Here is a 288358-nt window from a genome sequence, read left to right as displayed (position 1 = left end):
GTGGTAATCGAGTGGATGTAATGACTACGCCACCTGTGGTGTTCTGGTGATCCTCCACCAGCGCTGCGGCAGTCCTCTGAGGCGGGATGTCGTGGCAGCAGAAGATGGTACTACCCCCACAGGCGGAGCAGGGCCTCAGGGCAGAGAACACGGATCAGGGGGGTCGTAGTGGGTGGTGCGGTGTGGTGTCGCGCTGAAATGAGGAACCGGAGGCAACGGATGCAGTCTTCCAAACTTTACTCACGTTGTTAGGTGACAGCTGCAAGTCTTCTCCTTACTCCTCACGGCGCGCTGCGGCCACCAGGAAGGGGTTCAGCACACTCCGGGTAGTCCGGGTGCATCAATCAGGACCCCCTGCACCAGAGTGTTCCTAGACTTTCCCACTAGGTCCTCTCCTGTCCGTATGTGGTGCGTGCTACAAGGCTGGGTCTCCCTCTGGCTATACACAGAACAAGGGTACCGGTGGCGTCTCCGCTCCGTCCGTTACCCGGTGAGATCCTCTAAGCCTCCAGGCTTTTCTGACTAGGACATGGAGTAGCAAAGCCAGATATCGGTGGCCGGTACCCCTTTTGCAGCAGGAGTCCCTCTGACTAGGCCAGAATAGTGAGGACAGGTGGCGTATGCCGCTCCGTCTGCATCACCCTGGGATCCTTTTGCCTGTGGAGCTTGTCTCTTCTGCTCCCCTCCAGGCCTTCTTAGGTAGGGATCTTGACCGGGTAGAGACAGCCGTTAACTCTAGCCCGCTCCTCGCCTCAAGGCCGGAGAACGAGGACCGTGTATCTCCAATCAGCTGCAGGTTCCACCAGAAAGCCACGTTCAGTGATGAAGACCACAATCAAAGGACCTTGAACCTAAGATGGCCATTGATTAAATATGATTGAATGAGTGTAACCTAAAGTGCGTCCTCCACCCTCACCCACTACATGGTTCCCCCTATCTTTTGGTTCCCCCCATCTCCTCTATCCAGGCTGGGGCAGCACTATGGTGCCTTAAAGCCCCCCTCAGGACAGGAGTGGTGTAGTGTTGAATGGATGGCTGACTCCTGAGATGTGCTCCACCCTTACCTCTGAGAGGAGATACCACACCTCGGTCTGAGGTGCAGTACCCCTGTGGCGACTGAACCCTCAGGGGCGCCACATTCCCCCCTGGTGAAACACAGCACGTCGGCGGGCTGAAAAGAGAGCAAAGCATTGGTACAGACTTTTTAAATTTTTGCATAACAGTAAAACCATCTTCCCTTTATGGGAGGCTCAATTCTTGAACGTTGCAATAATATATATACAATATAAATATAGAAAAACATTAAGTGACATTATGCATGTATAAAAACATTATGCACACATGGGAGACATTCAAGAGACATTATGCAAGTAGACAGTTCTGTAGAAAATATTGTAGAAAAGAGTCAGTTCAGCAGCATGAGGGACCTGTCCCAAACCCTCAACGTAGGCCCTGGGGTGGCTGCAGGGCATGGAGATCCTGAGTTGGTCCTCCAAGAGAGCCACTCCAGACAGGTTTTGCTTCTGAGGTCTGAGGTAGTAGTACAGCGGTTTTGCATAAAACCAATAGGGAGCACCTAAAGAGATGCAGAACTATTTACAAAGTGAGTCTGTCTACTGCTTAGCGCCCGCAGGGACAAATGTCTCTTTAAACCGGGAGGAAAAACAACATAACAGCTTAAAACAGTAACTTAGTCAACAGGGAAGCACATCTTCCGGGGCTCCTCAGAAACGGTATCCCCACTTAGGAAAAGGCTCATTCTTGCCAACTGAGCCTGACCGATCCTCTCTGGGCAGGGGAGTGGGGGCATCACCTTTGAACACCCTGTGGACATCCAGGGCGTATCACCCACGCTCCCCGTGGTGGCGAGTGTAAGACACCAAGTCGCCCGGGTAGAGGTTCCGGTCAGCGTGGCCTTGCTCCAGTTGCGGCTCGACATCCCGCCGATTCACGAAAATGTCTCGGTGGAACTGGGGGCTGCGAATGAAGCCCCATGCGGCCTCCTGGTGGAATCTGACTATCAGGCCTTCCTCCCGGGAGCTTGGACGGGCGGCCTCTGCCTGGCGGGCCCGTGACTTTGCGGTCTTGGTCCGCACCTCCAGGCGCTCACAGCGGACCTCCGTTTGGCGTCGCTCTTAATCAAATTGGAGGAGCTGCTTTCTGCACGTCTCCTCCCTCCTCCGCGCTGCAGCCCGGGTCTCCTGGGGGAAGCCCATCAGGTCCCCCCCCTGGTTGTCCCAGGCCATCTCTTCCGCTGCCGGGCAGGCGACCGGGGGCGCGGGTAGCGGCGTCAGCAGGGGTTGCTGCTGGTCCTCGACCAGTACCGACCAGTCCGGGTTGGAGCTGGGAGTCTCCTCTGTAAGGGCAGGAGGTTGGCCGGGAGTCGGGAGACACAGCAGGCCTCCGGTGGTGGCGGTAACTTGGGCCTCCAGCTCCGGAGTTAGAAGCTGCTCCCACTGGATGGCGCCCGGGGACAGGGGTGCCGGCATGATACTCAGGAGAGGTACAGTACGCCTTGCGCCTGGGACGGGGATTTCTTGCTTACCCGCTCCTGGGCTGCATGAGGCCTCCTGGGTTTCCTCTGTCTGGGCTACGGTTCCGCTGGACAGGCTTGCAGAGCTCTGGCGGCGGGTCCGAATCTTGCGGAGCACCTCCTCTCGCCACTCTCCAGAGACCAGTCATTGCGCCTCCGCGATCCTCCTGGTGAGGTCCTGAGCTTCCTCGAGGAGGAACTCGGCTTCCTCCGGGGTCAAGCGGATTCCTCCCATGCCACAGAAGGTAGCAGCTTGTGGGCCAGCGCTGTAGGATTCGGGAGAACTCTCCTCGGCGGCGTCCATCACTGCTGCAGGGTGCGGCGAGTCTGGGATTGTTGCGGCCACACCTCGTTGTTGCCTTCGTCTCCTCCTCTTTTCGGGGCCGCTCCAGGGCGGCTGGCTGACGGGCACTCCAAGGGACATCCCATCCGCTTTGACGGACATTACCTTGCGGAGTGTCTCCACTGCAGGGGGCGGTCTGCACTTTTGGTGCCATGAGGGAGCCAGGCCCACGATGGGAGGTGCTGGGTTGCTGTCATTTCTGCACATAATGGCGTCCGTTCTTCTTGGGCGGACGCCACATGGAATGTGAAACGACAGTCTTTCTGTAAAGGCACACAGTACCTGGTAGCAATGGGGACAACTTCTTCCGTTGCTGCGGGTACGCAATCCTGCCGACTACGCCAGGTCTGTGAAGCCTCGCTCCCGCTCACTGGCCCTACCCTGAGAGATGGGGGGTACTCGGAACCGGGCCTTGTGTGTAGAGTGGATGCAGTCGTGGCCTAGGCCCGGCCCGTGCCCAGGGTCGTCACAGTAAAAATTAGGGCCAGGAGGGACGGTGGTATTCGAGTAGATGTAATGACTACGCCACCTGTGGTGTTCTGGTGATCCTCCACCAGCGCTGCGGCAGTCCTCTGAGGCGGGATGTCGTGGCAGCAGAAGATGGTACTACTCCCCACAGGCGGAGCAGGGCCTCAGGGCAGAGAAGACAGATCAGGGGGGTCGTAGTGGGTGGTGCGGTGTGGTGTCGCGCTGCAATGAGGAACCGGAGGCAACGGATGCAGTTTTCCAAACTTTGCTCACGTTGTTAGGTGACAGCTGCAAGGCTTCTCCTTACTCCTCACGGCGCGCTGCGCCCACCAGGAAGGGGTTCAGCACACTCCGGGTAGTCCGGGTGCATCAATCAGGACCCCCTGCACCAGAGTGTTCCTAAACTTTCCCACTAGGTCCTCTCCTGTCCGTATGTGGTGCGTGTTACAAGGCTGGGTCTCCCTCTGGCTATACACAGAACAAGGGTACGGGTGGCGTCTCCGCTCCGTCTGTTACCCGGTGGGATCCTCTAAGCCTCCGGGCTTTTCTGACTAGGACATGGAGTAGCAAAGCCAGATATCGGGGGCCGGTACCACTTTTGCAGCAGGAGTCCCTCTGACTAGGCCAGAATAGTGAGGACAGGTGGCGTATGCCGCTCTGTCTGCATCCCCCTGGGATCCTTTTGCCTGTGGAGCTTGTCTCCTCTGCTCCCCACCAGGCCTTCTTAGGTAGGGACCTTGACCGGGTAGAGACAGCCGTTAACTCTAGCCCGCTCCTCGCCTCAAGGCCAGAGAACGAGGACCGTGTATCTCCAATCAGCTGCAGGTTCCACTGGAAAGCCACATTCAGTGATGAAGACCACAATCAAAGGACCTTGAACCTAAGATGTCCGTTGATTAAATATGATTGAATGAGTGTAACCTAAAGTGCATCCTCCACCCTCACCCACTACATGGTTCCCCCTATCTTTTGGTTCCCCCCATCTCCTCTATCCCGGCTGGGGCAGCACTATGGTGCCTTAAAGCCCCCCTCAGGACAGGAGTGGTGTAGTGTTGAATAGATGGCTGAGTCCTGAGATGTGCTCCACCCTTACCTCGGAGAGGAGATACCACACCTCGGTCTGAGGTGCAGTACCCCTGTGGTGACTGAACCCTCAGGGGCGCCACAGTGTGACTTGTGCGTTGTGCTTGTGTATGTGTCTGGTGTGTGCGCTGTGCTTGTGTGATGTGTCTGGTGTGTGCACTGTGCTTGTGTGATATGTCTGGTGTGTGCGCTGTGCTTGTGTGATGTGTCTGGTGTGTGCGCTGTGCTTGTGTGATGTGTCTGGTGTGTGCGCTGTGCTTATGTGATGTGTTTGCCTTGTGAGTTGTGATTGTATGTTGTATGCACTATGCTTATGTGATGTGCCTGGCGTGCATGTTGTGCTTGTGTGACATGTGTGCTGAGCTTGTGTGATGTGTCTGGTATGTGCACTGTGCTGGTGTGATATCTCTGGCATGTGCATTGTGCTTGTGTGACATGTGGGCAGTACTTGTGTGATGTGTCTGGCATAAGCGCTGTGATTGTGTGTCGCGTTAGCTGTGTCTGATGTGTGCACTGGGCTTGTGTGACTTGTGCGTTTGTGCTAGTCAGATGTGTCTAGCGTGTGCGCTGTGCTTGTGTGATGTGTAGGCTGTGCTTGTGTGATGTGTCTGGTGGGTGTGCTGTGCTTGTTTGACATGTTCACTTGTGTGATGTGTAGGCTGTGCTTGTGTGATGTGTCTGGTGGGTGTGCTGTGCTTGTTTGACATGTTCACTTGTGTGATGTGTCTGGCATGTGCACTGTGATTGTATGTTATGTGGGCAGTGCTTGTGTGATGTGTGCGCTGTGCTTGAGTCACATGTCTGATGTGTGCATTGTGCTTATGTCTAGTGTGTGCACTGTGCTTGTGTGACATGTATGTTGTGCTTGTGTGATGTGCCTGATGTGTGTGCTCTGCTTGCTTGACATGTTCATGTGAAGACCCGGGGTCTTCTATGGGTGTAACGCTACTCAGACAACACAGGGTGATGGTAAAACAGTGTGGCAATACTGTATTGAACCACAAAGCGGACAATAAACACACAGAAGAGTCCCAGCTAATACCCAAAATGGTACAACATTACACAGTCTCACCTTTCCGCTGGCCGCCTGGGATAGAACAGCTGCAACTTTGGAGACTTCCAGGGCTGACTACCTCAACCAGTTGCCCCCCGCTTCTTGCGAGCCCCCACAGAGAGAAGGTAGCGGCAAGCTTAGGAAGCTAGCAGTCCATCGAGGTACAAGGCCAGGAAACCCGAGGGTCCCACCCTGGGTTCTCCGAGAGTTTCCATGGAGTCAGATGACCGGCGGGTCACAATTTGGCATCTCCGAATGTCTCCATGGGTTCCAGGCGACTGGTGGGTCCCTCCTGGCAACCCCAAACAACATATCCAGGGGGCCAGGTAACTTCCTCGTCCAACCCTGGTTTCCCCAAAATGTATCCATGTCTTTCTGATGGTCAATGAAGCAGATCTGAATCTTTCCAGTCAGGGCTATATACCCTTAGGCTAGAATCATATAGAATCCAAATCTGTGTCTCTTTGGATGCCATGCAATCCATCTACTGTCCTGTAGGATGTCTCTCATTCTCCTTGTAAAGTCTTTCTGATGGTCCTTGATTCTGCTTGCAAAGTGTCTTTCTAATTTCTGTGCCAAGTCTCCTTTCAGCCGGATAGATAAACCCTTTTTCTGGTTACATATAAAGGTCATCAGTCACAGGTCAGGATTAGGGAGGACATTACTCACATGCCTCAGCTCTCATTGTTTGAGCTAATCAATTTACATAGTTGGTATAGTAGGGGGCTCTTTAAATCAACATTGTTGTTTCCAAACTAAGATAAGTCAGCATTCAGAGTTATACAAATAGTATGACCTTTTTGATCAGCAAGAGAAATACAAATACATTTATAAGTCAACACAACACAATAGTGTATTTCTCTTGACTTACCAAATCTAATCGTCTGGCTAATTAAGATTTTAAGCTGTATCGTCATAGTTCACTTGTGTGATTTGTCTGGTATTTGTATTGTGACTGTCTGTTATATGGGCTGAGCATGTGTGATGTGTGTGTTGTGCTTGTGTGATGTATTTGGTGTGTGCACTACGCTTGTGTGACATGTATGCTGTGCTTGTGTGATGTATCTGATGAGTGTGCTATGCTTATTTGACATATGTTCACTTGTGTGATGTGTCTGGCATTTGCTCTGTGACTATATGTTATGTGGGCTGAACTTGTGTGATATGTGCAATATCCTTGTGTGATATGTATGCTGTGCTTGTGTGATGTGTGCGATGTGCTTGTTTGGTGTGTATGGTGGGTGCACTGTGCTCGGGTGACATATTCACTAATGTGATTCTGGTGTGTGCCCTGTGCTTGTGTGACATGTATGCTGTGCTTGTGTGATGTGTGCGCTGTGCTTGTGTGGTGTGTCTGGTGGGTACACTGTGCTTGGGTGACATATTCACTTGTGTGATTCTGGTGTGTGCCCTGTGCTTGTGTGACATGTACCCTGTGCTTGTGTGATGTGTCTGGTGTGTGCACTGTGCTTGTGTGATGTATGCACAGTGCTTGTGTGATGTATGTGCTGTGCTACAGTGAAGTGTCCAGCGTGTGTGTTGTGATTGTGTGTTATGTCAGCTGTGCTTGTGTGGTGTGTCTGGTGGGTGCACTGTGCTTGGGTGACATGTTCTCTTGTGTGATTCTGGTGTGTGTTGTGATTGTGTGTTGTGTCAGCTGTGCTCATGTTATGTGTCTGGCGTGTGCGCTGTGCTCATGTGATGTGTGTGCTGTGTACATGTGATGTGTCTGGCATGTGCACTGTGATTGTGTGTTGTGTCACCTGTGCTTGTGTGACGTGTCTGGCTGTGATTTTCTGATAGGTGTGCTGTAATGTTTTGGTTGACGAGGGTACATATTTTTCTTGTACGAGGTATTACTTATACACAGTTTTTGCACAGGACCCATTTGCTCTCAGGGTCCGCCCCAAAGTAGATATGAGATATATAGCTAGAAACTTAGGAGATACTTACTTGTTTAGAATGTCTATAACAGGATTGGAAATTTCTCTTAGAAAATGCCAGCTCACATTCCTATAAAATTGTGTTTTACAACTATCCTCTGCATAAGTTACCAAGCACTTTTCTTTCTTCCGCCTGATGCAAATACACTGTGAATAGCAGGAAATTGTAGGTTACAAAATCTTACTTTACTGCAAAGATTTCATCTCTTGGACGTGGCTGCAATCCTGATGATTCAATCTAGGGACATTATGGGCTCTGAGCTTAGAGGGAGAAACTGAGCGACAGAAGAAAAATATTCTCATTCCCATTACTCTCACAGCCGCACACGTGCGCTCCCATACACAAACACACACGTATCACTCAGACGTATATACCTGCAGCGAGGACTAGTCCTTCTGTTTAATGACAGTCATTTCTTCTCCATAGTCCACATATGATGCTTCTATTACATTCAATTCATTCTCAAATAGGTTGTGATAAACATTAACACTTTGATGTAAGGCAGCCATCACTGTTTGGGCTCAACCGCAAAGTCAGCAGTGTCACACACATGGATCGCCACGGTCAGCGCTTACCCTTGCCGCCAGGCACATCTCCAAGGGCAGACCCCGGTACTGTGACAGCTGACCCCAAGGGTCAGGATCGCAGACACAGTCTCGGAGTGCAAGACAGGATGTAGATGCAGGTTCATACAGTGCAGATCCTGGAACACTTGACAGGACGGACACTGATACTGGTTCAAGTACCACTGGAGCGATTTCAGGCTCAGGTACTGCCAGAGCGGTTTCAGGCTCAGGTACCTCCAGAGCAGTTTCAGGCTCAGGTACCTCCGGAGCAGTTTCAGGCTCAGGTACCTCCGGAGCCTTTTCAGGCTCAGGTACCGCCGGAGCCATTTCAGGCTCAGGTACCGTCGGAGCCATTTCAGGCTCAGGTACCGCCGGAGCCGTTTCAGGCTCAGGTACCGCCGTTGCAGTTTCAGGCTCAGATACCACCAGAGCAGCTTCAGATTCAGGTAACAAGGATAACAGGAACAGGTTCGGGTTCAGACTAGGCAGGTTCAGCAACAGCTTCAGGTTCTAACAGAATAGGTTCAGGAACCTGACAACTAACTAGCAGGGACAAACTCAAACTAACACTAAAGAGGGCGTTGTACAGGCACCTCCCTACAGGGGATGATGCCTAAAGTACTAGATCCCTCTCAGCTATTGGTTGGGGGCAGATTCGGAGTGCACGTGCTACCCCTTTAAGAAGCGGGGAGCGCGCGCACACAAAGCATGCCGCTGGGAGACCTGTGCGCAGGCCCAGGAGCAGGAAGCCGCGGCAGAACAGGAAGACGCCGCCGAGCGACCGTGGCGGTGAGTATGTTGGCGTCCCTACCGGGAGGAAGGAGGGGGAACATGCAGGGATGCCGGCATTAACGTTACAAGTAGGTTGGGCTTGAAAGGGGATCGATCAGTTTAATATGCTGCCTAATGTAAAAGCAGAGTATGAAATCTACAGATTCCCCTAAAAATGATATGTCATTTTGCTTTTGGGCTCTCTAAAATACACCGGCTGCAGTTTATGAGTCCAGTGTATTCATGAGAAGGCTGCTCATGCAGTACCTGGCCGTGGCCACTATAAAGCTGACGGCGCTGTGCTGTGCAGGTCGTAACTAAGCAGTTCCGGCCTCCAACGACACCGGAAACAGCTGATCGGCGGGGTCCTGGGTGTCTCACTGATCACACATTCATGACTTATCCTAAGGATAAGTCATCAGTGTTAGAGTCCAGGACAACTCCTTTAAATGGGCAAGACAGAGAATCTCCACTGAAAAAATTACTATAATGTAGTTTAGAAAATAGTCTAAATTTTGTCCAAATCAACACCAGTTCGATGATTTCATTTTCTGGCCACCAAAGATTCGCCAAACAAATAAATGTTACACATCTCATGCCAGTGGGTTTTCTGATCAAGACTAGAGTAGGATTCTTCATAAATTTTGGGGTAGATTCATTTAGACTGGCATTACCCACATCAGTCTTAAAGGAGGGGTGTACGATGTGCCAAGTTCATCTGGAGGCCCATGCCACTTATTGAATTGAGTGCATCTTCTTTGTGGCGTACACCTCCATATTCCTTGACGGAAATGCTGCTCCATCTCTGGAGTAGCATTTCTAGAATAAGAAACTACAGCATTTTTAAAGAACTTGTCGGGTTCCAGGTCATCGATGACCTATTCCTGGTCATCGCTCGTCCCCAACTCTATCCATTTTGGCGGAGGTGCTTCAAACTGGCACGTTGCGATAAATAAATTGCGACTTTCCAAAATTTCTAAGCCTGTTTTCTGGTGTAGAAGCTTTGATGAATCTGCCTCTGTGTATGGTGGATTATTTTAGACAATTTGCACAACATTGTTTTGTACCTTTTTGGCTACTAGGTGCATGGGCCTATAGCTTTAATATGTTGCAACATATTAAGATGACAGGTCCGCTTTAAACAGATTGAAAATAGAAGCAAACACAATGGAGTTATAGAGAAACCAATGGAAAGCAGTGTCTCTCTAGACCTGCAGTGGCCAAACAGAAGATCATGATTTACCAGTAGACCCTCTATCTAAATTGATCTCTGGTTTTTACTTTTGATGGTCTCTGATGGTATTTGATGTTCTCTGGTCTATAAGAATTCTGTCCACCTCTCATACTCTGCCATGCAGTGGTCTGATGACTCTTCTTCTGCTAGGACTACTGTCTCCTCATTTCGGGTGTGAGATTGCTCACACCGTTTCTCCTAAAGAGCCATCAAATGTACAAGATCATCTTCTCTGTCCAATGTTCTGCTGGCCCAGAAATTTTAAGGACTCTCTCCCATCGCTCTTGTCTGAGCATTATGGTTTTAGAAGTTCTTAGCTCTACAGTTTAAAGCTAGCCATACACATTAGATGGATGTCGGCCGAACGATCGTTCAGCCGGCAGTCATCTCAGCTGACTCTTCCATACAACCACGCATGCTTGGGCAAACACTCCTGTGTTCTCTATGAGAAAGCCACCTAATGATACGTCGGCCGGCAACTTATGCAATCGGTAATCCAAAATTGGACATGCCTGATGGACATCACTCCCAGCCATCAATTGGCTGATGCCCCCATACACATTGGTGACTCAGTGGTTAGCACTAGTGTTGAGCCACCCCCGTAGTGTTCGAGTTCGGTTCGGTTCGTCGAACACCCGTGTGTTCGCCGAACTGTTCGTCGAACTGTTCGTCGAACACCTTCGAACACCGTTAAAACCAATGGCAGGCAAACAAAAACACATAGAAACACATAGAAAACACCTTCAAAGGTGTCCAAAAGCTGACAAACTGCTCAGAAGACATAACTAACACATGGAAAAGTGACAAGTACATATAGTCATGCGAAAATAAAAGAGGTGGAGGAGTAAAAGGAGGGGGAGACACAGATATAGGCATGTCATGCCCTTCTAAAATCCAAAAAGTGAGAAGCCGACACGGCCAGTCCGCTCCTGCCCGTGCCACCTCCGTGTCGCCGGGTTTGTGCCAGAGCCGCGGTGAACCCTGACGGCCAGCCCCCCTCTCCCAATACTGGTGCCTGTCCGCTGGTGGGTCGAGCGAGCCCCCCTGTGGTGGAGGCAGCTCTAAGCTTTTTAATTTAAATTGTCTCTCTAATTTGAATGAATACACTTTAAATCCATTTACAAGGATCTATTGGAGGGCAAGTCTCATGCCAGCAGCCGCGGTAATTCCAGCTCCAGTAGCGTCCACTAAAGCTGCTGCAGTTAAAAAGCTTTTATAAGGATCGAGCTCGGCTGTCCACCGCAAGGCATCCTACTGCCAGTCCCAGCCCCTATGCCTTGGGGTGCTTCCTGATGCTCTTCACTAAGTATCCCATGGTCCCGAAGCATTTCCTTTGAAAAAATTAAGTGTCTAAACTACAGGTGGTGCAGCTTGCTTAACAGCCGGGATAATCCGCTGACTAGCAGACACTGCTACTAGGCACAAAGTATTTCCTGGGCTAGATGCAGTTAAAAATTTGTAATTAGATACTCTCGTTGGATGCTGAGAAAGCATTCCATAGAGTCTCCTGGCACGCCATATATGATTCTCTTAAAAAGCTTGGGGTAGGGGTCTAGGGGACCCTTTTATAGCCAAAATCACGGCCCTGTATCGCAATACGTCACCTAGGCTGAAGATAAATGGAACTGTAGCACCCTGAGGGCTCGGTTGCTACAGACGTATTGCACCTCACCCAGAGGTGTGATATCTCACTCTCAGGTAAGGATGGAGTGTGGATCAGGACCCGACACCTGCATGCATTACACCACATTGCCGTGGGGCAGGGCAACCAATATGCCCCTGAGATGGGCACGACAGTCCCTGTCCCTGGCTGGAGTGGGGGGAGGGAACACTGAGGAAGGGGAACCCTGTAGTGCAGGAGCAGGGAGGAAGCAGTTCCTGGGTGCATTGAGAAGGGAGTATAAAAGGTGGGCACCATCTTAGTTCAGTGCAGAGAAGTCTGAGCAGAAGTGGCAGGGAGCAGGGGCTCTGCATGAGCTCTGCTCCGGAGGCGGGCCTAGTAACAGAGGCCCAGGCCTGGAAGAGGGAGAAGGAAGGAAGAGGAGCGGAGAAGGCTCCAGGAACGAGGAATGAAGGGATCCCAGGGGTGCGGACGGGCGAGTCGCCACCGCACGCCCGAATCCACCTGCGTGGAGGGGTCAGGCCAAAGGGGGAGACCGGTCCCCGAACTAGTGGAGGCAGGAAACGACCCTCAGCTAGAAACCGGAGGCTCTGACACCCGCTAGGAAGGCACCACATAGGGTCAGGGAAACTGGCGCCAAGTTTACCAAGAGGAGGCCCGAGGCAGCCGGACAGAAGTGTTGGTAAGAAAGGCCAGACAAAGGACACACAAAGGGGGTCCTGTGAAGTGCTCCAAAGTTATCTGGGAGTTGTCTGAGCCCCTCACCTGGTGAGCACAGTACGACGTGGGCAGCCGTTACCTGCAGACGTGGTCTGGATAATAAGAACTGTGAGTAAAGGCCCTGAACTGCATCACTGACTCCGTGTCGTTACTGCTGCTGCCCTGCACCATCACCCCCATCCTCCGCATACACTGCCCTGAGGCTATACTCCTCCCGTGGGGAGTTATGCTACGCTCTGCTGCACCCACAACACCAGCCTCAGCGGTCTGCCCTGGAGCGGCGGTTCACTCTGACCGCAATCCACGGGTGGCGTAGTCGGACATTTAAACATCAAAACCACATAAATAGTTCCGCCACTGGTTTGACCGCCCTGAGCCACGGAACCGGGTCGCCGCCACGAAGACTACAACCACCAGCATCCACCAAAAAGGGTCCGGCTCCGGGTGTCCCAAGGCCCAGGGGGTGCGTCAGAACATTTTCATCACCTTTCACAATCACCAATGGGACAAGGCAGTGATGTCCTCTGTCCCCTCTCTTATACATCCTAGTGACGGAGCACCTGCTCTCATCAATTCGCCATAACCCCAATATTAGGTGGATTGAGGTGGGAGGCACCGAGTACAAGTGCTCTCTATTTGCTGATGATGTCCTAGTATATATCACTCAATCACATATATCCATCCATGCTGTTATGGCTGAAATAGATCACTTTGTTACATGGTAAAATTTTAAAATCAATGCAGCGAAGTCTGAGGCCCTCGATGTCTCCCTCCCCAAATCCATATAGGATTCCATCCAGTCCAAGTTTCCCTTTGCCTGGCCCTCACAGGGTATCAAATACTTAGGAATTCCTATTCATAGAGACCTCTCCCATCTATGTTATCTTAATTTTGGGCCCTTTATTGAACAACTCCATACAGACCACGGTTGGCAAGTTAGAACTGTAAGATTCACTACGTGAACCACTGGTGTTTTGTGGAAAAGCACAAGTACACTGCGTTCCAAATTATTATGCAAAAAGTGTTTAGGAGTGATAAGGGAAGAATTTGTTTGTTTGTCAGTTAAACTCATTGATGGTGATGTGTGTCAGGGCTCTTTATATCACTGTAAGCAATTGCAGACACCTGTGCTAATTAGTTTGGCAGGTGTGTCCAATGAAAGGCAAGACTACTTAAGAAGGCTCTCTCACATTATTAAGCAGCCTACATTTTCTGCTAAAATGGGAAAGAAAAAGGATGTGTCGGCTGCTGAGAAGCAACAAATTGTGGAGTGTTTAGGTCAAGGCATGACTACAATCAACATTGTGCGATGATCAGGATGAAGTGTCTTGGCAATCAAGAAGTATGTAGCTGATTCACAGTACACACGTGTGCGTGCTGATAAGGGCAAATTGAGGACTCTTTCCTACAGGCAATTACGTCAGGTTGAAAGAGCAGCGGCAAAAAAGCCTTGACATAGCAGCAGACAAGTTTTTGAAGCTGCTTGTGCCTCCAACGTCCCCCGAACAACAAGATGCAGGGTCCTTCAGAGGTTTGCAGCTGTGCATGCGCCATCCTGTCGACCTCCTCTATCCACTTCACACAAGCAGAAACGGCTCCAGTGGGCCAAACATTACATGAAGACTGATTTCAAAACTGTTTTGTTCACGGATGAGTGCCGTGCAGCGCTCGATGGTCCAGATGGATGGAGTGGAGGATGGCTGGTTGATGGACACCCCACGCAAACACGGCTACAGCGCCAACAAGGAGGAGGTGGAGTAATGTTTTGGGCTGGAATCATGGGGAGAGAGATTGTCGGCCCCTTTAGGATCCCTGAAGGCGCTAAAGATGAACTCCATAATGTATGTGGATTTTCTCAAACAGCACTTCCTGCCATGGTTCAAGAAGAAGAACCGTGTATTTCACAGCAAGATCATTTTTCTGCATGATAATGCACCATCTCATGCTGCACATAAAACATCTGCATCTCTGGCTGATATGGGCATAAAAGGGGACAAACTTATGGTGTGACCCCCATGCTCCCCTGACCTCTACCCCATTCAGAACCTTTGGAGCATCATTAAAAGGAGTGTCTATGATGGCGGGAGGCAGTTCACATCTAAGCAACAGCTCTGGGAGGGTATTCTGTCCTCATGCAAAACAATTGAAGCAGAAACCATCCAAAACCTGACAAATTCAATGGACGAGAGAGTTCAGAAGCTCCTTTCGAACAAGGGGTCCTATGTGAAAATGTAACATTACCTAGAATAAAGTTTTGAGTTGAAAACTGTTTGATTTCAGTTTCTAACAACCTGCTAATGCTTATAATTTCAAAAATGACCATTTTTTTGGTCTTTATTAAAATGAAAAGGTTGATCGAAAAGTTTGGGGGATCTAAGAGTGTGGCAACCCAGTAGTCATGATTACTTCGAATTCTGACAATATGAGGGTCATGCTGCAGGTAGTGCAGCAAGAAGGCACTTATGTGCCTTGCGCATCTCGGAGCCCCAAAATTATTTTCCGGGCTAGATGCAGCTAAAAATTATTTTTAATTTTAAATCTGGTGAAGCTTTAGTATAGATGGCCTAATAGGATCAGTGCTGCACACTGCTACAAAGCCCAAATTATTTTCCAGTCAAGATACAGATAAACATGATTAGTAATTTGAAAGCTTAAAACGGTTGGTAGGGTGATTTTAACCAATCATCAAGCTTTTACTCTCCCCAGGATGACACAGGGGTAGAAAAGTCGTTTCGGATCCATGATTTGTTCATCTTTATGAACGTGAGTCTGTCTACATTATCAGTGGAGAGCCGCGTGCGCTTATCTGTCAGCACACCACCAGCAGCGCTGAACACACGTTCAGACAGAACGCTGGCTGCGGGGCATGACAAGATCTCCAAGGCGTAAGTGGCTAGCTCCGGCCATTTATCCAGATTGGAAGCCCAAAAAGAGCAAGGGTCCAGTGACACAGTCGTGGCTTCAATGTTTACTTGGAGATACTCCTGTACCATCGTCTCTAGGCGTTGACTATGTGTCAGACTTCTTGTCTCCTGTGGCCTTGCAAAGGATGGGCTAAAAAAGTGGTGAAATGATTCCGCAAAATTGATGTTACCAGCAGATACTGTGGTTCTGTTACGGTTTGAGTGCTGAACACTTGACGGTCCCACGGTTGGCAAGTTGGAACTGTGAGATTCACTACGTGCACCACTGGTATTTTGTGGAAAAGCACATGTAAGATTCTGCAACAGTCTCTGCTGATACTCCTGCATGCGTGCATCCCTTTCTATGGCAGGAATAATTTCTGCAAATTTACTTTTGTACCGGGGATCTAACAGTGTGGCAACCCAGTAGTCAGGATTATTTCTAATTCTCACAATTCGAGGGTCATGTTGCAGGTAGTGCAGCAAGAAGGCACTCATGTGTGTTGCGCATCCAGGAGCACCAAGTCCCTGTTGTGTTGGTGGCGAGGTAACAATCATGCTTCCTTCCTCTGTCCTCTCCCCCCAACCTCGCACAACAGAAATGTGATCAAGGTCTCCCTCATCTGATGAGTCTTCCATCAGTTCGTCCTCCACTTCTTCCTGGGCTCCTGCACCTTCCTCACTAGTTTGGCTGCTACCATGCGCCCTGGTAAAACCATCTCCCCCACCCTCACATGCCTGCCGCCTTGGTGCTGCCGACCGTCTGGACCTTGCAGATGTTAGCCCTTCCGCATACAACTCCTCCTCCTCTACTTCCTCCACCTCCTCTTGTGCCACCACCTGACTCCGAATTCTGTTTAACATGTGCTCCAGCATGTAAATCACCGGAATAGTCATGCTGATAATGGCATCGTCAGCACTAAACATCTTCGTCGCCATTTCAAAACTGTGCAGAAGGGTGCATAGGTCCCTGATCTGAGACCACTCCTCCAGCGTGATTTGCCCCACCTCTGAATCTCGTTGGCCCAGGCTATACGTCAGAACGTATTGCACCAGGGCGGGATGCGAACGGCGGAAGTGAGCACACAGCGACCGTGCCCTCTGCAGAAGGCCATCTAGTCTGGGATAGTGGGCTAAAAATTGCTAGACAACCAGGTTCAACACGTGAGCCATACAAGGCACGTGTGTGACATTGCCCCGGCGAAGGGCCGCACCCAGGTTTGCAGCATTGTCGCACACGGCCTTCCCTGGTTTCAGGTCCAGTGGAGACAACCATTCATGAAATTGGTTCTCCAGAGCTGACCACAACTCCTCAGCTGTGTGACTCACATTTCCCAGACATTTCAATGTAAAAACCGCCTGATGACGTTGAGCCCTACTGCCAGCATAGTAAGGAGGTGTGCAGGATCCCTTCTGCGCAGTTAGAAAGCTTGTGGCATGACCAGACAGGCTTTGGGTGCAGGTGGAAGACCGAGAGGAGGTTGAGGAGGCAGAAGCAGTGGAGGAACTTTGACATAAAGAGGATTGACGCACAACTCGTGGGGACGGCAAGACTTGGACAGCAGCCCCTTGTCCTGCTGTCACCATAGTTACCCAGTGCCCAGTCAGCGACATGTAACGCCCCTGTCCATGCCTACTCGTCCAAGTGTCTGTGGTGAAATGCACCCTGTCACACACAGAGTTTCTCAAAGAAGCGGTGATGTTGTGTGCGACATGCTGGTGGAGCGCAGGCACACCTTTCTTTGAGAAGTAGTGCCGACTGGGCATCTGGTACTGGGGCACTGCGACGGACATAAGGTCTCGAAAATCCTCTGTGTCCACCAGGCGGAAAGGCAGCATTTCTGTAGCCAAGAGCTTGCAGATGGTGAAATTCAACCTCTTAGCTTTCTCATGGCTAGGAGGAAATGGTCTTTTACTTGTCCACATCTGAGGGACCGAGGGCTGGCTATTGTGCTTAGACGGGGTTGATAAGGGTGTCCCCGGCAAACTGCCGGTCTGTGAGGAAGATGCAGGCGGACATGTTAGGTTGCCTTGATCCAAAGGTGGTGCTATCGATGTCGGACAGCGCTCAACACCAGCTGGTGTTACCACCTCCAAAGAAAATGATGACCTGCCAATCACGCTGGCTGTTGCGGGTAAAGAGGTGGCAGGTCTGCGCCCCAAAACAGGTGTGACTGCTGTCCCCCCAGTCACAGAGGATGAAGAGGCCGCGGATGCACAAGATATGGCAGACGGTGGTTGGCCCGGCCGGCTAGGCCGCATTGTAGCACACTGAGCTTCCCACTGCAACTTATGCTTCATGTCCATGTGCCGGTTCATGCATGAAGTACTCAAACTATGTATTTTTTGGCCTCTACTTAGCTTTTGCTGACAAATGTTACAGATAACACGAGTTGGGTCATCTTTATCGATCTGAAAAAATGCCCAGGCTATGCAAGGCTTAGCACCCATGCGACCTGAAGAGCCACCACGACTTGTGGTGAGAGGCAGAGTTGTGTTTGAGGATGCAGTTGTTGACGTGCTTCCAGTACTACGTCTCTGTCCAGGAAGGCGCAACCTGACCTCGTCGTCACTAGCATCTTCCTCCACCTCCTCTGCTGACCTCATCTCTTGGCTGACTGTGGGTTGACAGTAAGTGGGATCTCCGACCTCATCATCATCACCCTGTGCGTTATCACACCCGTCGTCCTCAGAGCCAACCTGTTCCTGCCCTGACAAAAAACTAAAGTTGTCGCTCCAATCAGGTATTTGAGTCTTATCATCGTCTTCCTCATTGTCTCCACCAACAGGAGTTACAGTTTGGGAATGAGGGTCTACATTATGGTCAGAACCTTCTGCGTCTGGTCCTGGATCCGACTCATAAAGATTCTGGGCATCAGTGCAGATCATTTCCTCGTCTGGATTCACAGAAGCGCTGGAGTCGACCTCTGATTCCCAGGCTATAGTATGAGTAAACAGCTCTGCAGACTCAACCATCTGTTCTACCTCATACTCAGACGGGCAGCTGGAGATTTGGGAGCTGTGAGGAAGCAAGTGCGATTTGGGTGACACCTTTGAGGACTGGAGTATTTGTGATGTTGAAGTTGATGTGGAGGAGAGCCCACTTAAAGGAGCACTTGATATCCGTTGAAGCACCTGCTGTTTTTGTGCCTCATCTGGAATTTGTAGCGATTGGCGTGGCCGTAAGAAAGGGATCTTATCACATTGTCCGCTAAAAGAAGTAGACATTTTAGTTTGGCTGGAAGATGGTCTTTCTTCTGCAGATGTTACTGTTGCTTTAACACCTACCCCACGGACACAACCTTTTTTCCCCTTCCCAACACGCCTATTCCCCTTTCCACCAGCAGCAGGCCTTTTTCCACTCATTTTGGTGGTTAACTAATTCACAACTCTGGAGTTGTTTGCACAAAAAAACAATGGATGTTAACCGAGCAGAGCTGAGTGGCCAAACTGTGGTATTAGGCCAAAACTATTGGCTGGGTTAGATGCAGAAAAAAATTATTTTGAATTTGCAACCTGATGGAGGTCAGTATAGATGGACTAATAGAACAAGTCCCACACACAGCTAGAAGCCCAATACTTTTTCAGAGGTAGATGCAGGAAAAAAATATATTCAGTTTGCAACCTGATGGAGGTCAGTATAGATGGACTAATACAACAAGTCCCACACACAGCTAGAAGCCCAAATATTTTTTCAGAAGTACTGTAGATGCAGATAAAAATTAGTTTTAATTTGCAACCTGATGGAGGTCAGTATAGATGGACTAATAGAGAAAGTCCGACACACTACTAGAAGGCCAAATATTTTTTCAGAGCTAGATGCAGAAAAAAATTATATTCAGTTTGCAACCTGATGGAGGTCAGTATAGATGGACTAATAGAGAAAGTCCGACACACTACTAGAAGGCCAAATATTTTTTCAGAGCTAGATGCAGAAAAAAATTATATTCAGTTTGCAACCTGATGGAGGTCAGTATAGATGGATTAATAGAACAAGACCCACACACAGCTAGAAGCCCAATATTTTTTCAGAGGTAGATGCAGGAAAAAAATATATTCAGTTTGCAACCTGATGGAGGTCAGTATAGATGGACTAATACAACAAGTCCCACACACAGGTAGAAGCCCAAATATTTTTTCAGAGGTACTGTAGATGCAGATAAAAATTAGTTTTAATTTGCAACCTGATGGAGGTCAGTATAGATGGACTAATAGAATGATGCTATGCCCAAAAGATTTTACTTCACTAGGTGCAGTAAAAAAATTGGTATTCTATACACAGGTGGTATATCTTGCAATACAGATAGGCTACTCCACTGACTAACACACTCTGCAATAGGCCAAAAAGGATTAGCTTTGCTAGATTCAGCCAAATGCTGTGAAAAAAACTTGCACAGCACTGGCACAGACCTGCCTGGCAAAAACTGATAGGAACTGATGTAACCTAGTCCTGAAAAGGACTCCAATTACAATTAGTCTTTACTCCCACAACCTATCTATTTAAGAGCACAGACCTCCCTGATAAAAGTCGTAGGAAATGCTGTAACCTAGTCCTTAAAAGGACTGCAATCACAACTATTCCCTACTCCCAAGCTATCTGTAGATTTGTGCGAAAATTGGCTTGAAATTAACAAGGTATAGCGCACACAGCAACAGCGGTGCCGTCTAACACGCAGCTGCAGCAGTGAGAAAATGGTGGCGACGGGGAAAATGGCTTGGTCTTATAGGGCAAGGACATGTGACATACACTGCCAATGACACATGCCCTTGCTTGTGTGAAAAAAAGCACTTCGCTCCGTGTGTGCGCTGCTGATAGGCTGACAGATTGCACCTCCCCACTGTAAATGCGGGAAAGAGAAAAAAAAATGGAGATCTTCATTGTTCCTGCAGAGATCCATCCCCTGCCCCTCCCCCCACCCCGCTGTACACTCAAACTGCGTATTAACATTAATTTTCATCATTACTGAGAAAAAATCCAGTTATGATTTTGGTGCACGAACAGTTATCGAACATAACCTCGAACAGCCGAATTTTTCTCAAATTGTTCGTGTTCGCCGAACGGCTCGAACACCGCCCAAAACAGCTCGAATTTGAGATTGGCGAACAGTTCGAGTAGAACAACGCTCATCTCTAGTTAGCACTGCAGCCTTGCAGTACTGGAGTCCTGGGTTCATATTCCACCATGGACAACATCTGAAAGGAGTTTGTATGTTCTCCCCGTGTTTGTGTGTCACCCTGGCCTGGATGCCACAAATGTATAATAAAGCTGTGTCTGAGAGCAAGGGGGAGGTCCTCTAGTCAAGGATCATTAGCATGCAGCACCTCCTGTCCCAGACCAGTAGGGGGAGCAGGCTGCCCCTATAAAAGCTGGAGCTGGGGGCAGGGTAAGGGAGAACTGGACAACCTGTCTCTTGATTGAGAGGTGTCCCAGAGCAGGGACAGACAGTTGTGTTGCAGCCTAAGAGGACGTGTGGCAGTAGGAGAGCCACGAGCCAGGGACAAAAGGCGTAGTGAGTCTGTCCTGGCAGATAAAGAAACTAATCTACCAGACTTTGGTGTCTGAGGCTGTGAGGATTCCACATCCTACAGCAGATAACCAGTCCGCAGGGGACTGTATGTTCCTTGGCCTAAGAAGCCCGGAGGCTCCGCCACAGCAGAAGGGACCAGCAGAGCCGTACCAGGCCGGGAGTAGCAAGGGACCCGAGTTGCAAGCCACACGGGCGAGAGGACACGGTGAGCTCAGGAACTTGGGCTGTTACATTACCAGAAGGGAAATAGCCAGAAGGAGCACAGAGAGCACGGTAGGCCGATGCCCTCACCTTGACCAGGGCCAGCGTCCCACTTGCTCTCAGACATCCAGGCCCCCTCCTAGCCGGGCCTGTTTCTGGGTTGTTTTACCTGTTCTAATAAAGACCCTGAACTGTTTAAGAGGCCTCCGTTTCCTGGCTAACGCGGTTGGAATCATCCCCTCCATCATCCATCATACACTGCCCTGGGGCCCTACTCTTCCCGTGGGGAGTTGTACTATTCGGAGCTGCACATTTACATCTGCCCCAGAGGTCTGCACTGCAGCGGCGGTTAGCACTGACCGCAATCCACGGGTGGCGTAGTCGGACATTACTTAAAACTTATAAAGGACTGCCACTGGTCTGACCACCCTGAGCCACGGACCGGGTTGCCACTACTACCCCCATCGTCTCCCTATTGCCCGGCTCCGAGTGCACCACAGCCTAGGGGGCGAGTCATTTGCATGGGTTTCTTCCGGGTCCTCCGGTTTCCTCCCACACTCCAAAGACAAACTGATAGGGAATCTAGATTGTGAGTGCCAACGGGGACAGTGTCAATAATGTCTGTAAAGCGCTGTGGAAATAATGGCGCTTCACTGTGTGCAGAATTATTAGGCAAATGAGTATTTTGATCACATGATACTTTTTATACATGTTGTCCTACTCAAAGCTGCATAGGCTTGAGAGCCAACTACCAATTAAGTAAATCTGGTGATGTGCATCTCTGTAATGAGGAGGGGTGTTGACTAATGACATCAACACCCTATATAAGGTGTGCTTAATTATTAGGCAACTTCCATGCCTTTGGCAAAATGGGTCAGAAGAGAGATTTGACGTGCTCTGAAAGGTCCAAAATTGTGAGATGTCTTGCAGAGGGATGCAGCAGTCTTGAAATTTCCAAACTTTTGAAGCATGATCACCGAACAATCAAGCGTTTCATGGCAAATAGCCAACAGGGTCGCAAGAAGCGTGTTGGCCAAAAAAGGCGCAAAATAACTGCCCATGAATTGAGGAAAATCAAGCATGAAGCTGCCAAGATGCCATTCGCCACCAGTTTTGCCACATTTCAGAGCTGCAACGTTACTGGAGTATCAAAAAGCACAAGGTGTGCGATACTCAGGGACATGGCCAAGGTAAGGAAGGCTGAAAAAAGACCACCTTTCAACAAGAAACATAAGATAAAACGTCAAGAATGGGCCAAGAGGTATCTTAAGACTGATTTTTCTAAGGTTTTATGGACTGATGAAATGAGAGTGACTCTTGATGGGCCAGATGGATGGGCCAGAGGCTGGATCAGTAAAGGGCAGAGAGCTCCACTCCGACTCAGACACCAGCAAGGTGGAGGTGGGGTACTGGTATGGGCTGGTATCATCAAAGATGAACTTGTGGGACCTTTTCGGGTTGAGGATGGAGTGAAGCTCAACTCCCAGACCTACTGCCAGTTTCTGGAAGACAACTTCTTCAAGCAGTGGTACAGGAAGAAGTTGGTATCATTCAAGAAAAACATGATTTTCATGCAGGACAATGCTCCATCACATGCATCCAACTACTCCACAGCGTGGCTGGCCAGTAAAGGTCTAAAAGAAGAAAAAATAATGACATGGCCCCCTTGTTCACCTGATCTGAACCCAATAGAGAACCTGTGGTCCATCATAAAATGTGAGATCTACAGGGAGGGAAAACAGTACACCTCTCGGAGCAGTGTCTGGGAGGCTGTGGTGGCTGCAGCACGCAATGTCGATCGAAAACAGATCAAGCAACTGACAGAGTCTATGGATGGAAGGCTGTTGAGCGTCATCATAAAGAAAGGTGGCTATATTGATCACTAATTTTTGGGGTTTTTGTATGTCAGAAATGTTTATTTCTAAATTTTGTGCACTGATATTGGTTTACCTGGTGAAAATAAACAAGTGAGATGGGATTATATTTGGTTTTTATTAAGTTGCCTAATAATTCTGCACAGTAATAGTTACCTGCACAAACAGATATCCTCCTAAGATAGCCAAATCTAAAAAAAAAAACACTCCAACTTCCAAAAATATTAAGCTTGGATGTTTATGAGTTTTTTGGGTTGATTGAGAACATAGTTGTTGATCAATAATAAAAATAATCCTCTAAAATACAACTTGCCTAATAATTCTGCACACAGTGTATATAAATTAGTAAAATAAATAAATAAATTAGACTGCCAGTTGAACCAGTCAGCATCAACGAGTTCGGCCAATGAAAGTCTAAATTGTTTGGCCAGCTTTACTCTGAGGGTCTGCTACCAGACTGTATCCTGATCCTGATTGTTTCCCTGCTCAAATCATCTTTTTGCCAGATCTATTGTCAACCATTCCCAAGATAATGCGATCCCACTCCTTGGTTTCCCAAGCCAAGTCCGTTGCAAGCCTAGGCTTCTTCTACTCATGATAGACTTTGGGCCATATAGGGCTGCAGAAGAGCCAACTTGCCAAATCATCAGACAAGAGCATTCATGGGACAGAAGGGTCATCCAACAAGAACTGCAATGGGCGAGAGGCAATGAGACCAAATCATCTACCTGGAGCCTTGTGGTCAACAACATAGATGGTATCAAAACCAAGAAATTAGGCAGCAAAGGAAGATAACATAGGTAGGTAAAGGAGTCAAAAATGCAACACAAAAAAGTTTGATACAGACACAAATAAAATTGAATGTGGGGAGAAAGCAACGGCTGGGGCGCAGGCAGAGAGAGGGTTGAGCAATGTCAGTGACCTACACTAATCCCCTGTGTGTCCACTTCCCGGCCATCACTGTGCTGAATGCCTGCGGCCGGAAGAAGGGGCAGGATGGCTGCAGGCATTCAGCCATGTTACTTTTGTTTTCTCCCCGCTTTAGGCGGGAGCTTACCCTGCCTAACACTCGTCCCGATCCTGGATCCAGCCCACTTATCTTTACGTCCCCAAGAAAAAAATATTTTTCTTTCCTGTGAAACTGATTGAGTTTGTTCCTAACATTACAATAACAGTTGCCTTTCTAAGTAAAAGGCTATGCTCACATGGAGTTTTTTTCAGAGGTCAAAAACAACGAGTTTTTCAAGTAGAAACCACTTCAGAACAATGGATGAACACTAGTGTTGAGCGAGCACTAAAATGCTCCGGTGTTCGAAGCTCGGGCCGAGCTCGCCGTGACACTCGGGTGCTCGACCCGAGCAAGGAGCCCAATGTTAGTCTATGGGAGACCCGAGCATTTTTGCGGCGGCACTCCCTGCAGTCTATAGAAAGCCTAAAAAGTGCCCAAAACGATAGTGACAGTGCTCAAAGGGCATGGGGACAGCATGGGCATCGCCCCAGGAAGCATTTCTGACCCCCAGGTCACTGTTGTCAACAACGTGGTCAGAGGTATTAAGCCACTTTTACGGGCTCACAATAAAACGTTCAAAAACTAAACTGAAACTGCTTTCCTGTGAAATATGTTAAGGAACTTCCTTTCCAGGGTAAAGACTTGTGTATAAGGTAAAATAAATAACCAAAAACAAAAATACTCCTCCACACCTTGGGCTATGTTCACAAGTAGCATTTTTTATGCGTTTTTGCACTTTTGTATTGCTTTCAACCGTGACAAATGCATTCACCGGGAAATGTCATTTTAACATTTTACAATCTTATCTGGCCATGTGCTGTGTGACACATGCATACAGTGCTGAAAAGACATCGGAACAGCATGGGGAAGACCCCTGGAAGCACCTCTGACACCCAGGTCACTGCCTAAAAGTGTGCCCATCAGAAGTCATCCTTGCCGCATCAGAAGATGCAGACTTGCAACTATCCCCGTGCAAGTCCTTGTCCCAGGGCAGTGTTCAATTGTACCTCCCACAATCCTTGCAATGCAAGCGCAAGTATGCAGCCAACCACCCACCCACCCCCAGGCTGCAGTACCATACTCCTAGCTTGCTTGCATTTGAAATGGGGCCTTTTAGTTTGGAGGAGGCCGAAGCTGGCCACTACCTCATGACTGCTTCGGCAGCGAGGTATCCATACTCAGTCCCCAGCCGCCCGGCGGCCGGGTGTCCACGCTCGGTCCTCAGCCGCCAGGGGGCGGCCGGGTGTCCATTAACGGTCCCCAGCCGCCCCTATTTCTCCTTGGAACATCCCCCCACACACTTTACTTAGCCCGGCCTGCTTTAGGGCAGCATTGGACGAACCCACTAGAGAACCAGACTCCTCCGGCGGACCCTGGCTTCTCCATCAGAGGAGTTGAGAGTGCCAAGGTGAGGAGCATTATGATGATGATAGAAATTAGTATCTGCTTTGCTTTCTTGGAAAGCAAGCGTAAGTGTGCAACCTGCCACCCACCCCCAGGCTGCAATACCATACTGCTAGCTTGCACTTGAAATGGAGCATTTTAGTTTGGAGGATGCCGCAGCTGGCCACTACCTTATGGCTGCTTCGGCAGTGAGGTATCCATACTCAGTCCCCAGCCGCCCGGCGGCCGGGTGTCCACGCTCGGTCCCTAGCCGCCAGGGGGCGGTCGGGTGTCCATACTCGGTCCCCAGCCGCCCCGCGACCGATTGTCCACGCTCGGTCCCCAGCCGCCAGGGGGCGGCCAGGTGTCCATACTCGGTCCCCAGCCGCCCCACGGCCGGGTGTCCACACACGGTCCCCAGCCGCCTGGGGGCGGCCGGGTGTCCATAAACGGTCCCCAGCCGCCCCTATTTCTCCTTGGAACATCCCCCCACTCTTTTCTTAGCCCGGCCTGCTTTAGGGCAGCATTGGACGAGCCCTCCAGAGAACCAGACTCCTCTGGTGGGCCCTGGCTTCTCCATCAGGGGAGTTGAAAGTGCCAAGGTGAGGAGCATGATGATGATGATAGAAGTTAGCATCTGCTTTGTTTTCTTGGAATGCAAGCGTAAGTGTGCAACCTGCCACCCACCCACCCCCAGGCTGCAATACCATACTGCTAGCTTGCTTGCACATGAAATTGGGCCTTTTAGGCATGTGGAGGCAGATGCCGGCCACCATGTCATGGCTGCGTCGGCAGCCTGGTATCCATACTCAGTCCCCAGTCGCCCAGCGGCCGGGTGTCCACGCTCGGTCCCCAGCTGCCAGGGGGCGGCCGGGTGTCCATACTCGGTCCCCAGCCGCCCCGCGGCCGGGTGTCCACACACGGTCCCCAGCCGCCTGGGGGCGGCCGGGTGTCCATAAACGGTCCCCAGCCGCCCCTATTTCTCCTTGGAACATCCCCCCACACACTTTTCTTAGCCCGGCCTGCTTTAGGGCAGCATTGGACGAGCCCACCAGAGAACCAGACTCCTCCGGTGGGCCCTGGCTTCTCCATCAGGGGAGATGAGAGTGCCAAGGTGAGGAGCATGATGATGATGATAGAAGTTAGCATCTGCTTTGTTTTCTTGGAATGCAAGCGTAAGTGTGCAGCCTGCCACCCATCCACCCCCAGGCTGCAATGCCATACTGCTAGCTTGCTTGCACTTGAAATGGGGCCTTTTAGTTTGGAGGAGGCCGAAGCTGGCCACTACCTCATGGCTGCTTCGGCAACGAGGTATCCATACTCAGTCCTCAGCCGCCCAGCGGCCGGGTGTCCACACACGGTCCCCAGCCGCCTGGGGGCGGCCGGGTGTCCATAAACGGTCCCCGGCCACCCCTATTTCTCCTTGGAACATCCCCCCACACACTTTTCTTAGCCCAGCCTGCTTTAGGGCAGCATTGGACGAGCCCACCAGAGAACCAGACTCCTCCGGTGTGCCCTGGCTTCTCCATCAGGGGAGTTGAAAGTGCCAAGGTGAGGAGCATGATGATGATGATAGAAGTTAGCATCTGCTTTGTTTTCTTGGAATGCAAGCGTAAGTGTGCAACCTGCCACCCACCCACCCCCAGGCTGCAATACCACACTGCTAGCTTGCTTGCACTTGAAATTGGGCCTTTTATGCATGTGGAGGCAGACGCCGGCCACCATGTCATGGCTGCATCGGCGGCCTGGTATCCAAACTCAGTCCCCAGCCGCCAGCATCTGCTTTGCTTTCTTGGGATGCAAGCGCATGTATGTAGTATCGGCTAGGCCTGAGGTGGTCAGCGTTTTGGCACATATCCTACCTCCTCCGAGGATTGCTGGATGTTTTCCTGCTACTATCCCAGTTCTATGACTCCCGTTAAAACAAAGCTTCAGGTAATAAATGATGGATAAGGTGGTGGCAAAGGAGAAAGAGCAGGAGGAACAGGGACCATTCACATCAATATCAGGCCAGTCAACCACACATGTCTAGTAGGATATGTTTCTGTACCAAAAGGAGAGGTTCAGCTACACAGTTATAGGGCATGCAGTGAGTGCAATGCCTACCAAAAATTTCGAGGCACTCCAATGCCCCTTGGAAGTGACATGGAGGTCAGAGGGCCTTAACTAAACCGTTTTTTCCATTTATAGCAACTGGGTCTCCTGTGCACTGTTGGCCTAAGCAGTGAATGGAAGGCTTTCCAAAAATTATGAGGAACTGCAATGCCCCTTGAAACAGACGTGGATTACAGCATACTAAAAACCGTCTACCCATTATTGGGGAGTGGGTCTCCCTTAGTGTTCGCCTATGCATTGAAAAGCAAAAGCTGAGTAAAATTTAGAGGAAATGCAATGCCCGTTGGAAGAATGGTGGAGTTCGCAGTGGAATAAAAGAACAATATCAATGCCCCTTGAAAAAGTGGTGGAGGTCGCAGTAGCTTAACAAGACGGTTTTAATGCCCCTTGGAAAAGTGGTGGAGGTCGCAATGGAATAAAAAGACAATATCAATGCCCCTGGGAAAAGTGGTGGAGGTCGCAGTAGCTTAACAAGACGGTTTTAATGCCCCTTGGAAAAGTCGTGGAGGTCGCAATGGAATAAAAAGACAATATCAATGCCCCTGGGAAAAGTGGTGGAGGTCGCAGTAGCTTAACAAGACGGTTTTAATGCCCCTTGGAAGAGACGTGGAGGTCGCTGTAGCTTAACAAGATGGTTTTAATGCCCCTTGGAAGAGTGGTGGAGGTCACAGTAGCATTACAAGACAGCTTTAATGCATCTTGGAAAAGTGATGGAGGTTGCAGGAGTTTAAAAAGACAGCTTTAATTTCCCTTGGAAAAGTGGTGGAGGTCGCAGCGGAAAAAAAAGACAATATCAATGCCCCTGGGAAAAGTGGTGGAGGTCGCAGTAGCTTAACAAGACGGTTTTAATGCCCCTTGGAAGAATGGTGGAGGTCACAGTGGAATAAAACGACAATATCAATGCCCCTGGGAAAAGTGGTTGAGGTCGCAGTAGCTTAACAAGATGGTTTTAATGCCCCTTGGAAGATACGTGGAGGTTGCAGTAGCTTAACAAGACGGTTTCAATGCCCCTTGGAAGAGACGTGGAGGTCGCAGTAGCTTAACAAGATGGTTTCAATGCCCCTTGGAAGAATAGTGGAGGTCGCAGTAGCTTAACAAGACGGTTTTAATGCCCCTGCGGAAAGTGGTGGAGGTCGCAGTAGCTTAACAAGACGGTTTTAATGCCCCTTGGAAGAGACGTGGAGGTTGCAGTAGCTTAACAAGATGGTTTTAATGCCCCTTGGAAGAGACGTGGAGGTTGCAGTAGCTTAACAAGACGGTTTTAATGCCCCTTGGAAAAGTCGTGGAGGTCGCAATGGAATAAAAAGACAATATCAATGCCCCTGGGAAAAGTGGTGGAGGTCGCAGGAGTTTAACAAGACAGCTTTAATTTCCCTTGGAAAAGTGGTGGAGGTCGCAGTGGAAAAAAAAGACAATATCAATGCCCCTGGGAAAAGTGGTGGAGGTCGCAGTAGCTTAACAAGACGGTTTTAATGCCCCTTGGAAGAATGGTGGAGGTCACAGTGGAATAAAAAGACTATATCAATGCCCCTGGGAAAAGTGGTTGAGGTCGCAGTAGCTTAACAAGATGGTTTTAATGCCCCTTGGAAGATACGTGGAGGTTGCAGTAGCTTAACAAGACGGTTTCAATGCCCCTTGGAAGAGACGTGGAGGTCGCAGTAGCTTAACAAGATGGTTTCAATGCCCCTTGGAAGAATAGTGGAGGTCGCAGTAGCTTAACAAGACGGTTTTAATGCCCCTGCGGAAAGTGGTGGAGGTCGCAGTAGCTTAACAAGACGGTTTTAATGCCCCTTGGAAGAGACGTGGAGGTTGCAGTAGCTTAACAAGATGGTTTTAATGCCCCTTGGAAGAGACGTGGAGGTTGCAGTAGATTAACAAGACGGTTTAAATGCCCCTTGGAAGAGCCATGCAGTACAGCATCTTAAAAACATTATTCCCATTATTGGGGAGTGGGTCTCCCATTGTCTTTGCCTATGCCTTCCAAGCAAAAGCTGCCAAAAATTAGGATGGAGGAACTTGCAATGCTGGCAACACGGACCAAGGTCACCCTGGTGGTATAATGGTGGTGGAGGCTGAGGATAAGGAGAAGAGCAAAATACAGCCGAAATGAGGAAGCATATACCCATGTGTGGGTGTGAAGCGGTGCATGGGAATACACCTCCCGAAATAACACAGTGGATTTGACTTTATGTTACTCTGCTGTCATTTGGTGGTGATGAGAAGTCTGGCCCAATCCAGCCCTTGTTCATTTTGATAAGGGTCAGCTTGTCAGCATTGACAGGCGAGTGCGCTTATCAGTTATAATTCCCCCAGCGGCACTAAAAACATGCTCCGATAACACGCTAGCGGCAGGGCAGGCCAATACCTCCAAGGCGTACAGAGCGAGTTCATTCCAAGTGTCCAGCTTGGATACCCAAAAATGAAAAGGCACAGAGGAATCACGGAGGATGCTGGTACGGTCGGCAAGGTACTCCCTCACCATCTTTTGAAACTTTCCACTCCTTGTGAGAGTACCCCGCGCCTCAGGGCCTGTATGCTGGGCGGTCTCAGAAAACTGTTCCAGAACGTTGACAGTGTTCCCCTGCCTCTGCTGGATTGGAGTTGCGTCTCTCTCGCCTGTATGCCTTGGTTGGGCAACGAACTGTGACCTCTGCCGCTAACGTGTTCAGATGGGAATTTTTTTAACAGTTCTGCAGCAAGGGTCTTCTGGTACTGCCCCATTTTTGTAGACCTCTCCACCTCAGGAATAAGAGAGTGAAAGTTCTCGTTGTAGAGGGGGTCTAAAAGTGTCACCAACCCGTAATGACTGTCACCCAACATTTTGACAACGCGAGGGTCATGGTTAAGGCAACATAACATAAAGTCAGCCATGCGTGCCAGACTGGTAATGGGCAAGACTTCCGTGTCCTCACCAAGATGACGACTGACCATGCTCTCCTCCTCCTCCTCCTCCCCCCTGTCCTCAGGCCACCCACGCTGAACCGACGGTATGACAGTTATACAGGTACTACCGTCTACAGCGCATGATACTAGCTCCTGTTCTTCCTCCTCCTCCTCCTCTCCCTCATTGTCCCCCAATGCACGTTGGGATGAGATGAGGCTGGGCTGTGTGTAATCGCCCGCTATGGCTTCTTGATCCATCTCATCATACTGTTGCTGCAATGACTCCTCTTTAATTCTCTGCAGAGAGCATTGCAAAAGACAGACAAGTGGGATGCTGATGCTAATGATGGCGTCATCGCCACTCACCATCTTGGTGGACTCCTCAAAGTTTGTCAGGATGGTACATATGTCAGACATCCAGGTCCACTCCTGAGGTCTTATGTGTGGAGTCTGACCTGAATATCGACGGCCTTGTTGCAGCTGGTACTCCACAACTGCTCTCTTCTGCTCACAAATCCTTTGCAACATGTGGAGGGTAGAGTTCCAACGTGTTGGGACATCACACACCAGTCGGTGTGCCGGAAGCTGCAAACGCTGCTGCAACACAGCAAGGGCGGCGGAAGCTATTGCCGACTTGCGAAAATGAGCTGACAGGTGGCGTACTTTAACGAGCAGATCTGGCAACTCGGGGTACGATTTAAGAAAAAGCTGAACCACGAGGTTAAGCACATGAGCCAGGCATGGTACGTGTGTGATCTCGCCTCGCCTCAGAGCCGCCACCAGGTTACGGCCATTGTCATACACGACCATGCCTGGATGTAGGTTCAGCGGTCTCAGCCACAGATCTGCCTGCTCTTTCACAGCTGTCCACAACTCACAAGAAGTGTGAGGTTTATCACCTAAGCTTATGAGTTTCAGCACAGCCTGTTGCTGCTTGGCCGAGGCAGTACTGCAGTGCTTCCAGCTTGTAACTGATGTGGTGATATCTGAGATGGAGGCTGAACATGAGGAGGAGGAGGAGGATGATGCGCAGGAGCTGTACACTGTGGGGGCAACTCTGACTGACATAGGGCCCGCAATCCTCGGTGTGGGGAGGATGTGTTCCGTCCCAAGGTCCGACTGGGTCCCCTCTTCCACTATGTTTACCCAGTGTGCTGTCAAGGAGATGTACCGTCCCTGCCCACAAGCACTTGTCCACGTGTCCGTTGTCAGGTGGACTCTCCCAGTAACTGCGTTGTTAAGGGCACGGCAGATGTTTTGGGACACATGCTTGTGTAGTGCGGGGATGGCACACCGGGCAAAATAGTGTCGGCTGGGGACCGAGTACCGAGGGACGGCCACCGCCATAAGGTTGCGGAAGGATTCCGTCTCCACCAGCCTAAAAGGTAGCATTTCAAACGCAAGCAGTCGTGAAATGTGCGTAATTTGGTCAAGAAGTGGGAGCGAGAAGATGTGGCTGTTGGTTGTGGCACATTTTCACCTTGGCCATGGCCCCGTCCTCTACACGCACCATCACCAGAACGTCCAGTTCCACGTCCCTTGCCACGCGCCTTGCCCATTGTAAATATACCTACAAAAGACAAAAGACAAAAATATATCTCATACCCTACCATCATTATATATAAATGTAAAGCAAAGTTGCATAATAAATATAGGGTACTTAGTGAACTATTTTTGATCAAAAAAAGTATACAAGCCGTCCCACCAGCGGCAAGGTGACCCTAAATTGGGACGGTACCTATACTGCCTATATTAAAAACCTTACTGTATATCAAAGTTGAAGAAATGCATATAAAAGGGTAGACAAATAGGACCGGGTCCCAACTCCAGACCACCCAGGCCCGTGGTAAGCTACATACATTGTGAAATCACTGTATATATTATCCCTGTACTGTGACATCACTGTGTGTATTATCTCTGTACTGTGACATCACTGTGTGTATTATCCCTGTACTGTGACATCACTGTGTATTATCCATGTACTGTGACATGACTGTGTGTATTATCCCTGTACTGTGACATCACTGTGTGTATTATCCCTTTACTGTGACATCACTGTGTGTATTATCCTTGTACTGTGACATCACAGTGTATATTATCCCTTTACTGTGACATCACTGTTTATTATCTCTGTACTGTGACATCACTGTGTTTATTATCCCTGTTCTGTGACATCACTGTGTTTATTATCCCTGTACTGTGACATCACTGTGTTTATTGTCAATGTACTGTGACATCACTGTGTGTATTATCCGTGTACTGTGACATCATTGTGTGTATTATTTGGTTTTTTGGGCCATTGTAAATAAAGTAAAATAGCTTACATTCACACTATCAATGTAAAAAGGGTAACAAAAAGGAGATTAGAACCGTGGAAGAGGAAAACCACAGTCCTATTTCTCTGGCCTACACCAGAATCTTTTAAACAAATATATTTGTGACTGAACAGACAGGAAGACACTATTACTGTTTTTTTTACGTAAAACAGGCCAAAAGCTGGATAATACACAGATTTGAACAGTGGAACTGCAAAACCACAGGTCTAATTTACTGGCGTATACCAGACTTTTTTAAATAGATATATTTGGGGCTGAACAGTCAGCGACACACTCAAACTGTTTTTTTTATGTAAAAAAGGCCCAAAAGTGGATAACACAGAGATTTGAACCGTGGAACTGCAAAACCACAGTTATAGTTATGTGGCGTACACCAGAATCTTTCAAACAGATATATTTGTGTCTGAACAATCAGGGAGACACTATTACTGTTTTTTTTTACGGCAAAAAATGCCAAAAGCAGGATAATACAGAGATTTGACCCGTGGAACTGCAAAACCACAGTTATATTTTTCTGGCCTACACCAGACTCTTTTAAACAGATATATTGGTGTCTGACCAGTCAGGGAGACACTATTACTGTTTTTTTTACGGCAAAAAATGCAAAAAGCAGGATAATACAGAGATTTGACCCGTGGAACTGCAAAACCACAGTTATAGTTATGTGGCGTACACCAGACTCTTTTAAACAGATATATTGGTGTCTGAACAGTCACAGACACATTCAATTTTTTTTTTGGGGGGGGGACACCAAATAGTTAATAAGACGCGTATTTGGACAGTCTGACTGATGAAAAAAAAAATACAGGATTTAGATGAAAAAAAAAAAAGGATTTTTCCTGGCCCCTGAGACCGGGGTGATAAGTCTAGAAATTTGACCAGCAGGAGCACACAGGACTGTAAGGCAGCGTTTGCTGGTATAACCACTGCGTCTCCTATACAGCCTGCCTGCCTGGTATCTGGGATGAATATTAGTCCTGAGAAGGACTGTTTGTTTGATTTGGCAGGCTTTAGAGACCCTACACTACCTATTTCGCAGGATATATCTCTCCCTAACTCAGCAGCACTCTCCCTACACTGTCTGATCCGGAGCGACTGTGTCCAAGATGGCGGCGCCCGGTTCTAAATACTCGAGGTGACGCTGTGCGGCCAGCCAATCACTGTAATGCCCACAAACAACATGGTTGCGGCATTACAGTGACTGGCTGGCAATCCCTGCATGTTCATTGGCTCTGTAAAGAGCGCCAAACGTGCAGGGCGGAGACCCGAGCTCCCGCCCGAGTAACCCGGAAATGCTCGGTGCTCGCCGAACATCCCGAGTAGCATGATGGTCGGGCGAGTAACGAGCAGTGTCGAACATGCTCGCTCAACACTAATGAACACTTGGGTCCCGAGCAGGGCACTCCCTCTACGATGTCCTAAGGAGACAACCTGTAAGGACAATTTTACCAATGAATCTAGTGGTACAGCTGTATAGATCCTGGTATAACAATAAAATGATATCGGTCTTGTAGAGATTGGATGTGCCAGCGCTGAGAAATCAAGCCTTGAAACCATATGCAAATTAGCCTTGAAGTGCATTGGGGGCGTGTCAATACATCAATACACCGCCAATGTAGTTCTAAGCTAATTTGCTCAATTTCTCAGCACTGACACATCAGATTCTTACAAGGAAGGTATCATTTCTATTGAATGCAGTTATTGCATTCTGTTCCTGAACCAGGAAGATTGGAAGCTCTTTTAGAGGGGTGTAAAAGGTGTTAAATTGGAAACTATATACATATATGTATATATATGTATCTGCATAGCTCCTTAACATTCCGGTGCTGCCAGCGGCGGCTTCCGCACACACCCAATGACATAGTATGATATAAAGTTTTAATGGCGCTGAGACAGACTGGTATAAACTTTTAAAGTTTTTATCACTCGCTGTATTGTGCCTGCAAGTGACAATAAAGACCAATGACAATAAACATCCTTGGTGTCCCCCGGGCGTTTTGTATGGTCGCACTCCTGTAAAATATGGGAATAAACTGAGCAAGAAACACCGTAGTCTCCAAAAATCAATGTCTTATAGAGCGGCACCGCTATTAAGTAAACAGAAAAGCAATGCGAAAAGTGCGTCCCGTTAATAAATACCGGCAATTACAGCTAATAAACAGAAAGATGGGAACTGCTCACTTTTATTATATAACTTCCAGCCGAGCCAGAGAATGCAGGGTGGAAAACTTTACCTTTTTATGTTACGCACTCAAAATTAAAAGGGACCTTACAAAAAACCCCAAAATCATGCAAAATATAAACTCTTGAATACCACTAATCAACAAGGAGCCTATGGACTACATATTTTCATGTATTCCTATACTGCCCCATAACTGACCATTGGGGCGGAGGTGTGGTTAGCTCTATTGTGGTGAGAACAGAGCCTAGCCGGTGATTTGGGGTATTGATGGCTTCTATCTTTATGTTTACTAAGTAGCTGGGCTTATTGTGGGGAGATGTAAGAGCAGTGATGTCTTCTTACTTCTTCTCCCCCTCCTCTTTCACAGCCTCACACATAAAGAAAGAAACTGCAACTGCATCTCCCTCCTCCCCCTTGGCTTTAGGTTACTGCACTGTATGTGTGTGTGGTGTGTGTATAGTGTGTGTGATGTACGTCTGTGTATAGTATGTGTGATATGTGTCTGTGTATAGTATGTGTGATATGTGTCTGTGTATAGTATGTGTCATGTGTGTCTGGTGTGTATGTGATGTGTGTGTGTATGGTGTGCATTGTGTATGTATAAGGTGAGTGGATTTGGTGTGTATATATGTGTGCAATGTGTTTGTGCATTGTATACATGGTGTTTGTATAATGTGTATAGTGTGTATTTTCTATGTATTTAGTGTATGTGTATGTAATTGTGGCACCCTGCTACCCACAGGTACCACAGGACCCAAAAGGGTGCATGGACGGACTTCTCCCCAAGAGGCCCTCAGTACACACAGACACCTCCACCCTTCTACCCCATACCACCAGAGGGAGCCCTGTTAGGGATATATATATACTGGAGGGTGGAGTTAGGGAGACAAGAGAGTGTGCTGACACTTTAGAGCAGCGAAGAAGCAGCACATATTAGCTGCTGTGCTGAGGGCAAGTTAAGGCCTAAAGCACGTGCTGAAGCCTGAGGGCCTAGAGCGTGGCCGAAGGCAAGGAGAGGAGAGAGAAGTGTTCGGGGGCAGAGGAGCATCTTAGGCTCACCCCAGAACACAAGCCGGACACCGGGTCTGCGCCTACAGGGTCCTCTACGCCCAGTAGGAATAACTGGTATACCAAGGGGATTCTAGACCCCTGTTCAACCTGAAGCTGCAACCATCCAAAGAACTAGGAACCACGAAGGCTCCAGCGTCCAGGGATAGTGGTAGCCAGAGGAAAGTTCTTACCACCAAGCAGACAGGTGAGAGAGCGAGAAAGAGTACAGAAGCTAGGCCTAGTTCCAAGCAGGTGAGGAGCTTCAGAGAGAGAGAGAGGAAGAAACAGACAAGGAGGCCTTATACCCGCTCACTGGGGAGAGTCCAGAAGTGCACCCTTCCTACCAAGTACCCTGGACCGTACCTGCTGTCTACACCAGTAAAGGTACTGAAGCGAATCCCCTGTGTGCGTGTCTGTTATTCTCCCCTGACCTGGCTGGGCCACCTCTCACCTGCATCCCTCCTATCAACCCTGCCTCGGGGGCCCGCTCCACCTGTGGGGAGCGGAAACATCTCAGCTACCATCCCATCACCCCCCGGAGGTCTGCAGCTGCGCTGGTACCCATTACCAGGAACCACAGGTGGCGCCACGAGATAAAACCGTTTATCATCCCTTCAAGCAAAAACCCCTTTTAAGAGTGACCCCAGGGTACGGGCCTGGGAGCCGACCGCCGTGACATTCCAAGAAAGTAAAGGCCCGGGTACCGAGTCCCCCATATCCCCCTGGGCGAGTCATAATATTCTGATGTGTGTTTACCGTGTGTAGTGTGCATAGTGTATGTGGTGTGTGTATATGAATGTGATTTGAATAGTGTGTATATGTGAGTATGGTATTTATAGTATGTACAGTACAGACCAAAAGTTTGGACACACCTCATTTAAAGATTTTTCTGTATTTTCATGACTATGAAAATTGTACATTCACACTGAAGGCATCAAAACTATGAATTAACACATGTGGAATTATATACTTAACAAAAAAGTGTGAAACAGCTGAAAATATGTCTTATATTCTAGGTTCTTCAAAGTAGCCACCTTTTGCTTTGATGGCTGCTTTGCACACTCTTGGCATTCTCTTGATGAGCTTCATGAGGTAATCACCGGAAATGGTCTTCCAAAAATCTTGAAGGAGTTCCCAGAGATGCTTAGCACTTGTTGGCCCTTTTGCCTTCACTCTGTGGTCCAGCTCACCCCAAACCATCTCGATTGGGTTCAGGTCTGGTGATTGTCGAGGCCAGGTCATCTGGTGTAGCACCCCATCACTCTCCTTCTTGGTCAAATAGCCCTTACACAGCCTGGAGGTGTGTTTGGGGTCATTGTCCTGTTGAAAAATAAATGATGGTCCAACTAAACGCAAACCGGATGGAATAGCATGCCGCTGCAAGATGCTGTGGTAGCCATGCTGGTTCAGTATGCCTTCAATTTTGAATAAATCCCCAACAGTGTCACCAGCAAAGCACCCCCACACCATCACACCTCCTCCTCCATGCTTCACGGTGGGAACCAGGCATGTAGAGTCCATCCGTTCACCTTTTCTGCGTCGCACAAAGACACAGTGGTTGGAACCAAAGATCTCAAATTTTGACTCATCAGACCAAAGCACAGATTTCCACTGGTCTAATGTCCATTCCTTATGTTCTTTAGCCCAATCAAGTCACTTCTGCTTGTTGCCTGTCCTTAGTAGTGGTTTCCTAGCAGCTATTTTACCATGAAGGCCTGCTGCACAAAGTCTCCTCTTAACAGTTGTTGTAGAGATGTGTCTGCTGCTAGAACTCTGTGTGGCATTGACCTGGTCTCTAATCTGAGCTGCTGTTAACCTGCGATTTCTGAGGCTGGTGACTCGGATAAACTTATCCTCAGAAGCAGAGGTGACTCTTGGTCTTCCTTTCCTGGGGCGGTCCTCATGTGAGCCAGTTTCTTTGTAGCGCATGATGGTTTTTGCAACTGCACTTGGGGACACTTTCAAAGTTTGCCCAATTTTTTCACACTGACTGACCTTCAGTTCTTAAAGTGATGATGGCCACTCGTTTTTCTTTACTTAGCTTCTTTTTTCTTGCCATAATACAAATTCTAACAGTCTATTCAGTAGGACTATGTAGCGTCGGCGTCCCTGCCTCCTGCTAGGCAGGGACGCTGTTCCCCTCACCTCTCCGCTCCGTGCCCGGCGTCTTCCTCCCGCTCTGCTGGCAGCGCGCGCTGCTTCCCGGCCACTGTGCTTAGGGCGCGCGCGCCCGCGCTCCCCCTCTCTTAAAGGGGCCGCGCGCGCCGTCCTAAGGAGTCCCCGGCCAATGGCCGGAGGACCTCACCATATATAAGGCACCTCCTCCAAAATGGAGGTGCCCGAGCAATGTTGTTGCATAGCCTATCACTCTGCTTCAGCCCTCAGGTCCCGTTACCAGATACCTGCCAGTTACCTGCCAGTTACCTGCCAGATTCCTGCTTGATACCTGCCTGATACTTGTCTATCTACTTGCATTCCTGCGGTCCGACAGTCTGCCTACCAGCCCTGCCAGTCTGTCTATGGATCTGATTGCCCGCTAACCTGGGAGCGCTCATCTGCTACCTGCCTGCTAGCCTACCTGGAGGCTCTGCCATCACGTGCTGTGACCACCTGCCTGTCCAGAGACTCTTACCCGCTCACCTGGGAGCGTCCGCCTGCTACCTGCCTGCTAGCCTACCTGGAGGCTCTGCCGTCACGTGCTGTGACCACCTGCCTGTCCAGAGACTCTTACCCGCTCACCTGGGAGCGTCCGCCTGCTACCTGCCTGCTAGCCTACCTGGAGGCTCTGCCGTCACCTGCTGTGACCACCTGCCTGCCCAGAGACTCTTGTCCGCTCACCTGGGAGCGTCCACCTGCTACCTGCCTGCTAGTCTACCTGGAGGCTTAGCCATCACTTGCCGTGACCACCCGCCTGTCAAGAGACTGTTAACCGTCACTTGCCATGACCTCCTGCCCTTCTGTCAAGAGACTGTTCCCGTCACTTGCCGTGACCTCCTGCCCTTCTACCCAGAGACTGTCCCCGTCACTTGCCGTGACCTCCTGCCCTTCTACCCAGAGACTGTCCCTGTCACTTGCCGTGACCTCCTGCCCTTCTACCCAGAGACTGTCCCCGTCACTTGCCGTGACTACCTGCCCGCCTACCCTGGGAGCCACCCGCTTCCTTACAAGGACTGCCCCTTTGTATCGTTGCTCAGAGGTTCCACCTCCCAGACCCGTTACAGTTTGCTCGGGCCATGGAACCCGGTGGCACCCAAGCTCCCTCGCTCTCGGACTTGTGTCATGAACTTTCCCGTCAGAGGTCCCAACAGGAGTCCATCCTGAGTCATCTGCGTAGTGTTAACTCCCGCCTGGACACATTGTCTACCTCTTCGGGAGCTGCCTCCACACGCACACTTACTACCCCGGCACCGCCGCAGCCCATCAACACCATGGCATCTCTTCCCGGTCCCCGCCTCTCCGCTCCTCCTCGTTTTGGCGGAGATCCCAGCCAGGCACGGGGCTTCATTAACCAGTGCACTCTGCACTTCGAACTGTTGGCACACCAGTTTTCCACCGACTGAGCGAAAGTAGCCTTCATCATGTCCCATCTCACGGGAGAGGCACTGGCTTGGCTAAATCCTCTATGGGAGAGAGGAGACCCCCTGGTGTCCAACCTGCCAGCCTTTCTCACGGCTTTCCGGAAAGTCTTCGACGAACCAGGACGGAAGACCTCATTCGCATCATCTCTGCTACGCCTCCATCAAGGAAATCTCACCGTGGGCCAATATGCCATACGGTTCCGTACCCTTGCTTCGGAGCTGGCCTGGGATAACGACGCCCTGGTGTCTGTCTTTTGGGAGGGTCTGTCCGGCCGTATTAAAGATGAACTCTCCGGTCGGGACATTCCTACCACTCTCGACGACTTAATAACTCTTGCCACCCGGATAGACATAAGGTTCCAGGAACGCGCCAAAGAGGTCACCCGTGAGAGGAGGTTTCCATGTCTAGCCCCTACCTTCCAGAAACCCGTCACTTCTCCCGTTACTCCCCAGGCGCACTCACCCAAGCCTATGCAGGTCGACCAGACCAAGATGGTCAAGACCCGTCAAGAGTTACGCCGAGCCGAGGGTAGCTGCTTCTACTGTGGCAGTAAGGAGCACCGGATCCGTTCCTGCCCGGAGAGGTCGGGAAACGCCTGTGTCTAGGATCGCTCAGAGAGGTCGTCCTAGAAAAGAGTAAACCCTCTCCATCTCTGTTGCTGTCATTCTCTATCATCTGCGGGGAGAACCGTTATTTTGAACTAGCCCAACTTGACTCTGGAGCTGCCGGAAATCTCATTTCTCAGTCCCTGGTAGAGAAATACCGCATTCCCACCAAACCTCTAGCTGTACCCCTGTCTGTCGCTGCCGTAGATGGGGGCCTCTTACCACATCCTATCCAACTCATCACCGAATCCATAACCCTGCAGGTGGGAATGCTGCACTCAGAGAGCATCTTCTTTCATGTTCTGCCTGGACTCTCTCACGCCCTCTTGCTAGGCCTACCTTGGCTTCAGAAACATGCACCCGTGCTTGATTGGCAGACCGGAGAAGTCCTTCGCTGGGGACAGGACTGCCATAAGACTTGTTTAGTTCCCGTCCATCCTGTCCATCCTTCTCCTACCCCAGCCAATCTACCTGGTCTTCCGGTTCCCTATTGGTCTTATGCGGACGTCTTTAATAAAAAGGAGGCAGAGACATTACCCCCTCATAGACCATACGACTGCCCAATCGACCTGATGCCCGGCGCTACTCCTCCCCGTGGGCGTATTTACCCTTTGTCCGCTGCTGAGACCCGGTCCATGTCTGAATATATTGAGGAGAATCTGGCCCGGGGATTTATCCGGAAATCTACCTCCTCGGCGGGAGCAGGCTTCTTATTCGTCAAAAAGAAGGACGGCTCATTCCGTCCCTGTATAGACTATAGAGGCCTTAACCAGATCACGGTGAAGAATAAATACCCCCTTCCGCTCATTCCGGAATTATTTGACCGTCTGAGGGGGGCTAGAATCTTCACCAAGCTGGACTTCCGTGGGGCGTATAACCTGGTCCGTATCCGTCAGGGGGATGAATGGAAGACGGCATTCAACACCCGGGTCGGCCACTATGAATACCTGGTACTGCCCTTCGGTCTCTGTAACGCTCCCGCCGTCTTTCAAGAGTTGGTCAATGACATCTTCCGGGACCTTCTCTACTCCTGCGTAGTGGTGTACCTGGACGACATCTTGGTCTTCTCTCCGGATCTTCTCACTCACCGGAGGGATGTTCGTCAGGTCCTGCTCAGGCTCAGGCAGAACCACCTCTATGCTAAATATGAGAAGTGCCTCTTTGAGCAGACCTCGCTTCCGTTTTTGGGCTACATAATCTCTCAGACCGGCCTACGAATGGATCCTGAGAAACTGTCTGCCATCCAGAAGTGGCCCCGACCAGAGGGGTTGAAGGCTATTCAGCGGTTCCTGGGCTTCGCCAACTACTACCGCCTCTTCATACCGCACTTCTCTTCCCGGACTGCCCCAATCTCTGCGCTCACCCGTAAGGGCACTAATCCCAGAGAATGGCCGCCCGAAGCAGAGGAAGCCTTTCTTTCCTTAAAACAGGCTTTCTCTTCCGCCCCGGTGCTGCATCGTCCGGACGGCAACAAACAATTCTTCCTGGAAGTGGACACCTCCTCCTCTGGAGCCGGAGCGGTACTTACCCAAAAGTCGTCTTCCGGAAGAATGGTAACTTGCGGCTTCTTCTCCAAACTCTTCTCTCCTTCTGAGCGCAATTATTCTATAGGAGACCAAGAGTTATTGGCCATTAAGCTGGCACTGGAGGAGTGGCGTTACCTGCTCGAAGGGGCTCTTCACCCAGTAATTATTTACACGGACCACAAGAACTTGGCTTACCTCCAGAGCGCCCAGAGACTTAACCCGCGCCAAGCCCGGTGGTCCTTGTTTTTTGCCCGCTTTGATTTCGTTCTTCATTTTCGCCCGGCAGACAAAAACATCAAAGCTGACGCCTTGTCCCGATCCTTCCTGGTGTCTGATCTAGAGGAGGAGCCTAAGCACATCATTGATCCCGCCAGAGTAATGCAGGTGGCCCCCGTGAATCTAAATCGTCTCCTTCCCGGTAAGACGTTCGTAACAGTACCTGATCGGAAGAAGATCCTACACTGGGGTCACTCGTCTAAGCTAGCTGGCCACGCCGGTCAGAAAAAGACCCTCCAGCTTATTACCCGGCATTACTGGTGGCCTACCCTGCAAAAGGACGTAATAGACTTTGTTTCAGCCTGTGTGTCCTGCGCCCGCAACAAGGTTCCGATACATCTGCCAGCCGGTCGCCTCCTTCCTCTTCCAGTACTTGCTGCCCCGTGGCAGCATATAGCTATGGACTTTATAACGGATCTCCCTGTCTCTGCCGGTTGTACGGTCATTTGGGTGGTCGCTGACCGCTTTTCCAAGATGGCTCACTTCATTCCCCTGCCAGGCCTCCCGTCTGCACCCGAGCTGGCTAAAGACTTTATCCGCCACATCCTCCGTCTCCATGGCCTGCCCCTCCACATCGTGTCGGATCGTGGGGTTCAGTTCACCTCACGCTTCTGGAGAGCCACATGTAAGCTGCTGGACGTCACCCTGGACTTCTCCTCCGCATACCACCCACAGTCCAATAGTCAAGTGGAGCGGATCAATCAGATCCTGACCAGTTACCTCCGGCACTTCGTTAATGCCCACCATTCGGACTGGGTGGATCTCCTACCATGGGCCGAGTTCTCTTACAATAATCACGAGAGCGAATCTTCCTCCAAATCCCCGTTTTTTGTAGTCTTCGGTCAGTATCCTCGGATTCCATTTCCCGTCTCCACCTCGGTGGACAATCCGGCTGCGGAATCTCTCGTTAGCAAATTCTCCATTTGGGAGAGTACCCGATCCGCACTCCTTCAGTCGTCCGAGCGGATGAAAAGACACGCTGACAAAAAACGCCTGGATCCTCCACAATTACATCCTGGAGATAAAGTCTGGCTCTCGTCCAAGTATGTCCGGCTCAAGATTCCTTCCTACAAGTTAGGGCCTCGGTTCATCGGCCCACTGGAAGTTATCAAACAAATCAACCCAGTGGCCTATAAATTGAAACTCCCGGCCAACTTGCGGATCCCTAACTCCTTCCATGTATCTCTCCTCAAACCCGTGGTACTTAACTCTTTTTCCAAGTCTACAGGTACGCCTCCTGCTCCGGTTTCCGCTGAAAACGAGTTTGAGGTAGAGAACATTCTGGCCACCAAAAGGGTAAGAGGAAAGACCTTTTTTCTAGTGGATTGGAAGGGGTTTGGTCCTGAGGAGAGAACGTGGGAGCCCCGGGAGAACATCCATGCCCCCCTCATCCTTGATAAATTTCTGTCTGGCCTAAAAAAGGGGGGGCCTAAAGGGGGGGGTACTGTAGCGTCGGCGTCCCTACCTCCTGCTAGGCAGGGACGCTGTTCCCCTTACCTCTCCGCTCCGTGCGCTCTGCTGGCCGTCCTAAGGAGTCCCCGGCCAATGGCCGGAGTACCTCACCATATATAAGGCACCTCCTCCAAAATGGAGGTGCCCGAACAATTTTGTTGCATAGCCTATCACTCTGCTTCAGCCCTCAGGTCCCGTTACCAGATACCTGCCAGTTACCTGCCAGTTACCTGCCAGATTCCTGCTTGATACCTGCCTGATACTTGTCTATCTACTTGCATTCCTGCGGTCCGACAGTCTGCCTACCAGCCCTGTCAGTCTGTCTATGGATCTGATTGCCCGCTCACCTGGGAGCGCTCATCTGCTACCTGCCTGCTAGCCTACCTGGAGGCTCTGCCGTCACGTGCTGTGACCACCTGCCTGTCCAGAGACTCTTACCCGCTCACCTGCGAGCGTCTGCCTGCTACCTGCCTGCTAGCCTACCTGGAGGCTCTGCCGTCACGTGCTGTGACCACCTGCCTGTCCAGAGACTCTTACCCGCTCACCTGGGAGCGTCCGCCTGCTACCTGCCTGCTAGCCTACCTGGAGGCTCTGCCGTCACCTGCTGTGACCACCTGCCTGCCCAGAGACTCTTGTCCGCTCACCTGGGAGCGTCCATCTGCTACCTGCCTGCTAGTCTACCTGGAGGCTTAGCCATCACTTGCCGTGACCACCCGCCTGTCAAGAGACTGTTCCCGTCACTTGCCGTGACCTCCTGCCCTTCTACCCAGAGACTGTCCCCGTCACTTGCCGTGACCTCCTGCCCTTCTACCCAGAGACTGTCCCCGTCACTTGCCGTGACCTCCTGCCCTTCTACCCAGAGACTGTCCCCGTCACTTGCCGTGACTACCTGCCCGCCTACCCTGGGAGCCACCCGCTTCCTTACAAGGACTGCCCCTTTGTATCGTTGCTCAGAGGTTCCACCTCCCAGACCCGTTACAGACTATCAGCTGTGTATCCACCAGACTTCTGCACAACACAACTGATGGTCCCAACCCCATTTAAAAGGCAAGAAATCCCACTTATTAAACCTGACAGGGCACACCTGTGAAGTGAAAACCATTTCCGGTGACTACCTCTTGAAGCTCATCAAGAGAATGCCAAGAGTGTGCAAAGCAGTCATCAAAGCAAAAGGTGGCTACTTTGAAGAACCTAGAATATAAGACATATTTTCAGTTGTTTCACACTTTTTTGTTAAGTATATAATTCCACATGTGTTAATTCATAGTTTTAGCGCCTTCAGTGTGAATGTACAATTTTCAAAGTTATGAAAATACAGAAAAATCTTTAAATGAGAAGGTGTGTCCAAACTTTTGGTCTGTACTGTATATTGTGTAGTGTGTATAGTGCAGGCTGTGTATGTATATGTGTGTGACGCGCCCCCTGGGCCGTGTGTGTAGGGAAGTACCCGGAGCCGGATCTCTGTATAATACTGGGGGTTGTAGTCTCCGTGGCGGCGACCCGGTCCCGTGGCTCAGGGTGGTCAAACAAGTGGCAGTCTATTTATGTGGTTTTTATGATATTAAATGTCCGACTACGTCACCCGTGGATTGCGGTCACTGAGAACCGCCGCTGCAGGGCAGACCGCTGAGGCTGATGTTGTGTGCGCAGCAGAGGGTAGTATAACTCCCCACGGGAGGAGTATAGCCTCAGGGCAGCATCTGTAGATGGTGAGGGTTGTGGTGCGTGGGCGCAGCAGAAATGACTCAGAGTCCGTGCAGTGCAGTTCAGGGTCTTTACTGTTGGTAATGAAGAAGGCCCTGCCGGGAGTACTGGCTAACTTTAGAGGCCTGGTCAGTCTGTGAGCGAACAAGAGTCCCCCTGGCCAGGTGGAGGTGTAGGCCTTCCCGTCTGACTGCACTCTTCCTGGCTACCCTGCTGTAGTCGTGTAGTAGCCCACGTCCCTGAGTGTACCGTGTGGTGCTCACCCGTATGGCTGGTGACTTGGGGCCTTTGGTATCTTTCGCTCCTCGATGGCGGTGCCGGTCCCTTGCGTGTGAATGAGCCTCCGGGCTTTCTATGGCCAGAGGACCTGAAATCCCCTGCCAGGTGGTTTCTGCTGCTGGATGTATAATCCCCACAGCCTCGGACTCCGGTGTCCGGTTCTCTGCGTCTTTCTGCCAGGACGAGCTCTGCTCCAGTCCCTGGTCTTCAGCTCCTGGCTCCTACAGAGCTCCTTGCTGCTCTCTGTCCCTTCTCTGGAACTAGACTTCTGTCTGATTGAACACAGAACTAAGATGGTGCCCACCTTTTATACCTCCTTCTCAGTGCACCCAGGAACTGCTCTCCCCCTCCTATGCACCACAGGGTTCCCCTTCCTCGGTGTTCCCTCCCCCCACTCCAGCCAGGGACAGGGACTGTCGTGCTCCACTTGGAGCATATCGGTCACCCTGCCCCCCGGAAATCTGGTGTAATACATGCAGGTGTCAGGGTCCTGATCCACACTCCATCCTTACCTGGAAGTGAGATATCGCACATCTGGTTGAGATGCAATACCTCTGTAGCGATCGAACCCTCGGGGCGCTACATGTGCAGTGTGTGGTATGGATTATAGTGTGTATAGTGAGTAGTGTGTACAGTATGTGCTGTGTGTGTGTGTATACTGCATGTGTTATATACTGATATTTGGTTTATACTGTTGTGTGGATAGTGTCTGTATATTCTGTGTGATCGGTGTATAGACTGTGTGCAAATAGTTTGTGTGGTTTGAGAGTATGTGTTATATATTGATTTGTGTGTAGTGTGTATATACTTGTGTGTGTATAATGTATGTGTTATATAGTTTGTGGTGTGCGTAGTGTATGTGGCGCATGTGGGTGTGTGTATGTGTGTGTAAGATTAGAACATTGGATCAGTGGTTAGCATTGTTGCTTTGCAGCACTGGGGTCCTGAGTTCAAATCCCACCAAGGACAACATCTGCAAGGAGTTTGGATGTTCTCCCCATGTTTGTGTGGGTTTCCTCCGGGTTCCTCCAACATCCCAAAGACATAGTGATAGGGAATGATGAGGTCTGTAAAGTGTGTGGAATATGATGGGGCCATATAACCAAAGTATAAACATAAAAAAACTAATATTAATAAGGTGTGTATTATATACTGGTGTATGTATATCATGTGTGTAAATAGTTTGGTGTGAGTGGAGTGTGTTATGGACTGATGTGTGTGTATATGTATTTGTGAATAATGTGTGTGGTGTATAGTGTGTATGTAAATAGGTTGTGAGTGGTATAGGTGTTATATGTAGATGCAGGCCAGCTTCAGCACCCGGGCAAGTGCCGGGGCCCTGAGCAGAGGAGAGTGGTGCCAGCGCCCGCCCTTCTCCCCCGCTTGCTCAGGGCCCCAGCAGACGGATACTTACCTCTCCCCGTACCTCTGCAGATCTGCTGTCTTCCTGCTCTGCGCTCCCTGTGATGTCTCAGGTCAGAGGGTGCGGTGACATCTTTCCACCGCGCTCTCCCCTGAGCCGTCACAGGCAGCGCAGAGCGGGAAGACGCCGCCAACGCTGGAGTCCGGACCTGAGCAGGGCAGCAGGTGAGGAGGAGTGAGGTGAGTATTTGATTTTTTTTTTTAATGTATGGAAGCATGGGGCATAATATGGGGGGGGGGGTGACACCCTGCATAGGGCATAATATGGGGGGGCTGACATCCTGCATGGGGCATTATAAAGAGGGGGGGTGATATCCTGCATGGGGCATTATAAAGAGAGGGGGTGACATCCTGCATGGGGCATTATAAAGAGGGGGTGAGGACATCCTGCATGGGGCATTTAAAGAGAGAGGGTGACATCCTGCATGGGGCATTATACAGAGGGAGGGTGACATCCTGCATGGGGCATTATAAAGAGAGGGGGTGACATCCTGCATGGGGCATTATAAAGAGGGGGTGGGGACATCCTGCATGGGGCATTATAAAGAGGGAGGGTGACATCCTGCATGGGGCATTATAAAGAGGTGGGGACATCCTGCATGGGGCATTATAAAGAGAGGGGGGTGACATCCTGCATGGGGCATTATAAAGAGGGAGGGTGACATCCTGCATGGGGCATTATAAAGAGGTGGGGACATCCTGCATGGGGCATTTTAAAGAGAGAGGGTGACATCCTGCATGCGGCATTATAAAGAGGGAGGGTGACATTCTGCATGGGGCATTATAAAGAGAGGGGGGTGACATCCTGCATGGGGCATTATAAAGAGGGAGGGTGACATCCTGCATGGGGCATTATAAAGAGGTGGGGACATCCTGCATGGGGCATTTTAAAGAGAGAGGGTGACATCCTGCATGCGGCATTATAAAGAGGGAGGGTGACATCCTGCATGGGGCATTATAAAGAGAGGGGGTGACATCCTGCATGGGGCATTATAAAGAGGGGGTGGGGACATCCTGCATGGGGCATTTTAAAGAGAGAGGGTGACATGCTGCATGGGGCATTATAAAGAGGGAGGGTGACATCCTGCATGGGGCATTATAAAGAGGTGGGGACATCCTGCATGGGGCATTTTAAAGAGAGAGGGTGACATCCTGCATGCGGCATTATAAAGAGGGAGGGTGACATCCTGCATGGGGCATTATAAAGAGAGGGGGTGACATCCTGCATGGGGCATTATAAAGAGGGGGTGGGGACATCCTGCATGGGGCATTTTAAAGAGAGAGGGTGACATGCTGCATGGGGCATTATAAAGAGGGAGGGTGACATCCTGCATGGGGCATTATAAAGAGGTGGGGACATCCTGCATGGGGCATTTTAAAGAGAGAGGGTGACATCCTGCATGGGGCATTATAAAGAGGGAGGGTGACATCCTGCATGGGGCATTTTAAAGAGAGAGGGGGTGACATCCTGCATGGGGCATTATAAAGAGAGGGGGTGACTTCCTGCATGGGGCATTATATAGAGGGGGTGGGGACATCCTGCATGGGGCATTTTAAATAGAGAGGGTGACATGCTGCATGGGGCATTATAAAGAGGGAGGGTGACATCCTGCATGGGGCATTATAAAGAGGGGGGGTGACATCCTGCATGCGGCATTATAAAGAGGGAGGGTGAAATCCTGCATGGGGCATTATAAAGAGGGGGTGGGGACATCCTGCATAGGGCATTTTAAAGAGAGAGGGTGACATCCTGCATGGGGCATTATAAAGAGGGAGGGTGACATCCTGCATGGGGCATTTTAAAGAGAGAGGGGGTGACATCCTGCATGGGGCATTATAAAGAGAGGAGGTGACTTCCTGCATGGGGCATTATATAGAGGGGGTGGGGACATCCTGCATGGGGCATTTTAAATAGAGAGGGTGACATGCTGCATGGGGCATTATAAAGAGGGAGGGTGACATCCTGCATGGGGCATTATAAAGAGGGAGGGTGACATCCTGCATGGGGCATTATAAAGAGAGGGTGTGACATCCTGCATGGGGCATTATAAAGAGGGGGTGGGGACATCCTGCATGGGGCATTTTAAAGAGAGAGGGTGACATGCTGCATAGGGCAATCTAAAGAGGGATGGTGACATCCTGCATGGGGCATTATAAAGAGGTGGGGACATCCTGCATGGGGCATTTTAAAGGGAGAGGGTAACATCCTGCATGCGGCATTATAAAGAGGGAGGGTGACATCATGCATGGGGCATTTTAAAGAGAGGGGGTGACATCCTGCATGGGGCATTATAAAGAGGGGGTGGGGACATCCTGCATGGGGCATTTTAAAGAGAGAGGGTGACATGCTGCATGGGGCATTATAAAGAGGGAGGGTGATATCCTGCATGGGGCATTATAAAGAGGTGGGGACATCCTGCATGGGGCATTTTAAAGAGAGAGGGTGACATCCTGCATGCGGCATTATAAAGAGGGAGGGTGACATCCTGCATGGGGCATTATAAAGAGGGGGTGGGGACATTCTGCATGGGGCATTTTAAAGAGAGAGGGTGACATCGTGCATGGAGCATTATAAAGAGGGAGGGTGACGTCCTGCATGGGGCATTTTAAAGAGAGAGGGGGTGACATCCTGCATAGGACATTATAAAGAGAGGGGGTGACATCCTGCATGGGACATTATAAAGAGGGGGGTTGACATCCTGCATGGGGCATTTTAAAGAGAGGGGGTTCCATCCTGCATGGGGCATTTTAAATAGAGAGGGTGACATGCTGCATGGGGCATTATAAAGAGGGAGGGTGACATCCTGCATGGGGCATTATAAAGAGGGGGTGGGGACATCCTGCATGGGGCATTTTAAAGAGAGAGGGTGACATCCTGCATGGGACATTATAAAGAGGGAGGGTGACATCCTGCATGGGGCATTATAAAGAGAGGGGGTGACATCCTGCATGGGGCATTATAAAGAGGGGGTGGGGACATCCTGCATGGGGCATTTTAAAGAGAGAGGGTGACATGCTGCATGGGGCATTATAAAGAGGGAGGGTGACATCCTGTATGGGGCATTATAAACAGGTGGGGACATCCTGCATGGGGCATTTTAAAGAGAGAGGGTGACATCCTGCATGCGGCATTATAAAGAGGGAGGGTGACATCCTGCATGGGGCATTATAAAGAGGGGGTGGGGACATCCTGCATGGGGCATTTTAAAGAGAGAGGGGGTGACATCCTGCATGGGGCATTATAAAAAGAGGGGGTGACATCCTGCATGGGGCATTATAAAGAGGGGGGTTGACATCCTGCATGGGGCATTTTAAAGAGAGGGGGTTACATCCTGCATGGGGCATTATATGGGGGAGGAGGGACATCCTGCATGGGGCATTATATGGGGGGAAAGGGACATCCTGCACAGGGCATTATGTAGGGGGAACAGCCTGGATGGAGCATTATATGGGGGCCAATATCCTGTATGGAGCGTTATAAGGGGACCAGTATCCAGTATGGAGCATTATATGGGGGCCAGTATCCTCTACAGAGCGTTTTATGGGGGCCAGTATTCTGTATGGAGCGTTAAATGGGGGCCAATATTCCGTATGGAGCGTTATATGGGGACCAGTATTCTGTATGGAGCGTTATATGGGGGCCAGTATCCTCTATGGAGTGTTATATGGGGGCCAGTATACTGTGTGGAGCGATTCGCCGGTTTCTGAGCTATTGTGGAATTTACAATAGATATCGCTCATGTAATGTAAGAAGTGAAAGCTTTGCATTGTACTATATATATATATATATATATATATTTCTCTGCGGTATCTGTGCATCATGAATGTTGGTATGTGTTAAAGGAGCCACTGAGACTCTTTCGCCAGGGGCCCAGAAAAACCTCGAGCCGGCCCTGTATAGATGTGTGTGTATAGTGCATATGTATATTGTGTGTATAGTGTATGTGATGTGTGAATCAAGTGTGTGGTGTGTATTATATACCAGTGTGTGTATGTGTGTGCAGTGTATGTTTGTGTGTAGGATGTAAGTGTATGTATAGGTGTATATGTGTGTGTGAATAATGTGTGTGGTGCATGTATGTTTGATTTAAGTGTATAGTGTGTATGTGTTGGATGTGTGTGTATATATGAGTGGGTGTACATGTCTGTGTGAATAATGTGCAGTGTGTGATTCATTATGTGTCTGGGTGTACATTGTGTATGTATATATATGTGTTGCGTATATATATATATATATATATATATATATATATATATATGTGTGTATTTGGTGCATGTGTGTCTACGTGGTGTGTGTATATGATGTGCTTGGTGTTTATGGTGAGTGTGTATGTATGTATATATATATGTGTGTGTGTATTTGGAGTATGTGTCTATGTGGTGTGTGCGTGTATATATATATATATATATATACACACTGCTCAAAAAAATAAAGGGAACACTTAAACAACAGAATATAACTCCAAGTAAATCAAACTTCTGTGAAATCAAACTGTCCACTTAGGAAGCAACACTGACTGACAATCAATTTCACATGCTGTTGTGCAAATGGAATAGACAATAGATGGAAATTATTGGCAATTATCAAGACACCCTCAATAATGGAGTGGTGCTGCAGGTGGGGACCACAGACCACATCTCAGTACCAATGCTTTCTGACTGATGTTTTGGTCACTTTTGAATGTTGGTTGTGCTTTCACACTCGTGGTAGCATGAGACGGACTCTACAACCCACAGAAGTTGCTCAGGTACTGCAGCTCATCCAGGATGGCACATCAATGCGAGCTGTGGCAAGAAGGTTTGCTGTGTCTGTCAGCGTAGTGTCCAGAGGCTGGAGGCGCTACCAGGACACAGGCCAATATACCAGGAGATGTGGAGGGGGCCGTAGGAGGGCAACAACCCAGCAGCAGGACCGCTACCTCAGCCTTTGTGCAAGGAGGAACAAGAGGAGCACTGCCAGAGCCCTGCAAAATGACCTCCAGCAGGCCACAAATGTGCATGTGTCTGAACAAAAGGTTAGAGACTGACTCCATGAGGGTGGTATGAGGGCCCGACGTCCACAGATGGGGGTTGTGCTCACAGCCCAACACTGTGCAGAACGCTTGGCATTTGCCACAGAACACCAGGATTGGCAAAGTCGCCACTGGCACCCTGTGCTCTTCACAGATGAAAGCAGGTTCACACTGAGCACATGTGACAGACGTGACAGAGTCTGGAGATGCCGTGGAGAGCGATCTGCTGCCTGCAACATCCTTCAGCATGACCGGTTTGGCAGTGGATCAGTAATGGTGCGGGGTGGCATTTCTTTGGAGGGTCGCACAGCCCTCCATGTGCTAACCAAAGGTACCCTGGCTGCCATTAGGTACTGAGATGAGATCCTCAGACCCCTTGTGAGACCATATGCTGGTGCAGTTGGCCCTGGGTTCCTCCTAATGCAGGACAATGCCAGACCTCATGTGGCTGGAGTGTGTCAGCAATTTCTGCATGATGGACTGGCCAGCCCGTTCCCCAGACCTGAATCCGATTGAGCACATCTGGGACGTCATGTCTCGCTCCATCCACCAAAGTCACGTTGCACCACAGACTGTCCAGGAGTTGGCGGATGCTTTAGTCCAGGTCTGGGAGGAGATCCCACAGGAGACCATCCGCAACCTCATCAGGAGCATGCCCAGGCGTTGTAGGGAGGTCATACAGGCACGTGGAGGCCACACACAATACTGAGCCTCATTTTGACTTGTTTTAAGGACATTACATCAAAGTTGGATCAGACTGTAGTGTGTTTTTCCACTTTAATTTTGGGGGTGACTCCAAATCCAGGCCTCCATTGGTTAATAAATTTGATCTCCATTGATGATTTTTGTGTGATTTTGTTGTCAGCACATTCAACTTTGTACAGAACAAAGTATTCAATGAGAATATTCCATTCATTCAGATCTAGGATTTGTTATTTGAGTGTTCCCTTTATTTTTTTGAGCAATGTATATATGTGTGTATTTGGTGTATGTGTCTATCATTTTCTACACTGAAGATCAGGACTAATGCCTCCTCGTGCTTCTGCGCCTGTGAAGTGACACGTGACCTGATGACGGATTTTAGTGAAGTAAAAGCATAAAATCTTTCGCGCTCAGGACGTCACAGCCAATCACTGCCACAGCTCTGGGTAGAGTGGGCGTGACAGCAAGTGTGCGCAGGCATCCAATCAGCAGTCGGGGGGCGGGGCCTCTGTGTGTGACGTAGTTTACACTCTGAGCTTGTCCATGTGGAGCTTCACTCTCACTTCCGGTCAGACATGGCGGCCTCCATGGCAGGACACGTCCTGAGACATTTCACCACCAGAACCTCCCTCCTAGGAAGAAACAAGGTGAGGGGTGCTGGGGGCGGCTGGAGCGGGGCCGGGATGTACGCTGCCCGCTGTGAGGCCGCTGTCATAGTCGGCACTGGGGATGGGGATGTGCTGCAGAGTGTGACACCTGCGCCCCTGACTGCTGCCTGTGTGTGATGTGCACATGATGTCACCTGTCCAGGTGTAACGTGGGAGTCCGCAGCTGCAGGGGGACTACAAGTCTCAGCATGTTCTGCTGCAGACTGCTGGTTATTGTAAGAAGTGGCAGCAGTGCTATTACTGCAGGTCAGAGCTGTCTGACCCCTAATCTGTGAGCTGTCACCTGTCCTGGGGTAGGGGTGAATAATGCAGAACGAGACGAACCCCTTTAAGGGGACAGCGCAGGGCGAGACGCGCGACCCCTTTAAGGGGACAGCGCAGGGCGAGACGCGCGACCCCTTTAAGGGGACAGCGCAGGGCGAGACGCGCGACCCCTTTAAGGGGACAGCGCAGGGCGAGACGCGCGACCCCTTTAAGGGGACAGCGCAGGGCGAGACGCGCGACCCCTTTAAGGGGACAGCGCAGGGCGAGACGCGCGACCCCTTTAAGGGGACAGCGCAGGGCGAGACGCGCGACCCCTTTAAGGGGACAGCGCAGGGCGAGACGCGCGGGGTAGGGGTGAATAATGCAGAACAACACGACCCCTTTAAGGGGATAACGCAGGAGGAGGCGCGACCCCTTTAAGGGGATAACGCAGGACGAGACGCGAGGGGTAGGGGTGAATAATGCAGAACAACACGACCCCTTTAAGGGGCTAACGCAGGAGGAGGCGCGACCCCTTTAAGGGGATAACGCAGGACGAGACGCGAGGGGTAGGGGTGAATAATGCAGAACAACACGACCCTTTTAAGGGTATAACGCAGGACGAGACGCGACCTATAGACAGGACTGATCTTGATCTCAAACATCTCCTTTAAGGGGCTCCATCATTTACGAACACGTCAGAAGTTTTGTTTTTGAGACCCAGAACTGATGACTGTCACAAGAGGCAGAAGCGCTCGGCTGCCACCAGTGTGTCCACGTGTAGTCTGAGGGTCGGAGTTGGCTTCCATTGTAGCAGTTAGCATCGGGTGGTGGCAGTATGGCACAGCTGGCTTGTAGGGTCCGCTCTGGAGGATGCTCCATACATGTCTCGTTCACTTCTGTCGTACATTGACACCTGGGCATAGTTGGCAGCATCCGGCACTATAGGTTCCGGCACTTGCCCCCTTTTGCTGGCACTGACTTTGGATACTCTATAGACTTTTTCTCGATTCCTCCACCGAGCTGAGAAGAACAACATTCCCCGGTCTTGGCATACGCTTAGACGATGGCTACACTTTAGCGTCTTCTGGTGTTGACATGGGATGACTTTCCAATAAGGGGGCTCCCCAATAATGAAGGTTTTTACAGGTGGGAGACAAGTCTCAGCATGTTGTGATTAGCCCGAGGATGCATGCAGATAGGGTTACTCAGGTGACCTCCAGTAGTTTCCTATATGGCGCGTGACCTTGGTGTAATCCCTGCCGTTGTGCTGACATATCCGGTTTTCCTCTGCAGGGATTTGATGTGTTGATTCGTTCCTCGATGTGGATAGAAAGTAAATCCTTTCTATGAAACTAATAACGAATGTGGGGAAAATATCAACCGCTGCTTCTGTCACTATTGCACCGCTGATCATTAGGCTGCCATCCTCTTCTTCCCGCCACCGTGACAGAGCGGTCATTAACAGCTCCTGCCGGCCGTTCAGCTGCTTCATGTCAACAGAGCAGCTCTTTTTCTTCTGGGCTGCTCTGTCGATGGAGCGTGACTGGCGACGTCATGCTGAACAACAGCTGGCTCCCCGCAGTGAGGCAGCAGGGAGCCAGATGTCAATCAGCATGACATCGGCAGTCACACCCGGTCAACAGAGCAGAGAAGAAGAGAAGCCGCTGCTCTGTCAACGCAACGCCAGTGGAAGCCTCTGAATCACCCGGAGAGATCGACGCTGGGCACAACTGGCACAGAGTTAGCAACTACATGCCTGTTAATGTTTAAGTCCATGGTGAAAAAAAATCGTCCTGGATAACTGAAAAAACTCTAAGGTTATGTTCACACATCTTGGCTTTTTCAGAGTTTTTTGATACTTTTTTTATGCAAACTTTCAGCTGCGTTTCACAGTACCAGCAAAGTCTATGAGATTCCAGAAATCTCCTGCACACAACTTGGCTTTTTTTTTGTTCAGGATTTTGTGCTTTGCATGGTTTTTGCAGAATAGAGCATGTCACTTCTTTTCAGCGTTTTTTTTCACCCATTTTGTGCCAAAATCAGAATGAGATTTTATTTTTCACTGAACCTTATGTACATGCATAAAAAAGACAGGGCAGTGGTAAAAAAAAACGCTGAAAAAAACGCACCAAAAAAATAAGCAAAAAAGCAAGAAAAATCCTGAATATACCTCCTGGCAAGAGATCGGGTTTTGCTGAAGAAAGCATGGTGTGAACGTAGCCTAATGGTACGTCTCTTTTCCCTCATTTTGCAGCATTAATTTCACCAACCAAACCTGCTCCTTTGGCAGTAAAAACACTGCTCTTAGATGCATTTTGTGAGTTTTTAGTGGTGCAGATTACTTGTGACTTGTCTACTGTACATGGTTAATAAAGTCAGATTTATTCACCAAGAGCGCTGTTACATTCTCATTCCTTTCTATGGGTGAAAAAAAAGCTGAAAAAAATTGACATGCTGCAGTTTTCCAGTTCAGTCAGGAAAAACCGAGTGTGCACGAGGGTCCTGAAATGTCAGTCTTTGGTGGTACTTTAAAAAGCAGCTTTTAATTTCCATAATAAAGCTTTTTTTTTTTTTTAAAGAATGCAACATGTGAACATGGCCTCAGATGTCCAAATATGCCGTACTTTGGACCCAATGCTGGTTTTGATTACAAATACTGATCGAAATACTGACATGTGAAGGAAGCAAAAGAGGTTGTCCATGATACAATGAATTTGCATAAAAACTTAATTTATGCCTAGAATAAAAGTTGGAATGATTTGGTGAGTCTGGATTTCTGCTTCCTTCCATTTGCTCTGCATTAGTGGAGGGTAATTATAGGGTTCTCGTATTTGCCAGATCCACAAACCTGAGAGCTGGAAAGTCCTGAAAGTCGGCCAACTCCAGGGCTGCGGAGCCGAGGCCGAACTGTATGGCCGGAGACTGTTGTGTTTCATATACTGTATACATAGTGACAGACTTATATACACCATGTCGGGAACATTGCTGCTCGTCCTCTTGTGTTTGATGACCGGTCAGGTGAAGAATCCTGCCTGGTGTTTGTCTTTCCCAACCAGAACCAGATAGATAAGGAGGAAACCGGAGTGAAGTGGAAAAACATGACTGCCCATCATGTACAGATACTAGTCAGCAGACACAAGACCCGGCTCCAGCGGCCACATTTGTAGTCTGTGGTTGCCGGATCAGAACTCTGCGACCGGCCGCCATCCCCGTATGCCCAATGTGACGTCATCGCTGCGGCACAGTATATGCATGACGTTGCATCGGACCTAAAAATCAGAAGAGGCGAATGTTAGGCTATTTTCACACGATGCGTTTTTATGCAAATTTACAGTACCAGCAAAGTTTGAGATTTCAAAAATCTCATGCGGACACATTTTTTTCCCTGTTTTTTTCCCTGTTTTGTCAAAGAGCTGTGTTTTTGCAAAACGCAGCATGTCACTTCTTTCAGCGTTTTTCACGCATAGAAAACAATGGGTAAGTGCAAACATGCTGCAAAAAACACAGGTATCAGGTTGAAGCTGAATCTTTTTTTTTTTTTTTTTTGCATGCACTAAACTTTATCAGCATGCACAAGAGACAAATGTACCTTGTAAAAAAAAAAAAAAAAAACACTCAGAAAACCTGCTTTTCGTAAGCGGCTTCTTTGCTGCCAAGAAAACAGATTTTGCCTGCAGAAAAAAAACGCAGCAAAAAGTCTATTGAAATCGTGAGTGGCTCAGACCTCCTGACCATGCTCCTCTCCTGAATGGTTTAACACCCGTCTGAGTTCTCTCTTCTGTAGAGAAATCGATCTCTGGATCACCCGGAACCTCCGTCTGCCCCTCCACCTTTTTGTTTTTTTGGCCATGAGCCTTGGTTAATGGTTGCAAGAAGTGCTGACTCCGACTTGTTTATTGCGGGTGTCAAAGGGTGGAAGATTATTCTAGTTACTCATTAGTCCGGAGGTGGTAGACGCGCTCATCCTCCACACCGGCAAAAAGTTCTCACCACCTGGAATCCCATTGATTGTATCCCATCTAAAGCTATAGTTCCTGCACTTCATGGGATCTAGGTTGGGGGGCGCTGTATGCCATCTGTGCATCCTGAAGAAGAGAGAGCCCTGTAATGCGGCAGCTCCTTCCGATAAGCGAGGCCATACTCCTGGTCATCAGCACTTCTTGTAGATGCACTTCAAAGGGGTCAAAAATTTGTTCATAGAACTTCTTCCTCTGTTCAGGGTCCTCATCTTTTGCGTTTAGAGGAGAAGGGCTTCAAGACGTGTCCATAAATTACACAATATACTTCTGCCAATGGATAACGTGTCATACTCAGTGTACCCTGTGGTGGCGCTGCATGGAAAGTGAACACTAATTGCCTTCTTCCCTAAAGATCGCTGGAGGTCCCGGCAGTGTAAAACACTTTGTGATCAGTCTATTAAGAGACCCTTCTAAAAAAAAAAGTAGGTGTTGTCCAAAGCAGAGAACCCCTTTAAGCACCCAATGTAGGGGCACTCACGAACGTTGCTGATTAATCGAAATTGCTCTAAAAAAAGTCAATGGTGCTACCAGGATTGGGGGGAGCAAAGCATAGGTAGCCCAACTCTCTTGTAGTAATGTTATGACCCCACACCTCATAGGAATAGGACACTTCACTGCGTGACCCCCTGCCGATCGCCCACGCGTCTCTGCAGGTAGTGGGGTCTGATGTAGACGAGAGCGTCACCAGATAACCCCTTCAAACCTCTGCCGGATGAGTCTGACGTCAGCGTATTTACACACTACTCTTGGAAACGAAAAGGCAGGTTATTCTGCCCGTTTGCCGAGCATGCCCGTTTGCGTTGGAGTTTGGAGAAGTGTCTTTCCACCACACAGGCTCACACCCATCATCTATGGCCGACTTTTTAGTTTTGCATTTTTAAGTTTCTCCTAAATGCTTTGAAAAACAAAGCGAAGACACATTTATTACATTTTATATTTCCGCTCTCTTTTTTTATTTTTTTCTATCGCCTTTTTATTATTCAGCGAGTTAACGCCGTGTAGAAAGAATTTCAGCAGTTTTTCGCAGCGTCTTTGTTTGGCACCACAGAATCGTACATGAATCATTATTTTCCTGACAGAACAGCGTGGGACATCCAAAATCAAACCTCCACATCACACAGACTGTAAGATTAGGGAGGCGCGGAATCTATAATTTATCATCTGCCTGGATGCCAAGGATCCTGGCGTACGTTAAACCCAACCTGAACCCTCCTTTATGATGTACTAAGCACTTAGGCCGGCCAAAATTAAGTAGACTGCAAGGTGTCAAGGGCCCCTAAAGAGCCAGGTTGATTTTTTTTTTCTTTCTATTTTTGTTCTCCAGTTTAAACCAGGTTTAAATGAATATCTTGGACTTTTTAGACCTCCGCTCAAACAGATTTAGTCTCTGCTTTGCAAGGGACAATTTATTTAGACGCAGAGTTTTATTTTTTGGAGACGATTGGCTCATAAATCCTCCAGTTTCAGAAAACTTTGCAAAATTCTTCCTATTTATTTCTATGGGAAATCCACATTTCTGTTCGTAAGAGTTTTTGAGCTTTTTTTCTTTTTTACTCTGAAAAACATCTGGAGGGGAAAAAAAGTTCATGTCACTTCTTTCAAGATCATTAAGGAGATTTCTGTAAACTCAGTCTGTCTAATCATAAGGGTATGTTCACACGGCATCTTTCCCCTGCATTTTATCGAGTGGATTCGCTCCTAAAAATTGCCGGAAAAACGCTCACAAAACGCTAAAAAAAAATTCCTACTATTTATTTCTACGGAAAATGATGTGCTTATTCGTATGTTCAGGCTTTTGAGCGTCTGTTAGACGCTTCCAGATTTTAAAAATACCAAGTGACCTGTCCATTCTTCAGGTGTTTTCCGGTAACAAGACTTGTCAATATTGTACAATTGAAGTCAACTGGAAGGATTGAGTATTTTATAAGGGTTTTGGCAAATTGTTGCCTATCCTGTGGATCAGAGATAACTTGCTGATTGTTGAGGGACCCTCATTGGATCCTCCAACCATGGATCTAAAATGATCCTTTTAGAATGGAGCAAAATTGGGACTGCCGAACGTGGCCCCATAGAGCTCTTTATCTTGGGCCGTTCCATAGACATTGGATGAGCTCTGTTCCCGGGATCCCCCGGTGATCAGGAATCTAGCCTGTGGATAGGTTAGAACTTTGAGATGGGTTTGACCGTTACGGAAGAAACGTTTTCCAAGGGATCTTGACAAATCCCATTGATCCATAAGGAAGTCCATAGGGGTTTTTGTGTTTTATGCTCCCTTCAATCAGAACAGAGCCTTAGATTACTATATTTTTCGCCGTTTTTTGCAATTAGGAGGTATCTACTGGCTTTTGAGCATCTGTTAGATGCTTTCAAAATTTCGAGTGATATGTCCATTCTTCAGGTGTTTTCCGGTAAGAAGAAATGTACAATTTAAGTCAACCGGAAGGTTGAATATTTTATAAAGGTTTTGGCAAATTGTTGCCTATCCTGTGGATCAATGATAACTTGCTGATTCTTTGGGGAAACCTTCCAGATCCGCCACCCGTGGCTCTAAAATGGTCCTTTTTAGAATGGAGCCAAATAGCCATTGGACGAGATCTGTTCGTGGGATCCCCTGGTGATCAGGAATCTAGCCTGTGGATAGGTTGGAACTTTCCGAGATGGGTAAAACCTTTTATTCATGACCCATTTTCCAAGCAATCTTGATGAATCCCATTGATCCATAAGAAAGTCCATAGGGGTTCTTGTGTTTTATGCTGCCTTCAATCAGAATTTTTATTTTTATTTTTTTTTTTTATAAATTTCTGTATTTTTTGCGGTTAGGAGGTATCTACATTTTAAAGGGATTTTACTACAATACTAGGGAATGTCTTATTGCCATCATTAATCAATAGTTTTATGACCTTTTGGATCGTCACTCATCTGTGATACAAAGGGGGACCTCTCTCAACGGGGCACTGCGTTGAGAATTGAAACGGCCCCATTATCCCGAAACCTCCTTAGGAATCCCTAATGGTGTCTTGCCTGCACCAGGCTTTTTATCGCCGGCCCCATAAGTACTACTATTAGAAGCCATTAAATCTGGATGGGGAAAAGTGCTTTTTATTAATAGGGCCACACTTTTCATCACCCACCCTTTCCAGATAAGGCCGAATACATTGTTCACTCCTCACGGGAAATATCAAGAACCTGTCTTCTGGTATTAGCTTTTGCCTAAAAAATATCATTCTTAATATCGCTTAAAATTACGAGGTTAAAGTTTTCATAAATCGAAGGCCGAGGTATTAAAACGACGCTTCCTGAAGATATTAGGAGCTCGGAAGCTCGCTCTAAATTGCTTGTTGTATTTCCTCTCTTACTGTCACCACGGAGGAGCGTTGCGCCGGGTGTAACTCTGGTGACTGCAGCCTCCTTTACAAAAGCTGTTTTGTCAATAGGCATCTTCAGGTCACAAAAACAAAAGAACAAAAAAAAAAGATTTTTCCTGATTTGGAAAATTTAAGACCAAAATGAATGGAATCAGAAACAAAGAAAAAATAAAAATAACCCCCAAAAATCAAATTTAATGTGCAGTGAATACTACGGTCTCTAAAAAGGCAATCTTTAGATGTCAGCATGTAATGAAAGGAAATGGACTTTTTTTTTTCCTAACACTTATTTCGCTTTTGGTAAGGAAAGATAGCGTCGTTTTTGTCTCTCATCAGCTTTCACCTTTCCCTGCATGCCGGTTATCTGTAAATGTGTAGAAAACTCTTTAAATTTCTCTAAATTCCTTCCAGTGTATCATAGTAAATACTAGACACAAAAAAAATGTAAAAGGGGAGAGGAGGGAGATGAAGCTGCAGGGAGAGACTTCTGATTATATTACACCAGTTTGCACCATGTAAGCGTCTAGAGAATAGAAATGTGCGTTTTTTAGAAACAAACAAAGGAAAGTCCCAAAAATATGCAAGTTTATGCTCTTGGTCGGTGCGGGTCCCGGAGATGGAGACTACTGTGATCATTAAGTGATTGAATATTCTACGATGAGACTGCCCGTTTTAAGAATCCCTTGATTATATAATAACCCATGGACACCTCTCACTGCCCGGAACCCTCAGCAATCCGCGCCGCCTCCGCAGCTCTCTCCCGTCCGCGCCGCCTCCGCAGCTCTCTCCCGTCCGCGCCGCCTCCGCAGCTCTCTCCCGTCCGCGCCGCCTCCGCAGCTCTCTCCCGTCCGCGCCGCCTCCGCAGCTCTCTCCCGTCCGCGCCGCCTCCGCAGCTCTCTCCCGTCCGCGCCGCCTCCGCAGCTCTCTCCCGTCCGCGCCGCCTCCGCAGCTCTCTCCCGTCCGCGCCGCCTCCGCAGCTCTCTCCCGTCCGCGCCGCCTCCGCAGCTCTCTCCCGTCCGCGCCGCCTCCGCAGCTCTCTCCCGTCCGCGCCGCCTCCGCAGCTCTCTCCCGTCCGCGCCGCCTCCGCAGCTCTCTCCCGTCCGCGCCGCCTCCGCAGCTCTCTCCCGTCCGCGCCGCCTCCGCAGCTCTCTCCCGTCCGCGCCGCCTCCGCAGCTCTCTCCCGTCCGCGCCGCCTCCGCAGCTCTCTCCCGTCCGCGCCGCCTCCGCAGCTCTCTCCCGTCCGCGCCGCCTCTGCAGCGCTCTCCCGTCCTCTCCGCCTCCGCAGCGCTCTCCCGTCCTCTCCGCCTCCGCAGCGCTCTCCCGTCCTCTCCGCCTCCGCAGCGCTCTCCCGTCCTCTCCGCCTCCGCAGCGCTCTCCCGTCCTCTCCGCCTCCGCAGCGCTCTCCCGTCCGCGCCGCCTCCGCAGCGCTCCCATTCTCTAGATTACTGTGGGTCCTAGCAGTTGGAACGCCAAAGATCAGCAAGTTATCCCCTATGTCGCGGTTAGGAGATAACCTGCTATTTTGGGAAATAACCCTTTAAGGTCCAAAGCTCTCTTACTATGAGCCTTTCTGACTTCTTAAGATGTCGTACCAATACCGGTTTCCTCCGCAAATTATCAGTAGACAAAATGGTAATGCACCTTGCGTGGTATACTTGCTGAGGCAACTGTATGACGCCCAGATCGAGCAGAAAGTCAGAAAGATTGGAAGAAAAATTTAGCTTCTGATATGAAAAGTAGTCCTAGATTCTTACTGACAACATCTTTTCTTGAAAATGCGGAATGTGAGTGAACTTTCACAGAATGGATTGGATGTAATTAAAAACCAAAATTTGTCTGATTCCTTCTATAAACAGCGCCACCCTTGTTGGTGGGCATGTGTGGTATTGCACGTGCAAATAAATGATAGAGAGCTGCTATACCACACACTTTTCATGGTTGAGTGGCGCTGTGGCTGCTTTCATTTTCCATCTAACCCTTTTCAGACATTATTCATGAAATCCCCAAGATTGTCAAAAAAATAAGGCATTTCTTGTCATCCTTTCATGCTTTTACAATAAATACATAAATATACCATCGGAGAGAAAATGTATATCTTTATCGCAATTCTTTTACCGCAGGATATAAAGCAGCTTTGTAATTAAAGCAACAGGCAGTAAACATTAAATTGGTCACGTCGCGCCAGAGACGCTGGAAGCTATTTTTCATCCAATAATTGTGATTAAATAGATTTTAACATTCACAGGACAGTTCATAGGGAAAAGAAACGGCGCCTTTTATGTAACCGGCGCATTATAGAATATGGATTAAAATCCAAAAGTGTTACATGGTTCTGTTTATATAGAGGGAACCCCATTATATTTACCACCCGATGCTATTATTAAAAGGGTGTTGCCGGAAAAAATGATGGCTAAGGCTTCATTCAGATGTTCACTTTTTACGCCTTTTCAAGGATAGGAACCCTATAGTCTGGTGCTGCTCACGTGTCCATGATTTTTTTGGGGAATTGTGCTTCCGTGAAAAAAAAAAAATCAGATGTGGCCGATTTTGATCTGAATCATGAATTAAAATCACCCATACAAGTCGGTGGGTCCCTTAAAATCAGACCGCCCCTGTGTGTTGGATAGGAGAAGCTTTGCAATTTTTTTTTTGGGGCATACGAGAAAAACATTAATGGTAAAAACTGACGTCAATGAAATTTTGTCTGTTTTTTTTTCCCCGCTGAATGATGTCAAAGGCTGAATTCCCATTCGGCACATGTTAACCACAGAGATTTTTGAAGCTGAACATTGGTTCCGTTCTTCTGAACATCGGTTCCGTCGTGGTCAGTGAGACAACGGACCGCATCTACCAAACTTTTATGGCACATCCTGCGGCTTTTCCATAAATGTCTAAGCTGTGAATACCCTTTAATAGGTTTAGACGTGGTCTGCTGGGTTTTGCAATACCTGGGTGAAGGACTGGTTGGTTACATGGATGCCAGGATCTCTCACGACTGGACTGCTTGATGATTATGAATCAGAAAATATGGAGGAAAAGACCCTACTATGTGTTAGGTCAGTCGTCAGATTCATAAGTTTTCCTTTTGGGTTGGCCGAGGAGTCATGCGCAAGTTGTCCAAACCCGAAAATTTCAAGGAGAGAATGACCAACCATTTATTTTGTATTGTGGTCTTCTGGCTCTTCCCCCAAAACATGATGTTTCGGCCTTGGTGAATTAAGACTCCAGTTCTTTATTCTCCAAGAGATAACTCCATACTGGAGGTGTCCAGCAAAAGATTACTTCACTCTTCAATTACAACCACATTCAACCTCTTCCTAGATGAGCTGTGTATATGGGGGAGTTCGGAGAGAAAGCTGTCTAAGATGCTCTTGGGCTAAAGTCGCCATATTCATTAGATGGCTGTTGACCGATAACTTCTGTGCTCTCGGAGTCATGTCTGACGGCAGCGTATCTCTGGAAGATCAAAAGGATTGGCAGTCCAAAATCGCAAATGCCGTATCCTACACTCCCCCTGACAATTGTCCAGGCCCCCTGTACGCATTGGACCATTGGCCGAACCCATCAATACCGACATTAGTCTAATGTGTATGGAAGGCTTAGACCAGTGTTTCCTAACCTGTCTTCTCTCAATCTGTTGGGAGTGGTAGCCCACCAAGAGCGAGCCAGCCACATGTTGGGGAACACTGGAATAATCGGGCAATGTTGAGCAGATGTGATCGGTAACGTTCATGTCTTCTATTATTTCAGAAGTCGATGTTCTCTGAACAGTTTTTTTTCTTCCTCCCTCCATTACGAATTAATAGATCAACTCGGGGAGCGGGTGAAATGTTATTTTTAATGTAGCCCTGTCGGTATAATGCGAGATAGATGCCGGTGATATTTGTGGGAATGGATGCATGTTGGAGGTGGCATTGGCTGTTGATGTATCTGCACAAGTCTGCAATTTGCAATGACCTTTTAGAATGAGCAACTGGGTAATGATATTAAATGTTACACTGACTCACCTGGGTCATCGAGGACCGAGCGTGCTTCACAGCTCGAATGAAACCCTCCATCTTCTTACAGACTGTATCATTATGGGGGTGTTTACTAAAAATGAGCACATTTTTGACGGTTTTCATCCTTTTCTGTATTTCTCTATTCCTCGTACTTTTAACACCTTTCTATTCGCTTAGGTTTTTGCCTGGTAACTCTCCCTTTAAGGTCAACATATATATTAGACTAAAATGGGCCAAAGCCACCAATATTGGAGGGCTCGGATGACAGTCCAATGGCTATCAGATTGTAACTTTTTTTTGTTCTCGGAGGAGACTGGCAGTGGCACTCTCATAGAGAACTCTGGAGCATTCGGCAGGAGAGTCGAGAAATATGGCTGCCGGACAAGTATGGGCTGAAGCTGCCCATACAACTTGGATGACAGTCATCAAAACACAAGCTTGGCCAACTTCTCTCAACTTGCCACATACTCATGAATGCTTGGCTTGGCCGTGTGTTCATTTATTTTCTACGGGAAGAAAGGAATTAAGTTGTCGCCAAAGTCAAGAGAAGAAGCGGATCGGGAGATTGATTTCATACATCATGTCGGGACGTCTCCATACACATTACATGATGGTCCTGTCCTGTTGAAATCATGGGTAGGGCAAACTGTAATCTGTCTATTGGAGCTTAACGGAGCTTGAGAAGTTGCTCTCTTAGAGACTTTATCTACTTGACAATCGGTTGAAGTTGCAGCCAAACATACATTTCATCTGCATGTAAATGGCCATTAATATGATATAAGGAGATGCTAGGGCCGCTATGGTTCATGGTGACACTCTTTTTGGCTCATAGGGTAAGAAGTCCTTTCTTTTTTTTGGTGAGACAAGCTTTCTGTGTCAAGAGCTTTGTCTGTTGGGTTCTTGGCTTTGAAGGACGATGGAGCATGTGTTGCAAAACAGAGATTGCGATGGGCGCTTGATTTCTTTGCCCCTTTTGTAGCACTTAATGCAAAATGGACATTTTAGGCAGGAGTTTAGGACACCCATATTCATTAGACTGTCGACCAATCCAGTCTATATTGTCTGACTTTAATATAATGTATATGGGGGGGGCTCCAGAATCATTCCCGATAGATGATGTGGTGGGAGAGAAGAATTCGGCACGTTGGATTACCAATGGCCGATCTCTTTGGTAGTGGGGCTCTCGTAGAGAACACAGTAGCACTTGGTTAAACCGATCATTTCTGTATATGTGGGAGTCGGAGGAGATAGCTGTCAACTGCACGGTCGTCCATTAATTTTGTGGGGACCTTTTAAAGGGATTTTAAAAAGAACCTCAATTCTGGGGCTTCAAAGGATGGGTGACAGTTGATACTCATTTTTATTTACTTTTTGGGGGTAACTTGGGGCGTTAGATATTCTTTATTTGGATTTTTTTGATCAGATTATCCACCCGCCAGGGATTGGACAAACCTAATGTCCCATTTGCAAAAGAAAAATAAATGTAAAATCTTTTTAGTGTTGTCCTATGGACTGGAATCTGTTGAGAACGAGGTGTCTTAATTTGGACTCTCACATTGATCACTTTTCATTAAAAAAGAAGTTTAGTTGATCACAGCTGATTTTGCTTGGAGAACTTTTGTCAGCCGTACATTCCTCCTGCAGCGCCCACTGTGTTAGCAAGGAGAATTACATACAGGGAGGTCCTGAACGTAAGAATCCCATCTATGACATTTTATATTTGCAGTGATTCGCTTTGAATAGAAAAACCTACGGGACTCTTGATTCCGACATTTTTCTTGGCCGCCTCCACCATAAATGCATTTGTCCTTTCACGTCACCCGACGGAAACCTTCTTACTTAGCAAATCTGCACCAAGAAAGACACAGCGATCTGTAAAAGATGTATTTACTCAGGATTTTATGTTTACCTTAAGGGGAGTAAGCCATTAGCTGGCAGCGAGGCATCCGAGGCTATTTAACGGACACATTACATTTCAAGTAACCTTCACAAAATGATCTCCGGGCTGATTGCTAATGCAGGCGGAAAACTGCGCACAAACGTATCATAAAAAGTTAAAGAGGGAAGCGATACAGCCGTCTGCAGATGGTTTGTCTGTATTTTTTTATTTTTTATTTTCTTTAAGACCCCAATAACGTTCATTAAGTCATTTCTAGTAATCCTGGGATTGTTACCATTCTCCAAACCCTTAATTATAGAAAAAGTAACACGTTTGGAATTTTAATTGTATTTTTTTTCAATATTTATTTTTTTTATTTTTTTATTTTTTTTTTTTTTATTGTATTTTATGCCACGAATTTCACTCCTTGGCTGAGAATGACAGTCTCCAAATTACTGAATAATTTTTGCCATAGGACATCTTGAGATCATTTGTTAAAAGCAGATTTCTAATAAGGTTATATTGTTGGAGAAAAAAAAAAGATATACATAAATCATCTTAAATTAATACATATAGTTGTCTGTGGTCTGGCAGCTCTGCTTAGGATCCTTTGCTGGGCACAGTAGAGAGTTTTGTGTATCGCCATGAAGGGGGCTGGCTCATTTTGGTAGCTAAGCCAGCCCTCTTCTTTGTCTTTATCCGGTGTGACACAGAAGGGGCTGGCTTATCTATTGAAATGAGCCATTCAGCCAGCCTCCTTCACAAACAGCTGTGGTCATGTATCGGTTCTGGAAAGCGTATAGGAGCGCAGGTTTAACTGCTAAACAGGTTGTCCGCTACTTTTACATTGATGGCCTATCCTTAGGATAGGGCATCAAAGCCTGTTCGGTTGGGGTCTGACATCCGGCACCCCCGCCGATCAGTTGTTATCGGTGGTGGCGGCCGCCGGCCAGAAGTAATTGCTTGCGGAGCTGGCTGTCTACTTGTAGTGGCCGCCGCAGGGTACTACACATGCGCCTGCTATTGATTTGAATAGGCAGAGGCGTACCTACAGGGTGCTCCCCCCCCCCCAGAGTCCGTGTGTGTTGTGGCCTATATTACTGTGCTCTTCTCCTTTGATCAGCACTAAGGACGTTATATGGTTAAGATGATAGAACAAAGGGCTCGTTGTAGGAAATAATTTTATTGCATATATTTCGAGGGGGGAAATAAAATAATTTCTTTTCTGGAGGGATTGGTGCATTAAATGTTGAAAGGTGCAATCTAGGCAATATTAATTTTTAATCACCGCTCGCCGCATGTCTCTCTACTCTTAAGGTTCATTAAAGGGATTCTTCTAAGAAGTTCAATTAGAAACGTTTCATATAATAAAGGATTTTGCGATTAAAAAAACCTCAGCTTGGAGGCCAGCGGCGGAGTGGGTAAATCTCCGTGTAGTGCGCCGGAGGGTGCTCGCTAGAATAGCTTCTCCTGCAACAAAAGGAGAGCAGGCAGCGGGTAATAACGGCCCCTTTAACCTCTCCTGCCGAACATGTCACATACAAGACTTTATACCAATTACTTGGACTTTCTTTTAGCATTTTTTTTTCCTTTTATTTGAAGTTCTCATGTAGCAGAGAGCGGCGAGGCGAACGGCCTTTATAATGGAAATTGATAGACTTTAGTCATTTCTGTTTTATGGCAAAGAAATGGAAAAAGTGAAATGATTCTGTAGTAAATATGATGCAAATAACCAGATTAGACTTAACCTCTTAAAACTAGTGTGAACATGTCTCAACAATTTAAGACTGTCTTTAGGATGGGTCATCAATATCGGCTAGAGGCAGACACAGACATTATGCTTCCTTTTTTTTCCTGCTGTAATGTCCTTGGATCCGGCACAGGTTGCTTGATTGTTTTGATCCTTCACTGGATTCAATGCCGACTTCTATAATGGTACCGCTAAGGCCTATGACTGGCTGCAGCAGTCAGAGAAATATCCGTTGATGCCCTGTTCTAAGGAGTAATTACTTATGTAACATTTCTTTACAGGATATCTTTTGACAGCTTCTATTGATAAAGCTACATTGCAAAAGTGGGGGGTAGGGATGAGTGAACCTGGACTGTAAACTGACGTCAGCACTCATTCATTCCAGCTCTCGCGCTGCCCAAGTGAAATCCGGCCGCCGTGAACTGAGGTGACCTTACTGACGTCACCTGAGTTCACTGCAGCTGTACTCCGCGAGACCAGTCTATGGAGCTTCGTTCTCTGTTTTTTTTTCTCTTTTTAATTACTGACTTAGTAATGAGGGTGTCTGACAGACGCCTCTCCATTACTAACTCGTCTGCTTGATGTCAGCAGACATTGCACAGCTGACATCAATCCCATTACCCCGGTTGCCACCGTGCCAGAGTATTCGGGAAGAGGCGAGGTTAAGTGCCAGAATCTGGTGGGGCTGAGGGCTGGTCTTATTAGGCTGGGAAAGGGCCTATATCCATGGCTCTTCCCAGTCTATTAATATCCGCCCCCAGCTGTCTGCTTTAGCTTGGCTGATTATTAAATATAGGGGAGACCGCCCCATCATTTTTTTTGGGGTCCCCTCATTTTTAATAACCAGCAAAGGCAAAGCAGACAGCTGGTGGCTGATATTAATAGGCTGGAAAGATCCATAGATATTATGCTGGCTCCTTCCCAGCATAATAAGACCACCTCACAGCTGTCTGCTTTCCCTTGGCTGGTTATTAAAAATAGTGGGGGACCCCATGTCATTTTTTTCCATTTATTAATAAGTACAGTAAAAAACACACGCAAGGCACTGCTCCACTTGAACCTTCGCCTCTTGCGCATGATTGACTGCCGCTCCATTCACACCGGTGCTCAGGATCCGTGTGGGTCCCAGCTATCGGGAAGTAAGGATAGAAAATAACTTCTAAACTTGGTACAACCACTATAATGTTATATCTTAAGATGCACCAAATTTTATCAAAACGACTTTCCAAAAATTTTCCGCCAATAATGGCAATTCAGCAAAATTGACTTAAAAACAATTCCCGTAATGATGAATTCCCCCTTATTACTGGTTCTGAGAATGATTATCGGGTGTAAACCCGGCATTGAGCTGCTTCACGCGTCCTTGTACAGTATCATAACAGCGGACGCTTATTTAAAGAGCACACAGTGCCGTCTGTAATGGGAGTAACCTGCAGGCTGACGCCGCCCCATAATGAAAGCCCCGCCGATAAAACACAGCTGCTTAATGGTTAAGTCATTTTCCTCACTGTTTAATGATCATTACAAGCTGCAAATCCCTGAACCTTGTAACCGGTCTGTTAACCGGCAGAACTGTTGGCTCCATTACTCCGCAAATTTATCATTTATACCGTAAAATAGAAGAATAAATAAATAATTCCTGGGACCATGAGATAATGCATCTTCCTATTAAAGCATACGTCATTCTGTAATTGCCGGTGCCCCATGATTATCCTCATTTGTACATTTATTGCTGCATTTAAAATAGAAAATGATCAAACCTCTTTAATTAAAAATATTCTACCGTATTGTTTGTGTCTCCATAGTTATAGACTACAAAGAACCCCTGTGCTGTCTAATTTGGTAATCGTACTCCCTCACATCTGGCCTAACCTAATTGCTAATTGGGTATTTCAGCCAAAATATTGTATCTATCCAAATAGGTGTTAATTGTTAACTCTTGGAGGCTTCGCTGCCCCCAAAGAGACCCATATTAATTACTATAATCCTTCAGACTGGTCCCCCCGTACACCTCGGCTACAATACAGAGGCTAAGAGTAGTTTAAAGGGGACTTGTAAGTAGCCAGGTTTTGCTCTTATTTTATTCCCGCCGCTCCCCTGAATAATCCGATTTTGATTTTCTTTAAATCCGCCATACGGCTACAGAGATATGGGCCTTTTTCAATTGGTGATAATTTTTATTGTCTTTATAAAGGGGGCGTGGATCACATTATGTAAAGCAGCCTAAAGACACGCCCCAGAGGATCCTGTGAGCCCCGCCCCCTAGGTAAAGACCAGAAATAAAATGGCACTGAAAGGACCATATCTCTGGAACCATATGGCAGATTTAAAAAAATAAATAAAAATCAAATACTCGGGAGCAGCAGGAATAAAACAGGAGCCAAATTTGACCTGGCGATTGGCTTTCTCTAAGTGGTAAAACATGTGGCCTATAGCTCTATACAGCGTTTTGGTTCTTATGAAAATTACAGCATACCAATCAGATCACCACCAATTAAATATTTTATTACCTATCCAGTGGGATAGGGGATAAATGCATTTGCCCAGGATAGTCCTTAAATTTTAGATCTGTTTGTTCCAAGGGATTATGTAACCTTTTAAACGGGTTATCCATTGCCTGTAGCTTTGCATCATGAGGGGAGGGGTGCCACCAACATGGTGTCTCTCGGAAGATTTCCCGGCAAGAATCGGATGCACGATAACCAACGACTAGAGCTCAGTGGACATTTTTAGTTAAGTGTTTCCCATTTCAATTATTCTGACATTAGTCAACAAACTTTCAGTAATATCTGCAATAATTATAATAACAGTATTAAGTTCCGTAACCTGCGATGGAAGAGTAGCTATATCGTCCATAGTTTGGTTACGTAATTATCCTGGAGGCAGACTTTCTTCTAGACTTCCTTTCAATGGTCCAGCTAAAGAGCATTACAAATCCTATTCAGCAGATAAATCTATAAATATATGTTCTGCCCCAGGAGATCAGCCATTTTCTCTTTCCTTCCTCTGAGCTGTCTTGGCTCAAGGACCGGGCCTTGCTTCTCTACTCTATGGCTACTGCCCTTTGCTGTGGTCCACTCCAGGTTTCACAAGTTACTTCTGTTACATCATCACCCAAAGACTTGTCAAGCCAACTCTGTCGGTGTGTCTCTGCTTGTCTCTCCAACCAGTTCTGTCAGCTGGCGATCATTTCTGCAAACTCCTGTTTATTTCTCCAATTCCCATTTGGAGATCAGACCTGCTACTTAACCCTTCGTCTGCTGTAAGCATATCTTCTCTGGAGCTGTTCACATTACAAACGCTGCTGTAACAGACTATCTGTTTTACAAACTACTTTGCCTGTTCATCTCTGCTGCCAGCAGCTATCCATTTTGTTTGCTGATGAACCCTTCGTCTGTCGTAGGCATAACAACCTCTTCTCTGGAGATATTCACACTACTAACGCTGCTGGACTGACTATATATCTTAAGTGTCTATGTATGTATACACTGCTGGCTCTGTGTCTTCTGGTGTTTCCTGCTCCACTTATCTGCTGTCCTGCTCGCTGCACCGTCGCCTTTGGTCTGTGTTGTCCACCGTGACCAAGAGAATCTACCTTGCCAGGTGAGACCGTCTGGCTTTAATACAACTGTCTATAGAAGGATCCCCCGTCCCTCACTACTCTTTTGTAATAGGAACCAAATAAAAAGCCCTGCTTCCTTGGCTTAGCTCTGCTCCCTCACCTATGGGAGTGATCGGGAGGAAATTAACAGCTATGTTCTCTGCAAGAAATATCTCATGATTGTCAATCCGTAGGATTATTTTTTTTATTATTTGCATGTTCTTGACGTCGATCGTCGGAAAGTTTATCATCCTATTCGCTTTGAACATTGAGACTCGAGTGACCTACGTTCCAACCTATGGTCTCGTTCATTGACTTGGATCCAACTTTGGCCAAATTTGCCTATTATTATTCCTCACAATACAAGTCTTGCATTTTCATTACGCGAGTGAAAAATGGCCTTTTAGAAATTAACAAAAGACCTCCGGTGTGATATTTCAGCGTTAGAAATTGGACGTCAGTCTGGAACCAGCATGCAACACTTAACGCTGGGATGATTTGTAAAGCCGCCCTAGACATCCTGGTACAAAAGGGGTCTCGGAAAGGTGCCGCACACCTACTATTTGCCAATAATGAATGTGATCAGGATTATCGCGAATAACAAGTGTCAAACAAAACGACTTCCTTCTCCCTCCTCCTCCTCGCGCACTGCGCACGATGGCTCTTGTGAGCAAGACAGTTACCTGGGGTTTTTCGGGAACCAGGAGCATGCTTCTATAGTCAATGCATCACTGAATCCCCTGCGGAGATGTAATGCAAATTAGGGGCCTGCGATATTCTGCTCGGCGGGTATTTATTGTAGGTGGTGGGATCACATGGAGCCTGTCTTTAAGGTCGCAAGATGAGGTTTGTTCTTTAATGACGATCTTTGATTTACAGGCAGTTCACCTTTGTGTTCGAGGAAAAAAGAATCAAACGTTTTTTTTTTTTTAAAAGGCTATTGAAATCCCTTTTACCTTTTGTTCGGGGGCCTATGGGGATACATTGTCCGGGTCGAGTACAGGCTGAATGTAATCACCAGTAATCATGTAACAATGAGTGCAGGCCGAATTTGATTCATGCCTGGAGTATGAGTGCAGAACGCGCGTGTTTTATTGATCCACTCTGTTCTGATGATTATAGTTCTGAATTATGCTGCTTGAGATTTGACACAATCCACTAATCAAGTGCCGTCTGCTCACGATGGGACCCGTCGCCCCCCACGAGAGACCGTTAGATTACTTGAGGGCTGCTTGGGAGTTGGAGCCTTTAAATACAAGATTGTGGCTGGACCTGCTGTAAACGCCATGAGCTAAGCCTATCAGTTTGTAATTTTTTCCAAATAAGTGAAACCATAAAGACTATGGACACCCTTTTGACATTGGGAAGAAAAAAAAAAAAGGATTTGCACTACATTTCAGTCTGCTGTCTTCGTTCTTTCACTCATTTTCTCTCCCAGTTAGTTTGCAGGCTGTTTTGGAGTTTCAGAATATTCTGTTGTGGGAATTTCTCTTCCAGTAATATAGGCTGGTCCTCTTGCTTTCATGGATCAAGCACAGCTCCAGAACCCCACTTATTTCCTCTTCTTGCGCTTGTTTTCTCTGCCCTCCCTGAGACTATACATACGTTCTCCCCTCTCCACATTGTGCAGCTCTCTGTACACATCCTTCCTAATTTGCTATCTCTGAAACTTAAGAGTAGGGTCACACCACAGTTTTCTCCACATCCGAGGAAAACGGTCCAATTTCTCTGATCAGACTGATCCTAGTGGTATCCGTTTTTCTTAAACGTGGAGTGAAAAAAAAAAAAAGTTTATCCATACTGCCAGTACGTGAAAATCGGAGTGTGGTCCGATTTTTTGCACAGACCCATAAACCTGATATAATGATTTTGATCCAAGTATCAGATTTGTTCCACGGACCGAGTGGACATGTGCACAGCTCCATAGAATATCATAGGTACGAGCGCTGTCTGTGAAAACCACAGATGGCACTCGTCCAAGAAAATCAGGGCGTATGCCCGAGCCCTAAGAGATTGGAAGGCAGAGCAGAGAGCCGTAAGTAACAGGGGAACTGACATATTGGTTTCCTTATTGCAGACCAGTCCGCTAGATAAAGGACATATAGGCGCTCTGCAGCGGTAAAATGGTAAAAACATTTTCTGATGACAGTTTAGCAAGTTGTTTAACTTTCCATTTAAGAAGCAAATCAATAACATCTATATTTGTGAATATACATGGCCTTTAATGCAACCATCATTGAAGAAGTTTTCCGTGACTTTTTCTTAAAACTGGCCATAGGGAAGGGATCATTTGAAAAGTAAGTCTAATTGTTACTTACCCCTCCATACCCCTATGTCTCTAGTAGACTCCAACAAGCCGGAAATACTGACGTTGCGTCTTTGTATTATGGAATATAAGATGACTGACGATTGGCTCATCTTCCCAATGGAAGTGATGGCGGCCCGTCATCTGACCCCTAAAGTCACTGATTGGCTGTATGTCCAAGGGACTACGAATGGGACAACATTCTGCCAGAAGTGATGATAAACGATCTCCTTTACTTGGAGATGCAGACGGGGGAAGGCCTTCCCTTTTCCCTGCAGCGGCTGCTACAGAGGAAATATGGTATTACATGGTGGTCATTAAAATTAAAGGGTCCACCATTCACATGATCATGCCGAGTACTACAACATGGTTGATTAAAAGGGGCTAACAGCAGAGGGACCCTCTGTGATGTACATGTGCCTTTTAAAGATGTCTCATGTGTATTCTTCAGGAGCACACTACTCCTCTGCCTTCTGGCTATCTGCTTGCCAAGGGGGACAAGTGCAATCCCGAAGGTTGGCAGTGCGCTTGCTCCCGAAGGTTGGCAGTGTGGGGATGCGATCCAAACTTCGCCTCCTTAGATGCCTCTGCAGCATCAGAGGAGCGCAGGGGCTTTGAAGGTGGCCAGATCCAGCGATTTGTCCAGCTTTGGCCACTACAGAGGTGGTGAACGATTTGCGAACATGAGACTTCCCCTTAATGTGGCACCACAATAGAAATTTACCCATTTGTGTATATTGTGTTTGCACACACATTCGTTACACATCCGATTGGAATAGAGCAATAATTTCTAGGTCTCTACCTCCGCTGTTCCCCATTTAAGAAGGAAAATGTGAAGTCTGTGTATTTCTGATGATTTCTTCAGTAGCCAAATGCAGAAATTTTTTTCTTTAAAGAGAAATAATTTAGTTTCATACTTCTATCTATTTATATATGTAAAAATAAGAGCGGTTTATTGTCCTCCGAGCCGCTGTGGAACGGAGAGGAGAAAGTTCACATCGTCTTGTTTTACGAGTAGAAAACACTATTACATCCTGCCTGTTACTTACACAGTCTGCAAAGGCCAGAGATGGCGGAAATGTAAAATGCCAGAACGTGAGTGGAAAAATATAATAACTGCTGAAAAAAACGCCCAAAAATACATAGAATTGATTTTAAAAGGTTACGTGGGATTTTGTAGATCTGTTCCTTTAGGGTGACAGAGAATGTAAGGGCTGAACTTTTTCTTTTTTTTTAAATTCTCTGATATTCCATTAGCGTTTTCCACTTTCTTGCGGACTTCCTAATATTTGTGATGTTTTTTTGGTGCAGTCGTCAGGTAACCTATTCGATCATTATAGGGTGTATCCAACTCTGAAGATCAGTTTCTTTTTTTGCTCCGTTGCATCTGAAATTAAAAAAAAATTGTAGCAATGTTGCAAAAAACTTTTGACTGAAAATATCCAACCGTTTGTGTATACAGCTCCAATGCAGACGTGCGTCCTCATGGTTACAGGCTATCAACCAGCCCAAAGTGCACCATGATCCGCCAGTCCTATACTCCACTCCATGTATCTCCTTGCTAACACACTGAGCGATGATCAACCTGTTGACGTCGCATCCTCGTGCTGCTCAGGACAGAAGATCGCCCTGCTGATCGCACCGACAATGCAGCATTGTGTGTGTGGAGCATCGGATGCAGTAAGCTGCCTCAGCCCTGCGGTCACGGCAGGGATCAGAGCAAACTCTGATCTCCACAATGTGCCCTTTGAAAACCACATTCAATGCTGATCTCGGCTTTCTAAAGGAGAGACACAGGGACGCACCATCGGTCCTCAAACTAAGTGCCCTCTGATGCTGCAAGCAAAGGCGGCTTTGCCTCTGTGGCATCGGAGGAGCGCAGTGGCACTGAAGCTGCTCTGATCCAGGTACTCTCCAGCTTCAGAGCAGCTCTCCTACAAGCTGTATAGCAAGCTGCGCCCTTAGGTGTTCCCCTGCCCCTACAAGCTGTATAGCAAGCTGCACCCGTAGTTGTCTCCCAGCCCCTACAAGCTGTATAGCAAGCTGCGCCCGTAGGTGTCTCCCAGCCCCTACAAGCTGTATAGCAAGCTGCACCCGTAGGTGTCTCCCAGCTCGTACAAGCTGTATAGCAAGCTGCGCCCGTAGGTGTCTCCCAGCTCGTACAAGCTGTATAGCAAGCTGCGCCCGTAGGTGTCTCCCAGCTCGTACAAGCTGTATAGCAAGCTGCGCCCGTAGGTGTCTCCCAGCTCGTACAAGCTGTATCGCAAGCTGCACCCGTAGGTGTCTCCCAGCTCCTACAAGCTGTATCGCAAGCTGCGCCCGTAGGTGTCTCCCAGCTCCTGCAAGCTGTATAGCGAGCTGCACCTGTAGGTGTCTCCCAGCTCCTACAAGCTGTATAGCAAGCTGCGCCCGTAGGTGTCTCCCAGCTCCTACAAGCTGTATAGCAAGCTGCGCCCGTAGGTGTCTCCCAGCTCGTACAAGCTGTATAGCAAGCTGCTCCCGTAGGTGTCTCCCAGCTCGTACAAGCTGTATAGCAAGCTGCGCCCGTAGGTGTCTCCCAGCTCGTACAAGCTGTATAGCAAGCTGCGCCCGTAGGTGTCTCCCAGCTCCTACAAGCTGTATAGCAAGCTGCACCTGTAGGTGTCCCCCAGCTCCTACAAGCTGTATAGCAAGCTGCACCCGTAGGTGTCTCCCAGCTCCAACAAGCTGTATAGCAAGCTGCACCCGTAGGTGTCCCCCAGCTCCTACAAGCTGTATAGCAAGCTGCACCCATAGGTGTCCCCCAACTCCTACAAGCTGTATAGCAAGCTGCACCCATAGGTGTCCCCCAGCTCCTACAAGCTGTATAGCAAGCTGCACCCATAGGTGTCCCCCAGCCCCTACAAGTTGTATAGCAAGCTGCTCCCGTAGGTGTCCCCCAGCTCCTACAAGCTGTATAGCAAGCTGCACCCATAGGTGTCCCCCAGCCCCTACAAGTTGTATAGCAAGCTGCTCCCGTAGGTGTCCCCCAGCTCCTACAAGCTGTATAGCAAGCTGCGTGCATCGGTGTCCCCCAGCTCCTACAAGCTGTATAGCAAGCTGCGTCCGTAGGTGTCTGCCAGGTTCTACAAGCTGTATAGCAAGCTGCACCCATATGTTTGGCCACACCAAGGGTGCAAGCTGTATAGCAAGCTGCGCCCGTAGGTGTCTCCCAGCTCCTGTAAGCTGTATAGCAAGCTGCACCCATATGTTTTGCCACACCAAGGGTGCACAGAGTACCTGTGCTTGGTTTGAACAGTCATTCTGTTCTGACAGATTCCCTTTTAAAGGATAACTGTTCAAACCAAGCACAGGCGCTCTGTGCGTCTTTGACGAGGTTAAACAATTTGGTGCACCTTCCCACCTTCTTGTTTTCCCTTTTTATCTCCACCCCTCCTATTCTATTTTGATTGACAGGTCTGTCTTTATAGAACCAGAGGATGACTGAGAGAGATGGTTGGAAAACAAGTACGTGGTAAGGTGGATTGAATTGATTGGCCACACCAAGGGTGCACCGTTCGACTGTGCTTGCTTTGAGCAGTTATTTGTGCTGATAGCTATCCATTAAAAGGGAGTCCGTCAGCACAAAACTGCTCAAACCAAACACAGTCAAATGGTGCACCCTTGGTGTGGCCAAACAATTTAGTACACCTTCCCACCTACTTGTTTTTCATCTGTTTCAGACTTGTCAACCAACAAATAGGGGGATGGAAATCAAGTTGGTGGGAGGGTGAACTGATCTTCTTTGGCCACAACGAGGGTGCATTAAGCGCCTGTGCTTGGTTTGAACGGTCATTTTGATGCTGTACAATAGCATGTGATGTCCTCAGCAGTTTGGTAGTATAGCCTTTTTTTTATAATGCAGACTGTTTTGTTTAGTGCTCTCTTTCTTTGTGTCACCCTCATCAGTCCATATGTTTTATGTCTGTATATGTTTGTGCCCTGGCCTCCATAGATGGACATGGCGGTATTTATAGTGATGGCGGCTTTGTACATGAAATCCTGTCCGATGAGATGTGTGTGAGCGCAGAGCTGTGGGATCCGTGTGCTGCGGTACATATGGTGCAGCAGACGTGTGGGGCTGAGGACTTCCCACACGCAGTGCTGCCTCCCCCAGAAACAATCTGCACTTATTATCTCCTTACTGACGGCACAAACTAGTTCCTGCAGGAAACAGATCAACTTATTCGATATTTTATTTTTTAACTTTTACCCTTTTCTTTAACTTGACCGTAGAAGTATTCGATATTGCAGCGTGCACCCCCTTCCTATCTCTCGCCTTTCTAGCTAATTTACCTCTCCTGATTTGTCTGTTGGGTAAATACTTTTCTTAATGAAATCCTGGAACATTCCTTTTTTGTGTGCTGTCCCTCTGTTATTCCTCCTGGAAATATGTTTGTCTTACTAATTGGATGCTACCATTCCCCTTGTAAATGCAGCATGTCCGTTTTCTACTTGCTCAGTCTACAACTTGTTCTGGTCATTAAAATAACCTGATTACCAGCAAAATAGTGAGTGCAGCTCTGGAGTATAATACAGGATGTAACTCAGGATCAGTACAGGATCAGTAATGTAATGTATGTACACAGTGACTCCACCAGCAGAATAGTGAGTGCAGCTCTGGAGTATAATACAGGATGTAACTCAGGATCAGTACAGGATCAGTGATGTAATGTATGTACACAGTGACTCCACCAGCAGAATAGTGAGTGCAGCTCTGGAATATAATACAGGATGTAACTCAGGATCAGTACAGGATCAGTAATGTAATGTATGTACAAAGTGACTGCACCAGCAGAATAGTGAGTGCAGCTCTGGAGTATAATACAGGATGTAACTCAGGATCAGTACAGGATAAATAATGTATGTACACAGTGACTGCACCAGCAGAATAGCGAGTGCAGCTCTGGAGTATAATACAGGATGTAACTCAGGATCGGTACAGGATAAATAATGTAATGTATGTACACAGTGACTGCACCAGCAGAATAGTGAGTGCAGCTCTGGAGTATAATACAGGATGTAACCCAGGATCAGTACAGGATAAATAATGTAATGTATGTACACAGTGACTGCACCAGCAGAATAGTGAGTGCAGCTCTGGAGTATAATACAGGATGTAACCCAGGATCAGTACAGGATCAGTAATGTATGTACACAGTGACTGCACCAGCAGAATAGTGAGCGCAGCTCTGGAGTATAATACAGGATGTAACCCAGGATCAGTACAGTATCAGTAATGTAATGTATGTACACAGTGACTGCACCAGCAGAATAGTGAGTGCAGCTCTGGGGTATAATACAGGATGTAACTCAGGATCAGTACAGGCACAGTAATGTATGTACACAGTGACTGCACCAGCAGAATAGTGAGTGCAGCTCTGGAGTATAATACAGGATATAACTCAGGATCAGTAATGTAATGTTTGTACACAGTGACTGCACCAGCAGAATAGTGAGTGGAGCTCTGGAGTTTAATACAGGAGGTAACTCAGGATCAGTACAGGATCAGTAATGTAATGTTTGTACACAGTGACTGCACCAGCAGAATAGTGAGTGCAGCTCTGGAGTATAATACAAGATGTAACTCAGGATCAGTACAGGATCAGTAATGTATGTAAACAGTGACTGCACCAGCAGAATAGTGAGTGCAGCTCTGGAGTATAATACAGGGTGTAACCCAGGATCAGTAATGCATGTACACAGTGACTGCACCAGCAGAATAGTGAGTGCAGCTCTGGAGTATAATACAGGATGTAACCCAGGATCAGTAATGTATGTACAAAGTGACTGCACCAGCAGAATAGTGAGTGCAGCTCTGGAGTATAATACAGGAAGTAACTCAGGACCAGTACAGGAAAAGTAATGTATTGTATGTACACAGTGACTGCACCAGCAGAATAGGGAGTGCCGCTCTGGAGTATAATACAGGATGTAACTCAGGATCAGTACAATATACCATGTGTTATGTAATTACAGTGTTACTCTCCTTTTTATGCAGATTAGTTCTGTATATGTTGTAGTGACACGTTTTCCTTTGTACACTGTTTACTGTGTAGTTTTCCCCATCCCTCTCCCCGGCCATAATGTCTGTCCGGTGGTGACTTATGTTGGAGTTGGCCGGTGATGTTTGGCTTTCCTCCTGTGTCTGAATGTTCTTCTTTCTGTAGAACATCCTCAGCTTTTGGAAGCCCCAGAGTCCCCTTTATACCTTCCAATTGCTGTGGGTGTTTGCGGAGTACATCACTGTTATTGCCAGTATCTGCTGTCACAAGTTGGCCGTGTTGCCGCAGTTCTCTGTGGTCAGGCTTGATTACATTCTCGCAGTTTTCTGCATGTTTTATATCCACACGCGCTTCTTTCTATGACTTTTATGACCTGAACTAAGTATAAAGGGGAATCCTCAAGGAATTTCCCATTACACAATTACAACAAATTGCCGGAATATTCTATCAATTTCTGATCGGTGGTGGTCCATCTGCGAGACGGAGTGCTGGCGGAATGGGGTCAGTCGGCACATCTGGAGCAGGAATCTGAGTTTTGGCATCATGTTTCTCTCTCAGATCATCATGGATCTGCCATTGCTACTGGGGATTCACCGTTGACTTTTTTTTCCATCTTTGATTTGGCCACCGCAGACCGGACACAAAATCTGCTCATGTTGCATGCAGATTTGCCACGAACTTGAATCTCAGAAGGTGAAAAATGCAACGTGTGAATCCTCCCTTGTTATGAGGGTACTTGGATGTAGTCAAAGGGGTTATCCAGGATTAGAAAAACATGTAATCTTTCATAAACCGTACCATACTGGTGCTTAGATTCAGTATGGTTTTGCAACTCGGCCCCATTGAAGTGAATAGAGTTGGGCTGCGATACCGGACACAACTCACGATCATGAGTGGAACGGTCTTTGAAAGAAAGCTTCCATCTTTTTATAATCTTGGATAATTGTTCCATGAATGCAAATTATCATCTGTCCACAGTGATAACTTGCTGACCACTGGGTGGGGTCCCACAATCCTGAGAACAGCACTCTGGAGTGCCCCACTTGAATGTATCAATGGTCCTACTCCATTCACCGTCTATGTGGACTACTGGAGAAAGTGTTGTACTAGACTATCCCCATGATGGTGACTGGTTTCGGTGATCCAAATAAAGGATTTTTATCCCAATGGGCATACCTGAGCTTTGTTTTTAGGACTAGTTCTGGTCCCAGGTGGGTGGGATGCCCAGCAATGTACAAGTGATCTCCTGCCTATCTTGTGGTTACGTTCTTGGCACAGCTCTTTTAAATGCAGTAAAAGAAACTGGATGAGCCAGGAGGGCATGCTGCCTGTTCAGAGATGAAGTGCCACGGGTGTGTCAGGTGTGACAGACATTCATTCTGGATCCAGCTGTAAAAGGTCATTGCGCTTGGCTCTGCAGGCACCTTCTTGACCTTTTCATCTCTATAGTGTAGTGATATCCTTCTCCCTCTAGGACCTAGTAGTGACCTCCACCTTCTGCTAATTGACACACCCTTGCTGGATGTGTCATTCAGTCTCTCCAGAGAGTTGTCGGTGATAGCTCTATTTCCCTCTGTCCAGGCTTGAAGATCTAGTAGTTGGCTAGTGTCTTCTTGGAGTTCTCTTGGATGATAGTTGGAGAGATCTCTCTGGTGTCTTCTCAAGCTAAGTGTCTCCCATGTCTGTTTACCTGTTTGTCTTTAGTTGCAGTGGGGGCTGACTAGTGCTGACCGCGTCCCCTCCCTATCTAGGGCCTATTGCTAGGGGCAGTCAGGTATTAGGTTTCCTGCTCGGCAATAGGTGTGGAACCTATTTAGGGACGTTAGGGGAGTCAAGGTGACTGTCAGATCTGCCTAGGGGTCTCCACTCCCCCTTTCCCTAGTGTTTGGGCTTCCTCCCCCTCTTTCCTTCGTTGTACACTTAGTCTTTCCCTCGCCTTGCGTGACATCAGGGCATTGAGACCCTCAGGGGAGGGTTTGCCCACCCACCTGCACATCCCATCTGCATACTCAGGGGATGACTTCCTGCTCCTTCACTTCATCTACATAGTTACATAGTTTATAAGGCCGAAAAAAGACAAGCGTCCATCCAGTTCAGCCTATTTCTTGTGCACTGCAGCTATTCCGCAGCGTTGATCCAGGGGAAGGCAACAAAAAACCATGCGGTATAGACCAAATTACATCATTGAGGAAAAATTCACTTCCCGACTCCAATCTGGCAGTCAGATTAAATCCCTGGATTAATTAACTAAGCATAAGATGTAATTTTATTGTTCTCAAGAAAGGCGTCCAGGCCTCTCTTGAACTCTTTAAGTGAGTTGGACATCACCACTTCCTCTCCCAGAGAGTTCCAGAGTCTCACGGCTCTGACCGTAAAGAATCCCCTTCTATGCTGGTGCAGGAACCTCCTTTCCTCCAGACGCATAGTGTGCCCCCTCGTCTTTGTCACCATCCTTGGTATAAACAGGTCATGGGAGAGATCTCTGTACTGCCCCCTGATGTATTTATACATGTTTATGAGGTCTCCCCTAAGCCTTCTCTTTTCCAATGTAAATAGGCCTAATTTTGACAACCTCTCTGGGTATTCTAGTCCCTCCATTCCCTTTATTACCTTAGTCGCCCTCCTTTGTACCCTCTCTAGCTCCAATATGTCTTTCCTGAGCCCCGGAGCCCAGAACTGTGCACAATATTCTAAGTGCGGCCTTACCAGCGCTTTATACAGAGGAAGAACAATGTTCTCATCATATGCCCCTATTCCTCTTCTGGTGCATGCCATGACTCTATTTGCCTTCGCAGCTGCTGCCTGACACTGGGCACTCCAATTTAATTTGCTATTAACCAAGACGCCCAGGTCCTTCTCCATGTCAGATTTCCCCAACGGTTTCCCATTTAATATGTATGGGTGACTGCTGTTTTTCTTTCCCATGTGCATGACCTTACATTTATCGGCATTGAACCCCATTTGCCATTTTTTAGCCCAACTCCCCAATTTATCTAAATCCTCCTGCAGCTGTGCCCTGTCCTCATCTGTATTAACTACTTTACAAAGTTTAGTATCATCTGCAAATATTGCTATTTTACTATGCAACCCTTCCACTAGATCATTAATAAATATATTAAATAATATAGGGCCCAAGACAGACCCTTGAGGCACCCCGCTAGTAACCCTGACACACCCTGAGCTTACTCCATTGATAACCACCCTCTGCTTTCTATCACTCAGCCAGCTATTTACCCACTTGCACACATTATCCCCCAGACCAAGCATTCTCATTTTATATACCAACCTTTTGTGTGGCACGGTATCAAACGCTTTGGAGAAGTCAAGGTATACAACATCCACTGACTCTCCCCGGTCCAGCTGTGAGCTCACCTCCTCGTAGAAGGCCATCAGGTTTGTTTGGCAGGAGCGATCCCTCATGAATCCATGTTGATATGGAGTTAGACAGTTATTATCATTAAGATATTCTACAATAGCATCTCTAAGAAATCCTTCAAACAAGTTACCCACAACAGACGTTAAGCTGACTGGTCTATAGTTCCCAGGGTCACTTTTAGACCCCTTTTTGAATATTGGTACCACATTTGCTTGGCGCCAGTCTAGTGGGACAGTCCCTGTCCATAAAGAGTGCTTGAATATAAGATACAGCGGCCTGTCTGTCACATTACTTAATTCTTTTAGTACCCGGGGGTGTATGTCATCTGGGCCTGGTGACTTGTCTATTTTGATATTATTTAGGCGTTTCTGAACTTCCTCCTGGGTTAGTTGGGTGATATTTAGCGGAGGGTTTACTTTATCACTCTGCATTTCCTCCGATACATTGTTTTCTTTTGTGAAAACAGTGGAGAAGAAGCTATTGAGTAGGTTTGCTTTGCCCTCATCGCCCTCTATGATTTTACCCAGGTTATTTTTCAATGGGCCAACTCCATCTGTTTTAATCCTTTTACTGTTTATATAGTTAAAGAACAGTTTGGGATTCGTTTTACTTTCCTTGGCAATTAGTCTCTCTGTCTCCTCTTTTGCTATTCTTATTTGTTTCTTACAGATTTTGTTTTTTTCCCTATAAGATATTAGCGCTTCCTCGCTGCCTTCTTGTTTAAGTTTACCGAAAGCCCTTTTTTTGTTTTTCATTGCCCTCTTGACTTCCTTATTTAGCCACATTGGCTTCCTCCTATTCCTAGCCCTTTTATTCCCATAAGGTATGTACCTTCTACAGTGACTATGTAGGACTGTTTTGAAAATTTCCCATTTTCTATCCGTGCTCCTATTACTGAAGATACTATCCCAGTCTATAAGGTGAAGGGCATCTCTCAGCTGATCAAACTTTGCCCTCCTGAAGTTCAGTGTTTTTTTGAGTTCCTTGCTGGGCACCCTACTGAAGCACATGTGGAATTGTATAATGTTGTGGTCACTATTTCCCAGGTGCCCCCCGACCTGCACCTCAGTTATTCTGTCTGGCCTGTTAGTTAATATTAAGTCTAAAAGGGCCGTCCCTCTAGTTGGTTCCTGCACAAGTTGTGACAAATAATTGTCTTTGATAATTGACAGAAACCTGTTTCCTTTCTGAGATCTACAGCTTTCGATTTCCCAGTCTATATCGGGGTAGTTGAAGTCCCCCATAATAATCACCTCGTTATTTTTTGCTACTTCGTCTATTTGTCTCATTAATAGACTTTCCGTGGCTTCTGCTATATTTGGCGGTTTATAACAGACTCCTATGATAATTTTATTATTGTTTTTTGCCCCATGTATCTCCACCCATAAGGACTCGACCTCCTCATTTCCCTTCCATACATCCTCCCGTATTGTAGGCTTTAGACACGTCTTTACATATAGACAGACTCCACCTCCTTTCCGACTTCTTCGATCCCTTCTAAACAGACTGTAACCCTGTAAGTTAACTGCCCAGTCATAGCTTTCATCTAACCATGTCTCGGTTATTCCCACTATGTCATAGTTACCTGTAGATATTTCTGCTTCCAGTTCATCCATCTTGTTTGTCAGGCTCCTGGCATTTGCTAGCACGCAGTTTACACGATTTTGTTTTGTTCCAATCTTCTCCCTGTGGATTGTATTAGAAATTTTCTTACCTCCCTTCCATGTATCTTGTCTTGGACCTTCTTTGTCGCACTTCATATCTTTCATTAGTATGTTCTCTGGTTGCATGTTCGTGTCCGCCGTTTTTCTTCCCATCCCCTCTTCTTCTAGTTTAACGCCCTCCTGATGAGTGTTGCGAGTCTCCTGGCGAATGTGTGTTTCCCGGGTTTGTTGAGGTGTAGTCCGTCTCTGGCAAGGAGTCCATCATAGAGGTAATTCACACCGTGGTCCAGGAATCCAAATCCTTGTTGTCTGCACCATCGTCTCAGCCAGTTGTTCACCTCAAGGATCCTGTTCCATCTCCTGACGCCATGCCAGTCTACTGGAAGGATAGAAGAAAAAACTACCTGCGCATCCAGTTCTTTTACTTTCTTCCCCAATGTTTCAAAGTCCTTGCAGATTGTCGGTAGGTCCTTCTTTGCCGTGGCATTGGTGCCAACATGTGTCAGAAGAAATGGGTGGACATCCTTGGAGCTGATGAGCTTCGGTATCCTATCGGTAACATCCTCGATCTTCGCCCCTTGGAGGCAGCATACTTCTCTTGCGGTTATGTCCGGTCTGCAGATAGCTGCTTCTGTTCCTCTCAGTAGTGAGTCTCCCACCACCACCACTCTTCTTCCCTTCTTGGCTGTCCTTTTTCTTGTCGCTTCTGGGTGTTTCTGGGTGCTCTTTCCTTTTTTGCTTGCTGGTAGTTCCTCATCCTTAGGTGTGCCATCTTCGTCCTCCACAAGTCCTTGGAATCTGTTTCTCAGTTGTGTGGTTGGTGGTGTCTCCATGGTCTTCTTGCTTCTTTTGGTCACTTGCCTCCACTTGTCTGCCTCTGGAGGTTCTCTGATGCTTCCTTGACTTTCCGTGACCAGTAGTGACGCTTCTGTTCTGTCCAGGAAGTCTTCATTTTCCTTGATGAGTTTTAATGTCGCAATTCTTTCTTCCAGTCCCCGCACCTTTTCTTCTAAAAGAGCCAGTAGTCTACACTTCTGGCAGGTGAAGTTGGTTTCAGCTTCTGGTCGATCTGTGAACATGTAGCACATGTTGCAGCTCACCATGTAGGTTGTCACATCTGCCATGCTGCTCCTTGTCCCTGCTGACTTGATGTCTGTCTTCTTTCTTGCGATACCCTAGGATAAACAAATTAAACAAATTCGGTTTGTTGGGTTGTTGGACTAGGGTTGTTGGACCTACCAGGAGGGAAAATTCTGTCTGGGCACTCAAGGAACCACTTTGAATTCCTCAACCTTCAGACTTAGGTCAGCAGGACCACCATCAGGGCATTAAATTTGGACCACTCCCTGTGAGACCATCTCCTCGCTTCTAGGCCAGCTGGGACAACATGCCTCTTGCCTCGAACTTCCTTTGGGATACATGCTGGAATAATCCCTGCTCCTCCACATCTAGCTCTAAAGTAGCTGGTTCAGCTGAGAAAGCATGCTGCCCCCATCGTACTCCTGCCTGGGCAGGATCACTCCCTGCTTCTCTACCTCCACACTTAGGACAGTAGGTCAAGCCTGGAGGGCATGTAACTTTTCTAGAATTTCCATCCAGCCACTCGGGGGACCTTTTCCTACTCCTTTGCCTTTGGTGGTTACAAATCTGGCCTGCCGGGAGGTCATGCGGCCCGTCTGGATCTCTCATCCAGACTCTTGGAGGACCTCTCCCCACTCTTTCTTCTTGGTAGTTCCAACCCTGATCGGAAGACATTCCAACTGCTTGGATTTCCCATTTGGGCGGGCACTCTGCTGACCGCTTCCTTCACCTTAGAATTGGGACTTGGGGTATCTTACAAAGAAGAGTTGTACTTTATGTTAGAAGCCATTAGATTTCTCTAAAGTAAGAACGTTGTATATGGCTCTTATACACTGCGAGAAAAAAGTTTTTCCACTCATCCCTTGTTTCCCAAAGTTTAACACTCATCCACCTCACCTTCCCCCATTGGAAAGTTTTTTTATATATATATTTTATGTCAAGGTTTGCCTGAAAACAGTCCATAACCACTTCCATTTTTTTTGTTTCAAGGCCAATGTCGCTGTTGGAACATCTGTCGTCTTTCCACCAACTTGATAAAGAAAACCTCAATGTGTACATGTTCCTTACGGGGTATTCTATACCCTTGCCTTGTTTTTCGTATTGCTGCCTCATGAACCCTTAATGGATGTATGTAAGTTTATAAAGATCTCTTCTTTTGTGGATTTACATCCGGAGAACATTTTTTTTTTTTTTACCCATATAAGAAATGTCATCTTTGGCTTTTTGACCGTCTTTTAAGTGCTGCGAAATGGAAAATAGGAGATGATCAGAGAGTTTCCGGCGAGTGAAGGCTCCTCCGCAGAACCTCTACCCTTCCTTACCTGTCCTTATTCCTGCAGGCTAAGAGTTAACCGTACCGATTGCCAGCTGGGAGAGACCACGGCCGTCCGTGTCTTCACAGATGTTCTACTTTTGCTCCAGGCTTTTGTGACAAGGAAGAGATGTACTTTTCAGATTTAACGTGTTCTAGCTGTGGAATAGCTTAAAGCGAGGTTTTATGATCAACCTTTCCTTACAAATAGAGTTGAAATGCTGAACATTTGCAATCATAAAACTTTAAGGCTTTTTTTCTTTTCTTTTTTTCTTTTTTCTCGTTTTTACACATTCGTTTCTTTTTTTTTTTTTTTTTTTTACTGTTTAGACCATGAAAGGAGTATTTTATGGGTCAGCCGTAAAGTTATTTTTTTATTATTTTTTTTTACGAAACAACAGAGTTGGAAAGTTCTTTTTCTTTGACTGCTCAAATCACTGGTTACAATTAATATTTAATATTTTGCAGCAGTTTTTAAGAAATAAAGAACTAATAAAAATTTGGGTTTATTACTGCTATTGCTTTGTATTTCACTGCTTGCACAGATACAGCGAGCGGATGAGAAAAATCTATTTCACGGTTTACTTAAAATGACTTAAAATCTATATTTATAATAAAACCATCCTCACAGATTTAGATTTTTTTGTTGTTGATTTTAATCTGTAATTGGCTTCTTGGAATTTTTATTCTTGGGTTGGAGAAGTATCCAAAATATGTTTTGTGCTGGGACGATGTAATAATCTTTCATTCAATCAAGAGTCCAAATATGCTTCTTTCTCCACTTATGAGCCACTTCTACTTTCCTTGTTTCCTAAATTCATCATTCACTGCTAAATTCCCTCTTTTTTGAAACAAGACAGACTGCCAGCTCACTGAGAGATCAGGTTACAGCTGCCTATTTAAGTCTATCTAGAGTGGAGGGAGGAGCTGAGTAAAAAAAAATTGTGCTTCTTCCTAGTATGTGTTTTACCTCACCTATTTCTGGATTTACAGCCACACTACTCAGTGAACCTGTACTACGTAAAGACAGGAGAGCAGGAATCCCTCATATCTGTGTGCTATGTATGGGAAACATTATAGCAGCGTGTCACCAGGAAAACCGGCTTCAGTTTATTTAAAAAATAAATAAATATATATATATATATACAGTACAGACCAAAAGTTTGGACACACCTTCTCATTTAAAGATTTTTCTGTATTTTCATGACTATGAAAATTGTACATTCACACTGAAGGCATCAAAACTATGAATTAACACATGTGGAATTATATACTTAACAAAAAAGTGTGAAACAACTGAAAATATGTCTTATATTCTAGGTTCTTCAAGGCAGGCAGGTAGCAGGCGGACGCTCCCAGGTGAGCGGGTAAGAGTCTCTGGACAGGCAGGTGGTCACAGCACGTGATGGCAGAGCCTCCAGGTAGGCTAGCAGGCAGGTAGCAGATGAGCGCTCCCAGGTGAGCGGGCAATCAGATCCATAGCACACAGATATGAGGGATTCCTGCTCTCCTGTCTTTACGTAGTACAGGTTCACTGAGTAGTGTGGCTGTAAATCCAGAAATAGGTGTTAAGTATATAATTCCACATGTGTTAATTCATAGTTTTGATGCCTTCAGTGTGAATGTACAATTTTCATAGTCATGAAAATACAGAAAAATCTTTAAATGAGAAGGTGTGTCCTAACTTTTGGTCTGTACTGTGTATATGTGTGTGTATATATATATATATATATATATATATATATATATATATATATATATATATATATATATATATATATATATATATATATATATATATATATATATATATATATATATATATATATATATATATAAAATATACTTCTTCCTAGTATGTGTTTTATCTCACCCATTTCTGGATTCACAGCCACAATGTTCAGTGAACCAGTGCTGCATAAAGACAGGAGAGCCGGAATCCCTTGTGTCTGTGTGCTGTGTAAGGGAGACATTATAGTAGCTTGTCTCCAGGAAAACAGACTGCAGAATTTATTTTAAAAAGTGCTTCTTCCTAGTATGTGTTTTATCTCGCCCATTTCTGGATTCACAGCCACACTGCTCAGTGAACCTGTGCTACATAATGACAGGAGAGCAGGAATCTCTCATGTCTGTGTGCTGTGCATGGGAAACATTATAGCAGCTTGTCTCCAGTCAAACTGTTCTTTGCTCACCCTCCTTGGGTCCAGTACTGACTCTCCGCCGCCATTCCCTGTGTCTATTAGTTGTCCACAGGTAATAATTTTGGCGTCTCTGCTCACTGGCTTCAGCCAATAGCAGACATCAAGAGCAGTGATGGAGAGTCAGTGCTGAACCTGGGAAGGGTGAATAAAGCACATAGTTTTTTGTTTTTTAAAAGAGAATTCTAAAAAAATTACATTTTTTTTATGTGCAATAAACTAGGAAATCAGAATTGGCTTTGGCCTAACACCGCCTGTAAGTGCCGGCGTCATCAGATCACTGACTAATTAGCAAACATTAATAAAGGTGAGATTGCTGACGTGTCCTTTTATTTCTTTTTTTTAGGGTGCCCAAGTGACTACAAGAAGATGGCTGAACCTGCAGGAATACCAGAGCAAAAAACTGATGGCAGACAACGGCGTGACGGTGCAGCGGTTCTTTGTCGCTGACAGTGCTAGCGAAGCCCTCGAGGCCGCCAAGAGACTAAGTATGCTTCTCAGGTGATGTTCTGATGCTCCTCCTATTATTCCTCCTGGAAATGTAGGAATGCATTAGCAAAGTGTCCAATTGTGAAGGAACATGCAGCATTGACGCAGGGAATGGTAACACCCAGTTGCCCATTCATTTATTCATACATACATTTGCAGGAGGAATAACAGAGGAACTGCATAATACAACGCTCTAGGAGATCCGGGGTTATTTATACCAGATACAAAAATGAACCGTAAGAGACAATAACCTGGTGTAAATGCCACTGATCTCCTTAATCCGGCGTTTTTTCATTTTTTTTCCTGTGTTTTTCCGTTCCTGAGATATGGCCCCTTATATCTTGTATATTAATCTAGTCTTTATAGCCAAGTGGGTGTGACCTAATCCCTTAGCTGTGAAGACAACACCCACTTGCACTATTATTGATAATGCCATTATTATCTGATATCTTCATCCTCTTCGTCTACACCTGTGGTTTTATATTTTGCCACATCCCTTTAAGACCCGGTCAGCTGGAACGGGAGGGGTTAACTCTCCTAGCCGTGCTGCTCTCCGCACTGCAGAAGTCTCTGCCGTAATGTTGCAAACGGCTCCATTAAAAATACCGTTTTTTTAATGTTATGCGTCTCTTTTTTATGCGTTCACAGCGGTGTCCTGGACTTCTCTTATGTTCCAAAGCGGCAAAATGTAATGATCAGAATTTGTTTCTTTCCTTTTTTTTTTTTTTTTAATTTAAAAGTGAATATGAACTTTGAAGGATTATTATTATTACTACTATTCCTATTATATTATTACTACTGCTATTGCTATTATTACTACTGCTATTATTATTATTGCTATTATTACTACTACTATATTACTACTGCTATTACTACTATTATTGCTACTATTAATACTATTACTACAATTATTATTCCTACTATTATTACTACTATTAATATTAATAATAGTAGTAATAATAGCAACCATAGTAATAGTAGTAATAATAATAATGAGTTATGGGAACATTTACAGCTAAAATACACTGTGGAGCGATGGTTAAAGTCTTCATCATGTTTCTGTAAAACGACGACAGCATGGTGCAGAGCCCTCCGAAGATGCCAAGTAGCCCAACTCCCAGCTTGGTGCGCTGCCAGGAATGACATCAGTCACTTTTAGGGTGAACTTTGGGTGCAGTGCTAAGTGGTACTGCTTTGGAGAAAAGGGCATATTGCTGTACCATACAAGGTACCATGGCCCCAAGGGTAACTGCACCCTGAGTCTGTGCACTAAGATCAACATATACAGCAGGAAAATACTCCCAGTAGTTACTTTTATAGAGTAACTGTCACTTTAATTTTTATTTAATATATCAATGATAACCAACATTGTAATTTATCTTATCAGAGAAAATCCGCTTCCTTCTGCTCCTGGACTGATGTTTCATTCTTAGTTTCTGGATAAAGACTTTAAAATTTGCATTCAGTGGAGACAGATTTTCCCATTACTGAGATAGGAGATGACAGTTGGTGCTTGTAAAATTCTATGAATGAGGGAGGAGCTCGAGTAACACAAACATTCCTCTGTAAGTTCCATAGAACGTTAGGAGCACCAACTGTCATCTTCTATCTCAGTAATAGGGACATCTGTGTTGACAGAGGACAGATTTTTACCAGAGAATTGAGAATTTTAAAAATTAATGATCAGTCCAGGAAGAGAGAGGATCAGATTTCTCTTATAAGATATATTACAAAGTTTCTTATTTTTACATGTACTATTGATATGTGGAAAAAAAAAATTAAAACTGCCTTATCGTCACCATAGGCCTGCATGCAGACACCTTTGTCTGGTCGATATGTGGCTGCATACTATACCTATACATTTTTTTTCAACGGGTCCTTAAGGAAGATTGATATTATGGCTTCCATCCAGACTGGCATACTGTGTGAGCGTTTATGCCATACAGTAGGCTCAAATGCTATCGGCACTTAGCCTAAATAACGTGCCATCAATTCCTACGGGAGAAAAGCCTCTTTTTTTTTTAAGATGTCCTTTGAGGGTAACGCAGAGGGGTATACAGGTAGCCTACTTTGCCGCACCTCCACTATAACTTAGGCTTGCTTGACACGTATTTTTACTTCCTTACTGAATTGGACATTTGCCCTAATATTAATTGACAGTCGTCCTCTTCAGCTTCCCCATAAACGTGCATGCTCAGATTAGCACGACTTGCATGTCTACTTAAAAAGAACATGTCCAAATCCCTACACCTCCCAAACCACCACCATATTAGTAAAAAGGTTGTCTTATATGGGTAAAATTGGGGTCTTAATGGTAACGTTTCTTCTTGTGGAGAGTGTTAAGCCAAGCCTGGCATGTCAGAGTGAGGAGACTTATAAGCCATGCATGCTCCTCTTGGGAAATTAAATATGCAATTTGTCTCTTCAGAGAGGAAGAGGACGAACTCCAGTGCTTCTAATAGGTGGAACTAGAGTTCTAGTCCTCTTCCTCTCTGAAGAGACAATTTGCATGGGTTAAATTGTAAAGTGCTTGTGAACAGTTACCTCTTATTGAAAATCAAGAGGAGAGGGATTTTTTATTCTGTAGTTTACTGCTCATTGCCGACCACCTCTGCTGTGTATCAGAGGTAGCCAGTTTGCGGAGCAAGGAGCTCATTTTGGAGCTGGCCGGATCTCTGGTGCTTTGTGTGCCAAATACCGCATTTTTCGGACTATAAGACGCACTTTTTTCCTCCAAAATTTTGGAGGAAAGTGGGGGTTGCATATTATAGTCCTATATCTTTATATTTCTATATGTCTCTGTCTCTATCTCTGTCTCTATCTCTGTCTCTGTCTCTCTATACTATGCATATTATATTATAAAATATATATATGTATATGTGCGTGGGGAGCAGTGAATATTCCTTTTCCCTTATAGCTTGCACACTGTACCTGCAGCGTGGCTCCTGGTATGTATGGCACCCCTCATCCCCTCTTCCTGCTATATGTGGCACCCCTCATACCCTCTTCCTGGTATGTGTGGCACCCCTCATCCCCTCTTCCTGGTATGCGTGGCACCCCTCATCCCCTCTTCCTGGTATGCGTGGCACCCCTCATCCCCTCTTCCTGGTATGCGTGGCACCCCTCATCCCCTCTTCCTGGTATGCGTGGCACCCCTCATCCCCTCTTCCTGGTATGCGTGGCACCCCTCATCCCCTCTTCCTGGTATGCGTGGCACCCCTCATCCCCTCTTCCTGGTATGCGTGGCACCCCTCATCCCCTCTTCCTGGTATGCTTGCCACCCCCTGATCCCCCATCATGCTGCACATAAAAAAGAAACAATTATGCTCACCTCCTCTCTCCTCCAGCGCTGCGTCTTACTCTGCCGCCGACAGGGATCTCACTGTGTGAGCCGCGCATGGCGTAACTGACGGGGATCACGGGGTGCCAAGAATACCAGAAAAAGGAATGCCATGCATATCAGGATGAAGGGGGAGCACACATACCAGGAAGAGGGATGAGGGGTGCCATACCTACCAGGATGAGGGGTGCCATACCTACCAGGATGAGGGGTGCCATACCTACCAGGATGAGGGGTGCCATACATATCAGGATGAGGGGGGGGCCATACAAACCAGGATGAAGGGTACTATGCATATCAGGATGGGGATGAGGGCCACGTATAATGGGAAGGAGGGGGGCATATATACCAGGATGGTGGATATTAACAGAATTGGGGGACATTACCCCTCTACCAGTGTCAGCAGAAGACCCCCTCTCCCTTCACAGTGCATCATGACCACATTTTTTGCTTACATTTTTTTTTCTATTTTCCTCCTCTAAATCCTAGGTGCGTCTTATAGTCCGAAAAATATGGTAAACATGTATACCTTTTTAGACACCCCTTGTTACATGCAAAATATCCAGGACTAGTCCAGTGGAGGAGTGTGATTACTGTCCTCCACACGATTGGCGTCATTGTTAGCCCACTGCAATTTTTGCTCGCGACCTTCCTCGTAAATTATCCAGGACCAATCCGGTGGAGGAGTGTGATAGCCGTCCTCCACACAATTGGTGTCATTTTTCGGCCACTGCAATTTTTTGTTCGCGACCCTCCTCTTGCGTGGCCAGTACTTGTTCGACTTCATTGCACACTTCTGTTTGGTGGTGGGCTTCAGCGGGGGAGTCGCACAGTGTAAAATAAATTTTATGCTATGGACAAATTACACGGAGTCATTAGCGTGTCAGCGTTCAACAGGCGCACTCCGCCATTAGTAGTGACAGAATGAGATCTGTATCGCCATAATCCCGCGCACAGCGTGCATTGTTTTATGTCGCCGGCTACGTCGTAACCGCTCGTACTTTTTCCAAAATGACCCCATACTGCCTGGATTTACAGTAATGAGTGTAATAGGCGGGAGAACCACAAATCAAAATCTCATTTCAGACGTGAGACACTAATGTTTCGCTGACTTATTGTTCCGCCTCGTCCATCCCTTATAAGCATAGCTAACGGTGAGCGAAACCAGAAGAGAATAACGTTGGAGAACCCCGCAGCCGGCAGAATGTCGCCACCGTCGAGGAGATTAATAGATTTTTAGAATTGTTAGTAGAGAAGAGAAGTTTTGCATAATGGCCGAGATTAAACACTCTTCACTTCATAATTGGGATTTAGATAAAGAAAATGAAGCTTTTTGTGCGTCGTCTTGAGGAATATCTCCGAGTTTATTGCTGGCGGCTTTCTTCTTCTTGGAGATCTTTTCTTTTTTTGTTTTATTTCTTTGTTCTTTTTGGGCTCTTCTCATTAATTTTTTTAACCCCTTTTTTGATGCGGTCGATTTTCATTTTTGCGCTTTGTTTTTTTTTTCCTCCTCTTTTTCCCAAATCAGTAACTTATTTTTTTATTATTTTCTTTATAAAGTTTTTTTTGCAGGGCAAATTCAACTTGTATATTATACTGAAAAATGGGGGGGAAAAAAAATTGCAATTCCAACACGGCTTTTTTTTTTTTTCCTACTCACTAAAATCACCTGGCCTCCAGTTGAGTGTGATTACAGCAATGACAAACTTGTATAGTTGTTATTTTGGATTTATTTTTAAAAGCAGTAAAAAAAAATTTTTTTTTGCCATTTTATTTTTTGCCCGATGGAGCTTTATGAAAGCTTGTTATATATATATATATATATATATATATATATATATATATATATATATATATATATATATATATATATATATATATATATATATATATATATATATATATATATATATAATGGCAAGCTGTAGTATTTATTGGTACCATTTTTAGGACTCTTTTGGTAGGGTTTTACTGCATTTTTTTTAAGAAATGCAGTGGAAAAAAATATATTTTTTCTTCTGGTATTTACAGTGCAGGTTGATTATTTCTATATTTTAGTAGCTTAGACTTTTATGAACACTGCGGTATCAAATATTTAGGCTAAAATAAAGTGGTTGATTTAAACTTTTTTTTTTTTATATTTTTTTAAATTACTTATTACACATTTTGTACTCCAACCGTCCCCCAAAAAAAGCAAAAACCAAGGGCTTGAACACGTAATAATAATGTATATAGTTTTTTTTTTTTTTTTTACTATCTCCCAGGAGCACCAAGGTGCAAGGTGGCTGGGATGTAGGGGAGTGTGCAGAGTGCCAGGGTCACTCATCCGCATCCTGCAAGTGTATCGTAGGATGGGTGCTGAAATGCACCGTTTAAATGCTGCTGTCAGGGGTTAGTTACAAATCAGCTCTTGTGGGGGTGAATAACGTCTTTTAAGCCTAAATCCAGAAAACGAGGAGTTCTCCTTTAAATCTGCGCAGGTTCTTACGTCTTTCGATCACCCCCATCATTTAATTTTCTATTCATTAGCGTCAGAAGTACTAAAACCAGTCAATGTTTTCTTCGCTCGCTCCTCGCACGTTGCTTAGCAGACTAATACAGTGAAAGGCGCAATTATATAGAATACAATTTCGAGCAGCAGGAAAGCACACGGCATTTTGCAGAAGGCATTATGGCAGGCTCATAGCATTACACGGGAGCTTTGTGTCTTAATGGACCGGATTTCCATCAAGAACATTGCTCACAACTGCATAATAAATGCAGCGTGAAAAGGCCGCGTACTTCTTGGCTTACTGCTTTTTGTTTTCAGTATTTCGATTTATTGGGGAAACAAAAAAAATTCTGAATTCCAGAGAAGGAGAGGAAGAATTGGAGACCAAAAGGTGTCTGTATTGAGTCAATGATCAACTTATAAAGGCATGACCACAACTCCTGTAAAGGCATGAGCCACCAGTGGGTGTCGAAATGGTTCAGTGGGTTTAAAGGGGACTTCTCACTAGTTCAAAAGTGTCCAATTGTTGCTCTTATTTTGTTCCCGTTGCTCCCCTGAGTAATTCATTTTTTATTTAATTAAATTCTGCCATCCGGTACCAGAGATATGGGCCTTATTATTTGGTGCTAACTTTTATGGTCTCTAAAAGAGAGGGGAGTATGTGTCTCTCTGGTTTCTCTAGGGGCGTGCTTTAGACCACTTTGCATAATTCCCCTGTGAGCCACACCCCTTTAGTGATCTGTTTATGGTCCATATCTCTGGAACCGTATGGCGGAATTTAAAAAAACAAAAGATGGATTACTCAGGGGAGCAGCGAAAACAAAATAAGAGCAAATACTGGACACTTTTAACTTGGTGATGATGGGTCCACTTTAAGGCCTGGTTGCTGGAAGAATCCATAAACTCTCCTTCTGCAAACCACTTGGTCTAGTTCTGGACCGATACCTGAAGTTAGTTAATTACACTTTTCTATAAATAGTCTTTAAAGGTCATCTGTCAGCACAAAATGACTGTTCAAACTGAGCTCAGGTGCACATGGCCAAACAGTTCAGTGCATCTTCCCACCTACTGGATTTCCATTGATCTCTGCTCCTGTAATGCCAGTGCAGTCAAGAGAGAGAAGCATTGGCAAAGTCAGTGAGAAGGTGATCTGAACTGCTCGGCTTAAGAAAGTGCTCCCCAAGCAACTGTGCTTGGTTTGAACAGTCTTTTTGTGCTGACAGACCCCCTTTTAATATTTTTTTTTCCTACTCCTCGTTTTGTCTTTTTCTCCTGCTACCAGATTTACCATTTATATTATGAGCCTTTCAACAACAGTTGTGGGAGAAATTAGCAGCTTTCTATCCCAGACGTCTTACAACACAGAAGAAGATATTTAAGTCGTCAAGTCAATAAATTGTCTTAAATTTCCCCGGGGAGACTATTCTTGACAGTGTCACGGCGGCGTTCTCTTTTCTACATATTTAACAGAAATGGACAGAAAAAGCTGTTGTGACTGTTGTATTTAGATCTCCAACGTCGATAAGTCTGTAAGAAGCCTCCGGCCGCTGTTTTCCTAAGCGACAATGGACTAAAGTAGACAAATGTACCTTTTTTTTTTTTAAGAAGACATTTTTCCTCTTCCCCAATTGTAAGTTCACTTTCCTGAGAGAGAGGAGCAGGAAGAGACAGAGACAGAGGCAGAGACATACCACAGAGAGTGCTGCGGCTTTCTAATGAGTGTTGTATCTCACCTCAGAGCTGGATTCACAGCTACACTGCTCAATACTACTGTATAATGTCCTACATGCTGCTGCTTTTGAACATGTGCTCCATATCGACAGGAGAGCAGGGATCCCTCATGTCTGTGTGTGCTGTGCATGGGAGACCTCATAGCATTGAGTCTTCATCCACTAGCTCAGAGACGACTGAAAATTAGAGCTTGCAGAGGGGAAAAACTAGTGAAAAATACCAGAAACAAGTTATATAAGAATTGTTTTCTCATGTACATACTCGACGTGAAAAGTGAAAAGTCACCTGAAACAAAACTTAAGCTTTTAAAAGTATTTTCCCGTTTGGTGTATGCAGTTCATATGCAGACCTATGTTTCCCCTGTGTGTGTGTAGTCTGTTACTGCCTTGTATGTAATTGTCCAATTTTTTCCTTACAATATTCTTCCTAGCTTTTTTTTTTATCAAGAATATTTTACATAGTTGCTTCATTTTGTATTTTTTTAGGTGAATTGTAGCATTTGCAAAAAAAAAAAAAAAAAGATTTTCTTAATGGTATGTCCACAAAAAAATAGAAAAAAAATAATAGTTTTTTTCTTAGATGCACAACATGGCAGCACACAAAGCGCCTAGATGTATAAAGTAAAATGAATCTTCTACGATTTTTCCCCAATTGTTTCATTTTTTCCCTATTATGTAAAACACTGAACAAAGTTGAGTTGCTTTAAAGTATGGTGACTCAGAAAGAAGAAAAAAAATCTCATCCTTTTTGACCGACTCAACTTTCACAAAAACTGTAAATGTTCCGACTTTAGATAAAAGCAATTCTTTGAAATACAGTCGGATTAATTACACCTCAAAGAGATGTGAAAGGTTGTCTGCAGGTCCCTTCTTCCACCCTCTTCTTCACATTTTAGACAAATGATATGAAAAGGAAAGATGGCTCTATACTTTTAGTCGGAAAAGTTTTAAGAAATTTGATGTTTGGAATTTTTATGCACAATATTAAAAAAAAAAAAAAAAAAAAAAAAAAATCTACACTTTAATTTTTTATTCCTTTGGACCATTTTCTTGATCTGTATGGAAGGTTGCGGATTAATGGCCACATATAATAGCCAAGCATGCTTTCTGAAAGGGTTGTTCAAATATCTATAGGACAGGGGCGGAATTCGATCACTGGGATCACCAACGATCCCCAGAACGGGACTCTGAAGGCCCGTGCCGAATGTAATGGAGGTGCGAATACGTGGCCTCTGCTCAATTCTTTGTCTATGGGTATTGTGGGGTTTCTGCTCACTTGGGTGCGTCAGAAGGCCAACAAGAAGCATGTTCCTTTAAATGTCCTTGTCCGTTTGTTACGTCATAAACCAGGCAAAAGCAAAAGGAATATAAATAGCCTTTAGTTCAGGCAAAACAAAGTAAAGAGTCCTTAAGGCAAAGTCTCTTGTTAGTCAGTCCTTTAGGCACACAGGCTGGGTAGCATCCAGTTCACTGGCTCAGTCGGGAGACCACAACACACAGAAGGCCTTCTCCCTCCAAACACACAGACCATGTGCCAAACAACAGCCTCCATTTTATATCTTAACCACACCCAGAGGGGAGGTTTGTGGGTAGCTAGACCTGCCCATCTCTCCAACTACCCGTAACCCGGCCCCAGGTGCACAAAACAAACCTCTTAGTGCTTACATGCACTAGAGCAGTGTTTCTCAACTCCAGTCCTCAAGGCCCACCAACAGGTCATGTTTTCAGGATTTCCTTAGTATTGCTCAGGTGATGGGATTATTGCCTGTGCAATGTGAATGGAAATCCTGAAAACATGACCTGTTGGTGGGTCTTGAGGACTGGAGTTGAGAAACACTGCACTAGAGAAACACTCCGGGTTACATCACAGAGGACAGCCATCTCTGTGACACATACCTCCCATCAAGTAAGTGTTCGTTAGCCACCTTACGGTATGTAAAAGCTATTTACGCGAGTTCCATAGACATTGAATGGAGTGGAAGCCGAGCATGTATACTGCCGGACTATTCGGGATGGGTCTGCAAAATCCTGTTCTTGTTTTTACAGAGCCCAGATCTTGGGATTGTTTGGGGTTCCCAATGCTCAGATTGCATCAATCAGCAAGTTATCCCCTATCACATCGATAAGGGACAACTTGATTTTTTGGGAATACACACATTAGATGAAGGTTGGCCAAATCCGCCAATTTTGGCCACGACCAGCCAACATTCTGATGTGTATTGGGGCCTCCCGACATTCCCCAGAAGATGATGTTGGGAAAGAGAACAGTCGGGAAAATGGAATATCAACCCCCGATTGTTTTGTTTCCTGGGGGATAAGCCTCTGCCAAAAGAGTTTGGCAGCAGCTTTTTCCTCTCACTGTTTAAAACTCTCCCCTGCGGGAATCAGGGGAGAGAGCTGTCAGCTGAAGTGAGCTTTGAGCGTCTTGCTAATCTCGTGTATGGCCAGCATTTTTTGCAAATAGAAAATATATATAGGATGCAAACGGTGTCTCTAGTGATGCTTATATTTATGGGAAACTAAAAATCGGCCATTCTTAAAAGCCAGATCCAAAAGTGTTTATCTTCTACAGTTGACATTTGTCTTTAGGCTCCAGTCTCACTTACATTACACTTTTTCCTTCAGGGGTGCTTTTATTTTTGACTGCAAGCGTAACGCTACAATTTTTGCTAATGCCAGTTCCCGTTTGGACCCCAATAAGTCAGTGGAATCCATAAAAGATACATAAGGCTCCAGTTGGGAAACCAGAAGTCCAAACGTCATGATGCATTGACTACTGTGCACTGAGCCTAACATGTAAGACCCGTCTAAAATGGACAAATCCCAGACTGACGGAGGACTAACTACTCAGACTAACAGCATAGATTAAAGCTTGAATTTCTGGCCCAACTGCAGTCTAATGACTCTCACTAATACTCTCATGGATCACTATGATTGGTCAGTAGGTCCACAGCCGGGCCACACACAAATGTGCCTATATGTGGCTTCTCTTTTGGCTTTTTGAGGGTTTTGGATACAAATATTCTGTATTCACTTTTATATTGCAGTGAAGGGAAACTGGTGGTTTATGTCCAACGAAGGGAATTGTGAGGTTGAGTTAAATGAAGATGTCCGTGCCTGGGAGCCGCAGCGCATTAATCAAGTTCTCTTAGGCTGCTGTGACTCCAGGGAATCTGTGTCTTTTTAATTCAAGACATTATGGTCAGGGATTCTTCTTCAAAATAGACTTTAATCCCTAGAGTTTCCCGAGAAACAAATGCTCCTTTTCGGACCTGTAATATCCTGGCTAAAAGCTCAACTAGTCAAAAGTGCACGGAAAATAGATGGCAAAGAAAGACGTCAACGCTACATGTCCCAGCATTTTAATTCCAGTTGTAGGCCTTTTAAGTTAAGTAATTTTTTTATCACAGTTTAGGAACAGTTTGATTAAAGCCGGATTCACACCATGTTTTTGTATTCTTTTAATAGCTACACATTTTTACATTGCATTACAACATATCATTTTTTTTATTACAAACAGATGCATTTTAAGCCAAACTATCCGTTTGTTTCACATATACACTTCATCCGGAACTCATTTGGCATATACACTTTTTTATTTTTTTTATTAAAGGGAACTTGTCGCCAGGGCTGTGGAGCCAGTAAGCCAAACCACCAACTCAGACTCCTCTGACTCCGCGACTCTGACTCCGCGACTCCTCACTACTGAGCGTGTACATAAAGTGCAGCACAGATACATCTCAACTAAAAGCCAAGATCCTTAGATCAGCAAGAGAACAGACATTTATAGGACATTTCATAACTTTCCCAAAACTTTATGAAAACATTTCCCGCACATACTGCATTGAGCTACTGTATCCAATTTATCATATATTTTAGGAGTCTGAGTCGGTCCATTTTATACCTACTCCAACTCCACCAAAATGGACACCGACTCCGACTCCACAGCCCTGCTTGTCACCATGATAATTCAGTCCAATCTGCAGGCAGCATGTTATAGAACATGGGGAGCTGAGTAGATATACAGTTGGGAAAATAAGTATTTGATACACTTCTGATTTTGCATGTTTTCCCACCTACAAAGAATGGAGAGGTGTGTAATTTTTATCGTAGGTACACTTCACCTGTGAGAGACAGAATCTAAATATAAAAAACAGAATCACATTGTATGATTTTTAAATAATTAAATTGTATTTTATTGCTTTAAATAAGTATTTGATCACCTACCAACCTGCAAGAATTCTGGCTCTCACAGACCTGTTAGTTTTTCTTTAAGAATCCCTCCTACTGTGCACTCATTACCTGTATTAATTGCACCTGTTTGAACTTGTTACCTGTATAAAAGACACCTGTCCACACACTCAATCACACTCCAACCTCTCCACCATGGCCAAGACCAAAGAGCTGTCTAAGGACACCGGGGACAAAATTGTAGAACTGCACAAGGCTGTGATGGGCTACAGGACAATAGGCAATCAGCTTGGTGTGAAGGCAACAACAATTATTACAAAATGGAAGAAACACAAGATGACTGTCAATTTTCCTCGGTGTGAGGCTCAATACAAGATGTCGCATCGTGGGGTACAGTGGGTACGGAAAAGTATTCAGACCCCTTTAAATTTTTCACTCTTTGTTTCACTGCAGCCATTTGGTAAATTCTAAAAAGTTCATTTTTTCCTCATTAAAGTACACTCTGCACCCCATCTTAACTGAAAAAAACAGAAATGTAGAAATTTTGCAAATTTAGTAAAAAAAGAAAAACTGAAATATCACATGGTCATAAGTATTCAGACCCTTTGCTCAGACACTCATATTTAAGTCACATGCTGTCCATTTCCTTGTGATCCTCCTTGAGATGGTTCTACTGCTTCATTGGAGTCCAGCTGTGTTTAATTAAACTGATAGAACTTGATTTGGAAAGGCACACACCTGTCTATATAAGACCTCACAGCTCACAGTGCATGTCAGACCAAATGAGAATCATGAGCTCAAAGGAGAGGTAAAGAAGAACCCAAGACCATTGTGGCTGAGCTCCAGAGATGCAGTAGGGAGATGGGAGAAAGTTGACTTTGTGGAACTATCACTGCAGCCCTCCACCAGTCGGGCCTTTATGGCAGAGTGACCTGACGGAAGCCTCTCCTCAGTGCAAGACATATGAAAGCCCGCATAGTGTTTGCTCAAAAACACGTGAAGGACTCCCAGACTATGAGAAATAAGTGTTAGGCGTTGGGCATTTGCTGGATTCGAAATGGGTCCAGAACCTTCTGTGGTCTCCCATTCCGGTCCAGCTGGGGCTGATGCTGCTCAGCATCGTCGTCAGTCCCAACGCCTAGCCGGTCCACGAGACGTGCAGGTTGTCTCTCGGGTCTTTGTTCCTAGCAACATGACTTTTAAAGCCTAAGTCCAGGATTCTCTGTACTGAGCATGCCTGTGACATGGCGGACCGTGATTGGTGGTTTGGGAGTCAGCTGATCCGGTGACCTGGCACCGCCTGATTGGTCGTGGGTGACGTCACCAATGGCGCGACGGTGGGCAGGGCTTAATCTTTAAAAAGCCTGCCCACAAACATGGCGCCGCGCTCTGATCATTGAGCTGTGATGGTGTTTTGTGGACTCTTGGTCTCTTGGGCTCCACGTGTGCTTTAGTTTCTGGCAGGCAGGTTTAGTGGAAATAGGCAGGCTTAGTTGAAATAGGCAGGTAGCTTCATCTGACAGTCTGGCTCCGACAAAGGGGTCGCCTTACACCCCGAGCAGTCTGCAGACACCCTATTCCCGGTACCACCTGTAAGCCACGTGGAGAGATTCTCCTCAGTCCAGTAGCACGCCGGCTGGGAGCACGTATTCGCCGGCGTGAGTCACACACGCATCCTAACTCCAACTGTGTAGTCCCTGTGCTGCAACAGGACTACAGATACATTATTTATCGCACATCTCTCGTGCAGTTAACGGAGATGGAACAGGGATTCGCACTCTCTCCGGTGTGCTGTAACACGGAGGGGATTGTTATTTAAGTTGGTTGTTTTACCTTCTCACCCGGAAGGTGTTCGGCCGCAGTCCACCAGGCTGCATGGCGGACCCCGGGTTCGGTTGCTTTCCATTATTTAATAAAGTTGTTTGCAACCGTCCCCTTAACAATAAGATTCTCTGGTCTGATGAGACGAAGATAGAATTATAACCAAAAAGTTCTAAGCGGTATGTGTGGAGGAAACCAGGCACTGCTCATCGTCTGCCCAATACAATCCCAAAAGTGAAACATGGTGGTGGCAGCATCATGCTATGGGGGTGTTTTTCAGCTGCAGGGACAGGACGACTGGTTGCAATTGAAGGAAACATGAATGTGGCCAAGTACAGAGCTATCCTGGATGAAAACCTCTTCCAGAGTGCTCTGGACCTCAGACTTGGCCAAAGGTTCACCTTCCAACAAGACAATGACCCTAAGCACACAGCTAAAATAACAAAGGAGTGGCTTTAGAACAACTCTGTGACCATTCTTGACTGGCCCAGCCAGAGCCCTGACCTAAACCCAATTGAGCATCTCTGGAGAGACCTGAAAATGGCTGTCCACCAACGTTCACCATCCAACCTGACGGAACTGGAGAGGATCTGCAAGGAAGAATGGCAGAGGATCCCAAAATCCAGGTGTGAAAAACATGTTGCATCATTCCCAAGAAGACTCATGGCTGTAATAGTTCAAAAGGGGGCTTCTACTCAATACTGAGCAAAGGGTCTGAACACTTATAACCATGTGATATTTCAGTTTTTCTTTTTTAATAAATTTGCAAAAATTTCTACATTTCTGTTTTTTTTTTCAGACAAGATGGGGTGCAGAGTGTACTTTAATGAGAAAAAAATGAACTTTTTAGAATTTACCAAATGGCTGCAATGAAACAAAGAGTGAAACATTTAAAGGGGTCTGAAAACTTTCCGTACCCACTGTAAAGATGATTCTGAGAAAGCTCAGGAATTAGCCCAAAACTACACGGGAGGTCAATGACCTGAAGAGAGCTGGAACCCCAGTCTCTCTTTCTGGGGTTTTGGGTCCAGTTGGCTGTTCTATCAGTGATTGACAGTTGCACTTATACTAAGAAAGCTGTCAATCACTGAAAGGACTGCCCACTGGCAAAACCCCCCCAGAAAGAGCAGAGGTTTGAATGATTAAAACATGGGTTTTCTTGAATTTTTTTCTCACAATGATATATTAATCTGTTCAGCGCCTCCCTGCTCTCTAACACTGTGCCTGCAGATTAGACTGCATTGTAGTGGTGACAGGTTCCCTTTAAATTCTGTGCAAATATAGACTTATCAGTTTAATTACTTGTTTTTGTTAGTATTGTATAAAAAAAAATAAAAAATAAAAAAAGAATAATCTACAGTGTTGAGACAAAGCTAAAACACAGTGATAGTCATTACTGGTGCAACGGAATGTTAATCCAATCTTGATACTTTTTTAAATTTCAAAAGGGCACATGATGAAGCGCTGGATTCTGGTTGCTGCATTAGTTTTTCTTTGCACCAGTTTTAATCTCAAGAAAAAAACAAAAACCTTCTAAAAATACAATGTCATTTTTGTCCATTACAAATAATCAAATTGTTTCTTTGAGAGAGTTTAAAATCTTACTAGATATGATTGGTAGCACTGATTCATACTTTTTTTTTTTTTTTACATAAAAAACTGATTCGTTTTTTGTCAGTGTGCAATATCCGATTTTCATCCTTTTTTGGTCTGTGCTAATTTTTACCTTCATTTCGGTATCTGCTTTTTTTTGGGTAAGGGAAAAAAAAATCCAAGCTTATCCTACCTATTGGGCTAGGGTCACACGAGTGTAAATTCTCTTGTCCAGGAGAATCTGGTTGAGTGTGATCAGAGTGTGATCAGAGTGTGATCAGAGTGTGATCAGAGTGTGGTCAGAGTGTGGTCAGAGTGTGGTCAGAGTGTGGTCAGAGTGTGGTCAGAGTGTGGTCAGAGTGTGGTCAGAGTGTGGTCAGAGTGTGGTCAGAGTGTGGTCAGAGTGTGGTCAGAGTGTGGTCAGAGTGTGGTCAGAGTGTGGTCAGAGTGTGGTCAGAGTGTGGTCAGAGTGTGGTCAGAGTGTGGTCAGAGTGTGGTCAGAGTGTGGTCAGAGTGTGGTCAGAGTGTGGTCAGAGTGTGGTCAGAGTGTGGTCAGAGTGTGGTCAGAGTGTGGTCAGAGTGTGGTCAGAGTGTGGTCAGAGTGTGATCAGAGTGTGATCAGTCTTCTCCATTCTGTCAGTCTGTGGAAGTCGAACTGCCCTCAAATGTCATCCAACTGTGCACGGCCCCTTAGAATAACATTGGACCGGGTGTGATCCAGTGCTTTGTCGGATGTACATATGAGTAATTATCTTTTTCTGCAGTTAATTGGTCCATAAAACAAAACAGACATGTAAACATGTACATAGACTATAATCTGTATGTGCTTTATCTGTGAAAAACATGAATAGAACACGAGTGAAAAACAGACGTCTGAATGTGGTCCTATTCTGTCAAGACAACCCCTGTACTTATTCCCTATTAACTCTTTGCTGAGCATACAGGGTTCATTTTATTTTTTCTGAAGATAGTGTTGTTTTTTTTTTTTTTTTTATCAAACACTGAATCAATAGTTTTTGAGTCTCTGGCATTTTTATTTTTATGAACATTGTGTTTTTTTTTTTTCATGTGGTTTCCTATAGGCTTCTCTTTTGGGGGTCGGTGGGAACACGTGCACCACAGTATGTGAACACAGCCTGTAACTTTTTCCAATTACCTTCCAACTGTTTGCTCTACCGGCTAGAAATCAATTCATTGTTTTTTCTTCGGCTCAGCTTTGCTGACATTCTTGACCAGAACACATCACTGTTGCTTTGTGAAATCTACAGGGACTGTGATGAGTCTGGAATTGTTGTTGTGGCTTTTGTTTCTTTTTTGAGTTATCGTCTGATGTGCGGTGCAATCTGTTCATATAATGTATAGTCAGCTGTGATTCTCGTGCCCGATTTTCTGTCTTCCATTGAACTGAAAAGCTTTGACGAGAATAAATTACCCACTACACGTCTTTAGGCTTTTAATGGCTCAATGAACCAGTGTCTAATTTCTTTTGTATGAAGAATTTGCTTCCGCCGAACGGGCCGAGGAATGTGTGATTGGAACATAATTTTATCCTGTGTTTTAAAGCCGTCGGATAGCTAACATTTGTCTGTAGTAACTCAATTTGTACCGTGGCTGGGACATTTCCATAAAAAATCCATTATGCCCTTTGCAATTTTTGTAGACGGTACCTAAGAGAGTAGAGCCGTATCACTGCAACTAAAATTACATTTTCTACTAAAGAACATTTTCTCGTAATCCCGTTAGGGAATTTTGAGCAGTGAAGGAATAAATATAGAAAAAAATTAAATAAGAAAATAAAAAAAAAGAAAATTATTGTTCCATTAAAATCCGATATTTAAGTACATAAGAATTGGTGACCGAGAAGAATTAATAGACCAAGGCAAAAAAAAAAGAGAAAAGAACTGGGAATTAGTCTCCAAGATCAAATTTAAGTCCTTACTTGCCCAGAAGGCAAGAAGTAGTCGGCGGTGTCTGTGTATTGATCGCAGCAGCAGGTGTAAGGTGTTTTTTTTTTATTTTAAGGTTTGCAGCTTATTGGCAGCGTTTGTTTTACTCGTGTCTTGAAATGTTACATTTTGTTTTTCTATGCTATTCATTATCGTTAGGTGGCTTTACTGGAATTGTTGGCTATGAATTCTCCAATTACAAGGCAGAGAAAAGAATGAAATGTGGATTAGATTAGATTTTGGCAAAAAAACACTTATGATGCTAGAACAGGTCTCCTAGATAAATCGAAAAATTCAAGACATCCAATAATCATCAATTTTTAAAAGGTAAAAGTAAGAAACTGTTCAATAGAAGTTTTAGCAACTTGACTGACTTTGTTGTTGGGATATTTTTTTTAAGCTCTAACATGCTTCTTTGTACTTTACATGCCTTTTTAACTTTTTTGCCTATTTTCATTAGGAATATTTTTTTTATGTGGAAAAATAACAAAAACGCTTTAAAGTGTTTTTTGGTGTGTTTTTTTTTTACATAGTGTTTGGAGCTGTTTTTTCTTGTGAATCTTGGAGCACAATTTGCTGCAAAATTCACATAAAAAATTTCCATTTGAACATACCCTAATATGGACCAAAGGTTGATAAATTACAGATGTGTTTCACCTACTCCATTCTCCTCCCTTCTCACTCTCTCTCCATCCTCCTCTCTTCCCCTCCCTTCTCCATTCTTATTCACTCTTCTGCTCCCTTTCGCCCTGCTCCCTTTCGCCTTTCGCCCTGCTCCCTTTCGCCCTGCTCCCTTTCGCCCTGCTCCCTTTCGCCCTGCTCCCTTTCGCCCTGCTCCCTTTCGCCCTGCTCCCTTTCGCCCTGCTCCCTTTCGCCCTGCTCCCTTTCGCCCTGCTCCCTTTCGCCCTGCTCCCTTTCGCCCTGCTCCCTTTCGCCCTGCTCCCTTTCGCCCTGCTCCCTTTCGCCCTGCTCCCTTTCGCCCTGCTCCCTTTCGCCCTGCTCCCTTCCGCTTTCATCCTGCTCCTTTCTGTTGTATTTTTGGAATTTATCTTTTTTTTGGATGGGATGTGTGCATTTTATCAACTTTTTTATTTCTATTATTCTGCAGAAGCCCGAGAAATAGTCCTAAAAGCCCAGATCTTGGCCGGTGGGAGAGGTAAAGGCGTTTTTGACAGCGGGCTTAAAGGTGGAGTTCATTTAACTACAGAGTAAGTTTTTAAGTTTTGCACCATTTGTAGGCATCCAGAATCTTCCTTTCTCTATTATTTATATTTTTATTATTATTATGCTTTGTTTATATAGCGCCATTATCTTCCAAAGCTCTACCTCCTTTACATAAAGTCAAATTTTTGTCCTAGTTTCTTGTGACATTTTTAGATTTGGAGTGTGGGTCGAGCATGTTCACCTCCACTCCATTTAGGATAGAACTGTATAACCCCATTCTTGGGTTTGCAATGCCCAGTTCTTGGAATCTGTGGGAGTCCTGGTAGTCAGACTCCCAGCGATCAGCAAATTATCCCCTATCCCATGGATAGGAGATATCTAAACCCTTTAAGGACTCTAAAATCCCTGCCCACAGAAAGGAGTGCTGGCATTCATTAAGGTTTTACTAGTTTTGATTAACTTGCGATTACAGCTCATTACAACTTTTGGCTTTTGCTTTACTCAAGTATGTTTGGTAAAAATTTTCAGCATTTGTTTCTAAACTTGCTTTGCAGCCCTAACAAAGTAGAGGTTCTTACAAAGCAGATGATTGGTTACCACCTTTCTACAAAACAAACCCCCCAAGGCGGTGTCAAAGTTAACAAGGTACGGTACCGTATTATGTTGAGTATCTCTGTATTACTGCTACCAGCAGCACATGGGGCCGTTGTTGTATGAATTTTGCCCTTTTGTTGTTAACGCCAACATTTGACTTTCTGCTGCTGTAAAACTACGGCACCCAGTGGGCCAGGGCTCTCCTGCTTAAAGTTGTAGTTTTGAAGATTTTTTGGGGTGGACTTGCCAGCTTTTTGTTTAATTATGCAAAAGTTTGTTTTCTCTTAAATCAGGAGTGTCAAACTAATTTTCACTGAGAACCATATTAGCATTATGGTTACCTTCAAAGGGCCGCGTGTAATTGTAAGGGTTCATGCAGACGTGCCTGCGTAGTATGGCTAAGAGAGCAGTCCTTAGGTAGTAGGGCTAAGAGCGCAGTTCCTGGGTAGAAGAGCGCTGGGTCAGACCTCAGTCCAAGACTGCTCCCTATGCTAAGTACTGGCTGCATCTGCTCTGATTCAAAGATGGTACCATACAAAAGTTCTAGCTGACTGCGCTCACTGTTTGCGCTTGCGGTTTGTGCTGGCTGACTGCGCTTGCGGTTTGTGCTGGCTGACTGCGCTTGCGGTTTGTGCTGGCTGACTGCGCTTGCGGTTTGTGCTGGCTGACTGCGCTTGCGGTTTGTGCTGGCTGACTGCGCTTGCGGTTTGTGCTGGCTGACTGCGCTTGCGGTTTGTGCTGGCTGACTGCGCTTGCGGTTTGTGCTGGCTGACTGCGCTTGCGGTTTGTGCTGGCGTTGCCCCCTCTGCTAGGCACTGGCTGTGTCAACGTAGAACGCAGACAATACTTAGAGGGGGGTGGCGCCAAACAGGGGGTGAGTGTTATGTTAGATTTTGGGCACATACTTCCACCCTGCTTTGACCGGCTTTCCGTACGGGGAAAGTGGAGAGCTGGTTCTTCTGTGTCCTTTGGCATTGCAGACAGAGGTACGGTTGCCTTTGTGTTTTACCCCTCAATGTTATTGCTAATAGTACCCATAAATCTCTTGACAGACTCTCTCTAAAAATGGAGGAGGCCATCAAAGTAAAAAAACATGCACATTTTGGCACAGATTCGTTTTTATCATGTTGCTGCTGCTGCAGTGTCTGTAAGCTCTGTATCTAGCTCCTGCTTCTCATGGTTCTCTCTGCTTTCCCCTCCCTTCTCTCAGTGATAGAGCTAGCAGCAGGGAGCAGATATGGGCTGTACACAGATCTTCAGTGGAGAGGGGAGGAAGTATTTCAGGACAGCGCAGAGAACGGGGCTATACACAAGGAGAAAACTACATGAAGAGGAAATAAGTGCAGGATAGAAGCTGTGCTGATATGAGCTAATGAAGACCTGGATACATAGACAGCTCATATCCAGCCTGCATTACTGGGAGGGACACTCTTACAACAGAAACATCTTGCACTTGTATTAGACTGTAAACTGCCTATCAAGGTGTCTGAAATTGAATAAAAGAATGAAGATTGCAAACTGAATTTTTTTTCCTGTCATTGGTGTCTTCAGCTTTTACATTCCTTTAAAAGCCTACAACCAGCCTTTTCCCTCTTAGCACAACCCTCATGCTCCATTCATTTCTAGATGCCTGTGTATTTACCCAACTGACTAGTAACAATGTGTCTAACAGGAATAAGTTTCCCAAAAAAAAAAAAAGTTGGCTCTTTCAGTGCAAAATTTTTCTTTTAAGATCCTCTGCCATTGTTCTCACTTTTGATCTGAAATAATTAAAGTTTTTTTTTGCAGGTATGTAAAATCTGGTATGATGACTGTCGAACGGTTCACTGTTTACCCCCTTTGCTGTGCTTCAGCGAAAAAACTACACCTCAGCGAATTGAAAGACCCAAGTAATTAATGAGCCGCTCTCTCGGCTTTTTGGCAGGCGTCCACGTTCCTGCTTCTGTAGGAAACACTTTTCTTTAAATGTGAAAAACAAAAGACGTCAAGTGATGGTAAAACTGGCCTCATTATGCTCCGTGTTTAACTGCACCTCTGCGCCTTTATGTAGAAGACAGAAAAACTTGCTTCATTAGTTTAAAATTAGCATGTTTCATTGGCCAGGGCTGGAATTCTCCAGTGTCTGCAGCGCAGACGTGGCGGCACAGTAGCATACTGAACAGTCCGGCTGGGCAGATTTACAGCGCAGTTCTGGAAAGAAGAGAGGAAATGCTCACAGTATTATACAGCAAGAGGCACATCCATGTGCACCATGTTATAGGACAGGGGAGCTGAGCAGATTGTTATATAGCGGGAAAACATTCTGTACAACTTGAAATTCCATGTTTAATACTTGCTTATTGGGGGCACATTTGTGTCCAGTAGGCGGAGTCACCCACAACCAAGTCGATCACTGATTAGGACAGCCAACTGGACGTATAAGACTAATTTGTAAAAATATTTTCCTACAAACTTTATACAATGTGTTCAGTGTGTGTAATATATATTGTGTGTATACAGATATGTGTATGTGTATATGTGTGTGTGTGTATGTATATATATATATATATATATATATATATATATATATATATATATATATATATATAATTTATGTAGACACGTAATATTTTTCAGTGGGAAGAAAATTTCTTAATTAAATCTTATAAGTCAAGTCAACTTGGTCATAGGTGGCTTCACCTACTGGACACAAAATAATCACTGATTAGGACCGTCCCCTGGACTTCATTCTTGTGCTAATTGGTCCAGTGAGCCGTCCTAATCAGTGATCGATTTTGTGTCCAGTAGGTGGAGTCTTCCGCCCACTGGATTTATAAGACCTAACTGTACAAAAATTTTCTTAATTTTGTTACACACAGTATATTTGTATAAAAGTTTGTATGTGTGTGTATATTTTATTTATTATATACAGTACAGACCAAAAGTTTGGACACACCTCATTTAAAGATTTTTCTGTATTTTCATGACTAGGAAAATTGTACATTCACACTGAAGGCAACAAAACTATGAATTAACACATGTGGAATTATATACTTAACAAAAATGTGTGAAACAACTGAAAATATGTCTTATATTCTAGGTTCTTCAAAGTAGCCACCTTTTGCTTTGATGACTGCTTTGCACACTCTTGGCATTCTCTTGATGAGCTTCAAGAGGTAGTCACCGGAAATGGTCTTCCAACAATCTTGAAGGAGTTCCCAGAGATGCTTAGCACTTGTTGGCCCTTTTGCCTTCACTCTGCGGTCCAGCTCACCCCAAACTATCTCAATTGGGTTCAGGTCTGGTGACTGTGGAGGCCAGGTCATCTGGCGTAGCACCCCATCACTCTCCTTCTTGGTCAAATAGCCCTTACACAGCCTGGAGGTGTGTTTGGGGTCATTGTCCTGTTGAAAAATAAATGATGGTCCAACTAAACGCAAACCGGATGGAATAGCATGCCGCTGCAAGATGCCGTGGTAGCCATGCTGGTTCAGTATGCCTTCAATTTCTCTTTCCCCATGACGGCACCACGGAGAGGGGATCCGCCCTTCAAGGACAGGAAACCTACAGATAAAAAGGGCGGCACCTCTCTCCCGCATCAGTTGGTTTCCTGTCCTTGATGGGGACCTACAGATGAGAAGAAAAAAGAAAGAAAGTAAAAGAAAAGATGGACTTACCAGGCCCGGCCAGACCGGTTCAGGCAGCGGGGGTTCCCTGCCTCGGCTGGTGCGGTAGCCTGTAGCGCCACCACTGGGGTCAGTGGGCCTCTAGGGTGGCAGGGAGACGCGACGCAGGGATTGGACCGCCGCGGTCTCTAGTGGTGTCGGGGCCCAGGTTGGCAAGTATGGTGGGGCTTCCGGGGCTCAGGTTGATGAGTAGGCCTGAGCTCTGGGGCCCAGGTCGGATGCTTGCCTGGGCTTCCGGGGGACGCCTTCCTGGGACGGAGATTCGGCGTGTCTCGGGGCGCGCGCGGTCGGCGCTCCCCTCTGACGCGGCTGGGGGCGCGCTCCGGAAGTGCCGCGGGTCCCTCTGGGAGCGGCGTTTGAACGCGCGCATGGGGGCGGGGGCGTCCCCCACGCTGGAGGTACACAGCGGTGGCCTAGCCAGGGGGGGGGGCACTCCTCATAGCTCAGAGGTGGCCTGCCAGAGGGGGGGGCGGACCCCTATAGAGATTAAATTGCCAGGGAAGCACAGGGAAAGTGCTTCCTGGCAGACTCTGGCACTCTTCAGCTTTGAGCGAGTAGGAGCTACAGGAGGTGCAGCCCCTGCACCCCCACTCACCATCACCTCAGAGACGCGGAAAGCGTACAAAAGGACCCTCCAGTGACCCTTCACGCCAACACAGCCAAGGTGACGGCGGGAGTGGACGGTCTGGCAGGTCTTCACAACGCGGCAAGGACTCCAGCGTGGCGTCAACCTCGAAGAAAGACCCAGCTACTGGGACCGGTTCCTGTTCAAATCCGGTATTCCCTCTTACAACGGGTCTGTAAGTGATCTTCGTGAAAGCTCACTTGTAACTTGGGGCCCCCCTCTCTTTTCTTCTCAGGGAAGGAAGAGTACGGGCAAGTCCAAGCACAGGACCTGCGCACTTTGCACAGAGGATCTGCCCACCACGTGGCTATAAAGACTGTGCAACTCATGCATCGAACAGACAATCTGTGTGGAGCCCCTTAAGTTTGCTTCAGAACTCAGATCCCTGATTAAGTCTCAGGTTGAGGATACCTTTAAGTCCCTGCAGAAGGGGGGGGGAGCAACAAGGGAAAACCAGACACCTATCCCCGGTGTCAGAATATAGTAGTTCAGACGAGGAGGGGGTAGTCTCCGATTCATTCTGCTCATCGTCTTCGTCATCTTCTGGGGATGGGGGTCGTAGCTGTTTCCCTATACACTGTGTTCCAAATTATTATGCAAAAAGTGTTTAGGAGTGATAAGGTAAGAATTTTTTTGTTTGTCAGTTAAACTCATTGATGGTGATGTGTGTCAGGGCTCTTTATATCACTGTAAGCAATTGCAGACACCTGTGCTAATTAGTTTGGCAGGTGTGTCCAATGAAAGACAAGACTACTTAAGAAGGCTGTCCCACATTATTAAGCAGCCTACATTTTCTGCCAAAATGGGAAAGAAAAAGGATGTGTCGGCTGCTGAGAAGCAACAAATTGTGGAGTGTTTAGGTCAAGGTATGACTACAATCAACATTGCCAAGACACTTCATCCTGATCATCGCACAATCAAGAAGTATGTAGCTGATTCACAATACACACGTGTGCGTGCTGATAAGGGAAAATTGAGGACTCTTTCCTACAGGCAATTACGTCAGGTTAAAAGAGCAGCGGCAAAAAAGCCTTGTCATAGCAGCAGACAAGTTTTTGAAGCTGCTAGTGCGTCCAACGTCCCCCGAACAACAAGGTGCAGGGTCCTTCAGAGGTTTGCAGCTGTGCATATGCCATCCTGTCGACCTCCTCTATCCACTGCACACAAGCATAAACGGCTCCAGTGGGCCAAACATTACATGAAGACTGATTTCAAAACTGTTTTGTTCACGGATGAGTGCCGTGCAACGCTCGATGGTCCAGATGGATGGAGTGGAGGATGGCTGGTTGATGGACACCCCATGCAAACACGGCTACGGCGCCAACAAGGAGAAGGTGGAGTAATGTTTTGGGCTGGAATCATGGGGAGAGAGATTGTCGGCCCCTTTAGGATCCCTGAAGGGGTAAAGATGAACTCCATAATGTATGTGGAGTTTCTCAAACAGCACTTCCTGCCATGGTTCAAGAAGAAGAACCGTGCATTGCGCAGCAAGATCATTTTCATGCATGATAATGCACCGTCTCATGCTGCACATAACACATCGGCATCTCTGGCTGCTATGGGCATAAAAGGGGAAAAACTTATGGTGTGGCCCCCATGCTCCCCTGACCTCAACCCCATTGAGAACCTCTGGAGCATCATCAAAAGGAGTGTCTATGATGGCGGGAGGCAGTTCACATCTAAGCAACAGCTCTGGGAGGGTATTCTGTCCTCATGCAAAACAATTGAAGCAGAAACCATCCAAAACCTGACAAATTCAATGGACGAGAGAGTTCAGAAGCTCCTTTCGAACAAGGGGTCCTATGTGCAAATGTAACATCACCTAGAATAAAGTTTTGAGTTGAAAACTGTTTGATTTCAGTTTGTAATAACCTGCTAATGCTTATAATTTCAAAAATGACAATTTTTTGTTCTTTATTAAAATGAAAAGGTTAAAAACTCTGCTGTGCATAATAATTTGGAAAATGCATTTTGAGTGCAGTTTGAGTGTTTTATTTTTTTAAAAATATACTGTTATCATAGGCAGTTTGTACAAAAACCTTTCAATTGTACTCTAATAGTTATTTGACTGGAAAATTACAATGACTGCAATTCATATAGGTAAATTGGGAAAATCTGAGAAAATATTATTTGCATAATAATTTGGAACACAGTGTAGATGGAACCGATAGTTTGATTAAAGCAGTTAGGTCCACTATGGGGTTCTTAGATCCTCGCCCTAAAAAAATCAGTCCAGGATATAATGTTTAGTGGCCTGGAACAGAAGAAAAGGAGATCCTTCCCTCTTAATGATAAAGTACACTCTCTGATTAAGAGGGAATGGAAAAAAACGGAGAGGAAAGGATTGTTGTCGCCCAAAAGGAAATACCTCTTCGAGGACCCACTATGCTCCTTCTGGGGGAAGGCGCCTAAAATAGACGTAGCAATAGCCAAGGCCTCTAAAAAAAATTTCCCTGCCATTCGAAGACATGGGGGTGCTGAAAGACCCAGTGGACAAAAAAGTAGACTCCTTTCTGAAAGGAGCTTGGGAGGCGGCAGGGGGGGCTAAAACCCGCGGTGGCAGCCACATGCACAGCCAGATCTTTAATGATCTGGCTGGACCAGCTGGAAACGCAATTAAAAAATAAAACATCAAGGGTTAACATAATAGGCTCCATCCCAGTAATGAAGGGCGCAGCAGCTTTTCTGGCTGACGCCTCAGCCGACTCCGTCAGACTGGCCGCCAGGGCTGGGAGTTTTTCTAACGCAGCTAGACGGGCCCTCTGGCTCAAATGCTGGCCGGGCGACCTCCAAACAAAGTCTAGGCTGTGCTCCATCCCTTGCGAGGGGGAATTCCTATTCGGATCTACCCTGGACGATATCCTTGACAAAGCCGGGGACAACAAAAAACGCTTCCCGGTCCTCTCCGGTACTTCATTTAGGAAATCCTTTCGGAGCAGGAAATTCATGTGGAGAAAACCCCCCAAAGACCAGGACAGGTGGGAGGACAGGAGACAAAAAAAGGCCAAGGGGTTTATGTTTAACAGGCCCCTCAGTGACAATAGGAAACCCGCCCAATGAAAGGCAGCCCCTGGTGGGGGGGGGGACTTCTCCATTTCCTCCCGGCCTGGGAAAAAATTTCAAACAGTCGTTGGATTTTAGACCTGATAAAATCAGGACTAAGATTCCAGTTCCTCTCCATTCCCGGTCCAAATTTCGTCATAACCCCCGTGACGTCTTCAGGGGTAGAACAACTGGCTCTAGAACAGGAGGTTCTAGGCCTAGTAGGCAAAGCAGTCCTTCAGGAAGTCCCAGCTCAGGAGGAAGGCGAAGGATTCTACTCCCCTCTGTTTCTCAGAAAAAAAACGGACGGAACATTCAGGACTATTGTGAACCTAAAAAAATTGAAAAGATTTCTAAAGGTACAATCGTTCAAGATGGAATCAATAAAAACATCAGTGAAATTGTTGTTCCCAGACTGTTTTATGGCTGTCATGGATCTGAAGGACGCCTATTATGATGTCCCCATACACAGAGACTACCGGAAATTCCTGAGAGTAGCGATACCGCTGAAGGGCATAATCAAACACTACCAATATGCGTCTCTTCCCTTCGGGTTAGCGATAGCCCCAAGGGTCTTCACAAAGATAGTGGCAGAGGTTATGGCCCATCTGAGGGAGCAGAACATCCTGATAATCCCGTACCTGGACGATCTGCTTATAATAGGCAACTCGTTCAACCATTGCAAGGACTATCTAGCAAAAGTCATGGGTTCCTTGTCGAATTTAGGCTGGCTTCTGAATCTAAAAAAATCCAGGTTGGAGCCAGATCAAGTGCAAGAGTACTTGGGTATCCTATTAGATTTGAGGAATCAGGAATGCCGTCTCCCGGCGGGGAAAATCCAGAGTATGATGGCCCGAGCATCCCATTGTAAAGAGCCATCCCTATATGACTCTGCGAGGAGCAATGTCCCTCCTAGGTTCCATGACTGCCTGCATCCCGGGGGTCCGCTGGGCTCCGTTGCACACCAGGGACTTACAATGGGAAATCTTGGGGGCGGAAAGGTCACTAAGAGGGCACTTAGAAGGTCGGCTCACTTTATCATCAAAAACCTTGCTTTCCCTGACATGGTGGACAGAGGGGGACAATTTAGCCAGAGGCGTTCCATGGACAATATCAGTGTCACAGGTCCTAACGACAGATGCAAGCCCCAAGGGGTGGGGGGCTCATCTAAACGACCAGGTAGCTCATGGAGTCTGGTCAAAGGATTCGGAAGGGGTATCTTCCAACATGAGGGAACTTCTGGCGGTAAAATATGCTTTCTTAGAATTCTTAAACACTCTACGGGGGCATCATGTAAGAGTTTTTTCGGACAACAAGGTAGTGGTGGCATACTTAAATCGCCAGGGGGGGACTCGGTCCCATTCTCTTCTACAAGTGTCAAGTTCCATCCTCCAGGTAGCAGAGAACAATCTAGAGTCCCTATCGGCACTCCACATAAAAGGGACAGAGAATACCACGGCAGACTTCCTGAGCAGGACCCAGCTGAAACAGGGCGAGTGGGAGCTGAATCAGCTAGTGTTCAACCAAATCACGAGGGCTTGGGGGAACTCCTCCATAGACCTATTCGCCAACTGGCAAAACAAAAAAGTGGACATGTTCTGTTCAAGTCGACCCCAAGGGGAACCCAGCAGCACTAGATGCCTTCTCAATCCCATGGAACCACCAGCTAGCGTATGCCTTTCCTCCGATTGCTCTCATCCTGGCGGTTCTGAGGAAAATCAGGGAAGATGAGGCTAAAACCTCTCATTCACGGGTTTGAAAGTATTAGGGGAGGCCCCCGTTACTGCCATCTTGGAGTTCCTTCAAAAGGGGTTGGAGCGGGGGTTGGCCACAAGCACTCTAAAGGTTCAGGTGGCGGCACTGGAGCCCTATATAACTGCGACCTGGCCAGGGATAGGTTGATCTCCAGATTCATCAGGGCATCTCATAGGTCCAGGCCCATCCCCTCCCGGAATGCTCCTCCTTGCGACTTAAATTTAGTTCTTTCAGCCCTGACCAAGCGTCCCTTTGAACCTCTAGCGGATATATCCCTTAAAATCCTATCTCTTAAGACATCCCTTCTAGTAGCCCTCACATCGGCTCGTAGGGTTAGCGACATACAAGCCTTATCAGCGGGGCCCCCCTTTATGCAAATTCTAGACGACAGGGTGACACTTGGGACTGACCCAGCATACCTTCCTAAGGTGGGTTCACTTTTCCACAGGTCGCAGGAGGTCACCCTCCCTTCCTTTTGCTCAAACACAAAAAACAAGGAGGAAGACGCCCTTCACACCTTAGATGTCAGGAGGTGCATCATCCAGTACTTAGAGGCCACACAGGAGTGTAGGAAGGATGGGTCTCTTTTTGTGTGCTTCCAGGGATCTCGGAAGGGACGGAAGGCTTCTAAGAGCACCCTGGCAAGGTGGATAAGGGACGCCATCTCCCTGGCTTACTCCTCAAGCGTGAAACCGCGCCAGAGGATTTAAAGGCTCACTCGACTAGGGCAGTGGCAGCCTCCTGGGCGGAGAAAGCTGGGGCTTCAATCGATCAGATATGTAGAGCTGCAGCCTGGTCTTCCCCTTCTACATTCTTTAAGCACTATCGGCTGGATCTAACCTCTTCCTCGGACCTTACCTTTGGCAGAAGGGTTCTGGAGGCGGTGGTTCCTCCCTAGACAGCACTTCTCTGCAAATCTCTCCGTGGTGCCGTCATGGGGAAAGAGAAAGACGTAGTTACTTACCGGTAACGGGATTTCTCGGAACCCATGACGGCACCCGTACATTCCCTCCCTTCACACATGGGTGTGCACATTTATTTATTACCTATGTTTAGTCACAGAGTGTGTCTGGCAAGCTCCTTTTTAAGGGAAATGTTAAAATTTGTGTTACTAACCTGGCGGTCCTCTCTGTGCTCTGTAAACAACTGATGCGGGAGAGAGGTGCCGCCCTTTTTATCTGTAGGTTTCCTGTCCTTGAAGGGCGGATCCCCTCTCCGTGGTGCCGTCATGGGTTCCGAGAAATCCCGTTACCAGTAAGTAACTACGTCTTTTGAATAAATCCCCTACAGTGTTACCAGCGAAGCACCCCCACACCATCACACCTCCTCCTCCATGCTTCACGGTGGGAACCAAGCATGTAGAGTCCATCCGTTCACCTTTTCTGCGTCGCACAAAAACACGGTGGTTGGAACCAAAGATCTCAAATTTGGACTCATCAGACCAAAGCACAGATTTCCACTGGTCTAATGTCCATTCCTTGTGTTCTTTAGCCCAAACAAGTCTCTTCTGCTTGTTGCCTGTACTTAGCAGTGGTTTCCTAGCAGCTATTTTACCATGAAGGCCTGCTGCACAAAGTCTCCTCTTAGCAGTTGTTGTAGTGATGTGTCTGCTGCTAGAACTCTGTGTAGCATTGACCTGGTCTCTAATCTGAGCTGCTGTTAACCTGCGATTTCTGAGGCTGGTGACTCGGATAAACTTATCCTCAGAAGCAGAGGTGACTCTTGGTCTTCCTTTCCTGGGGCGGTCCTCATGTGAGCCAGTTTCTTTGTAGTGCTTGATGGTTTATGCAACTGCACTTGGGGACACATTCAAAGTTTGCCCAATTTTTCGGACTGACTGACCTTCATTTCTTAAAGTAATGATGGCCACTTGTTTTTCTTTACTTAGCTGCTTTTTTCTTGCCATAATACAAATTCTAACAGTCTATTCAGTAGGACTATCAGCTGTGTATCCACCTGACTTCTGCACAACACAACTGATGGTCCCAACCCCATTTATAAGGCAAGAAATCCCTCTTATTAAACCTGACGGGGCACACCTGTGAAGTGAAAACCATTTCCGGTGACTACCTCTTGAAGCTCATCAAGAGAATGCCAAGAGTGTGCAAAGCAGTCATCAAAGCAAAAGGTGGCTACTTTGAAGAACCTTGAATATAACACATATTTTCAGTTGTTTCACACTTTTTTGTTAAGTATATAATTCCACATGTGTTAAATCATAGTTTTGATGCCTTCAGTGTGAATGTACAATTTTCATAGTCATGAAAATACAGAAAAATCTTTAAATGAGATGGTGTGTCCAAACTTTTGGTCTGTACTGTATAATATATATTTGAATTATTTTTTTCCTTTCCTTTTTTGAAACAAATTTTCTTCTTAAATTGAGCTTATAAGTCCAGTAGGTGGTTCTAATCAGTGATCAACTTAGTCATGTGTGACTCCACCGTTATATAAAGTATCTATCACTCTGCTCAGCTCCTCCTGCTTTATAAGATGCCTCTAGCGAATGAAACACCATGATCAGTACGTCACATTCACTTTCGGGGGGGGGGGGGGGTCACCCGTCTCTATTAGAGATGAGCGAACTGGAACTGTAAAGTCCGGGGTTTGTACCAGACAGCAAGTGTCCAGTGCTCAATTTCGAACTTGGACTTCTCCCAGAAATCTGTTTTAGTGTAGAAAGAGACAGAGCGGGAACGAACCCCCTAGCCCTTACTACGACCATTTTACTGCATTAAAATTCGGGTCTCCATTGACTTCTTTGGGGTTCAGGTACAGTCCTGGACCTGAACCGAACTTTGGACTAAAGTTAGGTAGACCTCAAACATTCATGAATCCACTCATCCCTAGTCTTTAGGACGCTTAAGTAGTCCAGACTCTGAAGACCCAAATAATTACTTCTTTTTTTTTTGCATAGTTTTTGATTGTTTTTCCTGTTTATTTACGAATTAGTCTTCATTTAATTTGCATCTACTTTCAAGTCTGTTTTATGCAGGAGATATATATATTTATTATAATATTTATTTATTTTTTAGAATGTCAGTAGTCATTGCCGTCAGGCTTTGGGGTCTCCAGAAGTTTTCTACTGATTTTATCAATTGCAACTTGTTAAACAGTTCTGAAAATTTTTGACTTGTGGCTAAATTTAAATCTGAACTTTTTCTGCAAATTTTGCAACTTTTTGTGCTAAAGAGCCTAAAAAAGAATGTAGAATTAAAGTAAAAATTATTTTTGATTTTGCACAAAGTTCATGAATCGCGTGCTGAATTTTGAACAATTTGGCACAAAATACTGATACTTTTATTCCGACAGTAGTCCTGTGACCTCATCCCTGCTGTTATGATGATGGCGATCACCTGCCGTAATTGCTGCACCCAATCTCCGGCCTACATCTTTCATGTACGTCACATACATGTGTCAGCACTAGTGTTGAGCGATACCTTCCGATATCAGGAAATATCGTATCGGATTGGATCGGGCCGATACTCAAAAAGTATCGGATATCGCCGATTCCGATACCGGAAACCAATGCAAGTCAATGGGACACAAATATCGGAATGAAAATAAACCCTTTCTTTCCTTGTAGGTTAATTCTACATGAAGTAAAACAACTAAGAATAATGTAGAATGACATGAAAAGCCGGCAATTCATCAGCGGCATTCACCGGTACCCGACAATTTACAACAGAAAGAATAGAGCTTCACACATAGATTAGATAGTTAGAAACATGTCAGTCATATATATATGAAGTACAGTGACAGTGTTGCTTACTGTACTTGTCATTTAGTGTAAAGGATTTATTAAAAAAAATATTAGTGTTTTCGGGCACCGTCTCTTTAAAAAGCCGGCCGGCAATTCAGCATCTGTACCCGACAATTTATAACAGACAGAATAGAGAATCACACATAGATTAGATAGATAGAAACATGTCAATCACATATATAAGAAGTACAGTGACAGTGTTGCTTACAGAACTTGTCATTTAGTGTAAGGATTTATTAAAAAAATATTAGTGTTTTCGTGCACCGTCTCTTTAAAAAAGCCGGCCGGCAATTCAGCATCTGTACCCGACAATTTATAACAGACAGAATAGAGCTTCACACATAGATTAGATAGATAGAAACATGTCAGTCACATATATATGAAGTACAGTGACAGTGTTGCTTACTGTACTTGTCATTTAGTGTAAAGGATTTATTTAAAAAAATAATAGTGTTTTCAGCACCGTTCTCTTTAAGAAAGCCGGCCGGCAATTCAGCATCTGTACCCGACAATTTAGAATAGAAGGAATAGAGAATCACACATAGATTAGATAGATAGAAACATGTCAGTCACATATATATGAAGTACAGTGACAGTGTTGATTACTGTACTTGTCATTTAGTGTTAAAATAAAGGATTTATTTAAAAAAAAAATTGGCGTGGGGTTCCCCTTAATTTTTAGGCTCTAGCGGAGGTTAAGCAGACAGCTGGGGCAAATGTTTGAAGCCTGGGAAGGGGGTAATACCCACGGAGCTTCCCAGGCTACTAATATCAGCCCCCAGCTGAATACCTAGCCTTTACTAGCTATTAAAATGGGGGAACCCCCCCAAAAAAATAACGTGGGTCCCCCTAATTTAATAGCTAGCACAGGCTAGGCAGACAGCTGGGGGCTGATATTAATAGCCCAGGAAGGGTGCCATGAATATTGGCCCCCTCCCAGGCTAGAAACACCAGCCGTCAGCCGCCCCAATAATGGCGCATCCATAGGATGCGCCAATTCTGGCACTTAGCCTCGCTCTCCACGCTGCCCTGGTGCGGTGGCAGGGGGTAATAGGGTTGGGGTTGATGGTCAGCTTATAATGCCAGCTGACATCAAGCCCAGGTTAGTAATGGAGAGGCGTCTAATAAGACACCCCCATTACTAACCCCATAGTCAAAGTTAAAAGAAAACACAAACACCCAGAGTAAAGTCCTTTAATTGAAATAAAGACACAATTCTTTATTGTTCTAAATTAAACCATACTTACCATCACGCCCATTCCAGCTGAAGCCAACGATCTCCTGCAATAAAAGAAAAATAATAAAGCAACCTCATCCTTACCTTTCGATGGTTCCCAGGACAGCTCCAGCTCTGCTACATCGAGATGACAGCTGGACCGCAGCAAAGCTGCCATCCAGCCTGTCATCCCGCAGACACTGAGAAGCGCAGGCATGCTTGCGCTCCTCAGTGTCTCTCTGTGACGTGTCTGGCTGTGACGTCATCCAGATGAGCCGAGTTCATGTCCAATGAACTCAGCTCACCTCATGCACGTCACTGACAGCGTGGGAAAATTCTCACGCTGAAGTGCTGAGTGCAGGAGATTTTCCCACGCTGTCAGTGACGTACATGAGGTGAGCTGAGTTCATTGGACATGACCTCGGCTCATCTGGATGCCGTCACAGCCAGACACTGAGGAGTGGAAGTATGCCTGCGCTTCTCAGTGTCTGCGGGATGACAGGCTGGATGGTAAGTATGGTTTAATTTAGAACAATAAAGAATTGTGTGTTTATTTCAATTAAAGGACTTTTTCTGGGTGTTGTGTTTTTTTAAATACTTTACTAGAAATTCATGGTGGTCATGTCTAATATTGGCTGTGACCCCATGATTCGGGCTTAGGGGCCAGCTGATAATGCCAAGCTGGCCTTAACCCCTTTATTACCCAGTGAGCCACCGCACCAGGGCCCTGGATGAGTTGGTACAGCGCCAGAAGATGGCGCTTCTATGAACGCGCCATTTTCTGGGGCGGCTGCGGACTGCAATTTGCAGCGGGGGGGGGCCAGAAAGCTTGGGCCTCCCTGCGCTGCGGATTCCAGCCCCCAGCTGCCTAGTTGTATCTGGCTGGGCACAAAAATAGGGCGAAGCCCCACGCATTTTTTTTTTTAATTATTTCATGAAATTCATGGAATAATTAAGAAAAAAAGGGCTTCCCTATATTGTTGTGTCCGGCTAGGTACAATAGGCAGCTGGTGGTTGGGGGCAGCCCGTTCCTGCCTGCTGTACCTGGCTGGACACAAATATAGGGCGAAGCCCCACATAATTTTTTTTAAATTATTTCATGAATTCTGAAATAATTAAAAAAAAATTGACGTGGGCTTCACACTATATTTGTGTCCAGCCAGGTACAGGCAGGCAGGAAGGGCTGCCCCCAACCACCAGCTGTCTATTTGTACCTAGCCGGACACAACAATATAGGGAAGCCCTTTTTTTCTTATTATTCCATGAATTTCATGAAATAATTAAAAAAAAAAAAACGTGGAGCTTCTCCCTATTTTTGTGTCCAGCCAGGTACAACTAGGCAGCTGGGGGATGGAATCTGCAGCGCAGGGAGGCCCAAGCTTTCTGCCCCCCCCCCCCCCCCCCCCCCCCCCCCGCTGAAAATTGCAGTCCGCAGCCGCCCCGGAAAATGGCGCGTTCATAGAAGCTGGATGCTGTACCTGGCTGGCATACAAAAATATGGCGAAGCCCACGTCAAAAGTTTGGGAAAAATTTTTAAAAAATAAATAATAATTTAGGGACTGCATCTTTATTAAGTCCTCAAATGTCATTTAGTGTTAAAATAAAGGATTTATTTAAAAAAAAAATGGCGTGGGATCCCCCATAATTTTAGTCTCTAGCGGAGGTTAAGCAGACGGCTGGGGCAGATGTTTGAAGCCTGGGAAGGGGGTAAAACCCACGGAGCTTCCCAGGCTACTAATATCAGCCCCCAGCTGAATACCTAGCCTTTACTAGCTATTAAAATGGGGGACCCCCCCAAAAAAAATGACGTGGGGTCCCCCCTATTTTAATAGCTAGCAAAGGCTAGGCAGACAGCTGGGGGCTGATATTAATAGCTCAGGAAGGGTGCCATGAATATTGGCCCCCTCCCAGGCTAGAAACACCAGCCGTCAGCCGCCCCAGAAATGGCGCATCCATAGGATGCGCCAACTCTGGCACTTAGCCTCGCTCTTCCACGCTGCCCTGTGCGGTGGCAGGGGGTAATAGTGGTGGGGTTCATGTCAGCGCCAGCTGCCATGAAGCCCAGGTTAGTAATGATGGCCGTCTATATGACACCCCCATTACTAACCTACAAAGTGTTAAAAAGAAAAAACACACTACACCCAGAAAAAAATAATTTATTTGAAATAAAACACACCATTTTATTTAATTCTTAGTTTACTAAAAAAAAAAATAGTTACCTGTCCACGTTCCTGCGCTGATCTCCCATGCACAGCTGTCACATCTGGAGATGGTGACAGCTGTGCATGGCTGCTGTAAGCTCACACTGCCGGGAACACGTCCGCTCCCGGCAGCGGGAGCCACTGACTGAGGTCACCGGAGTGCATTCAGGCAGCGCAGCTCCGGAGACCTCCTTTACGGCAGTGCTGTACCGTGGGAATTTCTCACGATACAGCAGTGCCGTAAAGGAGCTAACCGGAGCAGCGCTGCCTGAACTCCGGTGAACCCTTACGGCCCCGTCATTCTAGCGGCGGCAGCGGTTCAGAGCGGTCACATTCTATGTGGCTGCTCTGAACTGGAGATCTTCGTGGGACACTCGTGGACTGCTACGGAGGGGTAAGGATAAGGTTGTGGTTTATTATTTTATATTTTATTACAAGAGATCGATGGCTTCGGGGAATTAGGTGTCTAGGTGAGTATAGGTGTAGTTTTTTATTTTTTACTTTATTTTAGGTGGCGATCGGCGGGGACAGGTAATGTATGAACTAATTTCTTTTAGGTAACCACTGGCCACCAATGACATGTATTTAAAATTTATTGGGGACACAGTAGGGCAATTTAAATAGCAGGATCAGGCTGATGGGAACTACTGCTCCCATCGAGCTGATCCTGCTGGCACGAGTGGACGGGCGACAGACATAGGCCGATGGGAGTAGTAGTGTCACATCGGCCTATGTCTGCCTGCACGCACAGACACATCACACAGACACCCCGCACACAGACACCCCCCGCACACACAGACACCCCCCGCACACACAGACACCCCCGCACACACAGACACCCCCCGCACACACAGACACCCCCCGCACACACACAGACACCCCCCGCACACACACAGACACCCCCCGCACACACACAGACACCCCCCGCACACACACAGACACCCCCCGCACACACACAGACACCCCCCGCACACACACAGACACCCCCCGCACACACACAGACACCCCCCGCACACACACAGACACCCCCCGCACACACACAGACACCCCCCGCACACACACAGACACCCCCCGCACACACACAGACACCCCCCGCACACACACAGACACCCCCCGCACACACACAGACACCCCCCGCACACACACAGACACCCCCCGCACACACACAGACACCCCCCGCACACACACAGACACCCCCCGCACACACACAGACACCCCCCGCACACACACAGACACCCCCCGCACACACACAGACACCCCCCGCACACACACAGACACCCCCCGCACACACACAGACGCCCCCCGCACACACACAGACGCCCCCCGCACACACACAGACGCCCCCCGCACACACACAGACGCCCCCCGCACACACACAGACGCCCCCCGCACACACACAGACGCCCCCCGCACACACACAGACGCCCCCCGCACACACACAGACGCCCCCCGCACACACACAGACGCCCCCCGCACACACACACAGACGCCCCCCGCACACACACACAGACGCCCCCCGCACACACACAGACGCCCCCCGCACACACACAGACGCCCCCCGCACACACACAGACGCCCCCCGCACACACACAGACGCCCCCCGCACACACACAGACGCCCCCCGCACACACACAGACGCCCCCCGCACACACACAGACGCCCCCCGCACACACACAGACGCCCCCCGCACACACTAATCATGACGGGTCTGGGAGGTGTGGCTGACCTGTGCGGCCGTGGGAAAGTTGATGTGAGTTCATGCAGTCAAGCATGAACTCACATGAACCCTCTGAGGGCAACGCGGCGACTTCAAATGAACAGCTGATCGGCATCACCTGATACCTCAGCTGTTCATTTGAAATAACCGGCGGGAAAGCGCAGCACAGAACGGGAAAGCCGGCGGTGAAGTCTTTTCACTGCCGGCTTCCCCGCCCGGGTCCTTCACTCCCCGCTCCTTGGTGCTGCGCTCCCCGCCCGGTCCTAACTTACGATCGGGATGGGAGGGGAGCGGAGGATCGGGGTGGGAGGCTGCGGGGAAGCAGTATGGGGCTGCGTGATTGTTTAAAAGCCGGCGGCTTTTTACCGCGCGCCGGCTTTTAAACAATCAGGAGAATTCTCCCACGCTGGGATGGCATTCTGATGACAAGCTGGATCGCAGCTGAGCGCTGCCATCCAGCTTGTCATCCTTCACAGACACTGCAGAGCGCAGGCATTATGGGAACTTCCGATTCCGGTATTCGATATTATAAAAGTATCGGAATTAAGTATCGGAATTCCGATACAGTGAATATCGGCCGATACCCGATATTTCAGTATCGGAATGCTCAACACTAGTCAGCACAAGACACAATTTTTACTGCGCTTGCACGGTTTTCAGTCTTTGCGAGCGCACCATGGATCTTTTTGACCAAGGAACTTTCATATAGTGGTCACATTGGACTGGAAATTGAATTGCAGACACGTCCTGAACATCACAAAACAATAATTAAAGTCAGGATGGGGCAAAATAGATGCAAAAAAAATTATCAGAAAACAAGATTGTGACTTTTTGGGGATTTTTTTTTAACTCCCAGAAAGCCCCTTTATCACATATACACTACTGTATAGTGTCTGGCCGCTGTGACTGACAAGCGGCGGTCCAACCCAGGAGTCATTAATTCTAGGAAATGTAGAGACCCAGAACATACCAACTCCTCTCCCGATATCACTAGCTCTTCATCCGCACAAGCTCCGGTAGGTGCCCTGGGCTTCTCCTCAATCATTGTCCTTGTAGTTATTGTTGTAATTGGTCCAAGTCAATGATGCGTGCGGTACCTACGGGACTTGTGTCTAGATTCTCCTGTGAGTTATCCATCCCCGGGGACCTCCATCTGGGAGTCACTTGCCTTAACATCCCTTTAGCTGCCATAGACATTAAAGATGACTGTAAAGACATCAATGATCTTCGAAGCCGCTTGAACAGGAAGGGGGCGTAAGAAATAATAAAAAATATATATATCTGAAGAAAATGACAAAAAAAAAAAAATCACCTGCAAACGCTGTTTTTTCGCTGACATCAGCAAAGGTCCGTGTCATTCTAATAATTACAGCTAAAGTCGTGATTATTTGCAGACTCAGGACTACTTGGATTTTAATTTAAGCAATTAACTTTTTAGGTGATGGTGGCCGAGGCCCTGGATATCTCCAGAGAAACTTATTTAGCAATTCTAATGGACCGTGCTTGCAATGGTCCCGTGCTCGTCGGAAGCCCTCAAGGTGGAGTCGACATTGAAGAAGTAGCTGAAAAAACCCCGGAACTAATTTTTAAGGTGAGCCCTTATTGGTGTTTTGCCCCCCTTTTGTTAATCTCTTACAACTTGGGAGCTAGTAGTGGACATCATGGGGAAAAAAAAATCCTTGCAACTGGGGTTGCAGAGTCTAAGGAGTCTCATGGTTTTATACCCTTTACTTTCTTCTGGAGGTCTAGACTTTGCTACAGGCTGATTCATTTAGTGCGGTTCCCAGAATGGTCGCGGATTCATGGCAGAAGTGTCGTGTCTGCCTCTCCCCGCGGCCCTGGCATCATATCTGAAACCTCCCCCCTTTCCCTTGGCCTTGACGTCGTGTCTGAACACCCCCTCTCCTTCCCTGCGGCCCTGGCGTTGTGTCTGAAACCCCCCCCTTCCCTGCGGCCCTGGCGTCGTGTCTGAAACCCCCCCCCTTCCCTGCGGCCCTGGCGTCGTGTCTGAAACCCCCCTTCCCTGCGGCCCTGGCGTCGTGTCTGAAACCCCCCTCCTTCCCTGCGGCCTTGGCGTCGTGTCTGAGCCCCCCCCCCCTTTCCCCGCTTCCTTGGCGTCGTGTCTGAAAACCCCCTTCCCTGCGGCCCTGGCGTCGTGTCTGAAACCCCCCTCCTTCCCTGCGGCCTTGGCGTCGTGTCTGAGCCCCCCCCCCTTTCCCCGCTTCCTTGGCGTCGTGTCTGATAACCCCCTCCTTCCCCACGGCCCTGGCGTCATGTCTGAAACCTCCCCCTTCCCTGCGGCCCTGGCGTCGTGTCTGAAACCCCCCCCCCTTCCCTGCGGCCTTGGCGTCGTGTCTGAGCCCCCCCCCCCTTCCCTGCGGCCCTGGCGTCGTGTCTGAAACCCCCCCCCCTTCCCTGCGGCCTTGGCGTCGTGTCTGAGCCCCCCCCCCTTTCTCCGCTTCCTTGGCGTCGTGTCTGATAACCCCCTCCTTCCCCACGGCCCTGGCGTCATGTCTGAAACCTCCCCCTTCCCTGCAGTCCTGGTGTTGTACCTGCCCTCCCCCCCCCCTCTCCCCTTCCCTGCGGCCCTGGCGTTGTCTGAAACCCCCCTTTCCACCCGAGGCCCTGGCATCGTGTCTGCCCCTCCCCGCAGCCCTGACGTCCTGGGCTCCCCCTCTCTCCCCGACCCTGGCGTTGTCCTGTAATGTCATGTAGATATATCGGGAGTTGTGAACCCAAAGCGATAGTTTCTTAATTCCTCATTTGAGCTCTTAATTGTTTATATTTTGCTTGTTCCTCATGTCAAATCTCCTGGGCATTAAATATAATAATCTTCTATGCAAAACTGAGACACCCCCACCCCCGTGCCCCTCTAAAGCGCATTTTGTAATAACATTGTTGGGTCGTGGCATGAACACAGCGATAAGATTCTGGAGCCGGTCCTAAATATTAGCTGCTGAATGTTTGTCTAAGCCATCTGCCCGGTAATTAGAAGTGACGAGTGGTGTCAGATTGTCTTGTCACCGCGCCACCGTCTTGTTGTGGAAAGGCTTCATTCAAAAGCTTGGTGACATAATTAAGATGTACCCTCCGGGCACCTGTTACAACTCCCGATTCATTGGCGCATATTAATTTTTCATTTACATCTGACTTAAATATTTTGGCTTCTTCTTTTCCTATTTTATTCTTTTATTTTAACAGGAGGAAATCGATATATTTGATGGCATACAGGACAGCCAGACGTTGCGGATGGCTGACAATTTGGGATTCAAGGGGCCTCTAAGGCAACAGGTGAGGAGAGCAGTTACTGTATTACCTCCGCTGTTCTGTATCAAGGACTTAAAATTGTCCATTTTATTCTTATTTTATTCCTGCTGCTCCCCTGAGTTCTCCACTTTTTGTTTTTTTTAAATCCGCCTTACGGTTCCAGAGATATGCACCTTTTTTTTTTTACTTAGTGCTCACTTCTGCATTCCGAGGGGGCAGTGCTCACGTGGTTCTTTGGGGGCGTGTCTCTAGGCTGTTAATTATACGGAGCCACACCCCTTTTGCTAAAGACCATTAAGATTAGCACTAAATAAAAAGGTCAATATCTCTAGATCCGTATATCGGATTTAAAAAAACCGAAAAGTTGAAAATTCAGGGGAACAGCGGGAATGAAATAAAAGCAAAAACTGACCACTTTTGATCTAGTGAAAGGTCCCCCTTTAAATGTTGCTTAAGTACATATGTCAGTTAATATATGAATGATTGCTGGGGCTGTGACCGAGAATGGGGGCCCAAAGTCCCCTGTGTGGATGGTGCACATATTCATTCATTGCCCTGATGAAACACAATGTCCCTCAGTCCCATAGAAGTTAATGGAGCACTTTTTAGGAACCCTTTTGTAGGGATGAGTAGAGCGCCTGTTCCAGGGACCTCATTCTCCATCGATGCAAGTCCCATCGATTCCGAGCTATATACTTTAGATTCTCTTTCCTGCCGTTTGCTTCGGACACGTAGAAGTTAACGAGAACCTGATTTTCAAGTGCCACTTGTCTGTGAGTGTTCTCCATCCGAGTTCCCGCGCCGTCTTATAGTGAAGCAGCGTAGCTGGGTGCCCCGGCTCCTACCGGGGGCCGTTATCTCACATCAAGAGCGTCCTTAAACCACAGCACATCAATAACCTAAGTATTATTACACCCAACAAGTCAACCTTAAACAATTGAAATCATGGAGCAGTTGGATGACAAATTCCAGGGGATGGATACATCTGCCACCGCTGCGTCGCTGCTTTCCCAGACCTGGATGGAGACGTTTTTTCTCCCCTCCTGTGTGTGTTTTGTTTTATTTGTGTGTGGCTTTTTTTGACTTTTTTTTTTTCTTTTTCCGCTCTGGGAATACGAATAGAAATTTCATTGTTCATAAGCAGCCGAGTATCAGTATCCTGACAACACGCATTGCTCATCTTAAACGTGATTTAATATATACACTGTGCACTGCCTATAACTAAGCCGCGCCAGGTTTATTTGATCTCGTCTGCTGTAGATCTATCATTATTTATGTTTTAAAGACCCGGAGTACTTGTATTATGGATTATTACAGATTTTCTGCTTCTTCAGGCGCAATATTCTGAAATATTACTGTACTTATTTGAAGAACAGATATTCTCCCAGTTGAATAAAACAAGACTCGTCAGATTTTTTTTTTTTTTTTCGTAAATTTTTATAAAGCAACGGTTCTCGACTGGAGAGGTTAAAGGGAACGTGTCATCAGAACATTCCTTATTGCTTAAATCAGGTTTTTATGTAAATTTTTTTCATAAAATCTTGCCATTTTCACACTGGCTACAAGTCCAATCCCTGTTTGGCACATGACATCTGCAGTAATAGTCTGACACAGCCCCTATTGCATTACCTGAGCGTGCGCTAACCTGCGCAAAGGTCATTGTACAGGAGGAGGAGGAGGTGAGCTGTGACATCACCTATTGTGAATGGTGAATCCTGTGTTATCTACTGTATAGAGAGGTGTTATCAGTCATTGTACGGGAGGAGGAGGAGATGAGCTGTGACATCACCTATTGTGAATGGTGGATCCTGTGTTATCTATTGTATATAGAGGTGTTATCAGTCATTATACAGGAGGAAGAGGAGGTGAGCTGTGACATCACCTATTGTGAATGGTGGCTCCTGTGTTATCTACTGTATATAGAGGTGTTATCAGTCATTATACAGGAGGAAGAGGAGGTGAGCTGTGACATCATCTATTGTGAATGGTGGATCCTGTGTTATCTATTGTATATAGAGGTGTTATCAGTCATTATACATGAGGAAGAGGAGGTGAGCTGTGACATCACCTATTGTGAATGGTGGATCCTGTGTTATCTACTGTATATAGAGGTGTTGTCAGTCATTATACAGGAGGAAGAGGAGGTGAGCTGTGACATCAGCTATTGTGAATGGTGGATCCTGTGTTATCTACTGTATATAGAGGTGTTATCAGTCATTGTACAGGAGGGAGGAGGTGAGCTGTGACAGCTATTGTGAACGGAGGCTTTTATATTATCAGCTGTCTATAGAGGTGTTATAAGTTATTGTAATACTGTATATTTTAGTAAGACAGCAGAAAAGTCTTCTGTACAGAAGAAGGAAGTGTGAGTCTAGTAATGGGACTACTGATCAGTGTGAAATTGGTAGATTTCAGTATATATGTATGTGTGTGTATATATGTGTGTGTGTGTGTATGTATGTATATATAATATATATATACGTGTATATATATATGTATATATTTAGAAAAATCATGAAAAAATTGTAAAAAATATAGATTTAATATATAAAATGTATTTAAGCTATATTACATTGTCACATTTCTTTTAAAGATTTAAGAATGGTATTTAAATAAATAAATGGTGTTTTCTGAACCAACCTATAAATAATATCCAAAAGAGCAATCTGATGAGATGGGATCTAAAGAAATAATAATCTGTATGAATAAGGATGGGGGATACTTGTCCGCTGCCATGTTGCATCATACTGTGAGCGAATGTTGTTGTGTTCGGTTGTTCCTGGTAAACACGTCAAACTAAGGACCTCCATACACAACAGATCGCTTGGCCGATTGCTCTCTCTCCTGATTTCCCCATGCACGGCAATACTCGACTGAGCAGTTCTTCATTCTCTGAGAGCCGCGGCCAGACACCTTTAATGGAGGCTTGTCCCCCCGTAGAAGAAAAGGATCAGCCGCTAAAATTCAGAAGGCAGGATACTTCTATCCTTCGATATCATCCGGCCAATGCCCAGTCTGACCTGGGCTATCCACGACCAAACTAAGTATCATGAATCAAGTATGGTCCATGTTGTGTGGATTACCGTTTCACATCCATGTCCAAACACTGGATGGAGCAGCTTTATCTCCCTCAGAGCAGGAAATCCCGGCATGTACTGACACACCAGTCGTCTGCCCAAAACCTCCACCTGTATATCTATACGAAGTTACGGAAACTCGGAAGGACTACGTCTGCGTTCTGAGATTACTTTGCAGTTCCGGTTTTGATTGACAGCCGGCTGAGCATCCAATTTTCTCTCAAAATTATATTTACAAGGATACAAAAAAATGTGAACATTGTGGAAATGCTGGCAGCCGGCCGCATCCTATCCTAGCCTTTTATTACTTTACCGTTTACAACCCCCTTTAGGGCCGGCTCTCGACCAAACCTCTTGTTATGACTGCTAAATGGCTTTTTAGCCCGGCATCTAAAGCAACTCCCTCCACCATTATATAAAACGCCATTAAGTTTTATTACACAAGTTCCAGGAGGAGTGCAAACCTATTCTTCTTCTTTTCTGCAGCATTTCTTTTAGTTTTTATCAGACACAGGAAGAAAATAAATGAAAACTGTGGGTAATTACATAGAACAAAAAAATAAAATTGAGCAAAACTCCTTTTGCAACCTCAGCAAGGCGCCATCGTTTTCCGAGAGATATACGGCGACCGTGAGACCCCGAATAGTCCTCATTGTTGCATCCTAGGACTTGTGGTCAAAACCTCTGGTCGGGGTGCAGTGTCCAAACCTAAAGACCTGCCCCGAGGAAAAATAAGATCTTGCTTCCCAAGATAAAACGGCTTTTGGTGCACATGCCTGTCTGATATGTCCTGGAACGTTCCATATTCTCCTGCTTTCACTTGACTGCTGCAGCCAATCAGTGGTCACTGATTAACTGCAGCGGTGATGTTTAGCCCGAGCTGGAAGCGACAGTCTCCTCGGTTACAATGACGCCGCTGCAGCTAATCAGTGACCGCTGATTGGCTGCAGAAGTCATGACGTCCCTCCACTAAAAGAGGAAGTGAGAAAATGAGGAGGGGTTGCAAGGCAACAGGGGTCCAGTAGAAGAGATTGCATTTTTAATTTTAGGACCACCATGGGCCCATTGATAACATACATTACTTAGGTCAAGAGGTCCTATGGTCTGGCATTTCTCCAGTCTTGCTTCCTGTATCGAAGAGCGGTGCATAAAGGGGGCTTACTGACCGCTTAGTTCAGAAGCTAACCCAGCTTTCTTCTTTCTATTGTTGGTGGCAAAGAAGGAGACTGGCTTAGCCATCAAAATGAGCTGTCAGCCAGCTCCCTTCATGCACCAACATGACAAAATAGGACTGAAAACAAAGCTGTAGGGGGCCCCAGTTGGAGCGGGGGGCACCGGTACTAATATATGACTTACTGAGGTCTAGCAATTCACATGTCTCGTTGGTACGGAATTAGTGATGAGCGCAAGTGTTACTCGAGTTTGCCGAGGGTGCTCGGGTGTGCTCAGAGTATCGCGGGTGCTCGAGTGACATGTTCGAGTCCCTGCAGCTGCATGTTATGCGGCTGTTAGACAGCCAAAAAATATGCGGGGATTGCCTGTGTTTGTCAGGCAATCCCCAAAGGTCTTGTGGCCAACACCTGCTAAACATGAGGCCGCGGGGACTCGAACATACCACTCGAGAACCCGCGATACTCTGTGAGTATCCGAGCACCCTCGGCAAACTCGAGTAACGAGCACTTGCATTCATCACTAACGGAACATCTTTACACTTTCTCCTTGAATTCCGGTATGTAACAGAAGAATGTCATTCTTTCTATAACGCTCGTCGTCTTCTGCATTGTAATTGTGTTGTATTTAACGAATCGCAGGCCGCGGATCAGATTAAGAAACTTTACCAGCTTTTCCTGAAAGTTGATGCCACCCAGGTAGAAGTGAATCCCTTTGGTGAAACTCCAGAAGGACAAGGTAAGAAAAGCTAAAATACTTTTGTGTTTTCCTCCTCACTTTCGATGCCGAGTTTTCCAGTCGATTACGTTGTTTTTTTTCTCTTGTGTAAAGGAAGAAAGGTCAGGGTGGTTTGAGAGGTGATCCTGGATTTTGTTTTGGGCACAAGGGCACTCTTACAAGTCACTGGTGGATGAGAGCAAAGTGCTTCTTACTTATAAACTTGTGCAACCCATTCTTGACCAGGCAATTTTTCATTTTTGCGCACTTCGTTTCTTTTACCCCCTTTTCATCCCAGCTTTGTAACTTTTCAGCTCCAGCAACGACCTGATATAAAAGGCAAACTGAGCAGAAACAGCAAAACTCTATACAGCAACTCCGTGCCTATATAAACAAGTCTGAGTTTCATCTGCAGGCTCTCCTGCCTCACAGTTTCATTTTTCATGGTTGCACCACTGGCCCGAACTGTGCTCTATCCGATTCTGCAAGCAAGAGGCGCACATCGGAGGAGTCCTGTGGCACTAAGTGCTGGTCGGATCGTGCGCTCCAGCAATCTGGCTGCTTTACGTATGCACCTATTGGCAGCAGTGATCCCAGAGAGCATGCATGGCTTATAAGTCTCCTCACTCTGACATGCCAGGCTTGGCTTGTCACTCTCCACAAGGAAAAACACTACCCCTTATAACCCATTTCAGAGCCTCTCGCCTAGCCAGATCTGATGTCATACTTTGCACTGATGAGGGGCAACACCCCGAAACACCATGTCTGCAAATTGAGATTCTGGTTTGGCTTTTATCCTAAGTCATGTGTTAAGGCTCGTTAAAGGGTCAATAGTGACTTTTAGGATTGCTGCTTCCAATAGGTGGCGCTAGAGTTCTAGTCCTCTCTGAAGAGACAATTTGCATATTTATTTCCCAGAGGAGCATGCATAGCTTATAAGTCTCCTCACTCTGACATGCCAGGCTTGGCTTGCAACTCTCCACAAGCTCTAACATAAACATCCTCGGCCACCACCAGACTGCAGCGGTGGCCGACTAGCATTAACCAATGAAATGAAATATCCCTTCGTTCGTAAATTGCAAGATTGCCTGTAGCAGCTACCGAAGTTGTGCGACATCTTGACACCCTATCAGCTGCACCATATGTTACCCACCAAATAGTAACTGGAGACGTTATTGACAATCCTACGATGACAAAACGTTACACTTTCCCTTTTAAAGCAAAAGTCTTTCGAAAACCCACAAACCTCAGAGCTGTTTATTGTTAAAAAGCAATTTATTCATGTGACTGGGTAATGAGATGCACGAGGCTCATTCAGCCGCGATTTATACCGTAGATGATGTCAGCTTAGCGCTCGGCACAGCCTTGATGCATCATGTGTAGTTTTTAATGTACAGAAGATCCATATTTTCAACTCCCCGGATCAATCTGGAACACTTGACAACACTTTTTTTTTTCTTCTTTCTTTGCAAAGTTTTGAAATCAATTTTTGTGCAAACTGTAGTAATCATTCTGTCTGCACGGGCCCGTGCCACTTAATCAATGCCAGGTGAATTGGCAGCATGCTAAGGAGAAAATGGCCTTGTTCTGGAGATTAAAAATCCTTACGGTATTACTCTTTTATAACTAAACGGTTGCTTCGTACAATGCGGGAGTCTCGGGCTCTGGCCAGTGTGAAATTGCCCTGGAAAATGCTAAGTTATATCTCAAAAGAAATTATATTGTTTCCTTTTTTTTTTGTCTTCGTGTCACATGCTTGTTTGGCTCGGGATGGCGTAACTATTTTTTGGGGGGTTAACGCCTTACTCTGTTTAACCCTAATGTGTAAACACATCCGGTGAAAATAAGTTGTCACCTATCTGTTCAATAAGTAGTGACTTGCTTATCGGTGGGGTCTGAGCACTTAGACCCAATGTCACGCACAGTGTCTGAAAGACTTAAGTGGAACACGAAGGAATGAGGGGAGGGTAGCCAAATCGGTAGGGAAAAGGAGAGTGAAGACCTTTAGGTAGATCTAATATCACCCTGTCTGTCTTACCGTCCCTATATAGGTTCCGCAGTTATCGCCAAACAGGAAACCTAATCCCTGTATATCCTTAAAGCTAGGCCCTAGATAGGGAGGGGGGTAAGCACTGGTCAATCCTCACTATAATCTAAAGACAAAAAGGGAGACAAACAAAGGGGGAAAACTTAGCTTGAGCAGACACCAGAGAGAGAACACCAAATGTCCTCCTAGGGCACCAGAGAGGAAGCTGGCCGACTGCTATTGCTCCGAGCCTTCACAGGGGAAAATAAGAATATCACTGGCGACTCGCTGAAGCAGACTAAAAGTTTATAAACACCCAGACCAGGGGGTGTCAATCGGAGCAGGAGTGACGTTGCCGCTGGGTCCAAAATTAAGAAGGCATCTGCAATGCCAAACGCAGTGACCTTCTGCAGCCAGATCCAGAGCGACTATCTGTTATATCTGACACATTTGTGACACCTGCACCAATCAGCAAAACAGGAAACTACCGGAAAAAGCAGCTGCTGTCGAGCATGAGTACTGCCACTCCATTTTAACGTGGAGAAAAGCCACATTTTGGAAAAAGAAATGGTGCTAAAAATGTGACTTGATTGCAGCGTGGGTATTCAAGCTGTGGCGATGTCTACATAGTTTTTTCCATCGGAAACTGATTCAGGAAATGCTGTATTTTTGGGGAGTTTTTTGGAGATATTTTTTTATTATCCTCATGCTTTGTGTGCTTATTTATAGTGGATTCCTTCAGGATTTGCTCTCAGTGAAGTGACATTTCCTTTTTATTCCCACCAGATGTTTTTTTGACTACTTCTTTAGGGGGGAAAGAGCTAAAACAAACCCTCCTCATATGGACACCAAAGATGATTTCCAAGTATTTTTTAAGCATTTTTTGAGCGTATGTTCAGAGTTTTCTGATGAGCAGAACAGAAGAATCTGTCTCAGAAACTTATTGTTATGAACGTTATTGTTATGACACACGGGAAATGCCGCACCTACACCCAACTGGTCCCTAGCTTGCTAAAAGGCAATCAAGGGGTTTCTCGTACCTCCTGAATAACCAGAGGGAAGCTGTAACACATTGCCAACAAAGGGAAAGGAAAGTGTGAAGTAACATGCGAAAACCCACGGTGAGAAACTAAAGCACATTCATATAGAGTAGAAAGGGATAGTTAAAGAGTGCCAAAAATAAAAGGAACAAGTATAAGCTTCCAGAAACCTAATGGTGGTAAAAGGAAAAGGTGCTGGGAGGGAAAGCAAACACTCACTGCAGGAATACAACTGGAGTTTACCAAGCAAGGTAAACCCCTTAGCTGAAATGCTGGAGCTCCTGAACACACATTCACCAAGAGGTATAACCAGCAAGGAAGTGCAGTGAAGGGAGAACATATAATGCCGCACCCAGAATGTAAAGGGGCAAACCAAAACAGGAAAATGAGAAACACCTGGAGAGGAGTAAACCTAGAAAGGAAAACAAAGACAATAGAAACCATCAGCATTTGGACAGAGAAAAAAGGGCAATAGCTCAGCAGACACAGGGACCAACCATGAAGCAACAAGTCACCATATTGAATCTCCAAACTGAGTTATGACATCTATTTTATTTAATGCTCTTTTATATGCAAATTTTGTGTATGTATTTGTGCTTCTGATTGATTCAGTGACCACCAAATTTGGAGCTTTTTTTTCAGCCAGAATCGCATCAAGAATTGACATTTGCCTCTTTTTCTTCATGCTGTAAAATATATGCAGAAAAAAACTTGTGCATTATAGAAGCGTTTCCCATTTGAATTATTAGGAAGCTTTTTCAAAGAGTGTTTTTTTTATGTGAATTTTGGAAAAAAAATCTTCTTCAAAATCCTACCTAATAAACCTCCAGCGGAAAATACAGGTCCAGTAAATATGGCACGAAGGAGAATCAGGACGGGCTGCATATTCAAAAGTTGCGTTGCCTATCACATTCCTGTAGTATCACTTCATATCCTACAGAGCCAATTTTGTATCCCATGCTTTGGTATGTTCTCACGGTGTTGCGTTTCTGCCCATGGGGATTTCTTTAATGCAACAAATGGTGGAAAAATGCGAGATGTCATCAGTGACCAATTTATGGGAGTCCGGCTGCTATAACGGACACCAGTTGTGCCGTTCTCTTTCGCCTGTTGACTTAACACTGTTTTTCCAGGGGGTGTTTTGTGGCCTTTGGCCAGTTGTGTTGGTTTTGGGGAGGGTGAAGTAGAACTGGAATCGACTCACCAACACTAGGAAAGTCATCACCAGGGTCTGCTTGGGTCTTTCTGGAGACCAGAAAATGCAAATGTAAGCAAGGGTTTTATAGCCGTCGGACACCTGCCAATCCTTCACTGGTGGGATATCCAAGTGAGGTGCCAACCATGTGTGTCATGAGACAACCCTTCCAATCTAAAATCATCGATTTCCATAAATACCTTGAGTTGTTTCAGGGTGTTTTGATGGCAGCTGTAGCATCGGCTTCTCTGCCCCCTGCCAGGCAAAGACGCCGTCCCTCTCACCGCCGCACTCCCCGCCTGGCGTCCTCCAGCGCTCCTCTTCCTGATTCTGCCGGCGCGCGCAGCTTCCCGGGCACTGTGCTTAGGGCGCGCGCTCCCTCCCTCTTAAAGGGGCCGCGCGCTCCGCCCTAAGGAGTCCCTGGCCAATTGCCGGAGGTCCTCCCATATATAAAGCACCTCCTCCAATATGGAGGTGCCCGAGCAATAGTTGATGCACAGTGTACTTACCTCTGCTTCAGCCCTCAGGTCCCGCTGCTAGCCTGACTACTAGTCCTGCCCACCAGCCTGACTATCAGTCCAGTCCGCCAGCCTCACTACTCAACAGCCCGACAGTCTGTCTTCCGTTCAGTCCGCCAGTCTGTCTATGGGCTTTGCCCGCCTACTTACCTGGAGGCTCTTGCCCGTCACTTGCCGTGACCACCTGACAGCCTATCTAGAGGCTCCCGCCTGTCACTTGTCGTGACCACCTGTCTACCTGCCTGGAGGCTCCTGGCCGTCACTTGCCGTGACCACCTGTCTGCCTACCTGGAGGCTCCCGCCTGGTGCCTGCTGTCTCTGCCAGTTCATCTACCCAGATCTCTCATCAGCCTGCCTGCTGTGCCAATCTGCAGTATCGGTCAGTCCCAGCCATCTGACCTGTGGGAGTCACTTGCTCTCTTACAAGGTCGTCCCCAGAGTAGCACCTGGTCCCTCTGCTCGGTCCCTCCCTGGTCACGGAGTCGTTAGCCACCGTACGATCAAGGTCGGTCCGAGTTGATACTTAATTACGCCCCTCTGGGTCCCTCCTTGCACCGCAGCACAGAGGTTCCACCACCCGGATCCGTAACAGTTTGCTCGGGCCATGGAACCCGGTGGCCCCCAAGCTCCTTCGCTCTCTGACCTGTACCAGGAGGTTTCTCGTCAGAGATCCCAACAGGAAACCATCCTGAACTACCTGCGGAGTGTCAACTCCCGCCTGGACACACTGACTGTTCCACCTGTGTCCGCCTCGAGTCGTGCGACTCCCGCTCCGGCAGCGCCGCTGCCCACCAATACCACGGCATCCAACCCAGGTCCCCGGCTTTCTGCACCTCCTCGTTTTGGAGGCGACCCGCTCTAGCTTGGGGTTTCATAGACCAGTGCACCCTGCACTTTGAACTTTTGGCACATCAGTTTCCCTCCGACCGGGCCAAGGTGGCGTTCATCATGTCTCACCTCACTGGAGAAGCACTGGCATGGCTAAATCCCCTGTGGGAGAGAGGGGGTTCCCCTGGTGTCCGATCTATCGTCTTTCCTCATTGCTTTCCGGAAAGTCTTCGATGAACCAGGACGAAAATCCTCTACTGCCTCCTCTCTGCTTTGTATCCGCCAAGGGAGTCTCACCGTGGGCCAATATGCCATACGGTTCCGTACCCTCGCTTCTGAGCTTGCCTGGGACAACGAGGCCCTGGTGTCCATCTTCTGGGAGGGCCTTTCCGATCGGATTAAGGACGAGTTAGCCGGCCGGGACATTCCTACCACCCTGGATAACCTGGTGTCGCTAGCTACCCGGATTGACATCCGTTTCCTGGAACGTGCTAAAGAGACTACCCGGGAGCGAAGATTTCCTTGTCTTGCTCCTACTTTCCAGAAACCTGCCTCTTAATTAGCAACTCCCCAGGCACGCTCGCCCGAACCCATGCAGGTCGACCAGACCAAGATGGTCAAATCTCACCAAGAGTCACGCCGAGGCGAGGGGAGCTGTTTCTGCTGTGGCAGTAAGGAGCACTTCATCCGTTCCTGCCCGGTGAAGCCGGGAAACGCCAGTATCTAGGACCGCTCGGAGAGGTCATCCTAGGCAAAAGTAAACCCTCTCCTGCTCTGACTCTCTCTGTCTCCATCTCCTGGGGAGAGAACCTCTACTTTGAAATTGCACACCTAGATTCCGGAGCTGCTGGGAACCTCATTTCCCTGTCCCTGGTAGAGAAATATCACATTCCCACCAAACCTCTGGCTGAACCATTGGCAGTCGCCTCCGTGGATGGAAGACTTCTACCGGTGACCACCATCCTGCTCATCACAGAACCTATAACCCTGCAGGTGGGAATGCTGCACTCTGAGAGGATCTCCTTCCATGTGCTTTCCGGTCTCTCTCACTCCCTATTGCTAGGTCTACCCTGGCTTCAGAAACATGAACCTGTGCTGAATTGGCAATCCGGTGAAGTTCTCCGTTGGGGGCACGATTGCCATAAGTCCTGCCTGGTCTCGGTCCGCCCGGTTCGTCCTCCATCCACCCCAGCTAATCTACCTGGTTTACCGGCACCTTACTGGTCCTATGCAGATGTCTTCGACAAAAAGGAAGCAGAGACACTGCCACCTCATAGGCCATATGATTGCCCGATCGACCTGGTACCCGGAGCCACTCCACCCCATGGGCTTATTTACCCGTTGTCGCCGGCCGAAACCCGGGCCATGTCGGGGTACATTGAGGAAAATCTGGCTATTGGATTCATCCGGAAATCTACCTCCCTGGCTGGAGCCGGATTCTTCTTCGTCAAGAAGAAGGATGGCTCGCTACGCCCCTGTATTGACTATAGAGGACTCAATCAAATCACGGTCAAAAACAAATATCCCCTGCCGCTCATCTCCGAGTTGTTTGACCGCCTTAAGGGCGCCAGGATCTTTTCCAAGCTGGATCTACGTGGGGCGTATAACCTGGTCCGGATCTGTCAAGGAGACGAGTGGAAGACGGCATTCAATACCCGGGACGGTCACTATGAATACCATGTGATGCCCTTCAGTCTCTGCAATGCTCCTGTCGTCTTCCAAGAATTAGTCAATGACATCTTCCGTGACCTTCTATATTCCTGCGTGGTGGTGTACCTGGACGACATCTTGGTCTTCTTTCCGGACCTTCCCACACACCGGAGGGATGTTAGTCAGGTCCTGCTTAGGCTCAGGCAGAATCACCTCTATGCCAAATTTGAGAAGTGCCTCTTCGAGCAGACCTCCCTTCCATTCCTGGGCTATATTATCTCCCAGACAGGTCTACGAATGGACCCCGAGAAGCTCTCTGCCATCTTAAAGTGTCCCCGTCCGGAGGGGTTGAAGGCGATTCAGCAATTCCTGGGCTTCGCCAACTACTACCTTCTCTTCATCCCGCACTTCTCTTCCCGGACTGCTCCCATCTCTGCGCTCACCCGTAAGGGAGCAAATCCCAAGGTATGGCCGCCCGAAGCTGAGGAGGCCTTCCTTTCCTTAAAGCAAGCCTTCTCCTCTGCCCCAGTGCTGCACCGTCCGGACTGCAACAAACAGTTCTTCCTGGAGGTTGATGCTTCCTCCTCTGGAGCCGGAGCGGTGCTCACCCAAAGGTCTTCATCAAGGAGAATGGTAACCTGCGGCTTCTTCTCCAAACTCTTCTCCTCGTCTGAGCGCAACTACTCCATAGGAGACAGAGAAATGCTAGCCATCAAATTGGCGCTGGAGGAGTGGCGTTACCTGCTTGAAGGGGCTCTATACCCAGTGATCATCTATACTGATAACAAAAACCTTGCATATCTCCAGAATGCCCAAAGACTCAATCCGCGTCAGGCCCGGTGGTCTTTGTTCTTCGCTCGCTTCGACTTTATCCTACATTTCCGCCCGGCGGACAAGAATGTTAAAGCTGATGCCTTGTCCAGATCCTTCCTGTCCTCTGATGTAGAGGAGGAGCCTATGCACATCATCTACCCCTCCAAAGTGATGAGTATGGCCCCCTTAGATCTGACTCGTCTCCCACCCGGTAAGACGTTTGTAGCAATTCCAGATCGGGAGAAGATTCTTCACTGGGGTCATTCATCTAAACTAGCCGGCCATGCCGGTCAGAAGAATACTTTCCTGCTCATTATCCGGCATTACTGGTGGCCTACCCTGTGCAAGGATGTGGTAAACTTCGTCTCGGCCTGTTCGTCTTGTGCCTGCAACAAAGTTCCCAGACATCTTCCAGCCGGTCACCTGCCTCTTCCCGTGCCTGCTGCCCCTTGGCAACACATTGCTATGGACTTTATTACAGATCTCCCTGTTTCTGCCGGCTGTACAGTCATCTGGGTGGTCACCGACCGCTTTTCTAAAATGGCCCACTTCATCCCTCTGCCTGGTCTCCCATCTGCATCAGAGTTGGCTAAGGACTTCGTCCTTCACATCTTCGGTCTCCATGGCCTACCCCTCCACATTGTGTCGGATCGAGGGGTTCAGTTCACCTCGCGCTTCTGTTCTGGAGAGCTACATGCAAACTGCTGGATGTCACCCTGGATTTCTCCTCCGCTTACCATCCACAGTCCAATGGCCAAGTGGAGCATATCAACCAGATCCTTACCAGCTACCTCTGGCACTTTGTTAATGCTCACCATACCGACTGGGTGGACCTCCCACCATGGGCCGAATTCTCCTACAACAACCATGAGAGCGAATCGACTTCCAAGTCCCCGTTCTTTGTAGTCTATTGTCAACATCCCCGGATTCCGTTTCCTGTCTCCGCTTATGTGGACAACCCTGCCGCGGAGTCTCTGGTCAGCGAATTTTCCACCATTTGGGAAAATACTAGGTCCGCACTTCTTCAGTCCTCCGAGCGGATGAAGAGATATGCTGACAAGAGACGTCTGGATCCGCCTCAATTCCGTCCGGGAGACAAGGTTTGGCTCTCCTCCAAACATGTTCGGCTCAAAATACCCTCCTACAAGTTGGGTCCTCGGTTCATCGGTCCTTTTGAAGTCCTCAAACAAATCAACCCAGTGGCCTACAAGTTAAAACTCCCGGCCACCTTACGGATTCCCAACTCCTTCCACGTATCTCTCCTCAAACCAGTTGTGTTTAATTCTTTTTCCAACAGTCCAGGTACTCCCCCTGCTCCCGTTTCCGCTGAGGACGTTTTTGAGGTAGAGAACATTCTGGCCACCAAAAGGGTAAGAGGAAAACCCATTTTTCTGGTGGATTGGAAGGGGTTTGGCCCAGAGGAAAGAACTTGGGAACCCAGGGAAAACATTCATGCCCCGCTTCTCCTTGAAAAATTTCTTTCTGGCCTAAAAAAGAGGGGACGTAAAGGGGGGGGGGGGTACTGTAGCATCGGTGTCTCTGCCCCCTGCCAGGCAGAGACTCCGTCCCTCTCACCGCCACGCTCCCCGCCCGGCGTCCTCCAGCGCTCCTCTTCCTGCTTCTGCCGGCGCGTGCAGCTTCCGTGGCACTGTGCTTACGGCGCGCGCGCGCACTCCCCCTTAAAGGGGCCGCGGGCTCCGCCCTAAGGAGTCCCCGGCCAATTGCCGGAGGTCCTCCCATATATAAAGCACCTCCTCCAATATGGAGGTGCCCAAGCAATAGTTGATGCACAGTGTACTTACCTCTGCTTCAGCCCTCTGTCTGCCTACCTGGAGGCTCCTGCCCATCACTTGCCGTGACCACCTGGCAGCCTACCTAGAGGCTCCCGTCTGTCACTTGCCGTGACCACCCGTCTGCCTACCTGGAGGCTCCTGCCCATCACTTGCCGTGACCACCTGTCTGCCTACCTGGAGGCTCCCGCCTGTCTTCTGCTGTCTCTGCCAGTTCATCTACCCGGATCTCTCGTCAGCCTGCCTGCTGTGCCCATCTGCAATATCGGTCAGTCCCAGCTGACCCATCTGACCCGTGGGAGTCACCTGCTCTCTTACAAGGTCGTCCCCAGAGTAGCACCTGGTCCCTCTGCTCGGTCCCTCCCTGGTCACGGAGTCGTTAGCCGCCGTACGACCTAGGTCGGTCCGATTTCATACTTAGTTATGCCCCTCTGAGTCCCTCCTTGCACCGCAGCACAGAGGTTCCACCACCCGGATCCGTAACAGCAGCGCATATTCTCCGGGTATTTCTATAAGACGCAGTTGTAGAAGCATTACGAACTCTCTGCCAAAGAAAGCTCATGCTCGTCGGAGAATCTTCTGGTTATAGCTGTGATTTTCAGCACAGTAGTAAACAATGGAGGGTTTTCATTATTTTGTAAATTTCTCCAGGGATTTGCTGCCGAGCCTTCGTTTTTGGCATCAGGATTCTCAGATCCACAAGTCAGACCTTAAAATCACCTAATTAAACGCAGTTAAATGAAATGTGCACTATACGGCTTTCATTAGTGGCATCTACTTGGCTGATCCGTAGTCCATTGAGTTTCCGGCAATTTGGAGTCTGTTTTTTTTTAGTGCCAATTTGTAATAGGGGCTCCCATAAAGCGAAGTCTATAAATGTCTTGTGAGCGGCTAGTGGCTTTCTCTATTAGGTGCTTTATACATTGCCATAGGTGGCTGTTTAGTATTCTTCATTTTCTTGCCCCTATAATTAGCATATTTAATTGAATTACTTGAGTCTATGACTCCTGGTGAGTAGACTTAAAGGGGTAAGCAATAAAACATGACACATTCACTGCTCAATTTGGAAATGGCAACCAAGGAAAAGTCGTAGAATTATGGCAATCACAGAATGGATAGACGTGTTACTGATCAGCAAATGATGAAAAAATAACAAAATTTTCAAAGCCTCTCGATTCATTCAGTATGGAGTATGGACGCCACATGCAGACATCCCCGCACTTACAACCTTGGCTGCTATCAATGAGGTCATCTGAGGAAGGTTCTGCCGCTGAATGTTCTTGTGCTAATCATCAAGATACCTGTGCAATTGCCGACAAAGACGTCCCAGATGTGCTCAATGGGAGAAAAGTCTGGAGACGCTGCAGCCATGGTAGCACTTTTAGCCAGACAGGCGACTCACAGTAGCACATGCGGCCTGCTATTGTCCTGCTGAAAAAAAACATTTCCTGGAACACTTTCACGTTCTCTCGTAAAGACTTCTTCAAAGCGTTGGCCAAGTGGTCTCCAGAACATTCTCCCGCTATCACTACATCCAAGATTAAAGTGGGAATTAACAATGAAGAGGACAGATCTCCATTCCAGCCTTGATTACTGTCTTGCTGTGCACCATAATGGCCTTTGAGAACGGTGGTGGGAGTTCAATGGAGCACCTTTAGCTAAAAGTGGGACTCATCGATGAAGAAGACAGAGCTCCATTCCTGCCTTCATTGCCGTCTTGCTCTGCACCATGATGGCCTTTGAAGAACGGTGGTGGGAGGTCAATGGAGCACCTGTAGCTGGACGTTTTTCTTGTAGCCCAATGTCGTGAAAATGCCTTCTGATGGTGTAGACTATGTTTGATGCTTTATTCTTGGTATATGACATCCAGGTTCACTTGCAGTACAGAATAGATCACTTTTCTCTTTATTCGTAAAATATGACGAGACCACGTGGGCAACGTCATGAAGTGGCCTTAAGAAGGGAACATCACGCCAGTCCTGCTCCCGGGATTATGGTGGGAGGTGGCATAATGTGCTGTAGCCGGACCCTTCTAGTCTTAATCCTAGGTGCATTAACAGCTCTGCGGTACATTGAGTTGGTGGTGAAACCAGTGGTACGACCTGGGTCTTACAACTCTTTTTGCTCAATGCTAAAAGCAACCTTCATGGATTGACTTAATATATTATCAGTTTGCGATTGTTATGGGTGGAAATCCGCCCGTGTAAACCTTTTTTCGTTAGCTCTTAAAGCTTAGAAATACAAAAGCAATGCAAACATGCCAGGCGAGCTTGTGCCACTGTCCGCCACGTTTCCCATCGTTGATCCATAAGGTCTTTCATCCGGGCCACATCCCTCCCATCGCCTGTAGCTTTACATCCAAGATCTTAAAACCTTGCCCAATTAGTGCTGAAGGGGTTAAATAATACCCTGGCACAACATGAAATTGTCACCTAACCATTACTACAGCGGGACGAATTAATTACCGGAGGCTGCAACGTGAGGGATGTGCAGAAACTTGCGATAACTAGCTTGTCTAACGGTAATTAAAAGCATATTAAGATGCTTAGTTTTAACCACCATAGGAAAAATATGTTAAGTTTATTAATTAATCTTTAATTCAGCCACAAAGGAATTGGAGATAACTCAAATCAGTCACTGATAAATGTGAATAGCAACAAATTGAGCGTTTTCTTTCAGTGACACATGAATCGGACTCCTGAAGGAGAAGCCAGATTATAAATTACCACCAGGGCCCTTTAAAAGAGGACTCGTCACTCCTCCTGACACTTCTGGTTTTAATAAATTAATTTAATTGCTTATGAAGTAGCAATTCTGGAGCATCTTTTCTCATAACTGAGTCCTCTGTGTTCCACTGTTATTTGTCCAAGAAATGTGACTAATTCGGCAACTAGGTGTTTACTTGTTGAGGGTGTTACTGCACTGTCACTGTCCAATCATTTGCTGACTATGTAGGGGCACACCCCTTTGACAAGGAGAATGGTAAACGCCCAGTTGTCTCTTTTTCGTTCACAAATATTCAGGAGGAATAACAGAGGAGCGGAATAGCACAGAGTGATAAGAAAGGATGTTCCAGAATTTATATATTCTGGGAATACAAGTATATAGCCAAAAAGACGTGTCACGACAGGTGACAGGTTATATGTAACCTGATGGGATAAAGTAGTTTTTATATAGTATGTAAAAAAAAAAGAAGCCCTATCACTGCAATCTTTCATACTCAAGATCTCATGATTACAAAATTTGGTATGGAGCCCAGGATAACTTCTAAAGAGATTAAAGGTGAACTTCAAGCTCAAGGAACATCAGTGTCAGATCACACCATCCGTCGTTGTTTGATCTAGAGTGAACTTCATAGGAGACGACCAAGGAGAACACCATTGTTGAAAAAAAAATCATAAAAAAGCCAAACTGGAATTTGCCAAACTACATGTTGACAAGCCACAAAGCTTCTGGGAGAATGTCCTATGGACAGATGAGACAAAACTGGAAGTTTTTGGCAAGGCACATCAGCTCTATATTCACAGACAGAAAAATGAAACATATCAAGAAAAGAACACTGTCCCTACTGTGAAACATGGAGGAGGCTCTGTTATGTTCTGGGGCTGCTTTGCTCCATCTGGCACAGGGTATCTTGAATCTGTGCAGGGTACAATGAAATCTCAAGACTATCAATAGATTCTAGAGAGAAATGTGCTGCCCAGTGTCAGAAAGCTTGGTCTCAGAAGCAGGTCATGGGTCTTACAACAGGATAATGACCCAAAACACACAGCTAAAAACACCCAAGAATGGCTAAGAGGAAAACATTGGACTATTCTGAAGTGGCCTTCTATGAGCCCTGACCTAAATCCTATTGAGCATCTTTGGAAAGAGCTGAAACATGCCGTCTGGAAAAGGCCACCTTCAACCACGAGACAACTGGAGCAGTTTGCTCATGAGGAGTGGCCAAAATACCTGTCGAGAGGTGCAGAAGTCTCACTGACAGTTACAGGAATCGTTTGATTGCAGTGATTGCCTCAAAAGGTTGTTCAACAAAATATTAAGTGAAGAAAAAACATCATTTCTGTCCAGGCCGATTTCATGAGGTTAATTTTTTTAAAAAATTCTGTGGAAGCAGAAAAGCAATGTCTGACTTTCATTTGTTCATTTTCATAGATTTTTAATTTATTATTACTTTTGTCGGATTCAGGTTATTTCTGTGACCATTGTGGGTTTTTCTTTCATTAAACGAGGGCTACCACGTGTGTATGGATGATATATTGGCCTACACAAGAAGTAATCTGGTACTTTATTGCTTGAAGCAGCGTCACAATCACAGCTGTGTCATCAGTCACCTGATGTAGTGTAACTATGGATGATTTCTTGGCCTACACCAGAAGTAGTCTGGTACTTTCTTTCTGGGGGCGTTGTTCTTCTCAGGGTGGTGCCTTGCTTGGGGCGGCATCACAATCACAGCTGTGTCATCAATCACCTAATGCGGTGTATGTTCCTGGGTAGAAAGATGTGGAGGAAAAAGGGAAAGAGAGCGCTACCTGAGCGTGTAGTAAGTAGAGACTAAAAATTTTAAAAGAATAAAAAATCTTTTATGCTCACCTGAGCAAGTTGTGCTGATAGGCGCAACTCTATTTGAGGAATTTGTTCGTTATTAGGGTTCTCAGACCACGGTTTGCAGCTCTTCCATAGACGGTGGTGGTATATTTGTCCAACCCGACAGACAGCCAATGCGTTTCTGCTCATAGAGCCTTCATCAGGTGTGTATCGGATACACACCTGATGAAGGCTTTATGAGCAGAAACGTGTTGTGTGATCCGTTTTAAAGACCCCCTTCTCCCTTCCCTTTTTTGTACATCCATGTCCCTTATGTGTATTCACGGTTTTATGATTTTTTAATAAACCTACAAATATTAATCCCTTGTGGAATATCCTCCATGTGATTGCACCACATTTGGAAGATTCAACAATTTTTTGGTTACCGTATTTTTCGGACTATAAGACGCACTTTTTTCCTCCAAAATGTTGGAGGAAAATGGGGGGTGCGTCTTATAGTCCGAATGTTGGGGGGGGTATATATATGTGGGGGGGAGCAGTAGCGGTGGAGGAGCGGGGCACAGGAGGCAGCAGCAGTCCACTGCAGCCTACACTGTCCCCGCTGCTAAAGAAAATGAATATTCACTGCTCCCCACGCCCATGGGGTGTGGGAAGCACTGAATATTCATGCTCCTTAATAGCGGCACACAGTGTAGCCGCGCTGCGGCTCCTGCTGCTGCTGGAATCGCCTGTGCCCGCTGTTAAAGGGCATGAATATTCAACCTCTCTCCACGCCCATGGGCGTGGGGAGGGGGTGAATATTCATGCCCTTTAATAAGCGGGCACACGCGATAGCCGGCAGCAGCAGGAGCTGCAGCGCGGCTACGCTGTGTGCCAGCTATGAATGAGAGTGAAGTCACTGCTCCCCGCGCACACAGTCCTGGCGTGGGGAGTAGTGACTTCCGGCAGCTGATCTCTCCTTGTGAGCCGCGCATGGCAGTGACGCCATGAGCGGCTCACATGGTGAGATCAGTGTGGGCAGACAGAACTCAGCGCTGGAGGAGAGAAGAAAGGTGAGTATGAGTGTTTATTTTTTTTTTTATGTGCAGCATGATGGGGATTAGGGGTGCCATGCATACCAGGATGGGGATGAGGGGTGCCATGCGTACCAGGACGGGGATGAGGGGTGCCATGCGTACCAGGATGGGGATGAGGGGTGCCATGCGTACCAGGACAGGGATGAGAGGGGTGCCAGGCATACCAGGATGGAGGGGTGTCAGGCATACCAGGATGGAGGGGTGCCAGGCATACTAGGATGGAGGGGTTCCAGGCATACCAGGATGGAGGGGTTCCAGGCATACCAGGATGGGGATGAGGACCACGTATAAAAGGAAGGGGGGGGGGGCATATATACCAGGATGGGGGAGATTGTCAGAATTGGGGGACATTACCCCTATACCAGTGTCAGCAGAAGACCCCCTCCCCCTTAAAAGTGCATCATCACCACATTTTTTGCTTACATTTTTTTTTATTTTCCTCCTCTAAAACCTAGGTGCGTCTTATAGTCCGAAAAATACGGTACTCTTTCTTCCATGGGAGCGCCTCCAGAATCCATTTGTCCTAATGTGGTGTAACTATGGATGCTTTCTTTGCCTACACAGGGAGGTACACAAGAAGTGGTCGGGTACTGTGGGGTATCAGTCTATGGGGCAATTTCATGCAGCCTTACTTTTTTTTTTTAATGCTCTATGAATTTACGTGAATTCACGCACGGCACATTATTTGCCGAAATTTCTGCAGCGGTGAGTCCGTTCCTTACATGTGAATGGGAATGATTCTGCCGGCAGCATTCTGTTCTCTACAAAGCCCTAGTCCAACAAATGGGACGTGACAAAAGTGTCTTCAATAATTCATGTCACCCCCATCCTGGTGATAATGCGTCCACGGTATAGCGGCGTGCCGGGCGCCATATGGCGGCGCAATGCAGAATCAAATTATTACCAAATACTGGGTACAACGTAGATTTACATACAGTGAAGTCATCCACCTAAAATGGAAGTGGTGACCTAAGGAGTAACTGGTATAGAACTTTTTCTTTTCTTTCGGTATTAAAGTTAAAAACTAAATAATTTTTGAAAAATAAAATACAATGAGAATTTTTTTTTAACTCCCATTTTGCATTTCTTCCCCGCCTGTCATCAGAAAGCAAATTCTATAAACCAGCAATAAGGTGCATCAAGACCTTCCCTGCAATCTTGAGGCTGCCTCCTCCGTCTTTTGCTTCCGGGCCGTAAAATCCTTTTGTAAATCTGAATGTTTCAAATTGGACGCAGGTGATTTCCGAGCCAAATGGCTTCATAACGACTCCGATATTAGATTTAAATTCTAAAGTAAAAACCAATAGGTTTTTATCCTCCTCCGATTCCAGGATTACCGCTTATCTGTGTTACGCTATAAACCTGCCAAAAGCAGCCCGGCGCTCGCTCTATTTTTCAATTTAGGAATTGTAAGTCAATTTTTTAGCTGTAGTCCTAACTTAATAGGAATTTGTACCCGCGGCGTCCTGTGCATTAGATCAGATATTTGCACGGTAAGCAGAACACACCGTAAAATAAAAACTTTGAAGTTCTTTTGGAAATATAGTATCAGCTCATCTCCAAGAGGGCAGGCGTGTAATCTAATTCCCGAGAGGTCTATTGGAAAATAATGGAGGCAGATCTCAAATGGCGGCTGAATGGGAGGGGGGGAAGGGATGATCTTTTTACGGATGTTATCCTCGGCAGAGTCGGATCGTACCTCGTTTGTATCTCAAATAAAGAAAAAAAATGGCTTTGACTTCCTTCCTTGTCGGGAATATAATTTTGGCTTCTTATGACTAAGCAGTTGGAAAAAAGAAAAAGTTCTTCCAGGCTGCGTAAATCATGACAAGAAGCCGTCTCCTTCGCATCACGCTGTCAAGCAGAGTTAACGTTATGCATGGTAGCCGGCCGCGTCTGTAATCCACCGCGATCCGTAGGCGTCAACTCTTTCGTCAGCCGACATCAGAGAAGCTCCTGGTTCAAAAATCACATACAGGATGAGACTCATAGAAGATCTTGTCGACAATTTAATTGAAAGGCTTCCTCTGCACCCAAAGCTTTGGAGACGATGAATAAACTGTGATCCTTACAGGAAAATGAATCGTTCCTCCGGGATGAGGAACTTTCTCCTCGTAAAATAGAAAAATGTCTCATTAAAAAGTTGTTACATTTTTTTGGGAAAAGTGGGGAGGGGGGAATTAGCCACCATCTAACTCCCATAGAAAATAATACCTAAGGTTGCCTAGAACAGGCAATTTGTCCCAAGTGTGGTTTCCATCAGAGCGTAATCAGGCAAAGTTGCCATTTAGGAGTCCAGGAAAATGTCTTGAATGCTGTAAGGGTACAGAAAAAGACTATCGGCACAAAGACCACACCTGCACATAGCTTTACATTCCAACCATCATGGACTTACAATTTTGTACGTTTATGGCACATCCACAGGATATGCCATAAATGTATAGTAGATGTGGGTCCTGCCAATCAGCCCCACATCTTTCTGGGGAACACGGCCCCCCCCGACGCACGCCGCTGTCAGAAGAGAGGTGGTCGGAATTCTGCGTCATTTGTATAGGAGTGCTAACCGCCTTAACGCTAACATCCAAGCAGGATATGACTCCGTTCCCAAGACAGAAGCAGGTCCCAGTGGTGGGACCACATTTAGTATGCTTTTATTCTGGGAACGTGCCATAAATGTACAAGATGGCAATACCCCTTTGGTGGCGGCTACGTCTCAGAGGCTGTGTTGGCTGAACCCTATGGGAATTCTCAACTGTCGCAGCGATATGGGCTTGAGGGGGCACGTGGGCTTAGAGGGGGGCGTGGGCTTTTAAGGATGATGAATTAGATGGAGTGAGGACCTTTGTGTACCATGCTTTTGGATTCCCTCAGATTACCAACCCGAAATGTTGTCACTTATGCTTGAATTGCAAGTGTCAGGGTCTTTTTTTTGCACTCAAACCCTTTTAACTTGTTGGGCTGTTTATTGGGACTGAGGGATAAAGTGGGAGAACATGTAAACTCCATATTCAGGAGCCCAATTAGCAACTCTTCTACTTGATTAAAGGGATATTCCTATCTTATGGAGTCCTGCGTCCAGGCCTGACCACCGGAGGTGGAGCAAAGGAAACGGCCAAGTGCGGCTGAGCGAAGTCTTTTCCAAAATCCCTAGAAAATTAATGAGTTATGGAAACGATGTAGCTTCATTATTCCCATATCTGTCGTGAAGACCTGAGCTAGGAACAACCCTTTAATCCCCATGCAAAACATGGGGCAGACATTCCTGGGTGAGACACATCCCGGGAGCAATCCGTGCACTTTTAGGTACGTAGCGGGAAGACACGGGAGTGAAGAAGTGCTGTACATGTAAATACTCTTCCTGGAATCGTACATTTCGGCCATTACAGGAGTAGTTTAGAACCAGTTAAATATCTTAATTGTCTGGTAATGGTCAAATAAAATTTTCCCTTTGCAGTTTAGCGCTCTTGTATGTATAAGATAGGCGCCATCTGTTCTCAGCGATGTTATTCTGCAATCAGCACTCACTTGTAAAATAATAATAAAAAAAAAGCCAATTAAAGGTAAGTCACTCGTCTCAGCCGTGATGGAGTTGTTTACTTGTTGGGATTAAATAATGGGTTAATCGGTGGTTGTTCGGAGAGACGCAGCGTTGCGTTGTTTTGCTGCCTGGAAATATTTCTGTATTAAAACTGCCATATTGTGCTCTGTGTGCATTTACCTAATCCTATAAGATGGATATCTTCAAACTACAGACAAATTCTAATCAAGAGGGACCATTTGCTTGGTTCTGGTGTATCACCAACACACAGTGAAAAAATGTTGTGGGTTCTCCAGGTTTAGGAAAGGGCGCCACCCTTATCTAAAGGCTATGTCAGGTATTGCAGTTCAGCCCCATTCCCATAAATGAAAAGTGGCGCGAAATGTGCAGAACTTTAATCTTGTCTCGCATTCCAAGAACATCAACCCCTTGATGGAACCCAACGAGCTCCATTATAGGTCATTGAGGTCCACCAGTCACCATTGGTGCCCATCACACGACCGGTCAGTGACTTTATAAAAGAAAGCCACAACGCGGATAAAAACTGCGACTTTGTGCATTTTTTCAAAAATACATTGCAGATTTGGCGTTCTAATACCCGTCAGTCCGGCGCTTTATCTCCAGATGGCACCGTCGTGCCGGCTATAGGGGCCGTCTGCAGAATCCTTTCATCTACGCTTCAGCTTGGTTGATAGCGCTGCGCTCAGTATTGGATTCATCCGTACAGACGGCTCGTCTGGCAATAGCGGTGTTCTTCAACGTCTTAAGACGGACGAGAAGCGTCTGATTCAAACGCTGTAATATCTCCATATAGACTTCTGTCACTCTCCCCGTGCCTGGAGTGTAATACCGATGACTTCTACCAGAACGCTCTGTTCCTTTGCTTTCCTTTAATGGAAGTGTTATCAGAAAATCACCTATTTTTTCATTTTTTTATTTAATTTTAATGTTAAAACGTAATAGATTTATTTTTTTAAAAAGTTTTGTTTTTAATTTTTTTCATATCATTGCTAGATTTCTGCTTTTTTTATGTGGACAATGGTTAACTCTGGCCACAAGCTCATATTTTTGGCTCATACTTTATATTGTGTATGCATGACTTTTCAGCACTCATTGTCATCACAGACAAGTTTAAAATGACTGATAACACCTCTATATACAATAGATAACACAGGATCCACCATTCACAATAAGTGATGTTACAGCTCACCTCCTCCTCCTGTACAATGACTGATAACACAGGATCCACCATTCACAATAGGTGATGTCACAGTTCACCTCCTCCTCCTGTACAATGACTGATAATACCTCTATATTCAGTAGATAACACAGGATCCACCATTCACAATAGGTGATGTCACATCTCACCTCCTCCTCCTGTACAATGACTGATAACACAGGATCCACCATTCATAATAGGTGATGTCACAGCTCACCTCCTCCTCCTGTACAATGACTGATAACATCTCTATATACAGTAGATAACACAGGATCCACCATTCACAATAGGTGATTTCACAGCTCACCTCCTCCTCCTCCTGTACAATGACTGATAACATCTCTATATACAGTAGATAACACAGGATCCACCATTCATAATAGGTGATGTCACAGCTCACCACCTCCTTATTTCACCATGACCTTTGTTCAGATTAGAGCATGCTCAGGTAATGCTTCTATGCAAACAATAGACTTTAAGTCAACTTAATGTAGCTGCTAGTGTCCATTTGAAAAAAAAAGAATATAGGAGTGTAATATTATGTCTAGTAGAAAGTGGGAAAATTGCAAGATTTCATTTTTTTTTATAGATATAGAATACAGACCAAAAGTTTGGACACGCCTCATTTAAAGATTTTTCTGTATTTTCTTGACTATGAAAATTGTACATTAACACTGAAGAAGGCATCAAAACTATGAATTAACACATGTGGAATTATATACTTAACAAAAAAGTGTGAAACAACTGAAAATATGTCTTATATTCTAGGTTCTTCAAAGTAGCACCTTTTGCTTTGATGACTGCTTTGCACACTCTTGGCATTCTCTTGATGAGCTTCAAGAGGTAGTCACCGGAAATGGTCTTCCAACAATCTTGAAGGAGTTCCCAGAGATGCTTAGCACTTGTTGGCCCTTTTGCCTTCACTCTGCGGTCCAGCTCACCCCAAACCATCTCGATTGGGTTCAGGTCTGGTGACTGTGGAGGCCAGGTCATCTGGCGGAGCACCCCATCAGTCTCCCTCTTGGTCAAATAGCCCTTACACAGCCTGGAGGTGTGTTTGGGGTCATTGTCTTGTTGAAAAATAAATGATGGTCCAGCTAAACGCAAACCGGATGGAATAGCATGCCGCTGCAAGATGCTGTGGTAGCCATGCTTTTTCAGTATGCCTTCAATTTTGAATAAATCCCCAACAGTGTCACCAGCAAAGCACCCCCACACCATCACACCTCCTCCTCCATGCTTCACGGTGGGAACCAGGCATGTAGAGTCCATCCGTTCACCTTTTCTGCGTCGCACAAAGACACGGTGGTTGGAACCAAAGATCTCAAATTTGGACTCATCAGACCAAAGCACAGATTTCCCCTGGTCTAATGTCCATTCCTTGTGTTCTTTAGCCCAAACAAGTCTCTTCTGCTTGTTGCCTGTCCTTAGCAGTGGTTTCCTAGCAGCTATTTTACCATGAAGGCCTGCTGCACAAAGTCTCCTCTTAACAGTTGTTTTCTGCTGCTAGAACTCTGTGTGGCATTGACCTGGTCTCTAATCTGAGCTGCTGTTAACCAGTGATTTTTGAGGCTGGTGACTCGGATAAACTTATCCTCAGAAGCCGAGGTGACTCTTGGTCTTCCTTTCCTGGGGCGGTCCTCATGTGAGCCAGTTTCTTTGTAGCGCTTGATGGTTTTTGCAACTGCACTTGGGGACACTTTCAAAGTTTTCCCAATTTTTCGCACTGACTGACCTTCATTTTTTAAAGTAATGATGGCCACTCGTTTTTCTTTACTTAGCTGCTTTTTTCTTGCCATAATACAAATTCTAACAGTCTATTCAGTAGGACTATCAGCTGTGTATCCACCTGACTTCTGCACAACACAACTGATGGTCCCAACCCCATTTATAAGGCAAGAAATCCCTCTTATTAAACCTGACAGGGCACACCTGTGAAGTGAAAACCATTTCCGGTGACTACCTCTTGAAGCTCATCAAGAGAATGCCAAGAGTGTGCAAAGCAGTCATCAAAGCAAAAGGTGGCTACTTTGAAGAACCTAGAATATAAGACATATTTTCAGTTGTTTCACACTTTTTTGTTAAGTATATAATTCCACATGTTAATTCATAGTTTTGATGCCTTCAGTGTGAATGTACAATTTTCATAGTCATGAAAAAACAGAAAAATCTTTAAATGAGGTGTGTCCAAACTTTTGGTCTGTACTGTATGAAAAATAAAAACATATATTTATGTATTTATTACAGTAAATCTAAATATATGCGTATATAATATATATTATGAAAATCTGACCGCTCATGGACAGACATCACTCTGTACACACACAATTAGTAGAGTCAATGCAATTCTTGTGATTTATCTGTTCTCTTTATTGCCCAAGAGATGGCCCATCACTTTCCAGTGTTTGGATCAGGCCACACATGTCCAGCCTAATCTTCTCTTTTTCCTTTGATCTTATTTTGTCTGACTTGCATATAAATCTCAGAAACTTGTAAAGAAATCTTCTCTGTGTGTCTCAGGAGCTTATCCCCCTCCTCCTTCTCCCTGTCCTGCGTCTCAATCGAAGATAGTTGTCTGCAGCAGGAGCCTCCCCCTTTGCTCTGTCTCTAGTAAGACAAAAGATACATAAGCCCCGCCTCCATAGCTGAAAATGGAGCAGACCAACTGGAGACTATTCTCCGCTTTCGGCCGAACGAGCACCCCGGTGTATGGGAGAGTTGGCTGTCAGTCGACTGATTGACTGAAGCATCTTTCGGCTGACAGTCATCTTATGTGTATGGCGGGCTTTAGGGTGCATTTACGCTGAACGTTTTTTTGCAACTAGGTTTCCTAGGAACGCTTGTGCCTCGATTATTGGCCAGTTTAAACCGGCAACCAGACAAAAGACAAATTAGTAAAATGCTCTTTCTTTATGAATTTTAACCTGCTTAAAAATCATAGTTCTCGACAGCACATTTTCTTATGTAAACAGGATATGAGCTGCCGAGAACAATGACATTCTGTTTGTACAGCGCAGTTGTGTTAACGATTGTTCTGTGTGCATGGAAGTGTGGCTGTCCTGTCTAAGCAGGCTTTTAAAATATCCGCAGATCGGCTTGCATATATAGTAAAGAACCACTGATTGGCATATGGTTCTTTAACAGCTAATGTAGACACACCCTTAGGCTGTAACCAAAAGATACATGAGTTTCTGTCCCATGACTCTTGACTATCCTGCTTTTTTGAAGGACAGTGTTAACAATTGAAGGTCAGGAATGAGTTCAACTTATTTGGATGAGAGCATACAACCCCGTCATTCACAGGCATACTAAGCTCAGCTGGACATGCTTAGTAGAGAGCAGGCATAAACCCGCAGTCAGATACAACCAGAACCAACATATTTAGAATCAGTCATTTTAAAATCCAACATGCCTGATCTATTTTTCTGTCATCTGTTTTTGGGGAAAAATCACTCCCAATACATTTCTTGTTCACCTGGTCTAGCTGAAATTGTCAGGTTAGATGTTTGTCTGATGTGTGTGGCCACCTTAAAGAGGACCTGTCACTTGCTCAAATAATTTAGTAAAATACTTTGTAAAAGTCCCCGAACTCCCCTAATTCTGCTTTTTTTCCATTTTGCTCTTCGTCGCTCCATTACAGAGATATTCACATTTGTTTCTTCTGGAGCTCACTATGTGAAATCTCTGCCTTGCAGTCAATCTGGACGTTTCTTCAGAGCCTTCTCTGAGGACAGGCACTTTTACTCCTCCCAGACATAGCCAATCACAGCGCAGCAATGTCCAAGACTAATAGATTGTTAAATCAGGAGTGATTGCACACGTCCCCAGAGAAGACTCTGAAGAAATGCCCAGTTGGACTGTGAGCAGAGATTTCACATTTTGTGCTCCAAAAGAAATAAATGTGAATATCTCTGCAATGGAGCGACACATCGCAAAACGGAAAAGAGCGTCAGAATCAGGGGAGCTCAGGGGTTTCTAAAAGTTATTTAACTTAATTTTTTGAGTTACAGGTCCTCTTTAATAACTTGATATGTATAATGAAGAAATTGAAAAATAACTTGCCTAAATGTTGCTTATTGTTGTATTGTTACCCGGTTATCTCTCTCTTCCCATTGTCCTTCTTATCTGTATTTGCTCTGGTAAACTTGGATCATAATGCATTCCAGTATAATTGATCAAACGACTTGTGCTCCGTAAACCCAATTAGCGGCACCAAATAATAAAGCATTAAAACAATAGGAATTAATGGCTGCGTCCTAATAATTTCCTTTCTCTGGATTTTGCTCATCCATCCACCAGTCGGCCTTTGATAGATAATAGATGTTTTTGTCATTGTTACGTAGAAAGATCCGTTTTATATCTTTATTTTTGTATTGTGGTTTCTAATCTTCTAAGACTAACGAATAATAGCACTAGCGTCCGGTAACGTTGCATTCATTATGAACGCTTTCTTCTTTTCGTCCATTCTTTCTCACCACAGTCGTGTGCTTTGATGCAAAAATTAACTTTGACGACAATGCGGAGTTCAGACAAAAGGAGATTTTTGCAATGGATGACACGTCAGAAACCGATCCCATTGAGAGCGAGGCCGCAAAATATGACTTGAAGTACATCGGTATGGATGGGAACATTGCCTGCTTTGGTAAGAACAGAAGTATTGTAACAGATCTTTTGTATCAGCAAACTGTTCATTTAACACAGCTTTTATATAACCAGTTTGGTGATTGTTTCCACTGTCACTGAGACACAATGAGATCCTCTTTTTTATATTGTTCTCGTGTCTAATTTTGACTAACAATATTGTGCGTGACGGCGCGGCTGCTGATGAGTTGGTATTTCAATTCAAGACATGAATTTGCAAGATGCAAAGCATTTAAAGGTCCACTGATTCTTTTATATTACACATGTCATTTTATTACCTATCCCGAGTTATATCCTGTATTATACTCCAGAGCTGCACTCACTATTCTGCTTGTGCAGTCGCTGTGTACATACATTACATTACTGATCCTGTACTGATCCCGAGTTACCTCCTGTATTATACTCCAGAGCTGCACTCACTATTCTGCTTGTGCAGTCGCTGTGTACATACATTACATTACTGATCCTGTACTGATCCTGAGTTACCTCCTGTATTATACTCCAGAGCTGCACTCACTATTCTGCTTGTGCAGTCACTGTGTACATACATTACATTACTGATCCTGTACTGATCCTGAGTTACATCCTGTATTATACTCCAGAGCTGCACTCACTATTCTGCTGGCGCAGTCACTGTGTACATACATTACATTACTGATCCTGTACTGATCCTGAGTTACATCCTGTATTATACTCCAGAGCTGCACTCACTATTCTGCTGGTGCAGTCACTGTGTACTTGCATTACATTACTGATCCTGCACTGATCCTGAGTTCCTGTATTATACTCCAGAGCTGCACTCACTATTCTGCTGGTGCAGTCACTGTGTATATACATTACAATACTGATCCTGAGTTACCTCCTGTATTATACTCCAGAGCTGCACTCACTATTCTGCTCGTGCAGTCACTGTGTACATACATTACATTTCTTATCCTGTATTAATCCTAAGTTAAATCCTGTATTATACTCCAGAGCTGGACTCATTATTCTGCTGGTGCAGTCACTCTGTACACACATTACATTACTGATCCTGTACTGATCCTGAGTTACATCCTGTATTATACTCCAGAGCTGCACTCACTATTCTGCTCGTGCAGTCGCTGTGTACATACATTACATTTCTTATCCTGTATTAATCCTGAGTTAAATCCTGTATTATACTCTAGAGCTGCACTCACTATCCTGCTGGTGCAGTCACTGTGTACATACATTACTTATCCTGTACTGATCCTGAGTTAAATCCTGTATTATACCCCAGAGCTGCACTCACTATTCTGCTGGTGCAGTCACTGTGCACATAAATTACATTAGTGATCCTGAGTTACATCCTGTATTATACTCCAGAGCTGCACTCACTCTTCTGCTGGTGCAGTCACTGTGTACATACATTACATTACTGATCCTGTACTGATCCTGAGTTACATCCTGTATTATACTCTAGAGCTGCACTCACTATTCTGCTGGTGCAGTCACTGTGTACATACATTACATTACTGATCCTGTACTGATCCTGAGTTACATCCTGTATTATACTCCAGAGCTGCACTCACTATTCTGCTGGTGCAGTCACTGTGTACATACATTACATTACTGATCCTGTACTGATCCTGAGTTACATCCTGTAGATCTTTTATTGTAAAAATGAAAAACATAATAATAATAACAGAAACATAACAAAATTAATAACCAGAAAATGAACAGTGTAATGAAACTGGTCCAGCCGCTCCCTCTCTCCTCACACACATATTATACATATATACACAATAATAACTACCTACACCAAGACATCTGGTCCGGTTACCAAACAAATAATAACAATATAATAAACAAAAACCGACAAATTATATACAAACTAATATATACATTCTTTTTTTTTTTTTAAATAAAATAAATACTAGTATACAAATCTATACAAGACAAAACAAAACCCCCCACACTCAAGCCCACCAGTCCCTCCCCGGCACTGACCTGAGAGCTGGTCCTGCGCCATAGGACAGATCAGGCAGTGCCAGTTTTTCACCCAAATAACCAGTGTCCCACAAGATGAACCCACCTCCCCCCTTTTCACACCACCCAACCTAACACCTACACCCAAATCCATATATACAGTATATACAGAAACAAACAATAGAATAACACACAATACAATAACCACAACTGACAAAGCCCAAGTTCGGCGCCTGCAGCCCTACATCACTGTCTACTGATAAAAAACAAAAATCTATGGTGTTAGCAGCAGCCCACCACCAGGAGAGGAGATGACCAGACTAGGGCACACTAAAAGAAAAGCCCCTCCAGAGGAGAGCAGCCCTTCGTGTACCCAGTCTCTCATACTCCATTGAACGCACCTTCACCAAGTCACCGAATATGGTCCTAAACACATCGTCCACTGGGAGGATTTTCCGCTGCGTCGATACTAAGCACCGTGCGTTCCACGTGTGATACCTAACCACTGCGCTAACTAGAAATAAGGTGCAGCGGTCCCGACCACCCAGGTCCCCGAATGCTCCATAGGCCCATTCCGCATAAGCGAGACCGGCCTGCCGGGGCCAGCCAATGGAGGCGCCCACCCTGTTGTACACCTCTGTGTTAAAGGGACAACGAAGCAGGAAGTGGTCCATGCTTTCAAGCATGGTACCACAATGCTCCCGAGGACAGTTCCTGTCCTCAGAGCTCCTACACTTCAGATTGTCCCTCACACACAGTTTCCCATGGAAGCAGCGCCAAGCCAAGTCCCAAACCTTCGAGGGGATTCTGATAGAATTCAAAAGATGCAGACCCACCCCAAGATCCCGACTTGGGCAATCCCTGAGCGCCAGAGGCCTCTGAAAATGGGTCAACAGAACCCTTTTGTCAAGGAGCTTCCTTGGCAGAGTCCTGACCTCCCACATTCCCAGACCCCACCGGCGAATTACCTTCAGAACCATGGTAGCGTAAGCCGGGAGATGTCCATGCGGTGTGCGGAGATCCTTCACTTGCCCTCCTGTCTCCCATTCCTGGAAGAAAGGCTGAAACCATCCCTTACAGGAGAATACCCACGGAGGAGCCCTCTCTTTCCAGAGGTTTGCAATATTGATCTTAATAAAGGTATTCACAAGGAATACCACAGGGTTGACCATACCCAACCCTCATAGTCTCCTCGTATGGTAAGTAACCTCCCTCTTGACCAGGTTCAGTCTATTCCCCCATAACAGTTGGAAAAACAAACTGGAGACCCGAGTCCAGAGAGGCTCTGGCAAGATGCACACACTGCCCAGATAGATCAGCAAAGGGAGCAGGTAAGTTTTGATCAGGTTTACCTTTTCCCTTAGGGTCAAAGACCAACCCTTCCATTGGTTCACCTTCTGAGTGGCGATCTCTAGCCTGCTGTCCCAATTTTGTTTGGGGTAATCCCCCTGGCCAAATTCGATGCCAAGAACTTTTGCAGAGACTTTGGGTTCTGGAAGGGTGTCCGGGAGATCAAAACCAGGATCTCCTCCTCCCAGCCAGAGACTCTCACACTTATCCCGGTTGATCTTAGACCCGGATGCCTCCGAGTAGCGATTTACCTCTGAAATCAGCCATTCTGCCTCCCCATCAGAGGAAACAAAAACGGTGACGTCATCGGCATACGCCACCTCTCTGAGTGGCTTCCGGTGCTGCCCGGTCCATCCCGATCCCAGCCAACGGTCCACGCTCCACGCTACTAAGAAGTGGGTCAATCGCAAACACGTACAGTAGCGGGCTCAAGGGGCAACCCTGGCGAACACCACACCCAACCTCAAAAGAGCTACCAATCCAACCGTTCACAAGCGGGAAACTCTCTGCCCCAGCGTACAAGGTCTTAAGCCAATCAACGAACCCCCCCGGCAGGCCATACCTCAGAAGGACAGACCAGAGGTACTCATGATTAACACGATCAAACGCTTTTGCCTGGTCCAATGACAGCATGTACCCCTTCCAGTGACCAGCCCTACCCTGCTCCACCGCCTCTCGGACACAGAGTACAGCACTAATTGTACTGCGGCCCGGAACCGAGCAATGCTGGGCCCCTGAAAGGAGCTGGGGTGCAAATTTCACCAGCCGATTAAACCGCACCTTTGCCAAAACCTTCCTGTCTGCATTGAGAAGCGCTATGGGATGCCAATTCTCAATGCAAGATGGGTCCTTACCCTTTGACAAGATGATCAGGGCAGACCTCCTCATTGACTTTGGCAGAGTGCCCGAGGAAAGACACTCATTGAATACCTCAGTCAAGAGGGGAACCAAGGCGTCCTTAAAGGTCTTATAGAATTCAGATGTTAAGCCATCTGGACCGGGAGATTTCTTTAGGGCAAGCCCTTCAATCGCCAACTTAACTTCCTCTTCCCTGATCATCTGTCAAAACACCAAGAGAGGGATCTACCCCTGGTTCGGGGACGGCTTCAGCCAGAAAAGCCGACATCTCATCCCAATCCAGATCCCTCTTCCCCAAGAGGTGCGAGTAGAAGGATCTGACGACCTCCAGGATCCCTGATCTGGATCTTTTCAGGGACCCCGCAGTGTCAACCAGTCCTGTAACAACTTTACTGTTCACTGACATCTTGCAGTTTCTGTAAGGGTCGGGCGAGCGGTACTTCCCGTAATCCCTCTCAAAAACCAAAGATGCGTGTCTCTCATACAGACACCTCATTAGCAAAGATTTCACTCTGGAGATCTCCTCGCGGCTACCTCCAGTTGAGACAAGATGCTCGAGTTTCCTCCTCAGGCCCTGATACAGGCGATACCTGTCCAAGCTCCTGAGGCTCGAGAGCTGGCGGAAGAATCTCGCCACCCTTTTCTTAAACATCTCCCACCACTCTGACTTACTACTACAAAGATCCAGTAAGGGTACCTGGCTCTGAAGAAAATCCTCAAAGGACTGTCTTATCTCCGCTTCTTCCAAGAGAGACGAATTGAGCCTCCAAAAGCCTCTTCCCATCCGGGGGGTCTCTGTAACATTCAGGGAAAACAAAATCAAACAGTGATCGGCGAACTCCACCTCAACAACAGTTACTGCTGAAGAGACGGCTTCCTCCTTTAAATAAAACCTGTCTATCCTGGACCTACAGTTACCTCTATGATAGGTGAACCCCTCGTGGCCTGGGGTGTGCCGGATGTCGACATCCACCAGGCGAGCCTCACTAGCTATACTATTAAGGGCGACGCTATCATAAGTCAGCTTGTCTCTGGAACCTCCTCTATCCCGGGGCCTTGTGACAGTGTTGAAGTCCCCTCCAAAGACGACCTGCTGACTCGTAAAAAGGTAGGGCTTGATCCTCGTAAAGAGACACTTCCGGTCCCACTTAGATTGGGGACCATAGATGTTAATGAGCCGGAGCTCTTGTCCCTTCATGAGGACATCTAATATCAGGCACCTCCCCATTTCTAACTCAATAACCCGTCTGCATTCTACCGGTGCGGTAAAAAGGACCGCCACTCCGCTATATGGCTCGGCCGCAAGAGACCAATAGGAGGGCCCGAGTCTCCACTCCCTCTTAGCTATAAACACCTCTGCCATATTTGGCAGCCTGGTCTCTTGCAAAAAGAAAATGTCAGCTTCAACCCGGCTGAGAAAATCAAAGGCCGCAAATCTAGCCATATTTGACTTAATGCTGGCGACATTAATGGATGCCAGCGTCAACGGAGTGGGTACCGCCATCATTGGTGATTGAGTTAGATGACTTTCCTCTTCCCACTCCCCTTATCCTCTGCCTCAGAGGAGGAATCCTTCCCCCTCTTTAATGACACAGAGGTGTCCATTCCAGCATTTTTCCTTCTTTTCTCGTCCTCGTCTCCGGACTCTGGGCCAGTCCCTCCCCCCAAGGACCTTGTATCCCCAGAAGAAGGAGAATCGGCGCCCCCTGTAAGCTCCGCCGGAGCCTCACCCTCAGCCTCCTCCTCAGAGGAAGAGATGTTATCAAGGGCTTGGAACCGGTTAGAAAGACCAACCAGAGGGGAGTCGGTTTTACCTTCCTTGGTCAGAGCGGGAGAAGATGTTTTATCTTCTTTTTCTTCTTTTTGGTGCCGAGCTTACGCTTGTTCTCTAGCCACCGCTTATTATCCTCATCCATACTTTCATAATGGGAGGATTCTGAGGCAGAGGCAGTTTCCTCCCTGTGGATCCTCCTGACCTCCTCATCCAACTCATCATCCCTCGGGGCCTTAGCAGCAAGACTGGCATCCAGGACAAGGACTGCCCCGGTAGTCTGGGGCTCTCCCTGCTCCCTCTCCTGTCTGCGCTTGTCTAGACGCCTCAGCTGGGCAGGCGTCTTTTTATTGCTTTTCTTCCCTGGCCCCTCAGCTCCCCCACCCTTGCTAGTCCCCTCCCCAGCAGAATCGGCCTCACTGCTTTCTCCCACCGGGGTCTCGACTGCATTAGCGAAGGAGCGAGGACAACGGCTGAATGGGTGACCTAACTCAACACACAGGTGGCACCTAATCTCCACACAAGAGGCAGCAAGATGGCCGACACCCCCACACAACGCGCATTTCTGCACAGTGCAGTTTGCACTGAAGTGTGTGGGGTCACCGCACCTGTGACTGAGCATCGGTTGCCCCTGGTAGAAGACCAGGATACGATCCCTACCCAGGAAGGCAGACGATGGAATGTGGGCAACTGTACCACCTGAACGCCTAAGTTTTACCATAAACGTCCAGGCCCCTGACCAGATACCAAACTCGTCGCGGTTTTTCTTTGGCATCTCCACCACCTCTCCATACCGACCAAGCCACGTCATGATGTCATAGCAAGAAAGCGACTCGTTACGAGTCATCACGGTCACTTTCTTGATCTGGTTTTGGCGAGACACTGCCTGAACGGCAAAGTCTCGCCAGCCGGGCTCATTTTTTGCCAACTCATAATTCGTCCAGAAGAGCTCAAGCCCCTCTGGCCGAACAAAGCTGACATCAAACTCAGGCATGGAATAGGGATGTATCAAGGCGTAGATGTCAATCGCCTAGAAGCCCATCCTCAGCAGGAGCTCCACAACTTTAGACCTTGGAGGACATGCATCACTGCCCCTCCACCGAAGACGGACCACATTCCTACGCACACTGCCTGGCCCTGCTGTTGGGAGGGACCACACTGTATCCCCCCCTTTTTGCTCTCGGAAGGCCCCCGAGGCCATGCCTCCTATCCAGAAGGATAGATCAACCTCTCGACTCTCTACCATTAGTGATCTCTCCCCCTTCTTTAGAGCCTCCAGAAGGCGCCGTTGCAACATGCCGTTCCCAAAGCCCGGAGACGAGGAGGATGCTCTATTTTCCCCGGAGGTGACACTGGCATAACTCTGGACAGGTGTTGCCACCCCCGGGGGGACAACCGGACCAGTGACCACATCAGCCCCAGCAGCATCACCATTACCCACCTCCATCTCACCCTCCACCAAACCAGCAACCACACCACTAGACAATGAATTAGCCTCATTCACCCCCACCACCACATTCATTCCTGCTGGACCAGTAAAAATGGCGGATGACATTTTGACCTCCGCATCAGGCACAAGGAGCTCAGTCACCTCCATGGAACTGGAGGCGACCTCACCCCCGGTCTTGTGTGCCCTCCACATAATCGGTTGGTAATTTCCGCTGTTTGGCATTCGGTATAATATGCCGCTGATCTTTAGCTGCTGTTAGGCGCCGCTGATCTTTAGCATCAGGATCTTCCGGACCAGCGACGCCAACACAAAATAGCACTTTCGTGGGAGGACCGGAACGCTCAGCCCCGACAGCCCCCTCACACTGCCGCCACTTCTCAACTAAGTGATCAGCGGCAACAGCATTCAGAGTCGCCGAGGCTACCGGAGCTGCCCCCGACACCGGGCTGCTCCCCGCTCCCACTGAGGAGCGCACCACAGCATCGTGGCCTGATGGAACGCCCGCCGCCGGGCCGCCCTCACTGTCCAGCCTCTCGGCTGATGCACCTCCTGCTGCGTCCCCGCTACTACAAGCAGAGACTGAGCTCTACGCCTCACTACCACGCTCTGTAATCTCCCCGCGCCTTTGCACCGGATCCACAGCAGAATCCGGGCTGGGTTGGGCAACGGGGCTTATACAGCGAGCTGAGCCTGCCGCCGACTCAGGGGGTACAGGGAGGGGGGCATGGACATAGCTTACCGCTTCCTGCAGCTTTGGCTTGGTCTTCTTTGCCTTTTTGTGGCCCCCAGGTGCCTCTTCTGGTAGATCGTCACCAAGATGGAAGTTTTGGAGGCACACTGGGGACTCCAGGAGCTTTATCTCGGCCATTAGCGCCCCTCCCTGGCCGCTGCTGTCACTGTCCTCCCCAGAGCCGGCAGAACTGCGACCGGATGTCACTGTCGCCTGTCCTGCAGGGAGCTCGCTGCACGTGGCCTGCGGGTGACTTTGCAGGCTGCCAGGTGGGGCTTTCTGTTGGTCATCATCACTCTCATCATCCACCTGGCTCTCAGGCTGCCCCATTTGCCTTTGCTCTCTGGTATCAGCCATTTCTCTGTAGCGGTCTTCATTTATTAGCTTTTCCTTGAATGGACCACTATGCTCTCTGATGTCAGCTTTCCTAAGTTCCAGGAGATGAATTTCACTGGTCAGTCGCTTTACCTCGGCTTGGAGTTTTGTCTTCCTCGGTTTGGAGGCCCTTGCAGCTTCTGCGCTTGTGCAGCGCAGCTCCTCCCGAAGTCTCCTGACAAGCTTACTGGCATCTTCATACTCACGGAGGTGGATCATGACCCGGGAGGCATAGGTGGACACAGACTCCCGGGGTCCCTGCAGCGCCCAACCCCCCCTCAGGGAGGTCGGCCTCACCTCCGTGAGCACTCAGCTTCCCTCCGGAAGGAGCGCCATCATGCACGCCGCTGTCAGGCTTTTCCTCCATGCTGGAAGCCTTGCGGCTTCTAGGGGTCTCCACAATCCCGGGGGGAAGTAGGAGCCACATTGCTGCGACTCCTGGTGGAGCGTCTCACCCCCGAGTCCTCTGATGTGCAGGCCGGTTGCTGGTTTCTTCTGCCCCCCGCCGGCCTGGTTCGGGAAGCAGAAGCCTGGGGCTTGGCTCCCTCACTCATCCCAGAAACCCGCTCCCTCCCTGGGTAAGAGAGAGAGCAGGTCCACAGGTGGAGAGGTGTTGGTTTCTCAGAGATCAGGAGCACACAGCAGGATCTGCAGCCACCACACCCGCAATCACCACACTGACTAGCAGCTGATCAGAGCTGCACCCAGTATGCTGCTGGTGGAGTCACTGTGTACATACATTACTGATCCTGTACTGATCCTGAGTTACATCCTGTATTATATCCCAGAGCTGCACTCACTATTCTGCTGGTGCAGTCACTGTGTACATACATTACATTACTGATCCTGTACTGATCCTGAGTTACATCCTGTATTATACTCCAGAGCTGCACTAACTATTCTGCTGGTGCAGTCACTGTGTACATACATTACATTACTGATACTGTACTGATCCTGAGTTACATCTTGTATTATACTCCAGAGCTGCACTCACTATTCTGCTGGTGCAGTCACTGTGTACATACATTACATTACAGATCCTGTACTGATCCTGAGTTACATCCTGTATTATACTCCAGAGCTGCACTCACTATTCTGCTGGTGCAGTCACTGTGTACATACATTACATCACTGATCCTGTACTGATCCTGAGTTACATCTTGTATTCTACAAAGCGGCATTAGTACTGGAAACTAGAAAAATACTAAGGGATGGGTATACACTACAGTATTGGGTCAGTTGACTGATCCTTACCTTTGCAATATGTGGCTATTCATCCGCTTTCTTGTTAGGGTGAGCAATAATAAACTCAAATGTTTTTAATGCTCAGATCCATCACAACACCAGTCTACTTATCATTATACCTTTTATTTTACATTTTAACCTATTTTAATGTCTTAGTTGCCATTTGAAATTCTGCAGGCTTTAGAGCTGAAGTCTCCCGGCATTCCATGGTGATTCTGCTTTAGAACAAATCGTGTTTGTTTTATTTATTTTTTTTATTTTTCTCTGAACCCACTGCTGTTAGGGCGATTTCCGCCTGTCCATTCTAAACGACAATCGTCAGAATTATGAATTCAGCTTTGGAGTATAATAAAGGCGAAGGATAAGTACAAAATAAGTAACATCATGAATTTACAAAAGTTGCTCAAAAGTGCTTCCAGGTGGACTTGTCGCTTAACCTCGTCTGCTTTCAGATTTCAAGGGTTTACAAGTGGCACTTAGTAACGAAGCTGATGTTGAATTCCGGATATCAGGAGAATACCGGCACGACTGTATCAAGCCAACACAAATACTAAAAGTGAATAATACTTTAAATAATGCATATTAATCACCCATGTGTGCTTCTAGCGATGACAGTAATTTTAATTTGCTGCTTAAATTCGACCAAACACTATTCACGACTTGAAAATAATAAATACCTTACACTCCCTACGAAATGACAATTTTGATGCATTTAATTATCACAATCCTGACTGTGCCTCTGTTATTCCTCCCGCAAATTAAAAACTCCATTCCCCTTGTGAAATAGGGGCGTGTCTCTCAGCAGTCAGCACTGATTGGTGCCTGTGTGCCTGCACACTATAAAATTGGCCAATCAGTGACTTTCTAGTAGGAATAACAACAGAAACGGTACAATGCAGAGTTCTAAGAAAGAAGCTACAGATTACAGTTATTTCAGGAGTGGTGAATGTTCTGCACCTCAGCAATTAAATGTAGGGAGTGCAATAAAAGATTTAGATTCTTGAAAGACGCAGACACATTACGATGCACGATATGTGTCACAGCAAAATTTGCTTCATAGACCCAGCTGAAAATGTAAGAAAAGAAAAAAACTTCAGTGCTTGAGCTTTTCCTGCGAGAAATGTAATTGGCACTGTCCGAGGGACTTGCTAATAGTTGTGGTAGAGGAGCTTTTCACACCTGCAAATTACTATCATAGGTTTCAATCATCAGGCAGTGGTAAAAAAATAAAAAACGCGACTAGAGGCGTCAGCAAGCCTCTACTACCCGGAGATTCATCTGCACATCAATTTATACCGGAGCAATTTCATATACATCAAACACCAAAGGAGATGACGGGGACAGGGAGGGAGGAAGGATACACCTGTCAATAAACTCTGCATAAGTCAATTATTACAAAAGTCGGCAAAGTTCAATCCCAATTACTATATCCATCGCTGCAGAGGAGGACGACTGTGGCTTTTTTTTTTGTTCAGCTGGAACCCTCCATTTGCCACCATGTATAACTTATTACTAGTGATGAGCGAGCATGCTCGTTACTCGAGATTTACGAGCATGCTCGGGTGTTTTCCGAGTATCTTCAGCGTGCTCGGGTGTTATGTTTCTTAGGCATTCCTCACATGTATTAAAACTGTCAAACCGTCGCAAATCATGCCCACGGAGTGACTCAAACATACCACCCGAGCATGCTGAAAATTCTCGGCGAGCACCCGAGCATGCTCGCCGAAAGGGTTAATAGAGCATACTCGCTCATCACTACTTATTACCCATCATTCATATAGAGGACACGTGTCCTGCCATCCTACTAATTGGGCTTAAAACATAAAGGGATCCTACTTTTTTTTATTTTTTTTATAGTATTATTTTTGTTTGTAAGGTCCTCCGAAAATTTTGTTTACATTTTTTTATTTTTTGGAGCTATCAACTGTCATTTGCAACTGTCATTTCTCTGCAGCACCCCCGGAGGAGGTATAAAGCATTGCATAATTTTAGTAATCCATTTATACCAGAGTTGCAAATTGTGTGAAATTTGCGTTTCATGTGCACATCACACTTTCTAAAAATTGGAAAATTAGGGATTGGTTTACCGGGTTCAACCTTTGGATTGAAGCAAGAATGTTCCTATTCAGTGATGGCGAGCAGAGATCTTGAAAGAAGACTGTATTGAAGCTATTTTTTTTAGTTATTGTTACTTCATTATTAGAATCCTTCTATCCATAATTTTTTCTTCTCTCCAGTGAACGGAGCCGGTCTTGCCATGGCTACATGTGACATCATCGATCTTCACGGCGGTAAACCGGCAAACTTCCTCGATCTTGGAGGTGGTGTAAAGGAGTCTCAGGTGTATCAGGCCTTCAAGCTGCTCACTGCTGACCCCAAGGTAGGGACTAGGGACATCCATTACGTTAATTTTGGTTACTAATATGTCTATGGGACCATAGGGCATATAGGAGGCCAGACCGATCCATTGATGGCTGCTGAGGCTGGGTGACATGAAAAAGAAACTTAATGTGTCATGCAGTGACCTAAACTATAGAGAGAAAACCAAAAGGAAGGTGAAAGTGGAATCTCTCAGTCTTTAGAAAGTATTGTAAAATTAAAAATAATTGCACTGGCTTTGATAATTGTCCCCCAAATGCATCAGTTCTGCTTTGAGTGTCCCTTTAATGGCTTAAAAGGTTTGTGTGAGATTAGGAAAACCTGTCTGCTCTCTTCCAGAAACCGTGCCATGCAAGTGCACAGGTGGTGTCTGGTATTTCAGCTGCAATCAGACCACTTGGATCAGGCTCATTGCAATACCAGAAGCAACCCAAGGGGGCACTTATTTGGCTGAAAGCATCTGTTTTTGCTTGTCTCAAGCAGATGTTTAATGGGATAATAATGGACACTCAAACAAGGTTATTCACGGATTTGTGGGTGCCATAAAGTCTTTTTCACTTTCCATAATGTGTAGACTTTTTTTGCTTATGATATTTTACTTAAGAAAGTCAAACTTTACACTTTGGGATTTTATTTTTTTTTTGCAACGGTAAAAATAACCCTGATGCGCAACGACACCGGAGAATCCAAAACCCGGCAAACCTTTACATACTGATCTGCCTTCCGTTATCGTGTAAAAACGGTGCCTAGGAGTCTGGATCGTACTTGTAATTGGTCCCAGTGTGCGGTGTAATTGATTATGAGTGGTGTACAGATAAATCATCTCACAGAGTTACAGAAGAAATAAAGCATTAGTCTAATTAGTGGCCCATCTATGCAGAAAACTAGAATTTACAACACGTCCTGTGACTTGCAGTTGTCCTGTGATGAATGGTGTGCGGTGCAGCAGTTTACATGTCTGGGGCTTTATGGTGAATTCCAATCTCTCTGTGTGATACATTGTTATCCATTGTTTCCCATCAAACCGGATATCATATATTGTCTTATGTAAACCATACAATTAATAATGCAGATACATACAATTAATAATTAGTGGCTTAACATGGTTCTCAGGGCTTTAATAAGTGTATGTAAATTGTTTACTAGCAGTTAAAGTAGTCATCAATGTACTGTCTGTAGCTGGGTCGCCTCAGTAGGTTAATCAAGTGGTCATGTTTTCTGGTGTTTAAACCCCACATTATGTAAGATCTCTTCTTCTAGGCATGTGCATCGTCAGCACCTATAGTACAGCAACTGTGCTATGGAGAGATTGTGTTTCACATGCTAGGCAGCTGAATAGTAGAGCAGACAGGATAGTAATGAGGTAGTTGGGTCGCCTTATTAGGCCAATCACGTGATAGTGTTTCTGGTGCTTAAGCCCTTCGATTGTGTGACATCCCATCCTCTACACATGTACAGCAACTCACTCATCACATGATACCTATATCTACTGCTCTCCGAGTCTCACCATCTATGGAGGGATTGTGTTTCACATGCTGGGCAGCAGAATTGCAGAACGGACAGGTAGTAGTTAGATAGCTGGGTTATGTTAGTAGGCCAATCATGTTTCTGGTATTTCACCCCCCACCGATAGAGGATGTCACGCAAAACATGTATAACAGCTCGTACACACATTGCTACTCCTTTCTACTGCTCTCCGACTCTCACCATCTATGGAGGGATTGTGTTTCACATGCTAGGCAGCAGAGAATAGCAGAGCATACAGGATAATAATGAGGTAGTTGGGTCGCCTTATTAGGCCATTCACGTGATCATGTTTCTGGTGCTTAACCCCTTCTGATTGTGTGATGTCCCATCATCTGCACATGTACAGCAACTCACTCATCACATGCTACCTATATTTACTGCTCTCTGACTCTCACCGTCCATGGAGTGATTGTGTTTCACATGCTGGACAGCAGAGCGGACAGGTAATATTTGCAGCTTGTAACAGAGAGACATGGAGACCGCAGTAAAAAAAAAAAAAAAAGCAAGATCTGTATGATTTTAGAGATAATATGGGAACTGTAGTCATACATGTTGGATACCCCACCCATAGCATCAATACAAAAGGACTGCGCTAAACTTAGAAAAATAAGTACTTCTATGGTGTTGGCTTCTCGTGGGTATTCAGCCATATACAGGGGCTTTACTGTGTTTTTAAGAATCTTGGAAAACACCTTTAAATAAATTAATTGCTTTATTTTCACATTGTAAGCAGCACTAACCCGACCTTAACGAGGAGCCCCCCTTCCTTCTCCGATCGATGATCACTTTTCTCAGTGTATGTGTAGCAATTACCTGATAATACTTATTTTTTTCCTCATTAGTCGATTAGATTATTGCAGTTTTACAATTATTCTGTTCTGGTTACAATAGAAATCAGTCGCTCGTGTACAGACGTCCTGGTTATGCACGGCAGTCAATTAAAGAAAGCTGCAGTATAAAGCATGTCGGATGGATGGATGAATTTAATAATTCTAATACCTAGATATTCCTATGGGGCCCCAAGGTTTTGATGTATCTAAGTAGGTATCGTGAGGACTAGGTCCAACGATGAAGGGCCTTCTTGGTGGTGAATTCCAACTTGATCTACCCAAGGAGTAAAAAATGCTAACAAGTCCAAGGCACGGCAGTATATTGGGATTGAGAGGTGGTGGGGTTATTGTCCCGCCATACACATTACATACAAGTCAACCAATATTGCCGTTCGTCGGCTAGATCACTGAAACCAAACTATCATTTAGATGAGTGTTTCCCAAACCCCATCCTCACGGCCCCCCACAGGTCATGTTTTCATGATCTCCTTAGTATTACACAGGTGATTGAAGTATCATCAAGGCATCAGGAATTCTCTCACCTGTGCAATACTAAGGAGATCCTGAAAACATGACCTGTGGGGGGCCGTGAGGATGGGGTTTGGGAAACTGATTTAGATCGATGACCGACCAATGAACATTCGTCATCGTTGAAAACACAGATTGTCCATATTGGATTTTTTCAGCCAATTATAAGCACTGACTGCATCATCGGTCGAATAAATCCAACAGTCTGAAAAAAAAATGTTTTTTTGCAAATGTATGACCTATGAACGATTGTATGTCGGCCCATTTCTACTTAAGGAAGGTTCAGATATCCCCATACACAGCTGGGAGTGGCCAACAATCTGTATTGTGGCGTCTCTGCTCTCCCCTTACAGATGGTGTCTCAGAGGAGGTAAAAGTTAGACAGACTGACTGACCCTTAATGCCTACCCCGTATTTAAGAGAAAAGATGCTACCAAAGGTGTTTGGCATCAGCTGCTTACCCTGCTCACTTTTGAAAACACATGTACGTTCGACCGAGCTTGATGGGGGAGTCAGGAGAGAATGAGTGTTTGGCCATCAGGTTTTGACTTTAACTTTTTGGCACTATTGACCCTGGGATAATTGTTTTACATGGAGACTTGCTCTTAAAGGGAATCTGTCACCAGGTTTTTGCTACCTAATTTGAGAACAACATCATGTAGAGGCAGAGACTGTGATTCCAGCGATATGTCACTTACTGGGCTGCTTGTTGTGGTTTCAATAAAATAAGTATTTTATCGGCAAGAAATTATCATTAGAGGACTAGTTGTCTCGTGCCATGAAGTCCTCCTGCTCTCTGTAACCCCGCCCCACCACTGCCAGTCAGTGGTGTGGGCGGGGTTATATAGAGCTCAGCAGCTGCTGCAAATAAAACAGGGATTGTATTAAAACTACAGCAAGCAGCCCGGTAAGTGATATATCACTGGAATCAGGAACTCTGTCCCTACATCATGATGCTCTCAGATTACATAGCGGAAGAATTGTGACAGATTCACTTTAAATTACCCGATATAATAAAGCAATATAGTCAATGATTGAGATAAATATATTAGTCTTGCTTTAGGCTTTTCTTTCTCAAGGAGTTAACTTTTATTTCTTGCAAAAGAGCCTATTTTGTTTCCTACCGTCACGTAGGTCATGTCTCGTGGTCTAATCCCAAGAAATCCAGCGTCCCTGCTATCTGCCGCTAATAGAATTACATTTCCTGAATGGTGGCGGTGTCAGAGCCTGCCCGGCACTGGTGTTCTTGTCAGCCTCCCGCCTATGTATCTGAATTCTCTGCATTATCTGCAGCTAGCACGGGTGGAATCCAGCGAGAGGCGAGGGCTCTGTCTGGCGGTCTCAATCCTCCCTGAGGCTTTTCGCCCTCTCCTAGGTTAATTATTTTATTTTCAGCTTATCAGGGAGTTATTTTCTCTTCCTCCCTATTAATCGCTATCACAAGCGCTGCACCTTTTCCCTGGCTTCTCTCCTCAATTAAAACAAAAGACTAAATTGTTTCTGAGCAAACATCTGTGGCAGCGTCAGAATAATTGGAGACCGTAACGTACTTCTGTAAACAGCCTGTAATTAACACATTTAAAAACTGAACTCGTTATACAGAAGGTTAAATGCACTTATTGAATTTCTCCGGCGTGTAGCGAGCTGCTTTCGAACTCTGGTGGGTTTCACTAACAGCAAAAAAAAAAAAAGCCCTGAAACGTCCTAATCACTCACATAGTCCACGTTTAGGGTTGACTCTGACTTGGGAAAATCATTTAAATGTTCATAGATTAGAAGTTGATGAGACTCGTCCTGTCAAAATTGCATGGAAAGATGATGTAGACTAAAATTGTTCTCAATGGTTTAAAGGGGTGGTACACCAGCCCAAACAATGTTGGCACCCCTCCAGTGAATAGGAGATAACTTTTAGATCAGTGATTTTCCTTGTTCTCCTCTAGCTTAAAGTCTGCATCAGGTTGCCCTAGAAGCCTGCTAACCAATCACATCTGTGATATTTAAGATATACAAAAATTGCAGAGAGCTCAGCTAACTTCATCAGTGGCATAGGCTTGAATGGTGCATGCAGTGCTCCCTGCCTCACCATTCTACCTTTCCTGATTGTGGTCTCGTGGCCAGAAAGTTTCCTGTTCTGTCATCGGTGGAAATTACAATGGCTAAGTCAGCCCCCTTCTCTATCGCTACATTGTCTAAAACCCAGCAAGGCTTCGCTATTAAAGTTGAGCAAAACATTCGGAGGACTTTGGTCCAGTGGCTACGTTGCTAGTTTGTGGCCTCCTGACCAGAGCTCTTTGAAACTTCCCTGGTGACTCTTCTGATTACAACGCCCTGCAACATCGTCTCAGTGCCTTGGAGCATGGGCCGGTCGGGGCCGCGCCTTGGAGCATGGGCCGGTCGGGGCCGCGCCTTGGAGCATGGGCCGGTCGGGGCCGCGCCTTGTAGCATGGGCCGGTCGGGGCCGCGCCTTGGAGCATGGGCCGGTCGGGGCCGCGCCTTGGAGCATGGGCCGGTTGGGGCCGCGCCTTGGAGCATGGGCCGGTTGGGGCCGCGCCTTGGAGCATGGGCCGGTTGGGGCCGCGCCTTGGAGCATGGGCCGGTTGGGGCCGCGCCTTGGAGCATGGGCCGGTTGGGGCCGCGCCTTGGAGCATGGGCCGGTTGGGGCCGCGCCTTGGAGCATGGGCCGGTTGGGGCCGCGCCTTGGAGCATGGGCCGGTTGGGGCCGCGCCTTGGAGCATGGGCCGGTTGGGGCCGCGCCTTGGAGCATGGGCCGGTTGGGGCCGCGCCTTGGAGCATGGGCCGGTTGGGGCCGCGCCTTGGAGCATGGGCCGGTTGGGGCCGCGCCTTGGAGCATGGGCCGGTCGGGGCCGCGCCTTGGAGCATGGGCCGGTCGGGGCCGCGCCTTGGAGCATGGGCCGGTCGGGGCCGCGCCTTGGAGCATGGGCGAGGCCCCTTTCAAATGCAGCACTGATGACTCACTCAAAACAGGAAACGCTTTCTTACATCAAGCACTCGGTTGGAAGTAGAGTTGACAGGATCACGTGTGAAATGAGGACGTCAGTACAGTTTTGGAAGCACGCATATGTAAGCAGAATTATAGAATAGTGTCAAATATTGATGGATTTTTTGCCTTTTTAATTTGTGTTACTTAAGTAATTTATTTGAATCACAATCCCTCTGTACATACAAAGCTGCAATAATCTAACCCCACCGCCTTTATTTCCCCTTCCATTATGTATCACAGCCTGTAATCAATAGCGCGTGCTGTAATTTTTTTCTCCGTGTACTGCAATCATGCTCGCAGATCTACACAGGTTGTCTAATTCTTTCTTTCCCTCTGTACAGATACCCCGGAATCTAGCTTTCACCGAAGAATTGTAACCTGTTATTGTTCTTGGAGCATTTAATCCCTCTAAACCATGTTCTCCTCCCTCCCTACCCCCAATCTTCTTCTTCTTTCCTTCGTCTGTGAGCATTTGGCTATGATTTAATTTACTCTCCTCGCTTGTTATAAAATACAACCTTCAGATGGTGTGTGGGCCGATGGAATACTGTTCGCTAATCCGTCTTTTATTTTATGTTGAGCAAAATAATGGCATTTATCAAAACCATAATGAGAATTAAGCTTCAAATCGGGTCAAGAGGCTCCAGGCGAGCGGTTAGCTTTTTCATGGTCCTTGCCTCTTATGGCGCTTTTTCGCTATTCTAGGGGATCACTTGCCATAACTTTTGTTAATCTCGCTACAATACATGCTTATCATAGATTAGGAGGATATTGGTCGGTAATAGCTGTTGAATGACTTTTAAAATAATAGTTTAACTTCTCTGACTTTATATGGTATTGACTCTTACAGTTGCAATCAAAATTATTCAACCCCATAACACAAATTTAACTTTCTTGTTTTAGGACCCAACCGTTTTTTTTTTTTTGTTTTTTTTTTTCCATTTGTGCACTTTTATTTTTTTCTTCCCCCTCTCCCAAGAGGCATATTTTTTGGATTTTTTCAGAACGAGGAGTTGTAGTTGTGAACAACACCATAAATCTTTCCATGTAATGTACTGAAAAATGGGAGAAAAATTCCATGTGAGATGAAATGGTGAAGGAAACTCGCAATTCCGCCATTACTTCTTCTTTTACCTTGTTTTTGAGGCGGTGAAAATGTCCCGGCAACATAATTTTCCAGGTTAATATATATATATATATATATATATATATATATATATATATATATATATATATATATATATATATATATATATATATACAGTACAGACCAAAAGTTTGGACACACCTTCTCATTTAAAGATTTTTCTGTATTTTCATGACTTTGAAAATTGTACATTCACACTGAAGGCAACAAAACTATGAATTAACACATGTGGAATTATATACTTAACAAAAAAGTGTGAAACAACTGAAAATATGTCTTATATTCTAGGTTCTTCAAAGTAGCCACCTTTTGCTTTGATGACTGCTTTGCACACTCTTGGCATTCTCTTGATGAGCTTCAAGAGGTAGTCACCGGAAATGGTCTTCCAACAATCTTGAAGGAGTTCCCAGAGCTGCTTAGCACTTGTTGGCCCTTTTGCCTTCTCTCTGCGGTCCAGCTCACCCCAAACCATCTCGATTGGGTTCAGGTCTGGTGACTGTGGAGGCCAGGTCATCTGGCGTAGCACCCCATCACTCTCTATCTTAGTCAAATAGCCCTTACACAGCCTGGAGGTGTGTTTGGGGTCATTGTCCTGTTTAAAAATAAATGATGGTCCAACTAAACGCAAACCGGATGGAATAGCATGCCGCTGCAAGATGCTGTGGTAGCCATGCTTGTTCAGTATGCCTTCAATTTTGAATAAATCCCCAACAGTGTCACCAGCAAAGCACCCCCTACACCATCACACCTCCTCCTCCATGCTTCACGGTGGGAACCAGGCATGTAGAGTCCATCCGTTCTCCTTTTCTGCGTCGCACAAAGACACAGTGGTTGGAACCAAAGATCTCAAATTTGGACTCATCAGACCAAAGCACAGATTTCCACTGGTCTAATGTCCATTCCTTGTGTTCTTTAGCCCAAACAAGTCTCTTCTACTTGTTGCCTGTCCTTAGCAGTGGTTTCCTAGCAGCTATTTTACCTTGAAGGCCTGCTGCACAAAATCTCCTCTTAACAGTTGTTGAAGAGATGTGTCTGCTGCTAGAACTCTGTGTGGCATTGACCTGGTCTCTAATCTGAGCTGCTGTTAACCTGCGATTTCTGAGGCTGGTGACTCGGATAAACTTCTCCTCAGTAGCAGAGGTGACTCTTGGTCTTCCTTTCCTTGGGCGGTCCTCATGTGAGCCAGTTTCTTTGTAGCGCTTGATGGTTTTTGCAACTGCACTTGGGGACACTTTCAAAGTTTTCCCAATTTTTCGCACTGACTGACCTTCATTTCTTAAAGTAATGATGGCCACTCGTTTTTCTTTACTTAGCTGCTTTTTTCTTGCCATAATACAAATTCTAACAGTCTATTAAGTAGGACTATCAGCTGTGTATCCACCAGACTTCTGCACAACACAACTGATGGTCCCAAACCCATTTATAAGGCAAGAAATCCCACTTATTAAACCTGTCAGGGCACACCTGTGAAGTGAAAACCATTTCTGGTGACTACCTCTTGAAGCTCATCAAGAGAATGCCAAGAGTGTGCAAAGCAGTCATCAAAGCCAAAGGTGGCTACTTTGAAGAACCTAGAATATAAGACATATTTTCAGTTGCTTCACACTTTTTTGTTCAGTATATAATTCCACATGTGTTAATTCATAGTTTTGATGACTTCAGTGTGAATGTATAATTTTCAAAGTCATGAAAATACAGAAAAATCTTTAAATGAGAAGGTGTGTCCAAACTTTTGGTCTGTACTATATATATATACATACACATATATAAATAATATATTTATTATTGCAAAATGTTTGCTCTGATAAATTTTCCAGGCCATTACGATTACAGCGATACAGAAATTACAAGGGTTTATATATATATATATATTTATATAATATATATATATATAAACCCTTGTAATTTCTGTATCGCTGTAATCGTAATGGCCTGGAAAATTTATCAGAGCAAATATTTTGCATTATATAATGCAAAATGTTTGTTCTGAATTTTTTTTTTAAAACCCGTTAACGACCGCCGATACGCATTAAAACGGCGACCGTTAAGGGGCCTTATTCCCGTTTTAAAACGACAATCGGGAATAAGGCTGTAGCGCCCCCCCAGAGTCGGAAATTCTCTGGGATCTTAGCTGAGACCCTTGAGAACATGATCAGGGCTGTTTTTTCCGGTCCCCGATCACGTGATAGCCGTTATTAAGTGAATAATGGCGATCACGAAAAAAAAGTTTCTGCGGTTACAATGATTTCTCTCTCCTCTGACATGATACACATGTCAGAGGAGAGAGAATTGAAGCCCACCAAACCCACCCGTTACCTCCGCCGTCCCTCGGATCTCCTGCTGATCCTTTCCCCAGTCTTGCGTCCTGTAAAAAAAAAAAAAGTCAGGCCCATGTGCTGTGCGCCCTCCGAGATCTGCCAGCCAGTACTCGGCAACATTAGGGAATTTTCCCTATTGGTTCCTTTTAATCACTGTAATAAATCCTATCACAGTGATCAATTTAAAAAAAAAAAAAATCAAATCCCCCTTTGTCTCTCCCCCTTAATTAGATAAAAATGATATACTAAAAAATATATATTTTCCATTCTTTGGGGTTAGGGTTAGGGATTGGAGTTGTGTTCGGGTTGGAGCCATGGTTGTGTTGGGGTTGGGATTTTTTCAAAAGTAAAGAAAAAAAAATGATGATATGGCGACCAGTGTTGAGCACAAGTGCTCGCTACTTGAGTTTGCATCGGGTACCCGAGTATGCACCGAGTGTCACGGGTGCTCGAGTGAGATGCTCGAGTCCCCTCCCCACATGTTTTGTGGCTGTTATACAGCCAAAAAAACATGTAGCGATTGCCTGACATTACCGGGCAATCCCCCGAATATTTTTTTTGGGGGTGTCTAACAGCCACCAAACATGCGGGACGGGGACTCGAGCATCTCACTCGAGCACCCGCAATACTCTGTGCATACCTGAGTACCCGATGCAAACTCAAGTAGCGAGCACTTGCGCTCATCACTAATGAATACAATTATTCAATATGACGACCTAATGTTATCAAATTCCGTGTCATACCTTTGGGTTCAAAATGCTCACTATACCCCTGGACAAAGTCCTTGAGGGGTGTAGTTTCCAAAATGATGTCACTTGTGGGGATTACCACTGTTTAGGCACATCAGGGGCTCTCCAAACGTGACATGGCGTCCGCTCTCGATTCCAGCCAATTTTGCTTTCAAAAAGTCACACAGTGCTCTTTCCCTTAGAAGCCCTGCCATGCACCCAAACAGTGATTTTCCTCCACATATAGTGTATCGGCATACTCAGGAGAAATTGCACAACATATTTTGTGGTCCATTTTGCCTTGTTACCCTTGTGAAAATAAAAAAATTGGGGTATGAAGTAAAATTTTTGTGCAAAAAAACTTAATGTTCATTTTTTCCTTTTACGTTGCTTCAGTTCCTGTGAAGCATCTGATGTGACTGTAGGGTAGCACTCAAGCTAAAAGGACCGTAGGCTATTCCTGTCCTCAGGATTACCCCTGATGGTGGGGATGTCTGGGTCTCGTACCTCGCTATTCTCCTGAACCGAACTAATCTGATCCCCTCCCCCACCCAGTGGAGAAGAGAGCAGAAGTGAAAGGGTTATCACAGAAAAGACAGACTGGAAAACCGAAAATCCATCACACAGAACTTCACGCAGGAATAAACACTAAGGATCAAGAGTAAGAAGCCAGTGAGGCAAAGAAACTATATGAAACAATGCCTGGATATCTCCACCTCTCCAGACCAGGTTTTGACAAACTATAGCTGGCACTACCTGAATAGTTCAGCGCACATATGTAGGAGGAGAGACCATATGACTGGTTCTCATCATGTGAGTAATAACAGCCTAGCTCAGCAGAGATTTAACTCTTGGTAACCTGTCTAGGAGCTACAAGTCTTTGTGCTGAAACCCGAGTCTCCTTGCGCTGATTACAGCCATTAGTGACGTTACAAGGAAGCGTGTCAAAACCTTGAGATTCCACAGACCCTGACACCGCCATGACAGGCGGCCATGTGTACAGTAACCTCCTTGTGACAGTGAGATGGTCTTTTGGTTTTCTTAAAAGATCATCATTCTTGGCAGCACATCGTCTTATGTAAACAGGACCTGTGCTGTCGAGTACAAAGTCGGCCTATACACAATGGACGGTCTATTACTGATCATTCGGTGAGCATCTAAAGTGCGGTCTGTCTGTCTAAAAGGGCTATAAAATCCATGTGGTCGATTTTACTCCGAGCAGTCAGGTAGTGTAAAGTTAAGAAAAAGTTCCAAAAAGTTAAGAAAAGAGATCATTGCCTTGTACAAACAAGATAAGATGCAGAAAGATAAAAAAGCATTGAATGTTCCTAGTGATAAAGCTGGAAGAAGAGTTTGACCTGGATGTGGCAGAGAGGAAGCTGTAACCGGCTGCCACCAGATTCCTGAGGAGGCCATTTGTCACCTCTCCTTCTGTATGGTGGTCATGTCATACTTTATTTCCTCTGCAAAGTTTGTCGCTTCTGGCAATGATCATGGAGAGCTAATCTTTGGAAATGCAGTGATCGGACGATCTTCATTCGGAGCTGTATGGGTATCGTTTGTCTTTTGGAGCGGGCTTCCTTCTGCTGATGCCTATCGAAAAGTCTAGTAAAATAAAAGAAATGCAGACTATATAAAAAGGATTTCTATATTTCTGGGCAGGACACCATTGATACAAATCTCGCTGATTATTCTTGATCGAGTTTCTTTTTAATTAGCTGAACACTATTCCATATTGCTTGAATCCGCGCAGGGCACTTCACATTTGTTCTTATTGGGTGTAAGACGTTGTGAAGCCGGAACAAGACTTTTTTTTTTTTTCATCATCTCGGTTCTGCAAACTGGAAAAAGTTATTACAAAATGGATTATTGGCTTTCAGTGACGTACATCTCAGCGGGGTGAATTCTCTTGTTTTAATCAAGGAGTTCTGCAAAACACATTTTACCCTTTAAGGATCAACCTATTTTTGGGTCTTTATAACCGAGCATTTGGTCAGTAGACCCAAGGTCCATCTGTACTAAAGTGGGATGTGTGCAGGTGATCTAAGCTTGGGTTCACACATCTGTGCCCAGACCGGCTGTGGGTCTCCTGACCTTGAACAATCAGTCATATTGGAGGCTTCTGGTTTGGGGCAGGAGACCCACAGTTAGCCCGGGCATTGTAATCTGTACAAAATGTGAATTGAACCTAAAACCAACGGGCACACTTCTGACGCACCTTTGTGCCTTTGCCTGGCCTCCTAGTACCATTGAAATCCATCAATACCCCATGATCACATTGTTGTTTCCTGTGGATTGGCAGAGGGAGCCCTCTCTCCTTGTCAAACTTTTTCGATTTCGATCTTGGCATCTGCTAGAATCCTCAGTGATCAGCTCTAATCTGAGGAGTGAAACCTGACTGCAAGAGTTCAATACAGTGCCTCCACGGGAAAAATGAAGGATTGCAAAGACCATGGGTGCACAGCAGTGCTGAGTCCTCCAGAGAGAATGACGTCCTTTGTAGCTACCCGTGGGTCTGAGCGAGACGGAGCTGAAATCCAATTTCACGAATACGTATTAATATCCCACAAATTAGCAATTAGATGAAGTCTATAGGCCACCAGAAATGAAATCCTTGATTATTTTCATTAACATTTAGCTGAATTCCGCCTTAAGTGACTTCGGCACGTTCCGATATAGGCATTTGTCAATCCGTCAAACTTCATTGACATGATCTGCTTGGTCAGAATTCGATCAACTACTTGCAATCTTCAACTGAAGCCGCAGCTTTCAGGGAAAGGGGGAAAAAAAGAAGCCCAGAAAATCAATAATTTGATTAAAAAAAAAAAGTGGTTAAGAGGGCAAAGTCAATAGCTCACGTTATAAAAGCTGAATAACTGATACCGGGCAAAAAAAAGAGGAACTGCAAAAAAGAAAAGTGATTTTAAGGTTTTGAAATCACAACGTGTGACTTCTCATTGACGGTACATGAAAGAACAAATTACCGTTTAGTTGGAAAGTCATAGGAACCTTATCAGAACTGTTTAGTTCCTTCCGCTCCCCGGAGCTTTTCTTTTCTGACTGCTGATGGAGTATATGCTTTCTGGATTGTGAAGGATTTTTCTTTAATCAGGACTTGCATGGAAGCACACACTGTTCTGTCTGAAGGAAAAGCAAATAATTCTCCTTCCCCCACCTCCTGTCTTAAACGCAGGTAGGGCTTGTCGGGCTTTTCTGTCTTCGTGTTGCATATTCTGTTTTCTTATATTATAAACATAATTTAAAGAGAAAAAAAACTCTTACAGACTTAAAAAAGTTGCTCTAATGGTATCCCACCTGGGGCCATCTAGTGTTTGTGGTGGCCCTCCACCTCTTACTAGTGCTATAAAATAGCAGTGATTCTAGTTGAGCCTCTGGATTTGTCAACAGTCAAACGTGATAGGGACTGGTTTTGTGCAATTTTGATGGCAATTTTTCTTGGAAATGGGGGTGGTGTGACTACATAAAATGGATGCGTGATGATATATCAGCCATAATACCCCAACCTCAGGGTTTGTCAGGCAGGAATAGGTTAGAAATGGTGAGGAGACAAGGTGATGGAGACAGTTGGTATCCCGTTCTACGGCTTTTTTGCACACTATTGCGCAGAGTGCATGACTCTACATTCTCTTCTCACTTAATGAGTTATTCCCAAAAGTGCTAGTTATCCCCTATCCATTGCAGAGTGAATAACTTGCCGATCGCTGGAAATCCTACCACTGATCCTGAGAATGGGGCTGGGGCATCTGTTGACCATATTGTTGAGCAGTGAGTCCCTGGTTGGGGACGTCTCTGTTGACCTTGTTGTCAGGCAGTGAGTCTCTGGCTAAGGCGTCTCTGTTGACCATGTTGTCAGGCAGTGAGTTCCTGGATGGGGCGTTTCTATTGACCATATTGTTGGGCAGTGAGTCCCTAGTTGGGGTCGTTTCTATTGACCATGTTGTCGGGCAGTGAGTCCCTAGCTGCGGCGTCTCTGTTGACCATATTGTTGGGCAGTGAGTCCCTGGCTGGGGGCGTCTGTATTGACCATATTGTTGGGCAGGGAGTCCCTGGTTGGGGGCGTCTCTGTTGACCATGTTGTCAGGCACTGAGTCCCTAGCTGGGGCGTTTCTTTTGACCATATTGTTGGGCAGTGAGTCCCTGATTGGGGGCGTCTCTGTTGACCATATTGTTGGGCAGTGAGTCCCTGGCTGGGGGCATCTCTGTTGACCATGTTGTCGGGCAGTGAGTTCCTAGCTGGGGCGTTTCTATTGACCATATTGTTGGGCAGTGAGTCCCTGGCTGGGGCGTCTCTGTTGACCATGTTGTCGGGCAGTGAGTCTCTGGCTAAGGCGTCTCTGTTGACCATGTTGTCAGGCAGTGAGTTCCTAGCTGGGGCGTTTCTATTGTCCATATTGTTGGGCAGTGAGTCCCTGGCTGGGGGGGGGTCTCTGTTGACCATGTTGCCAGGCAGTGAGTCCCTGGCTGGGGCGTTTCTATTGACCATATTGTTGGGCAGTGAGTCCCTGGCTGCGGCGTCTCTGTTGACCATGTTGTCAGGCAGTAAGTCCCTGGCTGGGGTCGTCTCTGTTGACCATATTGTTGGTCAGTGAGTCCCTGGCTGCGGCGTCTCTGTTGACCATATTGTTGGGCAGTGAGTCTCTGGTTGAGGGCATCTCTGTTGACTATGTTGTTGGGCAGTGAGTCCCTGGCTGGGGGCGTTTCTGTTGACGATGTTGTCGGGCAGTGAGTCCCTGGCTAAGGCATCTCTGTTGACCATGTTGTCGGGCAGTGATTTCCTAGCTGGGGCGTTTCTATTGACCATATTGTTGGGCAGTGAGTCCCTGGCTGGGGCGTCTGTTGACCTTGTTATCGGGCAGTGAGTCTCTGGCTAAGGCGTCTCTGTTGACCATGTTGTCAGGCAGTGAGTCCCTGGCTGGGACGTTTCTATTTACCATATTGTTGGGCAGTGAGTCCCTAGTTGTGGCTTTTCTATTGACCATGTTGTCGGGCAGTGAGTCCCTGGCTGAGGGGCGTCCTGGTTGATCATGTTGTCAGGCAGTAAGTCCCTGGCTGGGGCGTTTCTGTTGACCATATTGTCGGGCAGTGAGTTCCTTGCTGGGGACGTCTCTGTTGACCATATTGTTGGGCAGTGAGTCCCTGGCTGCGGCGTCTCTGTTGACCATGTTGTCGGACAGTTTAGTCCCTAGCTGGGGCGTTTCTATTGATCATGTTGTCGGGCAGTGAGTCCTAAACAACCAGGTAGTCCCCAATGACGTCTGTCTTCAGTTCAAGGTTAAATTTAGTTAAGAACAAAGACAATAAATTACACCCCCACTCTTTCCTCCTTATTAATCAGATTTTTGAAAAATCGTAAACCAAACATGTGATGGTATTTCAAAAATTGCTTTCATTCCCCGGTCGTTTGCGATCTGTTATTTTTGAAACATTGATCAATAAAAGAACCTCGACCAGTCTGCAAAAATTCTGTCACATCTCCAGCCAGCACGGTGGGAAGGCAGACCCTGATTGGCTTTACTCTGCAGTTACTGCGCGTACAAGACATATGTTCATTACTACAGAGGATCCAGAGGAATCCTTGTCACAAGGACGGCTATCTGACTGCTCGACGTTCAGAAGCTGCTCAGATGGCTCCGCTTTACAGAGTGAGATCTGTGTTCAATATTCAGGCCGCAGCCCAATTTAGTGCGGATTACTTTTGTCACAATAATTTGTATGCTTTCCCGGTCTTCTGGAGGTGGTGATACAAACTGTTAATTATGTTTTATTGTACTAATCACGTTTAGCCGCTACAGTCACGTGCCGCTGCCTGTGCATACGGAAATTTAATTGTTATGCAAAAGAAGGTAAAGCCATCTTTTTTGCAGATATTAGATTGCTTTTGGAAACCATTTTCAATAATTGTATTTTTTTTTTTTTTTGCTCTTTTTTTTTTTTATGGGCTATTTTTTTAAAAAAAATGTGAAATATTCTGCCTGTTCTATGTTCAATCATTCAGACATTGTCTCAGACGCGGTTAATAATCCCTTCCGAAGCTTTGTCATTTTTTGAACCAAGTTTTATACTCCTTGATTTGGGTGGTATAAGTTTCAATTCCAAATGAGGCAGGTAAAAATAAATTAACCTTTTCATGGCAAAGCTTTTTTTATTTTTTTGCTCTTTTGGCTTTTTTTTTTGTCAATTCTGTTTCAAGCAGGGCTCTGGAGTCGGTAAGCCAAACCTGCGACTCCAACTCCTCAATTTCCCTTACACCGACTCCGAGTCGACGACTCCGACATATATTGCTTATATTTAAGTGAAAAATTTATTGTAGTACAATTTGAACATAACACATTTAATCATTTTTATGATACAATAATCAAGATATTTAGATAGAATATAATGATGGATAGCTGGAGGGATGGATGGAGGGCTAGAGTGTGATAGATGACAGCTACAGACAGCAAATAGTACATTGCACATATCGCACATATAGTTCACACACATTGTACAGAGAGCACATAATAATCACCTACAATATTAGCATTAGTTACCTTCCTGTGACAGATGAGCAGTAGTACTTTCACTTTCTCCAGCTCGGGGCCCAGGAATCGGATCCTGTGCAAGATGGTCCCAACCCCATTTATATAGGCAAGAAATCCCACTTATTAAACCTGACAGGGCACACCTGTGAAGTGAAAGCCATTTCCGGTGACTACCTCTTGAAGCTCATCAAGAGAATGCCAAGAGTGTGCAAAACAGTCATCAAAGCAAAAGGTGGCTACTTTGAAGAACCTAGAATATAAGACCTATTTTCAGTTGTTTCACACTTTTTTGTTAAGTATATAATTCCACATGTGTTAATTCATAGTTTTGATGCCTTCAGTGTGAATGTACAATTTTCATAGTCATGAAAATACAGAAAAATCTTTAAATGAGAAGGTGTGTCCAAACTTTTGGTCTGTACTGTATATTTCTCTATATTTTTAACCTTTTTTTTTTTTTTTTACCAAATGTGCTTATTTTGTTATTTCAGTATTTTTAAATTATGAAAGAGTATTTTTAAATTACTTTATTTTTTAGTTCAAGAAAACTTGAACTTGCGATCGCTCATATACTGCAATACTGCAGCATTTGGCTAAATTGAAAGCTTCCTTTGGGTTTCATAGGAGAACTAAAACGACTGCAGTGAGGGGCTCAGAGCAGTCCACCACTTGTCGTTGGTAACCCATTGTCACCTTGCAATCTCATCAACTGATAAAAGCCTTTACATGGTTAAACAATAAAAATCGGATTTTGGTCTGGTTGCTGCTGTTACAAGCAGAAGCCAGTTGTATAACACAGCCCCGGAATAGAGCAGGATCGGCTCCTGAGCCTGCTGTTTACACATTCACCCTCCCGACTGTGACGTATACCTGTAGTTACGTCCGGGTGCACGCAGTGGTTTAAAATGAAAGCGAATTGGTGGTGTTTCCATGGATAGATGCGAATACAACGTGCATGACTATATCTAACCTATTTTGGGTTCCTGCTCAGTACTACAGTACACGCATATTTGGATTTATTTCTGCGATATTTTTGAAATGTCCATAATAAATGCTAAAAAAAAATCCATCTCTATTCCCTCGGCAGAACCTCCAGCTACTTTAGTTTATTTGAAGCGGTCAATTTGAATTTCCATCCCTTTCACTCCAAATAATAGTGATAAAATAAATTGCGTTAGTGAACCGGCGGCGGCAACATGTGTTCATGAAATGAGTATTTAAATTGCAGTTTGCAGCCATTTTGCTGGATAATTGTGATTGTATGCCTCGGAGGAATGCGGCGTGCCAATGTTTTGAAAGTAATCAATTTGGTTCAAAGGCAGCGTTAATGCATGGAAAGCCTAAAATTGTCAACGAGATGATAAATATGTCTCCTGGTGGAGACAGGAGCCTACCTCTTGTTGCAGGTTAATTTTTCTGGTGTCATAAATTAAGCAGCTTGCCTAAGGGGCTCCATACACAACAGAGAGCTGTCGAGAGAGCGACCGGCAACATTCTCTCCCGACTCGTCCATACACAGGAGCGTTCGCTCTGCCGAGAGCTCTTCTGTTTTCTAGGAGCGAGCCGCTACCAGACTTATCTTTATAGGGAATCTGTCAATAGGTTCAACCCTCCTAAGTTGTCTGTATGAGCACAAAGGTGATAAAAAGCTGAATAAAATGACACCTTGATATCTGAGATGCGATGTTTTATTCCAGAGAAATCAACGTTTTTTTTTTAAATATGTAAATGAGCTGTTAAGATCTATGGGCCGGACATAGATCTCCCTGAGGATCTGCCTCGACAGAGGGAGTTACCAGTGTGAGACATATAATGACTGACAGTCTGCCCTCCTGATCTCACTGCAGAACGCAATCCTTTCATTGTTATAGCTGATCCCAGGTACAGCGCCGTAGCTCCTATTGAAATGAATAGGAGCTGTGCTTTTTGGTCCCTGTTCACTTTTTACATCCAGGTGCCACCGGAGCTGAAAGCAGCTGATATTGGTATGCCATCAGTATAGTAAGCCTGGACAATCTCTTTAACATCGAAGCAGATCCTTAGGTTCTGTTCATACGCTGCATTTTTGCTGCGTTTTTTTATGCAAATTACAGTACCAGCAAAAACTATGAGATTTCAGAAATCTCATATGCACAGTTTTTTTTTTTTCCTGACTGAATTGGAAAACTGCTACATTTTTGAAAACTGGATCACATCACTTCTTTCAGCGTTTTTTAAGCGTTTTTGCAGTGATTTTTCACTCATGTAAAGCAATGAGTAAACGTAGGTATCAGGTTTTGCTGCGTATTTAGTGAAAAAAAGCAGGTACAGCAGTATGTGAAACGCCTTTATTTTTGTGATTTTTTTCCCAATTTTAAACCATAATGTCATGGTGTCCTCATGTGGATAGCAGTTAGGATTAATACAGTTTAATTAAATTAGTGATGTGTGTAAAGTAAACATTGGCTGACTAAGGTGTGAAATTGGTCAGCTCTTGATTTGCTCTGATATTGTTCAACGTGTGAAAGTAAACAGTGTCCTACAAACTCAATGCTCTGCCCTTGTCTTAGGTAAACTATTCCCCTCCTATTCACCTCCCCCTGCTGTTACATTTGTAATTGTGTATTTTTTCATATGAACTTCTTTTGTTCAGGATAGTCACTATTTTTTAGACCTAAAAATCTTTTTCCACTAAATAATTTGATAAAATTGCCCTTTTTTCCCCCAAAAATGGTTATGGTTTCGCATATGTCTTGCATTGGTGACCTGTGTTTATGCTTTTGTGATGGAAGCAAAGCTGAACTTTGGGATCCTGAAAAACGCAACAAAACCTGGTTTTTGTAAGCAGCTTCTTTACTGCCAAGATTTTGCCTGCAGCAAAAAACGCAACGTGTGAACATAGCCTTAGGATCACCATCACCAGGATTCTTTCCTCCTGTGGGTGTTAAACCTTTTTTTTCCCTTTGCTTACTGGTAGTTCATAGTCTATGTGCAGTGTAATGGTACTCTGCTCCCTGTGTACTGAATTTCTGGTGCACTCATGTTTCTGTTCCAAACTGAGCAAGTAAAGCTGCAGTATAAAACATGGTGGAAATTACAGATTGACTTCAGTCTACCTTGGACCCCTAAAAGACACTGCAGGTAAGTTGTGGTCACTTGTAATGCTAAAAAGCATTGCTGGCAAGACTTTAAATGAAGCTTTACATCTATGATATGTATTCTAATAAAGATGATAAAAGGTGATCATTTGCACTCCCAATGAACCCCTGCGCCTTATCAGACTATTAGTCGACCACTTGGGGTCAGGCATTCTAACTCACTCTAACCGTAAAGAACCCTTTCCTTTATTAATGTCTTAGTCAATGAATGTTCCTTCCTTGGACCTTTTGAAGAATCTGTTTGGTCCATGTTAGTTGGATGCGATGTATTATGTTTTCACCTGTTAACAACCAACGCGTTTTGTCCCCAAATGGCCAGACTCCTTTTTGCGACACATGGCCGTTTAACGGCCTCCTCTTTTTGTTGGGTTATCTATATAATTATTTGCAACCTTTTTTATTTGAGTTACCAAAATCCTTTTTTTTTTTTTTTTTGTTGTTGCTATTTTTCATATTTTTATTTTTTTATACTTTCATTGGAGCTATTTTATGCCTCCGGGCAATACTGGCAACAGCATTTCCACTCCTTACTTTATAGCACTATGTAGACTTTTCAAAAGAGAAGACAACTCAGACTCAATCTCTTCAGGGTCCCCAGCTACTGTATTTTGGACAGCCGGGCGCCTGACCTGCTCCTGCAGGAGTTACAAAGCAACGATGCCAAAAGACGCTGGTGTAAATTCTGCTCCACCTGCTGTCAAAAGACAGTGGGCGGCCTTTAAAGGAGCTGTTGAATCTTCTTTCCTCTGCCTACCTCTTCCTTCTTGCCAGGGTTGGGGTCCTGAAGATTGACAGATCCTTTGCTGCTGGTCTTATCGGGGCAAGTCTCTGCCGCATTGGAGGAGCGCAGTTACACATAAGCTGGCCAGATTCGGCCCTTCTGCCAGTTTCAGAGCCGCGCTTGCAAACAGTTGACCAAACTGCTTGTAAGCGCTGCACTCCTTGTGTAAGAAACAACGAGCAATTCTTGCACCAATGTCCGTTCTTGAGAGCTGAAAGAATTTTTAATAAGAGGTAAATTGCAAAGTTGCTCATTTTCACAAGCACTTTGCAATTGTGGAAAGAAAAGGAATCCAGCTCCTCAGAACCTGTCACTTGTGTGTCAGATTTGACAGACAACCATACGGGATCCTTTTGTAGAAGGTCGCTGCATTTGGCCTTGCAAACATCTTCCTGATCCTTTCATTATCCCTCTCTCTAGACCCAGCAGTGATCTTCACCTTGCTTGGGGATTATATCTTTAGGACCCAGCGGTGATCCTCACCTTCTGCTTAATTACCACACCCTTGCTGGATCATTAAATACACTCCATTTCTCCATAGAGTTGCTTGTGATAGTTTCCTCTTCTATTCAGGCCTGGAATTCTAGTAGTTGGCTAGAATTTCCTTGGAGTTCCTTGTGGATTGTTGCCGTGTTCTCTCCAATGATCTTTAAGCTAAGTGTACTCCCTTGTTTGTTTCCCTGGTTTGTACTTTAGTTTGCAGTGGGGCTGACTAGTGCTCACCCCTTCCCCTCCCTACTTGGGGCCTAGCCTTAGGGTCAGCTAGGGCTAAGGTATCCTGCTCGGCGATAAGTGCGGAACCTATTTAGGGTCAATAGGGGAGTCAGGGTGTCGTTAGATCGGCTTAGTGGTCTCCACTCTCACTTTCCCTAGTTGTAGGGCTCCCTCCTCTGTTCCCATCGTTATAAGCTGGGTTCTCCCCATACCTAACGTGACTGAACCCCCGAATTTTGAACTTTTATTTGGTGTGAATGGAGTACAACACCAAAAACAGGTAGGCTAAAATGTTGTGGAGCAGAAGATAAAAATCAACGCGTTTCAGGTAGTTAAACACTTAGGGTTTAACTACCTGAAACGCGTTGGTTATACCTGTTTTGGATTTGTACTCTGTTCACACCAAATAAAGTTCAAGACTTGTGCGTTCCGTGAAGACTGATTCCTTTTCTTTCCATAATTAACCACTTCTGAGACACAGACGTTTCCTTCGCCCCGGATCATCACTGATTGCGTGCGGGTGAGCCGGACTCTTATTTTTCTTTCACTTTGCAATTGTACCCATTTAGGACATCGAGAATAACCCTTAAAGGGGTTAAGACTTTTTTTTTTTAACCCCTTTCTTTCTCAAAGTTCTCTAAGAACAAGCGTAGTGAAAAAACAATTATCTCCTTTAACCTTTAATAAAGGTCCAGACACACACAGTTTAGCAGCCTCTTCTCCGGGGACCATTTAACCCTATTTTCTTACAAGAAACAAGCTATTAAGTCAATTCCCAGACTTCACCTTGAAATCAATAATCGCTCGCCATAAAGCCAATGCTATAGAGACATTTTTAAATGCCAAATGCATGTACATTTGTGTTTTTTCATTTAATCATTCATCTTCAGTACGTGCACATCAGGACATATATGTTGGTTAAATAAGAATTATTTCTCGATGTAGATATAGTTTTTCTATCGCTCGAGCCCAAATATTGGTTGATACTTAAGCTGTAAGTAAGGAGCTGATTGCCTTGTCAGTCATGGCCGGAGCAGTCCAGGAGCTTCATAGATTGATGCTTGACAGATTAATTAGAAAACTGTCACTTGGAGTAACCACTCTTGTGTTTCCTTAAGAAATGCGCCCGCACTAAAGTGTGGTGTCCGGATCTGGAGGTTAAATGTTCGCCAAGACGAAACGCAGAGTGTCACTGGGGGAAATTACTTGAGCAGAGTGGCGAGAGTGATACCGCTTAAGTTTCTAATCTATTACCTTTCAATTCTTAGAACTATATAATCTGTGCCGCACCAAGAGCACTTGGTAGTTTACCTGTATTAAAAGTGTACAGAAAAGAATAGATAAAACCTAAAAGGTTTGTAAGATGTAAATATCATTGGACTTGTCAAAGAACTGGATTCCATAATGCTAACATAAAGGAATTATCCTTAATGGGGTTGTCCAGTGATCAGTTGAGTTCGCACCGATCGGCAAAATGGGGCGTTTTTATTCCTGTTAGATTGGACCGGAAGTGCACATGCTTGGCCGCCGCTCAAGTCATTGCCAATAGCTGTAGAAAGCTGTTTCCGGCAGCACCATAAAAATTGAATGAACCAGTAGACGGGGTTAAAGGTTCCCCTTTTTGGCGATGGGTGCGGGTCCCAGCTGTCGGCACTCCAACGATTTATAATCTTATGGATAGTGCACAAAACCCCACGGCAGTGAAAAAAATCTTATTGATCTGTCATCATGTCATGTTAAAGGATCATTGTTGTTTGGTCCTGATGAAGGGGTTTGAAAACCTTGAAACGCGTTGACATAAACCGCATTCATGTTTCACCATCATGTGCCTTTGAACCTTGAGCAGTGTGGACTCTGAACCACCGTATTCCTAATTTATTGCAATGTTAAAGGCTATGACAGTTACCAAGATGGCTAGTGTTTCGGTCCTCCTGGAAATGATCACGGCCTGGTAGGAAGAGTGTGGTTGTCGCTCGGTAGGTGTGCAGTCAGCCTGTTTACAGAGTGTCCACCACACTGCTCCAAACAGGCCGTGATCAAGGTCCAGGAAGACCAAAACGTTGGCCGTCTTGTAAAATATCGTACTCTTGAACATGGAAATATATGGGAATGTCCATTGGCTTTTTGCTGTATACGAATGAATTTTCACAGGAGAATGCAGTACAAAATGTATATGAAGTTTATCAACTTGTTTCGAGGCTGTACTAGTCCCTTTCTCAAGACAAAACTAGTTTTGTCTTGAAAAAGGGGCTAGTACAGCTCTGAAACACGTTGATAAACCACATATACATTTTGCACCACATTCTCCTGTGAAGGTGTAGCTGTATCCTGTGGACATCCCTATATATTTCCAATAATTTTGCCGAGGATCAGCCATCGGAGACACTGTAGCTGATCCTCACATGCCTTTGAGGGAGTTGTGCCCATCACAACCCAAATAGATGAGCACAATTCTACCCTTACATTAAGCTTCTCCAAGCGTTCTTACCCTATATGCATATTGTTCCTATTTTAGTTTGCATCAAAATAATCTAGAAAAATAACATTTTCTTTACTGCGACAGAGTGCGTTGATGGCTTGTGCATTATTGTCTGGAAGTCTGTCCTACCACTGAGCACGCTGAATCATCCGGAGGGCCAACCATAGCTTTTTTTATCCTATGGTTATTGTGAAGACACTGGGTCTTCCGTGGGTGTAACACAGTGTGCGGGTTAAAAAGTCAACATAAAAATAAAGGTATATTGCTCTTGGCCATCAGAAAGTATGTCTGGCATAATTAAGGAGAAAATCTGTGTTGTCACAGTTATAGCTTATCTTCTCTGGACAAACCCTTTAAGTCTTATCAAGACTAAAATGTTGATAATAACGGTTTTAAAGTAATTTGCTTTGTTTGTTCCATAAAATTACTGCTGGGGCAGGGTGTAGACAGAATCCGTCTCCTTCCCCATCTGACAGCTCTCGGCTTTTCCTACAGAAGCCGTTTCCTCAGCTATTCTATGATGCTTCTTCAGAGGCTCTGCTACTTGCATGAGAAGCAAGACCGAAAACTACTGCTGGCTGCCCTGCAGTAAACAGATAATCACTTTGCAGCAACCGGACTCCGGGGAGGGTGGCTGAGCATGTGCATCTGGCTGCACTCAGCTCTATAGGGGGACGTGCACATTGTTAGATGTGCCAGGTGGTGTTACAGTTATATGAAAAAGTTTGGGCACCCCTATTAATCTTAGGCTTATTGTTTTATAAAAATTGGTGTTTTTGCAACAGCTACTTCAGTTTGATATATGTAATAACTGTTGGACACAGTAATGTTTCTGCCTTGAAATGAGGTTTATTGTACTAACAGAAAATGTGCAATCTGCATTCAAACAAAATTTGACAGGTGCATAAGTATGGGCGCCTCACCAGAAAAGTGACATTAATACTTAGTAGAACCTCCTTTTGCAAAAATAACAGCCTCTAGTCGCTTCCTGTAGCTTTTAATGATTTCCTGGATCCTGGATGAAGGTATTTTTGACCATTGCTCTTTACAAAACAATTCCAGTTCAGTTAAGTTTGATGGTCGCCGAGCATGGACAGCCCTCTTCAAATGATCCCTCAGATGTTCAATGATATTCAGGTCTGGGGACTGGGATGGCCATTCCAGAACATTGTAATTGTTCCTCTGCATGAATGCCTGAGTAGATTTGGAGCGGTGTTTTGGATCATTGTCTTGCTGAAAGATCCATCCCCTGCGTAACTTCAACTTTATGACTGATTCTTGAACATTATTGTCAAGAATCTGCTGATACTGAGTGGAATCCATGCGTCCCTCAACTTTAACAAGATTCCCGGTGCCGGCATTGGCCACACAGCCCCAAAGCATGATGGAACCTCCACCAAATTTTACTGTGGGTATCAAGTGTTTTTCTTGGAATGCTGTGTTTTTTTGCCGCCATGCATAACGCCTTTTTGTATGACCAAACAACTCAATCTTGGTTTCATCAGTCCACAGGACCTTCTTCCAAAAAGAAATTGGCTTCTCTAAATGTGCTTTTGCATACCTCAGCCGACTCTGTTTGTGGCGTGCTGGCAGAAACGGCTTATTTCGCATCACTCTCCCATACAGCTTCTCCTTGTGCAAAGTGCGTTGTATAGTTGACCGATGCACAGTGACACCATCTGCAGCAAGTTGATGCTGCAGCTCTCTGGAGGTGGTCTGAGGATTGTCCTTGACTGATCTCACCATTCTTCTTCTCTGCCTTTCTGATGTTTTTCTTGGCCTGCCACTTCTGGCCTTAACAAGAACTGTCCCTGTGTTCTTCCATTTCCTTACTATGTTCCTCACAGTGGAAACTGACAGGTTAAATCTCTGAGACAGCTTTTTGTATCCTTCCCCTGAACAACTATGTTGAATAATCTTTGTTTTCAGATCATTTGACAGTTGTTTTGAGGAGTCCATGATGCCGCTCTTCAGAGGAGATTCAAACAGGAGAACAACTTGCAAGTGGCCACTTTAAGTAGCTTTTCTCATGATTGCATACACCTGGCTATGAAGTTCAAAGCTCAATGAGGCTACAAAACCAAAAAAAGTGCTTTAGTAAGTCAGTAAAAAGTAGGTAGGAGTATTTAAAACAAGAAAATGATAAGGGTGCCCATACTTATACACCTGTCAAATTTTGTTTGAATGCAGATTGCACATTTTCTGTTAGTACAATAAACCTCATTTCAAGGCAGAAACATTATTGTGTCCAACAGTTATTACATATATCAAACTGAAATAGCTGTTGCAAAAACACCAATTTTTATAAAACATTAAGCTTAAGATTAATAGGGGTGCCCAAACTTTTTCATATAACTGTATATCATGTTAGGAATTGTCATAAATATGTGAATGGAAAACTCTGTTAATTTTCATAATCTACAAAGTGAGATTTATAGAGGAGTCAACCCCGGTTTTCTGAGATTGACATATTGATGGCCCGTCTGTAGGATAGAGCTTGGTGGTGGTCCGACACCCGGCACTCCCACTAATCAGATGATAAGCAGCAGTACTCGTCAGCGGCCACTAACCCATGTTTAGCTGATATCAGCAATTTGGGGAGTACCGGATGTCGGACCCCACCGATCTCATATTACCTGTCCATCAATATGTTAGTCCTGGACAAAAGCCTTTAAGTCCAAAGGCTACATCCACCTCTTTCAATTCATCTTAATTGAAAATGACGCAAATTGTCATTAAGAAAAATGTCTCGTTGATTTGTGTATACAGCTCCTATGCAGACCTATCGGTCTTTACTGTAAAAGAGTACAAGTGAACCCTTCATCCTATCATACTACTCCTTCAATTCCTTCCAAAATTATGGGACAGTCTGAAGAGAAAATGACTGCAAGATCAGACTACACTGAATGTGTTTGTAGTCTGTTACCGTGGAGACAAACATTGTATATCATAGAAGTTCCGGAATGTCTAATAGGTTCCATTAGCAAAGATATATCGTTCTTTACATTGGTTCTATGCCCCCCAAAAAAGGCATCCTTCTGTGTATAACTGGCAGCCCCTTTGTACCACAAGCTATAAATGCAGATCAGACCCTTTCCGGTGGCAGACATACTGGATGTGCGGTGCACGTGACTATAGAAATACTTGCTGCCCAGTGTCTTGGAGAGGCTGTGAGAGGTTTTACACTCGCTGCGGTCATCCGGATATTTCCATGTCACGGCTTCCAGCTTTACCCTCCAGCCCGGTGCAATTTACTAACATCTGGAGAAGCCACAAGCCTCTCGGGAAGGTAATTAGTATCTTCTTAAATCGAGTTACTTAATTATTGTAAAACCTCCGCGCCGGCCAGTGCTCTCCCCGGCCAAGGCTCTCCGGCCAGCTTCTCCGTTATTCACTGCATTCTCGTCCCCTCGAAGCTCCAATTTTAATTCTTGGCTGCAGTCATTAGTCAAGAGAGTTTTTGGAAGCAAACCTGGTGGCTGCTTCTCCAGGCCGGTCCCCAGCGGACGAGCAAACAGTTTTTGAGATAAAGCTTGTACAGGTGGATGGATGCCCTGCATAGTAAATTATATTGTCCGAAGACGCGGCTATCAAATTCTGAATATGGCAAAGTGAAGCTGCAGTTATTATCCGTGAGTAGAGATGTGCGAACCCAAACTTAAAATTTTGGTGTTCGTACCGGACACTAAATGTCCAGGGCAAAACGCCGAACATGGACTTTTCCCGGAAGTCCATTTTAAAGTTCTGAGTTTCGGAGGGGGGACAGAAATATAATTTTCCAGTTCCAAAGTTCGGGTCTCCATTGTTTTCAGTGGGGTTCTGGTTCAAGTTCTGGTACCCAAACCAAACTTTGGACTGAAGGTTAGGTACCAGAACCCAAGCTTTCACGGGTTTGCTCATCCCTGAGTTGTATGGAAGGGTTCACAAACTAAAACTGGCTCTTGATCAAGTCCGCAAACCTAAAGGGAAGGTTCAGAGGTTGGGGACTCTGCCATGTGGACATCACTGTCAAGAATGAATGAGCCTTATGGAGGCCATATTACAAGTCAAAGCCCTATTTCCAAGACCAAAGTCTGTCTGTATTACTGGGTCTTGTCACCCGAGATGTTTGTCTCCCCATTTGCAAGCTTTTATGATCCCAAGGCCAGTTTGCAACCATTTTACTGCTTTCAATACAGTTTATTATTGTGCTTGTACCTCTGTTATTCCTCCTGGTTATTTACCACTTTGTATGTCAGTGGGGCACATCCCCTATCCTCCCACCATTCATGATCGTATGAGATTATGTAGCGTCATCCCATGTTATTAAGTGGATCAGTAATGTCAATGAATTCATACTCTTCCAGGAAGAATAACAGAGGAACTGCAAAATATAGTTTATGGAAGCATGGAGCAGAGATGTCCTTTTTAAAATGAAGTTCTTAAAAAAAAAAAAAAATATATATGTTTTGTAACTTGGTCCAGATAAAGTTGATTGAATCTCCTGAAATTCATTTAAAACAGATTTTGCTCAATTTGGGGAAGGGAAATTTTGATTTGCGTCGAATAAATTCAATGCAAATTTAATCCACCATGAAGGGGATAGAAAAAAATCATATTGTCCCTCCCTTTACGTCTGCCGCCTCCACCACCACTGGTCATTCGATCGCCTTCCAGTCTGATCTTCCGTTCACTGGATATTTCTTTTACTCACTTACAGTGCCTTGTGAAAGTATTTGGCCCCCTTGAACTTTTCTACCTTTTGCCACATTTCTGGCTTCAAACATAAAGATATAAAATTCTAATTTTTTGGGGAAGAATCAACAACAAGTGGGACACAATCGTGAAGTGGAACGAAATTTATTGGATATTTTAAACTTTATTAAAAAATTAAAAACTGAAAAGTGGGGCGTGCAATATTATTCGGCCCCCTTGTGTTAATACTTTGTAACGTCACCTTTTACTGCGATTACAGCTGCAAGTCGCTTGGGGTATGTCTCTATCAGTTTTGCACATCGAGAGGCTGAAATTCTTGCCCATTCTTCCATGCAAAACAGCTCGAGCTCATTGAGGTTGGATGGAGGGCGTTTGTGAACAGCAGTTTTCAGCTCTTTCCACAGATTCTCGATTGGATTCAGGTCTGGACTTTGACTTGGCCATTCTAACACCTGGATACGTTTATTTTTGAACCATTCCATTGTAGATTTTGCTTTGTTTGGGATCATTGTCTTGTGGGAAGATAAATCTCCATCCCAGTCTCAGGTCTTTTGCAGACTCCAACAGGTTTTCTTCCAGAATGGTCCTGTATTTGGCTCCGTCCATCTTCCCATCAATTTTAACCATCTTCCCTGTCCCTGCTAAAGATAAGCAGGCCCAAACCATGATGCTGCCACCACCATGTTTGACAGTGGGGATGGTGTTTTGAGGGTGATGAGCTCTGTTGCTTTTACGCCAAACATATCGTTTTGCATTGTGACCAAAATGTTTGATTTTGGTTTCATCTGACCAGAGCACCTTATTCTACATGTTTGGTGTGTCTCCCAGGTGGCTTGTGGCAAACTTCAAACAAGACTTTTTATGGATATCTTTGAGAAATGGCTTTCTTCTTGCCACTCTTCCATAAAGGCCAGATTTGTGCAGTGTACGACTGATTGTTGTCCTATGGACAGACTCTCCCACATCAGCTGTAGATCTCTGCAGTTCATCCAGAGTGATCATGGGCCTTTTGGCTGCATCTCTGATCACTCTTCTTGTTCGAGATGAGTTTAGAGGGACGGCCGGGTCTTGGTAGATTTGCAGTGGTCTGATACTCCTTCCATTTCAATATGATCGCTTGCACAGTGCTCCTTGAGATGTTTAAAACTTGGGAAATCTTTTTGTATCCAAATCCGGCTTTAAACTTCACAACAACAGTATCTCGGACCTGCCTGGTGTGTTCCTTGGTCTTCATGATGCTTTCTGCACTTGAAACAGAACCCTGAGACTATCACAGAGCAGGTGCATTTATACGAGACTTGATTACACACAGGTGGATTCTAGTTATCGTTACCAGTCATTTAGGACAACATTGGATCCTTCAGAGATCCTCACTGAACTTCTGTACTGAAAGTAAAGGGGCCGAATAATATTGCACGCCCCACTTTTCAGTTTTTAATTTGTTAAAAAAGTTTAAAATATCCAATAGATTTCATTCCCACTTGTTGTTGATTCTTCCCAAAAAATTAGAATTTTATATCTTTGTTTGAAGCCAGAAATGTGGCAAAAGGTAGAAAAGTTAAAAGGGGCCAAATACTTTCACAAGGCACTGTATATAGTGGCATTAATCTCACAGCGCTGTACAGACATCATCATCACTGTCCCCATTGGGGCTCACAATCTACATTCCCTATCAGTATGTTTTTGGAGTGTGGGAGGAAACCGGAGAACCCAGAGGAAACCCACACAAACACGGGGAGGACATACAAACTCCTTGCAGATGTTGTCCTTGGTAGGATTTGAACCCAGGACCCCTGCAGTGCTAACCACTGAGACAACCCAACGTGGGTGCAGCGCACGTGGTTCCATGGGGCTTACTGCACGACTGTAACTTGCATTGCAACCCACATGATGGTATAGAGCTGACCGGAAAGAAGATGGAAGAGCCAATTAAAGGACCGTACGAAAAGGGCCCCAAAAAATTTTTTTTCTATTTTATTTTTTTCATTTTTTTAAAAACTTCGGCCAATGACAAACAAAATGGGATTCTGAAGTTTTGGTAAAATTGCAGGAGGAAGCCTTCCGATTAGGTGTGAGGACCTAGGGTTAATGAAACCCAAAGGCTTCAATGTCATCCTAACCCGACTATGGCAACCAAGGAGCCACTGAAAGGGCGTCCGGGCCATTGTGCTCCGTATCATATCTGTGCGTCGGGAGCTTTTCATCTATTCAGTGGCAGAAAACCTTCACTTTACAAAGCGCATTCAGAGGGATAGAAATACATTCCATTTTCTGTAATCCAAGAGAGAGATTATTCTCTGTGGGGAACGCAGCGGCGTCTGCATCTGACAAATTACCCGCTTTCATTATTTCACAAGACATTTACTTTGAAAGCAACTGTGCAACAGATTTAGGACAATTCTTCCAATGCATTTAGATGAGGGGTGCAGAAAGTACTGGGCCATTATTACCTGCATTTATATTGACACTTAACTAGTGGAAGCGGGCAGGACGAGGAGGGCTACCTGTCACCGCATCCCATGCCCCGACTGACAGGCCGTCAGGTCGACGAATAGATATGTTCAATTAGCAGGCGCCAAACACAATCCCCACTTTAAGTGGATGCCGTGGTAAATGGATGCCGCGGTAAATGAACGTCTGATTGGACACTTAAAGGAAATAAATAAAGTGGCAGGCGCTGATATTCACTACATGGATAATGGGGAAAAATAAAAATCCACAACACGATAGCAAGAAATAAAGTTTTCTAATATTATATATATATATATATATATATTAGACTGCCATTTGTCCTTGTGCGGCCGGTTGCATCCATGGACTCATGTGAATTCATGCTTACCCCTTGAGTTATCTGGAATGTGCCGTACAGGAGGAGAGTCATGCAGACCTACTCCCCTCTTGGCTTTATTGATGTCCCAGAGGCCAGAATACTTTATTTGGCGCCAGCTCATCCAGCAAATCCGGCACATGTCCTGATGAGGCTTTATCCAACGCGTTTCGCTTCTGCTCATGCACCAGATTCCATCGGAGCAGGCATTGTATGATTTATCCCGGACTGTGAGATGTCAGTCAGGCCAGGAGATGCAGGACTTTTCTTCACCTACATGGCACCTCCTACGTGACTCAAGAGGTAATTGGCGGGTACTCTATTATTTAAACTTTTTCATTTTGCAACTCTTTTTTTTATACAGGGACATGTTGAGAAAATTGTTGCAAAGCAGAATAATCCTTGTTAGTCTTTTAGGGTAGAATATTAAAATGAAAGGTTCCCTTTGGATGTTAGAATTCTGGCTTTTTGGTGCCAACACTAGAAGGCACTGTCTGAAGACTGAGCGCTATATAAAGCTATCTGTGACCAAATCTCTTCCTGATCTTGTTTTGATCACTTTTTATGTGGAGAACATGGGGTCAGTCTAAGGGGCCCTATACGTTATAGATAGCTGTTGACCGAACAAAGGTTTTGACCATCATTCAACCACCCGCCATCTCTTCTGACTCTGAGCGTTTCTGCGGTTTTTTTTAGAGGGCGGCCGCAAGACTCCACCGGCAGCTTATCTTGCTGAGAATTATATAAATTAGATATAGATGATTTTGATCTCCTCCGACATCGCCCAATATCTGTGGGTTTGGCAGACGTTGGTCTAAGGAGTATGGGGGCCTCTATAGCTGTTGACAGAATGAACCATGGTTTGACAATCTTTTGACCAGTAGCCATCGCTCCCGACTCTGAGCACTCCTATTTTCAGCATAAGACCGTGACTGCCAGACCCTGCCGGTGGCTTATCTTGCCGAGAAGGGACAGCAGTCATGAAATTGGATATAGAGGATTTTGATCTCCTCCGACATCGCCCAATATCTGTGGGTTTGGCAGACGTTGGTCTAAGGAGTATGGGGGCCTCTATAGCTGTTGACAGAACGAACCATGGTTTTGACAATTGTTTGGCCATCTCTCCCGACTCCGAGTTCTCCTGTACTCTGTATAAGAGAGCGGCTTCCAGACTTCACCGGGGGCTTATCTTGCCCAGAACTAAAGGGTTGGCAATCCGAAGTTGGATATAGCTGATTTTGATCTCCTCCGACATATCCTAATATCTGTGGGTTTGGCAGACGTTGGTCTAGGGAGTATGGTGGCCTCTATATCTGTTGACAGGTTTGACAATAGTTTGACCAGTAGCCATCGCTCCTATGTTCTGTATAAGACCGTGGCTGCCAGACCCTGCCGGCGGCTTATCTTGCCGATAAGGGTCAGCAGTCAGGAAATTGGATATAGCGGATTTTGATCTCCTCCGACATCGCTCAATATTGGTGGGTTTGGCAGACTTTAGTATAGTGAGCATAGGGACCTCTACTATCAAAGGGCAAGAAAATAATCTAAGGGAAAAGATATTACCTGTTGTAAAAATTGAGACCTATCAGACATCAGGCAGGGGAACCTCCTCCCTCTCCCTGCACAGTGACCTCTGCACATGTCACAGAACATGTCCATAACACTCAACGTCACCGAGTGATCATCTCCTGTCCACCTGAACATGATAAAACCTTTGGCCAAACAAATATTGGATATGTGAAACGGTCTACACTGGGTTAAACGTCAATTGCTCTGCCCGAGATTTATCCCCCACCCCCCCCTGTACCGGAGACCCCCGTGCAGCTCATACATTGGAATGGTTTTGAGTGGCGCTCAGAAAATGACAAACTGTAACTTACGAGGAATCAACACTTGCTGTGAACTGCTTTAGAAACATGGAATTCATTGCGCTCATCTCGTAGTCTGCCAAATTTCCCAGAACAAATTTATATTCCCTTTGTCTCTCAGTCCTCGGAGATGATGTATGCCCCATATGGAAGAGTCATGAGCCGGAGATCCATTTCTTTTCTTTTTTAATATAGAGGCTTCAATGACAAAGCCAGCGTGTTCATCATCCCTTGCGCCCTACGTTCTCCTCGCGACTCCCGTCTGTCCTCCTCTATGAAGGCCCAAACCAAGGGGAAATAAAACTATTACAAAAAACCCATTGATTAATGGAAGAGGAATCTTAGTGGCTCCTGTGCATCACTCTGAAAGTTCAGCTTAGAAGATTCACTGTGTATCAGAGCCAACATGATTTATAGACTCTGAATTATTTTTTTAATTTATTTTTTTATTATATATTTTTTTAATTATATTATTAATTTATTTGATTTTTTTTTTTTTTTTTAAGCCAACAGGTATTATTTGGGACTATTTCACACATCCAACATTTACATTCTTAGTACAGACCACGGTGTGCCAACCACATGGGGTTCTTACAGGCATATATACGGTAAATCTGAGTTTGGGCAAGTTGACCTGCGACAGCTCCGGACATTACGGTCCATACACTGATCATGAATGTCAGACATGTGAAACCGGCCTCACTTCTATTCTGAAATCTGCCTTATGTTCGAATAGCAAAAATTGAGGTAAACCCACAGGGCTCTAGAACACTGGAGATTTTCCTCTACAGTTTTGCATGCAGAAAATCTACTTTGTTCTACAATATTAGCAAAGTCGATGAGATTTTAAGAAAGCTCATCCATGCGCTAAGAGGAAAATTGGCAGCGGAAAATGACCGGGATGCAGATTTCTTCTTTGCAGCACGTCAGGTTATGCTATGGATTTTACCGATTTTTCTATCCAAAGAGAGAAATCTGCGTCAAATTTCTCCTATGGATAGGACCAGCTTGGACGTACCTTTTAGAGTTTCTGACATCTAAGGGGTAGCATTTCTCCTTGTGGAGAGTGACATACCAGCTCTGGCATGCCAGTGTAAGGAGGCTTATTCGCTGTGCAATGCTCCTCTGGGAAATTAAATAGGCAAATTGCCTCTTCAGAGAGGAACAGGACTAGAACTCTATAGCGCCACCTGTTGCACTATAGAGTTCTAGTCCTCTTCCTCTCTAGCATATTTAATTTCCCAAAGGAGCATTGCACGGCAAATAAGCCTCGTTACATTGGCATGCCAGAGCTGGTATGTCACTCTCCACAAGGAGAAATGTTGCCCCTTAGACCTCAGTCCAAAGCCTCTCACCTAGCCAGATCAGATCTCATTCTTTTGCACTGATGAGGGGCAACACCCCGAAACAACATGTCTGCAAATTCAGATTCTGATTTGGCTTTTATCCTAAGTCATATTGCAAGACTTGTTAAAGGGTCAATAGAGACTTATAGGATCACTGTTTCCAACAGGTGGCGCTATAGAGTTCTAGTCCTCTTCCTCTCTGAAGAGGCAGTTTGCATACAGTTTCTGAAGAGAATTCATGGGATAGTGGAAAGATATACAATCTATTTTCTGTATCGGTTTTTCGTGCCTTTCAATATTTCGACTTGCAGTAGTTAAATGGAAAACCTCAGGCATGGTTCACACTTTTTTTCTGTTGATTTCAAGAAGAAACCACTTTAAATAAACTGTGATGTGGATTTTGAAACTGATCCATGTAAAAAAACTAAAAAAAAATAAAAATAAAAAAAGCTATACGCATGGAAAATCCACAAACAAAAGCTGCATAGAAAAGAAAAAACTTTTTGATGAGTTGGCTATGCGCACATTGAGTCTTTTTGGAGTGGAAACTGAGATGAAACTTTCCAAATCCTCCTCAAAAACTCAAAACCTGTTGTTTTTGCTCAAAAACTCCTCGAAACAATGAACATGTTTTTTTTTTTTTGTTTTAATGCGTTTTTTTGTACACGGGACAATTTATTTTTCTGTTGACGTTGTGACTTGCTGCAGCCTTTATTACCAGATGTCCATTCGAATGGAATGTTGATGAGCAGCAGGCGATCAGCGATTGTTGATTGACTGCAGCGCTCACGTGATACAAGAATGTCACGCAACATCGCTGGAGTGGCAGCAGTGCGGGAGGTCGGTATAAGCTCTTCTTATTGGACAACTCCTTTAATAATGTAGTTCCGGTCATTTTAAGGTTTGGGGGTCTCCATGATTCGTGGACAGTTATGTTAATAAAATGATACTTATCTTGTAATCTGATGTGCCTGCGCTGAGAAATAGAGATTTAAAGTCATATGTAAATTGGGCTCAATGTGAATTGGGGGAGGGTCATTGCTCTCCGAATGTATGGACACTCCCCAAATTCAAAACCAACCTGACAATTAATGTTTCAGCGCACGTTCAGATATGTAATCAAGGATTTATATGGGAATTTAAAAAATAAGACTAGAGAAACAGCGCCGCTCTTATCCACTGGCTGTGCCTGGTATTGCAGTTCGGCTCCATTCAGATTTGGGGAAATGATGATAGACTGTATGTAAAGCGCTAGTGCGGCAGCCACGTTTCTCTATTTGTTGAGCTCCCGCATATTATAAAGAACGGTGTCATAAGATGTGATCTACGACGACCTGGGGATTACCGCAAGATTCTAGGTTTTAGTCACATAGCAATTGTGTAAGTTTGCAGCATTTTGTTTCAAGAGCGCTCTGTCTTAAGACAAGCAATTACAGTGTCATGTTGAGCTTCTGAGTATTGACTTTCTGCTAAGAGGGATACGTCTCCGTCTTAAATAGCATCTTGACAGTGTCTTGTTCATAAGTTGAGAAAATCCAGCATAACTGTTAGAACAAGAAGCAGAATTCATATGAATGAAGTCTCTGGCACCAGGCACAAATTGGTTACTTGTCTCCGTAGATAAATTGCCTTTCAGTTGTAGATAGAGTTGTTGTTTATACTTTAAAGTGAACCTGTCACTTCTCATAAATATGTAATATTTTTTACCTGGTGTAAATGCCGCTGTTCTCCTGAATCCGATGATGTTTTTCTTTTGTCTTTGCACCTCTACGTTCCTGTGATACGCCCCTCTCTTCCTTCTATGGAAATCTAGTCTTTTAACCAAGTGGGCATGGTTCTCAATATATCAACTACAGAACAGTTCGTAACCACACCTACTTGGCTAAAAAAGAAAAAAAGAGAAAGAGATTTACATACAGGAAAGATAGGGCCATATCTCAGCAACAGAGAGGAGCTGAAACCAAAGTAAAACAATCAGGAGAACAGCGGCATTAACACAGAGTATATTCACCAAACATCTTGGAGAAACTAACCACAGATCTTCTGTGGATTTTGCTTATGCAGATCCGACGCTTAGGAGAGATCAGGCTATTGGTGTGGTCAATGCTGAGAAATACAGGCAGATACTTATCCAGCATACTGTACCATCAGGGAGGAGTCTGGCTACAATTTAATTGTGCAGCAGAATAACCACTCCAAACATCCAGCCAATGTCATTAAAGGGGCTGTCCACTACTTTATATCTCCCCCCCCCCCCCATGTGTCCCCCTGGGGCCCCTAAGACTTCTTGTAAATACCTCCTGTTGCTGATACTGCATGTGAGTGGCGCTATCACTGGCCGCTCACAAGCATCACGTGACCCCCAGCTGCAGCCGCCTCTGACATGCGCTGATGTCACGAAAAGTGCTGGCAGCAGCCGGGGGTCACGATCTTCCTGGTTCCACGGTGAATGCCAGGCTGTGGGCGGGGTTACCCCACACGTCACACCCGGCATCCACCGCGCGCTCTGCCTCTCCCTATTCATTGGGAAAACATGCCGTGGATGCTGAGTGTGATGTGGAGGGTGACCCCGCCCACAACCCAGCAGCCACCGCAGGGACCCCAGCGCTGAGTCACGCCTCACTTGTCATGACGTCAGCGCAGGGTCATGTGATGCCTGTGAGCAGCCACCGATAGCGCCACTCACAGGCATTATCAACAACACAAGGTATTTACAATAAGTCTTAGGGGCCCCAGGGGGATACATTGGGGGGGGGGGGGATAAAGTAGTGGACAACTTCTTTAACCCTTTCGCGCCAGAGCCTGTTTTCGCCTTTGTGACCAGGACAATTTTTACAATTCTGACCACTGTCACTTTATGAGGTAATTACTCTGGAACGCTTCAACGGATCCCCCTGATTCTGAGACTGTTTTTTCGTGACATATTGTACTTCATGATTGTGGTAAAATTTCTTCGATATGACTTGCGTTTATTTGTGAAAAAATCGGAAATTTTGCGAAAATTTTGAAAATTTGCAATTTTCAAACTTTGAATTTTCATGCCCTTAAATCAGAGAGATAGGTCAAGCAAATAGTTAATAAATAACATTTCCCACATGTCTACTTTACATCAGCACAATATTGGAACCAACATTTTTTTTTGTTAGGGAGCTATAAGGGTTAAACGTTGACCAGCGATTTCTCATTTTTCCAACAAAATTTACAAAACTATTTTTTTAGGGACCACATCATATTTGAAGTCACTTTGAGGGGCCTTTATGACAGAAAATACCCCAAATTGACACCATTCTAAAAACTGTACCCCTCAAGGTGCTCAAAACCACATTCAAGAAGTTTATTAACCCTTCAGGTGCTTCACGGGAATTTTTGAAATGTGGAAGAAAACAATCAACATTTAACTTTTTTTCACAAAAATGTTACTTTAGACCCAATTTTTTTATTTTCACAAGGGTAACGGGAAAAAAGGGACTACACAATTTGTAGTGCAATTTCTCCTGAGCACGCTGATACCCCATATGTGAGGGAAAACCACTGTTTGGGCGCACTGCAGGGTTCGGAAGGGAAGGAGCGCCATTAGACTTTTTGAATGTAAAATTTGTTTGAATAATTAGCGGACGCCATGTCACATTTAGGGAGCTCCTGATGTGCCTAAACAGTGGAAACCCCCCACAAGTGACACCATTTCGGAAACTAGACTCCTTAGGGAACTTATCTAGATGTGTGGTGAGCACCTTGCACCCCCAGGTGCTTCAGAGAAGTTTATAATATTGAGCCGTAAAAAAAAAAATTCACATTTTTCCCACAAAAATGCTTTTCATCCCCTAATTTTGCATTATCATAAGGGTAACAGGAGAAATTGCACCATGAACTTTGTTGTGCAATTTCTCCTGAGTACGCGGATACCCCATATGTGGGGGAAAACTACTGCTTTGGTGTACGGCAGGGTTCGGAAAAGAAAGGAGTGCTGTGTTGGCTGGGATAGGCAGCAGACACCATGTCACATTTGAAGAGTCGCTGACATGCCGAAACAGCAGAAACGCCCACAAGTGACCCCATTGTGTAAACTACACGTCTCAAGGAATTCATCTAGGGAAGTATTGAGTATTTAATTTTTTAATTTATACCATTGGGCAGTGAAGAAAACATAATTATATTTTTACCACAAAAAAAAATTTACCCTCAGATTTTACATTATCACACAGGGCAATGGGTAAAAATGGTGCCGAAATGTGTCGCACAATTTCTTCTAAACATGGCAATACCCTATATTTGGCTGTACCATACCGCTTATCCATACGGCGAGATCCGGGAGGGACTGAGCGCTATTTGACTCTTGGAGAACAAATTATTGTAGAATAGTTTGCGGACTCCATATACACAGCCCCTAAGTGCTAGAAGAGCAGAATCCCAGCCTCAAGTGACCCCATTTTGGAAATTATACCCCTTTGGGAATTTACCTACAGGTGTAGTGATGATTTTGACTACATGGGTCTTTTCCAGAAACAAGCAGCAGTGGATGTTGCTGAGTGAAAATTTCAAACTGCCGTTGAAGTGACCAGTACGCTGTAGTGACCAGTACGTTGTGCCCAGCTCGTGCTTCTGGAGACATGCACCTGTAAATTAGGCAAGCTCTCATCGCTACTGGAATGCCAAACATGTGGACCCTAAGTGTAGTTTAGGCACATTGTGGGCTCAGGAGGGAGGCATTTGTATTTCGGAGCACAACATTTTCTGAATTTCTTTTGGGGGGCAAGGGCCATTTCGCTTTTCCAGAGCCTTTCTGCTACCAGTAACTTGGAAGTCCCTTATATTTTTAACAGATAACGGACCTGAGTGGGGACTAGCTTTTATTGGGAACATTTTACATAACATTTATCCGGCGCTCTAGGCTGAGCACTTACATCGGGGTTTCCATCTAAATTTCCAAGTGATGTAATTCAGATGAAACCCCTGCGGGATCCATTCACTGTAATCAGGCAGCAGAGTTACTCTGGACTCCGTCTGGCCTCTGTTTAGCGGTGTCCTTTTTTTCAGACGTGCACAAAATTGTGACCATTCGCACTTGTATGTACGCCTAAAAAACTGACACCATGGGATCTCTGGCCAGACTTCATCCACACTGGCCTATATCTGCCTCATTACAGGGAATCTTCCGTAATGGGTTCCGTCTGAATCACGCATTTCAGAGATTTACACGGAAACTCTAGTGTAAGTGCTCAGCGCAGAGCGCAGGATAAATGTGAGCAGAGCCTTACTGCGATCTTTGGGAGACATAATAAATCAGTAGCAGGTGAAGAATTGGTTTTATCTATTTTTTACGCCGTTCCTCGTGCGGTATAAGTGATTAGATTACTTTATTCTTCGGGTCGGTGCGATTACAGCGATACCAGATTTATATTGGGTTTTTATGACTGACAGCGGTCACACACTAAAAAAACGCTTTTTTTTTGCATCGCCATATTTTGAGAGCTATAATTTTTCCATATTTCGGCCGACAGAGTCATGTGACGGCTTGTTTTTTGCGGGGCGAGTTGACATTTTTATTGGTACCATTTTTGGGTACTTGACATTTTTGGGAGGTAAAATGAACAAAAACCAACAATTCAGGAATTGTTTTTTGAGGGGTTTTTTTATGCCGTTCTGCGTGTGGTAAAAGTGATAAGGCAGCGTTATTCTTCAGGTCAGTACTTTTACAGCGATACTACCCTTATATAGTTTTTTTATGTTTTGAAGCTTTTACACAATAAAACAATTTTATAGAAAAAATATTTTTTTTGCATCGCTTTATTCTGAGAGCTATAACTTTTTTATTTTTTGGATGATGGAGCTGTATGGCGGCTTTTTTTTTTTTTTGCGGAACAAGATGACGTTTTCAGCGGTATCATTTTTATTTCCATTTGGCTCTTTGATCGCATTTTATTCCACTTTTTGTTTGGCGATATGATGAAAAACCATAGTTTTTTGCTCTGTTTTTTTATTTATTTTTTTACGGTGTGCACAAGAGGAGTTAATTAGTGTGACAGTTTTATAGATCGGGTTGTTTCGGATGCGACAATGCCAAATATGTGTACTTTTTTTGTTTTTGCATAAATATACTGATTTATTGGCTTAATATTTTATTTTTATTTATTTTGTGATTTTTTTTTTTTTTTAACAGTTTGAAAACATTTTTTAGACTTTTTTTTTTTACATTTTTACTTAGTCCCTGTATGCGACATTAATTTTTATTTTTCTAATCACTGTTTTCATGCAATGCAATAGACATGTATTGCATTGCATGAGAGCTTTGCTGACAGTGTAAAACTGTCATTATCTCCTGCTAGACTCAGCTGCAGGCTGAGCCTAGCAGGACACCGTACATGGCTGACCCGGAGGCGGTCATGTGACCTCCGGCTGCCATGACAACTCCAGGTCCTGTCAGACATCAGGGGGGCCGTCGGAGAGGTAAGTGGACGACCCCCTCGCCTCTCGCTATCTTCTAAATGCCGCGATCGCTATAGATCGCGGCATCTAGAAGATAGCAAAAGGTTAACATCATTGGGACCTGATCCAATCAGGTCCCGATGATGTCCCCTGTCAGAGCTGTCGCTCTGCACCGTAGCGCTTGCAGGACCCTGGGGGTCCTGAGTGCTGCGGGACCACCGACCGTTTATAAACGTCGGCGCTGCACAGAGCCCAGGCAGCGCTGACTTTTATATACAGTGGGCGGTCGGGAAGCGGTTAAGAACCATCTTCAGCGTAAAGAGGAAGAAGGAATCCTGGGAGTGCTAATCCGACCCCCCAGAGCCCTGATCTCACATCATCCAGTCTCTCTGGGATTACATGACGAGACAGAAAGATTTGCACAAGCGACATCCACAGAAGATCTGGAGTTAGTTCTCCAAGATGTTTGGAACAACCTCTTGACTAGTTCCTTCAAAAACTGTGTGCAAGTGTATCTAGAAGTGATGAAGACAAAGAGGCATCGGTCTCAAGCCATGGCGACTTGATGGATGGACTCTCTGTAGGAACATTGATGTTGTGCAAGCCTAGATAGGTCCACCAGGGTCTTCTCCATCATTAGTATCAAGCCATCGGGTTTCTCTTCGCTTTATTCCTTTTTTTCTTCTGACCATGATGTCCTTCTCCAGTGATTGCTCTCTTTGTATGATGTGTCCAAAGTAGACAAGTCGTAGCTTGGTGATCCTTGCTTCAACTGACATGTCTGGCTTGATTTGTTCCAAATGTTTCTTTTTACTAAATCAAATGTTGGGTTTTTTTACCATTTTTTTTTTTACTTATATACTTGCAATAACATAGGATTATGCATAACACAAACTCAACAGTATGGTGTAAAACATTCCCTAATGGAATGACCATTTTGTATTGTTTTTTAGATACAGTACAGACCAAAAGTTTGGACACACCTTCTCATTTAAAGATTTTTCTGTATTTTCATGACTATGAAAATTGTACATTCACACTGAAGGCATCAAAACTATGAATTAACACATGTGGAATTATATACTTAGCAAAAAAGCGTGAAACAACTGAAAATATGTCTTATATTCTAGGTTCTTCAAAGTAGTCACCTTTTGCTTTGATGACTTCTTTGAACACTCTTGGCATTCTCTTGATGAGCTTCAAGAGGTAGTCACCGGAAATGGTCTTCCAACAATCTTGAAGGAGTTCCCAGAGATGCTTAGCACTTGTTGTCCCTTTTGCCTTCACTCTGCGGTCCAGCTCACCCCAAACCATCTCGATTGGGTTCAGGTCTGGTGACTGTGGAGGCCAGGTCATCTGGCGTAGCACCCCATCACTCTCCTTCTTGGTCAAATAGCCCTTACACAGCCTGGAGGTGTGTTTGGGTCATTGTCCTGTTGAAAAATAAATGATGGTCCAACTTAACGCAAACCGGATGGAATAGCATTCTGCTGCAAGATGATGTGGTAGCCATGCTGGTTCAGTATGCCTTCAATTTTGAATAAATCCCCAACAGTGTCACCAGCAAAGCACCCCCACACCATCACACCTCCTCCTTCATGCTTCACGGTGGGAACCAGGCATGTAGAGTCCATCCGTTCACCTTTTCTGCGTCGCACAAAGACACGGTGGTTGGAACCAAAGATCTCAAATTTGGACTCATCAGACCAAAGCACAGATTTCCACTGGTCTAATGTCCATTCCTTGTGCTAATTAGCCCACACAAGTCTCTTCTGCTTGTTGCCTGTCCTTAGCAGCGGTTTCCTAGCAGCTATTTTACCATGAAGGCCTGCTGCACAAAGTCTCCTCTTAACAGTTGTTGAAGAGATGTGCCTGCTGCTAGAACTCTGTGTGGCATTGACCTGGTCTCTAATATGAGCTGCTGTTAACCTGCGATTTCTGGGGCTGGTGACTCAGATAAACTTATCCTCAGAAGCAGAGGTGACTCTTGGTCTTCCTTTCCTGGGGCGGTCCTCATGTGAGCCAGTTTCTTTGTAGCGCTTGATGGTTTTTGCAACTGCACTTGGGGACACTTTCAAAGTTTTCCCAATTTTTCGCACTGACTGACCTTCATTTCTTAAAGTAATGATGGCCACTCGTTTTTCTTTACTTAGCTGCTTTTTTCTTGCCATAATACAAATTCTAACAGTCTATTCAGTAGGACTATCAGCTGTGTATCCACCAGACTTCTGCACAACACAACTGATGGTCCCAACCCCATTTATAAGGCAAGAAATCCCACTTATTAAACCTGACAGGGCACACCTGTGAAGTGAAAACCATTTCCGGTGACTACCTCTTGAAGCTCATCAAGAGAATGCCAAGAGTGTGCAAAGCAGTCATCAAAGCAAAAGGTGACTACTTTGAAGAACCTAGAATATAAGACATATTTTCAGTTGTTTCACACTTTTTTGTTAAGTATATAATTCCACGTGTGTTAATTCATAGTTTTGATGCCTTCAGTGTGAATGTACAATTTTCATAGTCATGAAAATACAGAAAAATCTTTAAATGAGAAGGTGTGTCCAAACTTTTGGTCTGTACTGTACATATATACAAAAAAAATTTCACATTCTGTTTTGTCGTGTAATTACACAATTTAACCAAAGCTGTTTCCTTTCCTAAAACTGGTAAATTCCATTGAGCAGCATATAACTTTATTTTGGCCATTACAGCGGTGTCTTATGGATTGCAGCTGTACGGCCGCGTCTGCAGCTGCTGATGGATTCGGCGATCGTCGGCTCTGGAGCTTTTTAGCGTGCAGGTGCTGGATGGATTGAACAGCTTCATATCATTTTGTCTTCATGAGTGGTTTTACGTGTAGATGTTGAGCTAAAGGCCAACAAATCCTGCGGATAAATGCTCATTTGCACCGTACACGGTAGCGGAATTCAACAGCAACATGTCTGCAGTAGTTTTACAGTGTTGCATAAAATACACACAGTTATTCTGCAAAATTTGCTAATTCGGCACTGATGGATCCACCCTATAGAATGTGTATGATTTTATGTATGCGTTTTGGTAAAGATTTATTTTTTTATCCTACACTTGCTTTGGTGTCTTTCATGATGGTACTTTGATATTTTGACTTTAGCAGGAGACTTTTTCTATGGGACCAAATATTAACCTATGTAAAAATGGCCGCTCATGTGGCCACATCATATATGCAGACATTCAAAGCATTATCAGAAGCAAATTATTCCTTGTACACAGGAACTCATTAAATTGTAAGTATTCGAACAATGAAACTGTCGATCGTTTGGTCACATACTGTGAGCGTCAATTGACTTGTTTTGTCTTTTCATGGTTTCGAGTGCTACTGGCCCATTTAGACTGCGTACTTCGTCTTGTTAGTTACACGACCTCGGATGGCTGTCATTTAGCTGCTTGCTTCGACAGGCTGAGTGGAATCCTTTGCATACGGAATTATCTTTACCTCGATCCTTCTGTGCCAATAGAATATCATGTTCTCGACCGCACAACTCCTATTGATGTGCAATATAGAACGATAATTTTTAAGCATGCTTAAAAATTATCTCACCCAACTAACAACCTAGTCATTGGGTGATTGTCAGCCTGTTTAGATCGGGAACGAATATTCCTATGATCACTCTATTCCCGACCGTCTAAAGATGCCTATAGAATATCATGTTCTTGACAGCACAACTCATATTGATGTACTGTATAGAACGATAATTTTTAAGCCTGCTTAAAAATTGTCGCACCCAACTAACAAACTAGTCATCGAGTGATTGTCACCCTGATTGAGAACAAAAATTCCTATGATCACTCATTTCCCAACCTTCTAAATGTGCCCTAAATCTCAAGAAACTTGACTTGGCCAATCATCAAAACCTCCTTTTTGTCTTTTAACCTTCTCATCCTCTTTCATTTCACTCATGCCTAGATTATCCGATTTATTTTATTATTTTTTTTTTTATCTTCCATGGCTATTTTCATGGTGAAAGCCTCTTTTAAAGATGGTCTGAAATGAACAGATAAAGTGAACCCATTGTTTTAGCAGATTAGGACGTAAACGGCTTAATTTTTAGCCATTTTGTTTTCTGGGACAATGGATTGCGGAACCGCTTCGGTGATAAGTGACTCGTCAGTCGCCCGCCATTGTTCCTCCCCGTATAGATGCCCATGTGGAGATAGCTGATTATTTGTGGAAATGACTCGCGTTGATCGCATGCTGTTCGATTAATAAATGAATGGAGGAAAAAAAAAAAAACGCCTTCTCTCCTTTTCTTGGGACTTAGCTCTCGACATTCATCAAAAGGCTGATATAGTGGTAATCTCCTTAAGTATTTATTCTATGTGTTAATTTGATTATTTAATAATTAGAGCACATTTGACTCTTGCTTTTCAATCACAGTGACGGCAATGACATAAAATGCCTACTAATTTCTACTTAGTTCTTTAGTAAAAATCCTTAAGGTTTTTTTTCCCTTTTATCCTACTTTTTTGTTCTTCAATACCGGTTGACGTCACCGAGGTAGAAATTGTGTTTTCAGACTCTGCGGGGAGCCCGTACTCTGCAATTTGCCAGGGAGAAATTCACTCATTTTGCAAAATTAAAAATCACTTTATCATCATTTGTTCAGGGAAAATATAGTTTTTTTTGTTTTTAAAGGCAATTCTTGACATTTATGATTTACTCTTGAAGATTAAGTACCGGCCACTTAGGGGGTGGAAAAAAAATGTTTCTGGGTGGTTGTACATGAAGAGCATGTTATTTAATAATGCTCGGCAAATCCCATAATACCTCCCATTACTTCCAATGGCAAAAGGCTCTTGAACAATCACCTTTCATGCAAGAACATCATGAAGAAGGTGTTTAACTTGACCACATCTACTTTAACTGCTGCCTTTGTGAACTTTTATATTCATTATTGTCATAATTATTGGTTTAAAAAAATGTATTCTTCAAAAAAAGTAAAGGAAAACTCTGGTCAAATTTTATAAGTTAGTAAAAGGCAGTTACTAGGGTCGTTAACTTTTTCATTCTAGTCTCCCAAAGTTTCCAAAGTCCTTTTACACTATACCAAGGTCAAGAAGTTACAATGAATGCGGTGGTTCAAAATCCGCACTGCCCAAGGTTTAAAAGTACAATCACACACAGAGGTGAAGCATGAATGCGGTTTATTGTGTCAACGTGTTTCAAGGTTTTCAAACCTCTTCATCAGGACCCAACCACAATGGTCCTGATAGAGGTTTGAAAACCTTGCGTTGAAGCACATTCATGCTTCACCTCTGTGTGATCGTACTTTTGACCCTCGGGCTGCGCAGATTTTGAACCACCGCATTCCTCATTCATTGTATCGTCTCCCATTGGTGGTCCTGCTGCTGCCCTTCCATGCTTCTATAGGAGTTGTGACTTTCACAACCCTTTCAGTTGAGCGTACCTATTAATAATTTACACCACTTTGTTGCCAGTTAAGACCCTAATTTGCTCTTTTTGTCTCTCCAGTTTTACCTTTTTCTTCAAGGTCAAAAAGTTGCTAAAACAACTCCCTACTTTTTGACATCACTTCCTGTTCCTCTGTTATTGGTTGAAGCTGCACCTCGCTGACTTCCTGTTATTCCTGCATTTGCGCTGGACAAAAATGCTGATGCTTGTTGTCACCTATGGTGCCTTGTAGGCTTACAGTGTAAAGAGCATCCTGGAAAATTACATTTTTGATGACTACAAGTAAAAGAATTAGTCGCTTGTCCCGACTATCAATTTTTTTTTTCTCCAAGTAAATTGAACATAAAATAAAAAAACACCAGTCCTCGAATACTCCCATCCAAGTGCCTTCTGGCCCTTCCATTTCTGTGTTAGAGATAAGTATCCCAGGAGACTTCCAGGATAGACCATCTGTGGTCCAGGTGTGATACACGGAGTATGCACTGGTCTGGGCTTCCAGGTCAAATAGCTCTTGAGGGTCCAAAAGGGGATGTTCTCCAGCACCAAAGGAAAGTAGTTAAATTGTCGCCAAAATTGTCAGAATTTCCACATTTTAAAAGAAAAAAAGCATAATGCTTACGCGTTTCAGATAGAAAAGCCCTTTTAATATGATTGAGTTTTTCTACCCGATTGGTGGACTATCTTATGTTTATGGAGGCCTACCGGGTTTTCCCTGAAAGATCATGTTTGGGGAGAGAATGGATCCGGCTTGTTGAATTTTGGCATCCGGCTTGTTGAATTTTGGCATCCGATCCTTTTGGGGGGTTTTTTTGTTTTTTTTTAGAAGATAAGCTGCCGCCAGAGAGATCTGGCAATGGCTTACTCTTCTGTCCATCCAAAATTTATGCATGCTTATCTGAGCTTGCATATTTACTGGGCAGTCGGGAGAACTAGCTGGTGGTCAACTCAGCATTTAGCTGACCATTATGTAAGGTGTATGGTGTACGGGGACAAGCAGAAGGACTATCTTTTAGCCCCCTCTACTACGAGCCGTCTGTACGCTCAACAGCAAGTCTTCCTTGCCCTACCTTGTCCTTTGGGATATTAGGTAAAATATCCTGTTTCTGCTAGAATGTAGTGAAATGTTCCCTTATTTAGTGGAGCATTAACCTTAGATCACTGAGCTCTGTCTCCTTTTCTGCAACCATTAAAAAAAGTAAATAAACACATCAATATCAGGGCTTCTCCACTAACCCTTTAGTTTACTTCTGCTTGTGAACCCAGGTCAGCGCAAGTTGCTTTGCTTCTTCCCCCTATTCTCCAAGCCTCTAAGGCCTGCTAAAAGCAGGAAGTATGGTTGTCGATAGGAAGACCGGTGCTAATGACCACATACTCGCTTAAATCAATAGGACTTCTCACTGATTGAATCATTTAGCCATCTACAGTGGTCAATAAAGCAATTTACTTTCAAAGGAAATTAAAAAAAAAATTCTCTTGTTAATCTGTTAACTACCAACCCCAGGAGATGACCAGTGTTTAGGTGCAAGGTCATTTTTTTTTATCTCAATGCAAAATATCTAGAAATTATTTACGTTTTTGTTTTTCTTAATTTTTACTTTAAAAGGATATTTTTTTTCTAATACATGCAGGTCCTACCTCTGAGACCCACATCTTTGTCTCTGTCCCATCTAGTGAGGCCGGAGGTTAAGTGATAGGTGGTAACGTCATCTTGGTGGAGTATTGAATGCAGCTTTATTTTCCACCTAAAAACATGGGTTTCTTCCGTTCTTCAAATGGGTGAGCGTCCTAAAAGTAAGACCTGCATCTATCTAACAAACTTTTTTTCATTAATATTATCTCATGGTTTTTCAACTTGCATAAATCATTCTACCTGGTCTCTTCTTGCTATGGGATCCCTTAATGGTGTCATCTAAAGTCAGGTTTGGTTCATCTTGACCTCAATTGGTCCAACTTGGTCTTCCTTGCTTTGACTTTTTGTTTGGCTTGTTCTTCGCCTCTGAATGGACACTTCTCTAGATGTTGTTGTGGAAAGAGGAGGAACCGAGGAGAAGCATCCTTGAAGTCTGCGACCCCGAAGTCCTGTGTAGTAAAGACCCTAACCACAAAGAACGTCGTAAGGATGAAGACCAGACGACTTCACATTTTGGCCAGTCCTAGTGCTGGTCTTTGGAGACATGATGGATTCACACCCCAATGATTACAAATCAATTTTTCTTAAGACTAAATTAATGGTTTTCGATAAAATGACTTGTGTCGTGTCCTGTCCTTCTATAGCTAAAATTATTTGTCTCATTTCTTTATCTTCCAAAGCGATTATGTAAATATTATGTGACGACCAGCGAAGATGTCCGGACGGTGCATGATCACACGTCACTAATTACTCCTAGATGTCCTCCTTCAATCAGTGCCAAGTCCGAAGCTTCTTCTACCACCTCTCACTAGTCTTTATTCTCCTGTCGCTCCCCAAACCACAGAGAAAAGGCCACTCAGGAGTATTTTACTGTGCGCACGTTTTTCTCACCGAGAGCCGGTAATGAGCCTCTGGAGCTCACAGCTTTGTCACTTGAGAAAAGGCTGTGACAAGTATTCCCAGGGCGATCGGGAATACACGAGCGTAGAGCTTTAGATTTAGGTCATCCTGGCCTCTGTGGAGAGGCAGCGGAAAAAAATGAGAAGTCATAAAAATTATTAAAATGGGAAAAAAAAAGGGCATCAATTAGGTGTGTAGAGAGCCGAGGAGAACGCCGCAGTGGGAGGGTATGGATTTAGGAAGCGGCTTGCATTCTTTTTCTACATGTACGGCTTTGGGATGCGTTTGAGCACTAAAAATCAGCTATACATTTTTATGCATTTGGTTTCCAGTTAGGTTATGGAAATTCTCAAAATTTGCTCTAAACTTTATGTTCAAAATTGCCCAATTGTCCAGTTCCAAAACTAGAAGAATTTAATTGCATAGTCTTGAGTCTCTACGGATGCAACCTCTTTGGAGAAGTCATTTTACTTGTCCTCCTTTTTACAAACACCCAGTTCACCGTTTTCGCTAAACTTCCATCCTGTCTCATAAGGCCAAATTTTAGTGACCGAATGACGGCTGCGACATTCACAGCCGACCTGAATCTCCTGAACTAAGTTCACGGTACATTCCAGTATGCATACATACGGAGAGAGACTCCCCTCTAAGCAATTATTTTGGAGCAGAAGATCTCATATGGCGGCTAACAATTTGAAGAAGTGGACACCATGGCTGTTTGATTTCAGTTCTGTAATAAAATCAGAAAGATCAGATCTGCAGGATAAAATCCACAAACCAAATCCGCACCGTATCTTGTGGAATTTTCTCTGCTGGAAAAAAAAGAAAAGACGTTGCTTAAAGGTGTTTTTTCAGGACTTTGATATTGATTGCCTATCCTTAGGTCCAGACTTATACCAACACCTCCGTTCATTGTACTGGCTATTCTCGATAACTGCTGCTAAGCTCTTCTTCACTTCCAAAAGGAGCTGAGCTTCAGTGGGGCAGCACGCTGGCTCAGTGGGTAGCACTGCAGCCTTGCTGCCCTGGGATCCTGGATTCAAATCCCATCAAGGACAACATCTGCAAGGAGTTTGTATGTTTTCCCTGTGTTTGTGTGGGTTTCCTCCGGGTTTTCTGGTTTCCTCCCACACTCCAAAGACATACTGATAGGGAATGTAGATTGTGAGCCCCAATGGGGACTGTGCCCATAATGTCTGTAAATTGTCTGAATTGTAAAGCACTGCGGAATATGTTGGTGCTATATAAATAAAAATATTGTTATAGCACCAGAAAACGGCCATTACTGTGCACAAAGCTGCACTGCTCCGGCTTCTTAGATGGTGCATCTCCTGCCACCATAGGACCTAGAACACCTGATCAGTGGGGGTGCCGGTGTCGGCTCCCCACCAATGTGTTGTTAATAAGTTAATATATAAAACTCCTGGAAAACCCCCTTAAAATCTTGGCGCTTTGGCAAAATCCGCAGTGCCACCTACATTACGATGCTGATTTGATTTAATTTGCGTGTTGCTAAAATCCACGGTGGATTTTACTTGCAAAATTCCGAAGGTTTGTGATCCACAACATTTCTGACCCATATGGATTGACGCCAAGGGTATATGCAGATTTTGTTGCAAATTGCAATGCAAAGAGTGAAAATCCAAAGCATCAGCCTGTTTCCACTGCTTATTTTCTTTGCATTTTTTTGTCATCTCATCCACAGCAGATCCTCTTACTGGAATACCCAGGTTTCCTAGACCTGATGAGACTGGTGTACATGCTGTGAAAATCCATGTTACGATTGATCCTTTTTGAAAGCTGCTCTTATTAGTCCAGCTTGTTATGCAGCCATCGTGACATGGATTTTCAAAGTAAGTACACAAACATCATCAGGTCTAACACCTATTTTCTAATGTATGTTTGTATTGTGAAATTTTGGTGAATTTCCAGATTTTCGACCTGCAAAATCAACTGACCAAAACAATATATACAATGAATTTCTGTTAATCCAGAAAGTTTGCTAATCTGGTGTTCCTAGCCCAGTACAAGATCAGGAGCTGACGCCTCCGCAAATAAAACCATTTTAAAAATCTCTTCGCTGTAAAATTAATTTTACATAATAAAGTCAAGAAATTTCCCTCACAATTAATGCCACTTTTTTGGCATAAATTATGAGGCATTTTTCAGCCACACACGGCACTTTTTGCCCCCTCTTTGCTAAGTTGCACTCAGTTTTCAAAAAGTTTTCGGAGTTGGCCAGGACTGGTGTAAAAACACCAAAAGTCACGAGATTTGAGTTGTGCAAAGATTTTAAGAGATTTGCAACAGTTTTAATCCAAAATTGTGCCAAAAAAACCTCTTTGAATCAGGGAGCAAAGACCTTATCATCCTAAATATACACCATTTTATATGAAGTTTCTTAAAGGGGTAATCCAACCCCTCTCGCTCTTCTATCAAGAAGTGAGCGGTGAAGCTGACGTTACGTCTATAGATGTCTGCCGCTTGGTGAGTGGCAGGCATCGAGCGCTTGTCCTGCCCTGATGATTGGAGTAAGACGTTCACATTGTGGGAGTGAGCGAAGACCCCTTTAAATTTTACCATATTCATTTTATTAAAACAAATTTATCTACATCTTTTTTTTTTTTTTTTTATGCACCTATAACCATTTTGATATGGAGAGATTATTAATTGATAATTATTCCTCGCAAATCACCGAAGCTCACGTGGAAGGAGAAACAATTCAGAAATCACGGGTTCATCCGAAAATAAAAATGGGAACGCAAAACCTGTCCGCTCCCATGCAGCATAAATCCCATGTTCTCATTTACTCCGGGTGCTCCTAGTGCTGGAGCATGCAAATGAGATGCTAATGAGGTGCGAGCTGCCTGCACTGCCCGCAGCATTCTGCTCATAATGAAGATCGTATTAGTGGTGGGGTGTAAGGTGCAATTCCTATTAATGCTACTTAAGGGGAAAGTTGTTACAATTATATTTATGTGGCAATCCACTAGTTAGCAGCTGCTGCCCCCCTAAACACAATAAATAGGGTGACTGTAAAGAGTAATGAATGGACACCTGGTGCTCCGCTTTTGCTTAAAAATTGTTTTATTTTTTTCACAAATAGTTCACTTTGTAATATATCTTATAGAAGAAATCTACTTTTATTTATCCTCCTGGACTGATCTTTAATTGTCAAAATTCTCAGGTAAAATTTGTCTTCAGTAAATATAGACTTTCTCATTACTGAAATAGGAGATGACAGTTGGTGCTTATGACGTTCTATGGAGAACTGTAATGAATGTCTGTGTTCCTCTGGCTCCACCCCTCTCCATAGAATTTGGGGGCCCTGTTGGAGATTCTGCATTGGAACCACTGATTACAGGTGTTGTCCAATACCAAGATATTGATCATCATTATCAGATTAGTGGGGGTCCGACACTCGGAAGCCCCAATGTTCAGCTGTTACTTTGCCTACTGGCTGACAGAAGAACACAGGGTATGAAGCTGGAACACCACAGCTCCACACACAGTGTAGTGGCCGATCTCTGTTACTGCAGCTCAGATCACATTCACTAGGAGCTGAGCTGCAGTACTGAGAACGGCCACTACACCATGTACAGAACTGTGCTGTTCCAATTTTGTACACTGGTTACTTCAGGGATCTGACAGCTGCTTGGTTGGGTGTTGGAACCCCATTATTTTATTTTTATTGATGACCTGTCTATCTTAAGGAGAGATCATTAGTATCATAATCCTGGACAACCCCTTTAACAAGAAGTAGGGGGTATATAGAAGATAATACAACTGAAAGATCGGACCATCCAGAGCTATTTGTTTTGTTATGGTCTGCCTCTGTACATGTGCGCCTGGGTCTGCCTCTGTGTATGTGCGCCTGGGTCCGCCTCTGTGCATGTGCGCCTGGGTCCGCCTCTGTGCATGTGCGCCTGGGTCCGCCTCTGTGCATGTGCGCCTGGGTCCGCCTCTGTGCATGTGCGCCTGGGTCCGCCTCTGTGCATGTGCGCCTGGGTCCGCCTCTGTGCATGTGCGCCTGGGTCCGCCTCTGTGCATGTGCGCCTGGGTCCGCCTCTGTGCATGTGCGCCTGGGTCCGCCTCTGTGCATGTGCGCCTGGGTCCGCCTCTGTGCATGTGCGCCTGGGTCCGCCTCTGTGCATGTGCGCCTGGGTCCGCCTCTGTGCATGTGCGCCTGGGTCCGCCTCTGTGCATGTGCGCCTGGGTCCGCCTCTGTGCATGTGCGCCTGGGTCCGCCTCTGTGCATGTGCGCCTGGGTCCGCCTCTGTGCATGTGCGCCTGGGTCCGCCTCTGTGCATGTGCGCCTGGGTCCGCCTCTGTGCATGTGCGCCTGGGTCCGCCTCTGTGCATGTGCGCCTGGGTCCACCTCTGTGCATGTGCGCCTGGGTCCACCTCTGTGCATGCACATTAGCACTGTAGACACAAAACGGTCGAATATTTGTGATCAAGACTTTTTTGCAAAGTTTCTTAATCTCCTCTTTTAGGTACATTAGAAGGTTAAAAATATATATTGTTCACAAATGTAAGAATACCCTTTAATTGTTGGCGGCATACCCCTGGGCATGACATGCCAGCCATCAGCTGCTTCTGTGTATGTCAGTAATAGCAGGGCTTAGGTATGTTAATGGCCATGACTGTCATACCTGCGGCGTTGCTAGTCTTATTGAATCCTTACAGGTGCTGTTGTTCCCCGTAAATATCATAAAGCCACCAAACAACAAGTCCAAGTGTAAAGCAAAAAAAAATTAAATTTGTCAGCCATTGTGTTTCTGTAATTGAATGGCTCACGTAAAAGGATTAGCGAGTAGGAAGATGATATTGAGGGTCCTGGAACACACAGGACTGGCACGCAGGAGCTGATATGGTGCAGCTGGCAGCAGTACAGAGAGAGCGAGCCGGAGGAAGCAGCCAGTACATCTGCTGGTAGTTGGACGTCTCTGCTCCATGCACAATATGCCTATGTTCCCAGCACAGGAGGCGAAGATTCTGTCTCTTTCCATTTTGTTCTGACTTTTGCCAGGGAGTTTGGTGGGTAAATGCTTCCACGGCAGCAGCATATGCCTGGGTACGTTCATTAATTTGAGAAGTGTTATGATTTCCCGATAAGCTCCTGTATTATTCAGCTCCGTGGAGAATGATGATAATCTCCTTTGAGGGATTAACCCATATCAGACAGTTTTATAGCGGGCCTCCAGGGCGGTAGACACAGAGATACCAGAGTCCCTCCTATGAGGGGTCTGTGCAGATTTTGCATGAGTGTCCAGGAGCTTCAGTAAAGGCGAGTCCGCTGGGTTGTTCTAGACTTGTATTATGTTGGAGTATGGAGCAGATCAGTAGCACAGGTTTCCACCGATTCCAGCAGATTTCTGGTTGCCATAGCTGGTGCACTATTTTTGGAACCACAACCCATTGTGAAGACCAGTTGTCTGAATGTGATTTGGCCAATAGGACCCTCATCAATTGAATCGTGTCTCGCTATTGGTTCTGTGGGGAGGTGGCCATATCTGGCACATCAGATCAATGGTGGTCCGTCTCTTGCCACAACTGGTCAGTGAGGGTCCATCTCTTTGCACATTAGATCAGAGGAGTGATACTTTGGCACATCAGATGAGTGAGGGTCCGTCTCTTGGCACATCAGATGAGTGAGGGTCCGTCTCTTGGCACATCAGATGATTGAGGGTCCGTCTCTTGGCACATCAGATGATTGAGGGTCCGTCTCTTGGCACATCAGATGAGTGAGGGTCCGTCTCTTGGCACATCAGATGAGTGAGGGTCCGTCTATTGGCACATCAGATGAGTGAGGGTCCGTCTATTGGCACATCAGATGAGTGAGGGTCCGTCTATTGGCACATCAGATGAGTGAGGGTCCGTCTATTGGCACATCAGATGAGTGAGGGTCCGTCTCTTGGCACATCAGATGAGTGAGGGTCTGTCTCTTGGCACATCAGATCAGTGTGGGTCTGTCTCTTGGCACATCAGATGAGTGAGGGTCCGTCTCTTGGCACATCAGATGAGTGAGGGTCCGTCTCTTGGCACATCAGATGAGTGAGGGTCCGTCTCTTGGCACATCAGATGAGTGAGGGTCCGTCTCTTGGCACATCAGATGAGTGAGGGTCCGTCTCTTGGCACATCAGATGAGTGAGGGTCCGTCTCTTGGCACATCAGATGAGTGAGGGTCCGTCTCTTGGCACATCAGATGAGTGAGAGTCCGTCTCTTGGCACATCAGATGAGTGAGGGTCCGTCTCTTGGCACATCAGGTGAGTGAGGGTCCGTCTCTTGGCACATCAGATGAGTGAGGGTCCGTCTCTTGGCACATCAGATGAGTGAGGGTCCGTCTCTTGGCACATCAGATGAGTGAGAGTCCGTCTCTTGGCACATCAGGTGAGTGAGGGTCCGTCTCTTGGCACATCAGGTGAGTGAGGGTCCGTCTATTGGCACATCAGGTGAGTGAGGGTCCGTCTATTGGCACATCAGGTGAGTGAGGGTCCGTCTCTTGGCACATCAGATGAGTGAGGGTCCGTCTCTTGGCACATCAGATGAGTGAGGGTCCGTTTCTTGGCACATCAGATCAGTGAGGATCCGTCTCTTGGCACTTCAGATCAGTGAGGGTTTGTCTGAAGGCACAAGGGTCCGTCTCTTGGCACAACTGGTCAGTGGAGGTCCGTTTCTTAGCACATTAGATCAGTGGAGTGATACTTTGGCACATCAGCGCAGTGAGGGTCCATCTCTTGGCTAAAAGAGGGGGAGAATGGTGGAGGGTGAGAAAAAAAAGAAAAGAAAAAAGAACGTCTGGCTGTCACCTATATTTTACAGCTAGTCATATCTTCAGCGAGCAGCCGTGTATTGTCCTGAGGATTTTTTTTCCATTTGGCAGCCAGCAGATGTCTCTGAGCAAAAGTATGGAAAAGTTTGAAGAATCCTCAACACCTTCTGATCACAGCGATTCCATCAAAGATGAGCAGCCAGGATGTATGGTGAATTACAGTAATGTAATTACAGAAATGTGTTGCTTGTACCGCCATGTTGGAAGTATCCTCTCCGGAATTTTGATGAAAAAATACTGTGCATTTTCAGCAAAATTTAAATTCCCAGTAAACTTCTGCACCAACCACACGCCCATTCCTGCTGCTCTCCATACAGGTGCCGCTAGATGATGGCTTCTTACATGAGCGGTGCATGCAGGTGTTCATCATCTCTGGAGACGTCTGCTCAGCACAATCCTTATTACAGGAGCATATTACATTTTTAGCTGGTAATCACATTCTCTCACGTTCCTAATGATGATGAGAAGAGGTGCCAGGGGCTCATTATCGGCTAAACACTTGCTTAAAGAATTCCGCACTCTCCACCGCGCGTTCGACAATATTATAGGATCTGATTCACTTTGGACTTTATCAGTTTTTCAATTTTTTTTTCTTTTCTAATCTCTCAACCTGGATGTAGAAATTGTGTGACAAAAATTTGGACAAAAGATTGCCGTCATTTTAATATTATTTTTGTGTGTGCTTTCATTACTATGTATTCATTATTGGGCGCTGGCTATTGTCGACATAAACCTTTTGCAGTTCAGACTCATACTTCAAAAGAAAAATTAAGACCACACTGCAGGTTGTATTTTTGGATTGAGGGGGGAAAAAACAAATAACAAAGCCTTTCCTGACTGGCTCTTACTGCCCCCTAGTGGTAGTTTGTATATTGCAGGCTTATTAAATGCTCGGCCACCCAAAAAAAAAAAAGGCAGAACGGTTTCTATTCTTGGCTGCAATCTGTCCAGCAGTTGTTCATTGCATTGTTTTAGTTTCGGGGATTTTCAGTTCCCACTTTTTAATTTGGACTGTAAATAATGGTGTGAAATGTCGTTGGCTGTTATTTACTGTATTAAGATTCAAGTGTTTAAAGAAAGTGATTGTTTAGATCAGATTTTTGTGTATTTTTAAAAACAATTTTGGCAATGTATTTCATTTTCATATCACAATGTTTAGAAAATTAATAATCTTGCAATTTTCACTCTGGCCACTAGGGCTTTTTTAGACTCCTACTTCCTGTCCTTTCAGGAAGAGTTATCAGCAGAGGCAGGATTACAATGATAGGGTAACACATCTATATACAGCTGATAACACAGGATCCACCAATCACATACGGCAAAGTCACATCTCCTCCCTTCACGCGCTCATTACATGTTCATTGCTGCTAATGTACATGTGTTGTTTCCTGAAACAGGAAGTTAGAGTCTAAAAGAGACCAAGTGGCCAGTATGAGAATTGCAACATTTCTATTTTTTATTTTTAATATTGTGATATGAAAAAAAATAATGGCAAAATTTATTACAAAATGCATTCAACACACAAAGGTCATCTTCAGTTGATTAGCTTCACGTTAAGCCCCAAACTGATACTGTATTTCTAATATTTAATATTTATATAAGATACAGAAATGCTCGAAAGGGGTTTCTTCTTTGGACTGTCACTTGTTTTTAGAAGGGTCTCCCAGCAGTATGCGGATCGCAGGGTATTTCTCTGCTAGGACCTCCATGATCATCTGCAACCTGTGAGGGAACATGTCAGCAAGTGTTTAATTTCCAAACAGCACCACCACAGGGGAAATGCAGCATTACAATTTTCATTGAAGTCAGCGGCCTGATGCTGGGCAGAGTTGAGAAAAAAGATTGGCAAGACCCTAATCCAGTGGCCATGTCGGTAGTTCGAGGCCGTCAGAGCAGAATCTTGTGAACCTTCTACTACCTGCCGGAACCTTCTGTGCATCGTTCTGGTGCCAAGAATGCACGGCTTTACGCCAAGCCTACTAATCGGGCGAGGCATTGGGGATACCGCCAGCCAGGAGGAGGATTGCCTGGTTCTGGTCTGGTGGGTAACTGACTACAAGCATGGCCACTGGACCCAGGGTGCTGCAAATCTTTTTGGTCAACTCTAGTGCTGGGTCCTCCAAAGCAAGACCATCTTTGTAACTACTTTTCCCTATTGCAATTAGATGAGGCTTCTGATTAAGGGAAGCCCCTTTTATTTATTTTAAATTCCATAATGTTTTTTTTGGAAATGGGTTTTCTAAACTGGACAACCCTCTTAAATATTGACTACAAGGTTTGTGAGAGCCATCAATTTCATGACCAACCTGACGTGGTTTCTTATAATAAAGGTTTGAGCTGATTATGTGATTGGCGACAATCCGGTCCAGCTGGCCATATATTTTCCCTGCAGTGACCTCTGCAGGAGACATGGAGTATTACACACTAGCCACTTAGATGAATGTATACATGGTGGCCATTAAAATGAGCTGCCATTTTTGGAGACGCCCAGTTTATTAAGTCCTAATTTGGACAAGCGGACAAATAAATGCATGTCTGCCAGGAGCACGCCTGGTAATAGCGGTATACTATAAAGTTGCCATTTAGGCAATTTTCTCGTACTTTGGCTCCAACTGTGTAGCATTACTGTAATTCACCATACACCCTGGCTGCTCGTCTTTGATGAAATCGCTGTGATCAGAAGGTGTTGAGGATTCTTCAAGCTTTTCGATACTTTTGCTCAGAGACATCTGCTGGCCGCCAAATGGAAAAAAAAATCCTCAGGACAATACACGGCTGCTCGCTGAAGATATGAAGAGCTGTAAAATATAGGTGACAGCCAGACGTTCCTTCTGCTTTTCTTTTTTTTCTCACCCTCCACCATTCCCCCCCTTTTAATCAAAAAATCTGATGCTGACAGTGGTGAGATCCATTAATCCTACAGCACAATCTCAGGGGCTGTCACAAAGCGCGATGCCGCTGATCTGTCTGACCTGGACAGTATTTTAAGCATTAGGACAATCCAGTAAAAGATGTAGGTGTAAGCACTCCTTTAATGAATAGGATTAGGGTAATGTATGGCCGCCGCTATAAGATTTGGCGGAGCGCAGAGAAGCTACACCCTTCCCAATTGGCTGGGGGTTTTAGCCACTGAGTGCATCGGTCTCCATCCGTTCATCAGGCCAGGTCAGGTTGTTTTACATTGCATGGTAGTAGACTGTGCGGACACTCTGTGCTTTTTTTTTAAATAGTTTTTTCTTCTGCATCTCCCTACTATTACATGCATTGCCGACATCCTTTCTTTTATGGACTTCATGGCACATGAATATCATTCTTATACTGAGAATTCATTGCCATTTTGATGGGGGGCAGGGGGAAGCTCATAAACTCTTTTTCTGCTCTGTAATGGTTGCCTTGTCGCCCAGAAGCATGTAGACCAAGGTGACTTGAAAATAGCTCAAGCACTTGTCCAATCAGGATATAAAGAGGTCAGGATCCTCGTCTGTGAGACATTCTGTAAGTGCAGGTCCTGGTCCTTCCATGTTCTTTTATGGCCCCAGTGTAATAGTACACTTCACCTGCTGTAGCCATACCAGCAGTGACCAGTTGACTGCTGGACTGGCAAAAAAGGATTGCCATAATGACCGTATGTAAAGGCCCCCGTACACAGTAGAGTGCTCCTGTGTTCTTCATGAGAGAGCCACTGCCATACTCCAATGGCGGCTTATCCCTTAGAGAACTAAATGCTCAGCCATTGGAAATCCAACTGGCCCGGATCCTTCTCTCCTACACCATCATCCTCTGGGGAGAGTCAGCAGAACCCCATACACATTATGCTGTCAGCTGATATCTGCAGGTTCAGCTGACTTTAGTCTAATGTGAATGATTGGCTAGAGGACTTTCTTGTTACTTCTATTTTTCCCTCCATCTGTGGAGGAAGGCAGAGAGCGCAAGAACAATAACACATAACAGCCCTATCTGACTACATAGTTTGTAGTCTGTAACCATGGAGACACATAAGTATGCACAGGAACTGTATGCACAAAGTATTTTTTTTTTTCATTTCACGATTTGCAAAGTAGTTTAAATTTCCTTTACCTAAGGTATATAAGAACTGTTTAAGGCTACGTCCATGTAGAAGTCCCCTCCTCCCAATACAATAGTGTTGAAAACTTTTATCTGAGTTTAAGTAAAATGTATATTACATTTTCAATTTTTTGTTTTTAAATCTTGAGATTTTAATTTTTGTTTTTACCTCCACCTGGGGGTCTGGAATCTGCCCTTTCCCCTCTCTCTATTAAAAACACGTGCATGCTCAGCCAAACCGAGTGTGCACGTGTATAGGGCCGAATATAACATCTGACATTCACGGTGTAGGGAAATTTAAAAAATATTAACTTTACTCATTGTGTATTAAAAAAAAAAAAGTGAATTCTGTTATTTGGAAACCGAGACCAGACAAGTAATGAAAATCTTCAGTAGGTGAGGAGTGAGAATCCCGCGCACCTCTCATCACACGTATTTACTTATTTATTCTGTATGCAATTCTTTTACCAAAAAACCTAATAATGATACATTGATTTTATGCAGCGCAGGCGGAATGTGTGGAATTGTGCAATGAAATGTAAAACTGATAGATTCGGTCTCTGGCTTCTCCCCGGAATATTCTGTATCATATCGGTCTGGCTGCAGTTCTTTAACTGTTTAACACCCAGCGATATTCTATTCTGTCTTGACGTGGGGGGAATTATTAAGTGATAATGGCAATATTACATAAATGTATCACAGGCTACATCAGCCATGGTCACGGTCAAGCCAGTCATACATGTTTCTAATGTCGACCAGGTTCTCAAAAATTGTATCCCACTGCCCCCTGAATGTCTGCCCTTGGGAGGCAAAATAGGGACCCTGGTTTTATATGGGTAACTGAATTCCAAGGTTTCTTGCAGCCGCATATCCCCCCTCTCCCCTTAGCAATAGACATGAAAATATAGCCACTAGATTCATTCAGGAATATGGGCGAACTCCAAACTAAAAAGAAAAGAGTTCTGACACCTGTGTCTTGTTGTCGGGGGCATCTGGATTTCGCTCTAGAACTGTGAGGTTCGGGCCCCCCATCTTCTTATTTCTAGGACCCGCTCTAATCTTGAAAATGAAGGAGGTGCAGCAATGAGTCAGCCTTGTGACCCCCTTCACTGTTTCTTCCCTTTGCTTTCTTCCACCAAGCTGTACAAGGAACTGTGCTTTAATCACCCTCCCCGGGTCTAGCGCAAAGTCTCTGCTGCTGCTCCTGGTGTCTGTTATTGTCTGCACATTTACAGCACTGCAGCCAATCACTGGCAAAATCACTAAGCTCATTGATTGGCCGCAGAGCTATCAACAGACACTGATGGCAGTAGAGGAAACTCTGCACTTGAGCTATGGAAAATGACACCCTGGAAAAGCATTTTCCAAAATTGGAAAACCCCTTTAAGTGGGCACCACTCTACCGAGAATAGAAAAGGGAAGCTCCCCATCCCCTTGATTCTCAAGGTCAAATTGGCTTCTCAGAGGTCAGACCTCCCCCTCACGATCATAAAGCAGTCATATATCCTAGCGATAGTCCATCACTTTATTATAGTGATTCCTCCTTATCTAACAAAGCGTCCTATTTTGCTCTCTGGATTTCTGGTTTATCAAATGCTCAATTAGTGGAATTGTATAGTTTTTATTTTTTTACTAAAATATTTATGGATTTTAGTATATAAAAAAAAATCTTTGAGTTGCTGCTGATTTCGGGATAACCCTGCTTCGGGGCCACACGACAATGGCGCTCGCTCACTTGGCCAACGGAGCTGCGTTTATTCTGCTATACAGCGCTTGACACCATAAAGCTTTATGGATTCATCTGCTTCATTATAAGAGAAAGGTCCCAGCCGTTCTGCTTAACCTTTGCTTCGATGGGCAGGATGTAGAGGATACCCAGTAGACTCGCACATCGGAGGCGCAGACAGTTAGACGTCCTCTTTATAGATTTATAAATGTGCTGCAAGGGAAGAAGACACTGACGATTCCCCTCGTTTTAATTCTCCGGCTAATGATGATGGAAAGCTGCAATCCATCTCCAGATCCCGAGCTCCACGTTGCCTTTACCCCTTATTACAGGGCTGAGAAATCGCCGCTTTTTGTTTCACGCTTCCTCACTTTCATGCTGGATGCCATTGTTGTTCCAGCACGAGAAGGAAAGAGAGAAGAGGAGAACATGGATTCACAATGTCCTGCAGATCGTATCGTCAGATCTTTCTCACCTCCTGGCTTCTTAAATAGATAATGCTGGAGGTCTGCCAGCGCCTTTTCCCCTGGCGTTACATTGATGACCTTTTTTTTTTTTTGTGTATTCTGAATCTGCTATATATGTTTTAAGAAGGAAACCGCGGCGAAGGTTACTTTTATATAACATCCAGCCGTTGCTTTGATTCACATAATACGTAAAACGATTGTTGTAAAGAGTTGAAGTGACCCAAAACTATACATCCGTCTCACATGAAAAAAACAATTAAAGGAAACCCATCAAAACGATTGTACTCTTGGAACTAGTAAAGGTCGTAGAATATCATTAAAAATGATACCTTATTTGTAGTAATCCCATGTGCCAGTGCTGAGAAATCAAGGTTTAAAGACACAGATTCTCCTAGGAGTGCCTTATGGGTGTGTCCATGTACTCAGTGCATAGACACGCCTACGAGGAACTTCATGTGGCTTTAAAGCTTGATTTCTCAGCACTGGCACATGGGATTACCATAAGAGAGGTGTCATTTTTATTGTTGTGCTAGGATCTATACAGCTGTATTACTAATAAAACTGCCCTGACCTATTCTAGTTTCAACCCTACACAAGACTGGTGGTGTTTTGGTGTTTGCCGTCCATATAAGCGTTAGGAGCCCACCCAGGCACAATAGTATAATTATGTATATAAAAAAATGACTTGCTGAAATTAAGATACAGGGATATGCAAATTTTTTGACTTGCAATTAAACAAGAAACTTCAAGCCTAGGTTTGAAGCAATTTGTTTCCAAAAAAATAAGTTATCCAATAGCCATGCTATAAGGGATAACTTACAGATTGCTTTAAGTCCAACCTCTGGGACCCACAGCGATCCGGAGTACTGGGCTCTGGAACCCAACAACCAGGCTCCGCCGAATCCTGTCTCGAATGGTGCAGAGGAGCACATGCTCAGCCTCCCCTCCATTCATTGTCTGTGGAAATGGTCAAGTGCAGGATTTTGATATTTCCTGTAGTCCCATAGATAATGAATAGAATGGAGGTCGGGTATGTGCACAACTGCTCCAATCAAGACAGGGGATGTAGTCATATTTTGCGGATTACCCTTCAATGCTGAGTAGGGTCTGGCCATAATGTCTTTCAGTTGGATTAATTATGCTATTTTTGCAAAAATTGGCCGCTGTATAAATCCAGTTGGATTGAGTTACACCTAGTGTTAGCTGCAGGCAATCATATAAATAGGTTGTCCAAGATTTTTTTTAAATGGGAAGAAAGAAGGAAAGGCAATGAAATAATAAAAATAATAATAATAAACCACTGAAACTCTAGTGGGTCCTGTCTGTCTTGGAAAATTGCAATGCTGACCGGGATCACTAAAGCCATACACGGGCCACATTGGTGATGGTAGGATAGTCAGAACATGACCAGTGCAGTCTGATTGGCTGCAGCACTACAGCCATACATGGGCCACATCGGTGAGGGTAGGACGGTCAGTACATGACCAGTGCACTCTGTGATTGGCTGCAGCACTACAGCCATACCTGGGCAACATCGGTGATGGTAGGACGGTCAGTGCAGTCTGTGATTGGCTGCAGCACTACAGCCATACACAGGCCACATTGGTGAGGGTAGAACGATCAGTACATGACCAGTGCAGTCTGTGATTAGCTGCAGCACTACAGCCATACATGGGCTACATTGGTGAGGGTAGGACGATCAGTACATGACCAGTGCAGTCTGTGATTGCCTGCAGCACTACAGCCATACACGGGCCACATTGGTGAGGGTAGGACAGTCAGTACATGACCAATGCGGCTAGTAATTGGCTGCAGCAATCGCATGTGTGTGGTCCGGACGTCATCACTGCAGGACTGTTCGCAAAAATCGACAGGACCACTGTGGTGGCACTTGACCGGTAGGGATTTACTAGATGATTATTAATTGTTTTGTTATTTTATTGTTCTCTAGGCTTTGTAGCCATTTAAAAAAAAAATTAACAAGCTCATCATCTCAGTGACTGTGTGAAGCTCTGATATAAAGATGTAGAATAAACCAGCACCAAGTATTGGGTCTAAGAGCGAGATGGTGTTCTACAGTAAGGTGGACATCCCCTCGCTTATGTCTCAGTAGAACATCTTCCTTTATAAGCCCCTATGGCACATTTGCCAACTCTCCCAGAAAAGAGGAGACCTTCTGAACTCCTTCGAACCTTACAAAAGCCTTTTGGGAAGTGACACCCCCAACTTTTTTCAATGACCAAGCTTGTACTTCCGAGTTTTAAAAAAGTTTAAAAATGTGCCCTATTTACTGGTAGCTTTAAAAAATCAAGGATTTTGGCATTTCATAAACAATTTAGTATGTAAAAAATGAAGAATAAAAGGTTTACATTATTTAGAAGAACACTTTTTTGACTATTCATGATCCTTACCAAGCCATACCCAGTCTCCGGTTCTGCTTTTCTTTTTATCCCTCTTTATTTCATTTATAATACTGATCACAACAATTTTAACTACTCAAGCGATTATTATTGTTGGCTTGCCTGGCGTGTTTTTATTTTTTTTTGGTTAAAATGAATGGGATTCCATTAAATAAAGAATATAGTTGCATGTTAATAGCACATGAAATTCTAGAGAAAAAAAAATAGAAGGAACGCCTTACACTGCAAGATGTGATGGAATAGCGGAGAGATGTAAATGGGCTTCATGGATGTCGTGCGATTCATCAATAAAGACTGCACAATGCACACATCTGCCCGCCCAGGGCGGTGGTCATGAATCCGGCAAAGACAGGACAGAAAACATAATAATGAGAAGAATTAATTGCTGGACTGATAATTAAACACACAGGACCAGCGCCATACACCAGAGCTGCAGATCAGTATTCAGCATTGGTAGCTCCGTAAAATTCTAGCCCATCCAAAGCCCCCAAGTGTACGTAGCCTACGGATATCCAAAGAGGGGCAGTCAGAGAGAATCTTTTTGGAACTTCAACTTATAGAAGTCTTTATATTATTTTATGCTAAAGATCGTTCTTAATAATATTGGCTGGATGTTTGGGTGTCGTCGTCCGGCTGCAGAATAAATTTGGAGCCAATCAGTAACAATGTAAAGGCCCATGATTTACACCCTTAGATTTGTTACAAGGATTTCATGTTTCAGCAAAGAGTCTAACTGGAAAGTAAAAGTTTAGTTTGCAGGGAGTAAACAGATGAAGTCCATTATTATGGTGCGTAATGGCAGTGATCTTAAAGAGGGCTTGTCACCAGGTCAGAAGTGTCCCGTTTTGGCTCTTATTTTATCCCCACTGCTCTACGAAGTATTTAATTTTTTCTTCTTTTTTTTTTAATCCACCATATGGTTTCAAAGAGATGGGCTTTTTTTTATTTAGTGCTAATTTTTATGATGTTTACTAAGGGAGCATGGCTCGCAGGGTCCTCTGGGGCCGTGGCTCGCAGGGTCCTCTGGGGCCGTGGCTCGCAGGGTCCTCTGGGGCCGTGGCTCGCAGGGTCCTCTGGGGTGTGTCTGTAGGTTGCTTTGCATAATTATCCTTCGAGTACCGCCCTTCTGGTAAAAACAATAAAAAATAGCATTAAAAGGCCCGTATCTCTGGAACCTCATAGAGGATTTAAAAGAAGCACAAAGTGGAATACCCAACTGACACAGCTGCCATATTCCCTGAACAGATTTATTCTGTGTTTTTCTGTGACAGCAGCTTTTTCTTGGTTTTGTTCCTTCATCTGAACACTGACTATATCTGAGCAAGACTTGGGATGAGCCAAAACTTTATACGTTTTGAAAAGTCACAGTTGAATAAATCCTGAGAAGTCACAATTGATGCAAATTATATACACAATCACGTTTGACTAAAGATTTTTTTTTGGACTCAATAAATTTTGGCACAGTGATAAGGTTATGAGTGCTGTATTTTGACTTTCTGAGATACTTCTTTACAAGCGCCTACCTATCACTGAGTGCAAACCTTCTTTTTTTTATATATATATATGGTTTCAAAGCGATGGGCATTTTTTATTTGGTTCTAATTTTCATGATCTTTTCTAAGGGGGCGTGGCTCATAGGATCCTCAGGGGCGTGTCTTTAGGCTGTTCTGCATAATTACCCTTCGAGCACCGCCCTCCTGGTAAAAGACATAAAAATTGCTATAAAAGACCCATATCTCTGGAACCCTATAGAAAATTTAAAAGAAACAAAAAGAATACTGAGGGGAGCGGCGGAAATAAAATATGCACAAAACCTGGACAATTTTGGCCTGTTGATGAACCCTCTTTAATTATGTTATTGCCATAAACTACATTGAACTTGCATTTTTTTTAAAAAAAAATAATCTGCCTGAAAAAGTCAGACATATGCTCCGCCTATTAAAATATACATCACTCCCCCAAATCTTCCTCAGTCATTAGTCGTTCACAAAGATATGGACAGTGCTGATATTTTACACGGCTCCAAATCTAAACTACCGGATCCTGGTTTTGAGTCGGTGACTCTGGTCTTCTTTACCGGTCTCTATAGGGGAGCCATCATGTATGAGAATAGCCTACAAGTCTGGGGGTCTCCCCTCCTTTCAGGAGTCTCTGGGACGGTAGAGGCCTCTGGGTTACGCACTCGTCGTCCTTCCATAATATTCCCGCTATAGAAATACCGTGGTTAATTAGCTTAAAGAACTCCACTCCGCCAACTTATTTACAACACAGATAAAATGTCTGCCTCTTCAATTGACCCTGACTAACAGCGTTCAGAGCGACGCGGGGCCATAAATGCAAACAGCCCGTAGTTTACATAAAGATGGCGTAGTTTATGCGTCTATTACACAAGGTTACGTTCAGAGCTCGGGGATTTTTTAGTATTTTGAAATGAACTTTTAATAAAATCAGCTTTTATGCTGCTCTCGGAAAACTTACCGTCTGTGAAATGCTGCGTGCGCTTTTTTTTTTTTTTTTTTTCTTCCTTTTTCGACTCAACCACAGATTTACTCCTGCCGAAAATAAAAGATTAAAACTTAAGTTTCCGAACGTCAGAAAATAGTGTCACTTGTCTCGTCATTCCTCATAAATCACCCACAAGTGGCTAAAGAATAGACGCCACAAATATGACTAGATACAAGCAACGGTAAAGTGAGGGTTAATTCTCACCCATTGGCTTTGGTTCATAAAATTATGATAAAACATTGCAATGAATTTTCCACCTAACTCGTGTAGATAGTGACTGAATCCTGTTATTCTCTAATTACTCAGTTTTTTGCTTTTTTTTAATTAATGACAAAGTAATCAAATATGAAACTGCTTTTTAATTTCTTTTGGTGGTTCTATGATATTACCGTTGGCTACATTCAGACGTGACTGCGGTGATTGAAAGCTGCACTCCTGCGGCAGCAGCTTAGATCAAAGCCAACTCAGATCTTGGGTTTTAAACTCCTTTTAGTGCCACAATCATGAATAAAATATGGATAAATTTGTACCACTTGTCCCACAAAGGCAGAAGTTGACAGAATGAAGGGTAAAAATACCTCTAATCATGTTGATCATCACGTCTCTTGCCATAGTGGTTGTTGGGGATTTGGCTGGGAGAGTCCACGTTCGACTCTGCAGTGACATTTTGAAACATCATTGCAGAGTAAAGCAGCTGCAGGTGATAGAGATCCCCATAGAGAAGGCACAGACTGTTTATTACTATCTCTGTCTTCCCGATCGCTTTATAGATAGCACTGAACAAGGGCTTTGTATACAGCATATAGGAAGTGCTCTCGGCTCGGTCTAGGGAGGGACCAGGAGCTGTTGAGTCCTAGGAAACTCAGTCACATCTGCCATGCATCCAGAAGGCTCCATTTCCACTGTAACTATGGCTAATATTTCAGCCTTAGTTGCAGGGGAAATCGGATAAAAAAATATATATTTAAATGTTGAAATGCCACACACAGGTCTCCTTATAACCATATAAGGGGCACAATATGTGTGATACATAAAAAGTAGAATAAAAAAGTAGATTAAAAAGCTGCTTCCAATCCATATCATTACTAGTCTCTCCCCTTGTAAAAAAAAAAAAATGATATAAAACTTGTTACAGAAAGGGAAACAAATGTTAAAATTTATTTTAGTAGCCCATTCTGACCATGAAAAAAAATAGTGGAACACACAATTTCCTTTATTTTCCCACCGGTATTGGCAAAAAATTAACATGAAAAATGTGTTTATGAAAGACTTAAGCCCCATGTATAACAAAAAAAAATCCGAATTATTTGTCTGGTTGAGAAAAAGTATTACAGCTCTTAAAACCGCATGTACAAAAACACTCGAAATGTGCCTCGGCAGGAACAGAGGTAAATTACCTGGTCTTGAACTAGTTAAATAACCATATGACAAGAAGATTTGCAGGAGGGACTTTTGGCGCCATAAAGTGACCATTTTGATAGGGGCGACTCCCGCAGTCACTTCTGCTAAGAAATGCACTTGGCAACAAAATTAGCAGTAACCTTGATTTATCCATTACCCCAAAACAGTGGTAGCACCAGATATCATCCATATTCCGCATCTAGATGTAGAATCAAGCATGTAAACTGGCAAAATAAATAAATAAGTGTCTCTTCTCAAATCCCTTGATGAACACACAGAACAGATAAGGGAGGAGGTAACAACTTTCATGTTCACTAAGGCAAAACACGGCCCGTCTCAGATGTTGATTAGATGTGCTTTTGTGCCGGTGATGTTTTCTGAGCTTCACGCGTAAACACAAAGAAAACCGTATTAATTATCGTTTGATCACTCTGAGATCTCAGACATCTTCATAGACAGGTAGCAAATGCTTTGGATTTTTATTCCTAGTTTTATTATATGTTTCTTTAAATTTTTGTACAAATTGCTATTGGAAAACTATGAATTTTATATGGCTATTCGCAAGTATATCCAAACTTGGCCTCAAAGTAGTTATTGGAAAGGATGCAGAGATATCGGGTAGGTCCCAGACATTAGTGGGCCACGGGCAGACCTCAACTACTCCTGGATCCTCCCTTCCGTCTGTGTAGGAGCTGCCGTAAATGTTTAATCTGCTGTGTTCCTCATGGGACCTGCACTCATACTAAGTAAAGGCGTCCTCTACCTAAAAATAAAACATCTGAAAATAGCTGAGCCTGCTCACTCACTTTGGAGGGAGTCCAGGCATGAAGAGAATATATGGTCCTCAGATAGCCAGTGGTTTTATTCAAGGTGACCACCACTGTTCTGCCAGGACCTTTATTTGGACCCGTGTCTGGTTCTCTGTGTTTAAAGAGTAATAGATTTAAATAACTTCACCCAAGGTTCTCCAGGTAGGACAAAGCCAGGGGAGACTCCATAATGGTTGGGATAAATATTCACATATAGTACAGTTCATCCAATCTTCCCATTATTCATGAAGCTTCAATGTGGTGGAAGGGATTTAGGTGGCTTCATCTCAAATGGGACACTCTGAACTACACAGATAACCGACTGACAATCTTTATCCACGTGCTCAATCTTTAGCTGGTTATCTTCGCCCTTCAGAGTGTCCCATTCAGCCACACCTCTCCCACCACATTGAAGCTTCTCCCAGCAAGGTCTGGCACAACCGACTGAGGATTCAGGACACCGGAAGCCCTTCCATCCGGCTCTCCGCACCTTTCATGCTTTCATTGGAGTTGTGCCCACAGTACAACCAACTAAAGTGAGCCTTTCTACTAACTTCTCATTGTTATTTTTTTTTTCCTGACGCAGTTACCCTATAAGTGCCCTTTTGTCTGGTCTACATGCTTTTTGTAATCTCATTATTCACAGAACTTCCACCACTCTTACGGTTTCTAAGCCTTGAGCTTATTACTGGATGAGAAATGGTAATTGGATCCTTTTTTTTTTTTCAGGTTGAAGCGATTCTTATAAACATTTTTGGAGGAATAGTAAACTGTGCCATCATCGCCAATGGAATAACCAAGGCATGCCGAGAGCTGGAGCTCAAAGTGCCTCTGGTGGTCAGACTAGAAGGTAATAGCACATTACATTCTCTTGGGTTACAGTATGTTCCTCCTCCTCTTCCCCTTTTTCCTCCTCCTCTTCCCCTTTTTCCTCCTCCTCTTCCCCTTTTTCCTCCTCCTCTTCCCCTTTTTCCTCCCCCTCTTCCCCTTTTTCCTCCCCCTCTTCCCCTTTTTCCTCCCCCTCTTCCCCTTTTTCCTCACCCTCTTCCCCTTTTTCCTCCCCCCTTTTTCCTCCTCCTCTTCCCCTTCCCCCCTTCCCCTTTTTCCTCCTCCTCTTCCCTCCCCCCCTCTTCCCCTTTCTCCTCCTCCTCTTCCCTCCCCCCTCTTCCCCTTTCTCCTCCTCCTCTTCCCCTTTTTCCTCCTTCTCTTCCACTTCTTTTCTTCTTAGAATTTGAATATCTTTGATATGCATACATAAAAAAGGTAAAATAGTGTCCCAAAACCCTGCACTATTCACTTGTGTCCATAATGTCTTTGGATCAGATGATTTTGATGGGTTAATATTAGCCAGCCATAATGTATGAAAGGTGAACTGTGTCTGGGTCCTAGATCGATAACTAGAACAATCTTGAGGAGGAACTGTGGACTTGGTACAACTATTTTATTTATTAGCAGGAGTCCTAGTGATCAAGTATTTAAAGGGTTATTCCCAATAAATTAAGTGATGCCTATCTTGCAAGGAGCAGTGGTGCACATGTTTGGATTCCGCTCCATTCATTGTCTATGGGACTACTGAGCACAACGCTCAGCAGTTTCCGTCAGTCACATCAACAATGAATGGATCTGTGGCCGAGCATGCGCACCTCCGCTCCATTCAGAACGGGGTTATAGTGCCGCCTTCTTGAGATCACTGTGGTCGGAAATGTATTGCCTATGGATACAGGATAACTTAATTTTTGGGAAATAACTTTTTAAACACCTAATCACTGGGATTCTTGATAATAACTAAAATAGAACTACTCTTAGAAGGAATTTAAATGATCAGATAATTAAAGGGTTATTCCCCAAAAAGTAAGTTATTCCCTATCCACACAAAGTACTGATCACTGCAGGTCTGACTACTGGGGACTACAGCGATCCCGATAATGCGGCTCTGCAGCCCCGGCCTAAATGCAGCTGTGGAGGTAGGTACATGTGCTCTGCCTCCGTTTCATTCATTGTCTATGGGACTGATGGAAATAGCACTGTGCTCAGCCGTCCCATAGACAATGAATTTGCACTGCCACTCCATGTAGAATTGGACTGCAAAGCCCTTTTCTCTAGATTGCTGGGGGATCTAATGATCAGGCCCTCAGCAATAAGCAAGTTATTCCTTTTCATGTGGATAGGGGATAGCTTGATTTTTTTTTGGCGAATAACCCTTTAATACCAATTTTGTATCACTTTTTTTTTTTTTATTTGCTAAGTGCGATATAAATTTTTCTGTACAAAAATGTTTTCAATCTTGTAATGAAAATCTCTGGTTATTGTTCGAATGTCACAATTTCTAAAAAAAAAAAATTGTTCTTCCCTTTAGCCGAAACGCTGATGATTACCTGGTCATAGACTGTGTGCATCTCGCCTGTTGCTAAAGTCATTTATCCAGTTACTTTTAGCTTTTATACCATTTTTTAAGTTTTTAGAATAGTTCCATTTTAAATATAATTTTTAGATAAAAGGTTGTTGAGGTTTTTGTGGTGGTTGTTTCTCCACCTGTCATTTGCACGTCAAAATCCGGCACGCAGGAGCTCGGCTCTTACAGTAAATTCGTTTCAATTTGTCCCCGTCACAGCAAAGAGGAATGTGTCTGTCTTTTTCAACATCCCAAAGGCGAATGTGTGTCTAGATTTCATATGTTTCTTTTCTTTTTGTTGTAAGATATGAAAGAGAAAGTGAGAGAGAAATGAACTCTGCAGCCTATCAAGGCTCCTCTAAACATTAGTAATTTTCGCCCGTAAACGCCATGTTTAAGAAGACCGCTAATTTGCTGTCACCGAGCTATCAAAATATGTCAAGAAAACAGAGCGCACAATTATTCCTCCAAAGCTTTCTTTAAGTGTATGAATTCTGCGACATGAAAGAGAATCTCCGGCGTCTTTCCACTAATCGCTACAGGAGTCTTGGTAAATATACCGCTATGATGATTTTCATCCATCCATCATTTAGAGATGAAAAGGAGGGCCCTTTCAGGAACTTCTCAATGACGGCCGCCATACTCCTCACCTACATAGCGGGAGGTCCTTGTCCTTCTTGTCCTTCATGCCCTTGTCCTTCATGCCCTTGTCCTTCATGCCCTTGTCCTTCATGCCCTTGTCCTTCATGCCCTTGTCCTTCATGCCCTTGTCCTTCATGCCCTTGTCCTTCATGCCCTTGTCCTTCATGCCCTTGTCCTTCATGCCCTTGTCCTTCATGCCCTTGTCCTTCATGCCCTTGTCCTTCATGCCCTTGTCCTTCATGCCCTTGTCCTCCTTGTGCTCCTTGTCCTCCTTGTGCTCCTTGTCCTCCTTGTGCTCCTTGTCCTCCTTGTGCTCCTTGTCCTCCTTGTGCTCCTTGTCCTCCTTGTGCTCCTTGTCCTCCTTGTGCTCCTTGTCCTCCTTGTGCTCCTTGTCCTCCTTGTGCTCCTTGTCCTCCTTGTCCTCCTTGTGCTCCTTGTCCTCCTTGTGCTCCTTGTCCTCCTTGCGCTCCTTGTCCTCCTTGCGCTCCTTGTCCTCCTTGCGCTCCTTGTCCTCCTTGCGCTCCTTGTCCTCCTTGCGCTCCTTGTCCTCCTTGTGCTTCTTGTCCTCCTTGTGCTTCTTGTCCTCCTTGTGCTTCATGTCCTCCTTGTGCTTCTTGTCCTCCTTGTGCTTCTTGTCCTCCTTGTGATTCTACTTGTGCTTCTTGTCCTTGACCTTCTTCTTGTTCTTGTGCTCCTTGTCCTTCTTGTCCCTGTCCTCCACTTTCTGTGCCTCCATCTCATGACTTGAGCACATTTTCCACTTCTTGGTTTGCAAACATTGCAGTCTCTTTGGAGATTACGTCCCTCTTGCAAGTTCTCACCACCCATTAAAATTGGGCCTAGTCCAACCAAAAGTGGTACCCCCTCTTTTTCAGAGACCCTCACAGCGGTTGGGTGCACTGTTGTAATGGTACCTACACCCATTGATCGAGTGGAGCATCCCCCATCTGACTCGTATTCAGATACAAATGAGCCTGCCCTCCAAATTCAGCTCCATCTCCTGTCAATCAAGTATACTATGTCTATGCTCTTGGAAATGGAGGGACAGATGACAGCCACTTTTTTTTCCCTTCTTTCAAAAAGATGTTAAAGGGTTACACCCATCTCGTAAAGCGAAGTCATATTCCATCATTTTTGATCAGTGAGAGTCTGACCCTCAGGACCCCAACATGCCTGAGAAAGAAGTGGATGCAGTGCTGGTGTAGTGGTCCATCCGTTTCCAATTTTCTTCCCCACACAGCAGCGCTCCGGGCCACCGGGCAAGAACCACTTACCTTATATTCTCAGAATTGCTTGGGTCCCCGAAATTGGACCCCCACCATTATTGAAAGGGTTGTTTTGGATTATAAAATACAGATTGTTTCTGGTTATATCCAATTTAATTTGGCGGACATGAGCTGCGGTACCATACACTACCTACGGACAGATGTGGTGCAGTTTTTGGAAGAAAGCAGTCATTTTTGTTAAACCTGGACAACTTCTTTAAGTGATGATATCCTACTATCCTAACGTCATCACTTTAGAAGATAGGAAACCGCTCTACCTAAAATAATTGGGGCACTTAATGAGAATGGGGCACTTTTATCCCCGTTAGTATGGAGCAGCAGAGTGCATGCTTGACCGCCGCTCCATTCTTCCTATGGGGCTGCTGAGCTCTGCACTCTGTTTTTCCCCCGTGCTGCTTATAGGTGCTGGTCCCAGTGGTCACACCCCCACTGATCAATACATTATCTGCTATCTTGTAGATAAGTGATAACTTTTTTTTTCCCCTGGACAACGCCTTTAAATCCATCCCGCTCCTCCATTAGTCAAGATCTGCCATTGAATTCATGACCCAAGTGTTCCTGATGAGCAGAGCTCCCCTGATCCACACAGTCTGCAGTACTCATTTCAGTCCCATATTTTTGTTTTCTTGCTCTCAGGTTGTTGCTGTTTATTAAATAAAGTAAAAAAAAATGAGGATGGATATTTCTGAAATAAGCAGCGATCACAATGTATAGGTAGTTGTTGATGCGCACGCTGTCTGCGCCAGGAAATGCTAATTCACAATGACAAGTGCAGCGTAAGCAATGCTGATGGCAAGCAAAAGTTTAGCCGAATATTCCAAAAGTGTACATATAACTCAGAATCTTGCCGACGATGCAAAACGTATTCAGTAAATTCAGGTATTGATATCATAAATGTTCTCCCAAGCCATACCGGCTCCAGTTATAAGGATGCAAGGAGCTTATTATCAGGTGCTGAGCTACTATATGGTATACAATTTCTCACAAAGATATGAAGGTGGATATATATCATTATAGACTTTAAATATAGAGAAAATGCAAAAAATAGCACCCCACCCCCAAAAAAAAGTGCAGATTTTTTTTAATATTATATCATATATTATATAATATTATATATATTTAATATATAATTTAATATTATAATATTTTTCTATATCAATATTGAAGCTCTCTTTGGATAATTCCCTTTTGTCACCCTGTGATCAGCTTGGGGACCTTTGCATCCTGTTGTCTGTATACTCATGCTGAGGGTCCTAGCAACACAGCTGAGGCTCGCAGCTGCCTCTTTCTGTGAGCTAACACATTTCTCTGCTTGTGTGTTTTATCACAGAAGCGAGTGTTTCTGCCCTTATCACCAGTCCTGTGAGCTTATCATAAATCAAGTCAGTGATGTTTGAGCTCATCGGCCACCAGAACTCCTACATCACGATCTTGATTTATGATGAGCTCAGAGGGCTGGAGATGTGGCAGAAACGCTCGCGCCTGTGATTAAACAAACAGGCAGAGAAATGTTACCTCACAGAAAACAGCAGTTGAGAGCCCTGCTGTGTCATCTGTATACTCTCTTGTGCTTCATTCCCTGGTATGTGCTGATCATGCAGAACTGTTCCAGTTCGTGGTCGAACACCGCAAATAAGACAAACATAACGGGCACAGGTATAAAATTATTTGAGCACAGGTTTTTTTTTAACACATCCATTTGTGGAACTTGTTATTTCAAGAACTATTGATTAAAATGTACATTGTTCATTGGGAAAACCCCTTTAAGCATCTGCAAGCGGTTTGTAATGCATAAATGTGTGGATTCCCCCTCGCAGCCCTTCTACAGTCCAGTTATTAGATAATGATCCTGAACTTGGAACCCTAATAGATAAACTCCTTTCGAATATAGAATTCATTCCTCCCAAGTTTGCGGACAGTCAAAGATGGTGTAATGTGCTAGATCTAGACATGACCCATGTACAGCAGGGTCATAATTAGCATATAGCCTGCAAAAAAGTTGTGTAGTCTATTACTTTACTTTGGCATTGTGCTGCAAGAAGCACTCTTCAATTCAAAATGGACCTGTTGCCAGATTTCACAATGCAAACTGTATACCTGACCAGATGATGCTGGTGTACTTACAATGAAAATCCATGTCAGAATGGCTGTGTAATCCTGACCAGCATTTTGAGTCCAGCTGAAGAGTGAGAGACTCATGAGTCCAAATGTATTCAGTTTTCGCCCATGCATCTTGTACTGTGCAGTATGAAACAGCAGCAGGAACTGGGAGGAGGGACACTGAGGGGATGTCAGTTATCAAAGATGGGTGGTCAATAAGCAGTAGCAAGGTGGAGGAAATTGAGCAGCTGTCACCCGGGCTGGAAGGCTGAAGACTTAGCAGCAGAGAGGACGTCACTGAGGAGCTGTCACTCAGGCTGGATTAGTGGAGATTCCGCCGCAGCAAGGAGGAGGACACTGAGGAGCTGTCACTCAGGCTGGGTTAGTGGAGATTCAGCAGCAGCAGGGAGGACGACACTGAGGAGCTGTCACTCAGGCTGGGTTAGTGGAGATTCAGCAGCAGCAGGGAGGAGGACACTGAGGAGCTGTCACTCAGGCTGGGTTAGTGGAGATTCGGCAGCAGCAGAGAGGACGTCACTGAGGAACTGTCACTCAGGCTGGGTGGGTGAAGATTCAGCAGAGAGGAGGACACCGAGGAGCCGTCAGTTAGGATAAGAAGGTGGAGATTCATCAATAAGGAGGGGGAGCTCTAAGAATCTGTCACTCAGGCTGCGTGGAGATTCAGCAGCAGAGAGGAGGACACTGAGGAGCTGTCACTCAGGCTAGGTGGATGGAGATTCAGCAGGAGAGAGGAGGACACTGAGGAGCTGCCACTCAGGCTGAGTGCAGATTCAGCAGCAGAGAGGAGGACAGTGAAATGCTGTCACTCAGGCTAGGTGGATGGAGATTTAGCAGCAGAGAGGAGGACACTGAGGAGCTGCCACTCAGGCTGGGTGGGTGGAGATTCAGCAGGGAGGACACTGAGGAGCCGTCAGTTAGGATAGGAGGGTGGAGATTCATCAATAAGCAGGGGGAGCACTAAGGAGCTGTCACTCAGGCTGGGTGCGTGGAGATTCAGCAGCAGAGAGGAGGACCCTGAGGAGCTGTCACTCAGTCTGGGTGGAGATTCAGCAGCAGAGAGGAGGACCCTGAGGAGCTGTCACTCAGTCTGGGTGGAGATTCAGCAGCAGAGAGGAGGACCCTGAGGAGCTGTCACTCAGTCTGGGTGGAGATTCAGCAGCAGAGAGGAGGACCCTGAGGAGCTGTCACTCAGGCTGGGTGGAGATTCTGCAGCAGAGAGGAGGACCCTGAGGAGCTGTCACTCAGTCTGGGTGGAGATTCAGCAGCAGAGAGGAGGACCCTGAGGAGCTGTCATTCAGTCTGGGTGGAGACTCTCCAGCAGAGAGGGACCCTGAGGAGCTGTCACTCAGGCTGAGTGGGTGGAGATTCAGCAGCAGAGAGGAGGACCCTGAGGAGCTGTTGTTCAAAGTGGGGCCAGATTCAGCAGCAGCAAAAAGGAGAACACTGAGGAGTTGTCAATCAGGGTAGGTGGGCAGAGATTAAGTTAACCCTTGATAAAGGAATATACAGCCATTCTGACATGAATATTCAAATTAAATACAGAATCATCATCAAGTCTAAGGTCACGTGCACACTTTGAGTATATGGTCAGTATTTTACATCAGTATTTGTAAGCCAAAACCAGGAGAAGAACAATCAGAGGAAAAGTATAATAGAAACACGTCACCACTTCTGTATATTTCACCCACTCCTGGTTTTGGCTTACAAATACTGATGGAAAATATTGAACGTGTGAACGTCGCCTTAGAGATCTGTTTTGTAATGTATACACTATATATTGTGAAATCTTGTGACAGATCGACATTAATATTGAAGATTTTCAAAAATCCAATCAACATACTAAAAACAACCTCTATATTCTACATTATAAATTCTGCTTTGTGTCCCAGTGCACCGTCTCGGGCGCAGCAGCCATGCAGCGCTCGCCATGTGAGTGGTTGAAGGCCTTGGCTTTGATGAAAGGGACCTAACACCTTGTGGCAACCATGACATCTCTAAGGTTGTAGCCTTCTGGGGATCTAGTTTAAATGTTTTATGTCTCCGTTTCTTACACATTAGACATGTTTTTGAAGAACAGGAAAACCCCTGTAAATGGCCATAATTACCTTCATATGGTAGTAGATGTCGTGCTGCCGTTTACTCCTTTCTTTAGGTCTTGGGAACTGATTGGACATCTTTGATGTAAGCGTGTGATTCCCGGCATTGCCTGGCGTTATCCGTAGCCTGGTCAGGATCCATAAGATGCCTCAAGCTGTTGAATCTCCGGTTAGGGGGGAGAGGATTTCAGACAAACCGTTCTACACAGACACATTTTCCAGTCTTCTCACAATTCTATTGCATTGCCCAAAGCGGCCTTCTTCAAAGAGCCACCGCACAACAAAGGAGGAGCTGGCAACCTCAGTATTATGTTATCTGAGCTCGGCAGTGCTGGTGTATACTGAGCATGGCGTCCTTCGGAGATTTGAGGAATACGACTGCATTTTATACTGTGAGGAAAAAAGATATATTGTTCCATGTTTGCTGAATCCCAATGATACGAAGGAAGACTGTGCAGCAGGTGGAAACCTAAGGCGATGTGAGGAGTGTACAGAAGAGCCTGGAGTAATGTACAGCCTGGCATCAATGAATTATGTATTTACATATGGTGCCAACGAAGAATGTTGGTTCTTTTGTCTTCAGGGGCATACAACATCATACCCAACACACAAGAGGCATAGGAAGGCCCCCACCTTTACTGGTGCCGATCTATGTCTGGTTCCCTTATTCATCAAAGCCGGTGAGCAACCGCTATGTCTGTACCCTCTACACCATTCGGATCAAACTCTGGCCCGCGGGCCAAATCTGCCCCTCAGGGTGACTATATTTGGCTCGCAACGCCATATGGAGGACTATGTAGGGCCATTATTCTAAATGGAGGTCTATGTGGGTGTTACGTTCTTAGATGGTGCAAGTGGTTTGTGGACCCATTGTGCCACAGACTAGACTTCCCCTGAAGTGGTGTAACTAAAAAGCTACCTTGGTGTTCACTGGAGCCTCTAGTGGTGAGGTCAGGCTTGTGCGGAAGGTAGCTGCCAGGTACCACTCCAGGGCGGCGTCTGGCAGTAGATGCTGACCCCAAAGGGTAGACACGTACTACAGAGCAGAATGGCCAATAGGGACAGGAATGGACTGTGGGATTCGGACAAGTTCAGACACACTGGTCTCGGGATAGCCGACCAGTCCCACTGATGCGACCATGGGGGTACAGGTATCGCAGACGTGGTTTCGGGATTCGCACACCGCCGAAGCGTACACAGGAAACAACTATGACGGACTCACAGGACACGGGTTTTTAATACTGACTTGGGACGGAGAACCTGACAACATACAGTTACATGCACACCAACCACCTAACAGTAACTCTAGGGGTTGTTGAGGCCCCTCCCAATTGGGGAGGGTTCCTTTTATATAAGATGTCTCCCAGCTCTTGAACACATTTTTTTTAAATAAATTTCAAGGTTGGCCCGCGACTTTGTCCAAGTTTTTAATTTTGGCCCTCTGTGTATTTGAGTTTGACATCCATACTCTACAGGTACCATCGTGCCCACCCAGGGTGTCAATTTCATAGATGGCTAAGTAACCTTAAAGGGGTATTCCCATCTAGTACATTTATATCCACCATACATGTTTAGTAGATACAGGTCCTACCCATGGAGAAGAGGACTCCGTCACACTCTGCTGTGTGGTTGGACATCCTATACAAATAAATGGGAATTCCGACCACAACTGGTGGTCCCACCGGTGGGGCTCGCGTCTACCATAGATTTATGGCACATCCTGTGGCTATATCATAAACATACAAGATGGGGAAGACCTGCCTCTGATTATGGGCAACCCTATATGTATAATATCTAATATAACCGTTGCCCCGAGTGAGAGCAATGGGTTAACTCTGGTAGTTATGCTTGACGGGTTCCAGGGTCTCAGGCCAGTTCCACACATGCAAGTTAGATTGTCCGAGTACGGGCTTCAATGTCCAGACCAACGCAGGGGCAGATCATTTTGTTTTTATTTTTTTTATTAGGAATCTACCGTTTTGAGTATGCAGCTCTTATGCACTACTTTAAAATCATTCTCTGTGCAGACTTCAGCTCACCAAGAGAAACAACCTGAGGGCTAACAGTAAATTAGCAGAATTTTTTCAAGCCATTCTAAAAGTGGCAGAATAGTAGACGCCATGTAACCTAGCATCAGTGTGAGTGTGAGTGTGTATACTACTTATCCCTGTAGGTTACTGAAGTATTACAGTATCCGAGTCTAAGTACATCAGGTCCATATCCCTTTAAGAAGTAAAGGGTCTTCCCACACATTGCAATCATGACTAGGAACAGCTCGGAGAATGCAGCTCTACAGCCGCCCGAATAATCTTTGTCCTCATTCGGTGAATTACACAATGTCTTGATGAAGAAAGTTTTAATCAGTCAAATCTGCCGTGATTTAGGGGGATTTTGTGTCTAATAATTACAGGCTGTTTGATCAGGAGATAAGAAAGGGATTACCGCTCCCTCTGAACATGGCAACTTTCTAATTGCGCGTATTTTCTTGACTAATCAAGAGGATGCCCACCTGCCGAGACGACCGATTATTATGTTTTGTTGTGGGACATGTGGATACAGAACAACAATAAGAATATTCTTTTTGAGGCGTACAGAATGGCCTGTGTTTTCTTGCCTAGGTGATGGTGTATTATTCTACAGATAAAAAATTCTCCACCTTTCCTCATCGTTCTGTTTTTTGGCCTTACATTCTGTGCTGATTAATTTAGTCAAATTTGTTTAGAACATTCAGAGCTCAAGTTTTTTGATAAGCAACTCGAAATCCCCTGCATAGTTGTAGAGTTGGAGTTATTCCCAACTTTGCAATTTATTAATCTGTGAGATCAGACCGCTGAAACCCTTACTGATCCCGAGAAAGGGTCTCTGAAATACCTTGTCGAAATGGAGAGGTGGCCGTACATGCGTGCCCGCACTGATCCCGAGAAAGGGTCTCTGAAATACCTTGTCGAAATGGAGAGGTGGCCGTACATGCGTGCCCGCACTGATCTCGAGAAAGGGTCTCTGAAATACCTTGTCGAAATGGAGAGGTGGCCGTACATGCGTGCCCACACTGATCTCGAGAAAGGGTCTCTGAAATACCTTGTCGAAATGGAGAGGTGGCCGTACATGCGTGCCCGCACTGATCCCGAGAAAGGGTCTCTGAAATACCTTGTCGAAATGGAGAGGTGGCCGTACATGCGTGCCCGCACTGATCTCGAGAAAGGGTCTCTGAAATACCTTGTCGAAATGGAGAGGTGGCCGTACATGCGTGCCCACACTGATCTCGAGAAAGGGTCTCTGAAATACCTTGTCGAAATGGAGAGGTGACCGTACATGCGTGCCCGCACTGATCTCGAGAAAGGGTCTCTGAAATACCTTGTCGAAATGGAGAGGTGGCCATACATGCGTGCCCGTTCTTATCTCAAGAACGGCGCTCTGAAATACCTTGTCGGAATAGAAAGGTGCCCCAATCAACTATCTCCGACAGTCTTATAGACTATGAATGAAGTACAAGTATCGTCTTTTTCCCATGGAGAACTGATGCAGCTGTCACGCAAAGTGTGGAAAAGACTCAGTGCAACATGAAGGGAAGAGGGAATGGAAACTCAAACACTAAGGAAAGGGGAAATGGAGACACCTAGGCAGATCTAATAACACCCTGCCTACCCTACCGTCCCTATATTGGTTCCACACCAATCGCCGAGCAGGAAACTTAAGCCCTGTTTATCCCTAGAGCTAGGCCCTAGAAAGGGAGGGGGAGGGGTGAGCACTGGTCAGGCCCCACTACAAACTAAAGACAACAAGGAAGACAAAGGAGATAACTTAGTTTGAGCGGACACCAGAGGGGAAACACCAACTGTCCTCCAAGGGCACCAGAGAAGAAGCTAGCCAACTGCTAGTGCTCCAACCCAGAGCCAAGGAACATACAAATATCACCGGCGGTTTCCTGCAGCAGACAGTTTTTAACACCCCTGCAAGGGTGTGTCAATTGACAGCAGGAAGGAGGTCTCCCCTGGGTCTTAAAGTGAGAAGAATTAAGAAGGCATCTGCAATGCCAAACGCAGTGACCTTCTGTAGCCAGAACCAGAGTAACTGTCTATAACACCTGACACACCCGTGACAGGAGCGGTGGTGCGCATGTGCAGGAACCACTCCTTTCCAATATGGTATTTCGGAGACCCATTCTTGAAGGATGCATAAGAGACACCTTACAATGTTAATAATAACCCTCAATCTCCCATCCTCAAGATTGGGGTTCTGAAATATCCCATCTGAATGGAGAGGTGCTCACGCGTGTGCTCCACTGCTCTACTCATTCTCTATTGGACTGCTGGAAAAAATAGATTGCAGTACTCAATTATCTCCAGCAGGGAATGGAGCATTGGGTGTTCCAGCATGGCCATTGTACCATCCTGAAAGGGTTTTTCAGAGCCCTCATTGCAATTGCAGTCTTAAACTGTATAATTTACTTGGGGGGGTTAAGATTACGATTGCTTAATTGTCTTAAAAACCCCTTTTAAAGGGTTATTCTTCACAGTGAAAGTCATCAACCAGAGATTATTTTGCAAATCAATGGGGGTCAGACCACTTTGACCCCCAATGCTCCCAAGAACGGAGCTCTGAAATACCCTTTCAGGATGGTGCAATGGCCATGGATGCACAGCCAATGATCCATTCACTGCCGGAGATAATTCAATACTGCAATCTACTTTCTCCCTCAGTCCAGTAGAGAATGAGCAGAGTAGTGGGGCACATGCGTGGGCAGTGCACCTCTCCATTCAGATGTTTCAGAGCCCCAGTCTTGAGGATGGATATGAGAGAGAGGGTCATCTCCTATCCATCCTCAACAATGGGGCTCCGAAATACCAGATCTGAATGGAGTGGTGCCTTGCGCATGCGCCACCGCTCCATTGATTCTTTATGGCATTGCAGGAGAAAAACGATAGTGAAGACCATCCATCTCCGACAGTCTTATAGAAGATGAAGTGAGGCACGTATGCATGGCCATCTCTCCATTTTGACTAGGTATGTCAGAGCCCCACTCTCGGGTTCAGTGGAGATCACAGTCTGATCCCCACTGATTTGCAAGACCTCCTGTGGTTGATAACATTCACTGTGAAGATGACTTACAATTGCTTAATGGGCCAAGAGTAATTTTTGTCTTAATTTCTTTTTTTTTTTTTTTTTTTTTTTTTTTTTTTATTACAGAGTTTAGGTTAGTTTTCAATCTGACGATTTACCAAAGGGTCACATGGTCCCGTTTATAATTTTTTAGCAGTTCTGTAGATCATTTCTTATATGTGGCACACAATCTTAGCTGCTGTACATCATGGGCAATTTCAAGTGTTGGTTGATACCCGCACATGCGCGGGAGATAGACTGCCCATATCTGTGACGTATGGCACAGACATTTCTTGCTCTTGCTACACAAGCACCATTCGTAGAAGGACGGGGATGAATAGACCGGGCATGGTGCAAATTGAGAGAGATTACGATCTGGGTTGTGTCGTTTGGAGACCTTTGCCCTGCAGACACTCCTCCCCAATGCTGAATTTACCCAAATACAACAACCCCTTGAAAAAGAACAGAGTTTTTTTTTTAAAAAAAAACAGTCATCTTTACTTGCACATGAAACACATTAATGAAATATTTTCATAATTTTCCGACTTTTGGAAACCCAATAACAGTCTGTCCACCTGCATCCTCCACTAGGGGGAGCTTGCTGCATATGCTTCTTAGCTCCCTCTAGTGGAGGCGATAGGAATACAGAATTTTATTATTTAACTCTCTTAATACTAGGGATTTACGACGTAGAGTTGGTGCAAATCGATTCGCACATTCTTGTCCTCAGTCAACCATGACAAGTGGCCTGTGACCGCTGGAAGGGTTTGGTAGAATCCCCTCTTACCTGATGACATCTGGGGCTCATCTTTTGGTTAGCCAGCCTGGTGTGACATCATAATTGCAATGTGACATCACAACAGGCTGACTAATCAAAGAAGAGCTGCATATGCCATCAGATAAGGTCACAGACCACTGGGATGGGCAAATTGATTTGCACCAACTCTTATAAGAAGGAAAAAGCATAAACTTATAAACTGTCTAAAACGTAGCTTACTATCAGCACCGACATGGAGGAGATGGAACAGGTCTTTGTTTTCCTGGGCACTTGTTCATAGTGAGTTGATATTGGGTGTTGTAGTGCAGCTTCTTGGACATGTATCACAGCAATAGACTTCAATGGTGTTTTCTCCCTTACCAGGATCAGGATTATAGGACAGGGATACGGGCTACAGGTCTGTTCGGAGAGGAAAGCTCTGATATGAAAGAGCAATAAAATCTCCTAATCCAGGCAAATGAAAGTGTCACTCTGCGGGGATGAGCGGTGCGGGGAGGCTATCCGTTGCTTTACAGCACAGGAGTCTATACGATACACGGGGATAAAGATCTCCCCTCCATAGAAACCCAATACTTTATCTGTGATAAACAACTAATGTTAGATAGATACCCGGAGTTATCAGACTTGTTCTGTGATCACAAAATACAATATTCCGCTTATCTCTTATATGGCATTTCTGTGCCAATCCTTTTTCGCACATTCACGTGTAATGCCTTGTTTTGGCACGGTCAATGTAACTGAGCCACCGGTGGGGGTATTGCATCTGTAATTCACAGTATAACAGCCTGACTAAAATTGACCATACCCGACTAGCAACGGTTTGGCCGACACTCTCTGACAGATGATTCTCGGCAAGTTGAGGCTCCAGAATCTCTGATTTCGGACTGCCGATCCTTTTGTTCTCCCTGAGCTAAGCCGCCGCCAGAGATGTGTTGGCGGCGCTTTCCTCGAGAACACAGAAGTGCTCAGCGGAGCAAGCTTCCTCCTGGGAAAGACGGTCGAGTGCCGGCCAAGCCAACATTCGGCCGACACCCATCTAAGGCTGATTTCACATTGCATTTAGTGCATGCTTGGTGGCCCAGTTGGGGCATACGACCAAACCCACCGTCCCCCTAAAACGGGACACCGACTGGGCCTTAGGTTATAATAGTGCTGGCAGAGCGAATGTGTGCTCTGCTGTGTGTGATTTTCAAGCATGGAGGCGGACACCCAGACATAGTAGACTGTGTCTGAGCGTCCACCTCCAGTAGGCGTGCACGCTCAAAAATTGTGCTCGTTCACTCTGCTGGCACCATTATAGTCTATGGCCCGTTGGGACATACGTCTGAATCCTGTTTTGCCACTAAACGCAATGTGAAAGCACCCTAGGTGAATGGGGGGCTTTAGAGTAGGCCGATCTACTCCACAAAGTCTCACCTCTTCAGATTGTCCTCAGTTGGTACAGCTGGAGAGCACATACAGTGTCAGGTCAATATGGCTCTGAAGGAAGTCCCAGAATCCACGTTTCGTTATACCGGACAGTTCAAACCTTGGACATGTTTACAAAGTGATAGACGTGCAAAGGTAAATTCCAGTAAAGAAACCAGAATCATTGTCTGGTCAAAAAGTCCGGTCTCTTGGAGTACTGTCACCACATCAGCTATAACATCTGCATATAGCAACTCTAATAGCTACAAGTGTGAAAAATCAGCGAAAAATCTCCAGTCTGGACAGCACAACACTTCTGAGGCCCCCAGGATTATCCAATAGTGTATTTTGTTTTAATATGTCATTTAAAAAAAAAAACAGATGTCCTGTTTGGTCCAGAAAAACTGGTTAAAAAAAAATAGTTTGGGACTTGGGGAAATATACGTGTTATTTATTTTTCCTTGGGTTTTATGGGTGTTCCTGTGTATTATGAGGCAGGCCCAGGTGCAGTATTGAATGTTTGGAAGTACACTGGGTACGGAAAGTATTCAGACCCCTTTAAATTTTTCACTCTTTGTTTCATTGCAGCCATTTGGTAAATTCTAAAAAGTTTTTTTTTTCTTCTCATTAAAGTACACTCTGCACCCCATCTTGAAAACAGAAATGTAGACATTTTTGCAAATTTATTAAAAAAGAAAAACTGAAATATCACATGGTCATAAGTATTCAGACCCTTTGCTCATATTTAAGTCACATGCTGTTGTCCTTAGCAACGAGTCCAGCTTTTATTTTATTTTTTTTAAATACTCTCTGTGCTGAGATTGGTTGCTATGGGCAACAAAGATTATTTTCTTTCTACACAGTTTTGAGAAATCAGGCCCAATATTAAACATGGCCGGGAAGACCAAGAGAGAAGACCACTTCTCTCTCTCTTTTTTTTTTTTTGTCGATTACTGGTATAAAAATGTTTACTTTTGGCCGTAGATCACAAAGAGACGGCTTCCACCTTCACAGCGGACCTCATACGTCCATTATGTCTGCTGTTGCTATGACAAACTGTAGCGAGCGGCCATACCCGGGAAGGGTTAAATGTCTGGTCCTCGCAGCTTTCATCTAACCTGCGCTCTGAACTTTGTACGGCTCTCTGACACCACCCAGTGGCCAAAGGTTATTCCGTGCATTACAAAAAAAAGTTGTTTTTTTCTTCTCATTTTTGATACATTTATTTTAGCGCCGGTCTATCTAGAGAATATATTCACTTCCACCGATCAGCAGTAACATTAAAACCACCGACAGGTGACGTGAACAACATTTATGCTGTGACAATGGCAGCTGTCGAGAGGTGGAATATCAAGTTAATGGGTTGAAAGTGACAAAAGCGTAAATTGTGATGTTTGGACAGACGTGGGAATATCGAAAATACCAGATCTGGTGGGATTACATAACTTTGGTTGCTGCGTTCATGTGCCATAACAATTGTCGGCGGCTGATGGGCTGAAGTCTTCACAGTTCTGTCTCTCGGAAGTGGAAAGGCTGCAGAGGATCAGCGACCCAATAATTGGCTGCAGCGGTCACATGACATAATCTGCCATCTCTGATGGGCTGCAGAGTTCCGTCTGACGGAAGCGTGTAGGCTGCAACCAATCAGCGACCCCTGATTGGCTTCAGCATTCATGTTACATATCAAGCATCCACCTCTGATGACCTTCAGAGTTCAATCTGATGAAAGTGTGAAGGCAGCAACAGATCAGTGGCTTCTGATTGGCTGCAGTGCTCATGTGACATACAAATGTCCCGTGACCGCTGGGACATGCAACATCGACAACGCTGGAACCAATGTTCTGCTTAGCTATTTTCTCGTTCTTTACATGGTTGAAAGAACAATCTAAGCAAAACCTAACAAAGCCATGACTGAATCTTTGTTTTAGGACTGGCACATTGTCCTCTAATACAGTCTCTTGACATCTAGGTTGCATAGATGTCCTTTGTAGAGTTTGGTTTGACCTTTGGATCACACTCGAAGAACTTTGTCCCTCCTTTCTACCATGTAAAGAACGGGAAACGGCAAGCTAAGTAGGCCTTAACAAAGCCAAGACTAGATCTTGGTTTTAGGACCTGCACATAGTCTACTTGCACTGTCTCTGAAGATGCCAGGCTCATTATGTTGTGTAGATGACCAACTAAACTCTACAGAGGACAAGTATTTTACGCAAATAAGGTACCCTTTTGATCCACAATGATGGTCACCATCAGTCCTATAGATGGGACATTCTCGGTTCACTTTCTCCAAAATGTAACAATTTGGACAATACAAGATGACCGGAAACTCCCTGTGAGAATACTGGAAATATGGAAGGTTGACATGAAGAGTAAGAGATGAATTCCAGATTATCTGGCCAATGTCAGATGGGACCAAGAACGAGAAGATGAAATTCTTTTTATCACATGTCCCAGACCAATGGGAGCCAGACTATTGAAATGCTCCTTTTTGAAACGCTTATGGATCCGTTCCTAGTTCCTTCTCGCCGATCACTCGTTTTACGCAGCTGTGGTTTCGTAGGATACATGGAGCTCTTTTTAGCACCTTCACTGCAGATCTCCTCATTAGACACATGTAGGGCGAATTACAGCAGAGTGCCCAAACCCTTTAACCACTCGGAGGATGCCCAGGTTTACACTGTTCTCGTGAAGAATGCCATAAATTGTCAGTATTTTAAAACAGATTTTACCTGGATCGACATGCAGCAGTATGGAGGGCAGAAAGATGGCCCTCCAGCTGCAGGTAACGGTTAGAAATGCTGTTTTGTGTTTGGTTCAGGGATTTCAAGTGCTACATAGGAATGTTAATGTACCGTGGACGTTACCTCAGCTCACACAATCCTCTCTTCAGCTTCTTGCTACTAGTGTTTTTTTTTTTTTCTTCTTTTTTATAATCCATGATGTTTTACATTCCAGAAATGTCAAATTAGAATTTTGCTTTGTCGTTGGGTTTTTCAGCTGTATGGCAGTGAGGTCTTGTCATTCTTCCGATGCATCCATTTTTTTGGGGCTTTGTAACAAACATTCAGAGCTAAAGACGCAGCACCATCACAGTTTTTGTCCTCACTCAGAAATGAGAAGTCATTGAGGGCAAGGAACATGAGAAGTTTCTAGAGGTATAAAGTCGCTTAGTACCGGATCCGTACACAGTTTACAGCCATCCGGAGCAGATGCCATCTGGTGGGTCAGGGTGCACTGTCGGACCCCCATTGATTTGATATTGATGACCCATCCTATGGAAAAATCTGACCAGCACCTCCTAACAAAATGAAGCAAATGTGAACAAGTGCATGCTGCTGTGACTGTAATATACTTATACCAAAGAGTACAGCAGCAGCATACGTAGACTTATGGGAGAGGAGCTCAGCTAGCTAAGGAGGCAGTTACCACCTCCAAATGTATGATCACAAGAAACAAAAATGATCAGTGTCTCCTAATAGAATGAAGCAATTGTGAACAGGTGCAAACTGCTGTGACCGTAATATACAAAAACCTAACACTACACTAAGGTATGTGCTAACATTAAATATGGGAAGTGTAATCTGTATTACTGCCATATAGACTATACTTAGAAAATAAAGATATTCTATGCTGCCCTCTTTGCTTTGTATATTCTGCAATCACAGCAAGTTGCACCTGTTCACACTTGCTTTAGTCTGTTGCAAGGTGCTGGTCAGTTTTTGTTTCTGGTGGTGCCTCCTTATTTGACTAGGCTCTTCCCATCGCCCTAAGGCCTCTTTCAAACGTCCGGATATTTCCAATACTGGAAAAAACAGTACTTAAGATATCTGTGTACATGTGTGGCAACCGTGTGCCACATCAGGATCTCGCGTACCGGCGCCTGGGAATCAGCGGTACAGTTTGCGCTGTTCCCAAGCGTCTGGTGCTGAAGGCATCTGTCATCATTGTCCCCTGCCGGCACTGCAATCAGTGCCAGCATGGGACAATGTTGAGAGTTGTATTCTGCCCCGCTGAATACATTAAATGTAAAAATAAGGCTAAAATAAAAAACACATTATACTCGCCTTTACACCTAATTCCCTGAAGTCAATGTTCCCTGTAAACAAACCAAAAATAAAAAGAACAATATCCCTCACCTGTCTGAAGATGAAATAATCCAGTGTCCCACTCCGTAATCCCTCTGACCGACATTTCTTCGTTAGCGTCTGCGGTGGCTTGAGGCGACCGCACATGCTGAGGAGAATGACTCGCTACAGCGAGCGGGCCACTGACCTGTGCTGAGCTCACTGAGTGACAGTACACTGCTCACTGAGCTCAGCGCAGGTCAGGGACCCGCACGCCACAGCGAGTCATTCTCCTCTGCTCTAGGGCATTTGCGGTGTCCACAAGCCACCACAGAAGCTGATGCAGAAATGTCTGTCAGATGGATTACGGCGTGGGACGCTGGATTATTTACACGTGCCCGTGCTGCTGATAAAAAAACGGACATGTCAGGGTGTTTTGCCCACGGACACGCAGATGTGCGCAGACCCATTCACTTGAAGTGTCTCCGGTGCATGTGGAAACTCTCCACACATACCGGACACGCTAACGTGTGAAAGAGGCCTAAGGCTGTTTATAAGTTGTGTTGGATTTTATCCGCCCTTTAAACTTGTAGGTTTTTGACCTGGGAGGGACAAGTCTGATAGAAATGGTTATTATCCCATCAGAGAAAAGTCACCTTGTCATGGCTGGTGGGATCTCATGAATTGGAACCGGGCATTAAGTTCAGTTGAATTACTACACCACCACAAGGGGGAATTAAACATTGCCCATTCAAATCAATGCATTGTCTATGTATTGTAGTACAGAACGGGTCCTCCAGAGACACACTTGGTCACTCTCCAAGAGACGAGGATCCTGGCCAGAAGAACTAAAGGTGTTAAGGTGGCTCCTAAATTGCCCAGTGTTTAATGGATAAATATATTTATTCTTAAGACATTAGTCCTACATCAGCCGAACCTGCTGAAATCAGGAGGCTTCGCCGATAGTCTAATTTGTGTAGGGTCCTCCTGACACTCCTCCAACAGGTGATGTCAGAAGATAATCTGGTGGATCCAATTTCGAATTGCTAATCTATTTGTTCTTCGCAAGAGAAGGAGCCATCAGAGAGAATTTGATGACGGATCTCTCATGGAGAACATGTAGGGATCAAGAAAGCGAGCTCCCGAGCAATCGTTTGGCCGACTGCTAACTATTGCGTATGTTTGTTGCCCGTTTTTTCCATCCTCCTTAGGAGGCTGTGGCTGAACCTTGGCAATATTTTGACTATCAGTTATAGGACGCTAGATTCTCGGCAGATTGTCACTCTTGTTATTAAAGTTTTAGTTGCATCCAATATGGCTGAACTTCCTGTTCTCACTTCTGCAAAAATGTCCGCGGCTACAAAAATCAGAAAATGCAACATCTCTAAGACGACCAACGTTATCAATTGTTGCCAACGTTGTCAATTACCCAATGTTGGTGCCTTGACTTTGAAATGTCCACACTAGATGTTACCTTTAGGGTGGAAATTCTCTTTAAAGGAAGTTAAAACACGGCTGCTTGTTCCCAAAAAGACCCCGGCCCCTGTCCACAAGGATGTACAGCGTTTCTACTGTGTCCCATCCTTGTCCAGGTCCTGGAGCACATTTTGTAGCGTCCATGATGCCTGGTATGGGCCGGGTACACTTGGCGTCACAGCAGGGCCGCACTGCCTGGTGTCTGTTCTCACAAGTAACAGTATCTCAGATATTTTCTCACTTTCCTCATATGTAATTAACATTTTGATTTCGACCTACAGACTCCATTGGCTGCGTATGAGCGGTGTCGCTGGTTAAATTAGCAGTTCAACATTAGACGCCCCCATAGAATTAGCTGTGAACTGTCAATTATTTAATTTAGACTTTGTACCGAGACGTCTGCTTTACAACACAAATAATCAGCAAGGTAGACCGCTATTCAGGAAAGCGGGGAGACATCATTTGAGTAAATGGGGTAAAACAGTGTCTCAGAGTTTTAGTTCAATTGCAGCTTTTGCCGAAATCTGCAACTTTTTTTTTAATGTAAGAAAACTGGAGTAAATGGGTTGGTTTATTCCTCCTCCCACCCTTAATATACTGTAGATCTGTGCTAAAACTAGTTTTATTATTATTATTCACTTTATTTGAGGATAAATGTTGGACTTTTTAAAGTAAATCTCTACTTTTCAGAGTTCCAGATCCCTTGCATAGACACAATTCTAGCTGCCTGCAGCTAAACACTGGCTCATTCTGCATAACGTCTCATTTTTTATGTCCATTGTATTCAGTAAGTTCCCCCAAGTGATGGCTGCAAATAGAATCTTATGTATCTCTATACTGGGAGCTCCCCCTAGTGGTGGCTGCAGACAGGATCTTATCATGTATCTCTATACTGGGAGCTCCCCCTAGTGTTGGCTGCAGACAGGATCTTATCATGTATCTCTGTATACAGGGAGCTCCCCCTAGTGGTGGCTGCAGACAGCATCTTATCATGTATCTCTATACTGGGAGCTCTCCATAGTGGTGGCTGCAGACAGGATCTTATCATGTATCTCTATACTGGGAGCTCCCCCTAGTGGTGGCTGCAGACAGGATCAAATCATGTATCTCTGTATAAAGGGAGCTCCCCCTAGTGGTTGTTTCATATAGAATCGTATGTATTTCTGTATTCAGGGAGCTCCCCATACTGGTGACTGCAGACAGAATCTTCTGTATCTCTATACTGGGAGCTCCCCCTAGTGGTGGCTGCAGACAGGATCTTATGTATCTCTATATACAAGGAGCTCCCCCTAGTGGTGGCTGCAGACAGGATCTTATCATGTATCTCTATATACAGGGAGCTCCCCCTAGTGGTTTGGTTGTTACAGATAGAATCGTATGTATCTCTGCATACAGGGAGCTCCCCGTAGTGGTGGCTGCAGACAGAATATTCTGTATCTCTGTATACAGGGAGCTCTCTCTAGTGGTGACTGCAGACAGGATCTTATCATGTATCTCTATATACAGGGAGCTCCCCCTAGTGGTTGTTACAGATAGAATCGTATGTATCTCTGCATACAGGGAACTCCCCCTAGTGGTGGCTGCAGACAGAATATTCTGTATCTCTGTATACAGGGAGCTCTCTCTAGTGGTGACTGCAGACAGGATCTTATTTTGTATCCCTGTATGCAGGGAGCTCCGCCTAGTGGTGACTGCATAAAGAAATACATAAGCTGCTATCTGAAGTCACCACTAGGGGAAGTTTCCCTGTATACAAAGATACATGATAAGATTCTGTCTGCAGCCACCACTTGCAGGAGCTCCCTGTATGTAGAGATACTTGATAAGACGCTCTCTTTCTGCAATCACCACCAGAAGGAGCTCTCTGCATGCAGAAATTCATAAGCTGCTATCTGCAGAGAGCTCCTTTGAGTGGTGATTGCAGAAAGACAGCATCTCATCAAGTATCTCTGTATACAGGGAGCTCCTCCTAGTGGTGGCTGCAGACAGGATCTTATCATGTATCTCTATACTGGGAGCTCCCCCTAGTGGTGGCTGCAGACAGGATCTTATCATGTATCTCTATACTGGGAGCTCCCCCTAGTGGTGGCTGCAGACAGAATCTTATCATGTATCTCTATATACAGGGAGCTCCCCCTTGTGGTTGTTGTAGATAGAATCTTATCATGTATCTCTGCATACAAGGAGCTCCCCCTAGTGGTGACTGCAGACAGAATCTTATCATGTATTTCTGCATACTGGGAGCTCCCCCTAGTGGTGGCTGCAGACAGGATCGTATCTCTATATACAGAGAGCTCCCCCCTAATGGCTGTTGCAGATATAATCTTATGTATCTCTGCATACAAGGATCTCCCCCTAGTGGTGCCTGCAGACAGAATATTCTGTATCTCTGTATACAGGGAGCTCTCTAGTGGTGGCTGCAGACAGGATCTTATCATGTATCTCTGTATACAGGGAGCTCCCCCTAGTGGTTGTTGCAGACAGAATCTTGTATATCTCTGTATACAGGGAGCTCCCCCTAGTGGTGGCTGCAGACAGGATCAAATCATGTATCTCTGTATAAAGGGAGCTCCCCCTAGTGGTTGTTTCATATAGAATCGTATGTATTTCTGTATACAGGGAGCTCCCCGTACTGGTGACTGCAGACAGAATCTTCTGCATCTCTATACTGGGAGCTCCCCCTAGTGGTGGCTGCAGACAGGATCTTATCATGTATCTCTATATACAGGGAGCTCCCCCTAGTGGTTGTTACAGATAGAATCGTATGTATCTCTGCATACAGGGAACTCCCCCTAGTGGTGGCTGCAGACAGAATATTCTGTATCTCTGTATACAGGGAGCTCTCTCTAGTGGTGACTGCAGACAGGATCTTATTTTGTATCCCTGCATGCAGGGAGCTCCGCCTAGTGGTGACTGCATAAAGAAATACATAAGCTGCTATCTGAAGTCACCACTAGGGGAAGTTTCCCTGTATACAAAGATACATGATAAGATTCTGTCTGCAGCCACCACTAGGGGGAGCTCCCTGTATGAAGAGATACTTGATGAGATGCTGTCTTTCTGCAATCACCACCAGAAGGAGCTCTCTGCATGCAGAAATTCATAAGCTGCTATCTGCAGAGAGCTCCTTCGAGTGGTGATTGCAGAAAGACAGCATCTCATCAAGTATCTCTGCATACAGGGAGCTCCCCCTAGTGGTGGCTGCAGACAGAATCTTATCATGTCTCTGTATACAGGGAGCTCCCCCTAGTGGAGACTGCAGACAGGCGGAATCTTATGTCTCTGTATACAGGGAGCTCCCCCTAGTGGAGACTGCAGACAGGCGGAATCTTATCATGTCTCTGTATACAGGGAGCTCCCCCTAGTGGAGACTGCAGGTAGAGAGAATTTTATATTTTAAATCTAGAGCCGTTGCTGCTGCTATTCTAAAAATACATTCGGAAATTACTCTGCACAAAATGTTGGACCGAATTAGAACGAAAGTGAATTTTCCCTTTAGACACCATTTTTTAACTATTGCAATCAAATGATTGGCTTATTTTGCACTGAATACGGTAAATAAATTATCACATTTTTGGGGGGGAGGGGAGTGTACAGGTGTTTGGTTTTATTATTTTTTTTGTTATTTTTATATTTAATGCTGTTTTGATATTTTTAACCCTATATTCTGACAGTACTAAAGTCGATTTAGAATTTTTCTGCAGCATAAGTCTACCACTAGGGGACGCTAACTCATTAAAAAAAAAAAAAGTAGTAATGTCTATTATGAAAGTTTAACAATTAATTTCTTTTTGCTTGTAAGGAACAAACGTCAATGAGGCCAAACGAATCCTGAAAGAGAGCGGGCTGCCCATCACCTCTGCCAGTGACCTAGATGATGCCGCCAGGAAGGCCGTCACCAGCATCAAGAAGAAGTAAAGACTCCCGTCAACAACGACACCGAGAAACCTCTAATAATGAATGTATCGCGGATCTGCGGGGGGCAAAGCCGGGAAACCAATCACCTCGTCCGGACAACCCGTTATAGATTAACAGGAAGACATTGATAATCTGCACAAATCCTAATCCGTCACTGATTTTATACCAGTATTTTTCCACTGAAATTAAGTTTTATTGTAGCCGGCAGTGATACGTGGACTGTGTATTTTATACGGATCCTTACTGTTATACATCCACGTACTGTACAAGAACTTTATTTTTCTTCCAGACCATGAATTAATAAAGATTTCTTGATTTTATTAAGGCAGATTATACGGTGTTGGCTTATTTCAGGGATCTGCAGTCTGGTTGCAACTTGGAAATAATCCTAATTATGGTTTGATATTAATTGGAATTATCCCGATACTCCGTTCTGATCTTCTGTTACTCCTCTTGGAAATTTAGGTCTAAATTGAAAGTGGGTGTTAGTTTCCATTGTGAAAGGGGTGTGTCTCTACACAGCCATCACTGATTGGACAGACAAGGGGTGTGTCTCTACACAGCCATCACTGATTGGACAGACACACACACACTGGTTTGCAGGAAGAATAACAGAGACCTATCAGGATTGCCAACGGGTTCTCTTTAATTTAGGAGATTTTTTGGAATAAAACGTTTTCCCAGCCAAAAATCTATAGTAGTAGTATGTTAATACTCTGAAATGGGTTCAGAAACTGTGCTCCCCTTCCCAAACCTCTCTTATACAAAATGCATTACTCTGTTTAAAGCGATAGTGAACACAAAAAACATTCCTTCAGCTGAAAATCCTTTTCCAAATTGGGTTTCATTAAAAAAAAAAAAAATGTTGCACCCTTTTATAGTTATATTTTTGCTTTTTGTAACCTCTGTCTTGTACTGTCTATTTCTGGCTGCAGAATGAGTTAGTTGAGAATCTGTCAGTGAGCTTGCTCTGATGGGAAGTTTATAATTATTTGATCTGTTCCTGATTTATGACCACTGACCAAATCAAAGTTGATCTGAATCTAATAAATCAGTTTAGAGGAGCTCATAAAAGGATAGCTAAGAGTTATTCACAACAAGCTCACTGATGGATTCTCAGTTAAATCATTCAGCAACATGCTGGGAAAAAAACATGTAGAAGCCGAACGGTGCAAAATTTGTAATTAAACCCAATTGCAGAATCACTTTTTAGGCTAAAATACATTCAATTGAGTAAAAAAAAAAAGATTTTTACTTCTGCTTGGGACAATTTAAGTCCTTGCTGCATTAGTGCTGCAGCCTGATATCTCTTTTTTTCTTAGCTGTTTGGTGCTAAGCCACAGGTAGTCTTAAAACATGCCTCTAGTAATATCGGTGACTGGCAGCTGCTTTCTCCTCCATGCTTTACACTGCAGCTTTGTGTGTTCAGATTGGCTACATGTGTGCAACACAAGTTCAATCGGGTAACTTAGGGCTTGGTTTTGTGAGTTCTTGGTGCATACGCCATACATCCAGCGTGTACAAAAAAAAGTGTGTCCTGGCCGGTAAAAACACTTAAGTACGTCATTGTATTGCCTGTATATAGGAATATGTCGGCGATATACCTTAGGAAATGTGAACAGAGGCTAACGCTGCAATTGGTTTTTAACCCTTTCAGCCATTTTTCTCCATTCGTACACTGTACATTACCCCCTGTAATCTCCGTATACGGTCTAGTTTGCAAAAAGCACTTGGAGACGGCAAATATTTTCTCTTGTGTTTTTCATCCAGTTGACATTTTACTGCCGTTCCGAGCAACATTAAAACTTGCTACAGCACAGAAGCTATCCTAGGAAGGGGAGGGAGCGCCGGCAGGATGCTGGGTCTCTCCATCATAAACTGATAATTGAGCCTCGGGCGTAAGAAATCTGTCATACTTAATAGAGTCCTATACAAGGTATTTGTATTTTATGCCAAGAAAGGTCAGCATGTGCTCTATAAGGGAAATAAAAGCATATGCCGCCCGCACCGGCGTCGTCATTTGTTACTCTTTCCTACGAGGACATGCTCTGAAAGCAGAACTAGGTCGATTGTAAAATGAAAAGCCTGGTTTACTGTGAAGAGAAGCAAGGTTATTTTCCGCTGTATAATTGTGTAAGCGAGCAGCAGATTTTTTTTTTTTATTTTTTTTTGTGGGCAAAAATAGAAGGTTAGCAGGTAGATGACAGGATGATTAATTGCTTGTAAGTTATACCGGGAGAGGGGCTTAGGAGGATCAAGTGCACAAGTCTTTATATCATGTGAGGCAGAGAACAAGATAATACCTCAACACAATCTTCTGCTAATTGTCAGGGAGGGAATCTAGCGGCGGCGCAACGTCTTATGAAATGCAGGACATGTGTGCGGAATGTAAAACATGTTAAAGGGAAAGTATGGGGTTAAATCCACAGTTGTTATGATTGAAAAAAAAAAAGACATGTCTATCAGGTTCAACTGAGGGATGGGAAAGTGTAAAGGGGAAGGTTATTTGTACAACCACAATCCTTCCTCTGGTCTGCCCCAGAAGAGCTAATCTATCCCTCCTGTCCGCCCCAGAAGAGATATTTCTCTCCAGACCGCCTTAGAAGAGATCTTTCCCTTCTGTCTTCTCCAGATGAGCTATTCGTTCCCTCTGGCCCCAGAAGAGCTAATCTATCCCTCATATGTCCGCCCCAGAAGAGCTAATCTATCCCTCTGGTCCGCCCCAGAAGAGCTAATCGTTCCCTCTGGTCCGCCCCCAGAAGAGCTAATAGTTCCCTCTGGTCCGCCCCCAGAAGAGCTAATAGTTCCCTCTGGTCCGCCCCCAGAAGAGCTAATAGTTCCCTCTGGTCCGCCCCCAGAAGAGCTAATAGTTCCCTCTGGTCCGCCCCCAGAAGAGCTAATAGTTCCCTCTGGTCCGCCCCCAGAAGAGCTAATCATTCCCTCTGGTCCGCCCCCAGAAGAGCTAATCATTCCCTCTGGTCCGCCCCCAGAAGAGCTGATCGTTCCCTCTGGTCCGCCCCCAGAAGAGCTAATCGTTCCCTCTGGTCCGCCCCCAGAAGAGCTAATCGTTCCCTCTGGTCCGCCCCCAGAAGAGCTAATCGTTCCCTCTGGTCCGCCCCCAGAAGAGCTAATAGTTCCCTCTGGTCCGCCCCCAGAAGAGCTAATAGTTCCCTCTGGTCCGCCCCCAGAAGAGCTAATCGTTCCCTCTGGTCCGCCCCCAGAAGAGCTAATCGTTCCCTCTGGTCCGCCCCCAGAAGAGCTAATCATTCCCTCTGGTCCGCCCCCAGAAGAGCTGATCGTTCCCTCCGGTCCGCCGCCAGAAGAGCTAATCGTTCCCTCCGGTCCGCCCCCAGAAGAGCTAATCGTTCCCTCCGGTCCGCCCCCAGAAGAGCTAATCGTTCCCTCCGGTCCGCCCCAGAAGGCCGACCAAAAAGAAACATTATCTTCTCGGGCGGACCAAAGAGAAAGATTATCTTTCTTTTCAGTCGGCCCTAGAAGAGCTAATCTTTCCCTCTTGATCCCAATTGTCAATCCACTTGCCTAAACATTCAGAAAAGAAATTTACATAATCCTTTTTTTCCCCCAAGAAGAAAATAGTTGTCTTTTTTTAAACCATCAACTGTTCCCAATGTGACCTGCTCTTATGGTTAAAAAAAAAAGACATCCTATTGAGATTGAACATGTCCTTCTCCAGGTAGAAGGAGAGCCCCCTTGTTTTTTTTTTTTTCATGAAACCGCTTTTTGTATGGGCTATTTGTGTGCTTGTACAAGTTAATCACATTTATTTAGTCTTGAGAAGAGACTTCTAAGGGGGGGATGTATTTCTTTTAGTCTTTCCTCATAACTAAGATTCTCCATGCTCCTTATCAGTTTTGTGGCTCCTCTTTGTACCTTTTCTAGCTCCAGGGAATCATTCCTGTGTCCTGAACCACATATTCCAGATGAGATTACACTAACGCTTTGTAATATTACATCTCAGTCCTGAGAGTTTATACCTCTTAATACATGACAGTATCCTGCTGGCTTTAGCAGTCTCTGATTGATATTGGATGTTGTTTATTTAGTCTCTGATCTACAAATACACCCAGATCCTTCTCTACAAGAGACTCTCCTAGTTTTACTCCCCCAAGAACATATGATGCCCACTTGTAATTAGTGCATATCTTTACATTTCTCGACATTGAATCTCATCTGTCAAGTAGATGCTCAAATGCTTAGTTTGCCCAGTCAGCCTGTAACCTATGAATATATTCCATATTCTAAAGAAACACCAATTTCCGTTGTGATAGGATAGGACAGTAGATCCTTGAAATTGTTAATCAATATGGTTGTATGTGTTATTGCAAATTAGCACCCATCATGTAGCTGCCAACAGTCTCGAACTTTCAGATACAGTTCTAGCTAGAGTTGGTGCCGGCCAAGTCCGTAAATTGTGGTGGCAGGATGAGAGCACTAAGATGCAGTCAGGTAATCGGTAGTTCTATGACTCTTCTTTTGATTAGGCGGCCTGATGCTACGTCATCAACGCTGGCATGATGCACATGTGACATCGTGATAGGCCGGCTAATGAAAAGTGGAGCCACGGATGCCATCAAAGAAAAGGTGGTTCTTAAGGTTCTCATCCAGCGACCTCAGATTACCACCCTGTCCGATCGACGAGGTCCTGCTAATCTGTGTTTGTGGTCATTTTTGCCCCTTCATTTAGAAGAGCATTTGTGAGGTCAGACATTGGTGTTAGGAAGAGGCCAAGCTCACAATCTCTGTTCATCTGTGCAGCCAGTCATGTTCTTGCACCAAACTCCCCCAACCATGGACCTTCTGCACTGGGCTCAGTCGTGGGATACAGAAAAGGATTGTCCCAAAACTGTTTTCACAAAGCTGGAAGCTACAATTGTCCAAAATGACTTGTATGTTGAAGAATCAGGTATTTTCTCCACTGGAATAAGGGGCCGAGGCCAACCCCTGATAACAGTCCATAGCATTATCCTCCTCCACCAAACTGTACAGCGGGCACAATGCAGTCAGGCGGGTAACGTTCTTCCGGGATTCACCAAACCCAGACTCCTCCATCAGACACCAGATAGAATAGTGCGATCCGTCACTGCACAGAACACGTCTCCTCCAGAGTCCAGTGGTGGTGGCTTTACACCACTCCATTCGAACTCGGCGTTGTGCTTGGTGATGTACGGCTGCATGCAGCTCCTGGAGGGGCGCAGTGTTTGTGCTGATACCAGAGGAGGTTTGGACTCTGCAGTTATGGGGTCAGCAGAGCGTTGGTGACTTTTCTGCCCTCTGCCCCCCGCTCTGTAACATTATGGGGTCTCCACTTTATGGCTGAGTTGCTGCGGTTCCTTCCACTTCTCAATAATATCATTCACAGATGATGGGGGAAGATTCAGGGGGAAGAAATGTCATGACCGGACTTGTTACCCCAGTGGCTCCTATTACAGGGCCGTGCTGGTATCAGTGAGCTCTGCACCACCGGCCGCTCTGTCATGTTAGTAATAGCAGACGGGATTGGGTGGGGGGGGCGGAGGTTATACACCAGGAGCAGGGGGCCAGATGTTATACACAGGAGGGCAATGGGGCCCAATGTTATACACCAGAGGCGAGGGGCCAGAAGTTAGACCCCGGGGGGGCAAAGGGGCTGGATGTTAGACCCCGGGGGGCTAAGGGGCTAGATGTTAGACCCGGGGGGGGCAAAGGGGCTAGATGTTAGACCCCAGGGGGCAAAATGGCTGGATGTTATACCCCGGGAAAGAATGGGGCCAAAAGGAAAAAAAAACAGAAGATAAAAGATTAAGAGAACACATGACTATAGTGGAGTTTCAAACCTAAAAGGAAAAGCTTGGGATCCATTCACAAATCTGCATCCTACAACCATAGTCACCGACATCACTGGGATGTTTTCTAATATTCATGAGTAGCCGCGCGCTCAGTACTTGATCCAGCAGATAGGATGGCAGATTTATAGTGTCCCCTCTGCCATATATAAAGCTTCCATTATTTGTAGCATCCATATGACACACAGAAGAAGGATATCATCATCAGACATGAAATACATATAATTGGCCATCACGGGCCGCACATCTGTATTCTGCTGCTTTACATCTGACTTGTTGTTCTGCCATAGACGGCAGATGAATATTTCACAATTTATTTATTTTTTTTCCCCTGAAAATCATGAAAAATGCAACGTTCCTCGTTCATTTTTTCTGTCTTACTGAAGCCTGCAAATATTCTCTGTGTGCCTTCAGTTCTGGAAATGTAATATGCATGCTTAAAATATGTATACCTGTTTTGCCTTTTAGTGAGAAACATTACAGGGCACCGGGGACGGGGCGATCGGCAGATCATTATAGCAGAGAGGAGGCTGGGAGCACTCGGGCATGAGATGCATTATACAATACTGCAGAATCACCGCACTTCAGGAATTTTTATTTATTGTCGGATTTTCTTTTTCAGAGACTTCAAAGAAAATACCGTTTTTTTTATAGCAAATATTCTGTTTGGAGTCACCTATTACATTGTGGAATTGCATTGTATGCAGCTGTCTAATAATAATCCTAATATTATAGTACAGGAACAATCTTGATGGAATTTTATATTCTGTTCCACTTTTACTCCTCCTGGAAACTAGATTTTTACAATTCTGCAGCAACAATGTCAAATTGGTTTTTACACTTGATAAAGACACCGGTGTGGTGTCGAAACGCATCGTGGAATAAAAACACCAAAGGTTACTTACCGGTTGCCCATTTTCCAGAACCCACAACAGCACACCTGAGAGAGGGATCTGCCCCACCAAGGACAGGAAACCATTGAAATAAAAGGGCAGTACCTCTCCCCCCGCATCAGTGGGGTTACAGCGCATGAGAAGACCTCCAAAAAAAAATATTATATACATGACCAACACAATGTCACCCAAACAGTGAGAAAAGGGGGGGGATATACAGGTGCTGTCATGGGTCCTGTAAAAACCGGCTACCAGTAAGTAACCTTGGTGTTTTTCTTTCACCCATGACAGCACACCTGAGAGACTTCTGGGGAATCTGAAACACCTTAGGGATGGACCACCACTTGAAGCACCCTTCTCCCAAAGGTTAAGTCAACAGAGGAGGACAGATCCAGCCTATAGTGTTTAAAGAAAGTAGATGGCGAGGACCAGGTAGCGGCCTTACATATCTGATCTATTGATACCTCTGCTTTTTCTGCCCAAGAGGTCGCCACAGGTCTGGTGGAGTGAGCCTTGATGCCATCAGGGACCGGAGCACCACTAGACGAGTAGGCTACACTGATAACCTCCCTAAGCCACCTTGCAATGGTACCTCGTTACCCCGTAACCTTTCTTACTTCCCTGATAGTCTAAAAACAGGGACTGGTCCTTCCTCCACTAGTCATAGATATATACTGTAATAGTTTCCTTCTAAAGTCAAGATTATGATCCCTTTCTTCCCCTGAATTTTTAGGGTTGTTATAAAAAGAGGGCAAGATAATTTCTTGAGTACGATGAAATTTTAATGCTACTTTAGAAAGATAAGCCAGATCTGGTCTTAGTACGACTCTATCCTCACATATTTCTGTATACGGAGGGTTTACCGAAAGGGCAGTAAGTCACTTACCCTACGGGTTGATGTTAGAGCTACCAGTTAGTGCTTTCAGTACCCGTTCAGATCCCACGGGGGGACTCTAGGAATATGACCTGCCTGTATCTTTTGCAGGATTTAATGATTCTTTAAACCCACTTGTTGGCCACAAGGTTACAGCTATATAACGTCCCCAAGGCAGATACTTGGACTTTAAGCGTACTATTGGTTAACCCCAGTTCGAATCCTGTCTGCAGGAATTCTAAGATGGGGCATACTGGAGGTTTTTGACAATGGCTCTCCTAAAAAATCCAGGAATTTTTTCCATGTTCTGCTGTAAATTTTAGTTGTTATGGGCTTTCTACTTTTTAGTAAGGTGGAAACCAAGCCTGGTAAAAACTCCCTATGACTCAATATTGCCCTTTCAAATTCCACGCTGCAAGATGGAAGCCCTTTACTTGAGTGTGGAATATTGGTCCCTGCATAAGAAGGTCCAGGATCTACGGTAGGATCCAAGGATCAGATAGCAACATTAGACTCTTGCCTGATCCTCCCTGATCTTCTTCACGACCGCTGGAATTATCACTATCGGAGGGAAGGCATAAGCTATTTTGAAATTCCAGGGCACCTGGAAGGCATCCACAGCATACGGTTTTTCAGTGAACAGAACTTTTTTACCTTTCTGTTGTGTTTGTCGGCAAACAGATCTATTTCCGGCAACCCCCATAGCTAGACTATCTGCTGAAATACTTTGGGGTTCAGGGCCCATTCTCCCTGCTTCAGCTTGTTGCGGCTTAGAAAGTCTGCCTTTGTGTTTTATACTCCCCTTATGTGCAATGCTGTAAGAGAGAGGAGATGTTGCTCTGCTACCCAAAAAAATCTGCTTGCCGCCATCATTAGGGAGTGGGACATTGTTCGCCCCTGGTGGTTTAATGTATGCCACTGTAGCTTGGTTGTCCGACATAACTCGAACATGGTGACCTCGAAGGAGAGGAAGAAAGCTTTCTAGGGCATTCCTCACTGCCCACAATTCCTTTAGGCTTGATGATCTTCCCCTCTCGCAGATTTCCCAAGACCCCTGGATTGTATGGTCTCTCAGATGTGCCGCCCCAGCCCGAGTTGCTGGCGTCTGTTGTTATTATGTTTACTGGTGCCACCCACTGGAACCCTGACACCAAGTTTGCCCTGGTTGTCCACCATGAAAGGGAGTTTATGACCTTTAACGAAAGATCTACCTTCCCTTCTAAACATCCTTTTCACAATTTTTGCGCTGACAGGATTTCCCATTTGAGTTGTCTTGTGTGAAATTGGGCCCATCTGACTGCTGGGATACAGGAAGTTAGGGTTCCCAACCGAGATATAGCTTTCCTCAAGGTCATCTTTGGGAACTCTATTGCTTCCGAGGCCAAATGTATGACCCTGTTTATTTTGTTTGTCCTCTGGTAGAAAACAGCTCTGCAGCTCGGAGTTCAAGGCCAAGCGTAAGAAGGTCTGAACTCTTGTGGGTTTCAGCCTTGATTTCTGAGTGTTCAACACCCAGCCCAGGTTTTTTAGGACAGCTGTGACTTCTTCCTATTGTGCAATACAGTGGTTTTCCGATTTCCCTACTATAAGGAAGCCGTCTAAGTAAGGGGCGATGACTGTGTTCCTGATGCACAAGAAAGAAGTCATCTCCACCACTAGCTTTGTGAACACTCTCGGCGCTACTGAGAGTCCAAACGGAAAGGCTGTGAACTGAAAATGCCAGACTTCCCCTTGTATATATAAGGCCACTGTCAGTTATTTCTGATGATCCGGATGAATCGGGATGTGATAGTAGGCATCTTTTAGATCGACTACTACCATAAAACAGTTGTGATGAAGAAACTTTATGACCATATTCACCGATTCCATTTTGAACATGTGATTTTTTACCCATCGATTTAGGCTCTTGAGGTTGATGATGGTTCTGAATGAGCCATCCGTCTTTTTTACCAAAAGGAGGGGGGGGGGTAATATCCCCTTTTCTTTTGTTTGTCCGGGATCTCGCATAAGATTTGCTTCTTCATTAGGCTCAGGATTCCTGTCTCCAGGGCAATCTGTTCTTCCGGCAACTTCCTGATGGGGGTTATTATAAATGATTGTCGGGGTATGTGACAGAACTGTATCCTTAGGCCTTTCCTCACTATATTCAAGATCCATGTGTTGGAGATGTTCTCCCAAGCCTGAATGAAGCGGGATAGCCTTCCGCCTACTCCCGACCTGGCGTCATTGGGAAGATTTTTTGGAAGTGGAGGAGGGACCTCCAAACATGTATCCTGATTCTCTTTTATTTTTAAAATCTCAGTTCCTCTTCTCTTTTGGAGGACGTCCCTGATTAAATTTTCTCCACCGAAAATAAGTATTCCTTGGTTCACCATAAAATCCGGGAAAAAACTCTTTCTTGTCGCCAGCCCTTAATAGGATGTCGTCTAACTTGTTTCCAAACAGAAACTGGCAGTCACACGTTATAGAGCACAGTTTGTGTTTCGACTGTAGATCCCCTGGAAAGCCTTTGAGCCATAAGGCCAGTCTTGCTGCAATGGATAATCCAGCCGATCTGGCTGCTAATTTTACTGAATCAGCTGATGCGTCCGCTAGAAATGCTGAAGCCACATCCAATAGGGGCAGGTTAGATAAGATTCTATATCTTGGGGTTTTCTTGTTGTTACACGCACGCCGCCCAAGTTCAGATAGGGGCGAGACCGGTTACATGAATTCGTTGGAATCCTGGGGGAACCATTACTCAGGGCGACCATAGTCTGCAGCTTCTCTCAGGCACACGATAGATTCAGTTGCTGACCAGACACATCTGACAAGAGTCTTCATAAACGGTAGAACAGTAACACTTAATGAGGCACGGCCCGTGCAATGTAAATGCCTCTTTGAGCAACAGGCTCCAGTAATAACAGTACAGTCTCCTTTGCAGCACAGCAGTACACAGTCTATTATCGTGTAGCACAGTACATCACAGTTTTAATGCATACACAACCACAGGCTTTTCCTTCACAAGGACTCAATAGTACACAGCATTATTTATCCTGCATGGAAATGGAGGAGGGGGGGGTGTGATGAGCGAGATGATCTCTATGATAGGCTTCCTTCCAGTCCTCATCTTTCTGCCCGATGATACTCCACACTGTTAGCTCAGGGAGTCTAACTGACCTTTGTTTAGCTTCCCTCCTGACCTGAATTTTGTTCCCTTGCCTTCTGTGAGATACAGATCATAAGCCACCTTTCTCTTCGGCTCTGGCCAGACAGTAAACAACTTCCCCCCAATTTCCCTGGGGCTCTGCTAAAACACTCTCCTTCTCCTGAGATTGTGTTAACCCCTCTAGTTGCTGGATGCTTCTGGAGCACAACACTTCCTGTCTCCTGTGATTGTGTTACTTCTAATAGTTGCTGAATACTTTTAAAGCAACAGCACTACTTCTGCATGTCACATAGTCTTTCAGCTGTTCCTCTAGCTGTTGCAGCCAAATCAAAAGAGAACGGTACCCACAATTGCTGGCTTCAGACCTCCAGCTGCTGTCCCACAAGTATGTCTCAGAAATGCATCCGCCTTTTTATCCAATGGATCTCTAAGAACCCCCGAATCCTCAAAGGGTAGTGTTGACCTTTTTGACGATCTGGACACAGCGTCATCAATCTTGGGGACCTTATCCCATGGCTCCGAATCCTTCTCGTCAAAAGGGATATTTCCTCTTCGAGGACGAGGGCAGGGCACCAGTTTTTTCCGGTTTCCTCCACTCTCTATTAATGAGTGGCTGAATTTTACCATTTACTGGGAAGGTGCGTATCTTTCTTTCTTCTAGCCCTGCGAACATTATGTCCTCCAAGGACTTAACTGTTTTGCCCTCCTTCAACTCCATTGTTGATCTAATGGCTTTTATTAATTTAGTTGTGTCCTCTACAGGAAAGCAATGCTTACCGCTGTCACTGTCCGAGGAGGATGAGGATGAAGGCTCGCTATAATATTGCTCTCCTGATAGAGGAGAGGAATCAGAATCGGAAGAAATTTACTTAAGGGTTTTCTTCCTTTTCTTTAGCAGATTTTTTAGGGAACCCTCCACTTCGGACCTGACACGGACCTGAAGCTAGCTGTAAAGTCACGGGTACCCTCACTAATGGTCCTATAGATGCAGTCTGAGCGGAGCTCTTTCTGGCAGTCCACCACTAGTGGGTTATTGCATAGCACTCACGCTCTGTTCTTCTTTTCGGTGCTAGCTTTACTAGGTCCCTCCTGATGGGAACAAACAAATAAGAACCCTATTAATAATTGATAACATTCACGAAGATCACTCACCCCCGTTGTCACTGAAGGATACCGGATTCGGAGGCTGTTGTGGGATACAGGATGGATCCCTTCTGGACATCGAGGAGTCTTCTGACACTTCATTCCTATGGCTAAGACGGCTGTTACTTGAGCGGCTTACTCCCTGATGAAGAGCTGGCTGTCGCTGTCATTGTTGCAGTTTCAGCTGCTCCTGACTGTTTGGTCCTCCATTATGACCAGACAAGGTAGGCTGGAGCATGAGCAGTTTGCCGCTTCTTAATCCCATACCTTTATGGATACCAGTGTCATCTTCCAGTCCGCCCCCTTCCGTTTCATTTTGTTTGCCCTCCTTGCGAAAGCCGGCAGGGCATTCTTTGGTATGCCGGCTGGCGACGCGAAAGGCACCGCCATCTTGTTCCGACGCCACACGTCAGGGGCGCGCGACGCCGGCATCGATTCCCAGCCATTCTCACAGGTAAGAGCATGCATGGGGAGTGTGGAACGGCGGTGCTGAGGACAGCCCAGGACTGTCGTTGCCGCCCGCTCGTACACGGAGCCTCCAGGAGACTCGTGGACGGTGCTTCCAGCTACCTGAAGGCTGGTGCCCAGGCTGCAGCCTGTTCTTCTGACCACTGGGGACAGGCCCCGGTAAGCGTCCATTCTTCTTTCCTCTCCACCGTATTTCATACAAGGTTCCCATCAAGGACAGGAAACCAACTGATGCGGGAGAGCGGTACCGCCCTTTTATTTCAGAAGGTTTCCTATCCTTGGTGGGGTGGATCCCTCTCTCAGGTGTGCTGTCATGGGTGAAGGGAAAAACGCTTAATATACTTGTAGTCAAAGGATCTTTATTCTGGAAGTGCAGAGAAAAAACTAAATCTTATTACCTGGTCAATGTCAAATACAGAAAATGTACACAAAAAAAAAATATATCCCAGCACTTAATCCCTTAATCTTCTCTTTTTCTTAGATTCTTCTGTCCTGTGTGTAGCTGTAAGACAACTGTCTGGAGCAGTAGCCTCCCCCCTCTGCCTTGCCGTAAGACAACTGCCTGGAGCAGGAGCCTCCCCCCTCTGCCTTGCCGTAAGACAACTGTCTGGAGCAGGAGCCTCCCCCCTCTGCCTTGCCGTAAGACAACTGTCTGGAGCAGGAGCCTCCCCCCTCTGCCTTGCCGTAAGACAACTGTCTGGAGCAGGAGCCTCCCTCCTCTGCCTTGTCTGTACTAAGCCCTACCCTTTAGTTTATGGTTGAGACTTTAGTTGAATATTAGGAGTTAATTTACATTTCCACTGTTTTCTTGGTAGGATTTTTACAAGACTGTTTCAGGATCATGCAGAAAATAAAAATATAGTTGTGAGATTGGTGCAAAAACTAATTATGGCCGTACCAGGAGAACCCCGTTATTTTTGGGGACCCCTACTGGTAAATGGAGAGAACTGCACAGATAAAAAAAGTCTTTATAAAATATTAATCCTGACAAAACTGCACATTGGTAAATATTGATAGAACGTCAAACCCAGCGATGTCATCCCGTCCTCGGGTTGTCAGGCCCATAGTAAAAGCTCCATCCATGTAGTAGTTTACGGGGCTTTTACATTAACATCTTCCGCTCCCAACTGACAATGAAATATGACTTCAGTAGTGCAGCATTAAATATGGATGATCGGGAGTATCAATAATACATGGCCGGCAATAAATGTCCTCTACCGGCCTCAGCACTTCCGGGTGGGTAAGGCGCCGTGCACATGGTGTCGAATTCTTTAGAGAGCGGTATATATATCAGGAAGATTAACGGACGTATGCCACTACAGAAGACAGCAAAAATTGAACTCCCCATTCTGTTATCTGTTAAGATATTAGGGATCGGAATACCCATTTGGCAGGGTTGCAAAAAAATAAGCCCACTTTCGACAGAAACAGAGTTGCTCTGATTTATGGGTTTTGTCTGGCATTTGTCAGCTAAATCCTAAACTGGTGAATAAGTCTGAGCTGCAGTACCAGACACAACCTTTAAACAAGAGTGGCGCCATTACGTCATGCAGCCACTAAGCCTATATTGTTCCGCAGGATGAATGAGAAGAAAAATTGATTAATTCCAAAAATTTGGTGTCACTCTAAATATTTCTAAATTACCATCTTTCTGACGCGTTCTTCAGAAGTTTAGTCATCTTAGAAAGAGACAATAGAATTTTTTTTTTCAATGCAGTTGTTTTTGACATAAAAAGGTCACAACTAAGCATAAAAAGTCACATCAGATGATAAGAACAGATCCCGCATGGAACAAGACATGTAAAAATGACAAAGCAGATGGAGGGAGGATATTGTGGACACGCAGAGGGTGTGGGAAGAGTGTGAATTATCACAGCTGCCGCCTCTATATGTACAGATCTAATGGAAAACCATTACTTGGAATTTTCCTATGACGAAAGTGAACATAAAAAGTACGGAGAGACACAGTTTATATTTTATTTCTACATTTCAAAGAGTTTTAGAATTTATTTTATATATTATTTTTTACATTTTTGCAAGTTTATCATAATGTATAAGAAATCTCTATAAAAAAAAAAAATTAAAGGGGACCGGTCACTTGCCATAAACATGTAAATTCTTTAGCAGGTGTAAATGCCGCTGTTCTCCTGAATCCGACGATGTTTTTCTTTTCTTTCTGCGCCTCTCCGTTCCCGAGATATGGCCTCCTCTTCCCTGTATATAAATCTAGTCTTTATAGCTAAGTGGGTGTGACCAATAGACAAGAGTTGAGGACAGCTCCCCATTGGCTAAAAAGAGTAGATTTATATACAGGGAAGAGAGGGCGATATCTCAGGAACGGAGAGGCGCAGGAAGAAAAGAAAAACATCGCCGGATTCCGAAGAACAGCGGCATTTACACCAGGCAATAATATTACATATTTATGACAAGTGAAATGTAGTCTTTAAAGGGGTTGTCTACGATTTTTGAAAAATGGCAAGAAAGCTGACAAAGATCGGTGGGACCATGAAAGCAGTGACACTGGAACAGTGAGTAAGTATTTGGTTAATAAAATTTACCTGCTTTCTGGGTAATTTTCAAAAAATCATAGATGACCCCTTTAAGAGATATGGACAACTTCAAGAGCAATTTAAATATATATGCTTTAAGTTAAATGTATTAAATTTTAGTTAAAATTAATATTTGTAATTGTGTTCTAATAAAAAAAGGTGGATATTTTAGCTTCCAGAATTGCTATGTGTCACTGTACATAGCGGAATGAGCTACCATCCATCCATCAGGGGTTCTGACGGCAACATTTGTTACACTGATCTTTCTTTTTCTGAACTCCTCTAAGCTGATTTATGTTCAACTCAAGTTTTGTGTGGTCATAAATCGGCTTAGAAGAAGAAAAATTTGTTACAAACTCTGCGATCAACACGAGCTCACTAACTGATTCACTGTTAACTCATCCTGCCGTGTATTGTGATAACAGAAGCTGTAGAAACCAAATGTCCCAAAGTTTTTAACTAAACACAGTTACAAAATCTATATTTAGCAAAAATACATGCATTTAAGTAAAAAATAAAAAAGCCTCATTCTACACACCTCTGCCGCTGCGGAACCTCATTCTACACACATCGGCCGCTGCGGAACCTCATTCTACACACCTCGGCCGCTGCAGAGCCTCATTGTACACACCTCGGCCGCTGCAGAGCCTCATTGTACACACCTCGGCCGCAGCAGAGCCTCATTGTACACACCTTGGCCGCTGCAGAGCCTCATACACACCTTGGCCGCTGCAGAGCTTCATTCTACACACCTCGGCCGCTGCGGAGCTTCATTCTACACACCTCGGCCGCTGCGGAGCCTCATTCTACACACCTCGGCCGCTGCAGAGCCTCATATACACCTCAGCCGCAGCAGAGCCTCATACACACCTCGGCCGCTGCAGAGCCTCATATACACCTCAGCCGCAGCAGAGCCTCATACACACCTCGGCCGCAGCAGAGCCTCATTCTACACACCTCGGACGCTGCGGAACCTCATACACACCTCGGCCGCAGCAAAGCCTCATACACACCTCGGCCGCAGCAGAGCCTCATTCTACACACCTCGGCCGCTGCGGAACCTCATAAACACCTCGGCCGCAGCAGAGCCTTATACACACTTCGGGTGATGCAGAAAATCATTATAGACACCTCGCCCGCTGCAGAACCTCATTATACACACCTCGCTCGCTGCAGAACCTCATTATACACACCTCGGCCGCTGCAGAACCTCATTATACACACCTCGGGCGCTGCAAACCTCATTATACACACCTCGGGCGCTGCAAACCTCATTATACACACCTCGCCCGCTGCAGAACCTCATTATACACAACTCGGGCGCTGCAAACCTCATTATACACACCTCGGGCGCTGCAGAACCTCATTATACACACCTCAGCTGCTGCAGAACCTCATTATACTCACCTTTGGTGCTGCAGGTTTGTACTAGAAGAAATAATGCGTCCATCTATAACACATACAGAATCCCTGAATTCCATGGGTCGTATGAATATGCACAGGTTGCCGCCTCGCAGGTTTATGAGGTCACAGATCTCGGCGACTTCTAACATTCTTATAATTTACAGAACAGGAAGCAATATCCAATAAATTACAGATTTCGCTGGTTCACTGAGGCTCGGAGCTCAGGTCTATTGTTTCCATTGTGTACCAAGGTGTTTAAATAAAGGCTACAGCGGCCATTATTTAGGCCAATTAAGTGGGAAATGTGATGCCAATTATAAAGTCAAAATGCCTTCTCTACAGGCTACCTGCCCGGAATGCATAGTGCCCTCTTAATTACCGCGCTGCACCAATATCACATACATTTTCCTTGGCCTTATCAGACAGGAATTATCTGTGTTTTGTAATCTAAACAGCGTCTGTCTGCGAGGGCTGAAGGTGACCTTCCCCATCTCCGCAATCATCTGCTAGAATTTACGTTTCCCTTTTCTTTAAATTATTCTCGTAAGCTGCATTTTGGCATCACTTAGAAGCTGAACACATATCAAACCTGCATATGTCAACTGCTATCGACATCAAATCCCTTTCATCGAGCCTCAAGCCTCTTGGTGTTTTCGAGCCTCTTCTCCCACGACGGTGACTTGTCACTGATGATTTTTCCGAGCCAGGGAACTTGTGGCGTAATGAGACAACAGATCTGTGGAGCATCATCTCAGGCCAACTGTCTCCATGCTTTTAGGACATGTCTGCAAAAATCATTAGGAATCACATAAAGTCATATTGAACATAAGATATTAAAGATAATTTATTGTGTTCTTAATGCCTAAATCTGAGCATGCAATTAAAGCTAAAGTTCAGTGTTGTTGGGTTTTTTTTTCTTATAGTGGAAAAGAAAATTAGATTTGCTCTATAATGAATACCAACCACAACAGATGGACTCTATTCACTAAAATGGGGTTCATTGTGATATTTCTTGCATAATATTGAAGGGTCCGATGCAATTGTAAACCTAGCCTAAAATATCCCAGAGTTTCCTATTAGTTTATATTACTGGGCTAGGCTTTGTTTGGCCGGCTTATATTACACACTGCCCATTCATATGCATAGGTAATGTTTCAATTACTTTTTGCTGTGGCTGAAAGAGAAGGGTCCTAAACAGGACTTATGTCTGTAAGCCCTGATTGTCTTGGAACAACCCTTTTGATTTCGATAAAGGAAGAAGATAATCAACTATTAACACCTTATGCGCCTGATATCTCAGGTAAAACAAATTATTTTGTCAGGAATTAAAATCTAAGATGGCAAGAAAGGGGACTGTCGTGGGCACCGCAGCAACCCCACTGCATATCATATCTTCAGAGCTAAGCAATGACTGGATCCACTAACATTATGCTTATGGACAGGCCTAGGCTTTATTCCTTTGACACTAGCTAAATAATATAATGGATATGTATTTTTCTTTATTGTATGTTTGTTAGTGGGTGGTTTCACTAATTAAAATTCCCCATGCAGTTATAGTCTAAATATTGAACTGGAGATAAAATCCAAAACTTTTCAGAATGGAGAGGCAGTAATGCTCAGCCAAACACTGCTCTCCTCTAACACAGACGGTGAACTCAATAGAAAGTCTGTCCTTCGTGTCAGAAGAAAGCAGAGCTTGGTGAAGGATTCTGCCTTCTTCCAGTCAACATTCTGGTTATCAGCACAATCAAAACATTTTAGTGCAAACGAAATTACATTTTAAAAGATAACACTGTGCTATAATAATAATATCTTTTTTTTTTGTTTCTACAAAAGATACTTTTGACATTAACAACATAAGGACCAAATAGGTGTGGATGACCTATAGACAGGAGCGTGCCTTTAGTGGTTTAGGAAACTCCAGTTGCACCTGCTTCTTGGTATCTTAAGATGACAAAAACAGTTGCTCTGGCTCATAATGTTCACGCTCAAGTATGAATTTTGTAGTGAGGCTCAAAGCCTCCATGTGATACCTATGAATATATTGGTTTCCATATGGACTTTTACAACTTTGACCAGGTCCCATTGTAAAATCATTACATGCTGTAGGGAGGAAAAAGATGCTTGAACTGAACTGTGTCTCATCCAAGTGCTCACTCCAAAACAACAACTCCCCCAAAAAAAGGGTTGAACAATGAGGTGGTGAATACAAAGTGGTTATTTGTTACCCGTGACCAATGGATCATCCGAGACAGATCATCTTATGGCTATAGGGTGTTTGCAGATACTAGACACCTTTGTTAGGGTGCTTTGACATTGCGTTCTGTGTCCCCGTTGGGGCATACGTCCTAAAATTCCCCACAAAACGGGGTCCGGATATATATTGTGACGGGGCCATAGACCGCAATGGTGATGGCAGACAAACGTGAGCTCAGTCGTGCACTTTTTTTGGGAGTGCATGCCCACATGAGGCGGACACTCAGATGTAGGCTGCTGCATCTGAGTGTCCGCCTCATGTGGGCGTACACTCGCGAAAAAGGTGCACGGCAGAGCTCACGTTCGCTCTGCCGTCACCATTGCAGTCTATTGCCCCCGTCACAATATATATCCGGACCCCGTTTTGTGGGGAATTTTAGGACGTATGTCCCAACAGGGACACAGAACGCAATGTCAAAGCACCCTCAGGGTATCTGGGAATGGGACGCTCTGGTTCAGTGGATTCAAACAAATTACAAACCCCAAAAAAGTTCACTTCAAACAAAATGGAAAGTTGTCGGATAGGACATCCCTGCAGCACTCCATGCCCAGTGACATCATCGTCGTCATATATTTACTGTTTCACTTCTTAACTGTTGGCGAGAATCTAAAGATTGGACAGATGTGACTTTTTCTGAACACATTACTGCGGCCTGTTTTAATCTTATATGTTGGCAATGCGTCCCTGGCTGCTGGCATCACATCAGGTTCCTCCTGTACAGGCGATGTGATGTATGGTATTCGGAGCGTCTAACGTGCACACAGTTATATATCGCAGCTTGGGAGCAGACTTGGTAATGCAATCGTTACTTGTTGAAATAGGAAAAGAGACTTTAATCATCTTGATCCTATAATAGAGGCAGCATGCATTAAGGGAATGGTTCCTATATTGAAAACATGTTGGGGAATTGCTGTTCATGCAATTTCCTGATATGCAGTGATAATACATGGTTCGCCTCTTTACTATACATGTGGAATAAATTACAAGCAATTCCAGAACAGACGCATACTAAAGCAATCACCTGCTTTACCAGTAGGATTGATTTAGTTAATAGTTGTGTTACTTATCTGTCCCACCTCTAGTGCTGGGTTCTCCATCCTCCCCCCTGTCTTATCTAGCTCTTTTTCATTTTACTGTATATCTGGTTAAACTTGGTAAGCCAGCGTGCTCCTGTGTGGTCATGGTCTCAGGCTTTTAGGTAAGCTCAGGTGGAAGCACGCCACTTGAGTTTTCAGGTAGTTGGTTACTGAAGACTGTATCGCTGCCTTGGACCTTGTAACAAAGTCAGCTCTGCTGTATACTGTCAACTCTCAAGTATCACTGCCCACTCTACATTTCACTATGTGATAAACTTAGCTCTGCTGTATAGCTGAATTACCACTGCTGTACCTCTGCCAGTTCTTCCTTTGGACTCTGAAACTCAGCTCTGCTATATCATTGAGTCAACTCTGCCATACCGCTGTCAGTTCTACATTTGACTCTGCTCTGCTACATCGCTCTGAGACAGCTTCAACTCTGAGTTAACTCTGCCATACCTTTGCAAAATGCGGTAGCATTGTAAAATCAAAGAAATCCAGATGGAACAATGGAAATGGTTTTGTCAGAACGGCAACAGGAAGAGCAAAAAGAAAACATGGGATCTGTTGAAACAGTGTCGAGATTATGACAAAAGATGTAACAGAGTTGCAATCCACAAAGAAGCAGAGGAGACTCAGTGGTGAGGATTGGAACCAACAGAGCAAAGTTAAGTTGCACAACAATATGGCAGAGTTGACTCAGTGATATACTTGTGCTACATTTGTCACAGAATCCAAAGCAGAGCTGGCAGAATTGTAACAAACATAGCTGTGCCATATTCCTTAATCAATTCTGCCATACCACTGCCAGCTCTGCATTGGACTCTGTAACAAACGGAGTTCTGCCATACTCCTGAGTGAGAGTCCAATGCAGAGCTGGCAGTGGTATGGCAGAATTGATTTAGGAATATGGCAAAGCCGTGTTTGTTACAATTCTGCCAGTTCTGCTTTGGACCCTGTGACAAAACCAGTTCTGCTATATCACTGGGCAAGTCAGCCATATTACTGGCCAGTTATGCATTGGACACGGACTCAGGAAAATGGCAGAGTTAAGTTTGTTACAGAGTCAATGTCCAATGCATAACTGGCCAATAATATAGCAGACTTACCCAGTGATATAGCAGAGCTGGTTTTGTCACAGGGTCCAAGGCAGAATTGTAACAAACACAGCTTTGCCATATTCCTGAATCAGTTCTGTCATACCACTGCCAACTCTGCATTGGACTCTGTAACAAACTGAGCTCTGCCATATTCCTGAGTCAGAGTCCAAAGCAGAGTTGGCAGTGGTATGGTAGAATTGATACAGGAATATGGCAGGGCAAAATTTGTTACAGAGTCCAAAGCAGAGCTGACTGTGGTATAGCAGAATTGTAACAAACTTAGCTCTGCCATATTCCTGAATCAATTCTGCCATACCACTGCAAACTCTGCTTTGGACTCCGACTCAGGTATATGGCAGAGCTCAGTTTGTTACAGAGTCCAAAGCAGAGTTTGCAGTGGTGTGGCAGAATTGATTCAGTAATATGGCAGAGCCAAGTTTGTTACAATTCTGCTATACCACTGTCAACTCTGCTTTGGACTCTGTAACAAACTTGGCCCTGCCATATTCCTGTATCAATTCTACCATACCACTGCCAACTCTGCTTTGGACTCTGACTCAGGAATATGGCAGAGCTCAGTTTGTTACAGTGTTCAATGCACAACTGGCCAGCAATATAGCAGAGTTGCCCAGTGATATAGCAGAGCTGGGTTTGTCACAAGGCCCAATGCAGAACGATACTGAGCAGTGGCAGCATGGACCCCAAATACCTGAATACTCAGGCCTCAATACTAAAGTCTGATTTCATAGATGTCACCCACCAAGGAACAGAGAAAGTCAGTAGAAGGTATGACCTTTTTTCTTGCGCCTAGA

At 45.3% G+C, this 288358-nt stretch overlaps 1 protein-coding gene across 1 annotated transcript; it reads left to right on the top strand.

The window, feature by feature from the left end:
• Positions 1-52849: 52849 nt before the first annotated feature.
• SUCLG2 (succinate-CoA ligase GDP-forming subunit beta) lies at positions 52850-267119 on the top strand. The gene is made up of 11 exons (XM_073644709.1): positions 52850-53005; positions 90192-90333; positions 108555-108654; positions 109165-109255; positions 128627-128779; positions 130390-130479; positions 135344-135440; positions 160141-160302; positions 172268-172410; positions 242241-242361; positions 266676-267119. The coding sequence occupies exons 1-11, from the start codon at positions 52934-52936 to the stop codon at positions 266789-266791; spliced, it is 1287 nt and encodes a 428-aa protein (XP_073500810.1). The 5' UTR covers positions 52850-52933; the 3' UTR covers positions 266792-267119.
• Positions 267120-288358: the final 21239 nt, after the last annotated feature.

The sequence above is a fragment of the Phyllobates terribilis genome, unplaced genomic scaffold, assembly GCF_046119375.1.
Source record: "Phyllobates terribilis strain yellow unplaced genomic scaffold, ASM4611937v1 Scaffold_8__6_contigs__length_399053987, whole genome shotgun sequence".
Taxonomy (NCBI): Eukaryota; Metazoa; Chordata; class Amphibia; order Anura; family Dendrobatidae; genus Phyllobates; species Phyllobates terribilis.
The sequence above is the reverse complement of the archived record's forward strand: the minus strand, read 5'-3'. Positions and strand labels throughout refer to the sequence as shown.

Coding starts and splice junctions, on each gene's coding strand:
- SUCLG2 (XM_073644709.1), top strand. CDS start 52,934: ATGGCGGCCTCCATGGCAGGACACGTCCTGAGACATTTCACCACCAGA. Junction 109,256..128,626: donor GCGGTGTCAAAGTTAACAAG/GTACGGTACCGT, acceptor TTAACTTTTTAG/GTGATGGTGGCCGAGGCCCT. Junction 130,480..135,343: donor AGGGGCCTCTAAGGCAACAG/GTGAGGAGAGCA, acceptor AACGAATCGCAG/GCCGCGGATCAGATTAAGAA.